Source organism: Cupressus sempervirens, chromosome 10 (assembly GCF_028749045.1).
Source record: "Cupressus sempervirens isolate cs-2001-9-10 chromosome 10, ASM2874904v1, whole genome shotgun sequence".
NCBI lineage: Eukaryota > Viridiplantae > Streptophyta > Pinopsida > Cupressales > Cupressaceae > Cupressus > Cupressus sempervirens.
The window spans coordinates 57,795,125-58,083,482 of record NC_143127.1 but is presented as its reverse complement, the minus strand read 5'-3'; the positions used below and the strand labels follow the sequence as shown (position 1 = coordinate 58,083,482).

The window sequence follows — 288,358 nt, the reverse complement described above, 5'->3', positions numbered from 1 at the left end:
AAAGTTGTTGTCACTTTTGCCAAAAGTTTGCCACTCCTAAAATCTTCCAAATCCATCAATCTCACCAAGGTTATCCCTTTGACAGAGCTTTGTCTAGGGTAATCTAGCTTTGTCACTTGTTATCCCTCATCACCTTGAGCTAAAGGTTGGGATCCACAAGTGGTCAATCTCATGTTCTTCCTAAAGGATCATCAGTCTATCCTTAAGTTGACACAATCACCACCAAGCTTGCACATAGGAAAGCAGACCTTTCGTGCTTTGGCAACATATCTTTGAAGTTAGAATCTCTAACCCAATCCTCCTTAGGTTTTGTCATATAGCTTTGCCTTAACCTATAAAATCATTTGCATAGAGAAGCCTTCCCCCTTTTGCATCCATCAGCATTATTGCATCTCATCCCTAGGAGGATTTTTCATGCCACCCGTCACTCGCTTAGCTAAGAAGAAAGAAACAATGGAGCCCTATCATTTGGATCGAACAGCCTCACCCCCCTTGAGCACTCAGCCATCCTTCAGCCCAGAGAAAGCTATGCCATCATGTACTGACATTGAAGCTTTCATGAACCAACCAGGAAATGCAGTATTGGTAAATGCCATTATAGACAAGAACAAAGAGACAATCATGGCTAATTTTCGAAGGGAAAATGTAGGAACCTTTGACTTTGGAAGACCCCCTCCATTATCAGATCCATCTCACCCATTTTTTGGGCAGCTACCACCACCCATAGGCTCTTATGATCCAAATTATCCTCAATATATGCCAAAAGAAGAGCCTCCAGCCAATCCATATGATCCAATAGACCCAAACATATCATCATCCACCCAAGTTGAAATCTCCATGCCGCAAGCCAACCAAGCCACCACCACTCCATCCTTGGTTCATACCTCTCCGCTCCAAACCCCCTTTACCCAAAACAGCTCACCGTTCACCCCCTTCACTATTGTTGCTGCTGCTCCCCAACCCAGCCTTCCAAATCCACCCATCTCCCAAATTAGTGCTAGCATCTTTGGCCAACCTCAGCAATATACAACAGGGATGCCACCCATGGGGCCAAGTAATCAACCTTTCATCACCCCCAGCTTGTTCACTGCAGCCCAAAGCACAATCCCATCATTTCCATTAGGTCTTGGGAGCTCAATACCATTAGCCACAAATCTACAAGCTACTACCCTCACTCCACAAAGCTATCAAATCCCACAAGCTACTACCAATTTTCTACCAAGCTCCCAAGTGACCCCAGCCCCTGCCACCACTCTACCAAGCTTCCAAATCCAACCACAAAGCTATCAAACCCCATTAGTTCCATTCCCAAGATTTCAATTCCCACCACCTCCACCACCAACTAATCCATTACCTCCAATTACCAACTACTTTTCAATGCCACTTCTAGGAGGTAATCCACCACCCCAGCTAACCACCAATTATTTGCAGATACCATCCCAAATGGGGGCACAACCCACATATATTGGTCAAACCCCACAAGCCCCCCGATCCTTTCCCCAAGCCTCTCAACCATCTTATACCTTACCTCCACAAAGCAATCCATTTATCCCATAGCCAGCTTATGTTCCTCAATCCCAACCTCAAATCCCATATCAACAGCAAGCCTCGCAGCACATGCAGCAATATGCACCACCTCCCCCTCAGCAACCTGTCATCCACCATGCAGCTGCCCAAACAATGTACAATCCCTATCAGAAAATCCCTCATAGCCATCCATATTCAGTGGCCCCTTCCAGCACATACCTACCTCAAGGCACTCCTACATTGGGGGCACCCCAGCCATCACCTATCAATTCAGAATGGGAGCAAATGAAGATAGCTCTGAAAGCCATCCAAGAAGGGAATGATCCAAAGACATTCAAGTTTGAGAATGTGTGTCCTTACCCATTTGACAGAGCCATTACCATGACACCATTTCCCAAACACTTTGAGGTACCCAAATTTGACAAATTCAGAGGAAAAGGAGACCCTGCCACACATATCAAAGAATTTTACATGCACTGCCAGGACGTAGCATACAATGATGTCTTCCTCTTGCACCTTTTTCCCAAAAGCTTGGCTGGACCAGCTCTTGAATGGTTTTATAGAATCCCATATGGCACAATTAAAAACTTTGCTGAATTATCTGAGGCATTTGTAGCCCAATATGCCCATCTTGTTGAAACAGAGCTATCAATAGTTGATCTTGTCCACACCAAGCAAAAAGGTGGAGAAAGCCTTGCCGAATACCTGCAAAGATGGCAAACCCTTACCACCCGCATATCCTGCACCTTGCCAGAACGCCATGTGGTGAAAATGTTTATTTATAATGCCCATCCTAGCTTGGCTCACCACATGACCATGAACTGTTTGCAGACCTGCAAAGATATCAAAGAGAAAGGAATGATCCTTGAGCAAGGACTCATTAAAGATGGTGTGGTCAAGATTTACAAGGAAGCCAACCAAAATCAATCACATTCTAATGACAAGTCTAGGTATTGGAACAAAAACAAGCACATTGCAACAGATGGCGTCACTGACACCAGACATGTGAATATTGTTGGTCCTTCTCACAACCAGTCCAACCCACCATATCAACCAAACAATCAACAAGCTATCAACTACCAACAACAGAATAACCAAAGCTATCAAAACCACAATCCAAGACCCAACTTCCAAGGGTCTAGCAATCAAGCTAATGCCATCAATGTAGCTGTAGGACAAAAGCCTAGATTCCAACCTACACCTAGAAACTATACACCCCTTGGTGAGCCATTGGATGTCATTTTTGAGAAATTAGTCAAGGAAAACCTCATCAAATTTCCTCCTACCCAGCAAATTGACCCAAGCCAATCCAAAGCTGCATGGTACAAAGATAATGAGTACTGCAAATTTCATAGAGTAAAAGGTCACACTACCCTCAGATGCATGAAACTGAAAGACTATGTGCAGGACCTCATTGATCAGAAGTAAATCATTGTTGGTGCCCAAACCTCTCCCAATGCAGGCTTACAGATCTATCAAAATGCTTTTCCTCCACACCACAACCAAAATTATGGAAAAGCACCTATCCAAACCAACAGCATGGGAAGAACAATGACCACACTTCATCCTATATAGACTATGGTAGCCTTATAGGTTGTATATCCGAGAAAGAGCCTTCCGTCAATGTTATCAATATCCAAGGACCAAAAAATGAGTGTGCAGTCACCACTCGAAGAGCGCAATTTAACATCGCAGGCCCACCTGTTACACCAACACCATCAGCTCCATCAAAAAGCCAATACAATATCTTGGAACACCTTGGGAACATGCTAGCCCAAATCTCCATTTTAGACCTTCTTCGCACTAGTCCTGTGTACAAGAACATCCTTGACAGTGCTCTCATAGAATCCCGTGTCCCTTCTGATATTAATGCTACTGATTTTCTTAATCTTGTTGGACACCTCTCATCCTCATGTGCCCTATCGTTCAAACCCACTGACATTCCCGTAGTCGAACCAGATCACACCCTTCCGCTTCGCATAGCCATCATGGTATCCAACTTTGCTGTGAAAAGAATAATGATAGATAATGGATCAGCCTTGAATATTTGCACCCTAAAATTCATAACACAAGCTGGGTATACTGAGGCAGATATCATCAGTGAGGTTATCACCATCAAAGCTTATGACAACTTGGAAAGAACCACAGAAGGAACTATTTTGCTACCAATCAAGGTTGGGCCAGTCATCCAAGAGACACTCTGCCATGTTATTGATCTAAACCTAACATTTAACATCCTCCTCGGTCGCCCATGGATTCATGCCATGAAATCTGTTCCATCCACTTACCATCAGTGCATCAAATTTCCGCATCAAGGCACTGAGGTAACCATCCATGCCGATCCAGAACCCTTTGCTTACTGCAATGCGGTTGAAGCTTCATATACAAACCATTGCCCTGGAATTGATATCGGCACATCCATTGCCAGCTCATCCCACACTTATAATGACCCAGAAACCATCCTCGCCTCTACCCTGTCTACCGTGAAGATCAATAACAAAGGTTGTGGAGAGTATAGTCTGTCAGATGCATTTGCTATCGGGGCACTCCCACTTGATCCACATGCCCATGGAAGACCGACATATCACAAAGCTAAGGAGATTCCACCTCCTCGATACAAACAATTTGGCCCAAAAACCTTTGTATCCTCAAAAATCCATCTTCATGAGGAGCTCACTCCAGATATCAACAAATGGTTACATAAGGATGCACCTCAAAGAAATCAAGCATGCCTTGATCACTTCAGCCAAAAGTATCCCCAAGAACATAAGCTCATCACTTACAAATGGAACTATCAAGGTGGTGGTCTAGGACCAGAAGAAAGAGGCATGCAGTGCCCCATCGACGCACACAAGTGGGAATCGAAGTCAGGTCTTGGCTTTGGCATACCCACAACTGGGGGTACCAATGAGAACGGTCACGCTTTTTTGAACATTCACCGCAACCTTGTCAAAATCGAAGACATTCCTGAGGAAGTTGAAAAGAGAGCCTACGACGATATCCTAGACCAAATCTCCCTCGGAGACTCTGTTCTCCAAGAACTATCCATTCACCTCATTGAACTACCACTCGCCCATCCACAACTCATACATTGGGACCAACCAAGTGTCATACACATCGATGAGTTCACATCAGAGGAGGCACTTCTAAGATTCATGGGAGCTAAAACTCCTCACAAGAAAACAAAGCTAGATTCTGCCTATATCTACAAGCTAGATCCCAAGGGGTATTTTGGAGAAAATCCCCAACCTAGTTCCGATACACCCAAAACTGGAACTAAGGTGAATCTGAGACTAGCTAAGGCAACGAAGAGAACCCCTCAGCAAGAAAATCTAGAGCCACAAGAAGAACATGAGGATTTAACATTGCCTCCTCAAGATAATCGACCAGAGGTGTCTTCTATTCTAATTGAGGATACTCGAGAAGTCAACATTGGTTCTTCAGAGATCCCTAGACTTGTTCACATTGCTGCATCCCTATCACAAGACCAAGCTGACCTCCTCTTTGAGGTCTTAAGAGAGAACATTGGACAATTTACATGGTCATATCAGGACATGCCAGGACTTGATCCAAAGCTTGTAGTTCATCATCTTGCAGTTGATCCAAAGATCAAGCCCGTCAGACAAAAGCTTAGAAAAATGCACCCCAAGGTGGCATTATTGGTCAAAACTAAATTAGAAAGAATGTTAGCTGCTAAGGTTATTCGACCTATCGACTACTCAGAGTGGATCTCCAACATGGTCCCTGTCACTAAACCTTCCGGTGACATCAGAATCTGCACTAATTTTAGAGATCTTAACAAAGCTTGTCCAAAAGATGATTTTCCCTTGCCCAACATAGATATGATTGTAGATCTTACAGCTGGACATGAAATTTTGTCCCTCATGGATGGATTTTCTGGGTATAATCAAATCAAGATTGCAGAAGAGGATCAGCATAAGACAGCATTCACTACCCCTTGGGGAACCTTTTGCTACAACATGATGCCTTTTGGCCTAAAGAATGCTGGGGCTACCTATCAAAGAGCTATGACGGCCATTTTTCACGATCTCATCCATAGCATTTTAGAGGATTATGTGGATGATATCTTGGTCAAGTCTCATACCTTCATGGATCATCTTGCTGACCTGGAGAAAGTCTTTGATAGGTTAGCCAAATATCATCTCATGCTGAATCCCAAGAAATGTGTCTTTGGGGTCACATCTGGCAAGCTTCTAGGCTTCATAGTTTCTAAACGAGGTATAGAGATCGACCCCAAGAAGGTCAAGGCTATCTTAGACATGCCTCCTCCCCAGACACTGCAACAGCTTCGCTCTCTTCAAGGAAAGCTCCAATCTGTTTGGCGCTTCATCTCCCAGCTTGCAGATAAGTGTACACCATTTTCACATTTACTGAAGAAGGATGAGAACTTCAAGTGGGATCCTTTATGTCAGCGCAGCTTCGACCATCTCAAGCATTATCTCATCAATCCCCCTATCTTGGTTCCACCAGTTCCTGGTCGTCCCCTGATTTTGTACATATCAGCAACACCTACTACTCTAGGGGTACTTCTAGCACAGCTTGATGACTACAACAGAGAAAGAGCCGTCTACTACATCAGTAGAACCCTAGTTGGTTATGAACTCAATTACACTCCTATGGAAAAAGTTTGTTTGGCAGTTGTTTTCTCAACTCAAAAGCTTCGCCATTACATGCTAAGTCATACCATCCAACTAGTCTCCAAGATTGACCCTCTCAAGTATATGCTCTCTAGAACAGCACTTACAGGCCGTTTGGCCAAATGAGTTATGCTCCTTAGTGAATTTGACATCCAGTATGTGGATAGAAAGGCAATCAAAGGGCAAGCTATAGCAGATCACCTGGTTGATGCTTATCCATTGATCACAGAATTTCCAAATGAGCATATCTGTCTAATTGAAGAACAACCCCCATGGAAACTTTATTTTGATGGCTCATACACATCTCATGGATCAGGGGCAGGAATATTGTTGGTCACACCTCAAGGAGATTACATTCCAAAAGCCTTCAAGCTACAATTCCCTAGCACCAACAATATAGCTGAATATGAGGCCCTCATAGCAGGATTAAAGATAGTTGCAGAATGGAACATTGTTGAGCTACAAATCTTTGGCGATTCTCAACTCATCATCAAGCAAGCCCTAAATGAATATCAAACCAAAGATGAAAAGCTATTACCCTACAAAGAGCTAGTTGATCAGGTAATCCAACATTTTACAAAGCTTCAGTTTACACAAGTGCCTCGAATACAGAACAAAGCAGCAGATGCTATGGCTACTATAGGCTCACTCTTGGAAATTCCCCAAGCAGCTACACAGTATGAGTTTTTAGTGGAGCAACTCCTCACACCCACCTATGCGAATGAGGATTCAAATCGTGTTTGTATCTTGGTTGGTCCCCAATCCCCTTGGTACCATGAGATTTACGCTTACCTTAACGATGGTATCATATCCCCTCACCTCACACATACCCAATGCTAGAACCTCATACAAAAATCATCCCGCTATGTTATCATAGCCAATACCCTATATCGTCGGGGTTATCACGATACTCTCTCTCGATGTTTAGACCAAAATGAGGCCGCGATGGTGTTAAAGGAAGTACACTCTGGACTTTGCGGTGCCCACACAAGTGGTATTGTCCTAGCGCGACAAATCCTTAGATCAGGCTACTATTGGACTACCATTGAAGAAGATTCCTGTGACTTTGTCAGAAAGTGTCTCCCATGTCAGCAGCATGCAAATCTTGTGCATGCTCCAGCACAGAATTTACAACCTATTGCACCACCTTGGCCTTTCACTTGTTGGGGCCTTGATCTAGTTGGAACTATCACACCCCTTTCATCTGATGGACATAAATGGATAATAACAGCTACAGACTATTTTGCTAAATGGGTGGAAGCAGTCACCCTAGTCTCAGCTACAGGAGTTCAGGTCTCCAAGTTCATCTTGTACCACATTGTTTGCCGCTTCGGCATCCCATCCACCATCTTCACCGACCACGGAGGCAACTTTGAAAATCTCAACATGGAAGAATTATGCACTTCCCTCCGCATCCATCACCACTTTTCTAGCCCATATTTCCCACAAGGTAACGGCTAGGCAGAGGCAACTAACAAAACCCTCCTCAAAATCCTAAAGAAAGTTGTCAATGATTCCGGCCGTGATTGGCACCTACAAACAAATCCAGCCCTATGGGCCTATCGAACTTCCTTCCGTACATCCACAAGAACAACTCCATACTCCCTAGTCTATGGTGCCCAAGTGGTACTACCTATAGAGGTTGAACTTCCCTCCTTGCGCATATCTTTGCAAGGACAAATATCAGATGAAGAATATAGAGTAGCTTAGCTCACCCAGCTAGATCTCTTAGATGAGAAGCGACAACAAGCCTATGATCATCTCACAGTCTATCAAACTCATCTCAAAAGTAATTTCAACAAGAAGGTGCTTCCATGACACTTTCAGCCAGGTGACATGGTCCTCAAAGAGAACATGAAAGTCCAAGTAGATCGAGAAAAGAAAGGAAAGTTTGAACCTACATGGCTTGGTCCTTATGTTGTCACTGCTTCCTTTGGCTCTGGAGCTTATCAGTTATCTACACCAGAAGGAGAACTCTTGAATGATCCTACTAACATCATTCATCTCAAGAAGTTCTATGCTTGAAGATCCTTGGTATACCCAGCTTTTGAAAAATACAAAAGAAAAAAATAGTAAAGAGAAATAAGCGTCCAATGGTGAAAACTAGGCAATTCAAACACCTTGGATAGGTACCTTGGTGAAAACGTGGTAATTCAGGCACCTTGTGTACTAAAGACTAATCCATTATCTATCACTATCCTATCCCTCATCTATTCACCCACCATCCCATAAGACACACTTGCTTGTTCCCTTGGTGTTCCAACCAAATATCCAAAATCTGATGAAGCTTGTAAATACCTCTTGTACAGCTTGTAAATCTTGTACCAAAGCTTGTATTATACCTTGTAAATCTTGTACCATACCTTGTCTATCCGAATCTTGTCCAAGGTTTGTACCATATTTCAGCCTATAAATAATCATGTATCCTAGCTTGTATACTATCACGTGCACACACAAAACCCCATTTTCACTTAAGCTTTTCGCAAACCATCCACCTATACACCTATCACCTATTATAGACATCCCATCCTTCACAAACATTTCCATCTCAAAAAAACCAAAACATGAACAAACTTGTACATTTGTAACATATCTTGGTCCGTTAGCTTGTACCATAGCTTGATTAGCCCGCTTGTAAATATCTTGGTCTGTCAGCTTGTACATCCTCTTTAGCTTAGTACCGTTATATCTATCCAAATTTCATGTTCGTTCCTCCTTGATTAGCATCTTGCACACATCGCACAACCCTTGGTTAGCTATTCCAATGCATCCTTTAGCTAGATCTCCTGTCATCAAAGTGCTATCCTTCTTAGTTCAGCTTGCCAGACGCATCACCCATCCAGATCCATCAGCTTAGGTGCTCTCCGATAGATCCTTGTAGGATATAGCTTTCCTCATGTCTGATCTTGGTCCGTTAGTACCTCATCCTACCCATCTCGTTGGCAAATGGTTCTCTTTTGGATTTTCGCTTTCTTTTGATTTGGGATCTTCCCTTTTGGGTCTTGAAGTATCTTTTCCAAGCAATCTCCTTGTTCCCTCCTCAAGGTTGCCACGATCTTCCATATCATGGTATGCTGCGAATGGGGCAATTAGAGCGTAAGGTCTTGATCAGGTCTTTCGTTTGTTTTTCTTTTCTGCTTGTGGGTTCTCCAGTGTCGTTTCCACGCTGCTTCCTCTAGGATTCATGTGTGATGCTGGGGCAATCCTTGTGTGTTTGTTTTGAGTTAGTTTGTCAGTCCTTTGGACAGTTGGTGAAAAGGCCTTGATGTTCTTGGTAACCTTGGCAATTAACCAATAGTCCTATAGAAAATCTAGTGCTCAACTACATGGTGGTACTTCTCTTTGAAGTATCCCCCTGCTCAAAAAGCTTCAATGGTTTTCCTTCATCTTTATTATCCCCCATCCATATCCAGCATCCGTCTCTCCTACCCCAGCTGATGCATCAGTATCTCTTTGAATCACTCATCACTCTTAGCTTTAGGGATCCACAATCCTAGTCTTAGGGATCCACCAATCCAAATCAACCCACCAAGCCTCATCTTTCGAGATCCACAATCCTAGTCCTAGGGATCTCCGAAACCCATCTTCCGCCAATCTAACTCTTTGAAATCCTATTGCATCAACTTTATAATCCCCTCATCCATCTCCCTATCCTGGATTCTTTTTTATAGCGCTCCTCTCCTTCATCCTCTGCAATCCCTGAGATTTTAAGCTTGCTTCCTCTTGTGCCTCTGATTCTCCCTTTATCATTCTCCCATAGTAAGAGTTTGAGCTAACTAAACCTCTTCTCTTAAACCAATCTGAGTCTCCTTGCTCATCCCAGATTCTTGTATTTTTCAAGAAGCCACCGAGCCTCGCTTTCTCTCCCCGCTGCCTTCTTGAGGGGGCATCTCACAATCCATTCTCTCCTCTTCTGCTCTAGCCTTGGGCATCTTATTTTCTTATCTTTGATGCCATGCCACTTGCGGCATCACATCAAAGAGGGGCAAAATGTAGACACCTAAAAATCCTTTAAAAAATAAAGTATTTTTATTTTTTGAAAAAATACCTGATGACATCATCATTTATTAATTAATTATTTAATTAATTAATTAATTAATTATTTATTTATTTAATTAATTATTTAATTAATTAATTATTTAATTAATTAATTATTTATTTATTTATTTATTTAATTAATTATTTAATTAATTAATTATTTAATTAATTAATTAATTAATTATTTAATTTTTATGCCATTAAATCCCTTTATCTTAATTAAAAATATTTAATTAAGGAATCCCTCCCAAAAATGTTTAAATCTTATTTAAACATTATTTCCTTATTTATTAATTATTTAATTAATAAATTGACCAAAAATCCTAAAATAAATTAAAAATTTATTTTTTGCCCAAAACTTGGCCAATTTCCTTATGACCAATAACCTCTTCCAAAATCTTCTAATCCTTCTTTAATTTTGATTAAAGGCTAATCCCATCATTTCCTACCCCTAATCCCAACTCAAAATATTTAATTAAGATTAAATATTAATCCTCATGTTTATTAAAAAAGTTTTAATAAATATCTCCTCAACCCAAACCCTCGAAATAAATAAAATTTATTTCCTAAAAATCTAATTTATCCTCATCCTAAGAAGTTCTAGACTCTTCTAGAAAGTCTTCATCCTCATCCTAGGAAATTCTAGACTATTCTAGAAAGTTTTTATCCTCATCCAAAGTCTAGACTCTTCTAGAAGATGTCTTTAAACCTAATCCTAATCCCCTCCTAACCTTGTCACATTCCCTAAACATGGGTTAAAACTTACTAACCCAAGCCAAAGTTAACAAATATCTCCTCCTTCACCCACCCTCATTAAATGTCATCCACTTGCCTATCCCTAAGCTAATCCTAAACCATCCTAATCCATCCTCTAATCATTTGCACAAGCCTAAACAAGCTTAAAACCTTCCTAATCAAGTCCAAGTCGAAATTTCTCTCATCACCCTCAAAATATCTCAACCATAAAACTTTATAAAGTCCACTAGGTCATAAATGACTCTTACAAGCCCTTTTTTTGCTCTTACAAGTCATTATGAGGGTCTTTATGAAGATTTTATCCCTTGAGCCTCCTTTGTTGACTCATCCTTCCCCTTTCCTCCATCCTCTCACCATGTGACATGTGTCACTCCTTGATTGGCTATAAGGAAGCACAATCCATGTGCTCTCTTCTCATGCAATCTGAGCCCTCCATGAGCTTTTTCCCATCCTTGCATCTTAGCCCTCAATCCCTCAAGCCTCTTGCCTATAAATTGGATCCTTCCCCTTTGCAAAATAACACAATCCATGAAGTAAAGTCATAATGCCATTTTGAGAAGCCATTTTACATCAAAACCATACACTCACACCCAAATTCCAACTCCATTTGAAGCCCTTTTTGAAGCATAAGCTTGAGCATACATCCTATCTATTTAGACAAAGCTACTCAACAAGAGAGCTTCTCATTGAGAGAGCCCATTAATGGCTCATATTCTCAATTGAGAGCTCATCTCAGTCTATCTTGAAGTTTATGAATTTTGTTTAGTTTGTAGAAGCTTTATTTAAATTTGGTTTCTATTAGCATACTAACATTGCTCATATACAACTACGACTTTAAAAAGAGTAATAGAGAGGATGAGCATTGAACGATCAAGCAAAGAAAGAAAGAAATAAGAGGAAAGATCAATGAGCATTAGGGATTAGATGAGCTTTAGATGAAAGAAAAATCATATCAAATTATCTTGTGAGGAATCTTAATCAGTTTTCTACATGGTATATTAAATCCCAAGGTAGTCATTAATAGGACAGTTGAGTTCGTGCAAGAAATTTTGCAAATCCTTTAATAGGGTGAATATCACATTGGCAGGATTAAATCTCTTAGCAGAGTAGTCCTAATAGGTTATTGCTACAAATTATATCGTATTGGTCACTCCTTACTAGGCAATTCACTTAGAAGGTGACATATTTTAAGTCCTAACATGCAACCTTTTTCTACTACAATGAAGAAGTTGTGGGTATTATCCCCACTGCAGTTTTTTCCTTTGACCAAGGTTTATGCATGACCAAAAATAACTATGTTACATTTGTGTGAATATTTGTGTATTACTATTTATTTACTTTATGCTTTTAAGTTTCAATATATCAGTAATATTGAAATCACTATCAGTGAACAATGCAGTAAATATTATAAGATAAAAGTAAAATTTGGTAAAATAGATAAGTACTAATTAACCCCCACCCCCCACCCCCCTCTATCTCAATACCTAACCTTTCCAATTAACATAACCTAGACCCCTTGTGTTTCTATAAGTAGGTGGTAGTGTTAATACTTTAGTTCCTTATTGTTGTGCCCCTAGACCCATGATTCCATCATATCCAGATTTTTATAACATGGTGAAGCCATGACCATATCTTTCCAAGGGTAGTTGCATTGGTATTGTGTCTTTAGGATCTTGGTATAACCATGTGTTAATATCATACTCAACAGGATTCTCTTCACTTACGTCACCCCATCTAACAAATGTTATGGGTGGGAATCTAAAGATAAGAAGTTTTGATTCTTCAAATGCCTCTATAAATCTAGGTATGTCGTATGATCTAGGAGGAAAAGGTAATTATGTGATGGTGAATACTTATTCATAGTAATATTCATCACATCCTTTGTCTTTGACTAATATTTTAATTCATGTCCTAGGTGTGTTTGTGGGAATTGAACTAGATGTAGAAGGTAGACTCGCTTATGTTAGAAGTCTAATGAGAAAGTGAGATATTGAGAAGGGGGTGAATTAGGATCTATAAAACTTTTACCCTTTTTTTAACAATTATCAACTTTCACTACTAACCCTTATCTCATCAATATCACAAATCACATAAACATGTATTGCAATGATGTAATAGATATAATCTATTGATCACAACCACAAACATAAAAGTAAATGATCAACACATAACACAAAATTTGGTTACCCATAAACCCTCCAAGGTAAAGGTAAAACTAGGGTGGGGATGAGACCCACAAATCTTCACTACCGTAGTAATAAAGTTTGCCTATTAGGGCTACAGTTTTGATCACTTTTGATGATCTACCCTATGAGGGTTCTGCCCTGGTAAGAACTTTCAAGACTTATTTAGTCCACCTTGATTAAAGGATTTAAAACTTACAACAAAGTAAGCACTCTGTTAGGAGATTTACATAGGCTTTTTAGGACTAATCTATTAAGAGATTTACCCTTATTCACTTTTTTGAAAATGTATCAGTATCTGATCCTTTGGTTAGCACTGTAATGCTTAATTATTGATCTCCTCCTTCCACTATCTCATCCTTCTTTGATATGATATAACTTTATTTTGCACTTCACTACTCTACTTGGTCACTCTACCTTACTTCACCTTCAAACTCTTCTTAGGCATCCAAACTTTTCTTCTCGTGCATACATTCTTCTCATACTAAAATTAGGGTTCAAATCCTCCTTATATAATCAACTAGAGAAGGTTCTAGATCATAATCAACAATCCAGATTTCTCCCTTTTGTCACTTAATCCTTCCAGTTTTCTGATTGGTTAAACACCTTGCATAGGGATTAATGATCCAACTCATAACACATAATCAACTCCTTAATTTACTCCTTGATCATTAAATCATGCCATAAGTTGGCCAAAAATTATATACATCACTTTTTGTGCAATTCCAAACTAATATGTCAAAACTAGTTCACTCAATACTTGAAGACTCTAACACTTGGTCATGACTAGTTCTTTATGTTGTCCCTTGCTTCTGAATGCTCAAAATTGACTATACAACTCGACATGAACTAACTCTGTGTTGCTTGACACAAACTAATTTGTGTTTTACTCAACATGTATAGGAACACATAGTGACCATATAATTGCTCAACCTTTCAACTAAGAAATAAACAATTCTAAATAGATTTCTCGACCTTAGTAGGATGGCTCGGTTGTAATGATGACCAACCAATGCTACCTAATGAATGACTAAGTGTTTGACAATAATATGCAACAAACTATAGGGATCAACAATTCCCCTTTGACATTAGTGACAAAAACACTTTGTCATGAATCATTACATCTCAAAAAAAAAATAGCACTTCCCCTTCACTCAATTTTCATAAAGGCTAAAAAAAAAACAACATCATATATACATGACTTTACATGGTCTTTCTACAAAAAATGTTCAAAGAATAATACTTCTCATATCTCATCATGATAGATTTCCCCATACAAATGTATTCCTCCTAGTTTTTGTCACTTATGGCCGTTGGGGTGCAAGGGTCAAAACATACTTATCCAAAAATGGTTTGTTAATTTGGATGATCATGGAAAGGGCATGATCACAACCATTCCTGATTGATTTTAACAATTGAATTTTGATATCTAATGTAGCAGTGAGATCAATTGCATTGTTAGTTGTTGAGAGATTTAGATCTCTTTGTCCTACCTCCTTGGTTGTTATAAACTCTATCTATATAACCTCTAAATGTGGTAACAAAATTGTTTGAATAGAGACAAGTTTATCCCTTATTCTCCCATAATTAGCCACTATCTTAGCTAATCTCCCTTGGGCAACTATTAATTTATTGAAATAATTTAAACTAGAACTTGGGCCCATGTTTAATGAATGTGCTAATGTCCACAAATCTACTTGTTGCCTATTAATATAATCTTGATTCGACATCAAACAACTTTTTAAACAAACAAAGAATGTTCTTTACAACATCTTCTACAATATTGATAAGACAAGACAAATGTACTTGCCTTATTGCAATTTCATAGAGACCTTTTCCATGACTTTCTTCTCAAATTTTCTAGAACTCCACTCCATCAGCTTTTTATTTTCAACTACATCATCTGTATTGATCTTCTCCATAATATGATCTAATTGAGCTATTACAAGAGCATTCTCATCAATATTTCTAAATCAAATGCTTCAAGAAAAATGTCCTTAATCTCTGGAAGCACTTTTTTTTGCTATAGCTCCCTTCAAATTTCTTTTCATTTAGTTTTTGTTTCCAGCAGATCTTGCAAAAATTGCATTTGTTCAAATGTCAAATTATTAGTGTCATATTTTGAGATGACAATGACCTCATCTAAGGTTACTAGTTTTCCAAATAACCTTTCTTTCTTCTTCAACAATTTATTCTCCAAAGTCTTGTTGCTCAATAGTGCTAGCTAAAGTGACTGTGATGAAACATAAACACTCGGTCTTTGTGGCTCTCTTGCTCCACCAACATCCACAATTGTTGAGTCTAACTCCTTCTGAGTCACAATCACCTATTATTCAGGTGTAGCACCTTCTTTAGTCTCATATTGTGTAGAGAGTTCTACACTCGGCCTTGTCTTTGTTTCTTCTTGCTTCTGATCCTATACCTTAGTCACTATAGAATTTTCCTACTTTGTCTCCTTATTTCCCTCTATAAGAGGTCCTGAGACTAGTGCTTGAATCTCACCAATAGTAGAATTATCTTCTTGTTCATTATGCTCATTGTTCTGACCCTCTGTGATCTAATCAACCTTAATAGTCTCTTCACTTTTCTTCTCTTTAGTTGTCAATCCACTCTATTCCTCTGAATCTATAACCAAAGTATTTTGTTCCATTCACCTCAATTGATCATTAAAGTCAACAAATATAATGGGTAATTTAGTAATTGTTACATTTATCTATTACCCTAATCTCTATTCTCTGATATTAAGATATTATTTAATTTGTACTAACACTAAATTGGATGTATCAATCAACATATCTTTAATAGATTTTGGACCTTGATCTCCATGTTATGACTCGGCATATACTATCTCTTTTGGCTTGATAGATGTTGGATTCTCATCAGGTGTTTCATCTTCAATGGTGACTACCTATGCTTTTTTTTCCTTGTCACGAGCCATCTTTTATATAGTTTCTACAAATTGTTGAGCATCACTATACAAATATTTTGCATTGTCCAACTCAATTTCCTTATCTTATTTCTCCTCTTCCTCTATAGTTGGTGCTAGCAATCCAAATGCCTTCTTCCATACCAGCTTATTTTCAAATCTTCAATTTTTTTTCTCAAAATTTTGTAAGCCCTTAGCTTGGGTACAAACTTCTTGGCATAATCCCTTAGGGATATAGACATATTTGTCTACCCTAAATCTAACATTGTTTCAGCTAGGGTTGTTTCCCTTATCTATCTCTCAATAGACAATTCCCATTTCCATTCTTAATCCATCTTATATATAACTCCTCTAGCAATGTTTTGTGTAGCTCTATAGGAGTATACTAAAAATTAATCATCATTTCTAGTACTACTTGTTATAATTTTTCCTTATTACTTTTACCTAAAGAATCATATTTCACATGTTTAAATCCAAAAAGACCTAATAAACCTCGAACGTTTTCACATACCTTTTCAATATCTCGAGGAGCTTACCTTGGTAGAATCTAAAACTTGCTTAGATTGTCAAATTTATTTCTTTCTCATTCATCATCCCACTCTTCATTGTCAAGCTTTACGATCAACTTCCTCTTTGATCTCTTATTCTAACCTTGCTCATCTCTTTGGCCTCTTATTCGAATCTTGCCCTTTTTTGGCTTGGGAATCTAAATAGTTCCTTTCTTGGGCTTGATAGCTATAGGAGATGTTGCCTTTGATCCTTTCCTAGTGACTCTTCTTTGAGAAGTAGGTGGAGTAACCACTTTCTTCAAGCTTCTCTTGACCTTTGCATCAACAATTACTATCTTCTTTCCTTTAGATGCCTGAGGCTTGTCAACCACCAATTCTTTGCCCTTGATTCATTATCTTCATCTTCTTCATCACTCTCTTTATCTTCCCCTTTAGCTTTTGTGATCTATAGGGGTGCCTCACCAAGTTCACCCTCTAACTCTTCAATCATTTTCTTTCTCTTTTGGTCTGTCTTAGGAACCTTGGTCCGCATCATCATTTTTATCTTCGCAATTTCATATATGTCAAATGGCTCAATATTCTTATCTATTTCTTCTGATAGTAAAGTTGTCACTACTACAAACACATCATCAACATTGACTTCATATTGCATAGGCCTTAGCCATGCAACTCTCAATATTACTTCCTAAGCATAGGTGAAGTCAGTGTCCACCATAAAACAAATGCGATCATAATACCGATCCACAAATGACTTTAGTATTCTCATCATGTTCTTCATCTTTCTCTTAAACTCATCAAAATAACCATCCAAGATTGTTTCAAAATTCTCACCCTATTGCTCAATGTAACCATTAATCTACTTGGTTACAAGCCTAGTTTTGTCCCATGTAACTTCACCAATGGTGGGAAATGAATTTTATACATAAAATAATATGCACAAAAAAAGTGAGCTTAGATGATGTGTTCTTCACTTTCCTTATGGCTCCAAAATTCTCTTCTAGTTGAATCAATTACAGCTTAGCTTGATCATAGCTATGGTCCTTCTTAAAAAATTTGTAACCTGAATCAACAGCTACATAAGGTACACTATTCGGTCATCTTGACTGGTAGAACTTATGAGTGATCAACCTGATTGCAAACTCTATAAAAAGATCATCAATACTATCAATGTATATCCCTCAACCATTCCATTTAGCCTTTGTATGTTCCTCTATCATATTCCTAGTTGAACATCACATGGTCTTTACTCGATCCAAGGTAGGATTACTAGTGACATGATGGATGATCAATTTGCTTATCTTCACTAGCCCATTTTCCAGCCATAACTTCATATCATGAATTTGGCTCAACACTATTTTGATCCATTCAACCTTGAAATTTTTTGAGAATGTTAGGGCATGGGTAAGTCCTTTCTAGGCAACTACCTTGTTCTCTTCCTTTCAAACTCCATTTTTGCACAATTTTTCATAGGTATTCCTCAATTTAAAATCTCTAATTTCTCATATTTTACACATGTAATCGGATCACACATCCCATACCATGATAACATGTGAAGGAGTGGATGACAACACTCCAGATGCGTCTCCAATCATCACAATCTCTAGGTAAGCCTTGAACTTAGGTGGGGGACATGCATCATTCCTCACAATTTATGCATTATTGTCCATCAATGCCTCCTTTCCACTCACAGATGCAATATATGCCATTTTGAACTAGGGTTTCAAAAAAATTAAATTAATTTCACAAAATGACCAAATTTGGTTTAAATATGCTTTGCACACTTTAGTTACTTTTTCTCACTGTTGCAGATGACACAAACAAGATCCTTGTAGTCTTCTCACAAATTGCTTTGAATTTTATTGGAATCACTTTACAAACTTGAAAGCACTAGGTGCATGAAGAAATGAACATAAAATTCACTATATACCTTCAAATGGTCAAAGTACCCTTGCATTAATTGTTTTATACTTATGGAAGGTATATATGTAGTGTATGAAAACTGTCTTGGCACTTAAAGACAACATAAGAGTTCATCCTTCATTTACTAGCTCAGTTGATATACCAACTTGGTCTCAACTTCATTTAAGTTCACAATCACAGCTCAGTCAACATTGTGACTCAGTTAGTACAAATATCAATACTGATGCTCAGCATCAACTACGCTTCAGCTCGGTATATGTGCACTTGCTCAATTCATACTTTATAACTGTCCTAATGCATCTTATCTCATATGGATATGGACTTCTCTTCATCACATATTAGGAACTGATGTATGATAAATCATTCAAAATACAATCCCTCACATACCTTCTTTGCTTAGTTGGAGGTAGTGTGATCACTTGATCCATTGAATTGGGTGATATCAACATCACAATTTTCATTATTGTTTCCTTCATTCTTCTTTCTCCATGTTTGATGCATTTCATTCCTTGTATGTTCTACATCAACTTTGCCTTTTCCTTTATTCTATTCATTGCTAAGTGTTGGTGCTCAAGTCCTGCAATTCTTGCTCATATGTCCAATCTTGTGACAACTAAAACAAACTAAACTTTCATTCATAAAGCTCTTGGATTTGCCTCTAAAATAAGCCCTAGTGCAATTTGCTTCAGCATGACCATACTGACCACATAGCTGACTACTTGGGTGCATTTTATTTTTTATTCAGTGTCAAGTTAGGTTTAGCCTTTGATCTACATTCTCGAGCTCTGTGTCCATATTTCTGACAATTGTAGCAATGACCTTCAAATCTAGGTGCAATTGGTGTAATACTAGCTTTAGATCTACACTCATGTGTTTGATGTCCTTGCTTCTTGCAATTAAAATAATTACCAATAAATTTAGGCTTAGGGTTTCTCTTACCAATCTTGTTTTTGTAAATATTTTTTGTATGGCGTAGCTTTCCACAATGATAGCATGTAGGTTTGTTCTTTGGATTTGCATTCCTCTATTCTCTACTCTTTGATGAATCTCCTTCCTCAAAAGATGGTAGGTGCTTGGTATAGCCTAGTCTGGATGTGTCATGGCATCTTCTTTGTGATCTCATCATCTCTTCATAACATCTCACATATTCTTTGGGTTTGTTCAACCTTTCAATGAATTCCTTTTCATGTTTCAGTTCATTCTTTAAATTATCATTCTTAGATTTTAGATTAGCAATCTCCACATCCTTTCCACTAAACTCTTGAGTTGTAATGAGCATACTATTAGCCATATTAAAATGATTTTGAGTAAGCCTTTGTACTTCATTATTCTTGTCATCAAGACTTATAGATATATGATCTTTATCCTCTTCAACTTTCTTTCTCTGTTCAGTCACTTCACACAATCTTACTGACTGGATTTCATGTTCTCTCTTTAATGCTCTTACCTCATTATTTAGTGTGTTGCTATTTTCCAATTGATTTTCTATTGTTGCATCACTTTCACTAAAATTTCCATCATCAAGTGAACCTTCAGTATCTTCTAATAGTGTGTATCATTCTGCATGATTGCCAAATCTTTTCTTTTCTTTAGGGATTCCCTTAGTTCTCCTCTTGTTGTTTCAAATTTCTAAAGTATAAGTTGTATCCAAATATTCTAGTTTTCAATGATCTTTCCTAGCTTATATGCCTACATCTCCAAGATCTTGTCTCTCAAGTGGTTAGACTTATGCTAAGAGAACAGAGCTTTGATACCAATTGTTGGAAGTGTAATGAGAAAGTAAGATATTGAGAGGAGGGGGTGGGGCGGGGGGCCGAGTGAATTAGGATCTATAAAACTTTTAAACTTCTTTAAAAATTATCAAACTGACAACTTTCACTCCCCCCTCTCAGCATCTCACTTTCCCAATAGACTTCTAATAACTTCTTGATTCAAGGAATCAATTCTCAAAGATAACTCTTAAATTAGAACAATACTAGAAAGGGTTTGCATCACCTTCAATAAGGACCTCGACACCTTGATGTGGAAACTTAATGAATTGGTGATAAGTGGAAGGAACATCTTATATTTCTTGTATCTATGACCTTCTTAATAACATCTTATATCCTAGCTCTAGATCTAGGATTTTGAATGGGGTATCTTTCACCATTGGTCCCACTCTAATTGGAAAAATAAGGTCACCCTTGGACAACCTATCCTCTTCACTGAAGGTATTGATATTTATTATGCAAATAATATCAACATTTTCCTTTGAGTATCCCAAGCCTTAGTGACTTTTAGAGGATATATGTTTAGTCCAACCCCGTTGAAACAGTACAAGGCAAGAGAATCCCCAAAGAAGATGTCCTAGCTCCCAACAAATAACCACACAATAGAAACACAACACAAGATACAAGATGTGATACCAAATTCAATTATTTATTCATAAAAAAAAAAAATTACATGCAATGTATCAGGTTGCAAGGCCTTCTTGGTTATGGCCAAATACAAAGCAAGTAATAGTTCTACAAGATCCCTCAAGATCCAACCCAAACCCTGGCTAGTCTAGATTTGTAAGACAACAATACTCTGGTAGAAATCTTTAGAAAGATCTAAACTTGTGCTCCCAAGCCACCAAGCAATCTTCTTTTTTCCCAAGCCACAACTACTATCTTTGCTCACAAACTTTTCTCCTCTCAGCTACTCCATACTGAATGACAATGACTCTAGAATCCACAAGAACCGCTTACTTATACCCAACTAAGCCACAAGTCAGTCTAGCAAATTACAAATTAAATAAACCCTTACATTAAATGCATATTTAAGCCATAAGTTGACTTGCATCAAATATTAAATATGAAATAGTAACCCTTGTGTTAACTTGCAATAACCACATGATTGAGTGTCAACAAACACGAGTAATCCAAGCATTGCTGAGAAAACATGCTTGCTTAGTTCCATAATCTTTATCGAGCTCCTTCAATTACCAAGCACCTCCAGTAACTAATTTCCTCAAGTGATTGAGTCCCTCCAGCGATCGAGCTCCTTGACCAATATAACAACTCAATGATGACAGAGAAAAGCTTCTCCTTCAACTGAGCATCGAGCCTCCCCACCAAGCCTATATAGTCAAGAATCTAATTGAGAAGTACCATAGAGATGATCGAGCATCTCTAGTCTTCCATATAAAATGCTGGAATCTTTAGGAACCTCAAATGCCCTTGCATCACCACCATTAGTGATGAATCATTTGATTGTATTATTATGTTCTTGACCTATTAGGTGCAAGGGATCATTGTGAAATGGGTTATGTGGAGCACATCCTTCTCAATGAATGTGGCATGTTTATTGGTTGTCATATAGTTGATCGTTAGTTGTGAATTATTAGGAGTTATGTCCCTTGGGATAGTGGAATTTTGAAGGGCTTGGTCCAATGCTTGTTTATGTTGGGGAGATATGTGAAGTGACTAAAAAATAAAGATTTGCATAGGTATTTTATTAAGTTGGTCCACTGTGTTGGTTAGTGGGTTGGGTGGCAACACAGAATTTATAGGTGCAATAAAAATTAAGGGTGCTCCTAGTAGGACAACCTTGAGATGATTGGTTGTGACTACACATTTTGAATTATTATTTCTAATAGTGATTGTATCAATTTGGGTTGTAGTGGAATTAACATAGTTAATTACATTATCATAAGTAGGGTAGGTATAACTAAATTTCTTGGATTGGTTACCAGATGCAAGGGCATTCTCAATGTTATGATTCTATAATGGATCTTTTAAAATGGTGTGATATGTGACATCTTGAGGTTTGGGTTTGTCCACATTTATTGATACTTGATCAATTAGATCTTGAATAGTATTCTTCAATCGATAACAATTTAATGTCTTATGACCTTTAACATAGTGATATTTAAAAAAATCATTATCATTCCACCACTTAGGTTTGAATGCATCATGTTCAAATTCTTGTATTCCTAGTAAAGCAATCATATTGATCAGGATCGACTTCTTCAATGTTAATTCAATCGGTTCCCCTAGTGGGGTATACTCATATTAGGTAAAGGTTATCTTACAGGATGTGACATATTTGGTTGGGATTGAGAAACATTGGAAGTTTGATTATTAGCATTGGAATTTTGATTATTTTCTAATAGTGTATGCATTAATTGGGTTGGATTTTGCACAAGTGTCCCTTTTAATGAGATCTTTGGTTGGGCATAATTGATTGTCCTAACATCAATGACATTATGTTTGGTGGTGTTGGGTTGATGAGGATCAACAAGGACTCCTCTCTTGATCATTTTTTGCTTGCATCTAATACCTCTCTCAATCAATTTTTTAAACTTGGGTGCGAGTTGAAGTTTAATAGTGTATGCCATATGTGGGATGAGGTTGTAAAAAAACATGACTATTAGATCTTGTCTTGGGACATCATTGGATATTGTATTAGCATTGCTTCTCCATCTTTGGAAGAAGTTGGCAAATGACCCATCTCGCCTTTGTTGGTATCACACAGGTCCTTGATGCTAATCTTGCATTCAACACTATGGTGAAAGTGTATTATGAATTTCTCCTCTCAAGACCAAATATCATGGGGTAGATGCGAGAACCATTCTATTGTTGGGTTGACCAAGTTTTCAGGGAATAATCACATAAGATATTGTTCATTGTTAGCCACCTTATGAAACTAATGAAGAAATCTCTGGTATGCTCTGTAGGATATGTCTTTCCTTTGTATTTGTCAAACTTTGGCACTAGATGGTATGGGTGGAATGGAGGCATCATAATTGAATGGTCAAGGGGGTAAGAGTATAATTCTTCTAAGGTATAAGACTTGATTTTCCCTTGATTTCAAATGTTCGACATCTCATTTGCCAGTTTTGTAACTCTTGAATCAAGAGGTTAGTTTGATATCGAGGAAGGTTTTGAGGTTAAGTGTTTGTCTAGCAACTGGTAGAGGAGCTTGTCTTAGATTCTAGATTTATGATGCAAGAATATAAGATCTACCAGGGACTTGGTGTAATGACTTCTAGGATTAAAGATGCTGTTGGAAATGAGGTAGATTCTAATTGGGTTATTGTTGTTGCCATTCAAATAAGGATCTAGCTCTTTATGGTAATTGACTATATGTAGGAGTGAGAAAGAATGATCCTAATTTTCTTGCTAGATGTTGTGAGCCATATCTAGTTGAACATTGAAAAAATGATTATAAGAACCTTGGCCTATGGAAGATATGACAAGGGTTTTTGCACTGATCATGACCAAAGGAATTGCTTGAGTGAACTAGTCATAGCAGAAGAGATAGTTATATTTTGAAAGGTGGGTATCCATTGAGATATCATTTGGTTTTGGCATGTTGAAGAATAACCAACCATTGTTGTTGTTTAGGATGTCATTGTTGATGAGGATTTAGGCATGGACATGATTTGAGATGCTACAATATTTGTTGGAAGTTGGAAAATAGTGTCATGTGTTGTCAAAGGGTTCTCAAGCCATATATTAGAGACATCAAACCTAGAAGGAAGAGTGAATCCTTTCGTTAGAAGCATTTCTAGGTACTTTTGGGGATTATGTTCAACTACATTCTCTAAAACTAGATATGAATACACATCTTGTTCAATATCTTCTAGCTCTTCTTCATTTATATTTTGGAATGCTTTTGATCCACGAGGTTGGGATGATTTGGAAATGTTTTCAACGTACAAAGAAGGATCAACTTGTTCATAAGGATTAATCTCTGGTTCTTCTTCCCATGGAGGAAAAGGGTTGATGAAATATTCCTTTGGTTTTTGTTTGGATCTAGACTTGGCGATAGATCCATGACCAAGAGTATACCTTGGAAGATCCCAAGGGTTACTCATTGAAAGTGTTTGAGTTTGACTTAAGTGTGTTTTGAAGAATATTTGAGTGTGTCTCTAGATGAAGTCTTTACAGAGGAAGATGTACCTCTATGATTTAAGACTATTTATTTGATTTAGTTGTTAGCTCTAAGGACCTATAGCCCTTTTTGTGAGCTTCCAAAGTTGTTTGAAAGGCTTGTTGATGACAATTATACAAAATATGGCTAAGATAACTAAACCCAGACACAACACACACCCCAATCAATAATCATTAAATCTAACAAGTGTATGTTCTTGATCATTTCCACTAGTTTGGCGCATGAATAGATACCAAGAAATCTACCCAAGGATAATTTGGTTCGACATAGTTGAAAAAGGAGGCTTGCTAATTAACTAGGATTTAGTCAAATAATCTATTCAAGGAGCCTTTCTTTTACCTCTCAATTAAGAGAGCTTCCCACCAATGGTAGGGAGGTTTTGTACAATCCATGAAAAGTATTAGAGCAAGGCAATTATAATGTTCCTTGTCTTGCAGCCCATAAAGGATGACAAGCATTTCATTTTTGTTGGAATACTTAGAATAACTGGGGGGGGTGAATTAGTTATCCAAGGTCCAAATGTATAAATAAAACTTCTAATAGCTTAGTGAACCCATAAACATTCATGCTCATGCATGCATCCATAAGATTATGCAATCACTAAAACTTGTAGGTTACTGTCAAATCAACTTGCAAAAATGTAAAGCGTGAAGCATAACAAATTCATCAACACACTTGACACAATGATTTACGTGGAAACCCAATTTGAGAAAAACCACCAATAACATGCTACTCCTTTTCACTCTTCTGAAGTGATGCCTTGTCAAAGGCCAACCCTGCTAAAGGTTACAATACACACTGTTAAATGTGACCCAACTAAGGGATTTCAATCACCCTATTAGAAGTGAGCCTTCTTAGAGGGCTTTAGGCTATTCACTTGGAATGCCACCCAGTTAAAGGATTTACAAATGACTATTAGGTCAACCTTACTCCAAAGGATTTACCCTAAACTGATACAATTGTTAGAGAGTAATAGTAGAGCTTTGATTTGATACAACTTACAACTTCTCTTATAGATTACATATCTCAATTCAGTCCCTAATTCTACTTGGCCTTCATACTTTGTAGCTCTGATAGCTTGTTCACCCTTCAAGCATTCATCTTCTTCAAGCCTTCTTGCTTAGCATGCCATTGTAGACTCTTCTCTTAGGTGACTTGATGAAGCAAAACCCTTGAGTCCTTATCTCCTTTAGGTTTTCAAACATGACAACATTGCTTCATGACCAGACATTCCTATAAGTAGGAAATTAAGACATTTTCTCGCTCATTTTCCATCTTCCAAATTTAGGGTTCGGATGGATTGGGTAGGGTACAATGTATCTACCCCACATCTTATATCTCTTCTAGAAACTTCTTCTAGAATCCATTTGAATTCACCTAAAAATAGTTTACATCAAATTTTGTGCCACCAGATCATCAACCTTATCTTTCACCAAGTTTGCAAAATTTAAGAAAACAAACTTGTTGGCTTAAATTCATTGAATCTTTGATCTTTTAAATAATGCAGTAGCTCGACATTATCAATCTTCTATCACTCAACACATACCGCGTTGCTGGACATCCACTGTGATATTACTTAGCACCTACTAAAGTTTACTGATGCTTGGCATCAACTAAACTTTACTCGACATCAACTATTTTGCTCAACATACACTAGAATGAACTTTTACTTGGCTCTAACTAATTTTTTGCTCAGCTTGCACTAACTTTGCTCGACACCTACTATCCACTCGGTCAAGCTTGGTAGAAAAACTTTGTGTAACCTATTCTTCTAAACTTTCTAAGAGTAACCAACCTTTGTAACCTTAAGTAGATTATCAATACATCATGTCATCACTATCTTAATTGATCCTTGTACTTCATTACATAGTCATAACTCATCCTTTTCTCTTAGTGATATTGTTACCTCTTATTGATAAAATCCTCTTCATCAATCAACTAAGTGATAATATTTGAATCTTATAAGCAATTGTCTTACCAACAAATAACATGTTTGACATTAGTGATAAAACAATGATTTAAACACATAATCTTCTTCAACAATCTCCCTCTTTCAATAATCTCTCCCTACAATGATCTTTTCAATGACATCTCAACAATCTCCCTCTTTGGCATTGATGGAAAACCAAACTAATCAACCAAATCAATTGGATTGACTAGGTTAAAATAGTGAGACAATACCAAAAAGAAAACTTGTATTGATATTTCTCCCTCTATCAGCAACTTCCATCTTCTGATTAGGTTATAAAATTCACTCTTTCTTACAGCTCTCTCTGACTAGGTAGATTAGAATTTCTCTCTCTTTTTGGAATTGTTCTTTATCTCTCTGATCAACAATCTCTTGATATCTTTGATATCTCTCTCTTTCTCATTCATCTTTTTGATACTGGCTTGATCTATCTCCCTCTTTTCTCAATAGAATATCTCCCTACATGTTCTGGCTCTTGATCAATAGGATATCTCCCTCTTTGACAACAATGCCAATGACATATACCAAAAAATTGTCATCTTAAAACATGTAGATATAAGCTTTTTTAGTTTCTTCAATTTCTCCCTCGATCACCTTGCTTGTGACTAATTTTGAGTTTTAGCTTTTTTATTACTTTAGGTAGCTCCTAAAGTAAGATCCTCTACATCAATGTGTAACATATGAATATCAGCTTGTTTTGATGTAGGGTACTTCTCTTGTTACTTAAATAGCCTTTGATATGGGTATCACCCCTAATTTACCTCTTACATACTCATGAGCATCCTTAGGTAATGATTTTGTGAAGATATTAGCAATTTTCTCCTTTGTGTTAACATATTTCATCTTCACCTCTTTATCTTGAACTAACTCTCAATTAATTATACTTGATTATGTTAGTGTAGTTTTTTATTTTTCCTATTTTTCTAGGTCTTTCCTACACTTTTAATAATCTCGCTTAGGTTAATAAAGCATGTCTTATTAGGTGAATGGTTGTGAGGTGTCACCTTCCTACATGTGAGCATCCATTAGCTATCTTGGGAAGATACTTTGCTATCTTTAGTCCGATAGATGGTTGCTCCTCATTGGTTGGTGTTGCCACCTCCTCCCTCTTCCTAGCCTATATAAGCATGCTACTTGGCTTGTATTTGCATCTCTTGTTTTTGCATCCTCTAAATGTTATTTTGCTTCCAGCATTTGCATTACTCTCTTGGAGACTAACTCTATGATGCTATTTTGATTTTGTATCATTTGCATTCATAGTTTAGATATTTATTCTTTGCACTAGTTTTTTGGGTTATTAATCTTATCAGATTCTAACATGGTATCAGAGCTTTTCTATGTGCAAGAGTAGATTTTAGTTTTCTTATTTGAGAGATTCGGGGGGGGGGAGGGCTAATAAACTTTATTGTTGTTTTTTGAAAAATGAAGTATGCTCTTCTCTTGCATCTTTGGATGATCTTGAGAATTAGAAAAGTTTTGACAAAATGATTTTTCTCTAGGGTTTCAATCTCAAATCTGACAACCAACTTGCATATTTGGAGTTTTCAATCAGTTTTGCAGGTTCCAGCATGCCATTGATGGACTTAGGAAGCTGATCCAACATTTGCATGTCATATTCTGGTTGCTGGGGTCATTTTTTAATTTTTGGAGCCATTTTTTACTGTTAAAGGCGTCTAATTTACACTACAGCAACATCTTCTATACATTAGAAAGAAAAATGCTTTCTAGGTTTTGTTCGTAGCCCCGAAAAACCATCTGGGTATCTTTTAGATTTTGCATGCAAGCTGTATATTTTGCAAAATCAAGCATGCAAAGCTACAGCCATACCCCTCTCCATTGGCAGTCGCAGATTTGAATGCAGTTTTCAAATGTCTCGTTCTTGCTCATACAGACTTCAATTTTGATGATTCTTGTTATGAACTTGGCTATTTTTTTGTGCTCTATCCACTAGTGGAGTTGTTTTTTGATTTTCATGCATGAATTCTTCAAAAATTGCAGATTCTCAGTCGTGACTATGCACAGTTCTCGTTTTGGAAACTTCAGAGGATCATAACTTTCTCATACGACCTCGTATCGAGGTGATTCTTTTTTTGAAAGTGCATGATTTTTTGAGTAGATCACAGTGGTGATATTTGTTTCTTTGATTATTGTGCCTAAGTTACACTTTCAGCATATGCTCTTCATGAGGGTTTGTAATGCATTGAAATCAAGACCACTAAGTATTTATTTCTAGTGGTAGTTGTAAATGCACTAAAATAAAGTGCCAAATCATATTTCTTTGGGGGGGTTCTTTGATTGAGTAAAGAGGGGGGGGCATTGTCGTGGTTGGGTTTTCTTCTTTCTAGCATTTCTTCTTTGCATTTCTTCATCATGGATCAAACAAATCTGCCCATCCTAACTCCATAAAATTACTTTGAGTGGAAATCACGCATGACAATTCACTTAAGGAAAGCTGGATTAAATAGGATAACTATGGGACTTGAAACTGAACCTGCTAAAGATGAAGATAAGCCTAAGTGGTTTAACAAATGTGATGAGGCATTTGGAACATTGTGTTTTTCTGTTTCTCCTGACTTGCTATTTCACATTGAGTCTTTGGATACACCAAATGAAGTATGGACAAAGCTAGAAACATTATTTGGAACACAAGATTCAATGAGGGATCATATGTTGGAAAATGAATTAATTAGTTTGAGTCCAGGCAATTTCAACACAATCCAAGATTTCTTCACCAAACTCAAATCACTAAGGCTGCAGTCAAAACAATGTGGAATTGAAAATAAAGATGAACAACTGATTCTTAGTATTCTCTCTAAGCTAAGTTCAGAATATTCTATGTTTGTCTCTACTTTCTATGCTACTAAGGGTGCACTTGGTACTCAATTCACCATGCCATCTTTAGATGATTTTGCTGTCAATCTCACTCGAGAACAGGACAAGCTAATCTAGATGGGCACTCTTACATCCTCTAAGTCACATGCCTTGGCTGCCAACCAAGGCACAAAAGAACAACAAGGACAAAGTAGTAACAACAATAGTAAGGACAAGAAACAAAAGAATAGCGAGGAGAAGAAGGATCAGATATCGATTTCTTCAAAATCAACTATTGATACACCATCTTCCAAGGGCAATAAGCCTAAGAAAGAAAATGTCAAATGTGCCTATTGTGAAAGACCTGGTCATGATGAACATAAATGTTTGGAGAAACAACTTGATCACTTGACATACATTCTTGAGAAGAATAATATCAGTGTTCCTGAGTCTATCAAACAAAGTTCTAATTAAGGGTCTAACAAAGAAAAAGAAAATAGCAAGGGGAAAGGAAAGGGCAAGGCTCTTTTTGCAGTTGCTTCATCACCATCCACTTGGGTTCTTAATTCGGATACTTCACACCACATGGCTTCATCTAAGGAAGAAATTGCATCCTTAGAGCCATGTACTATGCCTTCTATGTTGATAGGTGATAACAGTCCTGTTGAGGTGTGTGGGAGATGATCTGTTGATGTGGGGGATGGGACATTCCATGATGTTTCTTGTGTACCCTCAATGTCAACTAATCTCCTATCGGTATACCAGATCACTCACACAAGTTTAGGCAAGTAGGTTGAGTTCACTCCTAGTTCAGTGGAGATATGTGAGGTTCATAATGATTCTACAGTTGCAGTTGGGAGAGTAGATCATCAGTCACAAATCTATATGTTTTCTCACTTTTTTCCTGATCCTTCTTTGACTATTTCACTCACTCACTCTAATGATGTGAGCAGATTATGGCACAAGCAGTTTGGCCATCTTAACTTCCACTACTTGCATCAGCTTAACCAGCAAAGCATGGTCACAGGGTTGCCTTCTACTTTGACATTGGGGTCACTCGAAATACATGATAGATCTTCTAATGGGTCAGATTCACTTGAGCAGTCTTCTACCTCCACTTTTGATGCAGAGAGTGATTCAGAGGACTCACCTCCTTCCTCTCCTAGTCATCATTCACAGGTTGATGATTCTCCTCTACATTCTCCATCTTTTGGTCCACTTTGGGCTAGACAGGCCTTACAGTTTGAAGGTGATTGGGTTGGTGATCCATTAGACACCAAGCAGACTCGTTCACAATTCCAGGATGCTCTACATATCTTCATTGCTACTGCCTCAAATCCATAGTCCTTTCATGAGGCTTCTGGTATTTCTGAGTGGGATACAACTATGCAGGAAGAGTATAGTTCCTTGATGAGGAACCACACTTGGGATCTTGTCCCTTTTTCTAAGGGAAGAAAAATTGTTCGATGTAAGTGGATCTACCAGACAAAATTTGTAAGCTTTGCTGGGGGTATGGGATGCTTCATCTTTTGGGGGGGCCTCTTCCTCTCGCTGGGAGTCCTAATTTTCTTTGGGGAGTCTCTTTTCTCTCTCTTTTGGGGGAATTTTATGTACATGGGTACCTCATCAAGCTTGACTTGTCGGGACCCATTTCTACATCCACCTAAGCTTCACTTATGGGGGGGTGTTAGTGTAGTTTTTTATTTTTCCTATTTTGCTAGGTTTTTCCTACACTTTTAATAATCTTGCTTAGGTTAATAAAGCATGTCTTATTAGGTGAATGGTTGTGAGGTGTCACCTTCCTACATGTGAGCATCCATTAGCTATCTTGGGAAGATACTTTGCTATCTTTAGTCCGATAGATGGTTGCTCCTCATTGGTTGGTGTTGCCACCTCCTCCCTCTTCCTAGCCTATATAAGCATGCTACCTGGCTTGTATTTGCATCTCTTTTTTTTGCATCCTCTTAATGCTATTTTGCTTCTAGCATTTGCATTACTCTCTTGGAGACTAACTCTATGATGCTATTTTGATTTTGTATCATTTGCATTCATAGTTTAGATATTTATTCTTTGCACTAGTTTTCTGGGTTATTAATCTTATCAGATTCTAACAGATTACAACATGCTTTGTCTTTGTATGCATCACTAGATTCTTTGATCTATTGATAGCACTTGTATTATCACAATAAAGTATCACTGGTTCTATGATTTCTTCCCTCATTCCTTTGAGTAGCTATTTGATCCATACAATGTTTGTGCAATTTATAGAAGCAACAACATATTCAGCTTCATCAGTAGATTGTGAAGTACAACTTTGCTTCTTGCTAGTCCATGTAACTAATTTCTTGCCTAAGAAAAATGCTCCTCCATTGGTGTTTTTTTGTCATCAATGTTTCTTGTCCAATTAGCATTAGTGTAGGCTCTTAATTTAAATTTTTCATTCTTCTTGTAGTACAGACCAAACTCTTTTGTTCCTTTCAAATATCTCATTATTCTCTTCACAACCATTAAATGATTTTTCATGGGATTAGCAAAGAATCTTGCAACTATCCCTATAGATAATACAATATTAGGTTTGCTATGTACTACATATTGCAATTTACCAATCATAGACCTATACATTGTTTGGTTCACCTCGATAGAATCATCATTTTTTTATAATTTGTGTCTTATCACTATAGGTGTGTTTACTGGTTTGGAGTCCTCTAATCTAAAAGTTTTCAATATTTCCTTGACAACTTTGACTGAGTGATGTATATACTATATTTCATCTGATATACTTGCAAACCCAAAAAAAAAAATTATCTCTCCAAACATAGACATTTCAAATTCTTGCTTCATCTAATTTGCAAAGTCCTTACATAAAGCATCTTGACCTCCAAATATGGTATCATCAACAAATATTTCAGATAACAAAATACCTTTTCTTTTCTCTATCTTCATGTACAAATTATTGTTATCATTAGTCCTTTCAAATCTAATTTTCACAAGATAAGTATGAAGTCTCTCATACCATGCTCTTGGTGCTTGTTTCAAACCATATAAAGCTTTGTGCAGTCTACATACCATGTTCTTATTGTTAACATCAACAAAACCTTCTGACTATTCTATGTAAACTTCTTCCTCTAATATTCCATTCATAAATGTAGATTTAACATCCATATGATAAACTTTGAAACCTTTGTGTGCAGCATAAGCAAGTAAAGTTCTAACTCCTTCCAATCTAGCAATGGGGGAAAATGTCTCTTCATAGTCAATTCCTTCTTCTTGTGCATATCCCTTGCAAACTAATCTTGCTTTGTTTCTTGTGACTTCACCATTTTCATCTAGCTTGTTTCTGAATGCCCACTTGGTACCAATCACATTCTTGTCTTTTGGTCTAGGAACTAGACTCCATGTTTTGTTCTTCTCTATTTGTTCAATCTCTTCTTCCATGACTTTGTACCAGTTGATATCTTCTAGTGCATCTTTTACTATTTTGGGTTCCTTCATGCTCAAAAAACATATTTCATTTTTCAATCTATTTCTTGTCATTGTTCTAGCATCTTTATCTCCAATGATTTGAGCAGCAAGATGATGTCTCTTGACATACTTAGACAATCTTGGTTCAGATCTCGTTTCTTCATTTTGTCTTTCAAGTTCAAAATTATCGTGTGTATCTCTGTTAGGTATCTTAACATCTCTTTCATGTATATTAATCTCAGAATCAGAATGTGCATCCATTTCATTCTATGACTCAACATCTAAATGCAGCTCGATTCTTGAATGTAACTTGACATCCATAGGGTGTGACTTGATAGTCATTATAACTTGCTATTGATTTGTAACTTGATATGCAACATCTTCTTCAGCAAGCATTCCTTCATAAAAGTATACAAATGATTTGTATTCTTTTGGCCTTTTGATAGGTTCAGCCTCATGTACTTCTATATATTCCTCAAAGTTCACATTTGCACTTTCCACAATTTTTTTAGTGTTAGTATTCAAACACTTATAAGTTTTACTTTTAGTGGAATATCCTAGGAATATACCTTCCTCACTTTTTGCATCGAGCTTGTCATTCCTAACATCTTTGAGAATGTAACATTTGCTTCCAAATACCTTAAAGTATTTTACATTGGGCGAGTATCCATACCATATTCAAAAGGTGTTGAATGAGTACCTTTCTTGATTTGCACATGGTTCAAGGTATAGATAGCTATGCTTACAACTTCTCTCCAGTATTTCATAATGACATTCTTCTTCATCATGAGTGTTCTAGCACAGTCCATTATAGATCCGTTCCTCCTTTCAGTTATTCCATTTTGTGCGAGGGTTCTAGGGACAGATGTATGTCTTTTGATTCCTCTATCATTACAGAACATCTCAAGTTCATTTGATGTGAATTCTCCTCTTTTGTCAGATCTCAAACATTTTAGACTTTTACATATTTCCTTTTTAACTCTTGCTAAGTACCACTTAAACATTTGAAAAGCATTAGATTTTTGTTTCAAAAACATAACCGATCATCATCCTACAATAGTCATCAACAAATAGCATTATGTACTTATCTCTCTTGTAGCTTTGCACTTCAATTGGTCCACACAAGTCGGTATGAACAACCTCTAGTATTCCTCTAGAGGTATAAGTTTTACTCTTAAAACTTGACTTTGTCATTTTGTCTGTTGATATTGTTTGCACATTACATTATCAGGCTTCTTCAACTTAGGCAAACCTCTAGCTTTCTTCATGTTACTGATACTAACCAAGTTATCAAAATTGATATGACATAAACTCTTGTGCCATAACCATACATCATCGAATTTTACAACAAGGCAAGTAGCATCCTCTATATCAAGATAGAATAGATTACTTCCAGTTTAATCACCTTTTCCAATCAGTTTTCCATTTGTGTCATATATCTTAGCAATCTTATTTTCAAATTCAACCTTGCATCCTAGATTGTTCAGTTGTGATACACTCAACAAGTTATAGTTTTGTCCTTCAACATAGTATGCATTGTCACATGAAATATTATTTGTGAGTTTGATAAAATCTTTTGCTTTTATCAAACATGGTGCATCATTACCAAATTTTACACTATTTTCATCATAACAATTCAGGTTAATGAACTTACTTTTGTCTCTAGTCATGTGATGTGAACATCCACTGTCAATGATTTATCTATCATTCTTGTTCACACAAGTCACAAGTGTAATTGTCTCATCTTCATCAAATTCATCCTTCATTGCAATATACACCACCTCATCATCATGTTCATCAGAATCATTCTCTTCAAAAATGTAACAAGACTTCTTGCATTTGTCTTTGTAATCTTTGTTGTCTTCATCTCTTCTACTCTTGTATTTGTCACCACCTCTGTATCTCTTCTTCTCTGGACATCTAGCAGCAATATGACCAACCTCATTGCAATTGAAACAAATGAAGGGTAACTTACCTTTGAACTTTCCTTTACCTTTATGGAATGTTCTTGCCAGTAGTGCTTCAAGCTATTCAACATCCTTCTCATCTATATCACTATCACTGGACACATATTTCTGCAAGAATTTGCCTTGGGGAAAAATCACCCAAGATCAAGGAACTCAAGAACAAGCACAAAATAGACCAAATTATGATTAGAATAATAATATGATATTGAATTCATGTAATATCATATACATTCACACTAGGAGTGCCTGTATATAAAGGCCTCTAGAATGTATAGGAGTCAGCACACTGATAAGTCTTACAACCAAGCACATGTCCACCAGGAGTGGATTATCCTCCATTAAGCACAAGAGTAAGTGCGATAGTGAGAGGATAAGCCTACAAAGGTGTATCATGTAAAATTATGTTGTAGACACCACGTGCTAAATTAGGAGTGCAAATAACCATGTTGTCTACATGACAACTCATAAGAGTACGCAAACTCCTAGGTGTCAAACTAATAAATAATAAAATAATGCATTGACCTAAGTAAACTTAAGTAAAGTGTAAATAGTGAATACTCATTTACACCAACACCCCCCCTTAAGTGCAACTAAGGAGAATGCACTTAAGCTCACAAAAGCTAAAATTAAAATACAAGATGGGTCCCCGCTACTAGGCCATGTTAGGTACCCATGTACAAAACGCGATGCAATCTCTCATAAAGTAGAGAAAGAGGGAAAACCTCATGGGAAAAACCCTCCCCCAAAAAGAGAGATGAAAAACAAGACACATGGATGGATGGAGTAATCAAGACCCCCCCATTAAGGCATCCATCAAGTATATACAATAAAGAAGTATGGGAAGAACACAAGAGGAAAAGGTCCCCCACAAAAGAGAGAAGAAGAAAGGAGACAAGGTAGTCCCCCCCGTCGCCCCCCCCCCACACACACACAAAATGTAGAATGTCGATCAATGATAGCTACTCCAATGTAGAAGCTAATCCATGACTGCTGAATAATGTTCCTCCCCTTTGGAAGAAACAATGTCATAGGTACAAATGAGATGCTTCCCCAATGTGTAGAAAGAATCTCAATGATGAATGGTGTCTCTGAAACCTACTCAACTATCCCTGTATCGATACTGATTGTGAGAAGAACCTCCTTATAGCAATATCGTGAGAATGCTCGAAATAATAGAATACAAAGTGATAGCAGAACTCAGAATGAATCTACTGATCGCAGGCCACTTCGAGGGGGTAACCTCCTTTGAGCAAGCTCGATACAATAAATTCGTCTGTGCCCATCAAGGGCCTCAACCTATTCTTATATACTGAGTACGATCTAGAAAAGTAATACTACCTATGCATGTGGGATAATAAAATATACTCACGGGACGACTTACAAAGCATATGCGTCCAACAACACTACTCTAACAAAATAAACAGAAGGAACACATAGGTTCCTAACATCCCCTCTCCCTTAGAAAAAAAGCTTTGTCCTCAAAGCTTAAGGTGTGGAAATTGTTGTTGAATCTGAAGAAGGGGTTCCCAGGTAGCATCCTCTGGTTGCATGCCATGCCACTGAATCAAGACCTCAGAGATGGAGCGAGAGCGGAGCTGGCGAGTGCGCTGGTCAATGATTGCCACCGGCTCCAGGATAATGGATCCTTCCGTATCCATTTCAGGGAGAGTAGTTTGTGCTCTGACAGTGGTACCCAGAACTTTCTTTAGACAAGAAACATGAAAGACTGGATGAATGCGGGAAGAAGGAGGAAGTTCCAGTTTATAAGCAACTGAACCAATCTTCTGCAGAACCTTATAAGGCCCATAAAATTTTGGGGCCAGCTTATGACGCCCTTTCAGCTTTAGGGAGGATTGTTTGTATGGCTGTAGACGAAGAAAAACCATATCCCCAACTTGAAATGAGCGCTCAGAACGGTGTTGATCTGCTTGCTGTTTCATCCGATTACGGGCCATGTGAAGATTATCCTGTAAGGTACGAAGAATCTGATCCCTGCTGCGGAGAACTATGTCAACTGCCTGGACTGGTGAGCTGTTGGGAGTGTAGGGAAGGAGCACTGGAGGTGCCTGACCATAGACTACTTCATATGGAGTCATTTTAGAGGCAGTGTGGTAAGAGTTATTGTACCACCATTCAGCTAAAGGGAGCCACTTGGCCCACTGATGTTGCTGTTCGGAAGTGAAGCAACGAAGATAAGTTTCCAAGCATTTATTGACAATTTCAGTTTGACCATCAGTTTGTGGGTGATAGCCCGAACTCATCTTCAGTTTGGTGCCAGTTTTCTGAAACAGTTCAGTCCAAAAATGACTGGTAAAAGTTGCATCACGATCAGAGACAATGGAAGAAGGGAGTCCATGAAGACGAAATATCTGGTCCATGAAGATTTGTGCAACAGAGGAGGCAGTATAGGGGTGGCTGAGGGCACAAAAATGACTATATTTCGAGAGACGATCAACCACAACCAAGATCACTGTCTTGGCACCGGATTTAGGAAGCCCTTCAATGAAATCCATAGAAATATCAGTCCAAATCCGTGTAGGGATGGGCAATGGTTCGAGCAAGCCAGGAAGGAGGGTCGTTTCACCCTTGTGGCGTTGGCAAGTATCACATTCAGCCACCATCTGTTGAATCGTCTGTTTCATCCCTTTCCAAAAGAAGTTTCTCCTTGCTCGCTCATAAGTTTTGAGGAAGCCTGAGTGCCCTGCTGAAGGAGAAGCATGGAGTTCATAAAAAATAGCTTGATGTAGAGCTGGGTTCTGAGGAAGCACTAGCCGACCCTTGTATCGAAGAGAAGCACCATCCCAAGAGTAATGTGGTATAGCAGAAGGATTATTGGCTAGCTAGTGAATGATTTGAGATAAAGAAGAGTCACTATCATAGCCCTGCTGAACAGACGCTAACCAATTGGGAATGGGCATAGAAATAGCGGAAAGGGAAGCTTGATTATCAAATGTGCGAGAAAGAGCATCTGCCACAATATTCTCCTTACCCTTCTTGTAGGTGATCTCATAATCATACCCCATGAGTTTGCTGACCCATTTCTGTTGTGTAGGAGAGGATACCCGTTGTTCCAGGAAGTATTTCAGACTTTGGTGATCGGTTCTGATGCAAAAATGACTCCCTAAGAGGTATGGCCGCCACTTCTGTACAGCATGCAAAATAGCCATCATTTCTTTTTCATAAGTAGAGAGGGCTAGATTCTTACCAGAGAGGGCTTTGCTAGTGAACACAATAGGATGGTCATCTTGCAGGAGAACAGCACCCAATCCATTGCCGCAAGCATCACTCTCAATAGTGAAGGGTTTGGAAAAATCTGGCATCGCGAGAACAGGTGTACTGCACATAGCCTGTTTCAGTTGTTCAAATGCAGTCTCAGCAACAGGGGTCCAGGAGAAGGCATCCTTTTTTAACAGAGCTGTCAATGGTCCTGCAATTTTCCCGTAATCTTTGACAAACTTGCGGTAGTAGCCAGTTAACCCCAAAAAACCCCGAAGGCTCTTGAGAGTTTTAGGATGCGGCCAAGTTTTCATGGCATCTATTTTTGTAGGATCCACCCGCACTCCATGGTGTGCAACAATATGCCCGAGATACTCCACTTCCTCCTGGCCAAACACACATTTAGATAGTTTTGCACAGAGTTGATGATCAGAGAGAAGTTGCAAGACAAGCTCCAGATGATGGAGATGCTCAGCCCAAGTTTTGCTATATATGAGGATATCATCAAAGAAGACCAGAATGAATTTTCGGAGGTATGGTCGAAATATGTTATTCATCACTGCCTGAAATGTTGAAGGAGCATTCGTGAGGCCAAAGGGCATGACTAAAAATTCATAGTGACCATCATGTGTGCGGAAGGCAGTTTTAGGTATATCCTCCTCATTAACCCGAATTTGATGATACCCAGAACGAAGATCTAACTTGGAGAAAAAATGAGCCCCATGAAGTTCATCAAGAAGTTCATCAACAACTGGAATGGGAAACTTGTCCTTTATAGTGAGATGATTAAGTGCTCGAAAATCAATGCAGAGTCGCCATGACCCATCTTTTTTGCGAACAAGCAGAACTGGAGAAGAAAAGGAACTGGTACTAGGGCGAATAATACCTTGCTTCAGTAAGTCACGGACAAGTATCTCGATTTCGGTCTTCTGATGAAATGGGTAGCGGTAGGGCCGGATGTTGGGCGGAACACTGCCAGGAAGGAGCTGAATACGGTGGTCCTCTGGACGAGAAGGAGGTAATCCCACAGGTTCAGCAAATACACCAGAATACTTGTCCAAAATGTGTTGGAGATCGGCAGGAGTGCTAGAGACTGCTGATGGCTGCATCTGAATGGAATGGAGCTGAGCGATGACACCATGTGAATTCTTCTTAAGAAGTTTTTCCATACGGTGTGAACTGATGATGCTGAGAGACCCTGGTTGTAAGCCTTTCAAAGTGTGTTGGTGCCCCTCGGCTGAAAACTGCATCCAAAGTTCAGCAAAATCCCAGAGAATGGGGCCAAGAGTGCGTAACCATTGGGCACCCAAAACCACATCACAGCCACCTAAGGGTAAGGCAAACATGTCAGAGCGCATGTTATAATCTCCAATAGAGAGACGCACATTGCGACATTTCCCTTTACAAGGTAAAGTGCCCCCATTGGCAATCATGACTTCAAAGCTAGAGCAGGGATGGATAAAGCAATCAGCCTGTTTGGCTATTCGTGGATCAATGAAGTTATGAGTGCTACCAGAATCAATGAGTATAGTAAGAGGGATCTTCTTGAAGAAACCCTAGACCCGCATGGTTTGTGGAGTAGTGACTCCTGCCAAAGCATGGACAGATATCTCTGGTGGAGCTTCTGGTGAAGGAGGTTCAGGCTGGTGAGGCTCAACCTCATCACCCACTGTTTCCTGAGCATCTACATATTCTTCCAGTTCCGGTGGAGAATCCACATCCAAGAGATAGAGCTTTTGCTGAACACATCTATGGCCCCGAGACCATTTCTCATCACAATTATAACAAAGCCCTTTGTCTCGCCTGACTCGCATCTCTGTTTCAGACAAGTGCTTGATCGGAGTAGTTCTAGGAGCTGGTATGACTGGAGGGTTGTGAGAACCTGTATTTCTGAATGGAACAAAATTAGATCTGGAGCGTTGTAGAGCACTAATCTTGTCTTCCGCTAACTTAGCCAACCCAAGGGCTTCCATCATTGTAGTAGGTCGAAACATTTTGACTTCTGAGCGAAGTGCATCCTTCAGACCACTGACAAAACAACTACGGAAGAATTCATCAGACAAGCCCTCTGTGTGATTAGCTAATTTTTCAAACTCTGTCTGGTATTCTCTTACAGTGCCTGTTTGACGCAGTTTAGTGAGTGCTCCTGTGAAATCATCAAAGGAACTAGGGCCAAAGCGCTCCAAAATGAGGGTGCACAATTCTCTCCACGTTGGGTCTACATTAGCCTTGATGTACCAACGGAACCATTGAAGAGCTTCATGTTCCAAATGAAAAGATGCAAGGGGGACTTTGTGGTTATCCAAAGTATTATGCAAGCTGAAATACTGCTCTGCCCTATAGATCCATCCAGTCGGATCAGAACCATCGAAGCGTGGAAAATCAAGCTTTGGTCCACGGAAATTGCCAGAAGAGGACCCAGTATCTCCTGAATGGTTTCGGCTCATGGCTGACTGCTGAAAGTTAAGACCCAGAATTTTGTCATCCAGATCTTGAAGTTTGGTTTTGAGGGATGCAATTTCCTCTTCCATGATTTTTGCTCCTGTACGCGTAACAACCATAAAACAAGGTTTTTTTTTTTTTTTTTTTTGGAATGGGTAGAAGATGAGAAACAAAAACTTTTTTAGTTACGGCAAACTTGGATTTGGGTAAAACTCAGATAGGAAATGGGTGTTCGACGGGTGGTGGGAGACTATCTAGGGACAAGGGAAAAAGAAAAATGAGGGTTTCAAGGGTAGGGAGGCGAAATGAGGCAAACAGTCCAAGAGGGATAAGGGAGCAAAATGAGGAATTGAATCTTGTGGCTCAGTTTGGTGGCGATTGGATGAGAGGTGAAAAAGATAGGGCAAACCCTAAAATTAGAGAAATGAGGGATTTAGGGCTTTGATATGTAAAATTTGGGGTTGGGTCGCCAAGGAAGGAAGTATGCGAAATGATATTGCAGACGTTCTGCGGAAGTATGAGCAGAAACAGAAAGCAAACAAGGAAGCTACGACTAAAAAACAGAAATTTTTTTTTTTTTTTTTTTTTTTTTTTTGAACAGTCGACTTAGAAAAATTCACTCACAGACAGAACAACTGAAAAGAGTTATTGCAATAACAAGAGATATTAGAAGTGAGAGGAACCTGAAGGCCACGACAGAAAAAAAATTTGATGTAATTTCCACCCAGCGAGCCCAAGAGAGTGCTCTGATACCAGATGAGAAGAACCTCCTTATAGCAATATCGTGAGAATGCTCGAAATAACAGAATACAAAGTGATAGCAGAACTCAGAATGAATCTACTGATCGCAGGCCACTTCGAGTGGGTAACCTCCTTTGAGCAAGCTCAATACAATAAATTCGTCCGTGCCCATCAAGGGCCTCAACCTATTCTTATATACTGAGTACGATCTAGAAAAGTAATACTACCTATGCATGTGGGATAATAAAATATACTCACGGGACGACTTACAAAGCATATGCGTCCAACAACACTACTCTAACAAAATAAACAGAAGGAACACACAGGTTCCTAACAGATTGATGCCCCTTCCAACACTACTGAAAAGAACAAGTGCAGATCTAGCAAGGATGGATGTAGAACCTATCCCAAAGAACCATCTACTCAAATGATAAAGAGACCTCTTGCAACTATTGTACACAAGGATCCACAATCATATCAACCTGGAAAGACTGATCATGTAGAGAACGGATATGAGGGTCAGAGTGAGCCCTCATAATAACCGAATAGGATCTTCTTCATCAAAGAGAAGATGTATATCATTAATGATGTCTCCCAAATTTTCAATGTGTGACTCCACAAACAAACTTGATATATCTGACATGTAGTCATCCCCTGATGCTGGAAATGGAAGACAAGATGTACCCTGCTGTGCTAAAGTGCATAGACCTATCACTGTAGCAATGTATGCATGTAGAATGTGTTGATGTTGTGACGTCGTGTTGTATTTTTCAATAGGATCCCACATATCTGAATCTATTGAATCACTATTGTTTCTATCACTATCAGTTTCCACAATGTATGTAGTGCAGAGAGGATTAGACGATAAGCTAGGTGAACTTTCCTCAAACTGAACATTCCTCTCTATAAAAATCTCATGTGTCACAGGATCCATAAGTCTATATGTCTTAAAACTATATTCATATCTGATGAAAGTACAAGGCCTTGGTGATGGTGCCTTGCATTCCTTTAAAGATATGTTTGCCCATGTTGGACAACCAAAAACTCCAAAGTGTTTCACAACTGGTTTTCTACCGCACCATGCCTCAAAAGGAGTCTTACCATCTAAGGCATTATGAGGAGGCCTGTTAACTATGTGATTGACACTTTTGATAGCTTCGACTTCAAGTGATGAATCAAGAGACTTGGCTTGAATCATGCAACTTTCCATTGACTTAAGAGTTCTAATCCTCATTTCTGTAACACTTGTCTTTTGTGAATTGAATGTTATTGGATTTTGAAGATCAATACCCTCAAGTTTACAAAAGTCTCTAAGTCTTGAGTTCACATATCTACTTTTATTTTCCATGTGAAGAACCTTGATGGCTTTCCTTGATTGCTTTTCAATGTGACTCTTGAAGGCTAGAAACTTATCAAACACTTCATTCTTGTGATCAAGAAAGTAGACCTATGTGTAGTGTGAAAAGTCATCAATGAAAGTGAGGATGTAGTGACCCTTGCTAACTGATGTTACTGCAAAAGGACCTGCTAGAACTGTGTGAACCAATTGAAGAACAATTGATGCTCTTAAAGACTTCCCTTTATCAAACTTCTTCTCTAGATGCATATCCATTGAACAACTTGAACATTCACCTTTAGAAAAGTTGATTGTAGGTAGACCTTTGACCATGTTTTTGGAGCAAAGTTGATGAAGATAGTAGAAGGCAAGATGACCATACTGCTCATGCCATAATGTACTTTCTGATTGAGATTAAGTCAACAAGGCATGTGAAGGAGACCTAGGCACAAAGTGGGAGAAAGAATAAATCCTCTTGTCATGATTGACTTTACCCACTACAACCAATGAATCATCTTTTAGATTGTGCACCATTACTGAATCTGGAAGGAACTCAATTTTATTTCCATCTCCATAGTGAGTGATTTGGTAGGTTGAAAGGAGATTAGAGCTAAGCTTGGGAACATAGAACTTCTTTGAACTCCCCATTTTCCATCTCAACTTGTCCTTTCCCCTCAACTTCCATTTTTGTATCATCTCCTACAAAGATGTACAATACCTTTGACTGCTTCAATGAAGTAAAGTCTCCTTTTGAAGAACCCATATGATACGAGGCACCTAAGTCAAGAATCCATTCCACTGAAGAACTTGAACCTGCAATAAGTGCTTGCCCTTTTCCCTTTGAAGTGGGTGAAGTTGAATCCTTGGAAGCATTTGGCACATTGACTTTGTTCTTCCTAAGTAGGTTTTCCAACTCATTGATTCTCTTAGTCTTGCAATGATGCTCATCATGATTCAGTTTCTTGGAATATACACAAAACAATTTATCCTTCTTATCATTGTTTCCCTTCTTATTGGAAGAAGAATTGCCTTGTTGTGAGGAGGTAGATTGTTGTGTCTCAAATTGTGATTTTTTTGCTACCACTATTTTTTCTTACTATTGGTAGAACTTTTTCCTTGTTGATTTGATTGGTTCTCATAGCTATCCATCAATGCCTTTGTCTTTGGTGACTTGAGAATTCCCATATCTATTAACTTGGATTGTTCCAACATCAACATCTCTACAAATGCATCAAATGTAGGCTTAGTGAAAGAACTTCCCATGGTCAACCTGTGAGTGTTGTAACTCGAAACAAAAGATGCATACTCTGAAGGTAGCCTCTTCAAGATGTGATGAATCAATCGATCATCCTTCATGGGATAACTGTAATCTTTAAGTAGTGCTCTCAATTCATTAGCTTTGTTGATATAATCTTGAAATGCGTCAAAATTCTTTGGATCCAAGAGAAGTAAATCATCCTTAATCTAGTATCTCTTTTCCTCATCCACCCTACCATACAACCCTTCAAGTTTGTCCTAAGCAAGCTTAGCTTCCTTAAAGCTGGAAATGTGGAAGAAGAGATCTCTATGTACAAATCTTGATAATTCCAAAAGCCTGATTGTCTTTGATTTACTAATCAACTAGTGCTGCATCATCAGTGGGTTTTACAATTGTACCACCAACATATAGATTTAAACCTTTTTCCATTAATCTACTCCATACAATATCTTTCCATGTAGAATAATTGTATGAAGTTAGAAGTGGAGTTTTAGGTGAACCCATGATGCAGAAAATGAAAAGAGCACAAAAGAGAGACACAAAAACACAAGAGACACCCCCCCTATTCACTCAATCAAAAGACCCCCCAAAAAAGATGCTTTTGGCACTTTATATGTAGTACGTGTACAATAGGCCACTTGTAAAAATGTACAAAGTGGACTTCTAATTTTTCTATTTACAACTACCTTTTGAGGCTCAAATTTGTCACTAAGCACTGTAGCTCAGATGTACAACAATTTTGGAGAGTAACCAAAGCAATACAATGTAGAAAAAGACCTAATTTTGAAAGTGATATTTTTTTCCACACAACCCTATAATATGATTGTAGATCTGGAAAGTAGACAAAAAATTAAGCACTTTAGAAAAAAAATAGAACATGAAAATGTGTCCAGATGAGCCTGTATGGAGCGTTTGAAGTTGCAAAATGTAGGATTAGATAGGTACAATCACCAAAAATTGTAATTTTTGACAAATCTGTGCACCAAAACAAGAAAAAAATAACATCACTAAAAAGTTGAAGAAATTCTACCTAAAATTAAAAAAATTGCACCTGATTTGGAGTCTGGACGACTGAGTTATGGCCTCCTAAAGTCAGACTGTTAAATCAAAACTAAATTTGGAGAGGGGTTTGGGCAGCAAACTACGAGGTTAAATTTGACGATCAAACAACCGTCATAGTAGTTCAATTTTACCTAGGAACGATGGTTAGATGACCATCAAATTTAGCATGTTGATGTTAGTGAAAAATCCCCCTTGCTGACGTGGCAGGCTGAGTGTGCGTACAGAATGATATGGTCTTCCCACGTGTCACTGTACGGATTCTGTGTTACTATTTATGTGGATGCCAACATGGCAAGCTGACTTGTACTAGATGTTTGATGTGGTGGGTTTCCATGTGGAGGGTCTGTCGCATGGTAGTTACTTGCCGAGTTGTCTGTCATGAGCTAGTTGGCTACGGAGATGCTGCATGGTAGCTTAGTTGGCGATCTAGGCTGGCTAAGGAGGAGCTTCACTGGCTCCACATAGATTTGTCACTACTGCTTCATTGGCGAGTGTGCCACATGGGGAGTCCTTAGTCGAATATGTGGATGGTGAGGGTTTGCAAACTTGTCACGTGGTTGTGACTATGTGGCGACACCACGTATGAGCAAGCGTCGGGAAGTGGAAGCAATGGGCACTAGAATTCTTTTGTCAGTGATTGAATAATATGTTGCCGAAGCTAAAATTTCTCATGGTGATCAGAGAAGGTAGGTATGGTGCCGCCAAGGAGAAAAAGTTGGAGAAGATTTTCAGAGCGCCACGTGTGCTGCCATCGGGAACTATTGAAGACTGGCGATCGGTCAAAAAATCATGTTTGAAATGCCTAGTTTTTGGATCACTATAAACAAAGGTTGGGAAGTTTCCAGGGTCAGAATCTCTAATAACATCACCAAAAATGTGGGTGTGATATCCCACATTCACCAAAAATTTTGGTGCAATGTTGTTTAAAAGAACAAGGCTAAAGCAAAGTGCCCGCCATGGAATGTAGACTTGGCTGGAATGTGGCTCGATGCCAGCATGAACTATGTTTGCCAGTATACAATATCGGCCCAAAAAATGTGATGCATCCTCCAAATATTGAAGGAATATTTTGCAATGTATAGGGAATATTCCACCTACAGGAGTTGGGATTTCACGACCTAGTTCTTGCAAAAAAATTCTCTACAGGCTCGATGAGCCAAAAAAAAATCTAAAAAAATGCAGACGAAAATTGCAGAGAAATAAATCAGATCTGAAAATAAATTAAATTGCAAATCTAATAGATCATATTGTACTTGCGAATTGGGCCTTCAGTTGTCAGTTTGCAAAGTTTTTTGCCTCAAATTCGACTATGGTCTAGGGTAGGTAAATTTATAGTCAATTTTCATCGAATTAATGTTCTAGACACAATGACAATGTCTGTTTTGGTTCTAGATGCTCCCAATGGCTACAATACTCTAGATCTAGGTTGAGGTGTCCTCAGAGAGGTGAATCAAGATTGGTCTCGAATGGTTATGTGAAGAGAAATTCCCTCATCTCTGATACCATATAAGAATTTGTCTTAGGGAAAAATCACCCAAGATCAAGGAACTCAAGCACAAGCACATAATAGACAAAAGTATGATTAGAACAAAAATATGATATTAAATTTATGTAATATCATGTACATACACACTAGGAGTGCTTGTATATAAAGGCCTTCGGAATGCTTCTAGAATGTCTAGGAGTCAGCACACTGATAAGTCTTACAACCAAGCACATGTCCACCAGGAGTGGATTATCCTCCATTAAGAAAAGGAGTAAGTGCGATGATGAGAGGATAAGCCTACAAAGGTGTAGCACGTAAAATTATGTTGTAGGCACCATGTGCTAAATTAGGAGTGTGAATAACTATGTTGTCTACATGACAACTCATAAGAGTACACAAACTCCTAGGTGTCAAACTAATAAATAATAAAATAATGTATTGACCTAAGTAAACTTAAATAAAGTGTAAATAATGAATACTTATTTACACCAACAATTTCTTCTTTTTCTTATTCTTCTTCTCATCAAGTTCCTTCAATGACACTTTAGCTTTGAAAACATATTCAATATTTTTAGGCGTGTAATTATCAAAGTAAGATAGCTCAAAAGCAGTGAGTCTACCTACCAAACCTTCAAGTGGTAGCATATTCCTTGGAATAAATCTTAGTTCTTGAATTGCATAAAATCTAATAGCATATATAGGTAGCAGTGTTCTCAAATTTTTTCTTAAAACAGTTTCATCATCTATATTACCAGTAGCTCCTCCTATTGCATTGACAACTTCTTTTATCCTTTCGACATATTGAACAATATTCTCACCTTCTATGTAAATGGCCTGATGGTATTGTCACTAACCTTCTTAAGGCTAAGAACATTTATAAAATTCTTGCTTGTAACATTGATATTATTGATCATGTCAATACTGTTTGGTACTCTTCTTTTGATGCTGATGATTGGAAAAAGTATTCTGAAATTTTATGGAAGAATTCTGTTGAACCTAAAATTAGATTCTTCAAATGGTTAGTCTTGTTGGACAGGCTGCCTATTAAGAGAGATTTTTCTAATTTTGATACTTGTATTTTTTGTAGAGTTCCTGAAACTAGTAGACATATCCTTCTTAACTGTATTTTTGCTAAAGAATTATGGAATATGTTTGGCATTATCTATCCTATTGATGTTACTATTCTTGATATTATTTCTGGGCATATTGATGGTCTTCCTAAAGATACTAATTTATTTTGGAATATTTTGTCATCTAACATTCTTTGGCAGATCTAGAAATGTAGGAACGAGGAAAGGTACCAAGGTAAGCAAAGGGGTCTTACTGAGTTTTTTCAAAAACTCACTTATTTTATTGCAGGTGCAAGCTACCACGTTGATTGAGTGGGAGAAATTGAGAAGGTTCCTGCATGATGGGTACTAATGGCGTAGAACTTTGGATGACTTGCAAGTTTTCGCGCATGCTTGTAATAGGCTGATTAGGGAGATTAGAGAGAAAGGGCATGCCAACAAAGAGGAATTATTCATGCTGATGTAGATTCAAGAGCATAAAAGAATTGTTTGGATGGAGGGCCCCTTAGGATGGACAACGTAGGTGGATACGCCCTATGATATTCTTGGCTAGACTGTTCCTCTTCTCTTCTATTCTTTGTGGTGAGGCTTGGCCTCCTTGTTTTCTCTCGTGGTGACCTTTTTGGTTCTCCTCCTTTTTGTAACTCTTATATCTAATAGAAAAATATTCTCACCTTCTTCCATTCTTATATCATCAAACTTACCTTTGAGACTTTCAACTTTGGCTCTTAGAACATTTGCATATCCTCCATAGATAGTGGCTAGGGCATCCCACATTTCTTTGCATTGTTAAGTCCTTTGATATCATCAAACTTGACATAACTTAGGGCAGAGGCAATCTCCAACATTACTTGGTTGTTTTCTTTCTTCTTCCTCATATCTTTAGTAGTTGGGGGATTAGCAGGATCAACATGTTCCACATAAATGGTAGATTGTGCATGATCTCCAAGGCCTCCAAGGTGTAGCTTCATTAAACTTTTCTATGTAGGAAAGTTATCTCTATTGAGCTTGGGTACTTCTCTTTTAGACATCTCTATCTTTGTGCTTCTAGTACTTTCAAATTAGTTCTCTTCAAGCAGATGGCTCTGATACCAATTGTTGGAATACTTTAGAATAACTAAGAGGTGGGGGGGTGTGTGTGAATCAGTTATCCAAGGTCCAGATGTATGAATAAAACTTCTCACAACTTAGTGAACCCATAGAACATTCATACTCATGCATGCATCCATAAGATTATGCAATCACTAAAACTTGTAGGTTACTGTCAAATCAACTTGTAGAAATGTAAAGCATGAAACATAACAGATTCATCAACACACTTAACACAATGATTTTCGTGGAAACCCAATTTGGGAAAAACCACCAGTAACATGCTACTCCTTTCCACTCTTTTGAAGTGATGCCCTATGAAAGGTCAACCTTGTTAAAGGTTACAATACACATTGTTAAATGTGACCCAGTTAAGAGATTTCAATCACCCTGTTAGAAGTGAGCCTTGTTATAGGACTTTAGGCTATTCACTTGGAATGCCACTTGGTTAAAGGATTTACAAATAACTGTAGGTCAACCTTAATACAAAGGATTTACCTTAAACTAATACAATTGTTAGAGAGTAATAGTAGAGCTTTGATTTGATACAACTCACAACTTCTCTTATAGATTACAGATCTCAATTCAGTCCCCAACTCTACCCGGCCTTCATACTTTGCAACTCTGATAGCTTGTTCACCCTTCAAGAATTCATCTTCTTTAAGCCTTCTTGCTTAACATGGCATTGCAAACTCTTCTCTTAGGTCACTTGATGAAGCAAAACCCTTGACTCCTTATCTCCCTTAGGTTCTCGAACATGACAATATTGCTTCATGACCAGACATTCCTATAAGTAGGAAATTAAGATATTTTCTTGCTCATTTTTCATCTTCCAAATTTAGGGTTTAGATTGATTAGATAGGATACAATGTATCTACCCCAAATCTTATATCTCTTCTATAAAATTCTTCTAGAATTTATTCGAATTCACCTAAAAATAGTTTACATCAAATTTTGTGCCACCAACTCATCAACCTTATCTTCCACCTGGTTCACAAAATTCAAAAAAATAACTTGTCTGCTTAAATTCATTGAATCTTTCATCTTTTAAATAATGCAACAGCTCAACATTATCAATGTTCTGTGACTCAGCAAATACTACGTTGCTCGACATTCACTGTGAAATTACTCAGCACCTACTAAAGTTTACTAATTCTCGACATCAACTAAACTTTACTCAGCATCAACTATTTTGCTCGACATACACTAGACTTGCCTCCAACTAATTTTCTACTTGGACTGGGCTGACTTTTCTTGGCACCTATTATCCACTTGGTCAAGCTTGGTAGACAAACTTTGTGTAACCTATTCTTCTAAACTTTCTAAGTGTAACCAACCTTTATTATTAATACATCATGTCATCATTGTTTTAACTGATCCTTGTACTTCATTACATAATCATAACTCATCCTTTTCTCTAGGTGTTATTATTACCTCTTATTGATCAAATCTTCTTCATCAATCAACTAAGTGATAGTACTTGAATCTAATAAGCAATTATCTTACTGGCAAATAGTAGGTTTGACATCAGTGACAAAATAATGATTGAAACACATAGTCTTCTTCAACAATCTCCCTCTTTCAATAATCTCTCTCAATAATGATCTTTTCAATCAGATCTCAACAATTTTAGAGTGAGTTAGATCAAGTGCATTTGAGGCAATTTTGTATCTCGCTTAAGACCATCCCTCTCACTGGCTATGCTAAAGCACTCAGGAGGCATGCCCTTTTATGACTCTATTTCAACTACCATGTTCACTAAAGAAAAGAATTTAAAAGAAAAGTAGGTTGGGGAATTTGATCACCCTAAGAAGGGTGAGAGCATATCCCTATTACTTTCCACCTCTAAACACAATAAACAGAGTTTATTTCCAAGCCTTAAAAAAAATGACAAAAAGTAGGTTCTAAATGCTATTGTGATTATTCATTTCCCAAACCTCTTTCTATTGAAACCCTTGACATGTTTGGAATTCTAATCAACTCAAAGAGTTGAGAGCATAGGCCTTATATCAAGTGGGTCAAAGAAGTTAGTTTTTTCTACATATACTAGATTTTGAACTTTGAATGCCACAATTTAAGCAAAAAAACAAAGGAATTGAGCTTACCTTGTTTGAAGCTAGCAAATGCTAGGCTCATTTTTGAGTATTTTTTGCAATTTTTTAAAATTACTTAGCTAGTGGCGATCGTTCTAACTGCTAAGTGTCCATAGCAACTGCCACACACATTAGTCCGACACAAGTTAGGCAAAGTGGAAACAATACCCAAAATGCATACAAATTGAAAAGTTTATATAGTGATTTTTTTGGCTTGTTTGCATTAATAACTTTCTCTGTAAAAAAAAAATCTCCGAGAATCAATTAGAGCACCATGTCGGGTTCACCAAATGTTATAGGGGAAAATCTATAAGACTCAACAAACTAGTTAGTGTCACAAATTTAATCAAATGCTAAACTAACAAATCTATTTAACTCTACAAATAACAAAATAAGAAACATTTTTATCAGTAATAAAACACACAAATGAATGCATGCAAACTAACAAATACTAAAGAGCTTTTGTTGCCTCTCTTCACTTTGTTGAGATATAGCACTCAACTGTGACACCTTGACTCAAAGCTCCAAGAGATGATAAAATGATATGATTCTAAATGATAACAAACTAATAGAGGTTTGATTCGAGAATGAGTGATGAAAATGTGAGGAAAGAGGGTTGTTTAAGTAGATTTTCATGAAATTCATAAGTGGTTGAGATCAATTCTAGAAAAACAACGATCGACAAACAAGGATGAAAGAGACTACAAAAAATTGATAAGTTCCCAATTTTAAATTGAAAAAGAAGAAGATAAAATCTGTAGATATTTTCATTTTTTAGAGAGATGAAGTTTCCAAAAATTAAAAAGGAAAATTAAATTTTGAGATGTTTTCTGATTTTAGATTTTCATAAAATTGATATTTTAGTTTATGACCTAATCTATTGATTTTTAGAATTCATAATTCCTCATAAATTAATTTTTTTACAAGATTTAATTGAATTAAAAATTTGATTAAATTAGAAATACGAAATTAGTTAAAATAAAATGAAAATTAATTAAAATTGATAGAAATTGAAATTGGAGGAAATTAAGATGAAAATAACTAATAAAAATATTAAATAAAAATAAAAATTTAATTTAATAAAGAGAAATAAATTAGCTAACTTAAATAATTAATATAATCATTAATTTTTTTTTTTTAAAGAGGCGTAAACGCTTTGACCTGGAGCTATGAAGCAGTGAGGTCACAAACGGGGGACCTCATCCCCATTAGATTTGAACCTTGATGGCAAGGATAACAACTCAACAACTTAACCATCACAACATGCCACTATTGGCAATATAATCATTTAAATTACAAGAAATTTAAAATTTAATTTAATTAACTATAATGATTAATTTAGTAAATATTAATTAAATAATTATTATTAAAGAATGATAGAATGAGGAAAAAATTTAATTTATAGAAGAAATGAAATGATTAAGTGTAAGGATGCCTTTCTATTTTCAATTATCAATTATCAATTACTTATTACTTATTATTGATGCTCACATAGTATTCCTACATAAACTTGATCGTGTAAGTTTAGTTTTAATGCATAATCAACCTAAATTTATGGAAGACAATTTTACAAACGTGCCCATGAAACTATATCATTCAATGCACTTTACTTTTTAATTTGTTTGCCTAATTAGAACACTTTATTATTCAATTACTTTTGGAGCTATAAAGTTCTCATATTTATTGTATTTGAATTTGAGCGGTGGTTTTGTGCTATAGTGGGGAGTGCAACTTTTTCCTTTATTTGTTTGTCTAATCAGGATAATTTATTATTCAATTACTTTTTTGCAACTATACAGATCCTGTTTATATTATATTCAAAATAATTCATAAAAATATATTTCTTAGTCCCACCTATTTATAGGCAAGACTATTGTTTTCGCCTCAAATATGAGGATTTGTTTGTCTCGGAAATCTTGGTGCCTTGAAAAATATTTTACACAAATCCTAATGTTTGCTCATGTCTGGTGGAAAATAAAGATTCTTTTTTCTGAAAATGTTAAAATCTAAAATTGTCATTGGCCAAGTCAATTTCTCCCAGGCGAAAAAAGAATTTTCCATTCATAAAATTGAAGAAAAAAATCAACGAATCATAGTGCGACAAATAAAGTTCCCAATTTTGGTGCATATAAATTAAAAATTTGAATGACGTATGGCAATAAATTTCATTAATCAACTGCTTTGTTAGAGCTCACATTCATCAATTTCTATCTGTGCGTTGGGGATCATGTTGATGCAAATATTAACCAAAACTATAATAATTATAAAGTTTGTACAATGCAATTTTTTATTTTAGATTTTTGTAAATATTTTTTTTTGTAATCAATCTCAATAGAGCAAATAGTACAAAATTATTGTCATTTTCGGTACATAAACAATGATAAACACATTTGTTAAGATATGTAAAATATATATTTTATTTATATATTTTTTATAGTAATTTTATATTATATTTTAATTTTCAATTAAATAATATTTTAGAATTAATTTAGAAATGAATTTGTAATTTATATAAAAATTATTGAATTTAAATATAATAATAATAATTAAATGCAAATATTAAATAATTATATTTGTTTCAATTAGAAAATTAAATATATTTGTTTTATAATTTTTTATTTTAAATAATTGTCAAAAAATTTACTTTAATTATTTTCAAAAAGTAATATTTTTAAATTTTTTTAATAATTATTTATGCTAAAATCATCAAATTTGAATAAAGATAATAAAAATGATCAAAATAATTTAAATATTTTATTAAAATTGATTTCAATTTTCAAATACAAGAATACTTTCTTTGCTTTTGAATTCTTTTCTTTCAATTAAATTATAAATTTGATAATAATATAAATAGTCATAATTACATTAATAATTATATTTTTATATTACACTTTTAAAAATTTAATATAATCTTCAACATATATTATAATTTAATAATTTTGACATAATCTTCAACAATAAATACATTTTTTCAACATATAATATATTAATTTTTTAACTATTATTTTACGTAAAAGGTATAAATATACATAAAAAAAAATTTTGATCGGTAAATGGCCATGGCCTTATTAAATATACATAATTACATATTCATTGTAATTGGAATATCACAAGTTATAGAAACTTAGTTACCTATTTGTAAAATTAAATAAACTATTTTTAAATATTGGGATCTTATTTAAATTTTGGTGGTTTTTCCTAATCTCTTATATCATAATTATTTAGGCTTTTCTTTATTTTTGCATAATATTTTAAACAGGTGGTTTGTGAAGGTTTTGAAATGGAAACTTTGGAACTTTTATGACCTTGAACTTTATGAAGATGTTTTTATGATTCTTTCGAGCTAAGACATGTATTATATTTATGATAATAATAATAATAACTATCACAAGTTAGCCTTTTAATTATTAAAAAATCTAATAATAAATACAATTTAAATTTTATGTGCACTAAATATTTAATTTGAATTAATCTTAACATTATATTAAATAATATATAATAGATCTAAACTATAAATCATGTATAATTAAAATTTAATATTATCTATAATAAATAACAAAATTATTTAAATATATATATAGTTATAGTTTTTCTCTCAAGTTAAATATTAAACATTAGACTCTCAAGTTAAATATTAAACATTAGATTTCAATTTATTTTTTCTTGAGTACATTTTTTTTGTCAAGTACCTTTGCAAAATAGCAAGTCTCTTACTTTTCCATAACGCGGGACTATAGCTGTTACACAACTCTTGATGCAAAATTCATATTATTAGTTCTTGCCATGGCAGGATACCATTACATCCATTAGATGTCATAGGATTCAATAGTAACTTTTAAATAGTCAATCAGAGTCAAATGTTTTTAACACATATGTCTATCAACTATACTTTTAAATTTTTCATCTATTTAAATGATTTAAACAAAATAATTTATCTCTTCTTTGATTGGCTTAGAGGAATAATAGTAAGGAGTAAAATTAATTTTCTTCATAGAGAATTAAGATATTTTATACACTCTACTTTTAATACATTAATTATAGCTTATGTCATCTTTTCTAAAAATATTCTTTTATCATATTTAATGCATTAATTATAGCTTATGTCATCTTTTATACAAATTTTTTTATACCATAGAAAATCATTTTTATAACTATTTTAAACATAAATATCAAATAGTAATTATATCAATGAGATGACATGTTGACTATTTTCTTTATATAAGAAATAAAACTTAAATCTTAATATTTTTCAATATAGTTTTATTTTATTTTTAGTATTTTATATTATTATGTTCAATTTTCTATTTTACTTTTCAATTATTGATTGTGAACTAGATTATTTATATAAATATTTAATCACAATAATTTAATATAAATATATTAGATTTTATTTTATTCATAATTATTTATTTATTAAAGTTTATTTAAGAACATTATAAAAACTTTAGGAATTAAGCTTTTACATTTAAAAAATCAAAAAAATTACAATAAAAATTTATCAATTTTTTACATTTTTGTTGGTGTAAATAAGTATTTACTTATTACACTTAAGTTTTACTTAGGTTAATGCATTATTTAATTATTATTTTAGGTGAGACACTTAGGAGTTTGTGAACTCTCATTGAGTTACGCAACTCTAATTAGGCACATGGTGTCTACAACACAGGAGTATGCATCATTCACTTGTTGTCATGATGACAACACAGTTTTTCGCACTCCTCATTTAGCACATGTTGTCTACTCCACTGATTTTCGTGCTACACCATTGTAGTCTTATCCTCACATCATCACACTTAATCCCATGCTTAATGGAGGATAATCCATATCTGGTGGACATGTGCCTGGTTGTATGACATGTCATGGTGCTAACTTCTAGGCATTCTAGAAGCTCTCCTGAGGCCTTTATATTCAGGCACTCCTAGTGTACTCAGAACATGTTGGTTGTATCCATTATTGAATGAATATCATCATTCTGATCATACTCTGCCTATTTTGGTCTACTGTGTGCTATTGTTGAGTTCTTTTGTTCTTGGGTGAATTTTGGCCTAAGCCAAATTCTTACATGGTATCAAAGCTGAAGAGGATTCTCATCACGTAGCCGTTCGAGACCATACATGCTTTAGCACATCAATTCCGGAGGATCCGCAGAAATTGAGAGCGCTTAAAGCCAAATCTGACCTCTCCGTTGCGTCCGGAGCGCTGAATCGATGAAGATTGACTATAAATTCGCCTATCTTGGGTGAAAGTTGATCGTGAGGCAAATTTTTTTTGCAAACCGGCACCCGAAAGCACCGATTTGCAAATTGGGTATGATTTAATTTGATCTGGTTATTTTTTTTTATTTTCAGATCCGTCTCTGTATTTTCCAAATTTGGCATTTTTCGAAATTTTCGGCTTTATTATTAGAAGCAGAAAAAAATTTATACAGACCCAGGGATCAAATCCCGGATCTATATTGTTGGCATTTTTTAGTGGCATTTTAATATTCGCAGGTTTTATTCTAAATCTGCGTGCATATCTATCAAACGCGGTCTATACCGCATATTGACTGCGACCATCGCCAACACTACTTCCATCGACACCTTTCACAACCGGCCGAGCATTTGACTGATCATTCGAGCGCTATACCATTTATAAAGCGAATTAATCGCTTCCCCCATGAATGTGGGATTATAAATCTGCTCACCGGCAACGTTAAATCGAAACTCCGACGACGTTAATAGCATTCCAGCCGCGCTATTTTCAAACTTGGCGTCGCTAAAGAAATTCTGGCATGGATGTTTAAAATCCGCGCAGTCCGTAATCAACTGCCACGCGGCTCGATCCGCAGCCGCCTCGTGGTGCCCTCTGCCACGCGAACACCCACCACGTGGAGACGCAAATCAGCCCGGAACAGTCAGCAATCTGATTGTACCTACCAACTCACCATCCCAGTAAGCCAATCGTACTGACACAAACACGAGACGCGCAGGAAAATTCTGTACTATTCAGTACAGTACGGAACACCACGCCACCAGCCACGTCAGCCAATGGGCCAAGTTTTCTGCTGACATCATCATTTCATGACCTTAAAATTGACACCTGTCTAGACGTCATCATAGGCTGATGTATAACTGCTGCAACGACCGTATGACCGTCAAATTTAACCCCTTCTTTGCTGGTGCAACCCCTCACCAAATTGATTTTGGTTTTGGCAGTCCGACTTCAAGAGGCCATAACTCGCACATTCAGACTCCAAATCAGGTGCAATTTTTTTTGACATTGGGTAAAATTTTCTAAGTTTTTCAGTGGTGCAGCTATTTTTTGGTTTTGGTGCATGGATTTTTCAAAATTTGCATTTTTTGGCGACTATACCTGAATAATCCTGCATTTTGCAACTTCAACTGCTCCGTACGGGCACATCTGGAGTCGAAAACAGGTTTTGTTTTTTTTGAAAGTGCATATTTTTTTGTCTACTTTCCAGATTTGGCATCAGATTGTAGTGTTGTGTGGACAAAATTGCCACTTTCAGAATAGGGTCTTTCTTTGCTTTGTAATGCTTCAGTTTTGTAGCACATTGTAAAGTTTTAGATTTATACTCTATTGAGAAGTTGTAACAAGCACAATCAGAAGTCCACAAAGGCCTAAATTGGCAAGTGGCCCATTGTAATTGCACTACTGATAAAGTGCCCAAAGCATCTCTTTTGGGGGGGTTTCTTGATTTAGTGAAAAGGGGGGGTATTCTTGGTGTTGTGTTCTCTCTTTTCTGCAAATTTCTTTCATTTTTCTACATCATGGGCAACTTTAAGTTTCCTAAGTTAACTCCTCATAACTATGCTACGTGGTCTATCAAAATGTTGTATCACTTAATGCATAATAGAGTTTCACAATATGTAGATGGTACTCTTCCTAAACCAGCAGGTGATAATGTATCAACAAGTGAAATTTTTGAATGGGTAGCCATGGATAGGAAAGCCCTAGGTGATATATGTTTGGGGGTAGATGATAAGATCATGTATCAAATCATAAAATGTACTGCATCCAAGGAAGCTTGGGATACCCTCGAAAACCTTTATGGTAAAGTGTATGAAGAAGATGTGTTTAAAATAGAAGATGAGCTAGTTTCCTTAGATCCTAAGTCGTATGACTCCAAACAGGACTTCATCATCAAGGTGAATGAATTAAGGACAAAGCTTACTGATTGTGGGAATTCTATCAAAGATGACAGACTGATCTATCTTAGTCACAACAAGCTGCCATCCGAATATTCCACATTTGTATCTTCTTTTAACACCTCAAAGACTACCTTAGGGTCTGCCTACAAGAAAGTAACTTTTGATGAATATGCTAAACTGTTGGATGATGAAGAAAAGAAGTTGAAAACAATGGGAATTCTCAAATCACCTCAAACCAAAGCATTGGTGGCCAATGAGGGTTCTCAACATTCAGCTGGACAATCTTCAAACAAAGGAAAGGGTAAGAAGAAATGGAAGAGCAAATCTGAGGATGTAGAAAAGACCACACCACAATCCAATCAACAAGGCAAGTCCTCGAATTCCAACAAGAAAGGGGACAACAATAATGAGAAGAAGAAGTGTGCTTATTGCAAGAAAATGGGTCATGAAGAGCATGATTGCTATCTTAAAAAGATTGATGAATTCTTCAACATCATGAAGAAACATAATGTTCCATTGCCTAATGCTTACAAGGAGAAGGGATCTTCTTCAGATTCAAAGAACAAAGGGCAAGCACTCATGGCTAATGCAAACTCTTCGAAGGAATGGATATTTGACTCAGGTGCCTCATATCATATGGGTTCTTCAAAGGGGGATTTTTCTTCATTGAATCACTCAAGGGTACCACACATCTTCATGGGGAATGATAGCAAAATGGAAGTTGAAGGAAAAGGAAATGTGGAAATGGAAAATGGAGAGTTTCAAGAGGTTCTCTATGTTCCAAACGTAAGTTCGAATCTCCTTTCAATCTACCAAATTACACACCTCGGAGATGGACATAGAGTTGAGTTCCTTCCTGACTCAGTTCAAGTGCACAATCTTAAAGATAATTCCTTGGTTGCAGTGGGGAAAGTGAATGATCACAAGAGGTTGTACTCTTTCTCGCATTTTGTATCCAAGACTCCTTCCAAGGCCTTGTTATCACAATCACATTCAAACATGCAATTATGGCATGAGCGGTATGGTCATCTTGACTATCACTATCTTTAGCAACGTTGCACATACCACATGGTCAAAGGTCTACCTCAAATCAACTTTTCTAAGGGTGAGTGTTCATCAGATTCAGTGGATATGCATCCAGAGGGGAGGTTACAAAGAGGGAAGTCTTCTAGAGCAACAAGTGTTCTTCAAATGGTTCACATGGTATTAGCAGGTCCTTTTGCATTCAGCCAGGGTCGCTACATACTTACCTTAGTTGATGACTTTTCAAGGTTCACTTGGGTCTACTTTCTGCATAGTAAGGGTGAAGTTTTGGACGCATTTCTACACTTCAAGGCTCATGTAGAACGACAATCCAGAAAGGCCATCAAAGTACTCCGCATGGACAATGGAAACATGGATGTGAACAGAAGACTTAAGGATTTTTGCAAACATGAGGGCATTGATCTTCAGATTCCTTCGGCATTCAATTCGCATAAGACAGATGTTTCAGCTTTGAGGATCTGAACTCTTCAGTCTATGGCAAGTTGCATGATTCATGCCAAGTCTCTAGATCCATCATTAGAAGTCAAAGCAATCTCAAGTGCCACTCACATTCTTAATCGTTCTCCTCATCCAGCCTTAGATGGAAAAAATCCTTTTGAGGCATGGTGTGGTAGAAAACCTATTGTGACACACTTTAGAGTCTTCGGTTGTCCTGCATGGGCAAACAGATCTTCCAGGGGTCGCAAGGCACAGACATCTCGGCCTTGTACTTTCATTGGTTATGAAGACAGTGTGAAGGCATATAGACTTCTTGATCCTGAGACACATAAGATTTTTGTGGAGAAGGATGTACATTTTGAGGAAAGTTCTCCAAGCTTGTCCTCTCTTCCTCTTCGCACATCATACAGTGTGGATACTGATAGTGACACCAGCGATAGTGCTTCAACAACTTTAGAAATGTGGAGTTCTGTCGACAGATACAGTGAGAGGTCACTTCATCAGTTTAGTCCACATGCATACATTGCCACAGTGATAGGTCCAAAACAATAGGGTACATTCAGTCTTCCAGATACAGGTTCAGTGACAGATTTGGGGGACAGTATTCATGATCTGCCTCTTCTTCTTGATGCAGAATTACCTTCTTCAGTTGTCACGGGAGTTTCAGACTCTCTTGTTCATTCTCTACATGATCAATCCTTACAGTTTGAAGTGAATGTGGATACTTATGATCAGTAGTTGCAGCAGGGTTCTTCATCAGTTGCAGGGACAGACAGTTCTTTGGGACAGGTTCTTCAGCCAGTTGAGCAGGTTTCAGAGACATCACTTATCCATGGGATTCTTTCCATACACAGCGGAAGCGTCTCATTTGTACCCTTGGCATTGTTTCTTCCTAAGGGGAGGAACACCATTCTACAGTCTTGGATCAGCTTCTTCATTGAAGCATTCACTGTTCGGCATTCTTCTTTAGGGGGGGGAGCCCATTCTGTCTCTCTACCTCTTCTCATCATTCTCTTATGTATATATTGGATGTATGTCATAATGGGGGGGTTTTGATTACTCCATCCATCCATGCATCCTATCTATCTCTCTTTTTGGGGGAGGGTTTTTCCCATGAGGTTTTCCCTCTTTCCCCGCTTTATGGGAGATTGCATATCATTATGTACATGGGTACCTAACATGGCCTAGCAGCCGGGACCCATCTTGCATTTCATCCTAGATTGCGTAAGCTTAAGGGCATTCCCCTAACTTGCACTTAAGGGGGGGTGTCGGTGTAAATAAGTATTTACTTATTACACTTACTTAAGTTTTACTTAGGTTAATGCATTATTTAATTATTTTGCATTATTTTATTATTATTTTAGGTGAGACACTTAGGAGTTTGTGAACTCTCATTGAGTTACGCAACTCTAATTAGGCACATGGTGTCTACAACACAGGAGTATGCATCATTCACTTGTTGTCATGATGACAACACAGTTTTCCGCACTCCTCATTTAGCACATGTTGTCTACTCCACTGATTTCCATGCTACACCATTGTAGTCTTATCCTCACATCATCGCACTTAATCCCGTGCTTAATGGAGGATAATCCATATCTGGTGGACATGTGCCTGGTTGTATGACATGTCATGGTGCTAACTTCTAGGCATTCTAGAAGCTCTCCTGAGGCCTTTATATTCAGGCACTCCTAGTGTACTCAGAACATGTTGGTTGTATCCATTATTGAATGAATATCATCATTCTGATCATACTCTGCCTATTTTGGTCTACTGTGTGCTATTGTTGAGTTCTTTTGTTCTTGGGTGAATTCTGGCCTAAGCCAAATTCTTACAATTTTAAATTATATTTGTAAATTTTAAACAATATAAAGACCAACAATTTAAATATTTTGTTATGAATTTTTTCCTCTATTCTTGCACTATTTTCTTTTAACTTATTTATCTTTTATATTTTTTATATTTTAAGGTGAATTTGGTGCTAATACACTAGGCACCATCTTACCTGAAGAAGCTAGATGTCCTATCTAATGCAAATAAGCTACTTGTACACTCTTCAAACCATAGCAAGTCACTCACATCAAGATTCAGCATAGACTATCTCATGTAATTATCAATGTTTGATTGCTACCTCTATTTTGTTTAAACTAAAAATTCAAATGGCAGAAACTATGACGCTTGCATCGCTTGTTTTCTTTTATCTACGAAACTCCATACCATGCGTCCATGTTTGATTTATTAGTCCCGCCTATTTATAGGCGTAGACTATTGTTTTCGCATCGACTTTCCACTATTTCTTTGCATAGAAAATTGTGTCGTGGGAAAAATTGAAACTGATTTCCAATGTTAATGTAGACTGCAGCGAACTACTTTATTATTTTCGATTTTGTTTGAATATTTCTACTTTTTCTGATTGGCCATGGGTATTTTTCCTAGTGGTTTTTTTTATTTTTTCCACTTTACAAATTCTTAAAAAAATGAACAGCAAGTATGAGCATATTATATAATAGTTGTATTCCATCATCTGCGCGGCTTTAGTTATCAATGCACACATTGCCAGATTTTTTTTGTCCGCCATTTTTGAGCATTTTGTCTGTGGGGAATTTTGATGGGTCAAAAGTGGAGTTTTAGAGGATTTAAAGCTAGGGAGTACAATGTCTTGCAAAAATGGTAATTTACTTTTATCTTGTCTAGGAAGTTTGTTTTGGCGGTAGATGTGATTACGGGCTACTTCTTATATCACGTTTTTAACTTTTTTATAATTAATCAAATACATTGGATAGGGTTAGAGAAAGAGGATTAGGAATCTAGTTTTACACTTCTAACATTTAGTTAATAGTATAGAAGTTAAATAAAAAGTATATTAATTAATTTCTTATAATGGTGCTTACGAGATTAATGTCTTTAATTTTTTTGATTTGAATATAAAATAAAGTTATATTTTTAGTTAATTTTAAAAATATATATTTTATTTTGTATTAGGAATATAATATAAAGATCAATAGAAAATTTACTATTATTTATGGTACATTGTTTAAATGAATTATCATGATGTAGTGGAAGAGAAAACTAATAAGTCTATTTTTTTGTAATAATATTTTAAATTTATTGAATTTGAAATATGTATTCTTTGTTTTATTTTCTATAATATTATTAATGTAATGGAATTATTATATGTTTGTTTGCATTTTTTAAGAAGTTAAGATTGAAATTTAAATAGTTACCTAAGTGTTTTGAAATCAAGAATGAATTCATATCAACTTGATTAAAATGTATATTGATCAAATACAAAATTATTTTCTATACTACCTTTTTATGGCTAAGATTATGCATCATTTTGATTTGAAATTTGTCATTCTAACCTATAATTAATTGGAGTTTTAATGCATGCAAAATTTAAATGCATGCCCTTATTAGTATCTCAAAATCTAAAATATATAACTATACAAATACATTTGAATTATCTAATCAACAAACCTTATAGGATTAGGAAGACTTTAGCCTACTTCAACCGATAACTAAAAGATCTTAATTAAATTATTTAATATTTAATTATTAAAGTATTTAAAGTATTTTATACAAAGTTTTTAGATCTTAATATTTGTTAGAACTGCACTATATAAATTATTTTAGGAATTAAAATTATTTTTATTTAATATATTATTTTATTTTTTTAAAATAGGTTTTTAATTTTTTGATTGGTGATTGTTTGAAGTTTAAATCTCCTATTAGTTCGACCTATTTATAGGTGGGAACTTATATTTTAGTGAACACATTTGCATTAGTTTCTCCCTCATAATTTTTTTCCCTCATACAAATCCTAATGTTTTAGTCATCTTTTCTTTTTATTTTCAATTCTTTATGAATATTTCAATTTTTTGATTGATTCTCTTTAATTTTGTTGGGATTTTATTATTTTCTCTATTCAAAATTATAAAAACAAATCGTGAATAGATATTTTCATGGCTTATTTAAAGAAACTTCTAGACATTATTATCCCTATTCCATAAATAAAATGTTGTGAATAGATAATTTGAAAAAGAAACTTCTAGATGCACTCCGTCGAGATTTTACATGATGATCAAAAGCAATTAATCAACACCATTGCTCAATTTTTTTTTGCTTTTGCTAATTTTTGCTACCTAGCACTAACGATGCACTCCAACTTTTAATGTCAATAAATTTTATCTATTGTTTAGAAAAACCATTGTGTTGGAAAAATAAGTGCAATATGAAATGAATAAAATAAAATATTATGGTTAAGTTAGCGTGTAGTGTCAAACATTGCCTAAAGTGTAGAATATATTTGTGATTTATATTTATTTTTATATTTTTGTTAAAAGAGTATATATAATATTGTATGATATTTTGAAGAGACAAGTGGTTACTAAATAGTTGTTAGAAATTAAATTGAGAGATTTTTAATGATTGACTTTTTTAAAGTAATTTTAAAATTGTTTTCTATATAAAATAAATAATAAATAAAGAAATTGAAAAAATTATATAAATATACAATTCTATACATCTTATCTTATCATATTTCATTATTTTATAGTTAATATTTCAAAACTAAAGGTTTTTTTTTTCATTTTGAACATAATAAAATAATAATAAGTAAGTTATATTCATAGTGGTTTAAAAAATATCTAAATAAATCAAAGAAAAGCACACATGCACACACATATATACATATCATGCATAGGATTATTAGATTTCAAAATTTCACAAATTTTTAAAGTATTTTGTTTTGATTTAGATTACTATTCTTATAGATGTTGTATATGATATGCTTAGTTTCTCTTCATTCTTAATTTAGCTCTAAATTACTACAAAATTTTGACTATTTAATACTTATAATTATCACAAAACATAAAATCATTCTACCGTTTCTTTAGAAGCCGGGACTAAAGCTCTCCAGAGCTCTTGTTTTCTGAAACGGTTGTAATTTTGGCAGATACATATAGCATGTATTTGAAAAATGCCATCATACACCTTATTTTCCGAAACACCAAGGTAAGCTATTCGTGAGTTGCAGTGTGAGTTGTAAAATAATGGGGGATGATAACACGAGCGATTTACGCTCAGCCCTCGCAGAGAAAGGACTGACAATTTCCATCTCACAAGAGAAGGGCCGTTGTCTCGTTGCGACGCGATCTTTTGCTGCAGGTATTGTCTTCACTCTCGAATCCACCAGATATATAGTGAAGTATTTCTTCCGGTTTGGAATCCTCGATTGCTGAAGCTCATATTGCTGCAAGTATGGTTTCTTTTTCCAAATTGTAATGAAAGGGAAATAAAAAAATTACCTTTAATGTACAGTCCGTTTCTAATTCAGATATTTGTAATCCCGGTCAGCAGCTGATTTGTTAGTATCATTAATTAAGATATAGCGGTCTTCTCTTAGGTTGCTGGGCATTGGGTTCTCGTTTATTAAAGTCGTAGAAATTTAAATTGAAAGATTTTCACACTAAAAGACGTATTTTGAATAGGGTTCTTTTGATCATCCACTGAACGGTTTTTTGGAGATGTTAACAAAGTAATGCAGGACATATTGCAGTTCAGCTATCTCGGACATAGGGTTTTCTTTTCTTTTCTTTATGACATAGTAAATGTTGGATGAGGCAAGAGGTTGTCTTAGTAGGTTGTGCGTTAAAACTTTGGCCAATTCATGGCTTTTTAGAATTAGAGGAAAATCCACCAGCTTGACAATTGAAGAAGATAATTGTTACAGTCCAGAATATCTATAAGAGAAAACCTAGCATAGATGGCAGAGTTATTTCTTTGGTGTTTTAATTATCTCGATTGTGGTTTCGAATCGTAAAGGATTTCGGACTATTCGACCAAAGTGACAGCTATATTCAATCAAATCAGGTTAAAAAGCTTAACAATTATGAGAACCCAATCGGGTTATTTGGTACTAAGTGAAATCTTGCTAAAAAGATTAGCAATGGGTGTTGGCTAAATGCTTCCTCAAACAATCAAACCTAGACTATAATGAAATTTCATCATTGAATTCTATGCCAATTTTGTTATTACTTTGGGGTTTTAAATAAGCTCGATGAGTGTTGATTTTTCTTGTAATGTCAAAGACAACAAATATCATAAGTTTTTAGCCATTTTTAGCCACTTAGAAAGAGCATCGGAACTATGAAAAAAGTTATATGTTAGATTTGACCTTAGTAAAATCCCTATAAACAAAGGTTTTTTTGACTATATATTAGATTCAAGAGAGCACTATACACATATCTCGAAGATGTCATTTGAGGATTGCTAAGAAATGATCTTTCATCTGTTGACCGTGCACTATTTTTGGTCCATTCTAATAAAGTGAAGTGTAATGTTCCTCATCTTTTAGACCCTCAACGGAGTTCTTAGCTTTTCATTCTCTGAAGGCTCAGTGGAGAAATAAGGAGAAATAAATTAAATTAAAGTCAATAAATAAATAAATCTAAAGGTGACTTTATATTTAATTAATTTAATTTTCTAGAAGCACAACTAATTATTGTATTAGAAAGGGGGAAGCTTCTGGAGAGTGCAATTAAATAATATTTTATTTCCTTCTAGAAGGGTTAAGGAAAAGAATAAATAGAGGCGAGAGCTTCATTGTTAGGCATCCAATTATTGTTAATTGCATTTGATATAAACTTGAGAGAAGAAACTAAGGGTTTTTGATTTCAGTTAGCCATTGGAGAGCGTCGAGTCTTCAGTGTTGGAACCATTTGAAGTGTTGATAGATCTGCTGAATTTGGCATTCAAGAGAGCTTCATTCTGGTGTTCTATTTGTGCTTAAATTGGAGAATACATTTATCGTTGGCTGCTACAGTGCCTTGAACAGTACTCGCGCTACAGTACTTGGTTTGATTATTGATTGCAATTTCATCTCCTTCATTGGGTGATTTGTAGATTAGGTTCTACAATCAATTTGCATCATTTAAATTGGTCATTTGGCATTGTAAAGGTGGCTGTCATAAGTAGCTGTAGATGCACATTTTATATCAGATTTACAATGTCATTTTTACTCAGTTTTTTTTGGGGTTGCAAAGCCAAGAGCCTTGGAATATTATGTTAAGTATTGAATTAGAAAATATTTCACTAAAGGAGTGGTAAGTTGTAGGTCTATATATTTGATGTAATGTGCATATTTATATCTTCCATGATTGACATAATAGTATGCATGCCAAGTGTTTGACAAAATACCAATTGGCTGTAAGTGCACATTTTTCATTTAGAATTCATCTATATGCATTTGAAAAGCCAAAGAGAATTACATATGCATTTAGTTCTTTTTTTAGATATAGTAGTAATCAATTATAGGCTTTTAGATTTCCTTTGATATCATTTCAAGCAAGCATAATTAGTCTAAAACTTAGAAACAACAAACATAGAGATCGTATTGGAAGTGCTTGACAATTTTGCTTGACCTACAAATCAACAAGTTGAGGTTTGAATTGACAAGAGATATTACATTGGTATTAGAGCTTGCTTGCAAAGTGTTTGACAAAATGTCAAACAACTAAATTAGAGAAGAATTTGGCGTTTGACAAGTTATAACCGGTTAGGATTATTACAGTAGTATCGGAGCTTGCTTGCAAAGTGTTTGACGAAATGTCAAACAACTGAATTAGTAAATAATCTGGTATTTGTTGAAGTTATAACTGCTTGGGGTTATTACAGTGGTATCAAAGTGGCTTCCTGCCATCCTGTGGGGTAGGAAATTTATATTATTGTTAGATTTGCTGTTGCATTTGGAGTGACCAGCACTCTAGCATTTTCTAGCCATGGACAAACATAGGAGGATTAACAGTTTTAGAAGTCAGTGGAGTAATCATGAAGTTAGCGCGAAGATGAATGCTTTGTAGGAGAGTCTGGAGAAACTTAAGCTTCATCAATAGAGATTGACAGAGAGCTTGTTGGATCCAGAGACAATTGAAAGGGCAGCGAGGTATATAGTTTGCGCCTTTAGAAGGTCGACATCGAGGTTGTAGGGAAGGAAGCTTAAATTTTTCCGATAGGAGTCCCTGATGCAGATGTACCTATATTTAGTACGACACCTGCTAGTCTTATCTGCAGTGTTGACAATGGACTTAGCGGCACTGAGCTTCAGCAGGTTAAGGCTCCTAGAGTTGTTGCTATAGTTAGTGCAGAGACAGTTGATGTAGTTGGTGCCACTAATACTTTTGACTCTCTCAAGGACAGGACTATTATTGGAGATTTGTATGTGAGATCTCATGGTGTTGCTACAGTGCAGGAGGCAGTTGATTCCTTAGGTGGATAGAGGCATGTATAGAGACACTCAGCTGCGATGTTGGTGGTGTGGGTGTTCTAGCAGAGTCAGTAGATGTGGGTTTATGCTCCAGTTTATTGATTTGCAGCTTGACACTGAGTCATGTGTGCAAAGTCAAGAGTCCACAGTTGAGGCTTTGTCAGGAGATGTTGGTGCAGATAGTATGGACACATCTGATGATCCATTTGATGATGCTATAAGATGTATTGGGTATGACACCCTTGTCAGATATTGGGTGACGACTTTGAGGAGGTTTTGGATGAGTCCTAGGATCGATTCTTATGGGATCTTACTATTGAGGTGGAAGCTGAGACATGCGAGGAGATTGATATGGCAAGGGCTTCCATTTCTTTGAATGAGGAGTTGGTTGAGGTACATGGCAGTTGTATGTTGGATGCATAATTTGTGCGAGGAAGATAGCACCCATATGAGCGACCTTGTGGTGGAGAATTCTGATTCAGTTTCCTATCTCAGTGCAGTTAGTGAGACAAAGATCTTGCATAGGAGTCAGGCATTACAGAGGCATCATGTGACTTATCAGTTGAAGGTGAGTCAGTGTAACATTTTTTTTAGCTTTTGAGCATTATGATGCTATTCGTCAGATCTTAGCTACATCTGGTTGGGGTGCTCCTTAGTCCATGGTGATAGTACTCTTTCTCTAGTAGAGGTTCATGCGCTTCGAGAGGTTGTTAGGATCTTGAAGCATAGTTACTCTTAGTTAGTTGTTGACAAGGATTACCTTTTGAAATAGGGTCGCACTTGCTATGAGATGTTGTTAGGGAAAGAGGAGGTGGCTGAGCTCACCCAGGAGCTTGAGGTGATTGTGGACTCTTTTCACTATACTCAGTATTCAAGAGTCACAGTCATAGTTGGATAAGGTTACCATGGACTTAGAACAAGTACAGTCGACACCAACCCCAAACTCTATTCAGTTACATACTGTGGTTGGTGGTGAGTTTGCTTCTACGGTTGAGGATGAGGGATGTGATGATGTAACGAACACATTCATCCAGGATATGAGTGAAGTATGTATAGAGGAGGTGACAACATTAGTGGAGACAGGCTCTCATGGTGATTTGCTTCCTTCTACTGGAAGTCAATCTATTTCTTCTTTCCATACGGCTAGTAGCATTGGACAGTTGGCGTTCTCACATTTTCAGAGGGATCATCTGTGGATTGTGGAGGAGCAGATTGATGCTTCTACATATAATTTTTACTGTACTGAGTCATTCTGGAGTATTTGCTTGAGAGCTTGGATTTGCGGGAGGTTTCATATAGTAGTATATAGGTTTCATATAGTATATTTGGGGGTACTCTCATTCGGGGCTCTCGTGCTATACGATGGTTGGTGAGGAAGATTGTAGAGACCTTGGCTACAATGCTTCCCAATAGGGATTTTGTGGTTGGATCTTGCCCAACCAATAGTTGGAGTTAGAGATTGGAGCCATCTTCTAATTTCTAGTTTGATGATGATGAGCTCTTGACAGAGATTGGGAGTTTTTTATTGGCATTTCATTGTGAGGAGTGCTCATCACTTTTCTTTCAATCCATAGGTAGAGGGCTTGGTTTTCAGTGTTATGGATGGTTATAGAAGGCTTGGAATTCATTATACCCGCAAAGGGCATACTTCTCCGCCAAGGGATGGAGATTTTGAGAAACAGGGTATTGGGAAACAGTTGGATGTACTAGTGAATGAGATGAATCAAAATCACAAATGAATGACCCAATTGATTTCGAATTCGAGATTTGCGCAGAGCATGATATCGCTTTTTCAAAGAGCGAAATGTGATGATACAGTTGCGACTTCAGAATTGTGTGACATTTCTTATGAAACACTGCATGAGTTGGGCACAATTGGGGTGGAATGTGGTGAGAATTCATGTCAGGTTAAGTTAGATGATGCAGTTGTTGGCATGAGTTCCCCGAATCATGTATTTGATGGCGATGTAGCAATAGTGGGAATAGGAGCATGCAAGGATACTATCATATCAGCAACCACTTTTGTGTCATTTGAACCATCCAAAGAGGAGTTTAGCAGTATGCGTGCTGTTGTAGATGTGTGCTTTAATGATAGTACACTTGTTATTGCTGATGAGGTGAGTGATATAGTGACAGAGTAATGTTATACTATTGATCAAAGAAGTGTTGATGTTCACTTCATGGATAGTACTATGTTCGACATAGATGCAACATTGTCTTATGACAATTTGATGTTTGAGGTTGATGTTGATCACTCACCTGAGTGGACTTGGGCTCAGTTTTCACCATCTGTAAAGATTCAGTTTTGTGTTGCGACAGTTGGTAATGTTCCTATGTCCACAGATTTTGGTGTGGCTACACCTATTGTTGATACAGTTGGCATGAGTGCATATGGTTCTCCTGTAGCTACGTCTCTTCAAGGGATTGTTGATCAAGATTCCAGTCCAATATATATTATATGGGTGGGGACCAGGATGAAGATGTTTCTTGTGGGGTTTTCTTCCCGTGATATTCTAACTCCTACATCATTAGCACAGGTTTTGAGTTCTGTACTGTAGGTTATGTTGTTGGTCTTGATGATATTAGTGGTAAGCAGTTGGTTCAATGTTGACAGGGGTGCCACATACTACTTCATTTGGGATCTAGGTGGACGTTGGAGTTCATTGTGTTGCTGGATTGCTTGAGGACAAGCAATTCTAGGGAGGGCGGACTGTAATGTTCCCCATCTTTTAGACCCTCAATGGAGTTCTTAGCTTTTCATTCTTTGAAGACTAAGTGGAGAAATAAAGAAATAAATTAAATTAAAGTGAATAAATAAATAAATCTAAAGGTGACTTTATGTTTAATTAATTTAATTTTCTAGAAGCACAACTAATTATTGTATTGGAAAGGGGGAAGCTTCTAGAGAGTGCAATTAAATAATATTTTATTTCCTTCTAGAAGGGTGAAGGAAAAGAATAAATAGAGGCGAGAGCTTCATGGTTAGGCATCCGATTATTGTCAATTGCATTTGATATAAACTTGAGAGAAGAAACTAAGGGTTTTTAATTTCAGTTAGCTATTGGAGAGCGTCAATTCTTCAATGTTACAACCATTTGAGGTGGTGAAATATCCACTGAATTTGGCATTCGAGAGAGCTTCATTCTGGAGTTTTATTTGTGCTTAAATTGGAGAATACTTTTATTGTTGGCTGCTACAGTGCCTTGAACAGTGCCGTAAACAGTACCCGCACTACAGTACTTGGCTTGATTATGATTGCAATTTCATTTCCTTCATTGGGCGATTTGTATATCAGGGTCTACAATCAATTTGCATCATTTAAATTGGTCATTTGGCATTGTAAAGGTGGCTGTCATAAGTAGCTATAGATGCACATTTTATATCAGATTTATAATGTAATTTCTACTTGGTTTATTTTGGGGTTGCAAAGCCAAGGGCCTTGGAATTTTATGGTAAGCATTGAATTAGAAAATATCTCACTTAAGGAGTGGTAAGTTGCAGGTCCATATATTTGATGTAATGTGCATATTTATATCTTCCATGATTGATATAATAGTATGCATGCCAAGTGTTTGACAAAAAATCAATTGACTGTAAGTGCACATTTTTCATTTAGAATTCATCCATACGCATTTGAAAAGCCAAAAGAGAATTGCATATGCATTTAGTTCTTTTCTTAGATATAGTAGTAATCAATTACAGGCTTTTAGATTCCCTTTGATATCATTTCAAGCGAGCATAATCAGTTTGAAACTCAGAAACAGCAAGCATAGAGATCGTATTGGAAGTGTTTGACAATTTTACTTGGCCTACAAATCAACAAGTTAAGGTTCGAATTGACAAGAGATATTACGTTGTTATCAGAGCTTGCTTGCAAAGTGTTTGACAAAATGTCAAACAACTAAATTAGAGAAGAATTTGGCGTTCGACAAGTTATAACTGGTTAGGATTATTATATGAAGAGGGACATTTTTGACCTAAGCTAGTTTGCCTTTGTTGTTCTTCACAACATCCGCTGCACCGACAAAGTTTGTTTGGGTGAAGAAGGGAAACTACATGCATTTATGAACATTTAAACCCCAAAACGGAGGAGCTTTATGTTTAGAGCAATCTCATGGTCATGTTTGCGTTTCAGCTCTTTGTGAAACATACACTTGGTATGTAAAGTCTTTATTAAGAGACCTTGATTGCATTGCTTTAGTGTACTAAATCTGCCTGCATGGAAGCATATTGGAGAAATAAACTCATTTGCATAATAGTCATCTTCTCTCTAGTGATCTAAGTTACTTTGTAATCATTATGAGGAATTTCATTGCTTCTTATTTATAGCATGATGATTTATATTTTGTTTTTAGCTGCATTTTGTCTTAGATTTAGGGCTTGGTAATAGATCAAAATGTTATCTAATTTTTAACTGTTTTACAATCCTTTTAGTTTTGCATTTTTAGGGATAGAAGATGTTAGGATTAGTTAGAGACATCAATAAAAATACCCTTCAAAGATAACCAATATCACAAAGAAATAAAACACACATAAACAAATATAAGACACAAATCTAACGTGGTTCACCTAATCCTCGGGCTAGGTCCACCAAACAACGAGTCCAATATTATTATCTAGTGGTTTTAACCTGATTACAATTTGCAATCCCTTGCAACTCAATATTGCCGCATGAAGCTGCTAAATCATCATACATCATAAAAAACACCTAATTCTAAGCCTTTTTTTATACAAGACTTATGGCGTTTACAAAATTAGGGCTAGAATATGTCGTGTAATAGAAAAATAACTCCCATTTCCTTTTTTAATATAAAGTTATTTTTAGCCTCAGGGGCACTACCCCTTGACCCCGCCCTATATCGTGATAAGAAGCGTGCCTGGGGTTGCCCTAGAACCCCACCTTGGGCACTGCCCCTTAACCCCTATCATGGGGGTGCTGCCCCCAAACCCCTATAGAAGAAATCTGGGGGAAATCGCACCGAAGCAAGTGGGAAAATTCAACCTCCGAGTTTGATTAGGCTCCACATAGCAGCAAAAGATAAAATATTGACATTTTCATAGAATTGATGTTCTTATAGATCTAGAGTTGATATTCTTCTAGATTTTGACATTTTTGATTAAAGGGTGAACTTGTTTTCTATGCTACTCACTCATTCCTTGTAGCCTAGATCTAGGTTTTATAAGTACTTGGTCTAGGTCCCATATAAATTCAATTGCTGGCCTGCAGAACAGGCCCTCGATTAATTTGGATTTTCTTTTGAGTAGACATAAATGATCCTTGGAAGAATATGTAAATTGCTATTGCATCGCAATACTACAAGTGCCATACTTATTCTCACTACAAACACCATTTCTTTTTTAATATTGAGGCATTACAAACAACACAATTTGAATTAGGAAATTGAGAAGGATATGATAGGAATGTTGCCTCTGTGTTAACAATGCCATTACTTTTTTTTGTCCAATGATGGATGACGAGTATGTACAAAAAATGATTGTTTTTTGTGTCATTTTTCTTTTTGCTTGGTAAGAAATAATTTTTCAACCTAACTCATATTGGTGGAAGCCACAAAGGGGACCTCCTCTCCGAACACAACATCCACCTTGCCTATCATATTCAATTTAGTAGCTACATATTTTACTTAAATCAACTTAAAAGTTACAATGGAAGTCCAAGAATCATCAAATTGATTTTTACCTTTAGATGTTACAATGAGGTTTTGAACTTGGAGCTCCATCTTTAGAGAGCTGTGGCCTTTCCATTTGAGCACTGCCCCTTTGGTAATATTATCTAATTTTTTATAGGCATTATTATTTTTTTGATTGCTAATATTGTTTGTATTGATATTGAAAAAGAGAATACATTATATCAGTATGGCATGAAGCCTTGCATTTATTGCTACCTGTCCCCCTACATATACCATTAGGGAAAAATAACCCAAAAAGGAGTATTAAGACTCCATAAAAGCACAAACACCCACCCGTACATTAACTAGACATTAACCAAACAAGTAGTGCCACCACCTTCATCGTCAGCTACACCTTAAACTAGTTGGCCGCTTCCTCCTGAGTAAATGTTGGGGTAGCATGATCATCTTCCACTGAGAGTCCCTGCCCCAACTTACGACACTTTCCCTTGCTTTTTGCCTTCTCTGATAGCAAGGAAGCATCAACCCTCATCCCCTCTGTAGTTGACACCCCATCTTTCAGCTGAGATTTCTTCACAATTTGGTGGCAGAGTTTTTGTCCAGGGATCAGGGTGCTTTTTTCTCGCCATCACCTTCATAAAACCACGCCTCTCCTTCGGCTCCTAGATGTTCTCGGCCATATATTCTAGTATCAATTTCCATCCCTCGACAACTTTTGGGATATGCACTCTTTGCGGGTTTAAAGACGGCCAAACCACCAATGGTTGGATAGAAGAATCCCCTCCGCTAATCAAGTGCCAGGGTTCAGTGCCCATTTCAATTCCCACCTCTAGAACTGCTCATTCAATGATTTCATCCAGACCCAAAAGCCATTGCCTGTCAACGTTGGCAGCAACCACCCTTTGAACTTCATATTTTGATCTCCCCACTAGTAGAGCAAGTGCCACAAATGGAGAGGCCACGTCCAGATTGGACCGCCTCTTCCAAAGATCGTTCAAATACTCTGGCCCAAATAGCAGCTGAACACCCTTCATAAAGCTTGGATCCTCAATGACGAAAATGTGTTTTAGTCGCTAGAGAGAAATCCATCCTTCATAAGTTTGAATTTGTGAATCCAAGCCAAGAGCAAAATTCGCCTCCATTTTTGTCTCTGTGAAAAACAATGGTCTTACCTTGTCTTCTGCCTGGATTTAATACCCTCGAAACTCTGAAAAACGTACCAAAGCCAACCACACACATCTTTGCCATGCGCGAGGGATGCTTTGATATCATGATCGATTTTGCTTTCCCTGGGGTAGTTAATGTCCTCGTGAGTCTAAAACATAATGTTTCAAACATCCAAAATGCAGTGCCATGAGTGGGATATTTACTCTAATGGTCATCTACTATTCTTTCTTAATTTACTCTTCAAGGTGGCAGAAGTCCTCACAAATTACATTGAGGACCCAATGTTGAATTGGCACCTAAGTTGGCTAGCTGATCTGCCACTTTATTCGCTTCGCTGTAACAGTGAGAAACTTTAAAGTCCTCAAAGTCCAGCAACAACTTCTTGATTTGCCGAATGCTTTGGTCCAAATGCCATGCTTCCATCTTTCCTTTCTTGATGCCATTAATGATGATTTCTGAATCACCTTCCAAATGTATTCGTTGAAAGGTGATTCAGGTATACTCACCCCTGTTGTCTGATCTCATTTGAGGTATACTCTCTCTTGATTCCTGCATCCTTGTAGAAATCTTTGTACTCATTTGAGGTATACTCACCCCCGTTGTCTGATCTCAACACCTTGATCTTCTTCCCCGCCGGAGTCTCCGCTTGAGCTTTGAACTCCTTGAATAGACTGAAGGGCACATCTTTGGTCTTCATGAAGTAGATCTAGGTCTTCCTAGAGAAATCATCAATGGAGGTGATATAATAGGATGCATAATTCGTTGATGCCACTAACAGAGGCCCAAAAACATCAGAATGTATTAGAACCAAAATCTCTTTTGATTGAGTCTCACTTTTGGAAAATGAAGCTTTAACATTTTTGCCAAGAGCACAACCTCTACATAGCTTGCTGCTCCAGACTAAACTCTGGTAGTTCAGTGACCATCTCTCTCAATATATTAGATCCTCTTGTGCCACTACTTACACAAGCTCTCACAATTATGTACTAGTGCTTGAATGGAGTTACCTCGTAGCCTATATAAATTGCCTTCCTTGACTCCAATCCTCATAGCTGTGTTGGGACTAGCTCCCTCTGGGCATATAAACACTTGCACTTTGTGGAAGGCAACTTCGTAACCTTTGTCCTCCAGAACTGAGATGGACAAAATGTTCTTCTTTAGACTAGGTACATACAACACTTCCTAAGCATTAATTGATCCTTCTCACTCAAGTTGGAATTGAATGATTCCTTGTCCCTTAACTACATACAAGGCATCATTGCCAATCTCCACAATGATCCTTGAGTCGTTCTTAAAAAGTTGGTTGATCAATTCTCATGCTTCAATCATGTGACATGAGGCACCACTATTTAGGTACCATGCACTTCTAACCATAGTGCTTCTTGAAAGGAAGGCGACAAGGGGAAAATCATTCTCAAACTTTGTTGCAAATGCACTCAACCAAGTCTTTGCTGGTGCTACTTGTGTCTTCCCTATGCCTTTCTTCGTCTCTGGACACTGAGAAGCACAGTGACCTTGCTTACGACAAACAAAGCACTTGATCTTGCTTAAGTCTTTCTTTTTTTCAGGCTGATGTCCATAATTGTACCTTTCTTGGTGAAAGTTTTCCCTTTGCTTTTCTTAGTCTTGGTGATGAGGGCCTTCATCACGACCTCCTTACTTGTTGGATATGAACTCCTCTCGAGTCTTCTCTTGAATGCAATCATCCCATAGCCTTTGCCAATATGGAATGTTTTCTCAAGTACAAATTCCCTTCACAAATGGTTCCCATGGCTTGGTGAAACTATTTAGAGCTACATTCACTAGCTCTACATCCAAGATCTTTTTTCCAACTGTTGCAAGCTGATCACGGATCTGTGTGATCCTCATAAGGTAATTGGTAACATTGTCAGATTTGGTCATCCGACACTCTCAGAGCTTGTTCGTCAGAACCATCTTCTGGTTCATATTGTCACTCTGAAAGATACCAAGGCATCAAACATGTCCTTGGCTTTTGTCTTTTCTATTATATGCAGAATCAGGTGATCCTTTGCAGCATCTAGAATCACCCCTTGTCCTTTAGTGTCCTTATACTGTGGTGCCTGAAGTGAAAGATCTGTTTGTATTTGAAGAACCTTTTCTACATTCTCCCACAAGTTTCGTCCTTTTAAAAGTAGTGTGACTCTTCCCTTCCATGGCAAGAAGTTTGAAACCCCATCTAGCATGTCTTCGAACCTGAGCCTGTTGGCTGCTATATGTCTTGTGCTTTTCTTTTAGACCTTAAAGCTCTGATACTATGTTAATTTCTTAAATCCAATATCTAGGTCAATAGATCAGATCTAGATTTACACTACTAGATTTATTTAACAAAATAAAGCAGCGGAAAACTAGAAAAGAAAAACACAATCGTACATAGTTCATATGCTTTTCAATGAGTTCTTCATTCAAAATTGCTTTGAAACAAGTTACAAACAAAACAACAAACCTGGGATATACTTTGTATAGCTACCTTCTCCTTTGCTGTTGATTGTTGTAAACTTTATCCTTTTTGCCCTGCTGGAAATCAGAAATCCCTTCTCTGAACTCTATTTCAACCCTTAGCTTTCTTTTATAGCAGCAGCTGGGAAAAGTAGTCCTACTTGAAGTCTACTTCCATAAAGTAGAGTCCTACTTGAAGTCTACTTCCATAGGGTAGAGTTCTACTTGAAGTCTACTTCCGTAAAGTAGAGTCCTACTTGGACCCTACTTGAACTCTACTTCCTATAAGTACATTCCAACTTGAACTCTACTTCTAACTTACCTTTCTAAGCTACAATTATCAACGTCCACCTCTTGTACTTCTCAAAAAAGAAAGGAAGATGTGCCTTAGACAAAGGAGGAAGATAGGATGTTTATGCTATGTCTGCGAATACTAGGAAAATATTTAGCATGATTTGAAGGAATTGCTACGCAGTTTCACATCTTGGATTGAAGTCTTGCATAGAAGTCACTATTCATAACATCACTGTTTTGTCAATTTCCCAAACTGTCTTGTTTTTTGGGTTGTAGCAATGAGTGGGGTGTATAAGTCTCCAAACATCAATATTGGTTACTCCAAGATTGTGTTTCATTGCAATCAAAACCCTATATGTGTTGACAAGCATACAAGTGCTTGTGGTGTGATGAGCACAGGGATCTCAGTTTCTTAGGCGATAAAGTGGTGACTCCGTGCTCCCTTATTGCCTCTGGTTGACTAGTCTCTTTGTTTTAAAAATAATAGCATTGACATCTTCCTACGAGACCAAAGCCTTAACATCTTAAAAATATTGAAGAGAGTTTTTGCTGGAGCAAAAGTGACTGTGTCTCCTCTTGAACTTGCAAGAGTCAATTGTGGCAATGAGTTTGGACTAGGTCCATACCATCTAGGACTTTTGGACCTTGTCTAGGATGTAGGCTCACTTTATCTATGTTGTTGAATCATGGAATAAGTGGCAATGGATGACAAGGCAAAGGAAACTAGGTGGGTTGACAACCTTAGTCACAAATCATGGTCCCAATAGACATCACAAAACCCAAGAGTCCAAGAACTAAGAACTAATAAAATGCCAAGCTTCTAGAATTAATTTGGGTGATTTGTAACCTACATTTCATCTTACTCTCCCCTATTTTGTCAATTGGTTTCCTATATTTTCTCTAAGAATTTACTTGTAGACATGTATGTAAAACTTAGAAGCCTGCATATATTATTAAATTTTTGGGGAGCTATTTTTAGGTCTTTCTTAAATCTCAAAATGAATTATTGTAAAATTTTGTTTTGAAAACAACTTGTATGTCTCTCAACTCCTTTTATCAAAAATGTTAATTTTTTGTTTCTATATTCTCTTGTACTCTACAATGTATTGTTGATTTGAGTGGTGCGAAATAAAATGATCAAGCATCTAACGTTTTGCTAAAACAATGGTAGGGAGTTCAGCATATGTGATGAGGTTCGGTTGTTCATTTGAGACTTCATTAACAATCAAAGATGCTTGGGACAAGTTAGAAACAATATATAAGGCAAAGAATTGGAAGCAAACCCTGAATTCCCAGATTCGTCTACAGAGCTTGAAGATGAAGATGAAGATTGGAGAATAGTTGAGAACTTCCTTACAAGCCTTGGGTAAAACAGTTGATGATGCTATCTTGGTGCCTATTGTTTTACGGGCACTACCATTCAGATACAAGGTGTTTGTAACAACATTGAATGTCATGAAACGTATTCCCAGTTTTGAGGAACTGGTAAATCTCCTTCAAAAGGAAGAGTCTATAAGCCAAGATTGTGGTGAGGATGAAGAAGCCTATGAAGCAATTCGGTGGACCTCCCAACATCATTTGCAGAATCAGCTACATAGCTTGATGAACATTGGAGAATAATTAGAATCCTCTTTCAAAAAGGGTGCTGAGATGAGAGCTTCACAAGCTTTGTGTAAAACAATTAATGATGCTATCTTAAGACCTACTGTTTCATGGGCATTGCCATCCAGATACAAGGTGTTTGTCATGTCCCCTTTTTGGTATATATGAGACACTACTGAAAATATACAATTCCTATTAAATAATTGTTTTATTTATCCAATTTTAGTTAACAAGTAGTAAATAATGCAAATGATTCAAATATACAAAGACGTATACAATTATGATCAGAATGAAATGTCTTACTGGTAATTCCAAATGCAAATGCTGAATTTCTGTCTAGTACAGAATGCAGTATACAAATAAGCGAAGTCTGTGCAGAATATAACAATGTAAAATATGCTCAAAAACCTGAAGGGCTGTCTCTGATCTCTCTATTCAATCCATGCTGCAAATACACATTGGTATGGTGTTCATGGACAGAGATAGGCTGTCTCCGGTATATCTTTGAATGGCTTATGCACTGATTCTCTGGATTGTGAAGCTGTCTCTGATATGGAAAATATGGTTTATGCTTCTCTAATGGATGTTGTCTCTGATATACAGTTAAATAACCTGTACCAGTGGTTGTGGTGGTAACCTTGTATGCTCCAAGTCTAGCACATTCCGCAAGGGAATATAATAGTTATCAAATATCAATTCTTCACTGCCTCTTGGAGAGCTGATTGACCTGTATATATATGTATTAAAAGATGCCACCCTTCATAACAACTGCTAATTATATTGTTCACCCAATAATCATTCATGATTATTCGGTGAACTAATCATGAGTGATTATCGCTAACAATTGCCAGCTGATTATGCTATTAATCATGAATCACTAATTGCCAGGTGGATAATACTATCAGCTTATGTTATTGTACTATGGTAAACAAAGCTAAGTGTTTTCAACATATAAATTTACTTAGTGTTTTTAACATATATTGATATCAGCACTCAGAATTCTAAGTAACCAACTGAGATTTCTTTACAAACACTCAGGTATCTTTACAGACATAGACCCAAAATGGAGTTGTGTTTGCTAATAAAAGTAATTACAGCAACCATATGCATATACTATTCTCAGCCATGCACAAAGAACTATTTTCACAAAACGAAACAGAGTTATCTGTCCTATCACTGCATACCATCCGACAGTCATTACAGACTTACATAACAGCAACGAAAAACAATATCCGATGACTGCATTGAAAGGAATAGAATTAAATTTCCGAGAAACCAGATTGGTTGGGCAGGGTTTTGCTAGAAAGAAGAACACAAACCCTATGGCTCCCATAGCAGCAGTATAAAAGGTCTGAACAGATTGTTCTATTTAAAAGTCTCCAGTTCAACTTATCAGTAATTTCCTCAATTCACATGACCACGGCAGGTTCTATGCATTTGACCAGGATGTAAATATACAAAGGCTGTATCCGACCTACAAGTTATGAGCCTGGAATCTTTTCAAGGGTTTTTGTTTCCTTTATTCTGTGTTGATAGATAATAGCATACGGATACGGCTGCATATGCCCTGCGGCATTAATGAACCACATGAACTTCAACAAAGTTGAATAGCTATGAAAGGCAAGAAGGCAACATTCTGTAGCAGCAACGAATATACAGGCAGTAAATAAGGAATTTCAACCTTATCACACTCATTTTCACAGAACGGTGTGATATTGCAAATAACAAAAAGAAATTGCACCCGATTGAAGCTTTTAAACACTAATAATTAGGAATGGAACTTCCGCACAGTCTTTGAAAAACAGAGGCATAAATAATCACACCATTAAACTTAGTTACATGTCTACCAAACAGAGAAAACACAATTTCCAAATACATCTTCCAAACATCAAGATTCGTATTCAGGGGTATATACAGAGAGAAACAAAAAAGAAGAAAGGAACCTGCTATTTTCCCACACTGGATCCAACCTTTCTTCCTCCAATTGCTGCCACAGCTGCTGATCCAGTCCACTGCCGTTTCCCCAATCCGCTATGGCCGATCATATTTTTCTTTAGTTTAATGATGTACGGTGATTGTTTAGTCTAATGATGTATGGTGATTGTTGTATCAGATCTGATAATTTTCCTTTTTTCAGAGATATGTGCATTCTTATATGATGCTTAATGAAATGTGGATTGGAATGCAATAATGTGACAATGATAGCATGATGTGGATGGTGCATGATAATGATGCATTTACATCTAGATGGATGTATCTATATATGGTGTGGGTGTCATGAATATATGTATGCATGTGATGGAACATCATAAATGGATGCATTAATGTGGATGACAATATATATATCATGAGTGGATGCATATCTATGGATGGCAATGCATATGAAGTATGATGTATATCATGATGATTATCACATAATGGTTGCTAACGATCATCAAGCCATCGGTCCATCATGTAGCTCACTAGCATCGATGATATAGACAAGTGATTATCCGAAGTTCACTTGTACATATCATCAAGGTTAAGTGTCTCCATGGTGGATGGATGCTTTGGTGAGTGCCAAGCTCCATCTATCATTAGATCAGTTCTAATTATTATGCGAAGATGCAGATAATGTAGAAGACAAGGTATGCTTCTTTGTTATCTTGTTTTCACATTTTTTATTTTTCTGAAATAGTGGGGTACCACAATCTCCCCTCCTCAAAAAATGCTTGCCCACAAGCATTTGATTGTTTAGATCTTTTGGCGGTCTTCTTGTGTTGATGCATATCTTGAATGTTCCATTATTTCTTTTGATCATCTCTATCTTCAGATGTGATTTATTTCTGGGGTCCTGTATTGAGAGGAATTCCTTTAGGGCGCTTGGTGGTATCTAGGGAGAGGGTGTATTCTGAGTAGGTGAGATTTCCCTTGTTTGTAATCTATTTAGGATGTATTTCTTATCTCCATCTTGTTTCAAAGGGCCTATATACTTCATCCATGGAAGTCCTAGTATGAGCTCAATACTTCCTAATTTAAGAATGTGAAATTGAGTCGAATAGGTGTAGTCTCCCATCTGCAAGGTAAGAGGAGTTTTGGTGTTGCTATAAATGGATGTTCCGTTTGGTAGCCTAATTTTTTAGTCCCTGGTGCTTGAGTTCTGGTATGTGATGTCATCTTGGATCCATTTCTGATTGATGAAATTGTGTGTAGAACCGCTGTCTAGAGACACTCTTATGACCTGACATTCAATTTGATCTTGTATTTGGAAGTGTTTTGTGAGTGGGCCCCTCTTGAAATATCCCAAATGGATATTTGCTCTACTACTGCTATAATGTCTAATTATATAAATTATATTTTCCTGTAGATTTTTCTTTGATCTTATAGAGCTAGACAGAAGTTGCAGAAGAATGTTGTTTCTTTTTGTAGTTTTCATAATATAGGTATTACAATGAATAAATAATAGTAATTGATAAAATAGAAGTGATAGAAATTATATGTAGCAATACATACTAATCTAGAAATGATTCTAAAACCGTACCAACAGAGTCTGATTTATTTCAAAATAGTACTAATACAGATGTACTTCAAACAAGGTTAACGCCAGCTGAAGATGGGAACCAGCTACAGTCAAACAAGTTCAAATGATAAAGCCCAAGCTGCTACAATAAAACAATTCCTGTTTGCTTCAAATAAACACTCCAGAATTCCTCACGCGAGCTGCTATAAAGAAATGCCAGGCTGAACCAAAGTGGTTGCCTTCCCTAAAATTCCACTGCCTGCAAAGTGATTGCAATACTAGAAATCGATCCTCTGCCCTGATCAAATTGTATGCATAAGAACTTCGAGTCTGATCTTGTTGAGGGCTATGTCCCAACAAATCTTCTCTCAGTGCTAGGGTTTGCGTCCTAGGTGAGGAATGCTCTTCCGGAGCAATGACGTCCAAAATGGGTTGACAAAATGATATATGATACTCACCTTTAGGTTGCCTTCTCCTTATATCCCGTCTCCAAGGCAATTCAAATCCTAAACGAACCCTAAAGTGAAATTCATTTTAACTTTATAATATAACATTATTTTCCCCAATAAAGCCGTCCAAATAGAAAGAAATCATTACTTTATTAATGAAAAATAGCTCCAAGCATTAAATACGTCCTAGTAAGTGATAATCAAATAGTAGAGATTGAGCTCTTTCCAATGAGCTATCACACATAGGCAAATTGATCCAGATGGAGCCAGAAAACTCCTTATTACTCCAAAATGGCTAAACACTTAGCCTTATTTAAATTATTAAAATGCTAACTTAGGAGAATATTTAAATTTATTGAAATATTTTGCAAGTAGCCAAAGAACAATCCAAACACCTCCAAAACATGAAACTGAGTTTGTCACCTGCCTGTGACTAATGTTGGACAACCTGGGCCAACTGGCAGTCTCACCTTCAAATCTAGGGATACTCCTAAAAAATAGGGAACACACCCAAATCTCCTGAAATTGAGACTAAGGGGTGATCTCATAGAACTTCAACTCTGGAAAATGTCACAACCTCCTAAAAGATAGGAATCTCCTCCTACAATCAAGGAACTGCCTCCTAAAAAGCAAGAGATTGAGTCTGTCACTTTGAAACTGAGTTCTAATGAATCTCCTTTGTTGTGTGCATCTTCAGAGTGTGTCAGTGAAGTGGAAGTTCTTCCTAAAAATTAGAAGATGCGCCCAATGTCTCCAAAATGTCCCTAGTGGTCTCTGGAAGCCTCCTAGACAACTCCCAATTAGTCCCCTTAAAAAAGGGATCCCTCCTAAATTCTAGAAACTTGTTGTTGACTGCCCAAACTAGCCTAAAAAGCTCATGTCTGGGTCTATATGCCCTATATGAGTCCCCTACACACTCTATTGGTCTATGGGAACTCTAGTAGTAGGCCAATCCATGAACAAATGTTTGTCATCCTAGAAAGGGGACATTACACCTCTAGACTTGCTAGGAATCCTTCTTGATCTGAATCCTCATCATAGATTCCTTGGGGGGTTGGTTGCTTCTCAAACTCTACATCAATACGGAAGAAAGGTTCTTGTAAACCATGTGTTCCTTGAATTGATAGAGAGGGTTCTGAGTGGTTTTGCCTGAGTTCTTGACCTTGGCACTCTCTTTCATCTTGTAGTTCATTGGGATGTATTTTTTCCTTGGAATGGTTGTGTTCACTTGCTTGGTTTACTATCCATAGTGGTGGAAGTCCTAGTATGAGCTCAATACTTCCTAATTTAAGAATATAAATTGAGTCGAATAGGTGTAGTCTGCCATTTGCAAGGTAAGAGGAGGAGTTGTGATGTTGCTATAAATGGATGTTCCATTTGGTAGCCTAATTTTTGAGTCCCTTGTTCCTAAGTTGTGGTATGTGATGTCATCTTGGATCCATTTTTGACTGATGAAATTGTGTGTAGAACTGCTGTCTAGAGACATTCTTATGTCTTGACCTTCTATTTGACCTTGTATTTGGAATAATGTTTTGTGAGTGGGATCCTCTAGACTTGCTAGGAATCCTTCTTGATCGGAATCCTCATCATAGATTCCTTGGGGGGTTGGTTGCTGCTCAAACTCTTCATCAATATGGAAGAAAGATTCTTGTAAACCATGTGTTCCTTGAATTCGTAGAAAGGGTTCTGAGTGGTTTTGCCATAGTTCTTGACCTTGGCACTCTCTTTCATCTTGTAGTGCATTGGGATGTATTTTTTCCTTGGAATGGTTGTGTTCACTTGCTTTGCTTACTATCCATGGTGGTCTTTGTCTTAGTTTCTTCAGAAGTGGTAGTACTGTCATATGGAAGGAAGGTTTAGGAGTGTGAAGCTCTCGTGTGTGGTAGTTTGTTTCCTTATTCATTTTGGATTCCATCTTTTTTGTACATGATCCTTGAGAGGAGATCGATGTTTCATTGTACCTTCTCTTAAGGTTTTTGTTGATCCTCTTAAAGCTGTTTGCCATGGAAGGGGCTGAATTTCAGCTTGAGGTTTTGTTTAGGTTGGTGGATATTTCATTCTGAGTTCTAGATACTTTTTTAGGGATAATTTGTAATATCCCCTAATCTGGAGATCAGATTAAATAAATAATAATTAATAATTGATTATATATATATATATAATCTTATAGTATCATTACTCATGCTATATCATCTTTACATTGATAGTATACATATTAGAATAATAACTAAAAAATATATATTCAATGATTATCTATTATCAATATTATATAATTTATAAAGACAATAATCATAAAAAGTAATTATTAAAATATAAAAGCTACAAGAATATACATACTAAGAATCATAGTATAATATATGGTACATCTAATAACTGAACAATTATAATAATATAAGTCTAATATGTAAGATATTATAATTTATATAATTAAATATTGTCATGATTATGATATAGTAAATGATATACATATCATTTGTTATAATCTAAAATATATAAATCTGCAATAGCCGTGTCTAAACAGATAACAACCAAATGACATGTCTCGAAAGGCATGCACGATATAAGATATAATGGGGAGGATACGACAGAAGGGAAAGAAGGAAAGGGAGAAAAGGTGGAGAATCACGTTGAAGAGTACCAGACGATACATAGAAACTTCTTTTGCTCATATGGAACACATAACCGACAAAAACAATTTGGAACCACACCGTAGCCCTCATGTTCTCTGGAGATCACCAGTCACCATGCATTGAAGACTAATTGTGAATGTCAATAACGAGAGGACTATCTTTTAGACATTACTTTGATTAGAGGCAACATTCAGAATATCCTACTCAATTCAATTATAGAGGAGGGAATGGAACGAAGGTTTTTTGTTTTCAACTATCATCCTCCCGAGTATTCAGAGGGTCAGGTGGGAGTGAATCACAGAAGATGCAGAATACACAAACAATCAAATTTCTATATTTCTATTTCTTTAAACCTGGGCATAGGAGACGACAAAAAATCAGAGGATATCATGATATTGCCATTTGCGAATTCAAAGGAGAGGAGCATATAAGGATCTAAATCGCAAGGAGGAAAAACATGAGATTGATGGGGATATCGGGTAAGGCTCAAAATAAATTATTAGGCAAGTGCCAGATCACCCACTACGTGCATCCATTAGAGTCGAGTGCAAGTGATTTATAGACAATGGACATCAAAGCAATCGATAGCTGAGTGATGCACCATCCTAATAATAGACAAAAGAGACATTGTAGAGGAGTAAGCCAAACGGATAAATGATATTGGTTAATTGTATCCTCCAAACTGGACATACAATGTAAGGAACAACCTTATCAAACATCATTAAGTCAGATCAAGGACTATGGGTCTCAGAATCAATGTAATTATCCAATGATAAATAGGATTGAGGAAATATACACAATCAACAAATTTATAGACTGGTCACATCAAACATAAGCAATAAAATTCTAGGGTTGGGAACATTATGTATGACAATCACCTAATTGGAGAAAAGGCGGTCAAATCATCAACTAGAATACACAATCAGTACTTTTAGCCATATTCAAACAACAACGAATGATTGAGTACAGGCCTTATTGTCCAGGCCAGTTGCATATATCTATCTACAGATGACACCACAAAATATCTACCTTCAGACAAGAGAATAGAACAGTAATAAATTGGGGCATTCGAACGTACAAATTTTTATTGCCAATATTCTATATCTGAGGACATACTTTATCCATATCCAGAATTACATATCGATACAGGAATAAGATAATAAAGGAGATATATATAGGATGGAAAGCACATTCATTAGAGAGCAAACACTTGAAATATCCATACCAGTCTTTTAAAACCATTATAATTCGGGTTCTTATAAGTAGAGGACACTTACTAAAAAGATCAGTCAATTGTACATGTCTAAGGATTTGAAGATCTATAATCAAGTTCTTATGAATTAATACATCCTCTATATTGGATCAATACAACTAAGCAATACCTTTTATATACAAGTCAACATTAGACCTCAGATCAGAAGTTGTCTGTAGTTGTTGAATAAATTGGTATAATATAAAAAACCTTGTATACCTTCAGACTTACCATAGTCATGTCAAAATCTATATCATAAGCATTTGGGTGTGAAGATTATTTCTTTATCAAGCACCATTTCCAACAGATAGCATCAACTTAAGAGCCAAATGGGAAGCATCCATCAACATTGATTGCATAAATCAAATTGTACAAATCACGACCAAAGCCATCCTTGGATAAAATCTAAAGCTTCTGACATGGGGACATTACCGTGGTATTAGAGCATGATCTTGCCATCCTGTAGGGTGAGACTTAAAATCAGCATATAAGAAAAAAGAATCATCAATGAAGGTGAAGTATGTGAAAAGATTGTGGATACTTTGTGATAGACATATGATTGAATTATACAAAACATTATAGCAGAATTGGGGTTAATCTTGTAAAAAACTTGAGGAAGAAGAAACAGACTACTCGAAGTAGCCACTATCAAGAGGCAAATAATGCATAAGGGATTAAGGCAGAGAGATAACCTCTCTGAAGGACTTCGAAAGATATTCTATAATTGAATACTCTTAAGGAAGTAAGGCAGGGAATCGAGTATTCTCTGAAGGACAGTACATACTGTTAAGGAAAATCATATGCATATGTAAGGATGGATACACCCAGAGTGGGTATCCATAGGGCCTAGGATGAGGAATAACTCCCTCCTAGGAAGGATGGATATATCAAGATTGATTATCCATAAGGTCTTAAAGAGAAGTATTGTGAGAAGATGGTGCTTAGTGGAGAGTTTTTCTATTAATTAGAGTCCCAGGAAGCACTCTCCTAGGAGCTAAGCCTTTGATCACAACTTATCCTTAAGAAGGGTTTTTAATTGGGAATTAGGATCTTATGAGTTAATTGAATAATATTCTTATCATGGTTTTGGAGTATTAACATATGATGCAGGTTTATTTGTCAAGGAGTTAGTCACCGCTAACTCCGGTAGTACGAAAATGATAATTAGAGGAAGGAATCTACCAAAGATCTTTAACATGTGTATGCATCGTGTCTTCATGCATCAATGTGTATACTTCATGTCTGCATTATGTCTTCATACACTGATTATATATATTTTGTGCATGTTGTATGTTTCTGTATATCATAGTATATAGTTTCTTAGTGAGTGCTAGGATTAGAGACATCATCTTTTAGTATCCAAAGCATAAATTTTAGTAGTGAGGGTCAATGCACCATGGACATTATTAGCAATTGTTGAGATTGAGAACATTCTGTTTAAAAAAAGATTGAATCAAGAGGATCTTTAATGAATGTTGTAATGCTTAGCAATGAATTAAGACAAGACTCTACATCTTTGAAGGTTTACTCACCTAGAAAGAAAGTAACACTTTGCAAGAGGAGAATCACAAGTGTTCTACTACATTTAGATAAGTTCCTTCTTTAAATTTATACTTAATAATTTAAATCGAATCTTGTAATATTTAAATTATATTTATAACTATCTAATCCCAAAATTGAAATCATTGTTGCGGGACCATTGAGAAAATATCGAATTGCTTGAGGAAAAGCAATGTTGGGAAGGGTAGACTGTAATATCCCCTAATCTGGAGATCAGATTAAATAAATAATAATAAATAATTGATAAAAAATTTATATATCGAATTGCTTGAGGACAAGCAATCTTGGGAAGGGTGGACTGTAATATCCCCTAATCTGGAGATCAGATTAAATAAATAATAATTAATAATTGATATATATATATAGTATCATTACTCATGCTATATCATCTTTATATTAATAGTATACATATTAGAATAATAACTAAAATATATATATACAATGATTATCTATTATCAATATTATATAATTTATAAAGACAATAATCATAAAAAATAACTATTAAAATATAAAAGCTACAAAAATATACATACTAAGAATCATAGTATAATGTATGGTACATTTAATAACTGAACAATTATAATAATATAAGTCTAATATGTAAAATATTATAATTTATATAATTAAATATTGTCATGATTATGATACAATAAATGATATACATATCATTCGTTATAATCTAAAATATATAAATCTGCAATAGTCGTGTCTAAATAGGTAACAGCCAAATGACGTGTCTCAAAAGGCAGATGCACGCACGATATAAGATACAAGAAGGAAAGGGAGAATAGGCGGAGAATCACGTTGAAGAGTACCAGACGATACACATAAACTTCTTTTGCTCATATGGAACACATAACCGACGGTAACAATTTGGAACCACACCGTAGCCCTCATGTTCTCTGGAGAAGATCACCAGTCACCATGCATTGAAGACTAATTGTGAACGTCAGTAACGAGAGGACTATCTTTTAGACATTACTTTGATTAGAGGTGACATTCAGAATATCCTACTCAACTCAATTACTCAATTATAGAGGAGGGAATGGAATGGAGGTTTTTTTTTTCAACTATCATCCTCTCGAGTATTCAGAGGGTCAGGGGGGGAGTGAATCACAGAAGATGCAGAATACACGAACAATCAAATTTCTATATTTCTATTTCTTTAAACCTGGGCGTAGGAGACGACAAGAAATCAGAGGGTATCATGATATTACCATCTGCGAATTCGAAGGAGAAGAGCATATAAGGATTTAAATCGCAAGGAGGAAAAACATGAGATTGATGGGGATATCGGGTAAGGGTCAAAATCAATTATCAGGCAAGTGCCAGATCACCCACTACGTGCATCCATTTGAGTCGAGTGCAAGTGATTTATAGACAACGGACATCAAAGGAATCGATAGCTGAGTCATGCATCATCCTAGTAATAGACAAAAGAAGCATTGTAGAGAAGGAGTAAGCCAAACGGATAAATGATACTGGTCAACTGTATCCTCCAATCTGGACATACAATGTAAGGAACAACCTTATCATACATCATTAAGTCAGAATCAAGGGACTACGGGTCTCAGAATCAATGTAATTATCCAGTGATAAATGGGATTGAGGAAATATACACAATCAACAAATTTATAGACTGGTCACATCAAACATAAGCAATAAGATTCCAGGGTTGGGAACATTATGTATGACAATCACCTAACTGGAGAAAAGGCAGTCAAATCATCAACTAGAATACACAGCCAGTACTTTTAGCCATATTCAAACAACAGCGGATGATTGAGTACAGGCCTTATTGTCCAGGCCAGTTGCAGATATCTACCTAGAGACGACACCACAAAATATCTACCTTCAGACAAGAGAATAGAACAGTAATAAATTGGAGCATTCGAACGTACAGATTTTTATTGCCAACATTCTATATCTGAGGACATACTCTATCGATATCCAGAATTACAGATCGATACAGGAATAAGATAATAAAGGAGATACATATATATATATAGGGTGGAAAGCACATTCATTAGAGAGCAAACACTTGAAATATCCATACCAGTCTTTTAAAACCATTATAATTCGGGTTCTTATAAGTAGAGGACACTTACTAAAAAGATCAGTTCATCGTGCATATCTAAGGATTTGAAGATTTATAATCAAGGTCTTATGACTTAATACATCCTCTATATTGTATCAATACAACTAAGCAATACCTTTTATATAAAGTCAACATTAGACCTCAGATCAGAAGTTGTCTGTAGTTGTTGAATAAATTTGTATAATATAAAAAACCTTGTATACCTTCAGACTTACCATAGTCATATCAAAAGCTGTATCATAAAGCATTTGGGTGGTGAAGATTATTTGTTTATCAATCACCATTTCCAACGGATAGCATCAAATTAAGAGCCAAATGGGAAACATCCATCAACATTGATTGCATAAATCAAATTGTACAAATCACAACCAAAGCCATCCTTGATGAACTCTGAAGCTTCCGACATGGGGACATTACATAATTCATCCTTGAGATTACTGCTCTCCCAATCCCTTTTCAATTGCTCTTGTAGTTGTATGAAGTTTTCTGGAATGTGTTGGTTGAGCTGGTGAAAGCTGGAATCCCGAGCCTTGAACCTTTGCTTGATGAGTGACGAGTGTCCTTCGATGATGGTTTTAGGGAGGTTTGTGTTAAGGCTTTAATAAGATGGTTCGTGTTGAATCTTCTTTTGTCTATCCAGGAACTGATCCAGTTTGTTGTTGATCCTTTTTTATTGTCCATTATAGGAAAGAAGCTCTGATACCAATTGTAATACCCCTTTCTTGGTATATATGAGACTAATGAATATGTACAATTCCTACTTGAATAATTGCTTTATTGATCCAATTTTAATCAGCAAGTTGTAAATAATGCAAATGATTAAAATATACAAATGCATATACTATTTTGATCACAATAAATGTCTACTACTGGTACCTCCAAATGCAAATGCTAAATCTGAAAGATCCCTGATGGATCTCTGTTGCAAATCTGCTGTAGATTTTTTTTTTTTTTTTTTTGTTTTTTCCTGTTTATTAATGTTTTCTTGTAGAACTAGACGGAAATGCAGAAGAGTTTGTTTGTTTTTGTGTTTTTGATGATTATTCCACATAGAAATGAGAAGTAGCAAATGGCAAGAAAAGAGTCTGAAAATAAATAACAATACGCAGTAAAGTCAGAGTTGATACAAATCGTACCAGGCAGATCTCTGAATTATAGAGCCAAATAAAAGATCCAGTACATTTCCTCTAACAATGACGCCACAACTGGCTGATGAAAACGGGCTGATAAGATGCAAGAATCTGCTGCTGAGTAACCGATTTTTCTATGTATCCAAGTGCTGCAAATGACAGAGTACGGCTGCAAGTACGGCTGCAAGAAATGGCAGTGTACGGCTGCTAGAATTCACCTCCCATACGCCAAAGAACATGCCCAAAAAAACAAACTGTAGGCCCAAGCTGAAGTGGCGTCTACCTTCCTCCTGAATACTGATGAAACTACTGACAAACCAATACCCAATGCTGCTGAGGGTTACGTCCCAGCCAGCAATTACCCTGGGGTTTGCGTCCCAGAATGCAAATCGCTCAAGCAGAGCAAATCTGAAAAGAAGTGTTTGAAAAATATGCATAATCATGAGAAATGGTGCCCATCTCCTTATAACCCCTTGCAAAGCAATTCGAACCCTAAAGTGACCCCCAATTGGCGTTGGCTATAAAAAAATGAATTAAATCTTATTTTAAAGTGACCATGTCACTAGAAAATGACCTTTTCCACCGTAGTAATAAATCCGTTCACCGAATTGCCCTGAGACCAAAGAGGAAGATTTAGAGAATTTCAAGACCTTTCCAACGAGCTATCATAACATGGGATACGCATCCGGATGAGGCCAAAATTCCCTTATTACTCCAAAATGGCTATTAACTTAGCCTTATTTAAATATTAAACGCTAACTTAGGAAATATTAAAAATATAACCCAAATAGCCACAAACTGCCCAACTGACATCACAAACCATAAAATCATCCTGTCACCTGTCTGTGACTGAAGTCGGAAATCAAGGATCCACTGGCAGTCTCATCCCTAAAATCTAGGGATGCTCCTAAAATTTAGGAAACAAGCCCTATCCCTCTGAAACTGAACCCAAAGGGTCATCTCATGGAAACCCAACCCTGGGCATGATCATACTTCCTAAAAAGTAGGAAAGAACCCCATAAATGTAGGAACTACCTCCTAAAAACAAGGAACGTCACCCAACTGATCAATACCCACCAGAAAACCAAGTCCTCAACACTGAATAACCATACTGGGTCTCTATTCAACCTTGTCAGCCTACAAGACCCCATAATAAGCTGACTCACACGTCTTTGTTAGACTGAGCTAGAGTGGGGACATGACAAAATCTCTGTATAGTATACTCTCAAGAATACACTATACAAATATGCAAAGGTTGTGCCTGATATAAAAATGTAAATATCCTCAATAACCTGAAGGGTTGTCTCTGATCTTTCTATAATATCCACGCTGCAAATACAGGCTGGTATGATGTTCAGGGGCAGAGATATAGGCTGTCTGTTATATATCTTTGAATGACTTATGCACTGATTCTCTGGATTGTGAAGCCGTCTCTAATATGGTAAATATGGTTTATGCTTCGCTAATGGAAGTTGTCTTTGATATACAATTAAATAACTTGCAGCAGTGGCTGCTGTAACAACCTTCTATGCTCTTAAGTCGAGCGCTTTCCACAAGGGAATATATAAGTTATCAAATAGCATTTCTTCACTGCTTCTAGGAGAGCCGACCGGCTTGTATATCTATATATATGTGCATCAAACTGTGAAATAGTGTGGGTGGAATGATGTCACTCTTCATAACAGCTGATAATTATATTGTTCACCTAATAATTATTCATGGTTATTTGGTGAGCTAATCATGAGTGATTATTGTTAACAACTGCTAGCCGATTATGCTATCAATCATGAATGATTAATTGCCAGCCCAATAATACTATCGACTTATGTTGTTGTACAATGGTAAACATATAAGCTCGATGTATGAATTGGAAGTGATGCATGATCATATATTGCTTTAATGTCATGATATATGGTGATTACTGTATCAGATCTGATGATATACATACTGGTTGTCATCTTTGCAGAGATATGTGCATACATATATGATGCTTAATGCAATGTGGATCGGAATACAATAATATGACAATGATAGCATGATGTGGATGATATGTGATAATAACGCGTTTACATCTTACATGGATATATCTATTTGTGGTGTGGCTGTCATGTATATATGTATGTGATGGCACATCATGGATGGATGCATTTATGTGGATGGAAATGTATATATCGTGATTGGATGCAGATATGTGGATGGCAATGCATATGAATTGTGATGCATATCATGATAGTGATTACATGATGATTTTTGCAAAGTCGATCATCAAGCCTTTAGTTCATCACGAAGTTCACTGGTGTTGATGGTATAGACAAGTGATTATTTGGAGTTCACTTGGAAATATCACCAGGGCTAAGTGCCTCCATGGTGGATGGATGCCTTGGTGAGTGCTAAGCTCCATCTATCATCAGATCAACTCTGACTATCATGTGGAAACGTAAGAAATGAAGATAATGTATAAGATGAGTAATGCTTCTTTCCTTGCCTATTTTTACATGTTCTTTTATTGTTTTTGAAATAATGGGATATCACAATGTTTGTGACAACATTCAATGTCACGAGACATACTTCCAATTTTGAGAAACCAATAGTTCTCCTTCAAGTCTATAAGCCAAGATTCTCGTGCAAATCATAAAGGTGTTCTCAAGATTGTCGTGCCTATGAAGCAATTTAGTGGACCTCCCAAGCTAGCTAAGTCATCCAAACCTCAACGAAATGTCCTATATGCCAAAGAGTTGGACATGATGTGGAGAATTGTTAGTACAACTGCTTAACCAAAGAATCATCCAACAAATCACATAAAATGAAGGCATATCAAAGTGGAAATCCATGATGGGAGTAGAAGATCAAGCAAAAACAACAAAGCAATGTTGTTGAAATAGAGGGCTCTTTGAATGAGGAATATGAGTGTAGCTAATGCTTTTGAAGATGGTTCATCAACCTCAATATGGTATGTGGACCCAGGTGTTACACAACAACACATGGATGGACAAAAGGAGTGGTTTGTCACATTGAAACATCATCATGGTATTGCCTATGACATCCAAGGTATTGGTGACTAGTTTGACATACATTGCTATAGGCTTACTGATGTGAATCTCCTTCAAAAAGAAGAGTCTATAAGCCAGGATTGTTGTGTAGATGATCATGCAAGGACCACAAATCATAAAGGTAAGAAGCCTATGAAGCAATTTGGTGGACCTCCTAAGCTAGGTAAGTCTTCCAAATCTTAGAGAAATGTCCTATATGCGAAAGAGTTGGACATGATGTGGAGAATTGTTAGTACAACCACTTAACCAAAGAATCATCCAACAAATCACATAAAATGAAGCCATAGCAAAGTGCAAATCCATGATGGGAGAAGAAGATCAAGCAAAAACAACGAAGCAATGTTGTTGAAGCAGAGGACTCTCTGAATGAGGAATACGAGTGCATTAATGCTTTCAAAGATGGTTCACAATCAACCTCAATATGATAAGTGGGCTCAGGTGTTACAACAACACATGGATGGACAAAAGGGGTGGTTTGTCACATTGAAACATCATCATGGTATTGCCTATGACATCCAAGGTATTGGTGACTAGTTTGACATACATCATTATAGGCTTACTAATGTATTGAACTTGATTGGCATTGAATTTAATGCAAATCCAGATAAAAAGATGTCTTGTCGAAGATAAGTCTAGAAACCCAAAGAGTGTTGCAAGTGCTTTTGAAATTGGTAAAATGTTTAGGCTTGATACAATCACTAATAATCAAGTCGTAATGACCAATGATAGTGATCCGACTATGTTATGGCATCACCAATTTGGTCATTTGAACATTGGTTATTTGCTTACCCAGTGTAAGAAAATAATGGTCAAAGGACTTCTCTCACTTGAGAAGTCAAGCGCTATTTGTTGTAGTTCTATTATTGGAAAGCAATATCAAACATCCTTCTATCCTAGTAAGCATCATGTAAGCCAACCTTTGCAACTAGTGCACATCGATCTGTGTGTGGTCATGACACCTAGTCACAAGGGATGTAGGTATTTTGAGTTGTTGGTTGATGATCACACTTGGAAAATGTGGGTATATTGCTTGTAGCATAAAGATGAGGCCTTTTCCTACTTCAAAGAGTTTCACACTCTTGTGGCAGATGATACAAGTCATTGTAATTGTGTTCTTCTCTCAGGTCAAGGGGGGAATACATTAGCACAAAATTCTCCACCAATCATTACCAGGTAATTCTTGATTAATTTGATGGAAAATGGTATTCGACATTAGTCAATCATTACCAAGAAATTCGTCATCAGTTTGATGGAAAATGCCATTCTACATTAGCTCACTATAGCTTACACACTACAACAAAATGGAGTTGTTGAATGTTGTAATCATATTACCATGGAGATGGCACATAACATGTTGAAGGATTCTCACTTAGGACATGCATTGGGTTGAAGTTATGCATACAACTTATTTTCTAAATCTTGCACCAACTGAAGCACTTGGTGGCATCGCACTAGAAGAAGCATTGACTAGTCATGAAGCTTTCTATCTTTCATCTTCATGTTTTTGGATGCACCGCCTATATGTACATTCCTAAGCAACAAAGAAAGAAGTTTGATGGAAAATTCATGAAATGTATTCTTCTTGATTATAGTAACGAGTATGAACCATATTGCATTATGGATCCTACGCAAAGAAGATTTACATTAGTGGAGATGTAATTTTTAATGAGAACAATGATTTAAGTTCACCTTCTACATCATCACTTGATTCACACAGTGCTCCAATATTCAACATGGATGGGACAAATGATGAGGATGTTGAAAATCAATCTAATTCAACACACACAAATGTCACAAAACTTAACGAGTTCGATTGTGGATAATTTTGAACCATCTAGTGTTTAGGAAGCATTGGAATCAAAGCCTTGGAAAGAGGCTATGAATGTAGAGTATCAATCTCTGATGAAAAACAACACTTGGGAGCTTGTTGATCTACCACGTAGTAAGAAAGTAATTGGATGTTAAGACTAAGCTTAAGGCAGATGGTAATGTAAATAAGGTCAGACTTGTAGCTAAAGGTTATGCTCAAAAGAAGGGATTTATTATGAGGAAACATTTGCTCCCACAGAAAAAATTAAAACCATTAGAATGATTTTTGCTTTAGCTGCCCAATTTGGATGAAACCATACTAAATGGATGTAAAAGGTGCTTTTCTCAATGGAGACCTCAAGGAAAAGATCTATATGACTCATGCAGAGGGATATAGCACGATAATGAAGAAAAGGTATGCAAACGAGTCAAATCTCTCTATGGTTTCAAATAGGTTCCTAGAACTTGGTATATTAAAATAGATGAACATCTGCTACAACGTGGTTTCACTAGGCATCTATATTATCCAAATCTTTACCTCAAGGATCAAAGGGGGGATACAAATTGGGGATATTTTGATCATTATTGTATATGACATATGTTGATGACCTAGATACCACTGGCAGATTAGAAGCAATGATTGAGACACAGAAATGATATCAAGAAGGCTTTTGATATGACAGATTTTGGGCTACTGCACTATTCTCTAGGCTCATAGGAAATCCAGTATCTAGGGCATCTAGAGATATCGTAGTGAAGCATGAAGAAAATATATAGCAAATAATATAGTAGAGAAGCCATTTTGTAAATATTGGAGCAGTCCTCGGTGCCATGCTGTAAACTAGGGAATTCCTAGTATGATTTAAAAAATAGAAATTAAGCATTATATACAATTCCTTATAACACACGTACTGTGTAATTTCTAATATCAGTCTGATGACTCTTTATACACGAATGCTATGTTTTGCGGATATGGTTTGCAGTGTGTCAATTCAATGATCGCGGACATAAAGAAATATTTTCATGATAGTTTAATATATAGAGCATATCATTCTAGGTTAAATGTGTGTGATAGGTGATCTTCACTTTGTAGATGAGTATAATTACTAGTAGGATCACCATCCACGGTTCACTGTTAGAACAGTTTATTGATAAATAGTAAATTACTCTTCAAGGTTTTTGTAGAGTCTCAAATATGCAAAATCTACTGACCATTGTGTCATTTATGACATAGTAACATGAAAATCGTATTAATCTTTGTAGTCAAAAGCAGACATTTATATAGTCGGTTACAGCCTAGACAGCGTTGCTTCTGGGCATTGAGGTATGCATTTGGATCCTGAAGGGAAAAGTACCTTTTAGATATTTTAGCCCTACGATTCAGTGCCTTTTCAGTGACATCTGCCGTGCTTTGGATGTTGGCTCAGCGCAAAACCATGCTTTTTATATTTGGGTTTTTTGTTATGCCGTTTTTATCAACATACATATTTACTTAGCTGATTTTAAAGAGTTTTCATGGTTTGAAAAGGAAAAGATCCAAATCATTTATTGATATACAGAACCATATTTTCTCCTACTTTTGTATGATAATTCCTTCTATTGTTGACCTTATCTCAATTTTTTAAGATGTTATTTCATGAAACAAATTGGAGAGTGATATTTCTGTTGAACAGCATTGCATGAGTTGTGAATACTGTAACCATGTGACATATTGAATGCTAAATTTTTTAAAGGTTTTTTCTACTTCTAATTGCATGCCATAGCTTGCAGGAGAGATTATACTAGTTCAGGAGCCATATGTATCTGTACTTGATGCTGCCTCCATAAATAAGAGATGTGATACATGTTTTCAACTGTTGAAGAACTTGAAAAGATGTTCTGCTTGCAAATTGACTTGGTACTGCAGTAGTACGTGTCAGGTTAGGGCTTGATTTTCCTGTTCTTTGCAAGTTATTGAAAGTAGTTAGCATTACACTCGCCAAATACTGACTGGTAGTCGTGCTCATCAGTCAGCTTCTTAAAGTAGGTGTTATAAATTTTTTCCTGGCATGGAATAAATGACCGTCCAATGTCTGCATTTGTTAGAATTATCGTTCTTATCTCTAGTTTTACAGGTACAAGAAGTTGCGTCTCTTGAATTTATTATTACAGGGATGATGAAAAAATGATTGCATGCATTACATTGTTGGCTTGAAAGCATCATTTTGCCACATATTTTGGAGATGGTCTAGGTTCTGTAGCAACAAAGGTCCTAGGCAATGATGCTGCTATCATGGCTGCATAAAAAACAAACAAATAATAATTTAAAAGAAAAGTGATTGTTAAACAGTTCTATCAGCTGACATTTGTATGTTGTGTGAAACAAATGATCAACAAGCACTTGTTGATATCATGTATGTAAAGACTTTGATAGTTCATAAAATTATGAGTGATAGAACTAGTCTAGGATTTTCTCTCCTAAAATATTATGTGGGCTTATATTTATGGCCGTCTCCCTACACTCAAAACTTTTGAATTTCTGATTATCGTCTATGTTATTTTCTCAAATAGAATGCTTGTATCATTTGTTACTGTGGAAATTGACCTATGTATCATGTTACTATGCTTCTTTTTAACAGCAGTGTGTAGATAGATGAATGGAAACTATACATCAATCTTGTTTCTTATTGATCTTTGTACTGTATTATTTTACTCTTCCTTTTAGCAACACTTAATTTTGGTTGGTGATAGAGGAATGGATGGAAGCTACATCAATACGAGTGCAAAGCAATTATGTTTCTTAAGGAGCAGAAACAACAAATGCTCACACCTTCCTTGCGACTAATGTTGAGGCTTCTCATCAAGAGAAAATTGCAAAATGACGAGGTAAATATCTTCACCTCACTGTAAATGAGATTTCTTATTTTGGTAGTCATATATATTTTAGAAACAATACTTATGTAATTTTACTTGACACTGAGTCATTTTGCATAGCAAATTAATTTTGAAAAGAATCAAACCGTACATGTCAGTGTTGCAAAATACTTGAAAACTGTTACCAGATGCTTTACTTTTTTTGGCTAAGTAGATATGTTTCAATGTTTCTCCTGAATTTTAGGGATGTGGGGATGTATTCCAAGAATGCCAAATGTTTTTGGGATTCTGTGGATGGGAGGGTGATCGCTAACTGTAATAACCCTCTTTGATATTTTCAATAGTTTTCTGATTTTTCTGTAAACTTTTGTAACATTGGAATAATACCAGAATACTAATAATAGTATACAGTGATGATGCCATGGAACTTTTTAGAGTTTATTATGGAAAGCCAGATTTCCAAGCAATTAAGTAATGCACAGAAATTAAATATTTTGAAATAAAAAATTATCTTTGGACCTATCCTGATTTATCCATAACCCCTTTTTGCTTACTACCATCCTTTTACATGGGTCTTTCTTTTGCATTTAATATCTCCGTTGAATTATCATCATCTGAGTTCCTCTACATCTCTTTTCGAGCAAGGTAAATAAGGGCATCCGATTTCAAATTTGTAGTAAAACCACCAAGGGAAGCAATTATATTGTTTTGTAATTCAAGTAGTGAATTGAACAGTAAAATACATTCATCCTCATCCTCAAAACTTTTTTTTTGATGGGTAATAGGCCGAAGCCAAGATTAAAAATTATTTATTAAGCTCTTGTAGACTCGAACCCAAGACCTCCCAAATAAGAGGCTCACAATTAGCATTGTGTTGTAGGCGTTTGCCTCTCTTCCTCAATCTTATTAATATCAATAGACTGTAATTGATAAAATCTAAGTCACGAGGTTCAAAATTTTGATGAAGTTCGACAAGATAAAAAATTCAAAAAAAAAATTGACATTAAATTTGCCTTGTATAAAATTTGATGTTTTGAAAAAATATAACTAATATATCCACAAAATTATCAAAGTTGTTTAACATTAATAAATAGATTTAAATGTTGAATTAAAATAAAATAGTTTAAATCTTATTTAAAAAGTAAAATTTAAGTTGTTATATTAAACTATAAAAATAATATAAAAATATTTATTTTGTTTTGAAAACACACAAAATAAATAAAAGAACTAAACCTAAAAATTATACAATTTTATTCTATTTTAGAAATATGATTAATAAGTAGGCAAGAGCCTACAACACAACAGTAAATTGTGAGCCTTTTATTGAAGAGGTATTGGGTTTGACTCTACTCAAGTTTAGCACATTATAATAATGAATCTCAACAATAATAATAAATAAATAATCTAGGCTTCGGCCCATTACCTATCAAAAAAAATAAAAATGATTAAGTATATTATAACATTCAGATTTTTGAACGCTTGTATTATAAAAATAATTTTTTTTATGTGATTTTATAGACTTTTGTTTTTCCCTAGATTATCGATTTGGACGGGGATGCGGATGTGTCTGTATATATATTATATATATTATGTATATGCAAAGAAGTGAAAGAAATATACAAAATTAAAATATTTGATAGTATGATACTTGTAACTTCACCAATGCATATTCGAATTGACACTCAAATATTCAAAGATTATAGACCGTATTATATACATCTATGTTCATGATTCCAATGCAAATCAGTAAATCATCGCAATTACAAAATCAAAATATAGTTCATGATTCAATGTTCATCAATCCGAATCCGAATCATTTGGATTTGCAAAAAAATCCTCATCATCTCCAACTCCTCCAATTGCTGCAAGTCCAAGATCATTTGAACTGAGAACAGTTCCACTTGTGCTAGATGCACCATGCGTCACGATTTTATCAGCATCATCATTTGTGATTGTAGTAAGATCTTGAATTGTTGTATCCGAGTTTGGACACTCAGGTTCTACATCCCAAAGCTTGGCTGTCCATTCCCTCTAGTGATCCTCCTCATGTGACAAAGACACAAGTTGGTATGAATGTAAACCCAGTCTTCATCTTTTTGAGAGCCCAACCGGTTATGTTTCATTGAGTGGATAAAAGAGTATGTACTCCAATTCTGATCAGCAGCAGAATAACTTGCAACCTAGACAATGCTCACAATTACAAAATTAATCATTAAAGTAAAACATAAAAATGGAAAGCAAGTTAAGGAATTGTACAATTCAAGTGGTAAACAAAAAACTAATAAAACTTACCTGTGAGAGGGATTTGATTGCAAGAGGTTGTAGATGCTTAAATGGTTGACCATAGAGGTACCACCATGTGATAGCTCCCATGTCGCATTGGTCCTTTATTGCAAGTGGACTAACTTTTGCTTTCAAAACAAATAAGCCAAATTCTGTCCTAACTTTTTTGTGAATGTCAGTCTTGGAAGAGTCTTGCAAAAGCTTTGTAGCACCCATTGTCAACTTCTTCATTTGCATATGGTGCTACTCTATTTGGCATACCAAGTAATTACTTGTTATAGTACCTTGGAGATAAGGCATATGCGGGCAAGTGCAATGGGGTAGTCATCTTTTTCCAATGATGATGAATGATTGTATCTAGTTGATTACATAAGGCTTCACATTTGTAGGGTTGTTCTCATTTGTTTGTATAGAAAGTGTTACCTTCTCTACCATTGCATCTATGCCATCATAAACGTCCCCCAAACAAGGCTGAGTTGTATCGACAAAGTGGAGGATAGTCATGATAGGTGTAATACCCCAAAATTGGCATATTGCCATGCTAAATCAATTCTGGTCTATTTAATCAATCCTAAGTCCTATTTTACTAGGCAATTCTGATTCTGATAATCGCTACTTGACCTAAGTGTCAAATGCAGAAAATCCCTAATTTGTATTAATTACACTCTTTATTTAATTCCTAAGTATTGACCCAAATTAGCTACATTAAACCTATTAATTAAGTTTAATTTAATTATAAGTCATCATACTTTAATTAAATTAAAATTACCTTTTTAAGCTAATGTACAAGGGAATTAAATGTATTTGATTTAATAGGATAATATCCTCATTTTAATTATTGAGTTCAATTATTCAATTAATTAAGATTATGCATTTATGAGGTCATATTCAATTTGGTAAATTAAATATACTCTCCAAATTCTCTCTTCAGTTCAAGAATGGAAACTCTGAGCGAACTGGAATTGGAAATGGAATTAACTCAGTTGACTCTTTCTCACGCTCAGAAGTGAATCAGTTAACTTCATCTGCACAAGGAAGTTTCCACTCTAACTGAATCTCATTTCCAATCTTGATCGTCTGTTCTATTTGATCTTGACCGTTGATCGATTTCTACGATTCTATTTAAGAAGCCTTCAATTCCTCATTATAGAGGTTGATAATTGATAGTATCGAATTTATGCTGAATTAATCACTCAAGCATTTACTTTCATAGCATTGTTTTTTTAGCATAATAAGCTCATTGTAGCTTTAAAAAGCATACATTTAGTATAATTTGCTCTCTTTTATTTCTAGATTAATTGCACACATTTATCCTTTATTGCATCTCATCTAGCTTAAATAAATTCTTCATTCTAGATGTCTGGTTGCTAATTGCTTGGTCTGAGAGCAATAGCATAATCAATCTAGTTAGAAGGCAACAAATCTAACTGTTGGACATCTCGAATGAACAACTCCATGTTTATTCTGGGATGATATCTTAGATAATGATCATGTTAAAGTGTGTGTGAAGATCGAGGCCTACATTTCCCGCATACATTTCTGGCGTCCACCGTGGGGTTGAGAAATCAAGTTTTTGGCCTCATATGTTCCTTTTTTCTGCATATTTTAATGCTCTATTTCTGTTGTCTGCACAACACTCTAGTTTGTAGCGCAAAAAATCTCATTCTCCCGCGAAGAAACTGAGATTTCGCTCCCTTTACTGCACCTCCTTGTGCGAAAAAGTGTATAATTGCGCAGTTTCTCTTGCGGTACACACCATTTTCTCGCGTGGGCGTGTGCAGGATTTCGCGCGAAATTCAGCATCAGTAATTGCAAAATGCAGCTTTCAGATTCTGTTTTATCACGATGGTATAAATAACAATTGTTTTTGAAGCAATTTCATTTTTGATTCCTGATTTTCAACAGCTTAACAATGGTTTGCAGGATGCTTGTTGAAGAAACCTTATTACAAACCCTTGAAATAGTACGGACCTTTTGATGGTAGGACGTTTGTCGAAGATACGCATGCCAAAGAATATGTTCAAATCCACTAAAACATCATGTTTTCTTTACTTCTTTCTTACACATAGTTTAATAGGGCTTCTGAACTTCATAGGGTTCTAGACAAAGGAATAGGGGAGTATGCTCTTTACTACTTGGAAGTGATGCCCAAGAGTAAATTAGAAATCTAGACGCCTTTGAAAGACGGTACTTGAGGGAGGCGAGAAAGTGGTTCTCTTATATGAGTCTTTTCTATGAAGGGATGATGACTTCATTTTAGGAAATCAAAATCTTGAGAAAAGACAAGTTGGGATCGATAAGCTAACTTGGTGATGAACATGTTCTGCATGTTTGGGTAAGGTGATGAGGTAGAGGAGTATGCTCTTTCCCCTTGCGGGAAATTAGAAACTTGGACCCTTAGATCCGAACCACTAGTCCGAGTCAACCTTTTACAGGGCTTGCTGGAGCGATCCAACCTCCGGGAACGACCAAAGTGAGCACACTCCTTTCGCCAGAGATTCCAACTCACTATAATAAAGAAGCTTTGTTGAGCGGAAGACTTCAAAGCCATGTTAATTCCCTCTTCTTCATGCTGATATCTCATATCAAGAAGAGGCTCTGTATACTGCAGTGGCAGGCGCCGACCCTAGTCTTGCTAGTCAAGTGTGTGCACTTATAGATGTTGGTGTGGGCTGCTAGCCTCAGCTTCGTTCGTGAAGCCACCGGGGGTTAATATGAATGGAAGCCAAGTAAAAACCTCTTAGTTAGTTGCTACCTGGTTCACCTCTGAAAGGGCGCACCGGCCCTAGTCTTACTAGTCAAGTGTGTGCACTTGCAGATGCTGGTGTGGGCTGTTGGCCTCAACTTCGTTCGCGAAGCCACCGGGGGTTAATATGAATGGAAGCTAAGTAAAAACCTCTTAGTTAGTTGCTACCCGGTTCACCTCCGAAAGGGCGCATAATCTTTGTGCAAGGAGGGGGAAGAATCTCTCCTGTAGATACTCACCATAGGCATGTACCTCGACGTTGGAAGGTGGTATACATGCTTGACCCCTGCCACAAGGGTGTTCATTAAATGTATATGTTATTGAATCCTCCATACGTTATTGAGTCCTTGGAATACACCAAAAACATGGGCGCCCTCTAGTGGGGTGACACGGTTGTGTGAGGTGAACGAATGCACATAAGTTGTGAGACAAAGGTTTTGCTTCCTCTACCATTTTTGGTTATAGGGATTAAGCATGTCTTTTTTTCGAGTCTTTAAACTTGTCCAAATCTGTCAAACAAACAAAAGGTCAAGACTCCCCTGTCCCTCCGAGTTGCTTTGCCCTTGGTTGGATTGTTTGCGACTACTACTTGCTTCCCGTGTCTGAAAACAATTGTCTATTTGAAAACCACAATGATGTCCAAAACTTGAAAACTATGCTGATATTTGCTTGAAACTTGTAAACACAATCAACCTTCTGTTTAGAACTGTTGAAACCATCAAAAATCTCTTCAAGTCTAGTTAAAAACTGTCAATATGTCTCTTTTCTCGCGCCCAACTCTGCGAATTTTCACGCAAGAAAACTCCCTATCAGCACTTCTTTCGCGAGGTTCTTTGGAGTTCCTCGCGCGACTATCTGCGAATCTCCACGCGAGATTTTGCTAAACATTGTATACTGATGCCAAAATTCTTTTTGTCAAATTGTCAACTCCTCGCGCAGCTCTGTGCAAGTCCTTGCGCGAGAAAACTAGTCAAAATTTTCTGTTCTGAATCTTCGCTTGGTTTATTGTGCTTTCTCGCGTGGTTCTTTATGAATCCTCGCGCGGGAACTTGTCTTGAAACTGTCAAACTGTTATGTCAGAATTATCTGCATTCCAAATCTGATTTGTGTTTGCAATATTTGAACACTTCTGTCTGCAAACAGTGTCAAACAATGACCTCTTGCTTAGTTGAAAACCTATGATCTACATATGAACTAGTCTCCTCACTCAGTTATCTTAATCTGTGCTCTGCGGGCACCTGTCCGCCGGAGGTGTTTCGCAGGGTTGTTAAGCCATGAATTCTACATCTTCCGTGGGTTTCGATTCCTCTTCGTTGCATTTGGTGGAGGACCTATTCCCGCAGCGTTATCTGGAGGCCGCGGATTTCAATCTAATTGCCGCAGGTGAAAAACAATATATCGCTGTTATTATTCCATGCCATCTTCAGCGAAAGATTGTTGGAGTTCTGTTTCTCATTTGCGGAGGAGAGATTATTCGAGTTTGTGTAGAAGATGGGTGTGAGGGGTTTTCTTATTTAATAAAATTTAAAAAAAAAAAAATGACGACAAATTCAAGTTGTTCGGAATGAGTAGCAGATGATGCCAAAGGGAAGGGGAAGCATCAGTGGTTGCCAGAAAGAGTGTAGAATCGGCATAAAATGGCAGAAACAGTGTGTTCCATGCAGTTTTGTGTGGGTTCCGGAGTGCTAATTTGGTCTTGGCGGCTGCCCCCTGGACCCCCAGTCGTTGCGGATATCAGTCGTGGGAGTCTAACCAGTTGAGAAGAGTTGAAGTTGTTGCAGGCATGGACTTTCTGTGTACCAGAGGCACTGGGAGTAGGTGTTGGCCGGGAGGCTGTCTTGGTGGATGCGTAGAGAGCTCGAGAGGAGCTAATCATCCAGTTGGAGGCAGTGCAGCGACACTTGGCTCAGGGTACCGAGGAATTGAAAACAGAGAAAGTAACACAGGTGGCTATCAAGGTCAGCTTCATTGAGGAGGCAGCGTTGTGTTAGTAGAGGCTACAGGCACGGGACGAAGGTGACAGTGATGTGTCAGAAGCAGATTTATCTTGTTGTAATTAGTCCGTTAATGTATTTTGTTTATTAATTTGTCTCAGATATTTTGTTAGTCGTCAGGAGACGACTTTTCTTTTTGGGGGGGGATGGCGTCAGCCGACTAGATTGTCGTCGGTGTTTCTGTAGCCGACGGGTAAATAGTTTGTAGCGGATATAATGTTTGTGGCCAACGGACTCCTTCGGGAAGGTTCGGCGGATAGTATTTATATCTCGTCTAGGATCATTGTAAATCTTCTTCTATCATTAATCATCTTCTATCCTATCTTATGAGGCATAATGTAATGTTGGCATATGCGAATATAATTCTGCTGTTCGTGTTCCATTTTCTGTATGCGTTGATTTCTTTACTAGTATGTTAAACAATCTGTCCTTTCGTGTTTGTCATACTTTGTTTCATGATAGTCATAACTCTTGGCTGTTCTAGCCATTATTCAGAGAACTTGTACCTAAGCATATAACACTCTTATCTCACTTTTTGAGCCTAGGTTCTAGTGTGGTCCTTGTTTAGGATTTTTCTTTTTGTGATTGTCTATGATTGTGGCAACAAGAAGCGGAAACGTGTTTTATCCCCATAGACTTAGACGAGGTAGAGCTAGGGGTCGTAGTCGCGGTAGAGGCCACTTCTCAGCCTATACATAGTTTGTATCCAGTACATCTAGTGAGGAATCTTCACGATCTCCTTCATCGGTTAGATCCCCTCGTGTTCAAAGAACATTTTCCATAAACTTACAAAAAACTAGAAATTCCTTGTATCAAGAGGATCTTGAAACTAGCGAAGGTCATACATCTCCAAACAACATAGCCAAATTCTTATTCAGGAGACCTTTTCAACCAATGTACACTGAAATTTGCCACATTCCTAAAATGGCTAATCAAGACCAAGAAAATGGAGAACATAGTAGAGAACAAGATCACTAAAGGAATGAAAGATGTAAAGAACCTTTTACTGATGAGAATGAGGAAAACGAAGAAATACTTCCTGAAGATGTCAAAAGATGTAAGGATAAACACTTCTAGAAAGTCATGAAAATCTTGCTTAACGAAGAGAAAGAGAAATACTTTCTCAAAATTGCTCAAGAGGGAGCCAAGCTACCTCATCACTTTAATGTCGAAACAATCATTACACTTGAAGAAGAGGAAATTGAAACATCTAAGTTGCAAAAACAACTGAAGATTATGCAAGAACAATTAGCCCAAATGATGCGTGATAAGGACAAACCTACAAAAGCATACACCTTAGACACTCTTTGTCCATTTCCTTTTGATAAGAGTATAGACATGCCTCCTTTTCGAAGAGGAGTTGAATTACCCAAGTACGATAAATACTTCGGAACTTCCGATCCCCAAGATCATTTGCGGGAATTCGATGCCTTGTCTATGGAATTTATGCATAATCAGACATATCTCATGCATCTATTCCCACGAAGTCTAGGTGTTCAAGCCATAGAATGGTTTTCACAGTTGCCTACTGGTATACTATTTGTTCAATAGTACTCCCACAACATACAACACCCAGTTAACATATGAGACTTGTGTAACCTTAAACAGAAAGTTGGGGAACCTTTCCAAAGATTGAGACAACTTTACACCAAATATTCATGAAAGATCCCTGAAACAGAAAAGCTTGACATCTTCATTGATACTCTTTTACCTAACTTTGGGTATAAAGTTCAACTTCAAGGTCCACGCACCTTTGAAGACATGGTCACACAAACTATCCAAATAGAGGAATTCATGGTAAAAAAGGGTGAAATAACCCTTCAAAAGGACACTAAACAAGGATCAAACTCTAATAAGGATAAATCTAAGTATGTGAACAAGAATCGAGAGGTTGTGCATAATGGAGTTGTGGATAACATTACTCCTAAGCTGGCTAAAGCAGTGTTCAATCTTACAGACAATCTCAAAGCATCTAAACACGTTGATAAACCTCCTTCTGACAACAAGATGTTTAAACAAATCGAAGAACTCATCTTGGGTTACACGCCAAAAACGAGAATATATGCCTCTTTGTGAACCTTTGGATGTGGTCTATAAGACCTTGCTACAAAACAAGCTCATTTCTCCATTGGATGACTCTCGTCCTTATGATCCACAACCATGACCCCCATGGTGGAACGAATCTGCATTTTGCCAATACCATCAAAATAAAGGTCACAAAACCAGCAATTGCATCAACCTGTGTCACAAAGTTCAAGACTTAATTGACGATGGTGACATTGTTGTGGATGGACATAACAAGAACTCGGATCACAAGGCTTTCAAGGAACCATTCCCATCTTATGAAAAAGGAGAAAACTCGAAACAAAAACCTTAGAACAAGGTCAACTATACGTACTCTAATGATGATGATGTAATCAACATGGTGGAACTTGTGGATTTTGAGTATTGCGTCGTTATCACCATTAAGGGCAAACAAGATAACACTAAACCTAAGACACCATTTGTCTTAAGGGGCCCTACATCCAATACATTTGACAACGAACCATCACAATCTTGTGCCAATGCTGTTACGTGTTCTCGTGCCAAGATAGTACTCAAAGGCCCTGCACCTTCTGCTTCTGAGTTAGAACAACACAAAGACAAACCTCCTGCTGGTCCATCTAGCAAAGGCACAAAAATGACACCATCTTCTACGGCTACCAGCTACAGTATTGTAGACCAATTGCAATGAACAAATGCTCAAATCACAATCTTTGAATTGCTCAAAATCTTGCCTGCTCATAGGCAGATTCTCGACAAAGCCCTCATCGAGGCAAATGTACCTCAAGATCTTTATCTTGATAGGTTCCAATCTATGGTAGGTCATCTGACCTCACATTACTATATGTCCTTCTCTAAGGAGGACGACAATTCATGGAGTCATCCGCATAACCAACCGCTACATATTGAAGTCATGATACACTAGAAATGTGTTTGCCGTATGCTCATTGATAATGGAGCTGGTTTAAACATTGTCTCTGTTGCTCTGCTTAGACAATTGGACTATTTTGAAGAGTCCATTGATCCTCGTTGCAAGATAACCATCAAGGCATATGACGAAGTTAAGCGTAAATCTTTGGGTCCTATTGTGTTGCCTCTCTAAGTTGGTCCTGTAGAAAGGGATGTCACATGTTAGGTCCTTGACATTCCATTAGCGTACAACATCTTGCTAGGGAGACCATGGATACATGAGATGCGAGTTGTGCCCTCAACTTATCACTAATGCGTAAAGTTCCCATTTCATGGCTCTGAACTCACAATACCTGCAAATACTAGCTACACTCGTAACATGCCGAAATCTGTTGAAAGCTTTGTACCTGCTAATAGGGAATCTATAGACCATCATGACGATAGGCTGAAACAAATTGAGTAGTCACTCAAGCTAAAAGAATCTGGAATTTGTGAATACCACATAGAACCAGTTCTATCTTTGACATCTCTTCTTGAATCTCCCCGTCGTTATGGGAGGCCATTTGAAGCGAAGAGACCTTTTGTGTTGACACCTCAAACTAAATACAATGGTACCTTTGTCAAAGCTACTTTACCTCTCGAGGAGGAAGATGAAAACAAAGCCATTGTTGCATGGATATACAAAGAGGAAATTGCAGTTGACCTCATAGAACAGTCTTGTGAAATTACTCTTGAAAAGTATGGTCCAGGTCTTAAACTCATGAAACGCTTTGGCTACCAGGGGAATGGTCTTATTGGATGCAACAAAAATGGCTTGATTGATTTGTCAAAATAATAGCTAGAAGGTCTCGAGATACATCCGGTCTAGGCTTCAAGAAGATTCCCTTCCATCTAGGGATTAACAAATTTATACCAGAACCTGAGAGTTCATTTGAACGAGTTACAGGCTGAATCAGATGATCATGAGGATGACGTTGACGATGGGGATCCTTATCCTTATCCAATTCTTGTTAATCTTGCTAAATTCTTCGCAGAACCAGATGACTTTGTACCACATGTTAGTACCATGGATGGTGATAGTGATTCTTTTGATGACTCTACTGATTCTCCCCATATCCATCAAGAACAAGGAGAGCCTAGTCATGCTTTAGTCATTGAGTATCTTTGTAAAAATCTAGATGATGAAGGAGAAGTTGTCCCTATCGCTATTGGGGAATTCTACAGTCTGTCCCCATGTAGCACAGATTCTCGAGAGTATGAATTCGACTCTCTCAGATGCAACTACAGAGAAAGATATAGATCAAGTTCATGTCTGAAAATCAGCTCGAAGTAGGTGAATCATCTAGGGTTAGGTCGGATGAGTCTCATCCAACTAGCGTCATCAAGTTTTTGATTAATGATGTTAGCACTCAAAGGCATTCAAACGCACTTGTGGATGAAGCCGCTCTAAGTCTTGAATTGCTTGTCCAAGCATTTAATAATTACACTGTGAACGCTATCAAACCCCCCACATCTCTTTCATTCACCTATCTTGAGCTCATAGACTGGAATTCTAATGCATCTGGTGAAGTCCCTACATTCCAGAACAACTATGCTCTTGCCTGCTACTTAAATGCTGTCGAACTTGTAACGTCTTCCACCAGTGAACAAAGTGTCAACATTACTGAAGCTCACATCAAATATCTCAGTCACAATCAAAAAGAAAAGAAATAGAAGGTCCGATGGTGAAAACCACATTGTGGCAGTATCAGAACCTAAAATAGTAAAAATAAAAGATGTATCCAAAGGTAAAAACCTCTCTGAGGAGCCTACGGATGAGATATTTGATGTACTTCCTTGTCATTTTCAGGAAAGATCATCGGTGTTGATAGAACCGACATAGTCAATCAACTTGGGAACAGAGGAACAACCTCACATGATACATCTTGCACAGTCACTATCTCCAAAAAAAAGAGAGGAATTCATTGCCTTCTTCCAAGAGAAAAAGGTAAATTTTGCGTGGACATACTCAAACATGCTAGGCTTGGATCCTGATCTCATAATGCATCATTTATCTATTGTGCCAAGAATTAAACCAGTGAAACAAAAACTTAGGAAAATGCATGCTCATGTTGCATTACTTGTCAAAGTTGAATTGAAAAAGCTTCTGAAAGCTGGTTTCATCCATGCTATTGATTATGCCGAGTGGATTTCCAACATTGTTCCAGTCTTCAAACATGACAAATCTATTAGAGTCTGTATAGATTTCTGAGATCTGAACTTAGCATGTCCAAAGGATGATTTTCCACTCCCTAAGATTGATATGATAGTGGATATGGCAAAAGGATATGAAACGTACTCACTTATGGATGGATTTTCTGGTTATAATCAGATCAAAATTGCACCAGAAGATCAGGAATAGATTGCTTTCACTTGTGCATGGGGAACCTTCTGTTGGAATGTGATGCCATTTGGTCTGAAAAATGCTGGTGCCACATATCAAAGGGCAGTTACTACAATTTTCCACGATATGATGCATAAGGCAATGGAGGACTATGTTGATGATACCTTGGTTAAGTTTGATGATACCTTGGTTAAGACAACAAAACGCAATACTCACCTTCAAGATTTGGGACCCATCCTAGATCGTATGGAGAAATTCAGTCTGAGACTTAACCCCAAGAAACGTGCATTTGGTGTAACATCTGGGAAATTACTTGGTTACATTGTGTCTGCAAAAGGAATTGAGGTCAAGCAATCATGGACATGCCTCCACCTCGTAATATTAGTCAGATGAGAGGCTTACAAGGAAGACTTCAATCCATTTGCAGATTCATCTCACAGCTGGTAGATAGGTCACAACCCTTTTCCAAGACTCTACGTAAAGGCGTGAAATACAACTGGAGCCACGATTGTGATCAGAGTCTAACATAGATAATGCAATACCTTGCTAATCCACCGATCTTGATGCCTCCTATCTACGGGAAGCCTCTTATTTTGTACATCTCAGCAACAGAGTCATCTCTTGGTATCTTGCTAGCTCAAGAAGACAATGATAACAAGGAAAGAGCTATTTACTATCTGAGTCACATGCTGATTTCTTATGAAATGAATTATAGTATCATTGAGAAAGCTTGCTTGGTAGTTGTCTTTGGTTCCCAAAAGTTGAGACACTACATGCTCACTCATACTACGCGACTGGTTGCTAAAATTGATCCACTGAAATACTTACTCAACAAGGCAGCTCTAACAGGAAGGTTAGCTAAATGGGTCATGATACTAAGCGAGTTTGACATTTAGTATGTTGAACGAAAGGCTATCAAAGGACAAGCGATTGCTGATTAATTAGCAGAAGCACCAATGCAGAGTCTTCTTCTGCTAAACATTGACTTTCTCAATGAATCAATCCTCATGTTAACGCACTAGACTTGAGTAATGTTCTTTGACGGTTCCTTTACACAACAGGGATCCGGTGCCGGGCTATTGTTCATAACACCACAGATGTACTCACTGCCTAAAGTGTACAAGATTTTGTTTCCTTGTACAAACAACATTGCAGAATATGAAGCCCTAATTAATGGCATGAAGATTGCAGTTTAATGGAGAGTGGATGAATTAAACATCTTTGGTGATTCATAGCTCATAATCAACTAGGTCAATGATGTATATCAGGCGAAGGATGAGAAATTGATCCCTTATAAATGCATGTTGGATGACATGAAGAAATACTTTGTTCATATCACTTTCCAACAAGTTCCTTGGGCAAACAACAAAGCGGTTGATGCAATGACTACTCTTGCTTCCTTGTTACAGATGCCAGAGAATGATCTTCGACACAAGTTCTTGGTGGAAACGTTAGTTTACCTTGCTTATAATTCACTTGAATCTCGGATGATCTGTTCTATTGTGGGACACAATTCATCCCGCTACCATCATATATACTCTTATCTGCATGACCAAACAACTCCGGACAATCTAACCCGGAATGAAAAACGTCACCTTATTCGCAATGCTTCATGGTATGTTATTATTGCCGATGACTTGATTAGGAGAGGTTTTGATGGAACAATCCTTAGGTGTCTAGAACTCGATGAGTCCAAACGCACATTAATTGATGTACACGAGGGCATTTGCCGATCTCACTCTAACAGCTTGACACTAGCTCATAAACTTATTAGAGCTGATTACTATTAGCCGACTATGGAGCAAGAGGCAATCAAATATGCCAAGTCCTGCAAAGATTCACGCTCTAGCCAGGGAGCTAATTCCATCTATCACGCTATGGTCATTCCAACAATGGGCCTTTGATCTTGTGGGTCAGATTCACTCGTCCTCTTCAAATGGACACAAGTTCATCATTACAACTATAGACTACTTCACCAAACGGGTAGAGGCAATCCCTCTCTCTATAGCAAATGGCAAAACTGTAGCTCTTTTCATTATGCATTACATCATTTGCAGGTATGGTGTCCCTTCCTCCATCATTACTGATAATGGAGGACAGTTTAAAAACAAGGATCTCAAGGAGTTGTACAATTTTTTTTGAATTAAACAACATTGGTCTTCTATTTACTACCCCCAGGGGCGAAGCAAAGGCATCCAACAAGGCGATCCTTAAGATCTTGCATCACACAGTTAACAAATTTGGAAGGGACTGACACCTTTAGATTAATCCGGCTTTATGGGCTTACAAAACTAGTATCAGAACTCCAACGGGTACAACGCCCTTTGCTTTGGTATATGGAGCGGATGCTGTGCTTCCAATTTAGGTTGAGATTCCTACTTTGAGAATCTCCATGAAGGGCCTCATTACTGATGATGACTACAAAATATCTCGGTTTCAAGAGCTGGAATTGTTAGATGAATGTTGACAAGTGGCGTGCGATCATCTTCAAGCCTATCAGCAACGTATGTCTAGAAGCTACAATAAGAAAGTTAAGCCACGTGACTTCCAACTGGGTGATCTTGTTTTGAGAGAAAACCCTAAGAATTAGCAACAACTGGTACAGACAGGGAATTTCGAACCTAGTTGGCTTGGTCCATACATAGTTACTACAGTGTTTGGATCTGGTGCTTACCAACTTTCTACAGCCGACACTCTCCATTTGAAACGGTTCTACAGTTGATACGATCTCAGAAAGCTCTCTGTATATACTTAAAAGTCCTAAAAAAAAATCATTACCTTGGTAAAAACCTAGCAATAGGCGCCTTGGTAATACCAAGAAAATGGAAAAATTCAAAAAATACAAAAAAATCAAAAAAAGAGAAAAATACCAAAAAAAATTTGAAAAACATAAAAAAGTGCCATTGATGAAAACTTGGCAAATAGGCATCATGGTAGCAAAAAAAGAATTTTTGCCAAAAAGGTGAAAAATTGGTAAACAGGCGCCTCTTGTTTCAAATGCTACATCTTGCAGCGCATCTTCTGGCTCTTCTATAGTTGCTTTCCTGCTTCCGCTTATGCATCCATGGATTGAATTTTGTCCTAACTTAGGGGCAACACCCTACAGTGTCACAGGAATCTCTCTTGCGTAAGTCACCAGTTCTTCTAATTGCGTTTGCCTATTGTCGCTAGTGTCACTTTTGAGATTCCTCTCACGGAAGATCTCTTTCTCGACAGTCACTAGTTGTTCTGACTACGTCTGCCTACTGTTGCTAGTGTCACTTTTGAGATTTCTCTCATAGAGGATCTATTTCACAACAGTCTCTAGTTGTTCTAACTGCGTCTGCCTATTGTCGCTTCTAACTGCGTCTGCCTATTGTCGCTTGTGTCACTTTTTGAGATTCCTCTCACGGAAGATCTATTTCACAATAGTCACCAATTGTGCTAACTGCGTTTGCCTACTGTCGCTCGTGTCACTTTTGAGATTCCTCTCATGGAAGACCTCTCTCGCATCAGTCCCCAGTTGTTCTAACTGTGTCTGTCTACTGTCGCTCAATTTCCTACTAAGGTTCTTCTTACTAGAGATTCCTCTTTGACTTCAGTCACTAGTTGTTCTAATTGCATTTGTCTATTGTTGTCACCCTACTGAAGAGATTTCTTTCATATATGTTTTGAACATTGACACTTGACGTTAATCCTATAACACAGGAACTACATTGAAAACGATGAATTTGTTTGGGATATGCTGAGCTTTTCTTTGTTTGTTTTGCTTTCGCTTTATCGTGTCTCTTTGAGCCACTCGATGATGTCTTTTTTGACTAGAGCAGCGAGGACTGGAGGCATGATCTTTTCTTTGATTTTTGTTTGATGGTTTAGTTCCAATGATCTGAAGCATCCATATAAAAGGGGTGTCCACTATAAGGGCCTTCATCTCGTATTGGATGGTTGTGTGTACCTCGACTCATTTTATATGGACTCTTCATTGAGGTTGGTTCTTCTCCTTGCTTGTTGGAGTGAACTCTTTATGCTACAGTAAATACTGATACTCATCCTGCTAAGTGAACGTACGGGTCACTGTGAGTATACTTAGCACACTTCTGGCTTAGGTTACGAATGCAAGGGTTGTCATGGACATAATACTTACTAATTACTTAGCATAAGAAAGATCTCTTGTGTGTCTGGTGTGTCTTCACGCAAGAAACATTTTGGTCATCCTAGTGTTTATGCTTTGATGGTTATGTTTGCTTGCTATATTAAAAGGGACAAATGTTCTGGTCATTCTAGCTTCTTGTGCTCGAATGCTTATAGTTAATCCCAACAAAACTAGCATAGTTGTCATATTCATATTCCCATGATTGCAATGTCAGTGGGAATTGTACAACATTTGTGGATTTAGCTAAACGCTCAGTGATGATAATTTTCAAAGCTTGGTAACCAGACTTAAGGTTGCATCTAGCATAGGGCTGCAGTGCATTCATTCACTTGCACAGATTCATTCATTCTAGCATGGTTCGATCATTGATTCACTTGCCTCCTTTGTCATGAGGGATTGTTGGTTTCTCCAAAGTATCACGATTCTTCATGACTGCACAAGCGTTCGGTTCTTTGGTTCGTCCTCTCGATCTTCATGGGATACCTGTCACTATCAACAAAATGGAACACTGCATGAGATGTTAGTTCATTTATATTTTGCATTTCACATATATCTTTTCATGATTCATCTCATTTACACTACCTTCATACATCATATCAAATTTGCATTCATACTCATAGCATAAACTTCTCATGTAAAACAAACTATAAAAAAGAAAGCTGACACATGCAAAGGTACTCGAATAAAAAATCTCATATATATATATGTGTGTGTGTGTGTGTGTGTGTGTGTGTGTGAAGTCAACTATGTACATCACTGCAAAATTGTATGCTACTTGAGCGTTGTTGATCTCAATATGATACAAAATGTTGTTGGCACACCAATCGATACATAGCTAGAGTATAATTGGAAAAAGATAAGCTAACTCAGTCCTTCTCCCTCTCCAGCTAGCGGAGGAGGCATATCTGGTCTCACTAGAGGCCATGCACCTCCTGACTCTCTAGCATACTGAGAAAATCGGGACACCTGCTCTGCCTCCTCGGGCACTACCGCAACATATGTTGCATAATAGTATGTTGCCCTTGCTAACTGCAGCTGAATCTCGTCTCACTACTGCTTTGACCTGCGAGCCTCTCGCTCCATTTGCTCTTGTAAGTCGTGGATCTCTCAATCCCGCTTTGACATCCTGGTGTCTCGCACTGCAAGCTATATATGCATCTCTCCCAGCTATCATTGCGTAGTCCTCACCCGATCTCTAGATCTCCTAAGGGCATCTTGGGTCTGTGCTAGGATATCTCCGCCCTGTGGCTCAACAACAGGCTGATCTTGCATCTCCTCATCTCCCGCTACTTGCTTTGCCTATTGGCCTGGTTGCTCCTCTGTCCGAGGCCTCTCTGTGTCTCCTCCAATGGCTCCTAGGGATCCCATCTCATCATGAGGGCATTTGTGTCCTGTCCCCACTACCACTAGCATCTGGATCTAATCCCACCTGTCGAGGAGGAATCAGGATCTATCGGGTCCTCTGCTTGGCTCTCTCCTGCTGTGGCTGTGGTGCCTGCACTGGCTGTATGGGTACGACCATCCCTACTGTGTTTGTGAATCGAGGGAAAGGATGACTCGCAAAATATGCCTAGTAAGCTGGAGTCATCCCCCCATTTGCTACTCCTGCCATATACTCCCACTGTATCACAACTTGGTCCGCACATCAATCATTGAACGACCCTGGTCTAACCTCATTGACCACCCACGATCCAGATCTGTAGCGAGTAGTGCATACGAACATTACTCCTGTGCGATGTCTTGTGGCCGACCATATTGTTGCCAAACTTGTGTCAATGGGAATCTCTCAATAACCTGCGCGGAGCAACCAATCAGTGGTCGAGATGCAAATATGTATCCCAACTCTGTGGGTGCATCATCCCAGGCCTCTGTCTCCCTCCACGGTCTCCACACCACTGCTACTAGGTCATCTAGTTGACCCCTCCACTACTCAAACTTCCCCAGAGCTGCCTGGGTCAACTGGCTTTGATATCTACATATATGTGGCTCTAGAGGCTGTCTCTCATCTGCAAAAATGGGTTTCGTAACGGGCAAATGCTCCCATGTCCATACTTGAAGAACATAGACCCCGACGGCCATGCTTTTCCTTTCGTGATAAACTATCTCATGCATCTCATGGAACATATGAACGAGCATGCACTGACCCCATCCATATTGCTCAGGTGCCTCTAGCATCAACTGCATCATCCGCCTCCATCCGCACTGTAAACCATGCTGACCTCTGTCAGGCATCAGAAAGCAACTGATGAATATACCAAGTACTGCTGCCAACCTGTGGGTGGAACCATAGGTATGCACTAGCTCATCCGAGGTGATGGCTCTACCTATGATAAGATCTTCCTGGAAAATGGCCCTCAGTGCCTTTGTACTTGTCTGTGGCACTGTGTCATATACTACATGTGGCCCATGGAACGGGATTTGTAGTATCCTGTAAATGTCCTTTGGGGTGATCGTCATCTCTCCCTGGGGCAGATGGAAGGTTTTCATCTCCGAATGAAAACGCTCAACCAATGCAGTCAATAGGCTGTGATTCACCAGCAGTGGGAGAATCCGACAAAGATATGACAATCCAAGAGCATCAATATGTGCCATGTTGGCATCATCTAGCTGTCATAGCAAGGCTCCGTAAGGTGGGTAATGCAATCTAAATCCGACATCGGCAAAGCTAACCTGCATGCACAACAACAACAGGCAAATGATCAGCCTCAGATAGGTGAAAACGATGACTGAAAGTACAAAATATCAATGAGAAAATCAATTTTCAAACATTCAATTTGCAATTTACACCAGATCTTCGCGCAAGATTTCACATTTTCGTGCGAGGAAACACAGTCTCGCACGAGAAAGTACAAAAGATTTAGTGAAATAACAACCAAGTTTAGGGTTTCTCGCATGAGAGATGGGTATCTTTTGCGCGAGGAAACCTAGAAAACCCGGTGAAGAAGTACTAGCTTGGTACTTCTTTGTGCGAAGGACAATTGGCGTCACACAAGGAACGATATCCTCGCGCGAAAAACCAACATGATATTCAAAACACCCTAAAAACATGCTAAACTAACTCGAAATGCATGAAAAATTCAATGCGAAGCGAGATTCTCGACGAGTCACCAGAGGTCCGTAGTTCGTCGGCCGGTTGTGTCGTCTGGAGCGCTTGAATTGATGCTTATGCAAGGGGAACACCATCTTTCTCCTCAGAAGTCTCTTATTCACAAAGGACAAAAGCACAAATGAATTGAAAATGACCCTTTGGGCCCTTGTATAGGTTTTGACCTAATTTGTCAAAGTGCTCCGATTGGCGTGAAAATCACCGCTGGCTAATTTGGCTGCTTTGAACTGATTTTCAGGATTAAATTTGAAATCTGACACACCTAAACAACTCAAGATTGCATTTTAAAATTTTGGACTGACGCGATCGAACGCTTGTGCAATCCACATTTTTTTGATACTTTGTGAATCTTGGAATATTTTCAAATCACAATTTCTTCAAATTTACCAAAATTTCTGGAAAAAGTCAACTTTGGTCAAATCTGGTCAAACTTGGTCTTTTGGACCTCAAAATCACTTCGAATCAACTCCAAATTTTCTTCATGCTCATCTGATTTGATTTGCATTCTTCTGCATCTTTATTTTCAAATATAATGCTCTGCATTACTATTTTGGTGTGTCATCTTTCGATTTCGCTCCCGAGGGAGCAGGATGATTACATCATTGAATCTTTCAAAAACTGGCTTCAACTCAATCTGAATCTTATGTCCTAATTGCTAGGGGCATCTCATCACTCGGGGCATCTTGTTCCCTTCTATCTAGCATCTATGTCATCTATCTTATCTTTCGATCAGCTGATCAATCTTATAACAGTTGTTGTTAGAGTTCAATGGATAGGTATAGGGACAGTCTATCCCTGACTCCTGGGAATCAAGCCTCGTTCTGGGGATGATTCTACGACTCATGATAGGTCTTTTTATCTCTTTCATGAATTAGTATTCAGGTGTTCTATCTGGACTCTGGGGGACTAAGCTCGGTTCTGGAGATAATTCCAAATTCTTGCTAAGGATTAAGCTTCGTTCTGAAGATAATTCTAACTCTTACTGAGAATTAAGCCTTGTTCTGGGGACAATTCTAAGCTCTTGCTTTCGATCACTATTCAATGCACAGGTATCGAGATAGTCTAACCCTGACTCCTGAGGATTAAGCCTCGTTCTGGGGATGATTTTATGAATTGTGATTAATATTGTCATTTTCTAATCGACAAGTATCGGGACAATCTAACCTCGATTCTTGGGAATTGAGTCTCGTTCTGGGAACAATTCTATGAAGTTTGACAATCTTTATTCTATCAATTTTGATATCTAGGTGTTCTATCTGGATTCCCTAAGGTTAAGCTTCGTTTTGGAGATAACCTTGAAAAGCTTATCAATCTTAGTATCTCGGTGTTCTATATAGATCCCCTAAGGTTAAGCTTCGTTCTGGAGATAACATCAAAAGGCTTATCAATTGGTCTTCGTACCATCAATTTCGGAACCGATCTCATTTCTTGATCTGCGCTTCATACTTCTGATTTCTTTGAATCAAACATGTTGCTCGCACATTCATTCAAAGGGGCAAATGTAATACCCCAAAATTGGCACATTGCCATGTTAAATCAATTCTGGTCTATTTAATCAATCCTAATTCCTATTTTACTAGGAAATTCTGATTCGGATAATTGCTACTTGACCTAAGTGTCAAATGTAGAAAATCGCTAATCTGTATTAATTACACTCTTTAGTTAATTCCTAAGTATTGACTCAAAATAGCTACATTAAACCTATTGATTAAGTTTAATTTAATTATAAGTCTTCATACTTTAATTAAATTAAAATTACCTTTACAAGCTAATGTACAAGGGAATTAAATGTATTTGATTTAATAAGATAATATCCTCATTTTAATTATTGAGTTTAATTATTCAATTAGTTAAGATTATGCATTTATGAGGTCATATTCAATTTTGTTAAATTAAATATACTCTTCAAATTCTCTCTTTAGTTCAAGAATGGAAACTTTGAGTAAATTGGAATTGGAAATGGAATTAACTTGGTTAACTCTTTCTCACACTCAGAAGTGAATTAGTTAACTTCATCTGCACAAGGAAGTTTCCACTCTAAACTGAATCTCATTTCTAATCTTGACCATTTGTCTATTTGATCTTGACCGTTGATCAATTTCTGGGATTCTATTTAAGAAGTCTTCAATTCCTCATTACAGAGGTTGATAATTGATAGTATTGAATTTATGCTGAATTAATCACTCAAGCATTTACTTTCATAACATTGTTTTTCTAGCATAATAAGCTCATTCTAGCTTTAAAATGCATACATTTAGTATAATTTGCTCTCTTTTATTTCTAGATTAATTGCATACATTTAGCCTTAATTGCATCTCATCTAGCTTAAATAAATCCTTCATTCTAGATGTTTGGTTGCTAGCTTCTCGGTTTGAGAGCAATAGCATAATCAATCTAGTTAGAAGGAAACAGATCGAACTCTTGGACATCTCGGATGAACAACCCCATGTTTATTCCAGGATGATCTCTCAGATAATGATCATGTTGAAGTGTGTGTGAAGATCGAGGGCCACATTTCCCGCATACAATAGGGTCTGTGAAATCGAATACAGATTGGTACGAGCCCACCAACTATCATCCAAGATCAACGCCTTGACCTTTTGCGCCTTCTTTGAATTCGAAGCCTTCCACATACTGCACTAGCTAGAAATAACAATTTGGTTTAGTGCCTCTTGCACCTTGACAAGTTGTCTCATAACAACAGTATGAGATGCAAATTGGGTTTCGTTTACCTAAGTTAATCATAACAATATGTCAATAAATATTAAGCAAAGGTATACCCAATTCGATAATTGAACATTAAATAAAATGTATTCAAAATAAATAAATAAATAAAATTTAGTAATTACAATTTACCTTCAACAACGAGAATGATCTAAATATCGATTGACATGTCACAAACAAATGTATGTCCTCCCCTCTTGGTAAATTGCTTTCACCCAATCTATTTGAGTGCCAATCTGTTGCATGACAAAGTTTAGGGAGTGTACGGTGCATGGTCTCCAAAAAATATGGTCATACCAGCCCTCAACCAAAGTACTTGCACCCCTACAAGATTTTGCGTTATCTGTAATCATTTGGACTGCAATCTCACTACACACCATCTTTATCACCTCAATGAGAATTTCGGAAATGAATTGTGAATCTTTCACATCCCCTTCACAATCGACTACCTTTTAAAAAATTGCCCCTTTAGGTGATATGACAATCACATTAATCAATGGCCAGTTTCATCTTTCCATCCATTTGAAAAATAGAAATACCCAAAGTTTTCCACGAATTTCTAATTGGTTGACTAGCTTTCTGTACACAAGCCCTCTCTTTTTGCAATAAAGTGGTACACACCTTTTCATACCCGAGACTTGTGTAATCAGCTAGTTCTTTATTTATGGCTTCCATCATTTCCTTCCAAAATGGTGATCTCACCAAGTTGAAAGGAAGACCATTGGCATAGAGGCAACGTGCAATGGCTTGATCAGCAAGCTCTCTTGCCTCCATTTTAAATATGATGTCCAATGGACCTCATTTGCGGGCAATAGTTTCTACTTTTTCCTCTTTCACTCTTGGTATAGGCACTTCTAATAATTTGACATAGACATCATTGTAAACTAAGTCAGAGTATTCAACAAACTTCAAACATGAAGTTCAAAATTCAACAAATATTAAAAAGTGGCAAAAAGTTCAATAAAATTCACAAACAGATTTGCCTGACAAAACAAGTTAATAATTTCTACTTAAATATTATTGCTAGCTCACTGTTAATTCTTGACAATTGCGGCTAGGGCATGAGCCTCGACATCAGTAGATGCCAGATGATTTTATTTGAATGCACAAATAAAGGGTGGATTGAATGTATTCTATAACAGTTGTGACCTTACATTTCAACTCACCAAGATTGAGCTTTACAACTCCAACGACACAAGCTTCCATCTTGGCACTGCAACTCCAACTAAGAAGCCCTGCAACTGCGCGTTGCTATGAAATTCTTTGTTTTTTGTATTCTATTAAAAAATTAAATTGTTGTTTTTAATGGTTTTTGTTTCGTTCTGTTTTTATTTTCAATAAAAAATGAAAAGATGTTTCAAAGTTTTTATTTAGAATTCAAATTTTTTAAATGAACTTTAGTTGAATATTTTTTAATTTTACTTTTCTCTAAGTAATCTTTTAATGCAAAAAAAAAATTATAAGTCTTCAATAAAATATGTATTTTTTATTCTGTTTTTAATAATGTTGAATTATTTTGACAAAATTGTGTATATATTACTTATCCAAATTTTATTGATGCTGAACTTGAATTTGAACCTTGTGTCTTAGATTGTAACATTGCAAGATATGGGTATGCAGGATACAATTCTCAGAAGGTGGCAATTCTTCAAGAGTTATCACAGATGTTTCCCTTCTTAAATGCTAAGCAATGAAATGCTCACAAATTTTATTAGAATTTAGAACTACTAGTGAGAGATGTTTTTTAGTTAAGGGTCAAGCATTTTGAAGATTTGAGCCTTAGATTGGGTTACATGTCATAAGAGAACACACATAATTAGCATAAGAGATAAAAATTATTTATACAGATAATCCTATTTCAAACTTGCAAAATTCCATGTGCAATATTGGGAAGACTATTACAAGTGATATCTACAATGCATTAAAGCATTGAACACTTATTCGATCAAATTACATTTACATCAAAAAATGATGTGAGAAAAAACCAAAAGCTAGGAAGAATCTATCACAATTCTTTGTTTGAAAGTTCTTTTTTGAAAATATATGCCTAGCCAAGGCAACATCAAATTATAGACATTTGCTACACAATAGCCATCTCTTCATGATTTGCAAAAGAAAGTGCTCTTTGGTGATTGAACATGCAAGACTTTGAACCCTAGAAGCTCTTTGACATTGTAGTTATGAGAGTGATTGGCCTTTGATATGTCAATCAACTCATAACACTTTGTTTGGTCCTCTAATTCTATATAGAAAATTAACTAAATTAATGTTGTGTGAGAAACAAGCTAGGATCTCACAAAATTCATTGACATGATGGCTTGGAGCTCATGTGATTCATTCACATTGGAATTGTGACTGCCACTTCAGTGGCAACATGGAGCTTCTCATCCAAATTTGGATGTCGAACATAGTCTCAAGCTCACTGACCTAAATCTGGCTAAAGATGCTAGGACTATGGTGCCTAGCAACCTAGTCCAACCTTTTCAGGCCCAAACTTGAAGCTCTAATGGTGGTGAAAATGGAGAGCAGGGAAATGCTCCCTAATGTCGGCCTTCTTTGAAATTTCAACATGAAACATGTGAAGTTGTGTATAAATATCACTTCATCCCTCCTCCCTCCCTGATTTGTACATCTTTCAATTTCAATTCATCAAGCAAGTTTCAAGTGACCACTTTCAATCAGAGGAGAGATTTGAGGTTAAGCATTCAAGCATTCAAGTTTATGCTCCTTCAAGAATGAAGACTTGCATAAACTCCTGTCATTAACATTAATCTTTCATAATGCTTTAAGGCAAGAAGTTCATATCAAAGGTATTATTTGTCAATTCTGCATTTCCTTTGAGGTCTTCAGTCTCTTCCCTTCTAGGGGTAAGCTCTGTCGCATCATATGGTAGCTATAGGGGAGGTTAATTCCTACCCGGGGTTTGTATTAGACCAGCCCTTATAACCCAACATTTTTTACTCTTTTCGTTATAGATTCGACTGCAGAAAGTTGCAAAGTGCAAATTGAGACCTAGAGTTCCAGATTTTGGACAATGTCAATTCGCTAAGGCAGTAGAGGAGAGATTTGAGGTTAAGCATTCAAGCATTCAAGTTTATGCTCCTTCAAGAATGAAGACTTGCATAAACTCCTGTCATTAACATTAATCTTTCATAATGCTTTAAGGCAAGAAGTTCATATCAAAGGTATTATTTGTCAATTCTGCATTTCCTTTGAGGTCTTCAGTCTCTTCCCTTCTAGGGGTAAGCTCTGTCGCATCATATGGTAGCTATAGGGGAGGTTAATTCCTACCCGGGGTTTGTATTAGACCAGCCCTTATAACCCAACATTTTTTACTCTTTTCATTATAGATTCGACTGCAGAAAGTTGCAAAGTGCAAATTGAGACCTAGAGTTCCAGATTTTGGACAATGTCAATTCGCTAAGGCAGTAGAGGAGAGATTTGAGGTTAAGCATTCAAGCATTCAAGTTTATGCTCCTTCAAGAATGAAGACTTGCATAAACTCCTGTCATTAACATTAATCTTTCATAATGCTTTAAGGCAAGAAGTTCATATCAAAGGTATTATTTGTCAATTCTGCATTTCCTTTGAGGTCTTCAGTCTCTTCCCTTCTAGGGGTAAGCTCTGTCGCATCATATGGTAGCTATAGGGGAGGTTAATTCCTACCCGGGGTTTGTATTAGACCAGCCCTTATAACCCAACATTTTTTACTCTTTTCGTTATAGATTCGACTGCAGAAAGTTGCAAAGTGCAAATTGAGACCTAGAGTTCCAGATTTTGGACAATGTCAATTCGCTCACCTGTCCGACACTTTATGGCTGAATTTTGGAGAGCTTAAACTAAGGAGCATTCTTATCTAGTTTATGGACAGCTGTCAAGACTCAGGTGCCTAGCACATTGGTCAAACAGTTTAAGGCTTACATTTTAGGGATAGGTTCCTTTCTGTGTCTTTTTTCCAGATCCACCTTTTTATGCAGACTTTCAATTTTGTTTTTGTTTGTTTATGTTATATATTGTCCATTTAGTATTTTGCCAAATTCTTGCTTCACTTCCTATATTTATCATATCAAATCATAATCAGTCAAAAAGAGATCAATTAATCAAAGTGCCCAACTCTCCTAAGATTGAAGTTGGGCCTAATTGTTTGTTATCCAATGAATATGAGGATTGGAAATGATAATTTTTTGCATTTCTAAGCTAGTGAACACCTATTTCCTCACCATTTCTTGACATTGGTAAGCTTGGACAAAATCCATACCAATTATTTGCCACTTCTAGTTTGGAGTGGCATGTAGTTGCAACAGCTCTGCTGAATGTTGTTGTTCAACCTTCACCCTCTGGAATTTGAGACAAGTTGCCACAAACCTAGTAGCATCCCTCTTCATTCCTTTCTAGAAGTACAGAGGTTTTATATTGGCTAACAGTTTGGTAACACCTGAGTGCCCTGAGTATGGTGCTGAATGTACTTTGTTCAAAACTAATTTCCTTAACTGTGAGGAATTGGGTACATACATGCACCCTCGATACCGTGAGAGATGATCTGATTCAATTTTGAACCCTTTGCACCTTGGCTATTGGGAATCGGCTTGAAAATCTTTTGGAACATGTCTGTAATATTTAGATATTGAAGAACTCGTGACATAGAATCTGTGCTGATGGCTATCACCGACTTGATGCATCTGCCACTCTATTCTCCTCGCTCTTAAATGTAATTAGTTTCAAAATCATAGTCAGAGATTAATTCCAACCATCTTCTTTGTGGAGCATTGAAATTGTGTTGGGTAAATATGTATTTCAATCCCTGATTGTCTGAATTAAGTTCAAATGGTTTTCCCATCAGATAATACCACCTCATCTGGACCGCATGCATAAGTTCAAGGTTGCGAGGAGCATAGTTCTGTTTGTATTTTTTCAGTATCCTGGCCTCATAAGCATTTACCTGCGCATCTTGCATCAGAACTCCTCCTAACCCTTCCCCATATGCAAGCCTACTAGTTTTAGGTATTTTAAGGAAAGTATCTTGGTGGAAGAGAGAGTACCATTTGATTGAGATGGACAACTTGTTTGTTTCAAATTTAAAATTCTTAAGAGGAAGGTTAGTACTATAAAACTAGCAAACATCTTTAATTAATATTTAGCATAATTAGTATCAACATCATCATTCCAAAACCTTACAATGTTGCAATTCAATGAGTAGCTTGAGTAAAGACACAGAAAGTTTTAGTTTCATGAAGGACTTTGCAAGGACTCTGAACTCAAGGTTTGGTTTCACAAACTGCTTAGTTTTTTATCCATGGCTTGATTGAAATTTATATTACATCAATAAAGATCACTATTTAACATAAAACTAGCATACTAGCTGGTTTCACAAACTGCTTAGTTTTTTATCCATGGCTTGATTGAAATTTATATTACATCAATAAAGATCACTATTTAGCATAAAACTAGCAAACTAGCAAACTATATTACATCAATAAAGATCACTATAAAACTAGCAAACATCTTTTATTAATATTTAGCATAATTAGTAGCAACATCATCATTCCAAAACCTTACAATGTTGCAATTCAATGAGTAGCTTGAGTAAAGACAGAGAGAGTTTTAGTTTCATGAAGGACTTTGCAAGGACTCTGAACTCAAGGTTTGGTTTCACAAACTGCTTAGTTTTTTATCCATGGCTTGATTGAAATTTATATCACATCAAAGCTATTTGACATAAGTGAATTTGTTATGTTAGCATGATATGCTACTCATTAATCTGTTGCATTACTAAATTGACCATTGAAAAGTAATGCATAGGAAATGATGATAGGCATATAATTTGTTTTAGAATCATTAGATAATTGAGAGAGCAGTTTGGTCCTAATTCATCGTAGAATGCACCCTTGTTTTGTGTTTGTTTATGTTTGATAGGAGGAGATAGAAGAAGATAGAAGTGCAAAAATGAATTGCAGATATACAGATTTGTAGTAGAAATAAACAAAGAAAGGACTTGCAAATACAATATTTCAAATGCCCACAATCAGAAGTGAATTACAGATATACAGATTTATAGTACAGAATAAACAAAGGAAAGGACTTGCAAATACAATATTTCAAATGCCCACAATCAGCTATAATTGGGAAGTTCAATACAGAATTAAAACTACAGATACCCAGATGCTTAAAGCTCATACTCAAATGTTTTCCATACTCATTTGGTGGTTAAAAAATAAATATGAAGCTACGACAGTAATATTAAGCACATAAATTCCCAAAAACCCTAGGCATTACAACCAAATCAGCACCAATAGGGATGGCTAGAAGAAGGAAAGGAATAGAAAGAGGAAAAACATACACAATGCATATAAAACCTTCTATACCCCAATCTACCTCTCCTTAAATACCATTGCCACATCTAGTAGATGTACAAACTAGTCTAGAGATGGTATGGCCAGCCAGAAGAGTTCCACAAGTATGACATAATCTCAGAAACCCTCCTAAATCAATCTCTATGAATAATCTATCATCCTGAAGCTTTGAAAACTGAAGAAGAAGATTAAATCATAGCACCGCTGTGTTAAGTTTTGAGCCCAGAAATAAAAGATAACAGCAATAATGAAGAACAAATCAGATACAAGAGGCACATGAAAATTACCCTGGGAAAACCCTTCAAGAATGAAGGGAAAAACTTAGCCACACAACAAATGATCACTACATATGAAATAACTCTCTCACAGCTACTTACAGAAAGCCTGGAGAACATATGAGATTTGCAACTAAAACATGAGCTAGAGAAAAATAAATAAAACTTCCCTAGATGCTGTCATCTAACCTGGCTCTGATACCTTGTTAAGTTTTACAATGGATTCAACCCTACTCAGCCAACTAAGCTTCAATCCATTGTAAAACTTAACACATTGAATATCTAATTTGATTTCTGAATGAAACCACCAAAACTCCTTTAGCTTATGTTTCTCACCAATGTGGAAGATGTTCTTTGCAAGGGATTTTGTCCTGAAAAGTCTATGTAATGAACAAGTTCAATCAGGAAAGAAGATTTTCAAAATATTCAGCCTAGCATATGAAATGAGGTCAAACTTGCTTTTATGTTCCTCCAGAATCTAAGCTCTTTGTTGCCTTTTGCTTTTTATATTATTTTTAAGTTGCTCATGGCTGCTATAGTGGCATTTCATTCTTAAAGGCCCCATTTTAAATGTTTTTCACTTTACTTCATTAAGCTGGGTGCTCCCATTGTTCTATCATTATTTTAATATATTTAGAAAAGAGTTACGGGGGCACCCAAGTTAATAAAGTGCAAAATATTTAGAATGGGGCCTTCTAGAATGGGATGCCACACCGGGAGACAAAATGATTTAAAAATACCGAAGGGATTAAATGTTTAATTAAGTTATTTAACTTCATAATTTAATACCTTAGTGTCATTTGATTTGAAAGCAATGTGCTATCCCAAATATGAAGATGTCACCTTTAACTGCATCCTTGGACATAGTAAAAATAACAATATTGACAATTGGCTTTGTTGCTGCTCGGGATTGACTTACGAGCAATAGCATGGAAACCATCCAAATCCACTTCAGACATGGGCTTTATGCACATCTCAATCACTTGAGCTCACAGAATCACCCGTCCCTGCTAAATTAAACTATCATCATGAGTTCCCCAACATGACTTATTAGCTTATGGGAACCTGCTGAGTAGGCTAATAGCTTGCCAAACTAAAGCGCTTAGGGAGGGGACATTACAATCATTCTGGAGAGATCAACTCATTAACTACCATTTTGGTTCTAAGTTTTGTAGATATTTTGTGGTTCTCGCTTGGTCTATACAATTGTTGATGCTCTTGATCACTTGATTTAATGGTTGCATTTCAGTAACATATTCAACTAACAACTTTTAAAAATCACTACCTTTTGCCCAAAGCATGTTATATGATCCTAGAAACACTTTATTACATGGCCATTGTGTACTTTTGCTGTTTATTTTTGTATATTTTTTGTGTTTTGCTCTGCAATGTGTGAAGAGTACAATTTCTCTAGCCTATTGGTCATCAAAGACAACTTATTCTCAAAAAACAATATATGGGCAATATTCCCCTAACATTTTAAAAAATTTTAATATTAGAAATTATTCCCATGTACATTAACAGAGGGGATGTTGAGTCTAGGATATCATTTATCATAATAAATAAATTTAATATGAGGGTAAATTTCAGAGCATATTTACATTGTTAGTAGATGATAAATATTGTCTAACCATCCTTAATAATTTGTTTGTGCAAAGCATTATATATATATATATATATATATATATATATATATATATATATCACAATGATTTAACCTTTTATTTGCCATTGTAGGTTATCGCAAAGACAACAATGGATAACTACATGCTGGTTGAAGCTCTACCAACCCGTATCCTTTAACATTTTATAAATGGATGGCTATGTTTCATTGAGGTTTCTATAATATCTTCATAGTCTTCATGGCACTTTTTACATTTTTCTTTTCTTCACTGTTGCCATTAATAGTCCTCAAATTATTATAGATATGGTTGATATGGAAGAGAAACAATTGGTTTTATATGCACAAATGGCAAACCTGGTTAATATGATTAAACCGTCCGAGGAGGTAACAATAAAGGAAATTACTGAAAACTTTTGTAGGGTAAGTATCTATGACATGATTTGATGATTGTTAAACATTTTTTTTCGTCACAAGTGGAAGATGAAAGAGAGTCTTAATATTCTTGTATCGTTTTTAAAGTTAATAAAAACTGTTTGATATTTATTTTTTATTGGTGTAGGAAGGTTACAAGCTATCAAAATCATTGTAAAGAATCACAGCAGTGAAACTCCATTTAAAAAATTTATCCTTTCAAAAGTAATGTCCCTTTTCAATACTTCTATAAACCCTGCAATTTTGTTGAGATTCCTATCTATGCAGTGTTTTATGAATTTGTATGGAAATTCAAACAACAACTAAACAACAATATTTATTATTGAAACATCTGCCCATCAACGTCATTATTAATTTCAACAAGCCGGACACTTATAAAATACCGATATAAACACAACCATTTGACAAGTCAAAACCCAGGCTGTTAGAGGGAGTTAATCTTCATTGTTATATGATTAGTATATCAAATTAAATACAAAAGATGCCTCTTAAGGATCCAAGGATCATGCAATCTATTGCTTATAAACTCAATGAAATCAATTTATATTGTGTAGGGAGTCTCCGTGCATATTTTGCTGGATTTTCTCAAATGCTTATAAGTTATAACATATGTTTTGATCCTTTAAGATATTTCTTCTGCAGTGTTATCTTTGAAGCATGAAATATTATAACAAGCAATCAAGCATTTATAAAGCTACGATTGCAACAAATAACTATCTTCTCTGGAAAGATAACAGTCAGTGTTGCTTTTTTTGGACAATCTGCAGTTTGCTTGCAATGCTCATACTATCTGTGATAGTGAATTAAGGCCTACAGGGACAGGCCTTTATCCCATTATCTCCATCATAAACCACAGGTATTCTACTTTTCATGTTTGGATTTAATATCTGAAACATGGCTGTTTGGACATATAGATAGGCTAATTTGATCTTCAATGTGACTTTTACAATAAAAAATAAAACATGCTTACGGACATTAATTTTCAAGTCTTTTTGGGTGAGGAGTGTGATAATTCTTCTTCTAATTTAATCACTATTTGCTTAGTTTTGTTTGATCTGGTTGGATAGATTCTGTTTGTGATTTCATCCAAACTTTTAAAATGCTCTATGGAAAACTGTAGTTGCGCTCCAAATGCTGTTCTTTTGTTTGAAGGAACGATTGGCTTTGTTCGTGCTGTGGAAATAATAAAAGAAGGCTCTGAGGTAAAATATCAGGCTTATAATGCTTCAGAAAATCTTTTCAATGCTTTTGAATGAATACTATGTCTCGTTTACTCATAGGTTTTGAATCACAAGTGAATGTTTTTTTATGTCATAGCTGATGAGTATTGATATTGTTCTATTTTAAATTATTTCTATAATAACGGGTATTGATTAGCAATGTCTTTGACTTATTTCTTTGATTGATTTTTGCAGCTGACACTAAGCTATGTTGAAACTGCTGCAAATACATATTCACGCCAAAAGTCCCTCAGAGAACAATACTTTTTTGATTGCAAATGTTCACGATGTTTAAAAATGGTATGATTTATATCAATGTGCACCTCTGTTTTGTGATGTGCATGCACTACTTATTCTGCAACAAAAGCTGGAGTTTTATATGTCCCAATTAAAACAAGGAACCTTGTGGTCATGGATGTTTATAACATTGTCTCTGTTGTATTTGTTGGAATTGTCTCTTTTCATTATATGAATATTCACAACATTTTCTGATAGGCCACCCTCATATATATATCTATTGCTTTATGTTATATAATCTGTGAGTGACTTGCTAGCTGGCTTCTTGGTCCTAAGTTGTTAATTTGAGGCCTTTGTATTCGTTCTCTAGTTGGCTTCCTTTCCTAGTACCTGGTTCAGGCCTTTGTGCATGCATTCAAAATCACTTATATTGTGGTTCACAGTTCTTTGTCCCCATTGGCATCCGTTTGTTATATTCCTATTGCATCATCCCGACTCTTTGCATGGCTTTCCCTGGCCACTTAAAATTCTGATCAGACTTTGTTGTTGCATGTCTTTGGGAATGTTAAGTTTTCTATCAACTGTGGGCCACCTTAATCCAAGTGGCAAGCTCTCATTGGAATTACATGACTCTGGTTGATCACTTGTTACAAGTCACATTTTAGAAGTGCGATGACTTGCTTTTGTGACAAGTTGCAATGACATGGTGTGGGCCCAAACAATTTATTTGTGAAACTTATCATGGATTGTTGTGATCCTCATGTTGTAATATCATCCACCCTCTTCACATCACAAATTCTAACGAGAGCTGCCCTACACTATAGTTGTGCATAATGATGACACAATGTTGTCTTTGCCACAAAGTGCAAACTCTGCATCCACATTTGTAGACTCGACGATTAATGTTGGACCATCAATGAAATGAAAATGACAAAGAAATGGAAATGCTTGGTTCATCCATTTCCTCTAATGCATCACAACTGTAAAGCAAAGTTTCAAATAAATGAAAGGTTGCAACTCCCATCGATTTCTCCCATGTCAACTAAAGATCATTGACCTATATTCAAAGCTGTGAAACAGATACCTACATAGTACAAATGCTCTGTTTTTCCATATCAGCTGTAATGTCATAGATAAAGCAACATGTATGAGTTTTTCTTATATTTTGGCATCAATTGCATCTATTCAAGTTCTCAAGAGCCTTCAAGAGTGAACTATATGAAGAAATTGCACAATTTGAAGTATTTCAATGCTTAGAGAAGTGAACCATGGTTTTTGAGCAAAAAGTAGGAAGTTTTCAATTATTGCCCTGATTGCATAGTTGTTAAATTTGTGTCTTCAAGTTTGGATGACTCCATTGTAGCGAAAGGGCCTAATGTTGTTTTTATTTAAAAATCCCTAGCCATTAGAATATTCCTACAATGTTTGACCAGCTCACAACTTGCAAGGACGAAGAGAGGATTAGATGAGAACATCTTAGCCCAACTCTTGTAATTAATAAAGAGAGCCATGCATGCTTAGGGGCAGGAATTTTGTTGGATCGACTAAGACACAAAGCAAGAGATGCAACAATCCTTGTAAGTGCTTGGTATTTGTTTGAATGTCACTTTAAGAGGCACCTTGGTCAACTAATGTTTCCAAATTCTTTGTGGATGTGGACTTGGTTAGGGCTGTGACAAAGAGATATGACTTGGAAACATGACAATTTTGGACGACAAGTTATATTGGTAAGCTTGGATAAATGTAATGGGCACCCCTGAATGTCCCAAAAAACTAAACCAAATTGCTGAAAGGAATTATGTCAAACAGTTTGCATTCAACCTCTTATTTCTCCGTTTAATGTTTTAAACCCCTTATAACTCCGGAAATCAAACATTTATTTGTTTGTTGTGTTTTGTGCATGGAATTGGTATCATACAACATAAACAAGAAAGAAACTACAATAATATGCAAAGTGGAAATGAACTGCTGCCAATAAAATGTTATTTTCAGAATTCATAAAACGAAATACATGGCAGATTTATCAACTCACTAATTACTTTAGCATTATTGACATAATACTCTAGCCCATGCTTTCGAACTTGCTGCTACAGTGCCGCGTGAATAGTGTCGCGTGAATAGTGCCGGGTGAATAGTGTTGCGTGAATAGTGCTGCATGAACAGTGCTGCTACATACTTTGTCCTTCAATCAGTCCACTACCTTCATAATATCATTCCCTCAAAGCGGCATAAGCATTAGACAAGTAGTGAAGAAGATATGAGCAAAATACCAAATCTGCCTGTGGTTGGAAATGCAACTAAACTGCGTGATAATGAAGCCGATAACAAAGAATTTCAAAGGCCAAACCCCAAGGGAATGACGTCTAGAATGTTACAAGAGAGGATAAACGTCCTCAAATGCCAAGAACAAAGCTGCAACTCACACACCAATTTCTTCTCATATTCAACCTGTCTAATGAAGCCACAAATGCTTCCTTTTATTCTATTTCCAAGGGTCCGCTCAACTCATATGGGCAATGTGGGATAAAAGATGTGTAATATATAAAACATATATTAAAATGCCCCTTATGTCTCCCTTGGGTACACATCCCCATAAAATAAATATTAAAGTAACACTTTAATATTTTACAATTAAATTAGACGTTACTTTAATAAAACTTCAGGCATTAAAATGTATTAGCAATCGGACTCCGAATAATGCGAGTAATAGCTCAGTGGAAAGCTCTCACCGGTGAGTATCAAATCCAATCACCAAAATTGACCTGCACTGTGTCCTGTCGACTTACTAAAAATAGTAAGTATGCTTGAAACTGAGTAAATCAACTTCGTTTTGGCCCAAACTGGAAATGACTAGGCCAAAACACAACAGGATCCCATTAAACCCTTCGTTAGCCCTCGGGACCATGTAGAACAAGGCTAACGCGCACACACTTGGTCAATTGCTAAAATGGGGACATTACAATAAAGAATGCATAACTGAAGTTTTTAACTTGAGTAAAGTGGCTATAAGCTCATTGACGTCAATACCTTGTGCAAAGAATGCCACAAGGACAAGTACAATTATAAAGATTGTTTGGCTTATTTTTCATAGAGTGAAAGGCTTAGACATGAGCTTAATAAGATTCTTTTAGAGTGAAATCGGGCTTTTTGATGCAGATTTGTTTGAGGACTTTAAAACATATTTTGCATTGTGCTAGGTTTAAATTTTGATGTGAAATAACAAATCCTTGTGTACTTTGTATAATGTCCCCATTTTAGCTCACTGTGATTTATGATTGGTTTAGCCTATCATTGGCCCTCGTAGGCTGTCAGATGGTCAGAGGGTCTCTTCCCTTCCATAGGTCAGACATGTTCAGGATTTCTCTTCATTTGGGTTAGTTTGGTATGCTTACAATTTATAGCAAGTCACTTATCCAACATTTTTATATTTGGCAGGGCACTTGGACTGGCCTCAATTATAGTGATGGCCCCTGCCACCTTTGTTTTGATCAGGTTTCAGGGATTTACTTAGTAAATTAGGGGTTGATAGAGATGGACCCTTACTATTTTTAATAAGGTATATGGTTGCAAATGGTAGCAGTAGTTGACTTATAGGGTTATATGGGATAGGGAGATGATGAGTAAAAATTATAGTTATAATGCCACCGTAAAGCTATTTATAATGGTTATATCATAAAGCTATTGTTTAACTTTATAGAGTATAAATATGTGAGGTGCTTTTATATTTAATGGAAAAGTACACATTAATTAATGATATAACCTAAAGCCCAACACTAAAGCAAGTATGATGAGGATATTATAAAAGCCAAAGAGAAGAAATGGATTTCATTATGTATATGACTATTTCCTTTTAATAATGAAAGTTCTTGGGTATCAAGAGATGATACCTAAAGTTTTTATTATTTCTAGTATTTGGGGACGATAATTACACATACAGTGTATGTGCAATTTTAAGACTTTGAGAGACTGGTTCAATAATTGCTTGCCTGTGGGCTTCAAACAGGTGAGAAAACAAAGAGTGTGGTGATTGAATGAAGTAGGATTTACAAAGGCCGACCAAGAACTGCACTTCATTGCATTTTGTTATCAGAAAATGTCGATTTCATGAGAAGCCGTTTGGTATTGCAGGGCATGTGAGACCAAGGCTTTGGCATTTGATTTCTAGGCTGAATCGTTTGGTATTATGTGCTTTATCCCCATCCAAATTTGGGTGCCCTGATGTTATGAATCATGATGTGCAGATTGAAGGGGTTTCTAGATGATTCCCAAGGGATGCGATTTAATCTAGGTTTCTCTATTCTAGCTGCAAACTGATTTTAGTATTTAATAATTGCAAACACTTGCACTGTAATAGTCTATCAATAAATTGAAAGCAATTCCTACCAGCAATTTGCAAGTAGTTTTAGACTTTATTTCATGCATGTTTCATTGTTATTGTTTATTATTTAGGAAAACTAAAAAATTACTTATTCTTAAAATACAAAAAAAAGTTTGGAATAACAAGCCAAAAACATAGATCATCATAGGTTGAGCCAACAAGACTCATCACAATGGTATCCGAGCAGTTTCTTGCCATCCTACAAGGTTGGGGTTTTCTATGCAGCCACAATGGTTTAAACCCTATGATTGGTGCTAAGAGCCCTATTGTGCAGAGTACGAAGTTTGTAGCTCCAATGAGACAATTTCAGCCTAAATCTACCACATTGCCTGCTTAGGAGGATCATTCACCAGTTGCATATCAAAATAAAACTTCAATAGCAAAATGTGATAGCTCGTGTAAATTCCCTCATTAAAATTCATATTTTGTAATTATGAAGAAATAAAATAATCTCATTGTATATATAAATTAAAATTAATAATAAATAAAATAATGATAATAATAAATGAATGATCATGATAATAATAAATTAAATAATTAAAGAAATGGTCATTATAATTATCATATAAAATTAAAATCATAAGTTAAATGATCATTGTAATTATAATATAAATGGTAAACAAATGATCATCTAAACATATATTAATATTATTAAGTTTAATAACCTAAGTATCAATTACCAATCAATACTTTGAAACGGTGTTGATCAAGCCCGATTGAACAGTCGGGTCACTTCACGACATATATCTGTGAGTATTGTCGAGATTTGAAGGGCGGAGAAGGAGTGGAAGAACTTACATAGGGATCGAATTGCCAGTTTTCCCTAGAGCATCGTGTGAAGGAATTAAACAATGAACACTACAACAGGTGCGACATTGGAGATATCGGACGTTCAAGTTTGTACAGAGAAAGTAGGAAACAGTGAGGATCATTAGACGGTGTATGAAGACATAAAACAACAAACACCCCCTTAGACAAGTGCATCAATATGGAGGACGGAGATTGGAGATACCCAACGTTTGACGTTGTACAGGAAACGAGGAAGGTTTAGTTTGGGTTCGTTTATCTTGATGTCGGGCACTACAAATCGCATGTAACAAACACTGCAAGGAAGTTGATATCCACATATACCCTATCTATCGAAGCATATTCAAACAAAGCATATTATATATATATTAAGTTGTAACAAGCATTTCCGCCAGGGAGCAATTATTTCACAGAGCATGGCAGTCCTTGAATGTTGATTTCTTTAGAGAGAAACCATGGTTCTACATTCTAATTGAGATACGAAGAAATTGGGCAAAACTCATGAACTATCTGGTTTCTTTGGAGAGAAACTCAGAATACAATAAACAGTAAAATGATTAAATTATTAAGAGTTCAGTTTCTTTAGAGAGAAACTGCAAGAGACAATATATATATTGTAAGGATCAACATATGCATATGACAGAGGGCCTTGGTAAAGGAGGGATCGTTACCATGTGATTAATCAGAGATTCCAAGAGGCCTTAGTTAGATGCTCCTTTATGACAATTACTTAATCAGGAAAACAACTCCCATGGAGGGTTGAGTGATTCGAAAGGAGTCTCTTTCAAAGGATTAGTGATGGGTTTAATTGGGTAGTCTTTATATTGTAATTTTATGATTTAATTTGAGTTTCATACATTAATTTTACTATTGCTAACAATGTGATGCAAGGCTAAGCAAGGGTTTATTACAATGGTATCAGAGAATAATCCTGCCATCCTGTGGGTAAATGCTTACGCAAACTTACGAAAGAAGAACAAAGTCAACAATGAATGATTTAGCAAACGAAGTGAGGTCGTATATGGAGCAAACCAACAAAACCAATCAAACTCTATTAAACCAAATGGAGAAATCAAACCAGGCTCTCCTACAAGCTTTACAGAACATGGGAAACTCAATTAATAATTTAAGGAATCAACCCAACTTGGGGAGAGAAACTATTTCAATCCATTTAGAAAATAATAATGCAAGTTCAAGTTCAAGTCTGCCCCAACCATCCTTTCTACCTAGAAGAATCAATCCGAGAGAAGAGGAAGGGATAGAGCAGCCCTTAACCAGTACAGAAGATATTGGTAGAATATATGCAGCCTTGGAACCTCAGATTCGAGAAGCAGTCTCATTTAGGGAATTTTGTGCAGATAAAAGAAGAGAAATGCCTAGAGGGTATGTAAATGGAGAACTTAAATGCAAAGTAAGGTCAGTCGCAATTCCAACCTTTAATGGAACAGGAGAAATGTTAGCTCATCAGTGGTTAGAAAAACTTAAATACATTCTTCATTCTAAATCCCATGATAGAGGAAGAAGCACTCCAATTTGCTATAATCTTTTTGGGGGGAGCAGCACATGATTGGTGGACACAAGGTCGTATCTCATTAGGTCATAAAGATGTAAAAACTTATGAGGAGTTCTCACAAAAACTCATAAACAGATTTGATGAGAAAGATACTGAATGGTACTTCCAAGAGCTGACTCACCTTAAGCAAACAGGAGCCTTGCAAGAGTATATAAAGAAATTTCAAGAAATTTCAGTCATGGTCCCCGATCTATCTCAAAAGAGACTCACCCGAATGTTTCTAGAAGGTCTAAAAGAATCAACAAAGACGTTGGTAAAACCCCATGAACCACAAAATCTAGAAGAAGCCATAAGAAAAACCAAAATGGTTGAATCAAATAATAAGGAAAGATTCCGAATTTTCCTTCCAAGACTTTTTCCCGAAGCGAAGGAATTAGTAAGGAAAACCAAGATAAACCATGTCGCCTCTGCCACAAGCCGTGGAGCTTTGGACACAAATGCCCTCCGCGAGAAGAACTAATCTAGAAGAATTTTTGCTTTAAATGTAGGGAACCTTGGGGACCAGGACACCGATGCAAAAGAGGACAAGCAAATCAAATTGAAGAAACAAATAAAAGAATCAAAATTGAGGAATTAGAACAAGGAACATTGGCAATCATATCTCAAGATGAGAATAGGCCTTTCCGAATCAAAGGTGTGCTTAAGGGACAAAAGGTGATTGCGCTAGTGGATACAAGAGCTTCTCATGATTTTATCAGCAAACACTTGGTCAAAAAACGAAGACTAAAAACTCAAGACTTTGAAGGGTTTAAAGTCAAGTTGGTAAATGGTACTTGAGATCATTGCAATAAGATGGTTACACAAGTAGAAATCGCTACTAATGGATATATAATTAAAAGGAATCTTTATGTAGCAAACATACAAAATGATGCCATTTTAGGAATACCCTAGATCAACTCCCTAGGACGTTTCATCATGGATGGGCCAAATTTAGAAATATGCTTCAAACATGAAGGAAAGGACATAATATTAAGAGGCATGACGGATGGATCAGCCAAGGTAGTATCTTGTAATAACATGGAAAAAATCTTAAAACATGATCAAGGAGAAATGATAGCTCAATGTCTGATTATGGATAATAACCCCACTAAAGAAAAAACATTCCATCTAGAGATTCAACCTATCCTTGAAAAATATAAAAAGGTGTTTGAAGATATACCCCCTGGACTTCCTCCTAAGAGAGGATTTGTACACACTATTGAATTAGAAGAAGGAGCAAAACTAGTAATTACCACACCCTACAAGCATCCCCATAAATATAAAAAAGAAATAGAAAAAACTATTAAGGAACTTTTGGAAATGGGGCATATACAACCAAGTAGCAGTCCTTTTGCGTCATCTGTTGTATTAGTGAAAAAGAAAGACAGAACTATGAGAATGTGCATAGATTATCGAGCATTGAATAAAAAAACCATAAAAAATAGATACCCCATTCCTAGAATTGATGAGCTAATGGATGAATTACATGGGGCACGTTATTTCTCCAAGATCGATTTAAGATCCGGATACTATCAAATCAGAATGGAAGAAGAGGATGTGCCTAAAACAGCATTTAGATACCACTACGGACATTTTGAGTTCCTTGTACTTCCCTTTGGACTCACAAATGCACTAGCAACCTTCCAATCTTGCATGAACCATACCTTTAGACAGCAGCTACGCAAATTCCTTCTTATATTTTTTGATGACATTCTCATTTATAGTAAGACTTGGGAAGAACATTTAGATCACATCAAGGAATTCCTTAGTATTTTAGAAAGAGAATCCCTTTATGCCAAAATTTCAAAATGTGAAATTGGATTTAAGGAAATACTTTACCTTGGACATAAAATCAGTGAGGAAGGAGTGAGTGTAGACGAGGAAAAGATTAAAGCTATCAAGGAATGGCCCAAGCCAAAGACTCTTACTCAACTCAGAGGATTTGTGAGCTTATGCAGTCACTGTCATAGGTTTGTTAAAGGATTCTCAAAAATTGCAGCCCCTCTTACAGACTTAACCAAAAAGGGAGCCTTCACTTGGAATGACAAAGCACAATAGGCTTTTGAACAACTCAAGGTCATTATGAGTACATGCCCAGTGTTGGCCATACCCGATTTCTCCATACCATTTGAACTGCAATGTGATGCATCAGGAGACGGAATTGGAGCAGTGCTAATGCAAAGGAAGCGCCCTATAGCTTTTGAAAGCCACAAACTCAACGAAATTGAAAAACATTATTCAATTTATGGCATAGAGATGTTGGCAATAATGCATGCACTGGCAAAATTCTGACAATATTTGGTGTGGAAAATTCATAGTCAAAATAGATCACAGTAGTCTATGCTGCTTCTTAAACTAGAGAGATCTAAATGATAGATAGCAGAAATGGGGTGAGCAAAATTCAAGCCTACAATTTTGACATAGAATATGTTAAAGGAGTAAATAACGGAGCAGTAGACGCCTTGTCCAGAAGATCCCACATCAACCATATTTCTTGTATTTTAGGTTGGAAAGAAGACATAATAGCAGATTATGCAAAGGATCAGATTGCAACAGAAGTTATGGAAGGGAAAATATCCAATGGAGACTTCAAGATCTCTAATGACCTCATCTTCTACAAAGGAAGGATCTATTTGACTCCAAAATCTAAGGTAAAAAAGATAATTATGAAGGAATATCATGACAATCCATTAGCAGGACATCCTGGATTCTACAAAACATATAAATAGATAAGGGGAAAATACTCTTGGAAGGGATTGAAAGGAGACATACAAAAATATGTATAGGAATTTGAAATATGTCAGCAAAACAAAACAAAACAATCACACCCGGCAAGACTGTTACAACCACTACCTATTCCAAATCAAAAATGGGAAAGCATATCTATGGTTTTCATAACAAGATTACCTAAGGTTCATGGAAAAGATAGTATCTATGTAGTGGTAGACAGACTCAAAAAATTTGCACACTTCTTTCCGGTCTCTACGGAATATAAGGCTCCCCAAATAGCAGAAGTATTCTTTAAGGAAATTTTTCGCCTCCACGGATTACCCAAGATTATTGTAAGTGATGGAGACAACAAGTTCCTCCGTAAATTTTGGCAAGAATTGTTTAGACTAGCTGGGACTTCGCTCACTCCTAGCGCCAGCTATCACCCCCAAACAAATGGTCAAACAGAGATCGTAAACAAGTGGATAGAAGGGTACCTAAGAAATTATGTCACAGGACAACAAACAGCCTGGATCAAGTGGCTACATTTGGGCGAGTACTGCTATAATACAACATATCATATGTCCATAAGGATGAGTCCCTTTAAAGCGTTGTATGGATATGAAGCAGTGACATTTGGAAGCCTAACCATTATGGAAAGTAAAGTACCAAGTGTACAAGAACTCATTCAAAGAAATATTGATATCATCAAAGAGCTGAAGGATAATTTACATATTGCCCAAAATCAACAAAAACTATATGCAGATAAGAACAGAGTTGAACGATCATTCCAAGAAGGGGATCTAGTCTACTTGCGACTACAGCCCCATAAACAATCATCTATTAAGAAGAACGAAACTAAGAAACTCAAATTGCTTTTCTATGGACCATACAAAGTAATCAAAAGAATTGAGGAAGTAGCATATGAACTGGAGTTACCTAGCTACAGTCAAATCCACAACGTGTTCCATGTATCTAGACTCAAGAAGGTTTTGGGCCAGCAGATTGTACCCTCTGTAGAGCTTCCCCCTCTGGATGATGAAGGACAACTTTGGTTGGAACCAGAAATAATTCTGGAAATCCAAGAGAAAGCATTAAGAAATAGAACGGTGAAAGAGTTCTTAATTAAATGGAAAGGTTTGCCTGTCGAAGATGCTACTTGGGAAAATGAAGAAATACTCAAGTTGCTTGAGGACAAGCAAAATTGAGACGGAGGGATTGTGATAGCCCATGTAAATTCCCTTATTAAAATTCATATTTTGTAATTATGAAGAAGAAATAAAATAATCTCATTGTATATATAAATTAAAATTAATAATAAATTAAATAATTAAAATAATGATAATAATAAATGAATGATCATGATAATAATAAATTAAATAATTAAAATAATGATAATAATTAAAGAAATGATCATTATAATTATCATATAAAATTAAAATCATAAGTTAAATGATCAAGCCCGATTGAATAGTCGGGTTTCTTCACGGCATATATCTGTGAGTATTGTCGGGATTTGAAGGGCACAGAAGGAGCGGAAGAACTTACATAGGGATCGAATTGCCAGTTTTCCCCAAATCATTGTGTGAAGGAATTAAACAACGAACACTATGACAGGTGTGACATTGGAGATATCGGTCATTCAAGTTTGTACAGAGAAAGTAGGAAATAGTGAGGATCGTCAGACGATGTATGAAGGCATAAAACGACAAACACCCCCTTAGACAAGTGCGTCAATACGAAGGACGGAGATTGGAGATACCTAGCATTTGATGTTGTACAGGAAACAAGGAAGGTTTAGTTTGGGTTCGTTTATCTTGACGTCGGGCACTACAAATCGCATGTAACAAACGCTGCAAGGAAGTTGATATCCACATATACCCTATCTATCGAAGCATATTCAAACAAAGCATATTATATATCTTAAGTTGTAACAAGCATTTCCACTAGGGAGCAATTATTTCATAGAGGCACGTGACTGGCAAGTTACCAAAGCATGGGAGTCCTTGAATGTCGGTTTCTTTAGAGAGAAACCATGATTCTACATTCTAATTGAGATATGAAGAAATTGGGCAAAACTCATGAACTATCTGGTTTCTTTGGAGAGAAACTTAGAATACAATAAATAGTAAAATGATTAAATTATTAAGAGTTTAGTTTCTTTAGAGAGAAACTGCAAGAGACAATATATATATATATATATATATATATATATATATATATATATATATATATATATATATATATATATATATATATATATATATATATATATATATATATATTGATATTGTAAGAATCAGCATATGCATATGACAGAGGGCCTTGGTAAAGGAGGGATCGTTACCAAGTGATTAATTAGAGATCCCAAGAGGCCATAGTTAGATGCTCCTTTATGACAATTACTTAATCAGGAAAACAACTCCCATGGAGGGTTGAGTGATTCAAAAGGAGTCTCTTTCAAAGGATTAGTGATGGTTTTAATGGGGTAGTCTTTATACTGTAATTTTATGTTTTAATTTGAGTTTCATACATTAATTTTACTATTGCTAACAATGTGATGCAGGGTTCAGCAAGGGTTTATTACACAAAATATGACGATGCAACTCGTGTGGACCTAAGGGAGAAATATTTACGTTATTGGTGCAAAGCTAAGTGTTCCATGTAGGTTTATTATGATATTGATGAGTCTAGAATAGACCAGCCGACTATTTTTGATGATTATGAGGCTTGGAAAGTCTCCCTTGAGTTTTGGACCTGATGCCAAACTATCCCCATTGGTATTATCTACCACTGTACCTTGTGCAACTATTTTTAGGAACAAGAGATTAGTAGATGGACATTGATGTGTTTCCATGTTTGACACTAGGCTACACATAATTTCATTGATGAGGGATTTGTCAGAAGGTGTAGACTTCAACCAGAAGATTTGCTGGATTCCTTGTTAGAGTGGTAGATGGATGTACCCTTGCTTGCACTACACGTATATTTAATCTCACTCTTTCATTTGATGACTATGAGTCTCATGCTAACTTCAACGTATTCAACTTGGATGAGTTAGACATAGTGTTGGGTATGCAACGACTTAAGACATTGAAGAGTTCAACTCAACTTACCTATGACTGAGGTGGGATTTGAATTCCAGGGTGGGAGGTCCATGTTGAGGGGAATTACAAAGTGGACTGTGTGCTTTATTTCTCTTTTTAAAGAGAAGGGCAAGGTGATAGAGGAAGAGCATGATATGTTGTAAGAGGACTGTGACACATTTCATGACTAAGATAGTTCAAAGATATATAGTTTAAATCAGCATAGTGGCGAGGTTCACTTTGTGAACAATCCTTTGTTTGAGACAGATGCAATATTTTCACACGACAATCCACTTTATGAGATTTACTTTGATTACTCACCTGAGATGAGCATTCATGATGTTTGAGAACATACTCGTGCATCAACATTCCAAACATGTCTCGCAAAGGAGTTTTCTGGGGTGTACATGGTAAGGAGTGCATATAATTTTTCATTTGATCTTCATATACATGATACTTTTTCAGATGTACAATTAGTGAATGACACATGAGCTAGATGAGATGTATGATACTTTATCCTACACAGTGTTTGGGGGTAAGTCTTGCTAGTCTACAAAGTTTTTCACATGATGTTTGACTTCCCGCAACATTGGTTATTGAGGTGGTTTTGGTTTGGTAGATTCTGCTGGTTGTATTGATGATGTTGTTGCAGGAATTGGTTAGTGAGGATAGGGACATTACACACTTATTCCCATGGGATCCTAGTGGATTTGAGATTTCTCTTCAGGCTGAATTCAGTGAGCTTCCAGATGACAGATTACTTGGGGACAAATGATTTCAGGGATGGCAAATTGTAATTTTTCCCAATTTGGCTCACCATGATTTATGATTTCAGTCTATCATTGGCCCTTGCAGGCTAAGTAGAAGGTTAGAGGGTCCCTAGTAGCCAAAATCAAGAAGCTCTTTCCCTTTTGGAGGTTAGAAGCATTTATGATTGCTTTGTTTGGCTCAGTTTGGTACACATACTATCTATAGTAAGTCACTTATCCAACATTTCTATATTTAGTAGTGCATTTGGGTCGGCCTTAGTTGCAGTGATGACCCTTGGCACCTTTGTTTTCATTAGGTATTCAAGGATTTTCTAAGTATAGTAAGTTAGGGGTTGATAGAGACGGGTCCTTTCTACTTTTAGTAAGGCAGTTGGTTGCACAGTGGAAGTAGTGGTTAATTCAAAGGTTCAGATGGGACAAAGAGATGATGAGTAATTGATGAGAAATTAAAATCATAATGGCATTGAAGAAGTTATTTTTAAAGGTTATATTGTATAGTTATTATTTAACTTTATGAAATATTAATATGTGAGGGGCTATTATACTTAAATGGAAAAGTACACTTTAATTAATGATACAACCTAAAGTCAACTACAAAAGAAAATATGCAAGTCATTAAAAAGACTTATTGCTGCAGCTATTTGAGTCAACTTGTTGGGGATATTCTAGAAGCCAAGAGAAGAAATCGATTTCATTATGCATTTGACAATTTTCTTTGATAATGAAAGTTCTTGGAAATTGAGCCATGAAACCGAGGGTTTCTGTTTTTTTCAGCATTGAAGGACGATAATTCTTCAGTGCATGTGCGATTTTGAGACCGTGAAAGACCAGTTGAATTATTGCTTGCTTGTGGGTTTCAAACAGAGGTCCAGTTTGTGTTTATTGGTGAGAAAACAAAGAGTTTACTGATAGATGAAGTGGGATTTACAGATAATTACTAAGGCCAACTAGGAACTGCATTTCATTGCATTTTGTTATCCAAAAATGTTGAGTTCACGAGCAGTCGTTTACTATTGCAGGCCATGTGAGGCTAAGGCTTTGGTGTTTCATTTCTAGGCTTAATTTTAGTATCACATGCTTAATTCCCAATTAAATTTGGGGACCCCACTGTTATAAATCATGGCATGCAGACTGAAGGGGTTTCTAGATATTTCCAAGGGGTGCGATTCAATCCAGGTTTCTCCATTCTAGCTGTAAACTGATTTTAGCATTTAATAATTGCAATTACTTTCTTTTGTAATAGTTCATCAATAAATTGAAATCAATTCCTTCCTGCAATTTGCAAGTAATTTCAGACTTTATTTCATGCAAGCTTCATTATTATTGTTTATTATTCCAAAAAATCCAAAAAAACATATATTCTCAATATACAAAAAGAAAAACTTGCAAAAACAAGCAAAAAACACAGATAGTCACAGGTTGGATAGAGGTTGAGCCAACAGGTCTCATCACATAATGAGGATGGTTGTCAATATGCAAAATGTGAATTAAAACAAAGAGTTTAAAAGTGCTACGTTCATTATTCAAAAGGAATCATAGGGAATTGATGGTTATTAGGAGTGATAATAAGATTGTGTAGTTTAGTTGTTATTTTTACCTTGCCATTTCTTCCTTTATGGTGGGAGGCAGCCCGTACAATTAAATCTTTGATGATCAAAAGAGCCTCCTGCCATTTAATGCAGACACATATTTGGGACATGCACTGGGATAAGTCCAATTGTGTGGTGTTTGAGGATTGTGCAACCAATTTTAAAGCATTTAAGTTTTAGGACAAAGAAGTTACAAGAATCCGTACCAAAATTTCTAAGGCCAAGGACAAACAATCCAAGCTATGGATTTAGCACAATGGGGAGATTGCTATCTCCATTTAAATACAATGATAATCAGGGTATATGGATCTTATGTGAAGTATTACATTTTCACAAGGGACGGCCAAGTAGGATTGTCTTCCTAGATGTCATATGGAAATTAAATGAGATGATCAAGCTTCACTTAAGAAATCTTTGGAAGGAGTTTTTCTTCCTTGCCTCCATTGTCTTTATTAATTCTCGAGTCACTACAAAGAAAGGAATGAATTCGAGCATTTATTTATTGTCTTTATGTTCACAAAGACTATGAGCATTCATCAATTCGACCATTGTTAATGCCAGTAGATCTATTTTTAGCAAAAAATGTTATGATGGAAGATGTGAGAAATTGCACCATGATGAAGAGGCAAAGATTAAAAAGACAAAGTGATGTGCAATTATAATAGGTGAAGATCAAATTAAAGAGAATGCTAATTACCTGGAAGGGTATATTGCGAAATTGACGCCCCCATTGTTAGAATCGGAGTTATGTTTGACAATGTTTAGAAGCCTTCTGCCTTAAAGAGGAAACTAGAGGAAATGCAATTAGTAGGGGAAGTGGAGTGAGTTGAAGACAATATTGATCAACCTAAGAAACAACTTGAGGAGCCAATTATGTGTCTACCAACTAGCCAGTTGAGGAGCTCATAATGTTAATTGCCCTTCCTCAACCTCCAAATGAAAAACAAAAGTTCTATTGAGATATAGAGATAGAGGAGGTGGGTGAATGTATTGTAAACAAGGATGATGTCAATTGGAACATGCCTTCTCCTCAAAAAGCATGAGTTCATAATGTGCCACAAGATAAATTAGCCCATAGACCTTAGAATAATAGGAGACGAAAGAAATGATGTAAAGATCCTTGGCATGTACATAATTCATGTTGGATGAGCAATTTGTGAAATCCAAAGAGTTCAAGGATTTCTTACTCATAATGAGGAGGAATGAATCCTCAAGGAAACTAAACAAGGAAAGAAAGGCTACCCTTGAAAAAATAGAGTTGGCAAAAAAAAGGAAATAGAGGTTAAGTATTCCATTCATTTTCATGAGAGATGGATTTTTTTGAACCACTACTCATGGAACATTGGTCAATGAGTTTGACTCAAAAACAATATACTTGAATCCTAATAGACAATTTGACTTGCTATGAAAATATCTCCTACTAATCAATTGATGAGCTAAAGGGGCTTTCTAATGAATGGTTCATAAGGCACAACACTTGTTGAAGGTTTTGCAAATGAGGTTGTGAGCAAAGTGGGCTTAACCTTAGAAGTCCATGGTTAAGCGCACTTGAGATGTAGTATTGGGATGAGTGACATCCTGAGAAGTCCGGGTGCTTCACCTTTGTGAGCATCATCTAGATGCAATGAATGCAAAGTATTCCATTCATTCTCATGAGAGATGGGTTCTTGTGAACCACTATTAATGAAACATGAGTCAATGAGTTTGACTCAAAAATTGCGGAGTTGAATCTTGATAGCAATCACAATTTTTGCTGCTTGTGGAAAAATATCTCCTACTTATTAATTGATGAGCTTAAGGCTTTGAATGGTTCATGCACAACACTTGCAAAGTGGGCTTAACCTTCGAGAAAACTATGTGGTTAACCATGCTTGAGATGGAGTAGTATTAGGATGGGTGACCTCCTGTAAAATCTCAATGCATCGACTCTGTGAGCATCACCTAGATGTAATGAGTGCTAAGTGTTCCATTCATTCTCATGGGAGACGGGTTCTTGTGAATCATTACTCATCAAACATGGGTCAATGAGTTTGACTCAAAAATGACATAGTTGTATCTTTATAGCAATATCACAATAATGGAGGAAGCTAACTTTTAGAACAATATTGTCACTCTCGAGGAAGATAGAAGAATTAGGAAGAAAGTGGATTATATTTATTACTAAACTATAATATCTCCTCAACCAACACACTATTAGATTACAAGATAGTGACAATGAAGTTGCCACAAAAGAACAAGTAAATGAAGCTTATTTTGGCTTAGGCTTTTGAGAAAGCATGATAATAAGGCACAAGTGGCAAGCAAAACTAAAGATCTATTTGGAAATATTATAGTTAGGAGGCTTGTTGATACTACAACCCCCCATTGCAATATTGTTCAATGAGGTTGCGACTAAGAAACTACAAGTAGATTTGGACAAGTAGCAAAAGCATCATATCAAGGTGGGACAAGTGGCGAAAGTATCATATCAAGGTCTGGTCATTGATTCTGCCTCCACAAAATTTTGCCATACAACCACTAACCACTCCCAAACAAGCTTATTCGACACATTTGTCTTAGGGAAAGTTGTCCTTAAGGATGAAGAACCTCAAGGAACAATTGAGAGAAGCAAACAAGTTATTAGATTGGACGTCTCTTGGGATGGATACAACAGTTTAAGGGATGTTTACATCTAGTAGTGTTAGGAAAATGGTGTTTCATCCTTGTATTTACGTAAGGTAAGTATCTATAGTAACTTTATATTTGAGGACGTATGGGTCCAAACTTTTCTGAAGGCTTTGGATTGGCTAAATAATTAACTCAATCATTCTCTTTAAGAGAATGTAACAGTGGCTAATATGCTTAGATCATACAATACAACAAATGTTATGTCTACTAATGTGGCCTATTGTTTATCGTACCTGATTCATTAGAATACCCTTGGTTCAGGATAGCACTAAAATATTCCTCAAGGAAGGTATCTCTCCAAATATTTGTGTTATGAGAGCCCAAATAAAATTCAATATCTTTTTATTATCTTTCACAGAGATGCCATTAGTTATTTCCTCTTTTCTAATAACCCCAAATTTAACCGGTATACTTTAGATTGACATACTAAATGCAAGTTTATTATGAAAGTTACCTATGGGTTCATCTTATCAAAATGCAAGTAATGTGTCACAAACTGGCTACTCTATATTCCATCTACATCACAATAACGTATGCGTATAGATGTTACATCCAAGAATGATATACAATTTCTTTGTGGCCAAGGCATAACAATCTGAATGTGTAACATATTTGTCTATATTTAATTTTATATTCTGATCTTAAATTTCTATGGCCTTTTCATCATATGACTTTGTCTCCATATTCTTTGAATACATCCATGAATGCCTACTATTGAAGCTTCCTTGGTATGAACCAAAGCATTTTTAACCTCATTTCTACTTTTCTTGATTAATTGTTAGGTATTAATTTCTTTGTTTTTTGAATTTTGGTTCTTTACTTTTTCTTCTTTTGTGCTCTTACTTTTGCATGGGAAAAGTCTCCTCTTATGTTTTCTTTATCATTTGGCCAAATATGCTAACTTGGCTTCTTTTCATGCGAATTTGTTACACCTTAAAAGTATAATTGACACCATCCCTGTGTTTACCATACAAGGTAAAAGGATACTTATCGCATGTAGTATAGTAAGATATAACAAAGAACAAATACTTTTTTCATATACGCAATATGCACTACAATGATTACAATATGATTACGCTCATTACAATGATTCTGATGATTCCAAAGTCCCTTCCGGACGGTGTACATATACTTTCCCGAAGGGGTGACTCAACCGTCACGCGCCCATTCGGATACTATTCTACCCGTCAACTACAATATAGAATTTACCAACAACATCATCCCCCCCAAAAAGAAAAGTTGTCTCTAGACGACAATTACAAAATATTCGAGATAGATTAAAAAATGGAATACATTAACTATGACTCACTATAACATGATAGATCTTTTCCCTTCACATCACATTCACATTCCTCCCGTGCCTGCACCAACTGGTCTCCAAAAACACGTTGCATCTGTAGCCTCTGCTAACACAATACTGTCTCCCTAGCCAATCTGACCTTGATAGCCACCCGTGTCGCCTTCTCTGCTTCCAACTCTTGGGTACACTGAGCCAAGTGTCGCTCTATTGCCTTAAACTGGATGATCAGCTCCTCTCGAGTTCTCTATGCATCCACTAAGACAACTTCAAGTCCAATCAACACCTACTTCGAGTGCCTCAAAGCATAGCATCCTTCTCGAAAGGCTTGCTTCAGTGCTCTCTCCACCTTTGGCACACAAACACTCCATGCTTGCAGTAGCTCTAGGTCTCATTAGCTCGTCACACTTTTCACGACTGATAACCAAACTGACTAGGGGTCTAGGGGGCAACGCCCCCAGTGGGGTTGAGGGGCAAGGGGCAGTGCCCTCGCGGGATCTTGAGGCGCGCTCCCTGTCGCGATACAGGGCGGGGTCGAGGGGCAGTGCCCCCGCTACCAAGACCAAACTAGCACTCTCAAACCCACACAGAAGTCCATGGAACACACTATTTTTGTGATTTTCTTCCGATCCCATACTCTTTTTGCCAACCACTTCTGTTTTACTACCTGTTTGTCTTTCCCTTCCCTTCGGTATCATACGTTATTCATTGTGAACTGTTTTGATTTGTCATTTTTTTTTAGAACCTTCCTGCCATACTTTGGTATGTTATAATTATAGCCCTGTTTTCTTGATTGCGTTGGTTGTACGTTACTATTTTATGCTTTGACTCGCTTTGTTTCTGCTTGTTGTATAGTACCCAATGTGAGATGTGCATGTCGTACAATGTTTGCTTTAATGTGCCTTTATTCGTATCTACATCCGTACGGTTTTTGCTTGTATAAGTTCTGCTACCAATAACGTACGGTGTATGACTACATCATTCAACCTCCACAAGTATTCCGTGTGGTCACCACACAGTATGACTAACAATGGCCTTACCGCAAAGTTTGTCTTTTATAGCTGGCCGTACGATGCTCTTCCTAGGCCATACGAACTACCGTACGATAATTATGTTACTTCCTTGTGTCGTACGGTCGTACGGTTTGCTTCTTGTCACCACCTCTCTCTGTCTCCCTGTCATATGGTATATCAGTGTACCGCTTATGCGATTTCTACTCCTTTGCTAGGCTATATGGTGGATCACTTGTGATCTCCTACTACCCGGCACAAGACCGTATGGTCCACTATATTCCCCTTCTGTACTCCTTAAGTCTGTATGTCCTCATGACCCATATTTTTGTGTGCCCTTTGTCTGTACGACTGTACGGTTATATTTACCCCTCACGCTTCTTGTGTGGCCGTTGGTGTTTTTGCAAGCCGTTTGACTTTCTTGGCTTTCTTATGGATTGTACAGTATGATCCTAATGGTCGATTCAGTCCTCCTTTTAGTTGTTTGCTCGATATTCAATGCTCTTTGATCTGTACGGCCGTATGGGAAACCTTACTCTTCTTTTGGTTGTTCCTTCATACGTCGTCGTACGATAGTTTCTCCTTCTGGTTGCTGTTCTTTTATGTCCGTACGACCCTATACTTAACGTTCTTGTAGTATAGAAGGCCATACGGTATTATTGCAATGTTCTTCCTTCCCTATCAATGCTGTATGATGCTATTCTTGAGTCAATCCTTTCTGTGGTATGCTAATAAAAGGCCATACAGTACTTTTCTATTGTTTTCATCTACTATTACTTTGCCTTCGCTCGTGTGTTTTTCTTCTATATTTATTTCGGACCTGAAAAAAATATGCTTTAACTTTTTTTATTTACGTTTACCTATCTTACATATATACATTCTTTATTATTGTTTTTATCCTTCTCGTTCTGAAATCTGCAGAGGCACATTTCTTTCGTGGTAGATTTTCAACTTCGACCCGTTCACTGCATCAACTACTTCCTTCCTGTTGAGTGTCCATAATCTGAGTGCCCAATTATTGCCAACTTCGCGGATCTTGTATGGTCCGACCCATTTAACTTTAAATTTGCTTGGTTTGGTCTTGTTATGCCCATTATACTTTAAAACTAACTGGCTTGGTTGAAATTCATCCAATTTCAAATGCTTGTCATGCGATACTTTTCGCCTATTCTGTGTAACCTCCGTGGCCCATTGTGCCTACAGTCACCGCTCATCAAGTTTATTTAAATTGTACAATCTTTCCTTGAGGCATTCCATATCTTCCATCTTGTTTTCGATCGCAATCCTCAAACTTGGTACCATGAATTCCGTCAGCTGCCAATCCTTGCCGTCAATAACTGTATTCTTGATTCTAGAATCTTCACTCTGTACTGTTGCAGGTTTTATTAAGCCTTTCCTCTTTGTTTCCTTTGCAGACTATATGATGTGTTTTCCTTGTTGTCAGCACCTTTCTACTGAATCCGTGGTGCGGTGTAACCTTTTCTTTCCGTGCGGTCCATTCATCGTGTATCGTACGGTGGAATCTTTCCTTTTTTTGGGTTCATACAGTATGTTCTTCCTCTTGTACTGGCCATATGGTATGTTCTTTCCTTCAGCTTCAATCGTAACCGCCTTGCCTTCTTTCGCTTCTCTATATTTCTTTTGACATTCATTTTCCTCTCCTTTCTTACCTTCATCGACCCTTAATATATTACAACTCGGAAATAGCTCATAGTCCTCCATCTGCCAATGGAGTAGGCCATTCACCGAGTCCAGGTCGTCATCTTTAGACCCTCCTTCCAATCTCAATACTCCCTCTTCATTAGGTTCCATTCTCTTCTTCCTTTCGTCGTTCCCTTCACCTTCACCCTCAGAATTCGATGACGCTGCTTCCTCACCTATCATCTGCGTGTGTAAGTCAATTACGAATCTTTGGCCTCTGCGTTCTAGGGATAGGGTATTTTGTTTCCAATCATGTTTCACTTTTGCTTGTACCAACCATTCCCGTCCAAGGATAGCATCATACCCTTTTCTTTTTAGTGGAATGACCACAAAATCTAATAGAAATGGTTGTGTTCCAATAGTTACCGGCTGCGCCATCAAGGTTCCCAATGGCTTGATTCCGTGCTGATCCACCATGAGTAACTGAAATGTAGGTGGCCACAACGTAGGTTGTCCCAACTTTTTCCATATATCCTCTGGTAACACGTTCACGCTTGACCCTCTGTTCACAATTGTGTCTGTAAGTATGGTTCCTAGGATACCTATCTCAACTACTGCCGGATGCCTTCTTGTCGTGAGTACCAGTAGCACGTTCCACTACTGTCCTTTCCTGTTTCCTTTGTTGCTTTTGAAAGTGGTGTCATATTCAGAATCACCGTCCGTAACTAAGGCATTGTAAAAAGGTCATTTAATTTTATAGGAACTTCTATTTGCATTACTTGCCTTATCATGTTTTTCTCAACCAGGTTCCTTTTGAGGTATCGGCAGTGTCTTTTGCTTGCAACTTTCTTGTTTCCATCTATTTCTCCAACTCTGTTCGTGCTTGTTGCAACCTCTTTTTTTCTTCCTCTGCATCAGGGTACTTTACCTTCTTAGTTTGCTCATGCGTAATGGCCAGTGTTTCCTCATCACATGTTTCGATGCTTAATAGATTTACCCCTTGCTTCGGGCATTTCGAATCTTTGTGGTCTCCCGGACCGCACCATTTGCATAATAGCTGCGGCATCTTCTTCGTGGTACAATCTCTAGCAAAGTGCCCCCAAAGGTTACACACTACTGTATCATCGACCGTCCACTCGAGTCGTATTGTATCCTACTTCGGCCTCCATTGTTATTATTGTTATTATTATTACCACCCCTTCCGTGCCAGTTATCGTTGCGATATCCTTCTGAGGTTGCATTGTTGTTCATGTTTGTTCTGGTGGACATTTCCTGCGTCGATAACACTTGTTGGTGTCCCTTTGACTTCATGTTGAACAAGCATTCCTTTATGGAATGTCCCACAATCTGGTAGATATCACAAAATTGTTTTTTTGGGTAGGAGCCCTTTGTGTGGCCCTCCTCCTTACAGTTCGTACACCACAATTCCCCCTTCACTAAGTCAACATTCTTTTTCAGATTTTTAAATTCTTTCATCATTCATAGCATATCTTTCTGCAACGCTCAAACTTTCTTGCTTGATTCTTTGTCACTGCTGCTACTATTGGACGATGAATTGTTTGAGTCCGACGATTTGTGCTTCTTTTTCTTGCTTATTTTTTGCTCACTCTCCAGATCCATTGCTCGATTATATGCATCTGCGTATGATGCTGGGGGTACAATCTTCATTTTCTTCTTCAGAGCCACCCGTAGCCCTTCAACAAACCATTGTTTCTTTAATTCGTCAACTGGTGGGCTCTCCATCTTGCCCACCAACTATACACAGATCGTTTCATTCTTTCCTTGTTTTGTACTGTATATTTCTGCTACAATTTTGTTATCATCCCTTAGTAGTCGGAACTTTGCTATGAACTCCTTTCCAACGTCTGCCCATGTAGTCAATTTCTGAGGATCCGCGTCTGCAAACCAATCAATTGCTACACCCCGCAGGGTTGTTGGAAACTACTGAACCCAATCATCCTCATCCATTACACCATTTGCCTTCCATATTGTTTCACATGTCTTGTAATGTCTGATCGGATCTGTCATCCTGTCACCATTAAACTTCGGCAATTTCTCCTTTGGTCCTTGTTGATGTGAGTTTTGTATCACTACATAACATATTAGTAATTGGATATGCGATACGGATCATCAAACACACAATTCCTCTCTTGAAAAGTTAATGCTCATGGGACATGAGAATAACTCCAATGTTGCTTATACTTGTGGATACTTGCTTAGTTTTATCGATGTGATTTGCTGGTAATCACGTAGGTGGCCTTACACTGTTCATTCGAAGATAACTTGGACCTTTGGTGGGATGATGGTGGTGATGGTATGAGCTCCAAATGGTGTTGATGGTGATGGTGATGGTGATGGTGGAGGATGTAGCACCAGATATTGTTGATTTCGTGAGGAGGAGGCAGTAATGCTTCTAACGACTTCTACCTTCCTAACTTTCTTAGAGTGAAATTTGACTACTCAATTACTCACTATTCTACTCCTACTCCTTCAACTACTCACTATTTTACTCCTACTCCTATGAATGGAAATGTTAGCAAATGGATGGGGATCGAATCTAATGAAAGCTTACCAGCGGCTCCACCTCCATAGATGCAATGATTCAAAGGAAAAGAGAACTAGTTTACCACACAAGGCTCCCTAACCAGCGGCCAAGATGCTAGTGTCCTAGTTGTGGATCCCTATCAAACATTCACTAACATCACCACACAATTAGCCATCTACTTCTACTCTAACAACATGAAATGAAATCCTACTTTAATTTGAGAGATGAGAAGAACCATGCAATACACCAAAATGATCATGTATATCCACCATGCAAGCCACAACACTGAATAGAGAACAATTTGATAGTATCTTTGCAACAATTCTCCTACATAACTCCTTCACAAATGAGAGCAAAATGGCCTTATATAGAGGCCAACATTACAACTGACGGTAGAGATCAAAAGAAAAATCAACTATCCAGATTGGATCCTAAAAACCCTAATTAGGGTTGAAACCCCATCGGCCAATGAGAAGATGCCACCTTGTCAATGGACTAATGAAAAAAGTGGAAAAATAGCAACCAATGAGAAGGCACCAAAATGGTGGCCAATCAGAATTAAACATTTGTCCTATTCTAGAATAAAGAGAAATTGCTACTTGGGCTTACATCAAATGATCTTCTAATATAAATCTCTTTTTTTCTTTCATTCTTTTAGCAAAGGCAATGAACCTAGCTAGCCTCTATTGACTTCCTCCATGGGAGGACAAGGTGTATACTTCATCTTGAGTTCAACTGATTTCACTATACTGCTTGCTGCTTGTAGCATCTTCTCATATTCCTTCTCATATTCTTTTGCGTATCCAATAAAGGTGTTGAGAGAGGAAAGGGTGTTCAAATGTTTCTTCTTGATAGCAACCTTTCCTAACTCATCCAATTTTGATCCAAGTCTTGTTTCATTGATGTCCCTTCTTTGATATCTTCAAAATCAAGTGCTGCTCTGATGTCGCTCATCATGGTTGTAATGGAAGTGTCAACGCCTGGGCTGTGATGTGCAACCACCTTCTGTATATCTTCTTTGCCAAGGGGTATTGTCCTTCCTTTAGTCTGTCTTTTAATTGTATCATGTTTACTGTACTGAAATTGGTATTGGTTATTCGCCTCATTTTTGAGAAGCAAGTTGTTTTGGGCATCATATCCTCTTTGTCTTTCTTTATGTTTGTTCTCTTAGGATTCTTGCTTGCACTACCATCTACCATCTTGTCAGCCTATGATAGGATGGTGAAGTGGCGGATGATGAATGCGAGAAGAACCAAGGGAGACAATGTCTAGACAAGAATGAAAGAGAGATATCCGCTTAAGGACCCCTTTCAACTCTAAATGATTTGAAGTTACCTTTACTAATAACCGGGTCTTGTTTTGGATTTTACGATCAGACTTCGTATCAAGTTTACTGTACTGACATTGGTATCGGTTATTCACCTCATTTTTGAGAAGAAAGTTGTTTTGGGCATCATATCCTCTTTGTCTTTCTTAGTGTTTGTTCCCTTAGGGTTCTTGCTTGCACTACCATCTTCCATCTCTTCGACCTATTATGGGATGGTAAAGTGGAGGACAATGAATACAAGAAGAACCAATGGAGACAATATCTAGACAAGAACGAAAGAAGGAAATCAGCTTAAGGACCCCTTTCAACTCTAAATGATTTAAAGTAACCTCTACCAATAGCCGGATCTTTCTTTTGGAATTTAGGATCAGACTTCGAGAATTTCAAACCCCTTGTAAATCTTGAGGCTCTAGTTTATCACTTGTTTTCTTCACCAACAAAATTGCCCAATCTCTAGGAGAAAAATCGCAGCTCCTCTTGAAAATCAGAATTTTGTCTTCCGCAAATTTCGGCTCCCACAAAATTCGGCTCCCTCAAAATTCGCCAAGCAAGAAGAGTGCAGATCTGCCCTCAATCATGGAAAATCGCCAAACATAGAGATCCCTACCATGAAGAAATTTGCCAATCAATAATGCCAATCTGCCCTAGCTGGAAAAATCACCCAAAGAGGATGCCAATCTGCCTTAGGAAAATTGCTCAAGGAAGAGAAAATCTGCTCCAAGTCAAAAAATCGTCTAAGCACCAAAGAGGAGTGAGGAATGAGGAAATGAGAGGAAAGAGTTTCCTCTTATACCCAACTTGCTCATCCTCCCTAGCTGGCTGACTGGGACCCTGGGAGCAAAAATAAATTAATTAGAACACAAGACATGGCCCCCAATTAAATGCCTAGCTCGAAATTAACTTTGCCAAGATGAAATTTACTTTTAAAAATTGCCAATTAGACCAAAATTGCAAAAAGAAAGTAAATAATACCTTGGAGATGCCAAATGTTTTCATTTAAAGACGATTTAGCAATTAATATATCATTAAAATTGGATTTTGGCTAGCCAAAAGCCATTTTTTCAATATTAAGTTACTAATTTCATTAAAGACTAAAAAAATTTCAAGGCAATTTTAATCCTTTAAAAGCCAATTTTTTGCAATTTAATTCAAATCGATTTTGCCAAGTAATTTAAATTTTTTTGACAAAAAATAAAATCATTTCTAGAGTCTAAAATCGATTTTGCAATTTGATTTCATCTTCATAAAAGAAATTTTTTTAACCAAAAAAATTCAAGATTTTCCAAAAACTTTCAAATCTAACAAAATTTCACTTTTTGAAAATTATCCAAATTTATACAATTATATCCAAATTTTCAAAAGAAATTGTCTAAGTACAAATTTTACAATTTTATCCTGCCAAGTGTTGTTCTTTGAAATTTGTCCGGCCTAAGGATTAAATTGGTTGTTCTGGAAAATCAAGTTGAAATTGGGTGAAAATAAGTCTAACTCTCTCCCCTTTGGCCTGAAGGTGTTCAAGACTTAGAGTTTTTGAAAAAAAAAAAAATCAAAATGTTTTGGACAACTTAAAAAATTTGCCAAGGCGATTGAAAAAAAAAGGGGTCCCCAAATTTTTTTTTGGGCGATGGTGTGAAAACCTCATAACAGTCCTACCATTGTTACTTTCTTTTGATTCCGTGGTACCTGCTGTGTACCGGTGTTGTTCTGAGCACTCGCATTGTTTTGCACAATCGCGCTGCTTTGGACAACCGTCCTACTTCCAACAACTGCGTAACTTGGTGAGAAAAGATTTTCCTCAAGTGAAGTTGTTCGATTCTCTGCCTGTCTCTGTTCGTCGGGTGTATTGGGAACAAAGAGTTCACTCCACACTCGTGCTCCTTCGGCACTTCGAGCCATGCGAGTTACTTCCCTTCCGTTCAGATTCTCTACCCTCGACGTATACAAGTTAAGGAACTCCTCCCTTGTTTCTTCCACCAAATTCAATCACTGTCGAGTCTCTTCTAGCAATTCCTCGACACTCCTCGATCTGCTAGGTGAATGCACTCCCTTCGTCTGTGCTCCTTCACCCCCTTGATGTTCGTCGACAATCTACTGAAGCTTTTGTCTGCGCTCCGCCTATTGTGCTAAAATTAAAACTTCCTGTGTTGTGCGTATTTCATCCTTATCTTTTATTTTAGTCCTATCCTTATTGAGCAAATTAGGCATTAATCTTCATAACACTTCCTTTGTTCCAGGCTCGACTGGGAACAACGCCAAATGTTTACCGTACAGGGTGAAAGGATACTTATCGCATGTAGTATAGTAAGATATAAAATAGAACAAATACTTTTTTCATATACGCAATATGCTCTACAATGATTACAATATTATTATGCTCATTACAATGATTGATGATTCCAAAGTCCCTTCCAGACAGTATACATATACTTTCCCGAATGGGTGACTCAACCGTCATGCACTCGTTCGGATACTATTCTACCCGTCGGCTACAATATAGAATTTACCGACTACACCCTAGTTCTCCTCAAGGTTCATTTTAAATCTTGACAGTGAACACTTTTGAGAGCGCTTATTGTTTTTTTCCACTTCTAGCATCTTTCTTTCTAGAAAAAATAGGTAACCCTATGGACTGGCCAAAAGAAAGTTGCAATGTAGCCAGGGCTTAGGAAACATTGCATTTAATAGATCATCTTTCCTGCTTGAAAAATATAGATAGAAATCTGTAGGCAAATATGTGTTGAAATTTCTGCTGTTCCAAACTTCCATGGAATCTCTGGGATGCATTTATGAGTTTTGTGGATGACAAGTATTTTTCCCATAATTTGGAAGAGAGGCTACATGGACATAAATAATTTGACACTTCACTGATATTTGCAATACAAAGTAATGGGTCAACGACTATTTAAATTGTTTGTCTACTGCAAATGTGATGGCATTACCCTCATTGCTAGAATTTGCAGACTTGTATAGCTTGTACAATTCAACATTGACCAAACTTATATGTGCAGACTGATCCTTATCAATTTGTATTGCTCCACTGGATCTACATTTCACTATGCAGTTTTACTCTTTTCAAACTCAATCCTATCAATCCTTCAAGCCAAAGGCACCATGTACAACCAAATGTTTCTCTGTTCTGCTAGAGATACATTTGTCTCTCTTTGATAGAGGTGATAAATTTTAAGGCCTTCCGATTTCTCTCAGTAGCAAAGGAACTGCAAGGTTGCGATAAGAAGCATATGCTTAGTGGCTTATCAGTGATGGAGGTACATACAACTGCCAATGGTGCATTAGGTGGTTCTGCAGGATTATCCAAGGGACAGTTTACTTTGGGGTGCTGCTGGGGAGAGGGGCAGCCGTTTTATCCCTGTCCTGTTGCTCCTGGGATATCCCTATTCCTAGAAAAGTGAGGATTTTCCTGGGGATGTGTTTGGGGAACACTGGAAATTTATTTTCTATAAAAAAAGTTGAAATTTGATCTACTTATCTGAATATTCTCATTTCTCTTTTATATAGTTTTTTTGAGATGTGCTCTTTTCTGATTTTTTTTTGGATTGTGGAGTCTTAAAAGTCAAATGGTCTAGACTTTGGTATTTTATAGTTTGCAATTTCACTAAAATATTTCAGCACTACATTCAACTTGTAGCTCCCCAACATCCTCAGATTTATATGTTTCGACATCCTCCCATTGCAGTTACTTTGATATTGAAGAAATTTGAAAAATGCAGCTTGATGATGGTTTAAAGAAGCACATCATGGTTTCAGTAGTATAAATAATGGAATGGTTAGAGTGAAGACTTGTTTAGTTGTTAATTCCGTGAATTTTAGTTGACCTGGTTTTCCTACAAGCAAAGTTAATTTGCCTTAAATTGGTGCTTACTGGGTTTACTATTAATGTTATGTATAGTTGCCATTTCTTATTGCTCAGATGGTTGGTTAATCTTAGTTCTACACGTTTCTTTATTTTCATATAAATTCTTTTCTTGGATGATAAGGGTACTCCTGAAGGTCTTTATGAAGATTCTATTCTAGAAGGCTTCCAATGTTCAAATGAGCTTTGCAAGGGATATTTGCTTCATGATTCTGGTATGTTCCCTCATAATGATTGATGAAGATACAGATGATGATGACATTTTGTTAAGAGTTATTTTAAACTACTTGAACTTTTTCTTTAAAATGATCATGAAAATTGAAATTATTTCCTCATCATATTTTGTTTCCTTTGGTTTTGTTTAAGTTTATAATTGCTGCAATGTTCTCACAGTTTTCAAAAAATATTTCAGGAAATGCTAAGAATTTAATATGCCAGTCATGTGGTTCTAAGTGGAATAAGGACGAAATGCAGAGGCAAGCTAAAAAGGCTGACAAAGTTGTCAAGGCGGCTTCAGAATTGTTTTCATCTGGAAGTATCCTTGAGAAATCTAATATGCAGTTTATTTTGAGTGCTTATTTTACGTCTTTCAAGATATGTAAAAGGGAAAAAGCTAAAATTAAAAGATATTATTTGTTTCTGGGTTAACTATAAGAATAGAGTACTTTTGTAATGTCCGGACTGGGACATTACAACTTTTGATACATGAGACTGAAAATAGTGCTCATGACCATTTATTTTACTATGAATGATTATCAGGGCTACTGAAGTAAATGCAAGTAACTTTGGTGCTGATCCTATCTAGTTTTCCAACATTTTCCTACTATTTGTTCCTGTGAAAATAACCAAGTTGTCAGTTGTTATTAGTCCTGTAAGGTAGGCTTCAAAATTGATTTTTGTTTTAATTATCCTTTTGAAGTCCATATATAGTTTCTTTTGAGTGGTTATGTTATGTATTCTTACATATTTTATATAATAAACATCATTCATTTCTGTGATAATGGTGTAATCATAACACTTGAGTACTTCATTTTGGCATTGGGATGCATATAAGATGGGTGATTGTTTATCTTACTATGATTTGAATAGATGAACGTGCTGGTTATGCAGGAGAAAACATGTGCATCGTGATGATCTGATTTTTCACATGTTTTCTTACTATAAGCTTGTGAGTTCTTGGAATTCTCATCATCAAGCACACCTTACCAACATTCATTAGGTAATTTAAGTCATACCATAAATTTATAGAGTTTGTATTGTTTAGTCTATCATTTTGTATGGTTCATTTCAATATTACACATGGTATTTAATGTAAACAGAACACTCATTATGGGCCATGCTCAAATATATTCCAAATCAAGTGTCATATATCCTTAAACAATATTAGATGTGTATGAGGCACGCCGTTTGTATGAGCAAGTTGAACAACTTCAAAATCAGCTTTGGCATCCATATTCAGTACACCTGATGAGAATGTGGGATGCCCTATTGAAGGTCTGCTGGATACGAAAGTCATTGTTGCCACTTCTTTAATGTGAGCTAGAAATGATTTCAAAGAATGTATACATCTTATCTCTTTCCTTTTTATGGTACAGATATGCATGGATTTGCAAGATTGGAGAGAAGCTCTCAAGTATTGTCGGTTGACTCTTCCTGCCTATGAAAGTAAAACCTCCTCTGCCTTCAGAGTGTTTGAGCTCCCTGACATTTTAGTTTTGTTATTCTGAGAATAAAATTGTTTTTATTTGGTATTATCATTCATGAATTATAAGAATTTAGAACAGATTCTGCAGGAGCATGTTCCAGCTCTCCAAACAGTTTCATGCCCTGAAATTTATTTATTTTATTCAACCCTTATTGGATCTGCTTGATGAGAGCAAGTGATTTGGCATAGAGGTTGCAAGGTACAATTGCAGATAAGAGATGACACCTTGATCACGTTTACAGAAGGCTAAGAAGAAATGGCATCAGAATTTGAAGTTGCAAGCATCTAAGTATAATAATAAATCTGAAATAGCAACATATCACTTGTAATGATATTACATTTTGCATATTTAAATTGCCGTGTCAGATCAGTAATACATTGATCAGACATAGCGTCATTACCACTATAGGTGATAGAGAACATCTTATTTATAGGTATATTCATATGATTACATCAGACATTGCTATTAAATCCCTATCGTTTTGCATATATTTATATATTGACATCAGAAATAGCAGTTATATAACTTCCATTATTTGATACTAATGCAAGCATTTGATAGAGTAAGAAGGACAAGTTGACTGTCCCAACTTTCCAAGGTAGCCAATCCCATCGACCAAGGAGCTCAACTTTGTAATGTCTCTGAAGAGACAAAATTGTAAAGTATATCAAAGTTCATGGGCTACAAACAGTGATATGGAAGTTGAGAAAGCATTCAAATATACTTGGTCATGATCAGACATAAGACTACACATGTAAAAGGTGAGATACCAGCTTTGGACAATCCACTTAAACATAGTCGATGATAATGCTGGATGGCAACTAAAGTATTGTTCTATACAAAGAAGACCCGATGGGGAGACTGTATAGTTTATTGTATGTATCATATATTACTGTCATAAGTGCAACTAACCCATGGAAGATAAGAACTGATAAATGACATTGAATAGTAACAATAATCGTAGAGTCAACCAAGGGGGAATAACATTTTTAGCAAAGGCAGCAATATATTATGGTGGATATAAGAACAATGTGCTAATATGGGCCAGAGTCAACAACAATCTTATTATCACATGCAAAAATGAATGATGCAGTGATTTGTATATTATTTGATGATGGTTGAATCAATAGTCAACAATGTAATGTCCCCTTTTTATAAGAACAATATTTTTAAAAATAAGTGATAATAGTTAAATTATAATATGAAGCAACAAATAAAATCAAAATATTAAATAATGCCAATTAAGCTAAGCTAGAAATAAAAAATAACAATCATTACAAAAGATAAATGACAAGTTGAATAGATAAATAAATATTATTATAAATAATTAAATAATAATATTATCGCTAGTACTGTCACATATCACAAGCATAGAAATAACCTCAAGTCATACGATTATATAAACCAAAGGATTACACACGACTATTCGGGAAGACATCTATAGCATATAAAATAGATTCTCGTGATAATATTATAAAAATATCAACATGATAAGCAACTACATCTTCGTAATAAATGAACATTAATAAATATGTAATATTGTTGATGTGGCTGGACAATAGTCAATGGCAGTTCTGTGAAACCCACCTCGCAATAGGGCCAACGCCTGAGCTTGATACCTTCACTAGAAAATGATTTCTATATTATAATAGCCTGATATTACCATCGAGCGGGTGCACAAGGAAAATACCTTCTCAGCCGAAGTCACCTAAATAGTGGACATCATTCGCTATTGCTTCTCCTATATGGTGGACATGGATATGAATACCATCTTCAAGTAGAAATATGAGACCCATGGCAAGATAATAATTATCAACGGTTTGATATGATAAGTTGGAGTGGTCACATAAGCCATTAAGACTTGAGGCACTATATTATTATTATTGTATTATGATTATATCCAATAATGATCAAATAGAACACTGGAATTAGTTAAGAATGCAAATAATAATAAAGAGACGCGATGTCGTCAGTAGAAATTGTGTATTAGCCGACGGGTCCCTTCAGAAAGGTTCTTGTTATGTAGCCGATGGGTCCCTTCGGAAAGGTTTTTGTTATGTAGCAACATGTTGTATGTGGCCGACGAACTCCTTCGGGAAAGTTCTTCGAAAAGTATTTATAACCCCTTCGGGAAGCATTGTATTCATCTTATCAGGAGATCTTATCATGGAAGCATAATGTAATGTTCTGTTCTGGCATATGCGAATAATAAGAAGAGTTTTGTTGTTTGTGTTCGTGTTCATTATCTGTGTGCAATTCTTAATTAACCTATGCGGTAAACATTTGGCGCCGTTGCCCGATGGACCTGGTACGCAGGCAGGCGAATATGAATTAAATGCCGAATCAGTTGAACAAGAATAAGAATAAGTTTAAGGAAAAGGATGACATACGCATTGCGCAGGAAAATTTAATTTTGGCTCAGCAGACAAAGCGTCGAAGGAGATTTCAGAAGATTGCCGATGGAAACAAGAGCGCGGAAGGATTGTTGAAGGAGACTCGACAACGGCTCGTTTTGGTGGAAGAAGCGAGGGAGGAGTTTCTGAACCTGCATACGCCACGGGAAGAGAATCCTGACGGAATGAGATCGACTTGCACAGCTCGAAGTGCCGAAGGAGCACGAGCGTGGAGTGACCTCTTCGTCCGAGATATACTTCCAGAACGGACAGCTTCGGTTGACGAAACCTCTTCTTCACCAAACAGCGCGGAAGTCGAAAACAGCGCGGAAGTCAAAAACAGCGCGGGTGTCTAGAACAGCGCAAGTGTGCAGAATAGCGCGGGTGTGCAGAACAGCGCGGGTGTGCAGAACAGTGCGGGAGATCAGAACAGTGCGGGTGCTCAAAACAGTGCGGGTGTGCAGAACAGCGCGGGAGCTCAGAACAACGCGGGTGCTCAAAACAGCGCGGGAGTGCAAAACAACGCAGGTACACAACAAAACCCTCAACATATAGTGATAATGGCAGGTCCGAAAGAAAAGTTGCCTAAATTTGATGGTGATGAAGCAACTGATCCCATTCGACATTGTAAAACATGTGAAACAATCTGGAGGGCAAATGGCATAACAGATACAAACGAATGGATCCGACAATTTCCCACTACCCTACAGGGTGTTGCGATTGATTGGTTTATTGATACTGATCCACAAAAGTTAAACAGTTGGGATAACATTAAGGAGTTCATCGCAAAATTTCAACTCCTGCGCGACGATAATGAAATTGTAGTGGAGATATTCAATACCAAACAAAAGAAGAATGAAACAGTACGGGTCTTCGCCAGGAATTTGAAGGACCTAATTAGTAAAATGGAGAATAAGCCGACAGATGGGCTCCAGAAAAGATGGTTCATTGAAGGCCTTCACCCGAAGCTGCGGAAAAAGATGAAGATCGTGCCATCATTGACATATACTGAAGCATACAATCGGGCATTGAACCTCGAAAGTAAACAGAAGACAAAGAAGAAGAAGAAGACCAGCTCATCCGATTCAGATGACGACGAGCCTTCGGGAGAAGATAGCAGCGACGATGAAGGCAGCAGCAAGAAAGTCCGTGCTCTTCAGAAGGACAGGCTTCGGATGATGAGGGAGTTCAAAAACATGAACAAGGAGACTAAGGGCAACGACCTATGGTGCACAGAGTGCAAGAAAGAAGGCCATACGAAGGGATCATGCCCGAAAGATCAATTTTGTGAGATTTGCCAGATTATGGGACACCTGGTAAAGGAATGGCCTTTCAACTTGAAAACAAGAACACCGCAACAAGTGTTCCTAACACAGGAGGCATCCCCGTCAGGAGGGAACGGGAACACCAGTACGGAAGGTGCCACATCGGGCGGATACAGAAACAACCGACACGATCAAAATAACAATACAAGTGGAAGGAGTCGAATTTAGTATTATGCGAATGGTCGACCGATTGTTCAATGCCGCGCATGCAATTTGTGGGGTCACTTCGCCCGAGAGTGTACAACGGTGAACACACCGAAGTTGTTATGTAGATGGTGTGGACCTGGTGATCATGAAGATGCTAGGTGTCCGAAGTCGGGAGTAGACTTGATCACCGTCGGGACAGACGAAGAAGAGGTTTTGGCCATCACACGGCAGCAAGTGAAAGTGTACCTCGACTTGGCGGAAGAAAAGAAGAGACTGGAGGAAGCACGGGTAGAGATCCAGAAAGCAACACAGGCAGAAACAGAACACCTGAAGGACACGCCAAGTACTTCCTTACGGAACTGCGCAAAACAGAACATTGTACGGCAAATTTTGCAAGCCGAGATACCTGTCAAGATAAGTGATCTGTTGCTCACTATGCCTCAACTCCGATCGGCACTCACAAACATCGTTCTCGCTGCTCAACTACCAGGAGAACATGGAAGGAAGCAGGAAAGTGGAGCAAGTACAGTGGACAAAAAGGAGAAGGAAAGTGGCACAAGTGCAGAAGATCCGATGTTGTTAGCCCTCTCAACTAGATGCCATCCGGTAGTCATCGAAATGAGAATTCTCGGGATTGTATTGACGGAAACAATTGTGGACGGAGGGTCCAGTGTCAATGTGTTGCCTGAAGACACTTGGAAAAAGTTGGGATGGCCGACATTATGGCCGCCTACATTCCAGCTGCTAACGATCGATCAACATGGAATCAAGCCATTGGGAGTCCTGATAGCACAACCAGTGATGATTGGAACACAGCCATTCCTGTTGGACTTTGTCGTGATCCCATTGAAACGGAGAGGATATGATGCCATTCTGGGCCGGGGGTGGTTGATACAAGCCAAGGCAAAGCACGATTGGAAGAAAAATACTTTATCACTCGAAAGCACAGGCCGGAAGTATGTCATCAATCTACACACTCAGATGGTTGGAGAAGAAGCTCTATCGTTGGATTCCGAAGGAGAAGATGATGAGAGGAGGCAGAGTATGGAACCCGATTAAGAGGGAGTCCTACGATTGGAAGGAGATGACGATTTGGATTCAGTAAATGGTCTTTACCACTGGCAGATAGAGGATTACGAGCTCTTTCCAAGTTGTAATATGCTAAGGATCGACGAAGGTAAGAAGGAAGAAGGAAATGAATGTCCGAAGGAACATAGAGAAGCTGAAGGAGGAAATGAATGTCCGAAAGAACACAGAGAAGCCGAAGGAGGAAATGAATGTTCGAAGGAACACAGAGAAATCGACGGAGGAAATGAATGTCTGAAGGAACACAGAGAAGCCGAAGGAGGAAATGAATGTTCAAAGCAACACAGAAAAGCCGAAGAAGGAAACGTGGGTATGACTGAAGCTGAAGGACAGAACATACAGTACGAACCCAAAAGAAGGAAAGATTCTACTGTACGATTGCGCTGGAAGAAAGTATTACGTCGAACCACAAATATAGCAGAAAGGTACCAGCAGCAAGGAAGACACACGATACGGTCTTCACAGGCAACAAAGAGGAAGGGTTCAATAAAAGTTGTAGCAGTACAGAGTGAATGTGTTATTGACAGACAGAAGGGGTAGCTGACGGAGTCCATGGTAGCGAGCTTTGGGAACAAACTGGGCGATATGGAGATGACACAGAACAGGCGTAGTAGGTTTCAGCTCGGACAATGGGTGTTGAAGTATGATGACCGGAATGAGATCAAACCAGGCAAGTTCAAAGTTAAGTGGGTTGGGCTGTATCAGATCCGGGAAGTAGGGGACAATGGAGCAATAAAATTATGGACTTTGGATGGACAAGAAGTGCTTCAGGCGGTGAATGGCTCGAAGCTGAAGCTATACCACGGTCGGAAGACTTCTGCATCAGGGAATGGCCTTTGGGCGACCCCTTCGTCGTTGTAGACTAATGATGCCGATAGTCTAAGGGAAAACTGACTTTGCTATTGAAAAAAAAAAAAAAAAAAAAAAAAAATTACAAAAAAAAAAAAGGAAAAAAAAAAAAAGAAAAAGTGATGAAAAAGCTATTGTACGGATTTTTGGAAACAAAGCACCGTACGGATTCTTAAATGTTCACCGTACAGTTTTGGAGGAAGTGTACGGATTTTGAAGTTTAGTGTACGAATTTTTGTGCTGTACGGATTTCGCCAAGTTTTGCATCTTGTTACGGATTTTTTGGAGGTTTTGAGCAGTGTACGGAAAAGCATCAAGTTTGATATGTACCGTACGGATTTTAAAATGATGATGCAGTGTACGGTTTTTAAGTAAAGGTTGCCGTACGGATTTTCCAGTTTGGCAAGAGCATACGGATTGGCATAAAATTGTACGGTTTCCTTCACACATGAATGTACGGTTTTTAAAGCTATTTTAACCATGCACTGTACGGACTTTATTGAAATCACCGTACGGTATCCCTGTACGGATTTTCAACAAAAGTTATGGTATGGATTTCTAGTATAGTGGTCGTACGGATTTTTGGAGGGGTTTGATCGGTACGGATTTCTACATGTGCTGTACAGATTTTTGAGGAAAGCCATTGACACTGCTATTTTGGCCATACGGTGTACGAAATTTGGAAGTAAAGACAGCGTACAGAAATTACAATTTGGAATGCGAGGTAATTGTATAGATTTTTCAAGCATATCATGTGTACGGATTTGGATTGCAAGATTACAAATTCTGAAGAGTGGGGTTTTGGCATATGGCTTCTATTTGGTAGCACAGAAGGGTGACAGGAGGTTTTCTAATTTAAAAAAAAAAAAAAAACGTCGACAAATCAAGAATGCTCAGAATGAGTATCAGATGATACCACAAGGTAGAGGAAGAACCAACGATTGCCAGAAAGAGTGTAGAATCGGCAGAAAATAACAGAAATGGTGTGTTCCGTGCAGTTTTGTGTGGGTTCCAGAGTGCTAATTTGGTCTTGGTGGCGAGGGGCGCTGCCCCTTGACCCTGCCCTGCACTGCGACAAGGAGCGCACTTGGGGCGCTGCCCCTCAACCCCGCCGGGGGCGTTGCCTCCTGGACCCCCAGTCGTTGCGGATATCAGTCGTGGGAGTCTGACCAGTTGAGAAGAGTTGAAGTTGCTGTAGGCATGGACTTTTTGTGTACCAGAGGCACTGGGAGTAGGTGTTGGCCGGGAGGCTGTCTTGGTGGATGTGTAGAGAGCTCGGGAGGAGCTCTTCATCCAGTTGGAGGCAGTGCAGCGACACTTGGTTCGTTGTACTCGGAATTGGAAGGCAGAAAGCGGCACAGGTGGCTATCAAGTTCAGATGTCAGATTGGCTAAGGTGACAGTGTTGAAGACTAGTTAGTCAGTCAATGTATTTTGGTTGTTGATTTGTCTCAGAGATTTTGTAATAGTCGTCAGGAGACAACTTTTCTTTTTGGGGGGGATGATGTTGTCGGTGGAAATTGTGTATCAACCGACGGGTCCCTTCGGAAAGGAAATTGTGTATCAGCCGACGGGTCCCTTCGGAAAGGTTCTTGTTATGTAGCCGACGGGTCCCTTCAGAAGGGTTTTTGTTATGTAGCGACATGTTGTATGTGGCTGACGGACTCCTTCGGGAAAGTTCTTTGGAAAGTATTTATAACCCCTCCGGGAAGCATTGTATTCATCTTATCAGGAGATCTTATCATGGAAGCATAATGTAATGTTTTGTTCTGGTATATGCGAATAATAAGAAGAGTTCTACTGTTTGTGTTCGTGTTCATTATCTGTGTGCAATTCTTAATTAACCTATGCGGTAAACACGCGATTGAAATCAATCAGCCTTGAAAAGACATGACCTCTAGTAATGAAACAAACGTCCTCTGGACACCAAATGCTATGACCGTTTGATAATAAAAGTATAAATAAGGAAACAATAATCAATGGGAGGGATACAGAGAGATAAATCATAAGAATATTTCATACCAGGGATACAAGAAGACAACCTCAGATTGGAAACTCAGAGAAAAATACAAGACAGCTAAGAAACTTCATAAGACATCACAGAAGATCAAAATCACAGATTTCTTATTGGGCTTGACCCTGTAAGGCATCTAGTAACGAAGTATATCAATATGCATCAACATTGTGCATTCTTTCTAGGACAGAATATGTACAAACTATAAGGAACAATTAGATTGCAATCTATTCTTACTTGATATTGGAATCTTTACCTTGTTTATAATCAGTTGGGATCTTCTTAATAATTTTTTTATGTATTCTGGCATAATTAATTGCATAAGGAAGAAGAGACAGCACCAGTGTTTACCATTTGATAAAGTGTAATTCAGAAAATAACGCCAAGCCGTCCATCACATTCTTACTATATCAAGTCATTCATAGTCACTCCATTGGTAGTATAAATATCATTGGAGGCAACATCATCTATTACTCTAAACATTAGATTTATTGCATATTCATATTGTTATGTTTGACCATCACAAGTAATGCAAATCCTATAATCACAATTACATAGTTCAGTTATAAATTTTTAGTATGATGAACTAAAGCTATTGTCACAATATTCAAAGATATTCTATTGGGGACATTACAAACAATCATAAGGAGTGATGGAGATTCTTGACTTATACTGAAGCATCCTTAAGCCATATCATCAAACTAATCTAATTGATATTATTGGCAGTGATTGCAATATGATAACAGCGGCTAAATCATTGGGACTATCAATTACAAAAATGAATTGACTAATCAAAAGCCTAGTCATGGACAGCACTTATGGTTAATAATTAGTAACGACTGATGATTAGAAGGACCAATAATAAACAATATTTTTGTCAGAGTTTGTGGTTCTGTTATGAGGCATGATGATAATTATTAGTGGTTATGATAATTAAGAATGCTGAAACGGTCAAGGATATCAATTAAAGTAAGAACCAACTAATTTATGATTAGTCAGACCATCATAACAAGCAGAATGTAGCGATGATTAATAAGCAAAGAATTGACTAGTCTGAATTATTGATAAACAAAGGATATGTGTAGGATGGACAGCTATTAGAATTTAGTTATGAGAAGGCACGTAAATAATATAAGTGTGATGATGTAAAGAAGGATCTGACTTTCCATTAAGACAAGATGGCAAGAAAGGGGTGTACTTCTTGCAAGGAGTCATGATCTTCCAAATAAAATTGGGTCTGCTCAATAGGGCATCTGCTTTGGCATATTGGTTGCAAGTTTATCATTGCAGATTAGAGATGGCACCATGATTGCATGTATCGAAAGGATAATCAGAAATAGCAGTAATATTTGAAGTTGTAAGCAAATAATGAAGAATCTGAAACAGCAACATATCACTCACAGTGATATTACACATTCACATAATTACATTCTCATATCAGACAAAGAAAACATATTGCTGAAGTGATGCTTATCTATTGCATATTCATATTGTCTTTATCAGAAATAACATCATTATACTGCCATTATAAGTGATAGGATTACGATATTCACAGTATATATCATATCATTATATCAGACATTGCTATTAAAAATATTATTATTCATACCATCCTGCATAAATATATTGTGATTGAATCTGAAATAGCAGTTGATATCTTACATATTGTCCATAGCTTGGTCTAATTGCACGTATCTGATAGATTAAGTGTGAGAAGTTGGAGTAAGGATTACCATTGATGAGGTACAATATTATGCTTCTCATTAGGCTGTGACAAGTATCTGTGCAATAAACGAATACAAGTCTGTTTGAGATAAACATATATTGGTATTCTTTGCTCAGTCTTTAGATGTTTTAAAATTTTGATTAGTTTCTCATTCTTTTGTTGTTTTGTATTACAGGGGCTTATCCATCATGCCATCCTTTGGTGGGATTGCAATACTATACTTGTGGGAAACTTGAATGGTGAGAACCAAACTTCAGAATGTGCATTTTTATGATTTTTTTCCTTGGCATGTTTTCTATTTATTTCTACACCTCTTCTTAAATGTGCTTGAAGTATTATTCTAGAAGTAAAATCAAAATTAATTAGGTAAGCAAATTTTCTTTTCTTATGCGTACACTATCTATTTAATATTTTTGATTATTTATAAGTTATGTGTAGTATGTGAATCTTTTGAATTTCCAGGTCAGTTGTCGCCATCTAGAAGTTATAGATGAGCAGGCATTCATCTCTCTTTCACCCATCTAGGGTGTACTAGTAAAGCAATATTTTATGCTCGATACTAAAGAAAATGCTTGCTAGTATAGGATTGTCATAGCTTTCACACTAGTAAACCATCCACAATAACTTGGATTGAGAATTAATGTAGTTGAGAATTGGAAAATGATTTCTCTTTTTGAGTTAGCATCCTATGGTAGTCACTAGGGCACCTATTTGCATCCAAAATTGTGTACTTTTTGCCATCCACAATCTGAAACTCACTTGTCAAGTTGTCATTTGTGTGTTGATTTGCTACTTGAAATCCAATATGGTCAGTTTGGCCATGTTTTCTAAAATTCAAATGTTTAATTGCCAAATGTTTGTAAGTGATCCTTTAATTTAAACTTTAAATATCAATTAATTACTGATGATTTATTGTGTGTTAATTGATAGTTTTAATTAATCTTGTTTAAATATTTTTATTGGTATTTTGTCTTACATTTTATTTTTTTATAAGATAGTTGTGTGTTGAGGGCCCACATAATGTCACAATCAAACAAATATAAAGCTTTAAACCCTCAGAATGGGAAGTGAAAAGGATGAGAGAACTTTAATAATTGATACCAAAGCTCCCCAAGAAAAATGAAGAATGGAATAATGATAAACTACACTTCCACTTTTCACAAGAAGGAAAAAATGAAATCTTCATCGTAAGGTATACTGACATATGAGCATCATTTTGTTGCTTTTGTTTTCTCCTAAAAATGATGGAGCCTCCATACTCCATTGAGTTCCATCAACCATAAAATCCTAAGCCTCTAAGCTCAATTTTTTCAATCTTTGATGTTTTGCCATGTCTCTTGCTAGACTACTTGTACTTTACTTTCACTATCTTGCTTGTTTGAGAAATGGTGGTGAATAAGGTGGAAGCTAATTTTCCATCATACTCTAGGAGATCATGAAGGCTTAAAAGTTATCCTTCGAAAATTGATTATCATGTTGTTGAACCAAACCTTTTGAATCCTACGAAGTTGCGAAGAACCACCATCTAACCGTAGGGTTTATTAGTGCGCTTTTAACTATGGGCAACCATCACTTTACAAAAAGGAGGTTAAGAGCATTCCAAGTAAATATTGTGGTTCCTCAAAATAAAATCATCATTTCGATTGCTTTTTGTTTTCTGCTATATTTGATAAATTACATCATAGTTACATCGCTTCATAGTTACATCGTTCTAGGGGACAAGGGGACGGTGGAACGGGGGGACAAGTTTCCAAGAAGGTGGACAAAGGGGCATTAATTTGGGGATGGTAGGGGACCCAGGGGGGGGGGGGGGGGGTTGTATATACTATACATATGGTACTTAAAATGCTAGTTATGAAAAGATGTATTGCAATACAAGATATAAAGATGTAAAAGAGTAAATACTTGAACAATGCATTAAATTGGAACATCAAACATTGAACATAAATAGTCAAATCAGCAAATAGTCAACATTGGAGCGTTCCCACATCCTCGGCAAAGGTGGTGCCATCGGGACAAGGGGATGAAATCCCCAAGTCCTTGGTGTGTCCCCGTCTTTGAGACGTGGGGCAAAAAGGTGGGGTGGTGCGTCTCTATGTTACTATGAATTACATACATGAAATAATAATAAAGATGATATTGCATACTGGATATAGTCGTAAAATATATCTTTATTTTATCATGAATTTATTATAGAGAAGAAGATTAGAGATGGTTTGCCATGGATTACAATCCACCTAATTATACCATGCGTATGTGTATGTGTTTGTTGGTGTAATTAACAATTCATTAATTACACTTTAATTAAGCTTACTTAGGATAATGCGCCAGTGTTGTGGACTTAACACGATCAATGAAATTTAGGATGATGTTAACTCGGCCTCGTTGAACGCTGACAAGTTGACCATCCATTTAGATTGTGGTTTAGGCTGCCTCGTAGTAGTACACTATATTTAAGGACCTCATAGTTGCCAAGAAGAACACAATGCTCAACCAACCACCGCTTACAGCTACCCAAGAATGACAACAAACTTAATACAAACATTAATACATTGGTAGATAACCAATATTATCATGCATAATGATAGAAATTGCTTACTGACTACACCATTGCCTCATAAGAAAGAAAATATTTTCTAGACAAAAATATACATCAAGTAATATTTTAAAAGACTAATGACAAGAGTGTAGATAAGGACTTGCATTGTGAAAACTCAAAGTCATAGTGTCTTTTGAAGATCGAATGTGAGTTTCGTAAACATCCTCAATGGGGTGAAGGGGTAGTGCCCCTTGCAAGAGTTTGGGGGTAGTGGACAACACATCATTTTATTTGATATTTGAATTTGCCAAAAACAATATTGATAATGTTGGAAAATGAAGTTATCAACCATAATAAATCTCTTATTTTTTGAATGAAGTACTGAAACCCAAGGAATTGTTGCTGCCATATGGAAGATTAGTATTGAGGTTTGACAATTATATAGAGAATGATGTATGATTGGAAAGGTATTCCTTATGGCGTACGAGGTTGACATTGACATAGTTGGAAGGATAGCCCATACAATGTATTGTTGGAGAGGTAGGTTCATATGATGGTGGCGATAACGTATAGCTAGAGGAAAGTTTGTACAACATACTACATGAGTATGGAAGATATACAAAGAAACTGTACGGTGCATTGTAGATGTCATATAGCTCATTGGAGATGCCATACAAAATGTAGAGTTAGTTGCCAAGAGGAAGAATCATGATGTCGTACAAGATTGTGTAGGGTGTTGTACATGGTGTAGAAATCGTCCAACATGCTGATCAAGTTGTTGTATGTAAGGGTCTCCAAGTTTCCGTACAAGTTGGTCAAGGTGTCGTCTGGGAGAATTCAATATGGAGGTGTTATAAGGGGACACCATATGTTGCTTCAAAATGCAAACTCCAAAATGTCAATAGGTGGTGTTGTACAGTGCATAGAAAAACAAAATTGTACACCACATGGAGTTGGTAGAGACCTGTCGGGAAACTTTGATACAATATGGTTTCTCTCGTGTTTCATATGGACTAGTGCTATGTTCTCTCTACTTAGTAGGTTCCTACTAGGTTACGATCTTGCCATGATTGCCTTGCAATGCTCTTGCCAACAACAAACATACCACCACTGAGAGTGAAATTTATAAACTCACAAAGGTGGATTAAATAGTCTTTGCATTAGTGAAATAAATAAATGGTTGCTGCATAGTTCTCATTATTTTTTGCTTTCCAATTTTAGTCCGTCTCAACTCTCTCTTTCTTATCCCTTGAATTTTTGTTGAAGTGGATTTCTGTTGAGAAATCCTCAAAATAATTGCTATAAGGGGTCGATTCAATTTAGAGGTGTTGTAAGGAGACAAGATATGGCACTTTAAAATGTCATATAGGTGTTGTACAATGCTTAAAAGCACAAAATTGTACACTGTATGGAGTTGGTAGGGACCATATGAGAAACTTTGGTACATGATGGTTGCTCCTATGTGTCTTGCGGACTAGTACAATGTTCTCTATGATTATTAAGTTCCTACCAGAGATTTCCTTCCATTGGTACTGGCTACAATAAACATACCCTCACTGAGAGTAAAATTTATAAACTCGTAAAGGTGGATTAAATAGTCTCTGCATTAGTGAATTAATTAGTGGTGAATTGAGTTTCCTTTGAGAATCCCTTAACAAAGGTGTTGTAAGGGGACAATTAGATATGGAGGTGTTGTAAGGGGATAACATATGCCGCTCCGAAATATAAACTCCAAAATGTCATACAAGAAGTGTTGTATAGTGCATAGAACAACAAAATTGTACAATACATGGAGTTGGTAGAGATCGTACGAGAAACTTCAGTATGGGATGGTTGATCACCTATCTCATACAGGCTAGTGTAATGTTCTCTCTACTTAGTAATTTCCTACCAAGGTACCATCTTGCCAAGATTGCCTTTTGTTTCTCCTACCAACAACAAAAATACCTTCATAGAGAGTAAAATTTATAAACTCGCGAAGGTGGATTAAATAGTCTCTGCATTAGCGGATTAAAATCATAGTCTTCATTATTTTTAGCTTTCCAATTTTTGTCCTTCTTGACTTTCTTTTCATTTCCCCTAATTTTTTTCTGAAGTGGATTTCCGTTGAGAACCCCTTAAGAAAGAGTGGTGGCTTCAAGGAAGTTACACGTCAATGGGAATACCTCATAATCTTCTATTTTCTAGGGAAATAGTTCACTCAAGGAACTCGTGTCATCTTTAGGAAAATCTTCTAGTTCAACCTCCCCTTCGTTATTTGGTTTGATGCCTTTCCTTCATCCGTACCCTATTCTCCATCTTGAGACTTTGGCTGAAAGGATTGCAGTTTCTTGATCACCATTTGATTCCTTAGGTTGATGATGTACTTCCTCTTTTTGCTCTCGATCGAGAGTGTCTATCGCTTCCAATTGTGGGTTGTCTTGGTAGTGATCAACCAATCTCTCCCAAGAAGGACATCATACATTTACTCCAAATGGATAACTACGAAATATAAGAAAAAGTATTGTGTGCTAATTGTTACCTTTTATTGCATCAATGTCCCCAACGACTTAACTCCATCTTAGTTTGCAATTGCTAAGTAGAAGGTTGGCAATGGGAATGTTGGTGTCGTAGGCATTTCCAAGTTTCCTCCAACATCTCATTGACTCCTGAGCCTTTGTTTACAATTGTATTTGTCATCTTTCAGTCCATTATTTCCACCTCAATGATGGTTGGTTTCCTTCTGATGCTTACTATGAGCAACATAGGGTTACTAGCTTAGTTGTCTCTGTCTGGTTACTTTGCCTTTGGTTAGCCTTGTGGCTTATATTGGTTTTGGCTTACCTTTTGTTGCATCGATGTCTCAATAACTTAATTCCATCTTTGTTGGCAACTGCTAAGTGGAAGGTTGGCAATATGAGTGTTGGTTTCCCAAGCGTTTCCAGGTTTACCGTGGCATCACATTGACTCTCGAGCCTCTATCTACATTTTTATTTGCATCTTTCTATCCATTATTTTCACCTCAATGATGGATTGCTTCCTTTAGATGATTGCTGTAAGAAACATTGGGTTAGTGGCTTGGTTGTCTCTGTGTGGTCACTTTGCCACTAGATATCCTTGTGGCTTACATTGGCTTTGGCCAAGTGTATTTTCATCAATGGTGTTGGTAACTGCCACTTAGTTGTGGCATGTTTTCGAGGTCTACCACCTTGATGGATATGGTTGTCTGCAATGCTTGTCAAACTATGCTCTTATCTAGCCGTGGTTGTACTAATGTACTTGCAATTTTGTCGAAGGTTATTTGTTTCTTCACTATGACTTGTTCTACTTCTATTGTGGCTTCTCAGAGTCAATCCTTCCACATACGTTTCCTTCTTTATTTGTGCTCTTGTGATTGCTATAATTGCCTTGTCTTGTTTCTGCACATCCAATATATTATTGCCCTTTTGCATTAGACAATTGGTAAATCTCAAGGGTAACTAGCTCTTGTGTGCCCCTCAATTTTGTACTCAATACACCAATATTTTGTTGATCCTAAAGGCAATCTTGGTATTGTCTATTAGTGCAAAACACTTAGTCATCTACAAGGTAGAGTTGGTCGGTCAACACTTCAACCGAGTCACAACAAAGGCCGAGCTACAAAGAGTTAAAGTGCACAAGTTCAATATGTGCCATGCACATAATAGTCACTGAGCATTTAGTTGTTGCCGAGCTATCCAGAAGGTAACAAATGATATAAGTTGAGTAATTCGAAGACAAAACAGTTTAAGCTGAGGATAGTATATGTCGAGGATCAATAGGGAGAATCAAGCATGACTGAGCATCAAAAGTTATATGTGCTGAGCTATGTAGTTTGTGTATATAAGTTTGGAATGGCACAAAATCTTATGTAAACCTTTTTGTTGAGCATGAAACGTGTTTCTATAATCGAGGTGAAGATAAAGGAGGTGTTTACGTCTGTAATTCCGTATCACTAATCCCTATGGAGTGTACAAAACCAATCAGAAAATAGGAAATCTTAAGTGGCAAAAAGGACGAATGACAATTGTTGATTTTGTTTTAGTAGATTCATAAGATGGCTATATAAGCAGGGTTTCTAGGTTGAATAAGTAGTTGTGAGTTGGAGGAACGCATGTATGCGAAGCTAAAGGAGAGTCAGTGACTATTAAGTGTTGAAGGACTTGTTGGTTCCCAAAATCGTAGATTGGAATCCTACGAGCCTTGCCTACTTGATGTTGGGATATCCAACCGGTTAAGGCCAACTTGAGGGGATTGATCAATGCGATCTAAATCCCCTACGCTTCTGGCTCTACAAAACCAAGGCAGGTGTACCTGATCCTGGACAAAACACCTAGATCGAAGACGCTTATAGTAGATTGATTAGAACACGAATGTATTGAAAGTTTTCCTAACGACAAGAATTATAGAAAAACTTTAAATTTGACAATTATGAATTAATAAATAAATGTGACTATTGGTAATGTTTTCACTTCATGCTTTTCCGAATATGTCTTACAGTGAATGTTCTTGGTTCTTTATGTACAAATTAGGGTTTGGTCCCTTTTAATTTGTTAACCCTAAGAAAACCCTAATTAGTGTTTTTAAAAATGTTGCCCTAAGCAAGTTTTTTAGGTTGTATGCCTTTTCCTTATAATCGAGCAAGAAAATCATTTTAAATCACCCCTTTTTGAGAACTTTTTAAAAGAGTATTCATTTTGTCCCTAAAGTTCCCGAAATAATCTTTACTGTCAGATCTTTTTAAAATCAACGGTGGTTGCATTATCGCTATGAGACATCGCAAGGTTTTTACCCTTAGCGACATAGCAACTGCCGCAAAAAGGAAATACCACTGGACCAAACCTAAAGATGGGTGCCGTGATTTTGCTTGCCATTAATAAGCCTTGTTAGCACGTCGGAATGTCAAAAGTGTCGGATGCAATTAAAGATGCACACTAATGAGAAGGTACTATTGATCCTTGTTGTCAGTTTTTTTCAAAATCGATGGTGGTTGCCTTGTCGCTATGAGAATTTGCTCAAACTTTACTGTTCGCGACATGACAACTGCTTTGAAAAAGAAACACGACAGGACTAGATTCTAAAAGCGACGTCGTAGAGATGACTTGTCATTAATGGCCATGACAACACGCCAGAATGGTATAATGTCATATGCCACTATGGATCCGCACTCAGGGAAATGTACTTGCTGATTTGTGCTGTCAGATCTCTCCGAGATCAACGGTGGTCACTATGTCATTATGGAAATTTGCTCGATCTTTAATGTTCACGACATGGCGACCAAAGGAAAGTTAGGCGGACTCACCACATTTGCAATGAAATGATTATGGAATGTTCATTGTCCAATCAAGGCAACATCAACAATGGTTGCTATGAGAAGTTGCTCGATGTTTATGCTTAGCGACATAGCGAGAGTGTGACATGTGTCCAAAAGTGCCAGTGGGTCCAGTGTAACTTGCCAACAGTGAAAGGAAAGGCCTATGTGGAAAGTTTTAATTGGGTTGACTGCTAACTTGGAGGATTGAAACTGAGCCATTAATGATTTTATTCCTCAATCGTCGAATTTTTGAAATCGACGGCTTGTTTGTAAAATTAGAAGGTGGTGCCATCGTGTTTTCCTTATGATCCATTTATGAAGAATTAAGGCTCCTCGTGCGAAGTAAAACCAGAGATATATTGCAAGATTTCACAAATTCTTCTCTACATATACAAATTTCAAATTTTCAGAGAGCCAAGAACTTGTTGAAAAATTGTTCTCATCTGGTTGGATTGCGAAAGAGTTTTCTGTATCTGCTGTTTGCTGTAGAACTTCAAAAAGGATAACAAAGAGCCAAGTAAGTTTCTTAATCCATCATATAATTGAAAGCATTCTGGTATTTTACATTTTTATCAAGTATGCCTCCAAGGAAGGGTTTTTTGAGGAAGGTAGAATATGCTAGTAGGAACATGCATGATGACTTTCTGGAGCAATTAACTGAGTCCACGAATGAGTCAGCCTAGATAAGAAAGCTAATTCCTGCAAACCCTAGGCTCAAGATTGTAGATGGTTTATATGATAAAGGGAGTTGGGTTAGGGATGCTGTTATTTCCAAAACATGGCTCCATCTTTTTAAGAAATGGTTTTTAGAAAGAAAGTTGTTTGCCCCCCATGGAAATATTTGGAATTTTGATTTGGGTAAACTAGTGGTCCCTGGGGTTTTCATGGATCCAGACCTTCTCATAGCCATTGCCCAAAATTACGAGCTAGTAGCCAGGATAGTGAGAAGAGTAGATGGGGAATGCTTGATAAGGATTAATGCTGAAGAAATTTGAGAGGTTTTTTGTTTGGAGCCACTCACAGATTACCATGAGATCTTTGACCCGCGAGGATTGGAGAAGGAATACTTGTCTAAGAAGGCTTAGGTTAGGCAAGGTGCATTGAGAGCACACTTGGCCACAATTGGAAATTTGACTTTTGTTACAACATCAACTAAAGAGCCTTTTAAGACAAAATTTTTCACTACTAGGGCCATTGTAGGGTTTTCGATGAGGATGAACAAAATTTTATGCCAATAAAGTTCATGTATATGATGACACAGATGTCTTCTTTTGTTGTGGATATTATCTTTGATTTTGCATCTTATATAGCAGAGGAAATTCATTTAGGATTAAATGGGATTGCAAAGAGCAAGGTGGAGAAGACATTTGGTCATTATTCATTGTTGATGCACATGTTCTTATTTAAAGGGGTTACCTACTTTGAAAAGGATATGGTTTTGAACAGAGAATATGAAGGAGAAGCTTTGCTAGTCCAGTTACGGAGTGCAGATATGACTTGGGATGCAAAGGAGGACAACTTTGTTAGATTTGATAGGTATTTTGCATCTAGGTTGAGAAGCCTCATATTAAGGGACAATCCTAGAATTCCCAAGGCACTGCTGGATTTTATCAGACCTATGGATAATCCTTTTGGTTTGAAAGTATCCCACAACTGGGCAAATATTATACCTTACCTTGTTTCTACAGTTTTTAGGGTATATGGTTTCCAAGGGACTCCCCATGTATTGCCCTACCAAGTGCCTTTGAAGGTAGGGATATTTGAAATGCTATGGCAGATAGGTGGATTGGAGGAGGCACAATTGGTTGGTAGATCTAGGGGCTCAATTTTCCCCATTTGTATTGTGGCTCACTAGTTTATAATCACTAAGGGCTCGTTTGTTTGTCGGCATAGGAATAGAAAATTAGAATAAGAATGGAAATGTGGAATGGGAATGGAAAAGAGCATTCCCATTCTTGTTTGTTTCGCTTGGTATTTGATTGGAATATGTTACTCTCTTGTTTGGTTGTACAAAATTAGAATTGGAATACAGTTAAGTTTATATTTTAATATATATTATTTATTTTAATATAGTATTATATTTGGTTAATTATTTCAACTTATTATAAAGAAACTAATTTATTTTTTTCATTCTATTTGAAATTAATTTATGTCAACATTTTTAATGAGTAGATATAAACATAAAAATATTATACACAATAATATAATTGTGAAATTCGTAAAATTTGATTTGAATTTGATGAATTGATTTGTACGTCAATTTGATTTTTAAATTCATTTAATATATTTTATTTGTTTCACTATATTATTATATTTGGTTAATTATTTCAATTTATTATAAAGAATTTTTTTTTCATTCTATTTGAAATTAATTTATGTCAACATTTTTTAATGAATAGATACAAACATAAAAATATATACACAATAATATAATCGTGAAATTAGTTAAATTTGCTCATCCTGATCCGAATTTGATGAATTGAGTTGTATGTCAATTTGATTTTTAAATTCATTTAATATATTTTATTTGTTTCACTATATTATTATATTTGGTTAATTATTTCAATTATTGTAAAGAAAATAATTTTTTTCATTCTATTTTATTAAATGAAATTAATAAGAAATTAATTTATTTCAACATTTTTTAAATGAATAGATATAAACATAAAAATGTTATACAAATAATATACATTTGAAATTACTAAAATTTGCTCATCGTTTAATACAAAATCATATAAAAAGTTTAGTCTCCATGATTCTTTACAACAAAATGGTCATTTCATTACTAAAATTAGAATCACCATCAGCAATAGTGTGTTTATAAAAAATAGAACAGAATTAAGTCTACATTGAAATGCAATTTCGGCCTTCGCCATAGAACCAATCTCCCTAGCAGCTGTCTCCCGCACAATGCACAACTTGCAACCCTTCCTATCTTCTTCTGTAGATTTTGACGTGCTTGATGTAGATGAGCCTTCTTTGACCCACTCAAAGAATTTGCAGCCATTGTGCCTTTGCATTCGAAAAGTACATTAGGGCTTGCCACAATAATAAAAAAGATTAGTAACAACCTTTCTTTTATCCAGACAACAGAAAAACTTACGCCTAGGATTATCCTCTGTATGTGACGTCTTTATTATGAGAGGTCCAGCACCACATCGACACAGCAGCAAAGTTGACAAATCCATTGACCCTATATAGAATAATGAACATGGAACAGCCATTAGGCATATGAACATGGAACAGCCATCAGCCATCAACCTTGTGCAGAATTCTAAGTTGTGATTTTAAATTTATATAATTAGTTTTTCGTATGAAAGTGGTTCTTTCTAAGTTATGGCTCTTATTTTTAATATAATTGATCCGAAAGAACTAATATTAGTTTTATTATTGCACTAACAAGAGCTTTGATTAATACAATTATACAATTATCAATGAAAAAAAGTTAACTATTGTCTTCAGTTGATTTATACAATTATCAATGAAAAAAAGTTAACTATTGTCTTCACTGCAGATTACCCATATAAAGGTTGTTTCATTTTAAGCTTAGATCTTATTCTTGTCATTCAGCAAATGATACAGAATTGTGCAGATCATACTAAATTACTCTACTCAGATATTTAGACATATGATTGTATTTGCTAATTACTGAGCATATTTGTTTAAATTTGTTAATATATGAAATATAAAATTCAATTGGATATCTAGATTTCAATCCCATCAAAGCTGCGAAAGATTGTTCATTATTGGATAAAGTTATTTTGTTTTTTCTGATTTCATTATAAATATTGGCTATCTTCAAAGTTATTTGGCTGCCCAGTCTTATCGTTGGGCCATTTCCCATTATAAATATTAGATATCAAAGATTGTAGGTGTAATGTCCAAATCAAGGTCTTCATTTGCTATGTTAGGATCTGTTCTATCTTGTAGTATCTTTGTACTAGAGATATAAATCTCTCTGGGTCATTATGTACTATAACACTGCAAAGTTAACACACACGACAACTACTATCCTCATCTTTTCTTCTTGTAAATAGTTGATTCAAACTACAAAACTAACATCAATTTATTAGATCAGTACGAAAAATACACTACGTTGATGAATGCTTTGTTTATATCAGATTCATTCATAAGAAAGTGGACAGTAAGTGCAGCACCTCTGTTTTGTCTGAATGAGACATGCCTATTAAATTGACTAGTGACTATGAATTTATTGCACAGTATTATAAAACATAATAAATGGAATCTACAGGCACTAAAATTCATATAGCACTTTTATCGTGTGTAAGCCACCACTTTCATCAATATGGTACAGAAGCCTGTATACTGTTTCCCCAATCTATCATGTGACTTTCCAGTATTAAATGCCATAGTAACATAAGTTCTGTTTTTCCCCTTCTACATAAAATGCTGGATAACACGTCCACTATTTGGTCTGGACCTGATTGTATGGAATCTACATTAAGTAGCCACAGCAAACAGCTTTTTGAATCCCAGATATAAAATCCAATTGATACAAGTATCTGACTCATATTATATCTAGCGAATCCTAATTACAAAACATTGCACAAAATTTGATTTTGAAAAGCAAGGCAAATATAAGATTCAATATTAAGTTTTAACAAACTTCAACTATAGAATATCATAAATTAAATTAAATTAACTAAAGAATGATACTCTAGGGTCATCTTCCTTCCTACTATTGGTGACTCACCTCAGCACAAGCTTTTGGGAGCACTAAATGTCCTATGCGACCTGCATCACTTAAACTCAGCATTTTCTCAAACAAAGGGGTAATAACATTTTCCTTTCTAATAAATTCATGAAATTCTAAACAAGCATATAAATACTGCACCTTAAAAATATTATTAAAATTTCAATCATAGAAATAAAAATCTCCAAAACAATCCCAATGATACATGGCACAAATAGTAGCAGCATTCAAAAATCTGATCATGCAAACAAGTTATAATTTCGAAAAATCTGATCATGCAAAAGTGTGATAAAGTCAAAATGGAAATGCAAACTAAACATGGAATTTCATGTCGGAAAATCACTACAATCCTCCAAATTTATATCGAACATACTCTTCTTTCTCCTCTGGACTCATCTCTAAGAACCCCCAAGCTTTGGTAGGTTCTGAAGTAAAAGTGTCATAAGCCACAATCATCGTTTGATGACTAAGTCCAGGTATGGCCTTGAGGGCTGCAAATGCAGCTGATATATCTTGCTTTGTTTCTCCTTAATTAACTTTTACTATTTGAGACCCCCTCATGCCTTCCCGTATATCTTGTATGCTTTCACATATCACATCTAAAAAAGAAGCCATGCTTGCCTTCCTCTTCTTCGTCCTCCTCGATGATGATGGTGTGGAAGCATTCTGTCTAACAAATGTACTAGAATCATTCGTCCCAACGAACCCTTCATCAAATTCGGGAGTGCCATAGGTGTAGTGAAGCCCCCATCATTGTCAAGATCAACCGCTTCATCAAAAAGGTGCCCATCTTCATTCTCTTGGGCTGTTGCAGCTGTACTTCCATCCGCAATGTCATTCCCAACAATGATTGCTAAGTCATTGTAATAGAGGAATGGTTGCCTCTTGTACACCCTAGCATTCTTGAAGTCCTTTCGCTACATGAAGGCAAATAAGGTATTAGATATTTATCTTTCATTAGTAACTTAACTTATAAACATTGTGTAGAATACATTACCTTTAACAACTACACTGAGTAGTTTCATTCCATGCGAAGCCGCTCATATTTCTCAAGTTTTTCATCATTCAATAAGCTTGCTTCCATGTTTTCAATTTATTCTTGAAGTTGTCTCTTACAAGATTCATCTTCATATCCAAATTGAACCTCCTTCAAATGTTGCTCGAAGCTTCTTTCCGAAACCCCCCTTCTCCTTTTCTTCCTAATGTGACTTGCTCAAGGAGTATATCAAGCAATTTTTGTTCCATATCTTGAGTCCAAACAACTCTCACATTTTTAGGTGTGGAAGCAACAGCAGTGACATGAAGCCCCTCATCAATGCTCGTCAGGAGATTGGTGAATGACATTTTCAGCAATAATCAGCTGGAAAACAATAGTTTAGATGCACAAAACAAGATGAAAATTTATGACAGACTATTGGACTATTAGACTGTAAATAATTCAATGACACAAAATACAAACGCAAAATACTCTCATGCTTTTTAACTTACTTATTACAAACTGCCTCACCACTACTTGCACATACATACATGCATCTTAGAAAATAAACCTTCAAACTATTTGCCAATCCTGTTGACCAGCTTGTCACCTTCAATTATCCTCAATTAACAGATAAACAATAATGCAGAAAATGTAATTCTTTAATGTGAATGGAGCTATCTCAATTATCTTATTCTAATGTTCATTTTTGAAAATATTATATTGCCACTATGTACGATGATCAGGTTGGAGGAGATTCAAACAAATCCAAGGGAGATAACTTTCTCCAATGCATGTTTTTATGCTAAGACTAATGCCAGATATGTATGTGCATATGGAAGATATGAAAGCATGACATGAAGGGTGAGGAGTAGTTGAGATTATTTCTGGATAGTATTCTTAATCTCTTTCACTTCGACATCTAAAATCTTCAGATTGTTGTGAGATTGAATCTAGCAAATCTATTTATTCTGTTAGGATTTTCTATCCTAGGAAATATGTCCCATTTTCTAACACTGTTGATGGTCGACCATGTAAGCTTTGATGCTCTACAAGCCTCATTTATTTCTTATACAAATACAAAATGGTACGACATTCAATAATATTATTTCTTTACCCATTTATAATTTCACAACCTTAGATCACTGACATCTCCCCATGATACTCTATCTCATTTATCGGTTTCCTTTTCTTAGTTTTTGTGCTCATGTTTGATGAACATGCACCTTTCTCAGCTGAACCAACGACAAGGTGGACAATGAGGTAAACATATGCATAAGTACCCAGCATATACATACAAGTACCCAGAATTTTGTAGGAGAAAAAGTTTAAATTAAGCAGCATAGATACCTGCACATTACTAACGTTAAAACAAAGGACACAAATGGTTGCATCAACAACCCAAATTACAGAATAACATCATAACACTCAAAGTGAACTTTAGTTGGGGACTCTATGCTGCTTGACTTAGCATGTTATCTTAGATGCTTAGGGTGATCTTTCATTCAGATGAAACATTTATTATTTGTGACCCTTGATTGGAAGATTTTGGAGAGATCAAATCCTAAGCTAGAGAGATGAAAAGATATCAAGCTGAAAAAAAAAGTTTTACAGCAGTTTGATAAAAATGATCATGTTTATGACCATGGGAGTTGATTAAGGTACAGCCTGATATTGTGGAAGCTCTGTCTGAAAACCATGAAACTCTTGTATAGCCAATTATAAGATTGTGTGAACAGAAAATTATATTAACATGTATCGATCTCAATAAATGAGAAACTAGTCTCCTTCTTACAATGCAACCATCTTGGGAAGACTTTGGACATGTGGAGACTCCATGATCCAGAGGCAAGATAAATTATCTCATGATCCTAATTATTGAACTGTAACTGTACAGAGAAGTCCTTAAAAACATTACCAATAGTTTTAGGCTTTGGGAGGCAGCATTCTGGTGCTATTTATTTGTCTGATTGTATGGAGAGAAGTAGTTAAATCTGCCCTGTTTGGAAAGGCAATTACTTCTCCTACAACCGACCAAGGTGTTCCCTCTGAAATCCATTTCTACTTCAATATTCCTCTTGCTGTGGTGGTCTAGTGTGATGAATAAACTAAGATTACCCATTTTACTCTTATTGCTTTGTAATGCTACAGAAAGGCGTGAATTATCCCCTGTATCTCAGTCGCTTATGCACGAGCATAAATTTGTCTTTAGATTACAAGCATTGATAGACAACACATGGGTAGCTCTAAATTAGAGTTAGTTTAACAGCACATGGGTAGTTCTAAATTAGAATTAGTTTAACAACAAATCGGTAGCTCTAAATCTGTAGTTCATTCTAGTCTAAATTAGAGTTAGTTTAACAACACATGGGTAGCTCTAAATCTGTAGCTTTAAATTAGAATTAGTTTAACAACAAATGGGTAGCTTGAAATCTGTAGTTCATTCTAGTCTAAATTAGAGTTAGTTTAACAACACGTGTAGCTCTAAATTAGAATTAGTTTAACAAGAAATGGGTAGCTCTAAATCTGTAGTTCATTCTAGTCTAAATTAGAGTTAGTTTAACAACACATGGGTAGCTCTAAATCTGTCTTTTATGTTCAGAGACTAACTCAAGATGGAAATTTGATAGCAGTAAAGAAACTTTATGCCAAATCTACATAAGGCAAAACAGAGTTTATGAATGAAGTTAAATGGATGGCAAATGTTGAGCACATAAACCTTGCAAGGTTGCTAGGATGTTGCATGGAGAAAAATGAAAGGTTGCTTGTGTACGAGTATTATCCCAACAAAAGTTTGGACAACTTTCTCTTTGGTAAGTTATCATAATATCTTAATTTGCCCTGGATAGATAAAGAGGTGACTAATGTGTTAAGAATAAGAATAACAGATCCAGAGAAATGCAGAATCAGTCATAGAGATATAAAGGCAAACAACATTATGCTTGATCACAAACTCAATCCAAAAATAGCTGACTTTGGCTTGGCAAGATTTTTCTCTCAAATCTTCATATAAATATATCTTAAACACAACAAATGTCAAGGCAATTTAAGCAGATCCATAATGTATGTCATGGTAAATTTGCATTCCTTTATTTAAGTGCAAATAAATGTTCATGTTTTGTGGTACAATTAAGTGCGAGAGTTGTAGTCTTCCCACATTCTTCGAGCTATTTCATTTCAAAATTTTGTCCAATCATCTCTATCTCATTGACTCATCCCATAAGTCTCAAGAATTGACACATTTATCGGAGCACGACCATCATCGTCTTCTAATTCCACTTCGGTTGGAACACCATCTTCCACCGTAATGAAATTGTGTAGTATGGTGCATGCTAATACAATCCTTGTTTGGGTCGTGATATTATAGGATGTCACATGCTTCAGGATAGGAAATTGTTGCTTCAAAATACCAAATGTACGCTCTATTACATACCTAAGAGAGGAGTGTCAGTGGTTATATAACTCTTCAGGATTGCTGATCAGGTTCACTCTACAAAACTCTTTTAGGTGGTAATGAGTACAACGATATGGAGCAAGAAACCCAGGTACATTTGGGTATCCGACATCAACTAAATAAAAATTCCCTACACAAATAGAAAAACGCTATAGTCAAAATATATCATAGAAGTTTAGATATCATAGAATCATATAAAATATGAATTAATATACCAGGAGGAACCACAAGTGGATCCGCTCTAGAGAGAGCTGAAGCAAGCACTCGACTATCTGCAGCAGACCCTTCCCAACCAGCAAGAACGTATTGAAACTTATAGTCAAATGAACAAACACTTAAAACATTTTGTGACAAGTTGCCTTTTCTATCGCGATATTTTGGTTTTCCACTTCAACGGTAACTGGCACATGGGTTCCATCAAGTGCACCAATACAATCCTGTAAAAATAAATAGTACTATCAAATACATATTAAAATTATTGATTCTATAGCAAAGAAATACATGTCATTATGATGTTTACCTTGAAGAAAGGATCAAAACGGTCCTTCCCTGCGATTGCCAGAGGAGTGGTTGGAGCAGGGGGTAATAGATAGTCTTTATGTAATGCTAAGATAGCCTTCAAGACCTTGTAGAAGTATCGACTCACTGTCTCTTCCGAGTGACCAAAGTTATGGCCAATTTTACGATTCCTTAAATTGTGGCCAAGTGTATGCAAGAACATCACAAGTTGTTCTTCTAATGTTATGTTTACTGTATCTTGAATGCTCCCTTTTTCTCTTAGGATTTTAGCCAAGCAAAAGAAGGCTACTCTAGACATGCGTATTTGGTCATGGCAATTTGTGTGATTAGAATGAATAATATGCTTATAAAAAGGACATGCAACTCTTCTTTGCTTACGCCCTTGTCTTCTACCTTCTTCGTGAGATGCCACTATTACACAGCAAGGGTTGCAAGCAAAACAACAAGCAAGCGCATTACCTTCAACCTCCTAACAATGGCTCCTTGAACTTGAACATCATCTTCAACATCATCATTAGGATCCATAAAATACCTACAACCACAATATGGACTGCATATTTCAGAAATATACAACACAAATAGAGAAAGATTATGACAGTAAGGAAGCATGACTTCTTCTCCCAACATCCAACATCCACTTTAACTTATTCTAAGATGGAAGGTAAAACTATGCATTTATGAAGCTACATGATCAAATGGAATGATAAACAAGATAAAATGATGCAATTCAACTAGAATGATGATCTTTCAATGCAAGTCTCATAGTAGCCTAATCTCCTTAATAAAAAATGTTGTATACAAATGACTTGATTTTGATGTGGATTTATAGATTCTCAAGGCTTTAAACAGTTGTGTTTGTAGATCAATGGTCAAGATCATTCATTTAAAAGGAATGGGTGAGATAGAAAAGGCTACAATTAAACTTAGAGTAGATTTTCTTTAGAGCATTACTTAGAGCTGCAAAAGAAAATCTTGTTAAAAAGAAGTGCTTAAAGAAAGATATGGCCTCTTTAACAAAGTCAAAACATATGAGGAACAAGGTAAGTTTCATGATTAGCAATATAAACTATACAGCAAAAAATCTTCCCTCAAATTTAGACTCTTTTCAATTAACATTTTGAAAAAAGATCAATGCTATTCCTAAAAATTAACAATGGTTCCCCCCAAAATAAATTAATTTCATCACATAGATCAAATTTGCACAATCCATTATAATTATAGTGAAAGCTTCTAGATTAGATTGCGTTCAGATTTTTTCATTAAAGTTTCCAATCGCACTTTGTGATCCATCATCAAATTCTATGCTCAATATATATATATACAGTCCTTTGGCACACAAGGACATGCACAACTCTATTGATGTCTGCTATCCTTCATAAGCGTCTTAAATAAAAATGAGCATTTCAAAAGAACCATAGGCCACCATTAAACATCGTCTTTTTTACTTAATCGTTATTGGAAAGTTACTTAGAAGAAGCCTTTGCTAAAAATTGACTATCCAGATGACCACACAAGTACTATTTATTCAACAACTCATATTTAAATTTATAGGTTATCTATTCCAAGATGAGAATCTGAATTTGTAGATAGGGGCTTTTTTATTACCACCCCTGTTACTATATCAAGGGTTTAATCTGTCATTGTAATGATTCTAATGAATACTTTGATTGAGATGTCATTTGAGACTATATCAGTCTTATCTCCTCATTTTGATGCAGCGGTCTTCAATTTTTTTGCCCTTCTGATGATTTATAGTTTTACCATCTCTTAAATCTGTATTGTGAATATTAAAATATTTATTTTAATATGTTTTGCAAATACTTATACTTTCTTTTTGTGACACTGTCTTTGACGTCTGCTTCCATCGTATGCTTTAAATTGTTTAGGGACATAATTTAGATCAAGAAATTTAAATTCTATCTTCTAAAAAACAGACATCTCACTCCAGTTATACAATGTTCCTACACTAGTTAGTATAAATGCATTTGAGGACAACGCGTACAAAGTAATGAAAGCTCACAATACTGGTAAAATGAAGCTAAGGCTAAAGGATAAAGCATACTCTGCTCTTGAGTTTCTATGGGTGTATAATTTATAAAAAAGTCACAAGCCAGATAATTCGACAAATTTGACATGATAAATGCCTTGTTTCTATCCTGTGACACCTCATCAATTGGTGTGCCTTCTGCTGTTCCTGTGATGTTCACAACATTCGTTATGGAAGAGTTTTTGTATGGTGCTCTATTCATCGTTCTTCCTTATTCAAGTTCGTGCTTATTAGACGTATTTCATATTCTTTATCGCAGAGACTTATTCATATTTTTTTGTTACTTTATATTGTCTCACGAGTCCTATTCTGGTGTCTATGTGGCATTGGCTGTGCTTCATATGCTAGCAGCTATTCATTGAGATATATATGTTGTGTTGGGAGTTTATGTGTGTGCTCGTTCAGACGTGTTGCATTGCCATCATCGCAGGGTAGTTTTTCCTTGCCCTTTTGTGATTAGTCATTACAATTGCCGTTGGAGTTGCCCAACAAAAGAGAGAAGGTTGTAACAGCAGAAAGATTGTTGAGTGTGATTACTCATTCGGTCTTGTTACGATTTCTAAAAAGCCATTTTTCCGTATTTTTTTCTGGGTTATTTGTGTTCTTTGTTCTGGCATTAAGTTGGGTTTCGTCTTTGGGTTATTTGCCAAAAAGCCCTCTTTGGTATGAAGAGGTTATAGAGACAAACCATACAAACAAACGTTGCAGGAAATCAAAAAATACACTTAAAATCAGAGGCAATCATAGAAGGCTCATTGGTTTATTTCTAACAAAAAGTCCATTCATGGCTAATAAATCTAGGAAAGCAAGGATATGTAGTAGGCAAGATAAGAGCTACAAGAAAGAAATACAAGTTGGTCCAGTAGCTTTACAATCAAGTAATGAGAAACAGATATCCCCAATAGCAAAAATTAAACTGAGTTCTGATAATGCCTCCAAAAGTAAATTGAGTGATGCAGCAGCTATATTCATTCATCGTGTCAAGAAAGAGGGGTTAACAAGATCATACCAGCGTAAACCGTCCTCCACAACGCGACCAAAGAAAAAACCCTCCTCCACAAACTGGCTTCAACTGTGGAAACAATGGTGTCGACCATCCTCCACAACGCGAGCACAGCAAAAACCCTCCACAAACTCAGCCAGAATGAAAATGAAAATGATGGAATCGAGTGCTAAAATGAGAACAGATTCCAAATAATTGTTAAATTTTGGAAAGGATAACGTGGAATAGGAATGGGCCATTCCAATAACAACTTTTTTTTGGAATGGACATATCCTTGTTTTTGGGGTAAAATTGGAATAGAATTCTGTATTCCCTATTCTAATTTGGGTGAGCAAACAGCGAATACAGAATCAATTCTAATTTTTCCCATTCCTATTCCTGCAAACAAATGGGGCTGAAGGGTGGTTGGGTGTTCTTGTATAAATTCTTGGACAGGTATAAAATGGTTGTATCCCATGTCCATTTTTGTGATAGCGAGGGGTTTTTTGATGTATTCAGACGAAGGGCTAAAACTAGTTCAAAAGAGCATCAACCCTACTTCCCTGAAGACATAATAAGGAATGAGTTCTCTTTGCAAGAGAAAGAGATAAAAAAGAAGTGGAGAGTTTACTCTAGGGTTTTGGAATTCATTAATTGTTTTGATAATAATTATAAGCCTCTAGATGATGCAAAAACAAAGACAGATAAATTGAATAAACCAATGACTACTTTTCCTGAGATTATGGAAGTCATGAATGAGAAGAAGTTATTCTTTATTAATTCTTTTCCTGATAAGGCCTGAGAGGTCATGAGAAGGTTGTCCTTCACCCCTGCTGTAGGATCAGGGCAATTAGTTGTTCAAAAAAGACTTGGTTATAATATAATTTAGAGTAAAAGGGCCATAGTAGATAAAGGAAAACAAATAATAGGATCAACTTGTGCTATTCTGGAGGAGAGACCTGATGAGCCTATGCCCAAGAGGCAGAAGGTAGAAATGGAACAAGTGCCTCAAACAGAGGAGTATTCACCCACTCAATCCCCATTACACATAGGAGATGAACAACTCACTAAGGAGTAGGTGGAACAGTTCGGATCCCAAAGGGGAATTTTCATTACTACATCATAATTGGAGTAGGGAAATCCTCAGGAACCTCCTATGCCAAGCCTTGATTTAACCATTGTTGATTATATAGGAAGAGAGTTGGACCCTCTGGTGGAACAGGCCAGCCAAGAATTCATTTTTGATGACAATTTCATTAAGTCCAGAGCCTTCTATTAGTTTTCTTGGAGGACAAACATTGGACTATTTGAAGAAAGGTGTAATTAATTGAAAACAGAGCATACTGAGATGGAGGAGGCAGATTTGCAGAACCAAATAAAGGAGGAAATGATGCAGGAATTTAAGAGCTTGACTCCAGAAGAAGGAAGGAAAATGATAAAATCATCTGGGGTTTTTCTACTACCCAATTGGGATATTGTAGATGCAATGGTTTTTAATTCTGTTACCAAGAAATTAAGTACATATGAGAAAGGGAAGAAAGAAATGAAAGGTGCCAAGTTCAGTGAGGATCATGCTACACTGGTAATTTGGTCAATGAGAAAAGGATCCCAGCATGATAGGTAACTTAATTGTAAAGAGAGTTAAAGAAACTACAAGTGAAGAGGCCACAGAGCTAGGAGTTGGATCAGCCAACGTCACCTTAGCCACAACTCAGAGAGATAAAAGGGAAAGGTTAGAGTTGCATGATAAGTATGAGAAAGTTTTGGCTACCTACAATAAAGAAATTCAAAAGAGGATTGAATTGGAAAATAAATTGATGGGACACCAAGGGCAATCTAATAGGTCTAGAATCACTTATCCTCGTCCACCAATGGAGCCTTTTAAATCCACTCCTCTTATTGAAATTCCAGACACACCACAGAGGCCTCACTATTACACTGCAGAGGATTTTGAAGAAGGAAAGAGTAAACTATGGGCGTTACATGTAGAGCTAGATATTCAATATGAGGATAGGCTAAGGAAAACTATCATGTATTTAATTAATAAAATTGATTGACCAACTTTTTACTAGAAACTAGCAAAGGTAATAAATATATGGGATGAGCTGAAAGCAAATGATGATGTCCTAAATCCAGTTGTCAACAAATGGAGTAGAAGGAATAAAAATGTTACTCTTCTGTGTTTTTCTATTATTAGTTTATCCCGTGAGCATATAGAAAAAACTTATGATTTGACCAGTGATCTATCAGAGTTTGATGATAGGAGAATTGTATTGCAAAAGAGAATCATAAGTTATCTTGACAAGTATAAGAGTATTAATTTTGAACTCTTCCCACATGCTATAGATAAAAAGGATAAGTTAAAAAATAAAGATGAATGGGCCTAGGAATTGAATGACTTATTGTGCCTTAGACTGAATAAGGTCATAAATGAGAAAGGAAATGCATGGTGGGCAAATACAACTGAAGAAGTTGTAAAAGTACAATTGTTTTATGATTCTTTGAGAACAGATTTTATTGAGATTGATAAAATAGGGGAATATGTGATAAGGAAGCAGTATGAGATTCTAAACTTTAATTGGCCAGATGACACACTTTTTGACAAGTGGATGGCAGATTTCGTTCATGCAAAGTAGTTAGAATGTGGTGAAACTGATGATGTTGAAATGGAATAGGATGAAGTACAAATAATTGACACATCAGTAAAAGTAGAAGAGGACAAAAGTGAGCAACCAATTGCAGTTACAAGCACAGAAGCCCAAACTAGTGACTTGACAGTGGAGGAATCAGATATAACTGTTGTCTTGTTAGTTCATGATGATGTAGATGGAGAGCCTCAAGTTAAAGTAAGTCTACGAAAATCAAAGCCAAGTCCATCACAAACAGATTTATTGGTTACATCTTCCGAGGAACAACAACAACAATGAAGCCAATCATTAACTTCCTATCAATAAAGAAATGCAACAAAAAGGTGGAGTAGAAAGTGGTCCCACCAAAGAATTTTCATGATGAAAGACATTCTATTGTATTAATTTTTGTTTTTTGTGACAGCAACTATGTAAATATCTTCTTGTCTTGAAAACAACTGTCAGTATTCTCTATGCTTGAAGCTTGTTGCATCTCACACTATATAAGTGAGATTCCAAGGCTAGAAAAAAGGCCCGAGTCATTGTACAATTTTAGTTTTACTAAGCTTTGTTCAGTCCGGTTTTTCTTCATATGAACTCTTTGATGTATTTTCTCTGCAAATTCTAAGAATACATTTTTGTCCATGATCATGATGTCTTATTTTGAGTTGTTCTGAGTATTACCCAAAGTTGTATAATTTTCAAAAAAGATTAATGCAAAGATGAACTGGCCCCATTACCTTTTATCTCTAAATCTTGTCTCCATTTTTAGTGACTGGTTATTTTGAGATTGTATGAGTAAAGCTTGTTTAGTTTAATGCAACTAGGATAAGTTGTATGTCAATTCATTATTGCTGTTGATTCAATGAATTGAGCAAATGCTTCAATGAATATGACAGGATATCCAGGCATTAGGAAGTATTTATGTAAAGAATGAGTTGTAGAGAGAATTGCTGATTATATTGATTGTAATGTAGTCAATTAGGTCAAGAAAATTGGATAAACTCTGAAGCCCAATGGATAAGGCACTGATCAACTATTTCAGTTAGCATATGAAGAGATCATAGATAGATGTCAAGAAAACATCTAAAAATCAATATCAATTTTACTTTAAATTTTTGAAGAATGTCAAAGCTGGTCAGCACTTATTCACATTTAACCTCTGGGTCTTAGTTAGCTGCTATTGCCCATAATTATTTGTAGATCTAAGAAGAATTGTGACCAATTTGCTATAAGGGACAAAATATTGTTGTAAAATGTCATGGAATGAGTGAAATGTGAATGTGGTATCAGGTTATGAATTATTTATCCCTCAGGTGCACTCGCCTTGGTTTTGTAGAGCCAAAAGAGTAGAGAATCTTTCATGATTTTGTTGAAGTTGGGTCCAGATGTGAAGAACATATAGCTGTTTATAAGAAGTAGCTAATCCTTAGGTTATTGCAATCTTTATCATCTTGGTATTAAGTATTTTGTTGCTTAGTAGTGTAAAAACACCAACAGTAATAATGTTTCAAATAAAGAATGAACACAACAAATGAATATATTAATTCCTCAATGGAAAGAAATGAAATAGTTGCCAACATATCGATTGTGAATCAAGAGTAATATAAAGACTAGTGCTTAATTAAATGGGCAATCAAAGTCAATATTATAAGTTGAAACATGCAACCTTATAAAGTTCAATGTATTTAAACTATAAACAATTTTAGCAATTTAGATGTGATGGATCAAGTATATAAACGCAATTTTAAACTAGTCTAGGATGCACTTGAACTCCTGCGATATGGAGACGAACTAGACACAAATATGGAAATAATTAAATATTTCACAATATCTATGTTTATCAAGTTTAAAATGCAATAATGACCTAGTCCACTTGTCCAAACATTAAAATATTTATAGAATTTAATAAAAATATTTATAAAGGACACAACTTAATAATACTTTAAACCCTAATGCAAATAAATAAAATAGATACGCTTATAGATTGTGCCGGAAATAAAAATGGCACATAGAGACACTCCTTATAGATGATCCATCTACTGCAAATTTATCCGGACTGCATAAAATTTACCTAATAATTCAAATCCACGAACTTTCTTCAGTTGCTTATTTCCTTACCAATAAAAGAATATAATATCTCAAAGTGTGCATAGAATTTGTAAAATTTTGAATATGAATATGAATTGTCTCTCTCCTTGTTTGATTTTACATATCATATTTATAACCGATGAGGAGATACTTTCAACCATCGCGCCCTTTGATAACAAGAAACTAATTGCTCGCTACTTAGGCTTCAAAAATAAACCTAAGGCATCAATTATTCAATAGTCATTGTTTTTGGGTAACTGCATATTACTTGGTACTACCAATTTTGGCGGTGGAAGATTATGGACAGAAATATATTCGATCCTTTATATTGACGGATATATAGCCCAGGCATCATTCTTGAAATGCCTTTCTGGATCTTTTCCGAAGTTACGCGATCTTCCTTACGTATTTCATCGAGGCCCTTCATCATGTTGGGTTCTCTCTCCTCTACTCGGTTTGTGAATTCAATATGCTCTCTTCTCGATCTCTTCTTCTTCCGCTTGAGAGCCTGCAACAAACACAAATGAATAATTAGTATTGCTCGATTGATTCAAAATGATGCTAATAAAATCATTGGGGAGGGAAATAACGTACATGGTTATATCAAACCCATCTTGAGCCTTATCACTGGAATTGTCAACAACATAAAAACCAAATCACGTGTTCTTGAATAGGAGTTTTACAATGTAATATTAGGTCCATCTTCCATGTACATGCTCCAAACATAATCGTGGATATTGTATCGGGCTTTTCCAATAATTGTTGACATCTTCCGGTTGTAAAACTTTCCATGGATGAAAATGGTGATTCAAATTCTCAATCTTGTTGATCCTTTTACTCAATATGGAGACCTCTATTTCAATGTATTATTGGTGCATGTCTTTTTGGACTCCTTGATTAGACGTTTTAGATATACCTATTTGCTTTTAGTTGTGCCCGAACATCATGCCAATCAATATTTCTACTGACTATGTGATCATCACTAGAGAATTCTCCCACTTTGTATATTGTGATGACACATAATAGTTGACTCAGTGAGAAATCTTTGTACCATTCTACCATACTGCTTTGCATTCTCCTCCATCGCTACTTCAGTATATATTGATGTCACAATTACATGAGTAACTTGGTCTGTAATACATATCCAAATTGAAACTTGCTTCCAATAGTACCATATATAGAAACAATCATGGAGCATCTCAAAAGTTTATCCCATTCACTCTCCTTGAATGTACAATCATAAAAACAAATGAAATCACAAATTCATGTTTCAAAACAACATATTTCTGAGCAATAACTGAGATTCATATATGGCTGAGTGTGTGAGCTTTTGGAAAAGGAGCAACAAAATCTAGCATGAAACAAGACTTCTGTTTAAATCAATATTTTCCTCTAAAACTTGTCTGGAGACAATGCTGCTTCTAATCTTTTGCGTAGTCCTAATGATTTGGAACCTGCTATATATGTCCTCTGATGACTTCTCTTCACTATAGGAACTTACAGTTGCATCTGTATAATCCCATTTATAATTAGTATCATATTCTCTTTTGCCTCATCAAATCTTGCATATGAATGTAAGTCCCCAAAAGCATTGTATTCTAGGCTTCCATATTTAGTTAATACAAATCTGGTTCTGATTGATCAAACCGTAGAATTCAATCATTATCTTGTGCAAATGTGTTGTCCTACATTTTGTCACCACAAAATGTAGGTAACAATACGAAACTTTTTCAAGCTTAGTTTGGCATTTCTCTGAGTTTAGTTCGTTATTTAATTGGTAGTATTGATCAACCAATCAGTATCAATTGATAGAATGAATCATTTTACTGAAGGCCTTTGTCAAGTCGTTTTTGTTTTGCTTTTTGTCGACCCTTTGCTTGATTTTTGAAGCCTTCACAGTCCGTTCTTTGCTTTTGAGTTTGCGTTTGCTTGTTTTTAGTCCTTTGGATTTGCTCATGTCATGCCTTTCGTTTTTCCCTTCGATCTGGTCTAACCTAGAGGTCAATCGAAGTTTTCAGTCAAGAGATATGGTCATTTTAGTGCCTCAAAAGTGGACATTTTAGATGCAATAGCACAAATTAAAAAAATGATGTTATATTTTCATTTTGACATTCACTTTTTGAAAATACAACATTTTACTCACTTTTTGTTATGTTTTTAAGTTATTTTATCATTTAAATTATAACTTAAAGTGACTATAGTGCACTTTATGTTATAATTTTAAGTTGAGTTACTTTTTAATCTTTCACTTAAAGTGACTATAGAACTATATAGTTACATTTTTAATTTTTGATTTTAAAATCAATTACTTATTTAAATGTCACTTTAAACTAATATTTATGTGTTATATTGAATAATATGATACATAAATATTATTTTTGACCCATATTGATAACATTTTTATAAATTTAAGTGAAATACATAACTTAAAAGCCTCAAAGTGGACTTTTTATGTGCAAATGCATGTAAAAATCTATGAAAAATGAAAACTTTTCATGTTATTGCATATAAAAACTCACTTTGAGGATACTTTTCATGCCATTACATCAAAAGCTTGTGAAAGTGGACCTTTTTAATGCAATGACACAAAAAGTTGAGTTTTTGTGCTTGTGCATCAAAAAGGTGAGACATGTTTGTAAAATATCTAAGTGACTCCAAAAGGTCCGATTTTGGAGTCTTACACATTTTAAAATATGCAATGAGTTTCAAAAAGTGCAATTTTGCATAAAGACACATTTTAAAACATGTAATTGACTTGAAAAGGTCCGATTTTACATTAAAACATGTTTTAAAATATGCAATGGTCATGAAAATGTCTTATTTTGAAAAGAAAATGTGTTCTTGCTCCCCAAGAATCCGATTTTGGCCATAACTCAAGATTTTCTTCATGGATTTGAACGAAATCTTTTGCATTTGAAACTTTTTTGTTTGGTGATCATTTTGCTTCCATCAAAAATGAGTTCCATGAGCTGAAAAACGTTTTGGGAGTCCAAATCTAGGGCACGTTTTTGAAAAAAAACTTCAAAATTTCTTCATTTTTGCTCATAACTTGAGTTTTACTCAATGGATTTGCATGGGATTTTTTCCATTTGAAACTTTTTTACATGTTAATGAGTTTCCTTGCTTCTAAAATGGATTCATTTGCCTCAAAAACATTTTTGAAGCTTTCATGATGAATCACGTTTTTGCTTAAAATGTCCAAAAAAATGAGGTTTTAATCCACTTTTATGCATTTTGATCCATGTATATGCATTTGGGGAAGTCATTTTTGCATTCACAAGTGAAAAATGACTCAAAAACATGCATTTTTTGGCCACGTTTTTGCAAAAACGGCCCAGATTTTTGCATAAAAGAGTCATATTTTTGTTCAAAAAACTCAAAAAAATGCATTTCCAGCCCATACCTTTGATCAAGAGGGATGTTTTTTTGAGTTTTAAATGCATAATATTGTCATTAGAGACCACATTTTTGGCCTTCTCATGTCAAATTCAACCATTGAATGTCCATTACATGCAAGTGCGGAAAAAGTCAAAAGGTTGTTTGAAAATTCGAATTTAAGGGAGAATTGGTCTTAAGTGTATAAAACTTGCTATTTTGGCTCTTTCTCCTTCATTTTTGGCACTTAATCTTCATACAAGTGGACTCTTTCTTTCTTGCTATTTAATTTGTGCTTATCTTGCTATTTCCATGCATATTTTAGCTTGAAATTGCCCATTTGTACATATATATGCCATGAAAAGTGCATTTTGCCTTTAAAAAGGATGAAAACTCTCATTTTCACACTTTTGGAATTTCCTCGAACTCCAAATTTGAATTTGCATGTTGAAGTGGCTTCTTTGTTGACATGTCTGAGTCTTTTGCCAAAGGCATGTGTTTATTTTTGTGCTTGTTTTTGTGTTTTGCTTGTTTGCATTTCGGTTTTTTCTCCATTTGGAAGAAATTGCAAGTTCTTTCCCAAGAACTTGAGCACGTTTCACTTCACTCCACTTTCCATTTCCATGTCACAACACTTCATCTCTCACTCAATAAAATGCGATTACATGTTTTTCATCCCATTCATCATCTGCATATGCATGTAATCCCATTTTCCACTTTCGTTTTCACCCATCTCACCTTTCGCTTCCATTCGCACGACACGATTACATGAAATGTCTTACGTGTAATTGCATCTCAAAGGTTCGATTTTGACTAAAAGTCACTTTTTGAAAAGTAAAAAAGATGTCCTTTTTGACCGTCCATATGCATTCGCACCTCCATGAGGAAATACATGTTTCCGCATCTTTCCATGCTTTCCATCTTAGCCTTCATCCACATATACACGTAACGTGTATCTTTCACTCGCACTTGCATCTCATTTCACCCTCCACCTTCTGTTACATGTTGCATTTACATGTAATCCATTTTCTGTGCAAGGAAATCTTGAAAGCCTAAGTCCACATTTTGAAAATCAGCAATCTCCATTTGCATGCATTTCCATGCGCCAAGCGCATGGAAAAAGCCAAAAAGAAACAAGAAAAAAAAAGGTTAGAGATGCTGATGGAAAGTTATTTCGAGTTTACATCTGGACATCGTCAAAGGTTTTCAAAGTGTCAGAGAATCCAAAATGTGCCAATCTACAAAGGAGAATTCTCAACAACTTGAAAGAGAAACGCTGGATCACATCAAGTTTCCACATGACAATGGACAATTCATCACAGTCAGAGGTTATCAAAAGATGCAAGACCATGGTTATCAACGTGAATGCAACAGTACAAGTTATAGGGACTCCCAATCATGTTATCATCTGGGATTGCATCGTCAAGTACAAGGCCCTTTAGGATTGTTTCCTTCTCTTCCGTCTTTTTTCTTCTTCTTTCATGTTTGTAGTTGGAGAGAATGCATTGCATGAAGATGTGTAATTACATGTAATGCGAGTTACATGTGTATGTAAAAGATGTAATGCAAGTTGCATGTAACCCTATTTTTTCTCCTGTAGTTAGACTAGGTCAAAGTTGGTTGAGTTGCTCCCACTTTTTCCTCCACCTTTTTCTCAACTCCTATGCCTATATAAAGGAGTGCCCCCTCATTGTAAAAATTATCTTTTGTTGTATACAAGAAAGCTCTGCCACATTTGTGCAAGCATAACTTTGATTGTGTAGTACGAATTTGGGAGAAAGTGAATAAAATAAGCAATTGGATTCGAAGCTTTGACTAGAAGCAATTGTGATAGTGCAAATTAGAAGCTTTGACTACAATTTGTACCTATTTTCTTGATTCATGTTATTATTGTGTGTTCAATAAAAGAGCATAGGAAAGAGTTAAGAAACAATTAAAGCCCGAGCTTTGACTAGGAACAATTGTGAAAATCCATAGCTAGAAGCTTTGTCTATAGGTTGTATTTTCGTCTTAATTTGCAAAATAGTTAAATTTTTCTTACTTTTAGGAGGCTTTGTGCCCTAATTGTAAAGCTTTTACCATATATAAGTACGACAGGACTTAAAGCCAAACTGGTACATTTTGGCTAACCTTTGAGTTAGTTAAAGTTTATCGATATCACTATTTTCAGCTCTTGATAGGAGTGTAGTTAGAGATTCACCTCGCCCATTATTCGCTCTACGAGAAAGTGGATCTTTTCTTTAAAGTTAAGAAGAAAGGATATTAGTAACACCTTGTTTATAAAATCTCTCGACTTCTTGCTTACTTTGAGTTGATCCAAGGAATGATGAGAAGGGGGAGCCTTCCCTTTAAGGTAGGAGAGACTGCCTCACACACTATGGCTGGTCATCCTATTTTGCGACTTGATTTTTACCCAAAACTATCGGTTGCAAAATATCCACCCAACAAAATAAAAAAATCCTATCCAACAAAAATTGATCAACAAATATCAACAACAAAATGACAAAAAAAGTGATACTCAAAATGGAAGTCTTGATTTTATAAATCAGGGTTCCATCAGGACTAAGGCGACCGAGCAGTGTAGTGAGTAGATATTGCAAAATAGTCACATTGAGGTGATCAAATATTGGAGAGAGAAGATCCGTTATCAGGAAATTAGTGTAGACTAAAGGATCATGGTACTATTACATTCTATCCAGTGTATCAGGTGAATCTCTTCACAGAGTGGTCCTAACAAATCTATTGTAAATCTCCTAATAGAATACTCACTTAGTTGTGAAGTTTAAATCCTTTTGTAAAGCTAGACTTAACAGTCTTATATGCTTTTAGTAGAGAAGACCCCTCACAAGGTGGATCATCATAAGTGATCAAATTGTAGCCCTAACATGTACTTTGTTACTGCAGTAGTGAAGATTTTGTGGGTGCCATCACTATCGTAGTTTTACCTTCACATTGGATGGTTTCTGCGTTACCAAATCTTGTGTCAAGTGTTGTTTACTTGCTTATGTGTTTTGATCATGTTAGTAGATGTTAGATCTGTTGTTACATGATATTGCATGATTGATTACATACAAGGTTAAGGTTAATAAGGTGTATGGTGAATTATGTTTAGCATGGTTTTGAATTAGTAAAAGTTTTTGGATATCTTGTTTCACATATTTCATAGCCCCCTTGGCATCTCACTTTCCCATTAGAATTCCAACAATTGGTATCATAGCTTAGATTTCTATATAAGAAGTCTAACCACTTGAGAGTCAAAGGTCTTGGAGATGGAAGCCTGCAAACTGGCAGAGGTGATTGAAAATCAAAAGCTTGATTTGCAGATTGCATTAGAACAAGTTAATGCTGCAAAGGAGGAACTGGGGAAATCCTTGAAAAGAAGGAAGGTGTTGACAATCTAGCAAAATGACACACAAAACTAGGAAGAAAGCATTGAAGACTTATGTAATGAAGACAGATCTAGTGAATCTGCTGTAGTAATAGAAGATCTATTGGAAAAGAACAACAATTTGAATGAAGAAGTAAGAGCGCTAAAGAGAGAACATGAAATGCACTCAGTAAGACTATGTAAAGCCTTGGGACAAAAGAGAAAAACTGAAGATGATAAGGCAATGACTGATGAAGATAAGAGGCAAATGGCTATAAGACTTGATGAAAGAATCATTAAAATACAAAGACTGACACAAAATCAATTTGACATGGTCAATTAGTTATTAAGTGCCAATCATGAAATTGCTAGGAAGGTGGAAGAGATTGCAAACTTGAGATCAGAAAATAATCAATTGAAAAATGAATTGAGATCTTAAAAAGAGATCAATGGAAGAATGAAGAGATCTAAAGAAAGCATGAGAATACTTGATGCACAGTTAAAAGCATAGTTGGAAAACTCGCCAAATCCAAAAACTCGCCGAGCCCCCCAAAAGTTTAATCGGGAAAAACTCGGCCATTTTAAAAAAAAACTCGGGAAAACTCGGGAACCTAAAAAAACCGCTAAAATTTAATTCAAAATACATTTTTTTGCAAATTTCAATGAGAAGATGCATGTAATGAGTTCATTATAGAGAACACAAAAGAAAGAAGCAGGAGTTTAGATATATATAAATGCATAGTGGGTACAAAATCACATTCTCATGCTGAATGCTGATGGTGGGAAGCATAATAGTAAATAATTTGTGTCAAACTAGAAGTAAAAACATCATTACAATCACATTTTCCTCTTCCTAGCTCTACTAGCATATTGTAACTCTCTATCTTACATAACATATATAGGCTTTTTGCCTTTTTTTTTTTAACCAAAAAAAAAAAAAAAAAATTAAAAAAAAAAAAAAAAAAGAAAAAAAAAAAAAAATTTAAAAAAGAGTTTTTCTGAAAAACTCGCCGATTTTTTGCAAAAACTCGGCGATTAGTCGGCGATTAAATCTGAGAAAAACTCGCTAGTCCCAAAAACTCGGCGATTAGTAAAAACTCGCCGATTATTCGGCGATTATGCCAACTATGGTTAAAAGCACAAAGAAGACCTCATGATATTATTGGATTAGGTTACACCAAGTCATATCATCTGCCGAGCAAGGTGAGTCATCAAAGCATGGAGAACAAACGAATGTGAAACCAAAGAACAATAAGTCTACATGCTATCACTGTGGAAAGCCAGTTCATACGACAAATGTTTGCAAGAGCAAAATTGGTAAGTCCAATCCTAAACCTAAATTTGATGGTTATTGCTTTAATTGCAACAAGTATGGACACCAATTATATGAGTGTAGATCAAAGATCAGTAAGACACTAGTAATATCTAGATTTGAAGGTTATTGCCATACATGTCAAAAGTACGGTCACAAGGCACGAGGTTGTAGATCTAATGCAAGACACATTTGGACACCTAAAGGACAAGGCACTACACCTAGGCAAGGTAATGCAATAAATTGGGATTACAATACTTGGGTCACTTGTCAGTTATGTGGCAGGAATGGACATATTGCAACAAATTGTGCAAGAACACATTTTAGAGGAAGATATGGAAATTGAAAGATCTTTGGTATGGTACGCTTTCACTGTCAGAAGGTTGGTCACCTAAGAAGAGATTGTAGGAACTGAGCACCAACACCCAATGATGAAGAGAACAAAGGAAAAGTAAAAGTTAGCACTGAAGAAGTATGAAGCTAGATGAATCAAACATGGAAGAAGAAATCTGAAGGAAGCAACAATTCAAATGAAGTAGTTGTACCCAATCCAATGGATTAGGTGATTTTAGCACCACATTTTAAAATAAAGAAGTATGGCACTGCATTTCAAATTGTCAAATTATAGATCAGTTACTAACATTGAAAGCATGTAAGTCCAAATGAGCATACAATTAGATGCATAAGGATAGATTTGTAGTATGAAGAACTAGCGATATCAACTGAGTGAATGTGTTTGGTTACCGAGCTGCAAAGTCAGAAATGGCCGAGTGTTAGTATTGAAGATTGAAAATTGATAAGTGACTGAGCAAATTGAGAAGTGTTACTGTTGAGTTTCGCAATAGTTGCCAAGATAGCCTATGATGCATCCACTCTAGGTACAAAACATTAATGAGGCCCTAAATTCACATTTTCAACCTATATAGTGAATTTTATAATTCATTTTGATCACATTGCATTCAAACCTTGAAGAGCAAATTGAGCCTGAGAAATTTTTGTGCGTGGTTAAATGATTCTGAGAAGATTTTAGCATGTGCTGTTAGCATTGGAAGTAGATTTGTGTGCTGTTATATTGAAGTGGAGCAAAGCAAAGTTTTGCGTGATCAAACCTTAATCGAGATTATGGTATTGAGTTCATTAGCTGCAGAGAAGACTATGGCAAAAAAGGTTAGTAATGTTGAGTTAGAAATGAAGTGTGTAAACCACCTAAATTTAAGGCATACCCTGAGATTGCAGCAAAGGGAGGTTCTTTTGGTGCCCAATCTTTGGTCCAGCCGAAAGTTATTTTGATTCATGATGTGAGATCATGCTACATGTGCAAGATTGACAAGGTCGGCATTTTGAACTAAGAAATGCATATGAGAAGTTGTGTGTAGATGGAAGACTGAAGGATGAACACAAGCATATTGTCAAGAAATGGCTTACACATACCCTGAACTTCTTTAGAGTTTTCAAGATTGATTGGATAAAGATTGTGTCGAGTGGAGTCCGTGATGTGAAGTTATGGTTGGAAGGAGAACCAATTGAGGTTACTAGGCCGATCATGCACCATATCATTGGCTATCCTGTTACAGACAAGGTCAAAACCATTTGATGGCAGAGCGAAGAGGTTATTGAGGCTAATACGTTGGCAAAATTGAACAAACCCGGAATGTCAATTTCAGCCATTAAAGATGTAGAGATTGATTTTTCTATTAGGGTTATTGCACATAAGTTCTACCACTCTAGCTGACTGGATAGTGTTCCTTGTATAGCTATGGATGTTGCATGGAAGATAGTGAAAACGGATCATAGTTATGACCTTGCCGATCTACAACTGAAGCAATTAGTTGAGAACCTGGAGAGCATTAGAAAGGTAAAGAACAATATGTGTAAGTTTGGCTCCCTATTTGTTTGCATTTTCTTTTATGTTCAAAATTTCTTCCCTAACATAGGAGATGTAACCTGGAACAAGAAGTCTGTCTCACAACAGATAAATGAGTTTATTGATCAATTGGGTAACAATTTTGAAGTAATCATGGATGGTTATTTTGAGGAGTTTAAGTAGAAAATGAAGGACAAGACAAGGGTCCCCAAATCCTTAGTTGACAAGTATTATGATGGTATTTGTTTTCTAGTGGACATAGACAAAACTTATATGTATGCAGTTATGCCAAGAATAGCTTGGCTAAGGCCATTAGGCTATGAAATCAACATTGATGAGGCTATTGTAGCCATTACAACACTATTGGATGAACCTATTGGTAAAGATATCGAGCCATTTGACATGAGACTGCCAAGGTAAAAATCACAATGCAGATAAACGTTCCCAAGATGAATAAGAAGAGGAAAGGCATAATAGAAACTTTGGAAAAAGTATTTAGATGTGTCAAACAAGAACAACTACTGCAGAACATTGAGGGCAAAGGTAAAGACATGTCAAGTGATGAAGAGGAAGGTAATGAAGAAGAGTTTGAAGGTAAAAGAAAAGAGTTAGCTTTTGTCGAGCCACAAGGAAGCAAATGCAAGAAGGTCACAAAGCTTGCCGCTACAACCCAAAGAGTTACAAGGCTAATGACAAGGGCATCTACTGTAGAAGTGGCCGAGCCTCAGAAAGGAGTTGCTAAAATCACTAAGCCAGTTCAATGCAAGAGATTGATAAAGAGTAAAAATATCATAGAGGAGGCCAAGCCGAGTAAACCCAAAAAGAAGTAGAAAAGAAAGGTTATAATGCCAAAAGATGATGTTGATCGTGAAGAAGAAGAAAAGACTGAGTCAGAGGACACCAATCACTTCAGAACTGCAGTACATAAGCCACCTCAGACAATTGATGAGTTTTGTGACAATATTAGGGGGAGTGCAGGTATGGTTGGATTTAAGTTTGTGAAGTATGATAAATTGGATGAAGTAGATACGGCTAAAGTTGAAGAAACAATTCTTGATATGATGGCAAAATTCAAGTATACACCATTAGAATTAGGTAACTTGATACTTGATGAACTATATGGAAAGATAGATGAAAGATGGTAGTATGCACTGCAGACTGAGAGACAAATTAGAGAAGGCACACTTGCCCATATTATGCCAAAACTAAGCAAGAAAAAAATTTCTAACGCTTGAGAGACTACAATAACAAATTTGTTCCTAAAAGAAGAGCTTTTTTTATTTTGAAAAGTAAAGTAGAAAATGTAGTGGAAGAAAAAAAAGTTATATGGAAGAAAATCTATGGACTGATGCCAAATGATGAGAAGAAAGATGAGGATGAGAAAGATGAACCTGAAAATGTAGAGTTCGATAATAAAGAGGACATCTATGTGACACAGAACATCTTGCAGACACAATACACATGGTTCAACAAAGTGAAGGTCAAACTGACATAGTTGTGATTGAAGATGAACCAAAGTTAACCCTAGCAAAGGATGTGTCACATGAAGAAAATGTCATGGCTGAACCTAAAAGCAAGGGTAAAAGTCATATGGTGACTATGCCAAAGAAGATGGATGAAGCTCTACCATCCAAGTCAACTCATGAGATCTTATTGAATCCAAATCCTGTGATAGAACAAGTGAAAGATTATCCAAAGATTGGTACACAGGAGACCACGCATCTATAGATTCAGCACCTGTTATTTCTACAGTTTCTAATATTCCACTTAATCAAGGTGATGTAAATGTTAGTCAAGCCGAGCAACAGAGTCAGCAGACTAATGAAGGTGATAACACCCAAGGGCAAGAGTAGAAGGATGATGCCAAAGAGGGCAGTAATAATGTTAATAAAGATGGTGAGAAGAATGAAAAGAGCCAAGATGACAAAGCATATCAGTTTGCTACTCATGATAGACCAATTGCCTCAGGACCTCTAAATGATGGAGATAAAGGTGCTGGACAACAGAGTTCCACTAGTGAACTCAAAACTGCAGATGACAAGGAAAAGAAGAATTAATTTGAGGAGAACAAACCAGAGAAGACAAACAAAGATGCAGAACCTTTGAAGGCCGAGGAAACCAAAGAGGAGACACTTATGCAGAATTTGGAAGTCCACACAGAAGGACTACAACAAACTATGCTGAGTTGTAGCACCCCAGATTCCAAGGGAAAGAATTTGAAGAGAAAGATGAAGTAGTCTCCACTGACTATGAAGGGTAAACCAATTACTCTTAATTTGAGGAGAACAAGCCAGAGAAGACAAACAAAGATGTAGAACCTTTGAAGGCCGAGGAAACCAAAGAGGAGACACTTATGCAGAATTTGGAAGTCCACATAGAAGGACTACAACAAACTATGCTGAGTTGCAACACCCTAGATTCCAAGGGAAACAATTTGAAGAGAAAGATGAAGTAGTCTCCACTGACTATGAAGGGTAAACCAATTACTCTTGATGAAGAGATCGTGATTCTAATTGGGACACATCTAATTTAACTGTTGAACGAATGAGGACACTTAGTGATTTGTTAGATAGAAAGGCCAAGCAAGAGGAGTTGAGGAGAGAGCATCAACAAAGATAGGTACTTAGATATTAAAGATATATTTTTTGAGACTGTTGATGTAGACTACTTAGATGAAAGGCCCCCATTATAGAACAATTGGTTAAGATTGTTGAGAAACTTAATGACCCCGACATAGACATGAGAAAAATTGATGCAAAGGTCAGAGAGAAAGTTTGAGAACAGAGTGATGGAGAAACTAGCAACTGAGATTGCACTAAAAAAAGTTGAACTCTCCACTCTTGTTACTGATTTAGAAAAGTTGGTACATAATGTGTACACATTGTTTACTAAATTATGTGCTGTCCCCACATTCACCAAAGACATCGAGGAAAAGATGGACAAAATTGATGCCGATCTACAGAAGAGCGGTAAGGATCTGGACATGGACCCAAATTCCAGTTTAGTATATTTTTCTAAGATTAGATTTTTGCAAGGCAAGCAATCAAGATAGTTGCATGAGGAATGCAGGATAAGATCAAAGGTCACATCTATTCAAGCATTGTTATCACCTCATTTGGAGGTGATGCAAAGGCATCTATAGATTTCCAAGGACCTCATTCAAAGTCAAAATTTGTGTATAGCTGACAATATGGTGGACTTAGCAGCAAAATTAGAGATTGAGAGATGAGTTCTTGAGACACTCAAAGCCAATCGAGACAACATATTGGCTATTATCTTAAGATTACATCAACCATTTTTGGATGCATTTGGTATAGTCCTCAGTCATAAGTTAAAAGGTCACTATTCGGCATAAGTGACAAAAACAAGGGGGAAATGCTTTTGATCAAGTACAAGGGGGGAATGGAATTGGAGTAATAAGGAGAGTTCATTGCTTTGATGTTTAACAAAAAGATTTTGGAAAAGATTATGAAAATATAAGTTACAACGTACTGCATGATCGAGCTACAGGTATGGAGCACATCCTAAGGGGGAGCTAAATGTTTTGAAGATTTTGGTATGTTCGATGTTTTATCATGATAAGTGTTTTTGCTACTAATGCCAAAGGGGGAGATTTTTGACCCTAAAGGCAATCTTGGTATTGTCTATTAGTGCAAAACACTTAATCATTTAGAAGGCAGAGTTGATCGGTCAACACTACGACCAAGGCACAATAAAGGCTGAGCTACAAAGAGTAAAAGTGCACAAGTTCAATATGTGTCGAGCACATAATAGTCATCGAGCATTTAGTTGTTGCCGAGCTATCCAAAAGGTAACACATGATATAAGTTGAGTGTCACATGAGCCGAGTAATTCAGAGAGGAGACAGTTTAAGCCGAGGGTAGTATATGCCGAGGATCAACAAGGAGAATCAAGCATGACCGAGCATCAGAGGTTATATGTGCCGAGTTATGTAGTGTGTATATAAGTTTGGAATGGCACAAAACCTTATGTAAGCCATTTTACCGAGCATGAAATGTGTTTCTACGATTGAGGTGAATATAAAGGAGGTGATTACACGTGTAATTCCGTATCACTAATCCCTATGGAATGTAAAGAACCAATCAAAAAATAAGAAAGCTGAAGCGGCAAAAAGGATGAATGACAATCGTTGTTTTGGTTCTAGAAGAGTCGTAAGATGGTTATATAAGCAAGGTTTCTAGGTTGAATAAGTAGTTGTGAGTTGGAGGTATGCATGTGTACAAAGATGATGGAGAATTAGTAAGTATTAAGCGTTGAAGGACTAAGGCGATTGAGCAGTATAGTGAGAATATATTGCAGAACAGTCACATTGAGGTGATGGTGATCGAATATTGGACAGAGAAGATCCGTTATCAGGAAATCAATGTAGACTAAGTGATCATGGTACTATTACATTCTAGCCAGTGTATCAGGTGAATCTCTTAACAGAGTGGTCCTAACAGATCTATTGTAAATCTCCTAACAAAATACTCACTTAGTTGTGAAGTTTAAATCCTTTTGTAAAGCTAGACTTAATAGTCTTATATGCTTTTAGTAGAAAAGACCCCTCATAGGGTAGACCATCATAAGTGATAAAATTGTACCCCTAACAAGTACTTTATTACTGTAGTAGTGAAGCTTTTGTGGGTGCCATCCCCACCGTAGGTTTACCTTCATATTGGAGGGTTTCTGTGTTACCAAATCTTGTGTCAAGTGTTGTTTACTTGCTTATGTGTTTTGTGTTAGAAATTTGTTCAGCACTGCCCTTGGGATTTGTGAGAAGGGCTTAACTGCCTCCTGTGTACTATAAATTGAGTGGTTGTATCGGCATTGACAAATCGATCTTTTGGTGCAACATAACCCCACTCTAACAAGTGGTATCAGAGTTTGGTCATAGGTTCGAATCCTTAGACCCTTAGGTAACGCTAAGTGGGAGATTGTTAGAAATTTGTTTAGTGCTCCCCTTGGGATTCGGGACAAGGGCTTAACTGCCTCCTGTGTACTATAAGTTGAGTGGTTCTATTAGGCATTGACATATCCATCTTTTGTTTCAACGACAACCCTACTCTAACAGTTTTGATTATGTTAGTGGATGTTAGATCTATTATTACATGATATTGCATGATTGATTACCTACAAGGTTAAGGTTAATGAGATGTATGGGGAATTATGTTTAGCATGGTTAATGTTTTGAAGTAGTAAAAGTTTTTGGAGATCCTGATTCAGCCCCCTCTCAGCATCTCACTTTCCCATTAGAATTCAAAAATATTCATTGTTCCTTTTTTTGATTCAATTCTTCCATCATTCTCATCGTATTGCGCTATAGCACTTGTACTATTGTAAATCCATCATCGTTACTATCCTCAGTGCCTTCCTCATCCCCTGTTTGCCCCTTCCCTCAAGAGGATGTCTTGTTTTCACTCTTGATGTCCATCACCCAATCGTATGCATCGACATACAAAGATGGTGACATCACTTTCATCTTTTTGCATAACGAGGGAATTGGTCCCTCAATGAACCACCTCTTCTTCAACTCATTGGTGGGTTGATTCTCTAATTTTACCAACAATTCCTTGAGCCTATGGTTGTAAGCTCGTAGGTTCTCATATTTCACTTGTTTGGTGTTGTAAATGTTAATGAAAATTTCATTCTTGTTGAGTAGCAGTTTAAACTTAATTTCAAACACCTTTAACGAGTCTCAACAGTCCATGGAAGAAGCATCTAATTCTGTGAACCATTTAGTGGCTATATCTTATAGCGTTACGGACACAAATAGTCCTTATCCTCTTGACCTTGCTACCTAGATAGTCTTGCACGTCTTGCAATGGCTAGTAAGATCTTATGACCCGTTCCTAGTGAAGTTTGATAGTTTTTTCCTATTTGCATTTGGACTTGTCAGAGGAGTCACCGTCTTTCTCACTTTCTTGCTCTGTTGTACTTTAGACTTGGGTGAACTGTTCTGACCAGCATGTTCCAAATCGTTTCGTGCACTTTCAGCCAAGTGTGCATACTCTACATGTCCACCTCTAGTGTCCCCGATACCTTGGGTACTTTCAGAATTTGACTCATTCCTATGCTCCTTCCATTTGGGGATCTTCAGTTTGGATCCTTTAAATGTTGTTTCTCTTGAGATGGATAGATTCTCAATGTAGTGGAATAAGTCTTTTAGTTCAAGATTTCCCTTTTTGTACTTGTCTAATGTTGACTATATGAGTGAGTTGTCTACTTGGTTAAACAAGGTCAGAATATGTTTCATCTAGGAGTTGACTGATAATATCCTCCCATTCATTGTGTGCGATTTGTACCTGCCTTGCCAAGGTTTCCTTTTATTTTGACTACAACTTAGGGTAACACTTCAACTTGTACTTCCTTATCAAGAATGGCCTCTTGTTGGGAAGCGTCTAACTTCTAACTAGATTTTGCTCAAATGTTTCTTGTAATCTTCTCCTCTATCTTTGTTTTCTAATCCTTAAAGACCACCTCATCACTTGCTCTTAACCATCCTGTGGCCTCTTCTTTCCTTTGTTGGGATCCAAGGGTATGAATCACTCAATGCTATCATGATTTCTTTTAAAGCAATGCTGCTAAATGTTTTCTTGTGTATTTGATAAATTGCATACATGAAATAATAATAACGATGGTAGTGCATACCATATACATTCTTAAAATATATCTTAATTTGCTCATTTATTCATTGCATAGAGGAGGACTAGAGATGGTTGACAAAGGATTACAATCCTCCTGACTATATGATACTACCTTCCTTGGTAGTACACAAAATATTTAAAGGACTTAATGGTTCCTAAGAGCAGCACAACTGTAAATTGTTGACACCATCCTTGCTTCATCGTCTTCATCATTTTTGCCTTCATTTCATCAGGCTCAGGCTTTGTGGTTTCAAAGGGATGTCTCTCATACCAACTGGTTTCATGTTTTGAAAGCATATCATAGTTCGTCTTAATCTTTCCAAGTGCCATTGCCATATTTATAGATGCCATGATGGCTACATTGTCCCAACAACGCGAAGCATGGGTCAATAGTTGGTTGATGAAGCTCCAAGCAACATCTTCTCAAATTTTGGTTTGAAGACCCTTGTATGGATCAAAGCACGTAATAAGGGTGTTTGATAGCCCACTAGGTGGTTTGTGATAGTTTGTTGTCTTCAAGTTATGGTTGGGTTCACATTGGCAAGATATTGCTAAGTGTGCCAAAAATTGACAAAGTTGTCATTTAAGGTCAAACATGTAATTTGATGTAGCAAGGGGTATAACATCATGGTAAGAGTTTGGAGGTGTTTATGAAACAAATGTCACCGTTCTGCATCAAAAAGTTGATAGATTTGAAGATCTGTGCAAAAGTTGCATGCAACTTTGCAATTGTTGCTTATGCAACATTTTGCAACTTTCTGCATTTTGATAAAACATAGTTACCAATACTTGTAATTGGTCGAGTTAGGACTAGGAGGCATATATAAGGCTTTATGAATGATGGATAAGAGGTTGGAAGACAAAAAGCACATTTTGGCAATATAAATCAGTAACAGTTTTTTGCATTTTCTTGCACAGTTGCATTGTAATTCGTGCAACCACTGTAAATTGGATTAGTTCTCAGTTCTTTTTGTTGCATTTAGGTTGAATTATGTTTGTGCTTTCATTCTGTATAGTGATTTGTGTTTGTGTAAAGTTTGGAGTGTTGTACAAAATTTTCTTTGGAGTACCCTGTCACTGTTTGGATGGGGGGGTTGATTGCAAAATGAGCCCCTAACTCTAGTTTCCACCATGGGAAATTTATGGCCTTTGGGGAACTATTAGTAGGGGCAATGCTCTTTCTTTTCTAGTTGGTAGACTATGGAAAACTAACAATGGTGAATTTTGCCACCAAGCCCTAGGCGAGCTGCCAATCAGCCTGACTAGTTGGAAAGTATTACAATATTGATAAAAATGCAGGTTAGAATTGCAATGCTCAAGGAAATGGTAGATCAAGGTTCTAAGAAGTCAGTGGAAGCCATGTATGAAGTCAAACCCTTCCAGTGAATCCGTTCTGTCACTTGTTTGCAAGAAACTTTGAATCTTGGTCATAAACAAGCCAAATTAGGTAAGTTTTGGTCCAAGCTGTTGATGTTTAGCGTCAGGAGAAGCAAAATTTGAATCTTCTATGATGTTATTATTTGCAAATACATTTCAGAGATATAAGCATTTGTATTTTGTCACTGATATCTGTCATACGTTAATGAGGTATAATGCCATCACTGTTTGATATGCATCACAGAGACATATGTATACGTACATATATCCATACTGATTTATGCTTACATATACATATGCATCTATCTCTGTTATGCATATATAATATTGACAGAAAATGTGCATGATGATTGACCAACTTAATTGGTCGTGTTTCATGTTACTTGTAACAGATATTGTTGCCTTATTGGGTTTCATATTACCTGTGATTGATGCCATTGTCGGGTTTCATATTTCCACCGACTGATGCTATTGTCGGGTTTTATACTGTTCACGACTAGTGCTATTCATATCCGCCCGAGTCAAGGTTACTTTACCTGTATCGGGTATTTAACACCCGTGCCTTGGTTTTGTTTTAATATTGTGTTGTTATTGGGCAGTATACAAACTATTGTTGAAATCGTTACTTGCTAACTAAACATGCCTCCAAAGAGGCATGTCCCTATGTGGCCTTTAGGCCACGTAGAGACATGACTCTTCGGAGTCATGTCTCTTTCTTTTATATATATATGTGCTCATCCGACTGCAGTGAAAGCATCAATAACAAGCATCCAAGTACCTACAGAATCATATCAACATTAATGAATATCATTGCTATTATTATTTACATCATTTGTCTTACAGTGATCCAGTAAAGTAATCATTGCTGAAGAAGGAAGAATTTAAGAACCTTGCTGAAAACACAGTGAAAGAGAAGTACATTCATTCTGCTTATTTGATTCAAAATTTATATACAAATATTTGTAATTGTTTATCTATCAGAGATCCTTTATTCTCAACATAGGCCAGTGTGCAAAGGGTGAGATCTTGAAACTTGTAAAATCCTTTAGAGTTTCTTAAAGGATACTTGGAATGGGCATTTGTTTGGAGGGTCTTTTGATAAAGTTGTGAGCATAGTTCCAAAAATCGCCATGAAATCGCCGAAATCGCCGAAATCGCGATAAGATTCATGGCTCCCGATTTTTTTGGAATCGGAAATCGCTGGTGGCGATTTTTTCTCATGAATCGCCTGAATCGCCAAAATCGGCGATTCATGGAAGAAATCGCCTGAATCGCCATCGGGTATCGCCAGAAATCGGCCGCGGCAGCAAGGATAGAAAGTTCAATTTTTTTAAAAAAACACATGTTTTATTTGCTTTCTAAGTTGACTTTCCTCTTTGTTATAACCCTAAAGAGCCTTATATTTGCTTAGTATGAGTAGAAGAGAGGAAGAGTGAGAGAGAAGAAGAGAAAAGAGAATCCATAGGTTTCCAACTGGCAAGAAGGAAGAGCACCAAAGAGATCAAAAGTCCATTTGGGGAGGCCATAAATTGCATTGGGAGCATTAAGGAGTCAATATCAACACTCCTCAACTCATTTGCAAGAGGTAAGTGTTGGTTTTTTTTTTGTATGTTAGTGTAGTATGCATTTTTTGTTAAATTTTTTTAGTGTTCATTTGCAAATCTTGAATGTTTTTTATTTTTAGTTTTACTAAATTGCAAACTAGGGTTTGTTGTTTTGTAGTTTTTGTTTATTAGTTGCAAACTTTGATTTTTTACATGAATTTTTTTATTGCAGCAGCCCTTTGCTTTCATTTTCCAATTTCCACAATGGGTAAAAAAGATGAATGCTGGAAATATAATGAAGAGTTTCCTGGGAGAACCAAATATCAAACAAAATGTATATTTTGCAAAGAAAAAATAAATTCGGGAGGTATCTATAGATTGAAATACCACATTGCTGGCATACCTGGCCATGATGTCACAGTTTGCACTCAACAAACCGCTGAGGCAAAACGCTCTTGTTTAGTGGCATTAGAAAAAATTGAACAAGACAAGTTGACTAAGAAAATGCAACTTGAAGGGTTAAGAGGTATTGGCTCCCGTGCTCCCACATCCGCAACCGCATCTACATCTGCAAGTGCATCTGCATCAGCTTCCGCATCCGTAGGTTGTGTTGGGGAGGGTTCTTCTAGGCCTCCTTTTCATCCTAGTGCTAGTGCTCATGTGAGTGTTAGTGGTAGTCGGTCTCATACTGAGACAGAGTCCAACACCAACCTATTGCGGCCTAGAGTGCGGAAAAGCAGAATGGATAGTTACTTTGTGCCCCGCACTACTCCTGGCTCCCAACCCACGCTTGAGGGCATGGGTTTGAACAAGGAGATTCATGATGCTGCCAGAAAAGAGATTTGCAAATTCTGGTACTTTTGCAACATTCCATTTATTGCAGCCAGGTAATTGATTCTTTTTTCTTTGTTATCTTCAAAGTTAAAGTTAAAAGTAAAAGTAAAACTTTAATTATATCTACTTGTTTTATATTTTAGTTTTTGACATCTAAATTTCTAATCAATATCATTATCTATTTGTGACAGGACTCCTTATTGGCAGAACATGATAGATGCAGTTGCCATTTGTGGTCCGGGGTTTAAAGCCCCAACTGAGGCTGAGTTGAGTGGATACCTCCTGGAGGAAATGGTTGAGGATATGAGGCATGAGCTTGAGGACAACCGAAAGGAGTGGATCGAAAAGGGTTGCACCATCATGACTGATGGTTGGACAGATAGGAGGGGAAGAACACTCCTCAATTTTCTTGTATCTTGTGGAGGTGATTGATCATTCTACTTTCCTACATACATAATTTTGAATCGTGATTGACTATTTCAAATTTTGATTTGTTGATTGCTAATAGTAATTATAATTCGTTGTTTTGTTACTTGTAGGATATACCATGTTCCTCAAATCCATTGATGCTTCTGCTCATGTAAAAAACGCCACATACTTATGTGAGGTTATTGAGGAAGTTATAGCAGAGGTGGGGGAACAACATGTGGTGCAAGTGGTGACGGATAATGCAGCAAGTTATGTTGCTGCAGGTAAACTTTTAACTTTTTAAGTTTTGAAAATAAATTTATTTGAATTTTGAACTTTTTCTAATTCTAACTTAGAATTTCTAAGTTTCCTAAGTTCTAAGTTCTAACATGTTTGAAATTTGAATTTCTAATTATCTTAAAATTGTTGTAGGCAAACTTTTGATGGAGAGGCACCCCACCATATTTTGGTCCCCTTGTGCAGCACACTGCCTTGACCTCATGTTGGAGGAAATTGGCAAACTTGAGTGGGTCAAGTCATGTGTGGAAAGGGCAAAAAACATATGTAAGTTTATTTATAATCATTCATTTGTCCTTAGCACAATGAGGAAGTACACAGGAGACAAAGAGTTAGCTCGTCCAGGGATCACGAGGTTTGCCTCGAATTTCATCACCTTGCAGTCCTTGTTGACATCAAGGGATGATTTGAGGAGCATGTTTGTTGGGCGGGAGTGGATTTCATCTTCCTATGCTACGACCACTGCAGGGATAGATGTGGTGGATTGCATATTTGATGATGATGGTTTTTGGAAACCTGCTAGAGAAATACTTAAGGTAATTTTATTGCAATTTAACATTTAATATTTTACAGTTTACTATGCTAATTGTTTAATGATTTAGTTTTACCTTATATTATTGAATTATTCTATGTTTAAGTTTTGACTCAAATTTTTGTTTTACTTTATATGTAGGCCACTGAGCCTCTTGTATCTCTCCTACGAACTGCTGATGGGGAGAAGCCCTCTATGGGCTACATATATGAGGGCATGGATAGGGCCAAGGAGGCCATTAAAGCTCAGTATGCAGGAGTGCAGGAGAAGTATGCCCCTATTTGGGACATCATTGATAGGAGATGGCAGAATCAGCTCCACAGACCCATCCATGCAGCAGCTTACTTTTTGAATTCGGCATTTCGTTTCCGTCCTGACTTCAAGGCGGATGAGGAGGTTCTCACCGGATTATATACAGTGATCCAGAGGTTGAGTACTGATGAGGATAGCAGTGCTGCAATTATTGAGCTTGATAAGTTCAATAATAAAGAAGGGCCACTTTTCTCTAGCAGGGTAGCCATAGATGCTCGGGAAACAATACAGCCAGGTAAAAATTAAATAATATATTCAATGTTCATGAATCTAGATTCTAAACTTAAAGTTGATTATGTAATTTTAGAGTTAACTTGTAATTTGTAATTTGTAAATGAGACTAATTATTTTTATTTTCCCTTATTTCAGATAGATGGTGGCAAATGTTTGGGGCCACAACCCCAAAACTTCAAAAAATTGCCATTCGTATTCTGAGTCAGCCAAGCAGCGCTTCTGGATGTGAGCGCAGTTGGTCCATGTTCGAGCACATCCACTCGAAGAGGAGAAACAGGTTGACAGTGCAGAGGTTGAATGATCTTGTCTTCGTTCATTACAACCTCCGTCTTAGGATCAGACAGATTTTGGGCACTGACTCCTCTCCGATCATTCTGGAGGAGATTGATCCAGAATCAGAGTGGCTCACAGAGGTTGTAGATCCAGTCTTCACTGAGGAAGACCGTGCGTGGATTGACCAGGTGGATATAGAGGCTGAGGCAGCTAGAGCACGTTCTTCAGGCATTGGTAGACGCACACGTGCACGCACAGACACAGGCCCTAGCGACATTCGTGAGCCCATCTTATATGCGGGAGATATGGCTCGACAGTCCTCTAGGACCTACATTAGACGCCTTGCTACTAGGCAGACTGGATACTCAGAGGCTGAGGCTGAGGCTGTAGCCGAGCTTGAGGATGATGTTGAGGATGATGATGACTATGAGCCTGAGGCTTGAGCTGGAGCCTTGTTTTTATATTTTGTTTACAGATATTGATACTGAATCATTGATAGACATATGTTTCAAAGTTTCAAACTTTCATGGATCTTCATCTTAGATTCTTACATAAATTTATGATTTGATGTCTTATGGATCATCTTACATACATTCTATGATTTAAATCATTATGATCATTTGATTTCTATTTACTTCAGCTAGCCTACAATTTACATTTTAGAATCTTAGATAACATAGTTACGTATGTGATGGATTTTATGTTTCATGTTTATGTATGTTAAGTTTTAACTTCTATTTGATGATGTTATAGTGTGCTTAAGTTATATTCAATAAAGGGTGCATGAAATAAGTTTTAAATTGTTAAAATCTTTAAATTTAAAGGGTTTTTTCAAATTTGCCGATTCATCGCCGATTCATTGCCGATTCATTGCCGATTCACGATTCGATTCGGCCTTGCCGATTCTGATCCGATTCCGATTCACGTTTCTTTGGTTGTGAGTAAATTCCAAAAAACTAAAAACATAGGGCTAATTGGGGCCCTGCCCAATTAGGCTTGTTTAGCCTTCCTTTACAATTTGTGAATTTTAACCCCAAAAACCTTGCAAGTTGAGTTGAAACTAGCGTGTTTAGATATATCTAGAGTCATTCCACTCCTGATTGTGCGATTGAAGTTATTTGAGTAAGGTTTGGGAATGTATGGGCAAATAGACCAAGAAAACAAAATGATCCTTTCTAAATTGATTGGGAACTTCTAGGATGGAGTCTTGGAGGCATGTTTCCTTCTAAATCCTGTGGTTACAAGACCATTGCCGTAGAAGTTAAATTTCTCAATGAGAAAGCCTAGTTAAAAAGGGTTAATTTTCTCAAAGACCTAGAAGCTCCTTATCAATTGGGCAACTTGGTGAACAAGAGGTTGTGGTAGTCACATAGTCAGCTATGACTAAGGCCAAGGTAAATCTTTAGTGCTAGGAGGAGCAACAGAGACTCTGGGTACTTGTATTAGGGCTAGATCTGAATGATTCCTTGAATTTATTATAACATTATTTGGTTGAATTAGTAGATATTTTCATGTGTAATTGAGAGATAGTAGTACTCTTTGGGTAGGTAGATATTGGCTTGGTGCCATTGGTAGTCATTGAGGTGGAGAGGGTCTTGAAATTTATGCAAGAAGGTTGTCTTGAGGAGTTTACACAAGCACGAAGGAGTTGGAGTTAAGCTTCAATGATAGGAGGAGCAAAAGGTACCCAAGGTACTCATACCAAATGGGATCCCAATGATTCCTTTGGTTTATCACAATAATATCTAGCTGAATTAGTAGATATTATCATGGTTGATTAGAGATAGTGAAACTCTTTGGGCAAATACATATTGGGTTTGTGCCATTAGTAGTCAATGAGGTGGGGATAGTCTTGAAATTTATGTAAGGAAGGCTATTGTGAGGAGTTTGCACAATGCTTTGGATCTTGGCTATTGAGACTTTTGAGATGCAGGATGCCTAGCATTCAATACACCCCCATCATGGTAGGTGAACATGGTAGGGTGATTTTTGTGCTCCATGGTATGGGGTAATGCTTTAGGGATGCATGTTATGAGAAGGTGGCAATGATTTCCTTGGAGAATGCTCAGATAGAGGAGACCTCTGCAATACTCCAGCACGAAGAGGCTCAACAAGAGCTATATACCATAATATGATCAAAGAAGGATTGGTGCTTAGCTCTCAAGGCCACCTTGGCAACAAAGAAGCAACAATTGGGTCAACAAAAGGTTGTGCTGGATAAAATTTACACAGACTTGATGAACGTTGTGAAGATTGTATAAAGGTCTCGAGAACATGAATTGCAAGCATAGAGAGCCCTGAGGATCCACACAGAGTAGGTTCAATGCCTTGGACAAAAGCTCTCCACTTTTGGGGCATCTCTTTGCGCGCCCTTTACTGATCTAGGGGCATCTTCTCACCCTTTTTCCTAGATATTTGTAATGCCATATGTCCCCATTTTGTTTTTTCATCGTCTGGAAGACTTCCTTTTTTGTGGGAGTGGGGAGCTATGTAGTTGGTAATCTTGCAAAAGTTTTGGAACAAACATGTCAAGAAATAATTAATTGGTAATGCAATGTTATTTATTTCTGATTAGGTTTGGGTACTTTTAACTAACTAGCTTGCACTATATATGTATTTAGGGAGGTAACATTGTCTCGATTGTATACATTAGATTTGGAATATATATCATATGTCTGCCTAGTTGTTGTGACTACTACTCGAAGTTAGCTTAGTGCCTGCCAACCTAGAAAGCTCCATCCGAAAAACATTGAGGAACTTACAATCTTTATCACTGACTATATTCCTCAAAAGCCCATGTGACTTGAAAATCTCTCAAAAGAACAACTCTGCAACATGAGTTGTTTAAAAATCTGCTCGAATGGTAAAAAGTGATGAAACTTGTAGGTTTAGTTGCTACTACAGATTGGGCATTAATATTCTTCTTGCAAGCCCTGGGGACAAAGATATGTTATTTGTAATATCAACCAAGCTGACACCTTATTGCCAACAATTTTATCATGGCTTTCAACTTAGGCGATGCATTCCTAATGATATATCAAGGCCCGCAATCCTTTTGTCAAGCAATACTTTAAAATAAATGAAGTTTTTAAAACATTCTGAATATAGAAATGTTGTACTTAAGCGAGGACTTCTTTGCAAGGCCAAATAATATTTCTTGCTACCAAATAATCGCAACCCCAAATTTAATCCGATGCTTTCAAAACTCGAGCTTTTCACAGTAGCAAAAATGAAACTGATATTTGAATGTAGTCTCTAGTCAAGAATATTCTCAATAAAATAGTCTTTATTTAACAACATCAAATATAATGCTCTTTAGATCTATAGATGCCTTGTGAATTTGTCTTTCAAGAATTCTCACAGGCTGGCAGGGTACACTGCTATGATAAAACCTAACAAGCTGGCATAATTCTTTTTGGAAATTTTTCTCTGATAAAACCTCACAGGCTGAATATACTAGCTCTGAGAAAACCTTAATGTAAATATGTTTCTGATGAAACCTTTGACTATACCATTTAGGATGGCAGGTTTGGTGCTTTGATACCACTATAATATCCCTAATAGGATATTTGCCCAAATTCTCGAATAAAATCCCAAATTTTTTAAACAAATAAATTCATGTAATATATTTCAGATTCCACCAACAAAACCCCATTAAACAAGATAAAAATAAGTCTCAAAAGGTTATTGCAATAAATCTCCAACAGAAATACATTTTCAGATAATAGTTCATTGAAGTTCTTTAGCAAAATGACCAATCATAGTTACAAAAAATACAAGAAGATTGGATATGAAAAATATGAACTTGAAACACAACATGAGACACCTGCTTGATGTCTCCAACTGACAATGGGTTTCCGTCCACTGTCCAAGATTGAGGGTTTCTGTCCTCTCACCTGCTGAAAGTTGTAGCTTTCAAAAACTCTCCAAGAGAGAAAGATGAAACCCAACATAATAAAACAAAGTTACCAAATGAGATCAGCTATCTTGCTTTTAATGTCCAATGCCATGATTCTTTGACTTCCTCTACCCTGTCTTCTTGCCAGTTTGTTTCTTATTAACCCATTTTATAATATTTAATTAACCCTTTTATAAATCTGCATTAAGCTCCCATAAGCCAATATTAATATTTTGTGATTTTGACTTAACATTTCCTAATGTCCCAAAAAGGGACATTATAGGGAGAAGGAGAAAATGACAACCAAAGTGAGTGAATTTAAAAATCTAAACACACTCAAACTTCACACGGTTTTCTGTGCTTTGAAGGAATCTCAAGAAGTCATAGAACACTCAAAACCTGTTAACCTGGTGAAAGCGAAGGCAATATCTTACATCTTCAATGCACATGTGTTAGTTTTGAGCAGCCTGAGGAAGGGTTGGGACGCAGATTTGCAATTGTTGAACACCATGTACGTGGATATTTTTGCAATGATGTAAGTGATGAGTTATTTGTGCTTGTATGTACATATATTATATATGTGTATGTGGGAGATGGGCAGTTTTGTTCATGTTTTAGTTTGTTTCTTGGCACAATGGCTACACCGTTTCCCATTGACATCAAAGGGAGAGTGAGGCAGTGAATTTTTTTTTTGAATATGTGGATATATCTGAGGGGGAGCTAGTAAAGAGCAACCACATTTTGGGACGGATAGTTTTTGATGTTGGAAGTGAGACACTTGGCAATTTTTCATGAAGTATCAATGCCAAGGGGGAGATTGTTGGCAAGATGGCAAGAGAGACAGTCATATACTTAAATGTTTTCATTGATGACAACCACATTATGTTTATATGTCACTACCACATGTGCATTCAATGAGAAAATCAGAGCAACTGACAGAATATGTTTTGGCAGAAACAGGGCATATAAAGCGGACCAGTATTTGGATCTGCACAGGCTACTAGTAAAATATTATTGGGTGCACAGCCAGGGGAAGCATAATCAAGGCATATTCATGCCAATCCCAAAGTTTCATTGGCATATCCTGGCGCATGTAGAAGTTACAGACTTTTGAGTATCACTTTGCATGAATAACAGTCAGACAGGGCTGACATGATTGGAAATCTTATTGTGCAAGTCAATGAAGTGTTTGTAATGGTGAAAGGTTAGTCAAACCAGTTGAGCCGACCTGTGAGGAGGTAAATCAATTATTACTTCCACTTATTTGGAGATTTGATTTGTATTTTAGGCAGTAGATTAGAAAACGGTTTACCTTTCCCAAGAACATTTTTATGCGGACCTATCAAAGTGAATTAGGGTTTACGCAACCATATAATTGATGAAGGGAGAAAGGGAAATGCTGCTAGTGAGTGTAGAAGGCTGCTGGATGTGTAAATGAAGCAGTACAACTGATTTTTGTATAAGAGATATCGGATCTGAGATAGTGTTGCTGCAGAGACAAAGTTTTGTTGATGTAAAAGATCTCAGGGTATCAGATCTACAAGTGTAATTACATAGAACTGCAGTCAAACATAGATGCTATATGTGGTAGTTCGTTGTGTTGTGTAATCAGTTTTGTGTGCGTAAGTCAGTGGACTTCCTTAGGGTGGGTACCCAAGGCTGATTATATTGAGTAGTGAACTCTAGGCAGTGCACCTGAATGGAAGTGCACTCCATATACTATAAAAAGCTATACTTCTAAGAAGTTATTAGTCTTATTGTGGATTTCAGCCCCACTGTGATTTTAGCCCAATTTGGGTTTCCATGATAAAAATCAGAGTGTTATGGTTGTCTTGTTGTTCTCTCTGTTTTCATTCTTACTGCTATTTGGTTTGAGCTTTAAGTTATGTTTGAATTGGCTAAGCAAGATAAAACTTATTAGAATGTTGATTAAATTTATTTCTCAGGGTTGACTATCATGCTAGAAAATATAAGCAGCTATGCGGTTTCCAATCAAGGTCTTGTTTTCAATGTTAATTTTCATAGTTGGTGATGAGGTTAATACTGCCAATAATATTAATTGTTGAAACTTACACTATTGTTCTCAGACCTATCTTTCGTCATTTTGGTATCTCCATTTTGGATATAATTTTGTACAATTCCAAGCAAAAATGAACTAAAAGAAATTTTAATAGTTAATATTATATGTGACTATTTATATCCATTTGTAGGTATCTTGAGAACTCATTGGATGCTCTTAAGTTTTACTCAAAGGCTGCAGAAATCTTAGCTGTTACACATGGACGTAACTCAAAATTTGTGAGGGAGCTATATGCTAGAATACAGGAAGCACGTGCAGAAACTTCTCACTTGAGTGCACATGATCAGTAAGATAGGTGATTTCTTGCTTGAAATTGTAACTTCATTCTTCTGGATAAAGTCTCATTTGAAATGGTTCTGTAACTCTCATTGCCACAGTTACTTTGTGGCAAGAATACTGTATTATATTATCAACTGTTCCCAGAAAAGAGATATTTGATAATGTTCCAGTGGTCCCTTTCTAGTTATCAATGTCTGCTTCAAAGAATTAGGGATAATGATTAAGAAGAAATACAACACATGGAAAAACATTGTACTAATGAAGAGAAGTATCATATAGAGTATTGGATGATGATTATAAAATCTTTGCTTTATTTCAATTCTTTAGATATTACTTATGTTCCAAATAGAAGCTTGGTTACTGCATCTTACATGAGAAATACTTGAGGTATTTCAAAAGCTATTTGATATCTTCCAGCTTTGATTGAGCAAAACGAAGACACCTTCTGCAGAGATTCTTACCTGGATGAGGTGTGCATTCTGTGGAGATGATTCTAATTGAAAATATGCTGTTTTTAGCTTGTTCTCTTTTCTTTGATGAAATATAAATTTATGAACTTTTGAGAAATGGTAAGATTTATGCTTAATAATTAAAAGCATCCTGCCCCGAACATGAAGGGCTGATTTTTTGTGTTTGACAAAGCTAAGGTGGCTTTGTCTGGATACAACCCTAGAGTTGTCGTGTGTGAGAATGGGTAGTTCAAACGGTGTTTCTGTAAGAAACCTTACTACTACTGAACTAAATTTTCAACACAAAATCACAAGTTCATAAAATTGGCATTGGGTCAAACACTTGGATGAATGTAATATTCTGAACTCATCATTTATTCCTCAAAGCAATTCTGTTGAACACTTGGCATGCACGTTTCAGCTTGCAAGAAGTCACTGTTCTTTTCTTGGAGTCTTATGAGACACTCCACTTATTTCCAAGAGACATTTCAATTTTCAACAAACACTTTGCCGACTGTATTTAAACATCAAGTATGACATTGCTTGGATCTAGAATCAAATAGTTTTCTGTTTACATAACTGAAGTAGAAACATGCATGACATTGCTTGGATCTAGAATTAAGTAGTTTGCTCGAGTCTCATGAAACATTCCACTTATTTCCAAGAGACATTTCAATTTTCAACAAACACTTTGGCAACTGTCTTTAGGCATCAAGTATGACATTTCTTGGATCTAGAATTAAATAGTTTTCTGTTACCATACTGAAGTAGAAACATATATATATGCTACGAGTTTTTATAATCGATGACTTCCAGACTTGCATATAAAGAGTTTGCATACAAATGACAAAAATGCAGAACTGAAATAATGTATCAGATCGACACAACTAAACAAAATATTCTTAACATTAATTTCAACAAAGAAAGATACAACCAGCATACCTAGCTTGACATTATCCTTAGATGTGGACGGCTTTATCTTCAAGATAAGCCTGTCATACATGAGAGCTGTTCCTCTCTCATGATCTCAGCAGGGTCTGAAACCTTGTTTACGATGCTCAGCAATGCTGTTAAGTTTTGAACCAGAATATATAATAATGCAATGAGCTGAAATTCGAAACACAAAAAAACAGTGAAACAAAAGATTGTCCTGGGAAAAGACTCCACTTGAGGGTGAAAAACCCAGCCCCACAAAAATAGATCCTTTATTGTAAGCTCAAATGAAATACAGCATAGTTGGCATAATCGCCGAATAATCGGCGAGTTTTTACTAATCGCCGAGTTTTTGTGAAAAATCGCCGACTAATCGCCGAGTTTTTGCAAAAAATCGGCGAGTTTTTCAGAAAAACTCTTTTTTAAATTATTATTATTATTATTTTTTTTGGTTAAAAAAAAAAGGCAAAAAGCCTATATATAATATGTAAGATAGAGAGTTACAATATGCTAGTAGAGCTAGGAAGAGGAAAATGTGATTGTAATGATGTTTTTACTTCTAGTTTGACACAAATTATTTACTATTATGCTTCCCACCATCAGGATTCAGCATGAGAATGTGATTTTGTACCCACTATGCATTTATATATATCTAAACTCCTGCTTCTTTCTTTTGTGTTCTCTATAATGAACTCATTAGATGCATCTTCTCATTGAAATTTGCAAAAAAATGTATTTTGAATTAAATTTTAGCGATTTTTTTAGGTTCCCGAGTTTTTCCAAGTTTTTTTTTAAAATGGCCGAGTTTTTCCCGATTAAACTTTTGGGGGGCTCGGCGAGTTTTTGGATTTGGCGAGTTTTCCAACTATGAAATACAGTGCTCTCATGCTTATGATTGATGACACTTAACAATCAATCGATATACTTTATGCAAATAATAAATTTGTATCTCCCATATACTTATCACAAAGAGTAGCCTACAAATAATTGATCATATATTAGTCAAAAAACACAATTCTAACACAGCTCCGTGTAATGCCCCCCCCTCATTTCTAAATATCCAATGCTAATTTATTAATTCTTGTCCCTTGACATTTAATAAATCTACTGGTCTGTATGCAGATATGTTTTAGGCTGCTAAAGGAAAAAATATAAAGAAATATATTTGCACATGGATCCAGTTAAGGGACTAGGTGTCAACGGGGATGTGCGCATGGCAGAGGAATAATCAAGAAGGTCGGTAATGTTACTGAGGAGGATATTCAAGCTGAAGGGGAGTTTTCGTTCAAAGCAGGAATATGGTGACAGTCAAATTGAATGCATTGGTCCGACTCCTGTGTGTGGCATGGTCTCACCAGAGGATCTTAAGCTAACTTCGGTATTGTAAGAGATGCCCAGGATAGTTGGCAGCAGTGTTAAAGAAAATTGCCTAGGCAATGGACGTGAATAAAGAGAACACGTTTTAACTACAGGATTTTTAAAGAGAAGATGATTCCGTCCAGAAGCAAGTTGAATGACAGAAGAAGCGACAACTGGAAATTAGCGAGAGCAAATTGGGCATTATTGCTGTGAAGGGGTCAGGAGATGTTACACATTTTTTAAGGCTCTTCCAAGCATGAAAGTTAATCAGTAGTTGGAGAAGGAAATAAGGGACAAAGGAAATAACGGGATATGTAGGGAATAAGAATATGAAATGGGATGGCCATGCGATTGGCTAGGAATGATAAGGAAAGGGTGAGCAGGGGGTGTTGTATTTGACAGGTAAGGTAACCAAAACCAGAACGAATGTGACTGAGCATACCAGCTAAACCCTTCTATCATTAGTCGAAGAGTTGCACGGTGGGAAAGAAGGTGGAGTAGTAGTCGACAGTGAAGCGAGAGCCAACAAGTGGTAAAGCACAAAGGCATTAAGGAAAAAATTCACGTACAAATAGAAGGGCACTTCAGCAGCAGGGCACAGGAATGAGGAATTAGTGAGCTGGAACTGTGCATACAGTGACAAATGATGTGAACGGTCCTTGTAGAGGAGAATCCAACTTTGGCTTTCAATACTCATTTCTGTCTTTGCTCTCTGTAAGTTATTCTTCCAGCCCGAACATGCATTAAATGAATGTCAAGGATTGCATATGGCTTTAATACCCGAGTGAATGCAACTGTTACTGTTTGTATGCACTAAGAGCCATCATCTGAAAATACTGGCTATTCTATATGAACAATATTGCTTCTTGAAAATTAAGTTCTATATCTTGGCAAGCACCCAACGGGAAATGATGAACTTAATGGCGCAATCTCAACTACTGCAATGTGCAAATAATGGGAATCAAGGACTTGGGAATAATGTAAACCATGACAACACCACAAACCAAGGAAATAATGGAAATAGGGGACAAAGTTCCAACTTCGAATGTGCAGGGACAACAAGGGAATAATGGTTCCACAATTCACTCTGTGCCATTAATGCCTACTTTCAACCAAGCTAATAACATACCAATAGGGAATGAGCAAACAAATCAAGACTTTCATAGACAAGTATGGGCTAATTGGCAAGCATTAGGAGCAGATTTCCAAGATGAAATGCCTTTTCCAGATTACATTGCCTTTAGGGAAATGAACAAACCACGAAGGGGAAATGGTGAAAGGTATTAGAATTAGGATTTGCAGTGAAGAGTGGGCAAGTGTCCATAGCTTATTTTGACGTTTCATGGGCTTAGAAGTTGGATACTTTTTCCAGCTCAAATCAATGGCAGAAGATGAAGCAATAAAATATGCAACTTTGCATATGGAAGGGAGTGCTCACGACTGGCAGTATCATGGATGGATTACCTTGGGCCATGATTAGATTTTATCCTACGTTGAATTTATATTGAGACTTATTGACTGATTTGACAAGAAAGATCATGAGCTTGACTTCAAAGAGTTGGCACAATTAAAGCAATGGGGAACCATGGAGAACTTCATTTTAGATTTCCATAGAACTTCAGTTTTAGTGACGGATATTTCAGAGGGAAGGAGAAGTGCTTTTCATAGACGAATTAATGGAGCCATTAAGGGGTTGGGTTAAGGCCTTAAACCCAATTAATTTGCAAGATGCCGTAAAAAAGGCAAGGGCAATGGAGCGTCAACTTCAGAAGTAAATATTTCCCAAGGAACCTCCATCACAAGAGGGAAAAGGGCAAAAAACACTCTCATAAGGATGCTGATCAGTCCAAGAAATCGTAGATCCGATTGGATGATGAGCAGCTGAATGAGGTGAAAAAGAAGAAACTTTGTTTCCATTGTAGGGAACCTTGGGACCCAACTCATAAGTGTCCATTGAAGGCAAAGGTGAAGTAGTTAGAGTATTTTACAACCCGTGAACCAAGTTTTGAAAATTCAGGACAACAGACTAAATCAAGCTCTAGTGAAGAAGATTCTACATCAGATGAATTAGAAGGTCATAAGAGGAGGAGTTGCATAGCACAATTAACAAACTTGCAGAAAAATGGGTCATTTAGAGTTAGAGGGGTGTTGTGTGAGCAGCGAATAATCGCATTAATAGATATCGGTACAACCCACAATTTCATAGATGTAGTAGTAGCATGAAGAGGGTTGACGATTGAAGAATGTGAAGGATTTAGAGAAATGGTTGCTAATGGATTCACAATCACATGCACACGTAAGATTGCAAATTTATGCATTTAGTTGGGTGATTATGAGTTGAAGAATGATTTCTATGTGGCTAGATTTGGAGACATTGATGCAATGCTTGACATTCAATGGTTATGTTCACTTGGTGAGTTTAGAATGAATTTGCAAACAATGGAAACGAAACTCAAAGTTGAAGGGAAGAAGTATGACAAGCGGTAGTCCTAAGATAATTTCCTTCAAGGGAATGGAAAGACTAATGATGCATGATCAATTGGAGTGGGCACCAGAGTGTGTTATCACACCAACTGATTCGGGACAACAAAGTAGGAGTTTTCAGCTTGGAATTAAGGTACTGTTGGATAAGTACAACAAGGTCCTTCATGACATTCCTTATTGTATTCCATTGGATAGGGGTATTGAACACAGTAGAATTGGAAGAAAAGGTGCTAAATCATCACAATGACTCCTTATAGGCACTCAAAGAGGCATACAGATGAAATAGAAAATCCCATTAAAGAGTTGTTGGTGATGGTTCGCATAAGGCTAAGCAAAAGTTGTTTCGCAACTTACATGGTCTTAGTAAAAACAAAAGATGGAACCATGCACACATGTATTGATTATAGAGGCCTAAACAAGAGGACAATTAAGAATTTGTACCCCATTCCTTGCATTGATGAGTTGCATGGAACTTGCTTCTTTACAAAGATAGACTTGAGATTTGGGTACCATCACATTAAAGTAAGAGAAATGGATGTGGAGAACACAACATTTAGGTGTCATCATGGGCACTGCGAGTTTCTAGTCTTGCCCTTTGGGCTGATTAATGCACTAGTCACTTTCCAATCATGTATGAATCAAATTTTCATCAAGCAGCTCCGTAAGTTTGTTTTTATTTTTTTATTTTATGACATTTTGGTATATGGTACCAAACATGGGAAGGGCACTTGAAACATCTAGAGGAAGTGCTTAGTATTTTGGAGAAAGAATCTTTATTTGTTAAGGAGTCTAAGTGTGAATTTGGGTTAAGTGAACTCTTATATGTTGGTCACATCATTAGTTCCAAGGGAGTTAGTGTTGATTTTGAAAAATCAAGTCAATCATGGATCAACCTCCTACAAACTTATCATGGCTTAAAAGTTTCTTTGGTTTGTTTGAATTTATAGAAGATCTATACACCATATACACTGAAAATTGAATTATCTTCGACTTTAACATAGTTTTCTCTTTCATACTTTTCCTTCTAGGTATGCACAATCCTCCTCCATCTTATTTCAATTTGTGTTTGTAACACATTAGTTACTCCCAACTATTCTCAAATTTAGCTAATTCTTTCTCTATGTTGATTATGCATGTCTTTATGCTACCTCCCACCTCAAGTAACAAAACAAAATTTGTTCATCACACCCCCACTTCTTGTGTAAACACAGAAAAAATATTCATTTTGTCTATCTTCCCTTGCACTAGGTTGGGACTATAACTCTATTAAAGCTTTTGCTAGTTCTTGTTGCCTAAGTGACTCTACAACTTGAAATGGTTCAGTTTAGTTAACCTAAATTATTTTTGGTTTTCATGTTGCTTATGATGGATGTTAGGATTTCTCATTACATACAAGGAATAACAAAATAAATTGATGGAAAATGGAGGGAAAAAATATATAAAGAAGCACGTAAAAGAATTGGGGTGGCTTTCATCAAGACAGAAAAGGTTGTAAGGATCAATGTGTATGCTATATGGGCTATTTTGTAGACCTTAAAATCATCATATTGATATTGAACCATCCATTTTTTTTCGCACTTATAGGTATAAAGAAAGAACATTAAGAATAGTCAAAATTTGGATAAGACAATTTTAAATAAAATAAAATTGTATGTCTTTGTGTAAATTGTTTCTCTTTCAAAATTTTCATGCTATTAGTATGAAGGATTGGACGTTGTAAATGACTATCATTTTTTATAATGTTTGAGAACAACAAACATTGATGTGTGTTTTAGAAAGTTCTTAAAGCTTTTGTATATGGGAAAAGTTATATGGCATGATATAGCACTTAATTAAGTCCCAAGGAAAGTGAAGTAAGTGAAATTTTAAGAATCTATTGATGAATGCTCCAATTGATTAAAAGGAAAATAAGATACACAATACTTGTAGATAAGAAAGAGGAGATAATGTGTTTTAGAAATTTCTTAAAGCTTTTGTATATGGGAAAAGTTATATGGCATGATATAGCACTTAATGAAGTCCCAAGGAAAGTGAAGTAAGTGAAATTTTAAGAATCTATTGACGAATGCTCCAATTGATTAAAAGGAAAATAAGATACACAATACTTGTAGATAAGAAAGAGGAGATAGAGTAATTTTCCTCATAATCTAATGAAGTAAGTGTTAAAAAATAGCACAAAGAATTAGAGAAGGTGCCATTGATAGATAAATGTGAAAGTCAGAGGCATCCACATCATTGTAATATGCATGAGTCATTGAAGAATGATAATGTAGGAAATCAATAGCCAAATCATAATGGATCTAGATTGAACAAAGTCCAACAATTGCAATAATCAATAGCACCACATACATAATGACTATTCATGGTAGAAAATGATTTACTATGAAAAGGAATGAGATCAAACAAGTGCAATCTAGCAAGGATAGGATATAACTTCCACTAAGCTAAAACCATTTTAATATTTTAATAATGGATGATTGGATGTATTTTCATGGTGTCATATTTATATAATGGTGAGATGATTTGGATGATCAAAGAGTGATGACATGTTATGTATCTAGTAATATGACATTATAATGCATTTAAATGAATGACAATTGTAATTTATATAACATATCTATTTAAATATTCATTCTATGTCATTTGAAAAGCTAGTACCATAATTGTATTAGGTGATTATTATACCTTCACATGATTATTGCTTGGTTGCAATATTAGGAGTAAGTATATATAAAGGAGGTGATATTAGTGCAAACACAAGTGAATAGTACATACATATGTATTGGACTGTTACAAAGCATGTAGTGGATTCTTTCAAAAGGGGAACTATATTGTGTACCATCTCAAAATTTTATCCTATTTCGATATTAATTGTATATTAGGGTATCTTGTCCCATCAACATTTGTACTATTATATGAGATATATATCTTAAAAATTATCTCTTAATTTTTTTAGTATATGCCAGAGTATTGTCAATGTCAATATTCCTTGGATACAATGACTTTTCTAGTCATTGACAATGGAAAATATGCTTCATCCATCACAATGCAAAACAACATTCGCCCATTGGGTAACTAGTAGCAAAGGTTGATCATGATAGCTACTATTTCTTATGGTCCGTCTATAGTGGGAAGATAGAATGCAAAAGGGTTTATTCCACTTTGATGTTCATAAACATCTCCCAACTTCATGAAACTCGCTGGACTAAGTGTATGCTTCTAGTGCATAAATTTATATAAATAAGTTTTAGTTCCTTTATGAGATTGATAGAATATTTATTGATTACATTTATTATTCCTTATAGATAATTGACAATGGGAAATGCGCTCCACACATCAAAACATATAACAATGTTCTCCCGTTGGGTAACTAGTAACAAAGGTTGATCATGACAATTTCTTGTGGCGTTTCTATAGTGGGAAGATAGAATGGGGAAGGGTCTATTCCACTTTGATGTTCATAGGCATCTCCTAACTTAATGAAATTAGATGGACTAAATATATGTTTCTAGTGCATACATTTATAACAATACATTTTAATTCCTTCGTGAGATTGATAGAATATCTCTTGATTACATTTCATATTCCTTAGAAACAATGAATTTCTAGTCGTTGACAATGAGAAATGTGCTCGAGCCATCAAAGTGCAAAATCACATTCTCCCATTGGGTAACTAGTAACAAAGGCTAATCATGATGACTACTATTGCTTGTGGTGTTTCTATAGTTGGAAGATATAATAGGGAAGGGTCTATTCCCCTTTGATGTTAATATGCATCTCATAACTTCACGAAATTAGATGGACTAGGTATATATTTCAAGTGCATAAATTTATATAAATAAGTGTAAGTTCCTTCGTGATATTGATAGAATATTTCTTGTTTACATTTCATATTCCTTAGATACTATGATTTTTCTAGTTGTTGGCAATGGGAAATATGCTTCAAACATCAAAATGCAAAACAACATTTTCCCACTAGATAACTAGTAATAAAGGCTGACCATGATGACTACTATTGCTTGTGCTATTTCTATAGTGGTCCAATAGAATGGGGAAGTGTCTATTCCACTTTGATGTTCATAAGCATCTCCTAATTTCATGAAATTAGATGGACTAAGTAAATGTTTCTAGTGCATAAATTTATAAAGAATGTGTTTTAGTTCCTTTGTGAGATTAATAGAATATTTCTTGATTACATTTCATATTCCTTAGATACAATGATTTTTCTGGTTGTTGACAATGGGAAATGTGCTTCAAACATCAAAATGCAAAACAACATTCTCCCACTGGGTAACTAGTAACAAGGGTTGATCATGATGACAACTATTGTTTGTGATGTTTTTGTAGTAGGAAGATAGAATGGGGAAGCGTTTATTCCACTTTGATTTTCATAAGCATCTCCCAACTTCATGAAATTAGATGGATTATGTTTGTAGTACATAATCTTGCATAAATTTATATAAATAAGTTTTAGTTCCTTCTTGAGATTGATATAATATTTCTTGATTACATTTCATATTCCTTAGATACAATGACTTTTCAGGTCGTTGATAATGGGAAATGTGCTTTAGCCATCAAAATGCAAAATAACATTTTCCCATTGGGTAAATAGTAATAGAGGTTGATCATGATGACTACTATTGCTTGTGGTGTTCTACAATGGGAAGATAGAACGAGAAAGGTTCTATTCGACTTTGATGTTCATTAGCATCTCCTAACTTCATGAAATTAGATGGACTGAGTATATGTTTATAGTGCATAAATTTATATAAATAAGTTTCAGTTCCTTCTTGATAGAATATTTCTCGATTACATTTCATATTCCTTGGATACAATGATTTTTCTAGTCTTTGACAATGGCAAATGTGCTTCAACCATCAAAATACAAAACAACATTCTCCCATTGGGTAACTAGTAAGAAAGGTTGATCATGATGACTACTATTGCTTGTGGTGTTCTATAGTGGGAAGATAGAATGGGGAAGGGTCTATTCCACTTTGATGTTCATAAGCATCTCCTAACTTCATGAGATTAGAAAGACTAAGTATATATTTCTAGTGCATAAATTTATATAAATAAGTTTTAGTTCTTTTATGAGATTGATAGAATATTTCTTGATTACATTTCATATTCCTTAGATCCAATGATTATTCTGGTAATTGACAATGGGAAACGTGTCAAAATGCAAAACAACATTCTCACATTGGGTAACTAGTAACAACTGCTGATCATGATGACTACTATTGCTTGTGGTGTTTCTATAGTGAGAAGATAGAATGGGGAAGGGTCTATTACACTTTGATGTTCATAAGCACCCTTAACTTCATGAAATTAGATGGACTAAGTATATGTTTCTAGTGCATAAATTTATATAAATAAATCTCAATTCTTTCATGAGATAGAACATCTCTTGATTACATTTCGTATTCCTTAACAATATTATATAAAATGAAATTAAGATTATGAGATAGAACATCTCTTGATTACATTTCGTATTCCTTAACAATATTATATAAAAAGAAATTAAGATTATGCCTTGACATTTTTGATAGACTGAAGATCTCTCAATCTTTTGATTCTTAGCTAAAACGATATTGACATAAATTTGTACTTCTATATAGAATAAGAAAAAATACTCATAAATGTACCCGTAATCCTCTACCAGAAAAAAGAGTACAAATCTTACTTATTTTCCATTGTTATCCTTTAACCACACTAGGATGTGAAAAGCGAGGTTGATGGTCGTGAAATTTAAGTTCAAGTAGAAGTCTCTCAGATATCATGACTCTAAACATCGTGACAAGATGAGTTGAAATGTGTAAGGAAATTGTACTTCATTGTTGGGAAGTTAAGTTTACAACTTATGATGACTGATTAGACATTTCCCTTCTTATTCTGTACAACTGAGAAACACCGTTGGTATAATATTCTACCGTGTTTCCAAAGTCTAAACTGGATTAAAATAAAATCTTGGGCTTTCTTGCTTCGAAACAAAAATTTGTCTTGATCTGCCATGAACCGTGTTAATAGAGCTTTTCATGGAATTCGAGAACATCCTGTAATGATTATTACATCCTGCTTTAGATTTGTTTGCTTTTCTTTTATCAGTGCCTGCATGTGTTTGCCTACTTTATTACAAGAGAAACACAATTATATACATCATAGATTGAAGAGTTGAAATAATTAATTTAGAAACTTCGCTCTTTCTACGAGCTCGCTTTCTATAATTTGTATAACATTAAGGAGATTTCTCAGAATTTGTGTAGCTTACCAAGTTATTCAATATTCATTCTTTACCCATAAATCAATAAATCCATTCTCTTACATCTATAAACGTTTGAGAGTTCTAATTTACCTTCATTGGGCGTGAGGACTTTTCACATCCGAAATGTCTACCAAGACAAGAGGATGAAAAATGGAGGAGAAGATGATATAGGGTCACTCATGTCAAGGTATAAGTCATCTTCTTACCAGTTTTAGTTACCTAGCTGGCCCTACAAATTGACATGGTTCAATCTTATCAGCCTAAGCTGTTATAGATTCATGTATTGCTTTTGATAGATGTTAAGATTTTTCATAACAACATATAAGATGAGAAATAGAGGGAAAGCATACATAAAAAAGGGTGTATGCGCATTAGGATGGCTATCATCATGACATTAAATGTTTTAATGATAATGTGCATGTTACATGAGTCATATTGTAGATCAAAAAATCATCATTAGTGATATTTGATCCATCCAAATTTGTGTATTTATAGTTGTAAGAAAATGTCATAAAGAATAGTCAAATTTGGATAAGGAAACTTTAAAAAAACCAATTTGTATGTATTTGCATATAAATTTCTTTTTCGTTCAAAATTTTCATGTTATCAATATAAATGGTTGATGTTTGGTTATTTCTTTTTAGAATACTTCAAAACAACAAACATCAATTTGTGCAATTAAAGAAATTCTTGAAACTTTTGTATAAGGAAAAAAGTTATAAAACACGATATTACACTTAAAAAAGTCCCAAGTAAAGTCAGGGAAGATAAACTTTAAGAATCTATTGAAGCATGCTACAATGGATTGGATGGAAAAAATATAATACTTGTAGAGAAAAGGAGACATAATTCTCCTCAGAGTCCAATTAAATAAATGACAATAAAAGGTAAAGAGTAGGAGAAGATTTTAGTGATATGTAAGTGTGAAATGGATTGATAATTGCATCATTGTAATAGGCAAGAAGCATTGAGAAATGGTAATATAGGAAATCAATAGGCTAATCACAATGTCTCTAGATGGAATCAAAGGAGAAATTACAATAATCAGTATCATCACATAAACAACGACTATTCATTATAGAAAATGATTTAATATGATAACCAATAGGATTGAATGAATGTAGTCCAACAAAGATGGGATATAGGTTCTGTTAGTATTATTATAATAATTGAGAGGGGGAGGAGAGTGAGGGTGAATCAGTTATCCTTAGGTCTAGCTATACCAATTCAACTTTTAACAACTTCAAACAACTTAATCAAACTCATAAATCCACTCAGCTAATATAACAATTCATTAGTGATCCAACTTATTCATCTCATCACTAGCTCTCTGTTTAGTATATGCCAAATAATAGAAACATATAACAATAAAGAGCATGAAACATGAAAACAACATTTACACAAGTATGACACTAGTATTGAACATGGAAATCCAATCTAGGGAAAACCACCAAGTAACATGCTACCACTTTTCACTCTTTTGAGGTGAGCTCGATTAAGAGCCAATCCTGTTAAAGGTTACAAAAAAAACTGTTAGAAGTGACCTTGTTAAAGGATTTAATCACCTTGTTGGGAGTGACATTGTTAGAGGTCTTTACAACATCCCATTAGAATGTCACTTTAATTGAAGGATTTACAATATGACTGTTAGGTCAACCTTGATTAAAAGATTTTAATGCCACAATGGTTAGAAAGTACCAACTAGGTTGATTTGATAAAATACAATTCATTTTGCAAATTCAGATCTCCATTCAGCTAATTCCTGGTTTATTGACTGGATTTCATCACATTCTCCACCTCTAATCAACTTAGCAACACTTCAAGAAATCTCTCTTCACCAACTTTTCACTTTTCTTCTGCAACTCTATTCTTCACAAGTTCTCCACAAATTTTCCAGTCCAACAAACATAAATCTTCTCTTATGTCTCCTTAAATAGATAGGTTTAATATTTTGCCGCTTAAACATAACCGTAGATCTTTAGGGTTTCATTAAATTCATTGAATTTGTTCATCATTTTGTTCTTCTGCTTCTTTCTTGAAACTTTTGGAGACTTCTCATTGGATCCTCTCCTTGGATCGCTTAACAAACTCAATTCATGCATTAAATACGCTAGCTCATCAATCCTTATCATTTACATATTTTTAACTAAATCGTAAATTCAACTGTGTCAGCCTCAAATCTCGATTCTTTCACAAACTGTTAATTTGTTGACACTTAGTCATCACCATGTTCTCAAGCATGGTCATCTTGGGTAGCTCGGTCACTACCGACTTGTCTCACTTGACTTACACTAGCTTTGTTGGCCTTCTTTGCGCTCGGTTACTACTTCATTTTTCTTCTTCATTTTGCTTGGTCATTATAGTTACTCAAAAAATACTGTTTGCTTAGCAATAACTTAAGTTCCTTAATCTTTTGCTTTAACTCCTTCATCGACCAAGTAACTTGTCACTCAGTTAAGCTTAGTGTTTTACTCAACTTATTTTCTTCCATCAACCATCTCTTCTACACTTTAACTCATCTTTCTTCTTCACTTAATATAATGATCAAACATCAAATTATCTTGTCAAATACTAACTAATCAAGTGCCTGTTGTAATTCCATCATACTTATTGCTCTTCACTTAACAACTTTACTAGTTCATCTTATTATCTTCTCCTTTCAAATTCTCTTCATCAATCAACTGATATGACACTCTACACTATTAGCAAATTTCTTACCAGTAAGGTTTGACATCAAAGACAACATAACAATTATTCCAATTGTAGTTTCCAACAATCTTCGTCTTTGGCATTGATGACAACACCTTTAGTTACCATGCAATGGAAAAAGCATTCTTTGGATTTTCTTTGTCAACTCCCTTTGACGTTTGTATTATATCTTCATTAGTATTTTTAGTTTCATTTTGATTCTCATCCATACAATCTCTAATATGCTCCCTCTTTGCTTCTTTTACACTTCTCCCTCTATGATACCAATTATGATTCTTCATTGGAATACCAATTTTATTGACTCCCTCTTTGACATATCTCTCATGATGGTAACTTTGCACATATCTCTCTCACACATATTCAGATATTGGATGGTAACTTGACATTCATCTCCCTCTTTAACAACAATGCCAAAGACATTATCCATTGCACACATCATGTACACATTTCCTTCTTTATCTTATGTGCTGGCTAATCTTTAAAATATCACTCCCTCTTTCATCTTTTTCCTTGACTATATCAAATCATGTGCCAACTTGCAACTCTATCACCTCATACTTCTGCCCTTCTTTTCACAATTACCAAAGTGTGACCTCCTGCATCAATTTGTAAGATATTCTGATCATAACAATTGATGCAATGTTGCATCTCTTCTCAATTTTCTTCAAATAGGAAAATGAATCCTAACTTACCTCTTAGATACACAAATAAATCCTTAGGTAGTGCCTTAGTGAATATATCATCTATCTATTCCTTTTTGTTCACATATTCTAGTCTTACTTCTTTGTATTGCACTAATTCCCTTAAGAAATGATACTTAATTGAAATATTCTTGCTCTTCATGTGCATGCCAAGATTTTTGGATATGTTTTATAACACTTGTGTTATCACAATATATCACCACAGGTTCAATAATCTCTTCCTTCATTCCTTCCAACAATTTCTTAATCCACACAAAGCTTGAGCAATTAACGGCCATTGCAACATATTCATCTTTTGCTATGGATTGAGAAATACAATTTTGCTTATTACTTGTCCATGAAATCAATCTCTTGCCTAGAAAGAAAGCGCCTCCACTTGTACTCTTTCTATCATCGATGTTTCCAACCCAATCATCATCTGTATAAACTTTCAAGTCAAACTTGTCATTCTTTTTATACCATAAACCATAGTCTTCTGTTCTTTCAGATATCTCAATATTTCACAACCATCATGTGATTCTCCTTAGGATTAGCAGAGAATCTTGCAACAATACCAACACATAATGTAATATTAGGTCTTCCATGCACAACATATTGCAATTTGCCAATCATTGACCTATACAATGTCTGATTTGCTTCAACAGAATCATCATTCTTTGAAATCTTATGTTAAGTAGCCATAGGTGTTCCAATTGGTCTTGAATCTTCCATTCCAAAGGTTTTCAATATCTCCTTGATATACTTTTATTATGTAATGTATATACCTCATTTCATTTGATAGACCTGCAAAACAGCAAAGAATTTTATCTCTCTAAACATTGACATCTCAAATTCTTTCTTCATCTTATTAGCAAATATTTTGCACAATATACCATGTCCTCCAAATATGATATCATCAACAAATGTTTCAGCTAGCAATATCTTATTCTCATATTCATTCTTCAAATACATATTGCTATTGTCATTAGGTCTTGAAAAACCAATTTTCATGAAATATGTATGTAACCTTTCATACCATGCTTTAGGATCTTGTTTGAAACCATACAATGCTTTGTGTAACTTACATACCATGTTCTTCTTGCTAGGTTCAACAAATCCTTTAGGTTATTCAATGTAGACTTCTTCTGGTTGGATACAATTGTTCAATTGTGTATTGTCTTTGATGTCACACAAATGTCATATCAGTCATTAGACAGAGTCTACCAAGCTCAGATGGTCAGCAAGGAAAAGAACAGAGTCTACCGAGCTCAGATGGTCAGCAAGGCAAAGGACAAAGTCTACCGAGCTTAGAAGGTTAGCAAAGAAGATTTATAGTGTCCACCGAGCAGACAGTTGTTACTGAGCTTTCAAGGTTAAACAAACAAATTCAGTTGTTATCGAGCTCTCATGGACAACGAATGAATTTAGTTCTTATCGAGTAAACTTGGTAGCCAAAGGATTTTGCAGATGTTGCAATGTTAACCGAGTCAAGACGCTTAACTCACGAAATTATTTCTGGAAGTAGTATTTACCGAGCAGGGTCAGCCAATGAAGGATTTTATTGATTTATGAAATGACGTTTATTTGTTCAAAGTAATATTTTTAGCTGACTGATGTATGGTTTATTGGTAAATGTAAATGAGCCGACTTGATAATCTAAATGGTATAAATAAGAGGTCAAGTTGCGAATTCTAAGTGTGTGATGGATTTGATGTGATATGAAGACTGATTATTGTGAAAGCGAATTTGAAGAATGATTAGAGATCATTGAGGAGCATCAAAGCTATATTTGATCAGGGAGGATCTAATGATGCAGAACATAAACCTGTAATCAACAAATTCAGTTGCATCTTGTTCAGGTTAATTCATTGTTGCTTTTTAACCATTGCAGTAGTGATTTCAAATCTCTTAACAGAGTTGGTTTAATAGCCATTTTGTAAATCCTCTAACAAGGTGTCAGTTCAGTTGAATTGTTCTAAAGACCTCTAGCAAGGCCACTCCTAACAGGGTGATTAAATCCTCTAACAGGGTCACACCTAACAATGTGTATTGTAACCTTTAACAGGGTTGGCTCCTAACAGGGCTCACTTCAAAAGAGTGAAAAATTGGTAGCTAGTTACTTGGTGGTTTTTTCCATATTGGGTTTCCATGTTAAATCTGGTGTCTCTTGTGTTCATTTTATTTTCAATTGCATGCATGAATGCTTGAAGTTCAGTAATAGTTTAATTTACCAAGTTACAACATTTTTGTTATGTTTACTGAGTATCAGTAGTAACTAGATTTTAAGACATCTACGGGATCTGTGGATTAGTTTTTGTGGTAACTGATTCACCCCCCCTCTCAGTTACTCCATCTATAATTCCAACACTTCCAAGATTCTATTAAAAAATGTAGTTTTCACATCTGTTTGATATACCTTGAATCCTTTGTAAGCAACATATGAAACTTTTAAACTTCTTTGAAAATTATAAAACTGATAACTTTCACCACTAACCCTTATCTCATCAATATCACAAATCACATAAACATGTATTGCAATGATGTAACAGATCTAATCTAATTATCATAACCATACATATAAAAGTAAATGATCAACACATAACACAAAATTTGGTTACCCATAAACCCTCTAAGGTGAAGGTAAAATTGGGGTGGGGATGAGACTCACAAATCTTCACTATTGCAATAGCAAAGTTCACTTGTTAGGGCTACAATTTTGATCACTTATGATGATCTACTCTATGAGGGGTCTGCCTTGCTAAGAGATTACAAGATTTATTCAGTCTACCTTGATCAAAGGATTCAAAACATACAACAAAGTAAACACTCTGGTAGGATATTTACATAGGCCTATTAGGACCACTATGTTTAGGAGATTTACCCTAATTCACTCTGCTAAAATGTATTAGTACTTGATCCTTCAGTTAGTACTGCAATGCTTGATTATATATCTCCTCTTTCCACTATCTGATCCTTCTCTGATCTAATATAAATTTGTTTTGCACTTCACTACTATGCTTGGTCACTCTACCTTGCTTCACCTTCAAACTCTGCTTAGGCATCCAAACTTTGCTTCTCCTACATACATTCTACATACTGAAATTAGGGTTTAGATCCTCCTTATATAACCAACTAGAGAAGGTTCTAGATCAAGATTAACAATCCAAATTTCTCCCTTTCTCTGCTTAATCGTTCCATTTTTTTGATTGGTTAAACACGTTGCATAGGGATTATTTATCCAACTCATAATGCATAATCAACTCCTTAAGTTACTTCTCTATCATTAAATCATGCAATAAGCTAGCCAAAAGTTGTTTCCCTAATTGTTTTTGCAATTTCAAACTAACATATCAAAATTGGTTCACTCGAAACTTGAAGACTCTAACGCTCGGTCATGACTAGTTCTTCATGTTGTCCCTTGGCTTCTAAATGCTTAATATTTACTATATAACTCAACATGTACTAACTTTGTATTGCTCAACACAAACTTACTTTTGTCTTTCTCAACATACATAGGAACACTCAGTGACCATAGAATTGCTTGGCAATAACAATTGCTCGACCTTAACTAAAATATGAACAATTCTAATACATTGCTTGGCCTTAATAGGATGACTAGGTCATTGTGATGCCTGACCAATGCTGCCAAATAGATGATTAAGTGTTTGACACTAATAGACAAAAAACTATAGGGATCAACAATCTCCCCCTTTGACATTAGTGGCAAAACCACTTTTTCACAATTCAACATTATATGCCAAAGCTCAAAAAATAGTGCTCACCCGTTGACTATAACTGAATCTTCATAAAGACTTCAAAATGTACAACATATATACATGGCATTTACATACTCTATCTACAAAAATGTTAAAAGAATAATACTTGTACTCATCCTCATCATGACAATTTTCCTCCCTCACACAAATATATTCTCCCTTATTTTTGTCACTTATGGTTGTTTGGGTACAAGGGTCAAACCATACTTATCCACAAATGGTTTGTGTAGCTAGATTACCATGGCTAGTGCATGGTCCCTACCTTTCTTGATTGATTCTAACAACTAAATCTTCATCTCAAGTGTAGCAACTAGATCAATTAAATTGTTGGCCATTAAGAGATTTGGATCTCTTTATGCTACCTCCTTGGCTGTTATAAGCTCTCTTTGCATAACCTTTAAATTAGGTAACAAAATTGTCTAAATAGAGACAAGTTTAGCTCTTATTCTTCCATCATTAGCCACTAGCCTGACTAATCTACCTTGGGAAATTATTAATTTATTGAAATAATTTAAATTGGAACTTGGTCCATGTTTAATGAATGTGTTGATGCCCTCAAATCTACTTGTTGACTATTAATATAATCTTGATTCTCCTTTGTAAAGAATTCAATATCACACATCTTTTATTACAAAGAAAGTATGTTCTTTACAACATCTACATTATTGATAAGACTTGACAAATGTACTTGCCTTATTGCAATTTCAGTGGAGACATTTTCAATGACTTTCTTTACAAATTTTATGGAACTCCACTCCATCAATTTTTCATTTGCATCCATGTCATCTTTATTGATCTTCTCAATAATATGAACCAACTGAGCTATTATAGGAGCATTCTCATCAAGATTTTCTACATCAAATGCTTCAGCAAAAATGTCCTTGATCTCCTGTAGCACTTATCTTTGTTGTAGCTCTCTCATCATTTTTGCTTTCTTAGTTTTTCTCACCAAAAAATCTTTTAAAAATTTCATCTATTCAAACGTCAGATTGTTAGTGTCATATTTTGGGATGAAAATGACCTTGTCTAAGGTTACTAGCTTTCTAGCTGAGCTTTTTTTCTTCTTCAAAAATTTCTTCTTCAAAGTGTTGTTTCTCAGTAGTGCTAACTAAAGCGAGTGTGATGAAACATCAACACTTGGTCTTTGTGGCTCTCTTGCTTCACTAACATCCATGCTTGCTAAGACTAATTTCTTCCGAGTCACAATCACTTGTTGTTCAGGTGTACCACCTGCTTTAGTCTCAAGTTGTGTAGAGAATTCTATACTCGGCCATGCCTTTGTTTCTTCCTATTTCTAACCCCATACCTTGGTTATTATAACACTTTCTTGCCCTATCTCCTTATTTCTCTCTGTAAGTGGTCTTGAGATTGGTGCTTGAATCTCACCAATAGTAGAGTTATCCACTTGTTCTTTTTGCACATCATTCTGACCCTCTATGGTTTGATCAACCTTAATAGGCTGTTCTCTTTTCTTCTCTTCAATTTTTAATCCACTTTGTTCCTTGGCATCTATGACCAAAGTCTTTTGTTCCATTCGTCTCAATTGGTCATTGAAGTGAATAGTAATAATGTGTGTTTCAGTAATTGTTATAGTTACCTATTGCTCCATTCCTTTCTCTCTAATCTTAGGATATTCTTTAACTTGCACTAACACTAGATTGGATGTATCAATCAACATATCTTTAATAGATTTTGGAGTTTGATCTCCATGTTCAGACTCGACGGATACTATCTATTTTGGCTTGGTAGATACTTGAGTCACATCAAGTGTTTCATCCTTAATGGTGACTACCTCTATTTGTTTTTCCTTCTCCCGAGCCATCTTTTCTAAAGTCTAAAGTTTGTTTTGCATCAGTATACAAATCTTATATATTTTCCAACTCAGTTTCCTTGTCTTCTTTCTCTTCTTCTTCTATAGTTTGTGTAGCAATCCAAATATTTTAGTCCATATGAGCTTGCTTTCTTGGACTACATCCTCAATCTTATTTCTCAAAATTTTGTAAGCCCTTCTCTTAGGTACAAACTTCTTGGCATAATCCCTTAGGGATATAGACATATGTGTCTTCCCTAAATTTGGCATGGTTTGGGCTAGGGTTGTTTCTCTTATCTGTCTCTTAGTAGACAATGCCCATTTCCATTTTGAGTCCATATTATTATATAACTCCTCTTTCAATTCTTGCCTAGCTTTATAGGAGTATACATAAAAATTTATCATCATTTCCAAATATTGCTTTAAATTCTACTTTTTCCTTATCACCTTTATCTAAGGAATCATATTTTACATGTTAAAATTAGAGAGGCCTGTTGAACCTCAAATGCCATTACATGCATTTTCAATATCTTGAGGAGCTTTCCTTGGTACAATTTGAAACTTTCTCATATCATTAGATTAAGTTCTTTCTCCTTCATCATCCTCCTCTTCATCATTAGGCTCTACAATCAGCTTCCTCCTCAGTCTCTTCTTCTGACCTTGCTCGGTCTCTTTAGCCCCTAATTTTGTTTTCTTAGGAGACTTGCCCTTTGTCCGCTTGGTAATCTTTACAATTCCTTTCTTGGGCTCGATAGCTATAGGAGATGCTGCCTTTGATCCTTGTTTGGTGACTGTTCTATGAGAAGTAGGTGGAATAACCACTTTCTTCCAGATTTTTTGGACCTTTGGATCAATAATTATTATTTTCTTTCCTTTTGGTGCCCAAGGCTCGACAACCACCAATTCTTTGCCCTTGGATTCTGATGGAAGCTCAAAATGTAAGTGTTCACATTGAATTTTGCAATTTTAGGGCAATGACATTAGGCAATATTCCAATTTTACGACTACCCAACATTGAGTAACATCAACTTCTAATTTCACAAAATTAGGACTACGTTTAGGGTCATGTTCAAATTTTGTGACTTCAGGAAGGGAGACATTCTTGATGATCAATTTTGTGATTTCAATGTTGCTGGTTCTCTAACAGTCTGTAGTTCCCAAAATCTTGAGGAGGCATTAATTTCATTAATTGATCAACACAAAAGATTATGTCAAGGATTTTTTATATTTGCCCAAATTATTTCAATATGACATCGGATTTACAAATTGCTCATGCTAAAGATTTGAGGAAAATATGGTCATTAATGTGCCCTATTTTGGTCATGATTATAAAGACATTTGGTGGGTTTATTATTCTTCAAAATAAATTCTCATGCAATTTTTCTATGTTTTTTTTGTAGAACAAAACCCATGAGGCTGCTAGTGCAAGCACATGAAGAAAATGAAGTACCACTTCTAGTCATACAACCTAGAATAAGACTAGCTCAAGAGGATTAGTTCGACATCATTAACAACATGTATGCAACCACATGAGATTTACATACAACATATTCCTAGTATCAAAGCACCTATCATGAAATTTTGATGGAGGAAGAAATAGAGGAAGCCTTGAACATGATGTTGGGAGTTCTAGATGAAGAAGTTGCATTGTGGATGGAAGAAATTCTTGACATGATGCGATATTATAGTTTTCTCTCTTTTTTCTTTGATTGTAATTGATTCGTAACAGGTTGTAGTTAGTTTTTAGTTAGTTAGGATGAAAAGGTTTGAATCTTTTTTGCATTCTTTCATGTTAAATAAGAAAGGGTACCAAGGACTTATAGATAGAAAAAGAGACATACAAGAATATATATCGGAAAAAACAATTTTTGCAGATATAGGCATATATAGAAGTGTAGATACCACAATTTGTCACAACCTAGTTGTACTCTTTTTTCTAAATTAATAAAATACATTATGTTATTCTCCAAAAGATAGGGAATTGGTCATTTATTTTGCTAAATTTGAGTCTTCATTGGATTCACACTATTTGCAGGCAGAATTGAGGTGATCCTTCAAAAGAAAAACTCATATTCTTATGTATGTTTTGAATAATTGGTCTTCATTGTGAAGTTAAATTCAATTATCTAGGGTTTATGAATTATTCTTAGTTTGTCTGCTTATTAGTTGATGGTGATATGCCAGTCTCCAAAATATAAGATTTACTCAATAATTATCAAAGGTGACTCTCTTCTCCAATTTGGAAGGCATTGATCATATTTGTAATTTAAAAATAGAGGATGACTTTGTGGAAGGTAAACAATCAGTGTGCTCCCACTTTTATGTCTCACACTACAAATTTATACAATTCATTTAAGATTACCCATTTATACTTTACAATTATTTACTACTATAATCAATTTCTCCTTGAGAACCATTTCCAACTCAAGAGTATTCTTAATTATTCACCATTCCCTTTATTAAATCAAAGGTACAAACACCTAGGTCTTCCATAGAGTAAAATGTGGAGGTTGAACAAGCAAAGATTCAATCTTCTTCATTGACCAAAATTGTGTTGAGTTTCCCAACATTAAGTAGGAAAGCTCATAGGAAGTCAACCAAAAATTTTGTGCACCAACAGATTGGTGACTCTATGGAAGGGACTTTTTACAATTTGATTTGTGGATATCATCCTAATATTCCATAGATCAAGGATATAGTAAAATATCTCTAGACTTTGTTGGAGTGTGAAACCCATAATTTTGCTTGAAGAAAAGTTGGAAACACTACTACTTGTGCCTATTTATGAATGATCACTTGTTCATATCTAAGAATTAGAAAAGTGATAGACATCTATCCTTGAAGTTTATGTGGGGAAGGAGGTCTATGCATTTTGGAGAACACTTGCAATACACTCTGTAAAAGAAAAGTAGAAAGAATAAGCAATCAATGAATATGCCATTACCAGGGTATAAAAAATTCATGGACAGAGAAAAGGATTTATGTGATAATGACCAGATGGATGCCCATCATGGAAAGAACCCATCTTTTGATTTAAATGCACATGGATAGTTGAAGCTTATCAAGTAGTTAATGAGTCCAATGAAGAAGAAGAAGATGAAGAAACAAATGAAGACTCTCAGAAACTTATAGAAGCATTATAAAATTTATAGTCCTTGAGAAGGGAAACAAAGGTGTTAAGAGGAGTTTTAGATGAATTATTGGAAAAATTTGGCTTAAGAAAGGATGGTATCACTACACCAAAACATGCTAAGATAATACAAATAAGGACAAAGGTCAGTCATCCAAATAAATTCCTCATAAAAATTCTTCTTTCAATACCATGCATAGAAATTCATTATATAGAAATGAAGAAAAGAATACTTTTGCTAACTGAAATAATGATTAGAGGAATATTATTGTTAATAATCAGAATAATAAACAAAGGAATAATAAGAGATTCAAATTTAATTAGAAGAACCAATGGGCAAGAGACACTATGAATGTAGAATGATATAAGCAATTAGATTTCATAGGGATAACAAGATACCCTAATCCTATATCTAACGATTTGAGAATCAATATACCAAAATTGACGCAGGGAGGGCAAGAGATAACTAGGGCCAAAGACACACCCAAATATCCAAGCCACATACAAGAGTACACACAATAAAAAACAACACAAATAACATCAACTAGAGGAGATATAAGAGCCAAAATGTGTTATAGATTCATCAAATTATCAATATACATGCCCATCTATAAGGGTAACCTAGAAGGCCTTACAACTAGGCATGTATATTATTGATTTGATGAATCTATAATGCATTTTGGCTCTTCTATCTCCTTTGGTTGCTATTATTTGTGTTGTTTCCCATTGTGTGTACTCTTATAGATGGCTTGGATATCTGGGTGTGCCTTTGGCCCTGGATATCTCTTTCCCTCCCTATGTTAGGTGGTATCAGAGATAGGTTCATCCTTGTGGAGATTGGATCATGTAGGACCCTAAGTGAATTTGGTTGTGGGGTAGTAGATCTTCAGATTTGAACTATAACTTGCAGAGGGTTACTATCTTGTAGGAACTTGATTGTAAAGACGGTTCAAGGTAGAGAAAATGTTGACAATGCCATATTGGATACATTGAGATAAATTGTAGCTAGATTAGATGTTGTAGAGACAACCCAGAGAAGAGAAGAACATCTTGATGATGTGAGTGATAATGAAGCAAAAACTCCAAACCCTAATCTAGAACCTAAAGAAGATCAAGATGAGGCAAGGTTGTTGAGAGTATTGTCTAGGGAAAATTCAAAACCTGCTATAGAAGTTGTTCCTTATGATAGAAAATTGGATACCAATGTTGTGTTGGATTGGATCTCTAAAATGGAGAAGTTCTTTGACTATAAAAACACTCCTGGTAATAGAAATGTGAAGATTGCAATTACTAGGTTGAAAGGTCATGCCTCACTATGGTGGTAGCATTTGCAAACTGATAGACAAAGGATAGGAAAGGAGAAGATCAAGACTTGGCCAAAAATGGTGAACAAGGTAAAGAACAAGTTCCTTCCTGCTTATTACCAAGTTAGCTTGTTAGGAAAGATGCAAAATTTGATGCATAGAGACATGACTGTGAAGGAGTATACTGAGGAATTCTATAGATTGGACATTAGATCTAGACATGTGGATGATGATGTTGGAAAAATTGCAAGATACATAAATGGATTGAGATCTAGGATTCAAGATGAGATAAGTTTTGTGAAATTGGAAAGTGTGGAGGAAGCATATCAATATGCCTTGAAATCTAAGGAGATCTTGACAAAGAAGCATGAACAAAGATAGAGGCGGAGGTGGTAGATTCTAGAGAGGCAGAGGTAGATCTTGTGGAGAAGGTGGTAGATCTGTGCAAGATAAGGGTAAATATAAATGGAAGAATGATGATAAAGGAAAGACTGAGTGGAAAGGTGGTGATTCTTATCGAGGAGGTACTGGTTCTTACCAAGGAAGAGGTAATTCTTATTCTAGAGGTGATTTTCATGGTAATTATTTTACATGTGGTAAAGAAGGGCATAGATCCTTTGAGTGTAGATCCTTTGAAAGTGGGTAAGGTAAAAAAAATACTATGGTTCAAGGAGATATTGAGGGTTCATCAAGTGGACCTAAGGCTGGATAAAATCCGATGATGAGAAGAACCTTATGTAATAAGGGAAGTGATGGGGAACTTATCCTAAGGAAAAGTCTTTTCAAGACCACATGTAAGATGGATGGAAAATTTTACAAGATGATCATTGATAGTAGAAGTTCTACAAACTTGGCATCAAAAGAATTGGTTACAAAGTTGTAGTTGTAGAGGTTGGAGCATCCTAAACCTTATCATGTTTCATGGATCAAAGATGCACATAACATATTGGTAAGTGAACAATGCATTGTGAAGTTCAAGATTGGACATTATTTAATGAAGTTCTTTGTGATATTATGCCTATGGATTGTTGTCATATTATTTTGGGTAGACCTCGGTAATATGATAGATATGCTATACATGATGGAAGATTGAAATAATAAACTCTTTGGGTGAATGGGAAAAAACAAATTTTGTTGCCTTTGATTAAAAGTCCAGATGAGGTTAATTCTACTATGGTGTGAATTTACATGGTTAATGGAAAGCAATTTGAAAAGGAAGTGAAGAAGAATTAAATATGTTTCACTATAATTCCTAGGAGATCAAATTGTGCTAGTAGCAGTCGAGTATTAGAAAATAGGGTTAATTGAGTGCTAGTCAGTAGCGATTGAGTGATAGAAGCTAGTGGAAACTGAGTGACAACAGAAACTGGTAGTATTGACCGAGTGCTAGAGGAAATCACAAAATTGATGAATAAGTATAAATATATTGTTGCAGAAGATATACCTGATGGTTTACCTCTTATGAGAAGTATAAGTCATTGCATGGATCTGATTCTTGGAGCTAGTTTTCCAAATAAAGAACCATATAGATTGACACCTACTAAAAATGAAGAACTTAACAGACAAGTGCACCAGTTTTCATAGATAGGTTTGATTAGAGAAATTTTAAGTCCATGTGCTGTACCTACTATTTTAGCGCCTAAGAATAATGGAGAATGGAGAATGTGTATTGATTCTAGAGCTATTAACAAAATCATAGTGAAATATAGGATTCCTATGCGGAGAATGGATGACATAATAGATTGTTTGAGGGAGCGAAGTATTTCACCAAGATTAATTTGAAGAGTGGCTATCATTAGGTCAAAATCAGAGAAGGTGATGAATGGAAAACTATTTTCAAGATAAGAGATGGTTTGTACGAATGGTTGGTAATGCCTTTTGTTTTGACTAATGCACCTAGTACTTTCATGAGTTTAATGAATGAAGTTCTAAAGAGATTTTTGGGTAATTTTGTGATTGTTTATTTGGATGATATTTTGATATTTAGGAAGACTAAGGAAGAACATCTTGAGCATGTTAGAAAAGTATTAAAGAGATTGAAAGAAGAGAAGTTGATGATTAATCTAAAAAAATGTTCTTTTATGCAAGAGGAGATTGTGTATTTGAGATTTGTGATTTCAGCTGATGGTTTGAAGATGGACCCTGAGAAGGTTAAAGAAATTTTGGAATGGCCTACACTTGAGAATGTGGGTGAGGTAAGATCATTTCATGGTTTGTATAGTTTTTATAGGAAGTTTATAAGGAATTTTTGTTCTATTTGTAATGCAATGACTAAGACAATGAGAGGAGTTAAAAATGAATTCAAGTGGACACAAGGAGCTAATAATAGTTTTGAGACTTTGAAACAAAAGTTTTCTAAGTTACCTATGTTGGGTTTGCCTGATTTCAATAAGGTATTTCAAGTTGAATGTGATGCAAGTGGTAATGCAATTGGAGCTTTATTAAGTCAAGAAGGTAAACCTATTGCTTTCTTTAGTGAGAAGTGGAATGATGCTAAAAAGAAATATTCTGTGTATGATCAAGAGTTTTATGCTATTGTTCAATCTTTGAAGATGTGGAGACATTATTTGATTCCGAAGGAGTTTGTGTTGTATACTAATCATAAATCCTTAAAATACTTGGGAAGTCAACATAAGTTGAATTAGAGACATATGAAGTGGGTTGGGTACTTGCAAAGTTTCACATTTGTGATTAAGCATAAGAGTGGAGTCACTAACCGAGTTGCTGATGCATTGAGTAGAAGACATTCTTTGTTGACCGAGATGAAGGTTAAAGTTCTTGGTTTTGATGAGATGAAGGAGTTGTATGACATTGATTCTATTTTTTCTAAGATATGGAGAGAGTGTAGAGCACCTAGTTTGAAAAAACAACCAAGAAAGTTTGATGACTATTTTGTTCAAGAAGGTATGTTGTTTAAGGGTATTTAGTTGTGTCTTCCTAAGAGTTCTATGAGAGTTAATTTTATTAAGGAAAAGCATAGTGGTGGATTGGTTACACATTTTGGAATTGATAAGACACCGAGTTTGTTGAAGGATAAGTATTATTGGCCTTAGATGTATAAAGAGTTCAAGAGTTTGTAAAGAGTTGTGGAGTTTGTCAAGTTGCAAAAGGAGTAAGTTAAAATACTAGATTGTATACACCTATTTCTATTCTTGAGAAACCTTGGAGTAACATCAATATGGATTTTGTTCTTGGATTGCCTAAGATAGTGAAGGCATATGATTCTATATTTGTTGTTGTGGATAGATTTTCTAAGATGGCTCATTTCATACCTTGTAAGAAGACATTAGATGCCAAGCATGTTGCTAAGATTTTATTCAAAGAGATTGTTAGATTGCATGGATTACCAAGAAATATTATTTCTAACAGAGATAGTAAGTTTGTTGGCCATTTTTGGAAGACTTTGTGGAAGAAGAAGGGCATTGAATTGAAGTTTAGTTCTAATTTCCATCCACAGAGAGATGGATAGAAAAAGGTTGTGAATAGAAGCTTGGGTAATTTGCTGAGATGTTTAGTTGGAGATAAGCCAAGTAATTGGGACCTGGTATTAGCACAAGATGAGTCTACATATAACAATTCTATGAATAGGATTACAGGAAAAACACCTTTTGTGATTGTTACTGGAATACAACCTAAAGGCATATTAGATTTAAGGGATATTAGTAGTGAAGAGAAGAGAAGTGTTGCAGGAGAAGAGTTTGCTGATTTTATGAAGTCTTTGCATGAGGAAGTAAAGTTAAGATTGGAACAAAGTAATCTAAAGTATAAGGAGAATGTTGATAAGCCTAGAAGGAATCACATTTTTGAAGTTGGTAATAAGGTGATGGTTCATTTAAAGAAAGGAAGATTTCCCATTGGAACATGCAGTAAGTTGAAGATGAAGAAGTTTGGACTTTGTAAGATCTTAAGAAAGTTTGGTAGTGATAATGCTTATGAAGTTGAGTTACCTAATGACATGGATATATCTCCTATATTAAATGTTGCTGATTTGTATAAATATTTTGAGTTAGATGATGAAGTTGTTGTATTAGATAATTATCTTAAGAAGCAGATTGAAGAGCTTGAATAGATATTGGATCAGAGAGTTGGTAAGAGCATAATAGGAAAAGATTACTATGAGTATTTGGTAAAGTGGAAGAACAAACCAGTTGAAGATGCTACATGGATTTTCCAATCTGAGTTAGATTCAACTTAGTTTGTGACATCTCAATAATACAAGAGAATCATTTCATTCAACCTTGGTTGTCTGATAGAGGAACATCTTGGGTTGCATTGCAATCCTGCATGTTTGCCATGTTTCTTTGTTGCTGCCGAGTTGTAATGCCTTGCATTGCCAAGTTATCCTTGTTTTTCGAGTTCGCAGTGGTTGTCAAGTTATCTTTGGTTTCTGAGCTCTCTTTAGTTTCCAAGTTTAGAGTGGTTGTCAATTTTCTTTGGTTTTTGAGCTCCTTTGGTTGTGGAATTCCTTTAGTTGTCACGTTTTCTGAGTTACAACATTTTGTTTGGTCTTTCGTTTCCCAAATTGTCTGTATGCAGTTTCTAGTTGGAGTTGACCTTTGCATTTAATTTTGTAACAGGTATTTGTTGAGAGTCAACCTATGGTTTGTTTTGGAATTTAATGTAAGAGATTAATTAGTTGGTATTTGCAATAGGCTAACTTGTGGCCATGAATGTATTTGATGGGGCCTTGGGTAGAGTCTTAGGACATGGAAGTAGTGTAGGAAGAGTAGAAGCAAGTAGGAATGAAAAATTTATCATTGTGGATCAAGTTTGAATTGTAATGTTGGTCGTAACCCAAAAGGCCTTACAAATGGGCATATATATTGATGATTTGATAATTCTATAATGCATTTTGGCTCTTCTATCTCCTTTGGTTGCTGTTATTTGTGTTGTTTTCTACTGTGTGTACACTTGTAGGTAGCTTGGATATCTGGGTGTGCCTTTGGCCCTGATTATCTCTTGCCCTCCCTGCATCAAAAATTCTCAAGGGGATAAGATCAATCTATGGAAATGCATGTCATCAACCTTAAAAGTACCATTGAGTAATTGGAAGAGCATAATGATGATGTATTCATGAAACTATTTGTTCATTCTCTAACTAGTGATGCTACAAAATGGTATAGAGGTCTGCTACAGAATAATATAACAAGTTGGCAAGATTTTGTAGACATGTTTTTTGATCAATTTGGGAGTCATATTGACATATGTTTTTCTTCTCATGAATTAACTAGTGTAAAAATGAACTCCAATGAGGCTATCTTTGAATTTATTAAAAGATTCTATAAAGTCCTAAACAAGATTCACCAAGATATTAGGCCTATTGATTCTTTTCTTATAAACTTTTATTTAAGTGCCTTTAAAAGTAAGACACACTATGAGATAAGGTCACACAAACCTAACATACTGCAAGAAGCCTTTAACATAGCCATGCCAATTGAAAATTATAGAAGAGATGTAGGTAGGATTGGAAAAAGAGAGGATCATAGGTTGTTTGATCCCAAACCCCCTAAGAAAAATAAGGAGAGATAATATAGAGAAGATCTTAGGGATGATCAAGGATTTTCTAGTGAAGGGTAAGAATGAAGGAATGAAGAATTAAAAACCTTATAAAAATCTAGAAAGATATAGAATGTAGGATATGCCTTACACTACATCAAGGAAAGATGGTAGACCTATCAATCATTATGTTGAGAATGGCCCATGATATGAAGCATGTAGAATGCCACATTTTTCAAAACAATTCTTTGTTGCTAAGAATATTTTTGATAATGACATTCATTCTAGATATGAACCACAAATAAATGCATTATCCATGGAACCATTTTGTGGTGAAGACTCCTTAGAAGATGAATATGTGTTTGATGTTAATACAAGAATAATAAGACACCTGGATCGACAAGTTCTCTTAGATGAAGATGAACCAATTAGAAGAATTATGAAAACTAAAGAAAGGCCCTCAAAATCACTATAGTTGAACGAGCTAAGAGTAATTATAAATCAAGGAATAAAATGATTAATCCAAACCCTAAAAAGAGATGACAAACCTTCTCTATGCAAAGGGATTGTGAAAGATAAGCCTCCTCAAAAAATCTCACAAGAAGGATCAAATACAGAATATGTATCAAGTAAGCAACAGGTGAGTAATTCTTTTATTTCAAAAGCTTTATTTTAATTAAAAGATTTTGTGCCATTTTTAGAAATTGTGAAAATTTTTGAATATGGAAAAGAATTTTTGAATATTATATCAAACACTAATAAAGGCAATGAGAAGAATCATATTGAGGGGATCACATATCATTTATCTAGGGACCAATGTCGATGTAACGGTCCCCCAAGTTGACCCCTTTTATTTGACTCTCATAAATAATAAGTTGGTTAGGAATTGTATGATAGATTTAGGAGCTACTATGAATATTATTCTTGCTAAAGTTATGAATGAATTAGGATTAAGAATAGACATACCTTATGGGAAGTGCTACACAATGGATAATAAGTCTGTCCTTGTCACTGGGGTTGTTAAAAATATTGACTTTAGGTTACCTTCTTGTCTTGATGTTTCATATAAGACACATATAACTGTGGTTGATGTCCCAACCTCCTATGGTATGTTACTCTAGAGACAATGGTCAAATCTGGTTGGGGGGCATATATAATGGGTTTATCTTATGCAAAAATCCCTATACATGGTAAAAATATAAAAAATGATAAAGAGCCTAGGTTTGAATATATCGTCAAAAATTTTCACCCTAACATAAAAATTAATTTTTGCCAAATGGATATAGACAATTTTCAAATAAATGTTAGCAAACCTATTTAGAGTGTATGGAATTCTAGTATTCTTATTAGGAAGAAATAAAAGGAATATGGCATCTGCGTTTAGATGGGGCTTGTAGTAAGGAGGGAAATGGTGCTGGAATAATTTTGAAATCCTCTTCAGGAAATTTTTTTAGGTATGTGTTCCTTCTTAATTTTAAACGTACCAATAATGTTTCTGAATATGAAGCTTTAATTCTAGGGATTGACATTGCAATATATCATAAAATAAAGTTGCTATTAGTATTTGGTAATTCTGAACTAATTGTATACCAAATAAGGAAAAAAATTGTAACTAAATATTCTAGACCAAAAAAATATAGGAATTATGTATGAGATTTGATTGAAAATTTTGATGCCTTTTCAATCACTTAGATAGATATGAATGATAATTCTCTCACTGATATGATGGCTATTTATAATTGGAAAATGTTTGAAGATGTCAAGGACTTGTTCAAAATTTTAACATGCAAAGAGAATTATCAAGATGTTGAGATTGAATGGAATGGGTCGGTGGAAAGTCAAGATGGAAAATAAACCCATTTGGGTGAGGAGATGGCTCATCTTAATACCAAAAAAAATACCTAAAGATTTGGTCACATTAGAAAGAGTATTCAATGAACATGAAATGCTCATGACACATACCCTGCCATAACAAAAGAACAAGTTGAGAAGATTAACTTGGGGAATGAATGTTAGCCAAGAGAAGTATTTATTGGTAAGAGGTTGCCTAAGAAAATTAGGCTAGATTTGATTTCTTTAATAAGGAAATACATACATGTTTTTGCATGGTCATATGATGATATTAAAGTATACATAAAGGATCTCTTTCAACATGAAATCCTTCTAAAGACAGATGCAAAACCATTCAGGAAAAAGCAACATCCAATAAATCCAATGTTAGCACCTAAAATGAAAGAGGAACTAATTAAAATGAGGGATGCTAGCATAATAAAAGCAACTGGGTACTCCATATTGGTCTCTAACTTGGTTCCAATCAGAAAAAAGAATGGTGATATAAGATTATGTGTTGACTTTAGGAACTTAAACATATATTTATTAAAAGATAATTATGCATTCCCAAATATGGAAACCTTATTACAAAAAGTTATAGGAAATGAATTGTTATCTATGATGTATGGTTTTTCTAGATATAATCAAGTAAAAGTTAAAGAGACTGAACAATATAAAACAATGTTTAGTACTCCATGGGAAACATACGTGTATGCCAAGATTCCCTTTGGCCTAACTAATGTAGGAGAAACCTTCCAGAGGGCCATGTATGTTGCATTTGACATACTGATTGATCACATTTTGGCTATTTATTAGGATGATTTGACAACTTATTCAAAGGAAGTAGAAGACCAATCTAATCACTTGGAAATATTTAAAAGAGCTCTTGAATATAGGATATCTCTTAATCTAAAGAAGTGTCAATTTGGGGTAACATAAGGAAAATCATTGGGTCACATAGTTTCTAAGGAAGGAGTTAAAATAGGCCTTGATAGAGTGAAGACTATTGACAATATAAAAATTCCCAAGATAGTCAAAGCAATTCAATCATTTTTTGGATAGATTAACTTTATCAAAAGATTTGTATCTAACTTTGTTGAGATTGTCAAGCCTATGTCAAAAATGCTTAAATAAGAAGCTGACCTAATCTGGGAAGATGAGGTTTTGCAAGCCTTTGCAAACATAAAAAGATCTATAAAACAAGCACCTATTCTTAAAGCCCCAAATTTTAGTAAACTTTTTTCATGTTTTTTCCTTTGTATCTTATCATATGATTGCTATTGTTATGCTCCAAAAGAATGAGGAGGGGCATGAAAAACCCATTTCTTTCTTTAGCAAGAGCCTACAAAATTCTAAGTTGAATTATGATATAAATGAGAAACAAGCTTATGCTTTGGTTAAGGCGATGAAGTCCTTCTACTCATATTTGGTAGGTGCTAGTGTTGTAGCTTATGTTCCCAATGTAGTAGTCAAAGATATATTTAGACAGACTAAAACCATAGTGAGAAGATGTAGATTGATTAGCCAAATCCAAGAATTCAACATTGACATTTAGATAGCCAAATTGGTCCAAGGTCAAAGTTGACAAAACTCATGATAGATGCTAATTTGGAGGCATCAAAAGTTAATCAGGTGGAAACACATCATACCATAGTGTGTATAAAGAATCTCCCTTGGTATATAGATGTTGTCTACTATTTGAGAACCATGAAAATCTGTGACAATTGGAATGAAAATAAAAAAAGGATAGTTAAATTGCATGCAGAAAAACATGTACTTATTGAAGGGGACTTATATTGGAAAAATAGAGATGGCATACTACATTTTTGCCTCGATACTCACCAAGTAGCCACCATTCTAAAATAATTACATGAAGGAGTTTGTGGACAATATTTTTGTGCCTAGACTACTGAAAACAAAATTCTAAGGGCATGATATTACTAGCCTCATCTCTTTAGAGACTATTGTAATTATGTAAGAAAATGTGAATCATGCGAGAGGTTCTCGGGTAAATTGAAGTATTGTGGAGCTTTTCCCCTTAGAAAATTATAAGCACAAGAACCATTTCATATGTGGGGAACAAATTTCATAGGTGAAATCACCAATAAGTCAAGCAATGGATTTAGTTGGATTCTAGTTGCTACAGATTATTTCACCAAATAGGTTGAAGCCATCCCAACTAGGCAATCCATTAGTACTGTTGTTACAAATTTTTTGATGAATAACATATTGACAAGTTTTGGTGTTCCTAAAAAGCTTATTTTTGATAATGGGATGTGTTTTAGATAAGATAAATTCACAAACTTTTGCACAAAGTATTGGATAACAATATCATATTTGTCCCCTTACCATCCATAGGAAAATGGTCAAACCAATTCAAGTAATAAAAGTATTCTTAAAATCATAAAAAGATGTTGGATAATAACAAGAGAGTTTTGGATTCTAAATTACACTTGGTTGTATGTGTAGATAGGATAACAAGAAAAAATTCAATTGGATTCTCACCTTTTGAACTTGTATATGGTCAAGAAGCAAGAATCCATGAAAATAATTTACTATCAATATATAGATTTATTAGAACTGAGAAACTTGAGGATATTGATTTTATGGATTAAAGAATCACTGCTCTTGCATAGATGAGAAGAGGAGATCAACATTGGAGCACAACATCGAAAGGCAAAAAGGTGTGAAATATTTGCATGACAATAAAGCCACATAAAAAGTCTTTAATGTGGGAGATTGGATGTTAAAATGGAATGTTAATGACCAAGACAAAGGGAATCATGGTAAAATTGATCCTTTATGGTTAGGGCCATATATTATATCAGATAAAGTTGGAGAGAATTCCTTTTTCAAGAGATGAATGGACACATATTAAAATTTCTTGTTCATGGGCAATACCTTATACACTTTTTGTCTTAAATGATTATGAATTTATTGTTAATTATTAAATAGGACAAATGTATTATGTTTTATGTTTTTTCTCTCTCCTAGAGTTAGTCAAATTCTCACCATATCCCAGAGGAATATGCATCCCCAGAAAGAGCTACTGATTGAGCCTCAAAATTAATTGTTCACATTGAATTTCATAATTTCAGATCATGGCTTTAGATGGTATTTTGATTTCATGATTACAGAGCATTGAGTAATACCATCTTTCGATTTCATGAAATTAGGATTAAGTTCAGGGTCATGTTCTAATTTCGTGACTTTGCAAAGGGAGACATTCTTGATGATCAAGTTCACGATTTTGTTGTCATTGGTTCTCTGGTAGTCTATAGTTCTAATGAATGTGAAGAGGCATTAATTTCATTAATTGATCAATAGAAAAGGTTATGTCAAGGATTTTTCTTTTTGTCCAACTTATTTCAATATGGCATTGGATTTACAAATGGCTTGTGCTAAAGATTTTAGGAAAATATGGCCATTTAATGCACTCTACTTTGCTAATGATTATAAGTACATTTGGTGGGTTTATTCTTCTTCTAAAAACATTCTTGTGCAATTTTTCTATGTTTTTTTTTTGTAGAACAAAAGCCATGGGATTGTTAGTGTAATCATGCAATGAAAATGAAGTGCCACTTCTAGTCATGCAACATGGAGTAACACCAGCTTAAGATGATCAATTTGACATCATTAACAATATGTATACAATTGCATGGGACTTACATATAAGATATACCTGGTATCAAGGCAGTTTCCATGAAACTCTGATGGAGGAAGAAACAGAGGAAGCCTTGAACATGTTGGTGGGAGTTCTAGAAAAAGATGTTGCCTTGCACCTGGAAGAAATTATTGACATGATGAGAGAATTATAGTTCTCTTTTATTTTCTTTTTTGATTATAATTGATTCATAAAAAGTTTTAGTTCGTTTTTAGTTAGTTAGAATGAAAAGGCCTGAAGCTTCTTTGCACCCTTTCACATTCTATAAGAAAGGGTACCAATGCCTTATAGATAGAAAGAGAGACATACAAGAATATATACTCGAAAAAGAAATTTTTGCATATATAGGCATGTATAGTGATGTAGATACTGCAACTTGTTATAGAAGAGTTGTACTATTTTTTCTAAATTAATAAAATATATTGTGTTATTCTCCAAAAGATAGGGAATTGATTGTTGATTTTTTTGAATTTGAGTCTTCATCGGATTCACACTACTTAAAGGTAGAATTGAGGTGAGCCTTCGAAAGAAAAAACTCATATGCTTATTTATGTTTTTGAATAATTGGTCTTAATTGTGAATTTAAATTCAATTATCTAATGTTTGTGGATTATTCTCATTTCTTCTTCTTATTAGTTGATGATGGCATGCTTGTCTCCATAAAATAAGATTTATTTAGTAATTATCAAAGTTGACTCTCTTCTCCAATTCAGAAGGCACTGGTCATATTTGTAATTTGAAACTAGAGTATCACTTTGTGGAAGGTAAATAATCAATGTTCTCCCACTTTCATGTCCCACATTAGAGATTTACACAATTCGTTTAAGATTGCCCCTTTACACTTTACAAATATTCACTACTATAATCAATTTCTCCTTGAGAACCATTGCCAACACAAGAGTCTTGTTAAGTCTGCACTTTATTGACCATTCCCTTTATTAAATCAAAAGTATAACCACCCAGATCTTATACCTGGCTTAAAGTGTAGAGGTTGAACAAGTAAAGATTCAACCTTCTTCACTAACCAAAATTGTGTTGAGTTTCCTAGCATCAAATAGGAAAACTCGTAGGAAGTCAACCAACAATTTTGTTCACCAGCAGATTTATTGTCTCCATTTTCTTCTTCACTCTCTTCATCTTCCCATTTACCTTTTGTGATCTATAGGGGTGCCTCACCGAGTTCTCCCTCTATGTCTTTAGCCATTTTCTTTCTTTTTCAATCCATCTTAGGAACCTTGGTCTACATCAATATTTATTTTAGCAGTTTCATATGTGCCAAATGGCTCGACATTCTTGTCTATTCCTTTGGAAAATAAGGCTATCACTACTATAGACACCTCATCAACACTGAATTAGTATTGCATAGGCCTCAACTATGCAACCCTTGGTATTACTACTTGAGCATAGGTATAGCCAGTGTTCACCATAAAGAAAATTTAATCATTGTAATGATCCACAATTGACTTTGGGATTCTCATCTAATCCTTCATCTTTCTCTTAAACTCATCAAAATAACCATCTAAGATTGTTGCAAAATTCTCTCCTAATTTCTCAATGTAGCCATTAATCTACTCAGTTACTAGCCTAGTTTTATCCCATACTACTTCACCAATGACAGGAAATGAATTTTGCACATAAAAGGTTATGCACAAAAAAAGTGAGCCAAACTTACATCAAGTGTTCTTCACTTTCCTTATGGCTCCCAAATTCTCTACTAATTGAGTCAAATTGCAACTCGGCCAGATCATAATTCTGGTCCTTCTTGACAATATTATAACCTAACTCAACAACTATGCAACGTATACTATTTAGTTAGTTTGACCAAGAACTTATGAGAGATCATCTTGACTACAAACTCTATGTCACAGTCATCAATGTCATCAATTGACATCCCTTGACCATTTCATTTAGCCTTTCTCTGCTCCTCTATTATATTCCTTGTTGAACATCGCATGGTCTTCACTTGGTCCAAGGTAGGATAACCTGACTTGATAGATGATCAATTTTCTTATTTACGCTAGCTCATTTTCCATCCATAACCTTATATCATGGATTCATCTCAACACTATTTTGAGCCATTCCACCTTGAAAACTTTTGGGAATGCTAGGGCACGAGTAACCCCTCTCTTGACAACTATCTTGTTCTCTTCCTTCAAAACTCCATTTTTGCACAATTTTTTCGTAAGAATTTCTCAATTTAAAATATCAAATTTCTCCTATCTTGCACATGTAGCAGGATCATACACCATGCACCATGATAACATGTGAAGGAATGGATTAAAATGCACAAGATGCATCTCCAGTAATTGTAATCTCAGGATAAGCCTTGAAATTAGATACCATTTCTAACTAGGGTTTCAAAACTTTAAAATAATTTCATAGAACAAGCAAACTCATTTTAAATACGCTTCACAAACTTTACATACTTCTTCTCACTATTACCGATGACACACTTAAGATCCTTGCAAACTTCTCATAAATTTCTTTGAATCACCCTGGAATCACTTTGCAACCTCGACATTGATGGGTGAGTAAAGAAATGAACATAAAATTCACTATATATCATCATATGATTGAAATACCCTTGCATTTATTATTCTATATTTATGGTAGGTATACATATGGTGTATGATAGCTTTCTCATCTCTCATAGACAACTAAGCATCTATCCTTCATTCACTAGATTGGTCAATATACCAAATCAATCTCACAATCATAGCTCAGTCAACATTGTGACTTGGTCACTATAAATATCAATACCGATGCTTGACATCAACTACACTTCAACTTGGTATATGTGCATTTTCTCAGTTCACAATTTATAACTGTCCTTATGCATCTTATCTAATGTCGATATGGACTTGAATAATGAAACTCAACAACTATCCCTTCAACAAGAAGACTTTATTGATCAACTCACTAATGCAAATAAAGAGCTTATGAATCTAAGATTAGAGAATAAGAGACTGCAAAATTATCTCAACATTGAAAATAAAACTAATGAGAGAATGATGAAATCTTAGGAAATCATGAATCAATTGAATGAAAAAAGTCAGTATAGAAACAAAGGGAAAGCTAGAATAGGACATACAAAAGAAGCTGAATCATCTCAGTAAGGAGCTCAAACAAATAAAAGGCCTACTTGCAATTATTATGGTAAGATAGGTCATACATAAAACAAATGCTAGAGTAATGGAAAAGAAAAATTCAATGGAAAGTATTACAGTTGCAACAAGCATGGTCATAGAGCAAGTGAATGCATAGAGAAACCTAAGTTTGAAGGTAAATGTCACAATTGCAAGAGACAAGGACACAAGTCTTTAGAATGAAAAACCAAGAATTGGAACCTAATAGAAAAAATTGTGAAAGCAATATTTGGATGGGATTACAATACATGGTGTAGATGTCACTACTATGGTGAATTTTGGCACATAGGAGAAAACTATGTGAAACATCATATGAGGAAAAGAGATAGTACAAAAAGATGTTTTATTTGTAGAGAACTTGGACATCTTACCAATACATGTATGAACATAGGTATAATTGAAGATGAAAATAAAGCCAAAGCTAACAATATTAGAAAACAAATGAGGTGGCAATGGGTACCAAAATCTCTAGAGAATGCAAGCCAAAATCATCAAAGTGAATGACACCCAAGTCAATGAGTTGGGTGGCTCAATCATTTCAACTTAGTTCCTTATGGAGATCACTAGAACTGTGATTCAAAAAAAAGTCATCTTACATAAGTTCCAGCAAGAAAGTAGAATGATCTAATCAATATTCAAGATGCACAGGGATCACCGAGCATGATGGGAAGAAGATGACCTTATTGAGCTAGGTCAAGTTGTAAGAGCTTACCGAGAAAGGTTGAGATACTCCATAAGCATTAGATGTAGATACTGAGTGATGATGACTCTACAAAGCTATAGATGTCTCCCAAGCATTAAAGACTAAATTGAGTGGAGGACAACCTATCACCAAGCGAGTATGAAGTAAAAAGAATTAATGACAATTGGAAAGAGGAAGTTCATTAAAAGGAAGAAATCAAATGCATTATTTCAAGACAAATTTCTAGAGCTATTTGTGAAGAGTGAATTCAAAGCCCCCGAATGATTTAAGTATTTGTTGTTGAATATTTCTCACATTTTCTAAAACCCTACCAAGGATGGAATCTTCTAGCAAAAAAGTCAAGAAAGGTTTAGAAATGTTAGTTCGTGGAGTTGACTACAAGGCACCTCATTTCAAGTTGAGTCCAATGATTGCAGAGGCACTTGAATTAGCTGGTGCATTGTCTCAAATTCTACCCAAGGTATTACTCATGCATGCCATCCATTTATTTTACCACTATTCTATTCAAGAACTCAGAACCTTAGAAATAAATGAAGTGTTCAAGGAATTGTGTGTGGATGGTGTATTGAAACCTGAGCATCAACATTTGGAAACCAAGGGATTGATGCATATTCTACATATGCCAAGGGATTTTCAAGTTAAATGGATAAGAATTATTTTGGACTATATTCACAATGGGAAATTATGGTTGGATCAACCCATTCATATTACAAAGAAAATGATTCATAGAATCACTAGGCTTCCAATGATAAACAAAGCCAAGACATCCAAAACCCTAGGTGAAGCAAAACTAACCAAAAAGACTCTTGCCAAGTGGGACAAAAGAGAAATGAAGCTTAATGGAGTAAGAAACATGGACTTGAAGTTTGATATACATGTAATTTCACACAAACCATACAATTCTAGCTGGTTAAACAATGTGTCATGTGAAGCTGTCTATCTTGCATACAAGGTGGTGAAGAATAATCTATCCTTCGACCTTACTGAGTTGTTGTTGAATCATTTCAAAAAGAACATGGAGATCATTAGAGGATCAAAGAATAACCCATGTAAGTTCGGATCTCTTTTGATATGTGTATTCTTCTTTGTTGAAAAGTTTTTTCCTTCCAAAGGCACAATAGCATGGAGGAAGGATGTTCCTATTTTATATCAGATCAATGGGTATATAGTAGAAATGGGTGAAAATTTTGATAGCATCATGGATAATTATTTTGAATCATTCAAAGAGAAGATACAAAATAGATTTAAGATCCCTAAGAATCTTGTAGAAGATTACAAGGATGATATCTATTTCATGGTGGACTATGACAAAGTATATATTCAAGCAGTCAAACCTAGAGTGGCAAGGGTTAAGCCTCTAGAGTATGAGGTTAACATTGATGACACTAAGGATATTATAGAGGCTCTACTAAATGAGCCTATGGATCCCAAAGCCACCTATTTCAAAATATATGATGAGAAAAATATGAGAATTGAGCTTGAGATCAAGCTACCTCAAGTAGTGAATAAAGGAAGAAAAATAGTAGAGAAGCTACTAAAAAGCACAAAGCAAGAAAGCTCTCCTCTAATGCTTATATAAGGTAAAGGAGATGCTGTAGATGATGATGATGAAGAAGATGAAGTAGAGGAATCCAAATCTAAGGAAGAAGAGCCTCCCAGGAAGAAAGGTAAGGTTATTATAACCAGACCTACCAAGTCCTCCCTTGTTATATTCACAAGAAATGCAACCAAGTCTAGGAAGAAGTTGAAGTTAGGTGAAGATGAAGCTAAGGAGATTGTCTTCAAAATATCTACACCTACACTCCAAGAGAAATTGAAAATGATGGAAGAAGGATCTGGCATGGAAAATTTCAAATCTCTTAAGTATGAGACTAAGAATGTAGAAGAGATTAATTAGATTGAGGATATGCTTATGTCATAATTGGGCAAATGGAAGTACTCACCAGATGAGCTTGCACAAAAAATTCCTAATGAACTTTTACAAGTGTTTAAACCTAGATGGAAAAGTGCAACCAAGACGGTCAAGGACATCTTTGAACAAAATTTGAAGCAACTCATGTTGACTCTTAATGAGAAGGAAGTGAATGAATCCTTGAAGCAAAATGAGAAGAATTTCACTCTCAAATTAAACACATCTATGATATTACTTAAAGATATTGAATTTTTGGCCAAGATAACTACTACTATAGGGAAAAAATCTACAAGCTACACCAACCTAGTGACTTTGTGGTACACATTGATGACAAGGATGATGAAGATGAGGAAGAAGAAGTAGAAATAAAGAATGATGAAATAGATGATGTCAATCTGGATGATGAGGAGGAAGAACATGAAGCTACTAGAGGAAGTCTTCTAGAGATACAAGGAATTGAGGAAATTGATGCAGAGAAAATTACAGCAACAATCATGGCTTTATTTTCTCACTCTCCAAGCATAGCCTTAGTGCAATCTGGTTCAGAGAAATTTTCTATCGAGTTGGTTGTGGATACCACTACTATACCAAGTGGTCTGCCTCACAATAGGTGTATCATAGTCATGGTCTAGGCCATGTAGTAAGTCTTCATAGCTCCTCCATACTCACTGCCGTGTCCTTTGGAACAATTATGACTTCCCTCCACCATGGCTACACCTCAATGTTCTTTTCTCCTTGAATGCTATTGGCTATCTTCATGCTCATCTTTGAATTCTTCTAATCATCTTTTAGCTTCATTGCTAACAGGTTAGTTATAATGTAGAGGTAATTGCAAAAAAGCATTTTCAAATTAAATTGAATTATAAGAACATGCATTTTGATAATTAATTGAAATACTGCATCATATATATGATATTGGCAAAAGATAACATACTATCTACCCATAGGTTAATCATTGGTTTAGGTAAACATAGATCCAAAAATGTCTTGATGAAAATGAAATAGAGTATTAACAAAGTGTTTAAAAACTATCATGAAATAGAGGCAATAATTAGCCTCATCATCTATCCCCTGGTAAACTGATGCTTGTCCTCAAGCATGGCATTTCCTAGTCAGTGACTTGAATTCCCCCACTTTTGCCCTTCCTTTCTTGTTTCTCTTGAAGGTGTAGTAGAATCCTCGTGTTCTTTCCCAAACCTCCCTTTTATTGTCCTCCTATAGCTTGTCAATTCTATCAGCATTAATATCATATAAAGGCCACATGAGCATTGGAGGTTGCATAGTGAGTGGGTACCATGATTCGGGTCTAGCTTGTTTTCCTAGCTCTAGATACTTTGGAGCTCAGTGAAGGGCAGCTTCCAAGTTGATGGGACTATGTGGCTCTAACCTTTTAAGTGACTCAGGTAATCTGGCCCATCTACTTCTAGCACCAGCCATAGCTTTTTGGAAAGAAAAGTAGGGCAAGTTCTCATAATCAGCATAGGCCTTGGCTCTGGCAGTGAAGATTCTATCCCTTACTCCCTTGTTCTTATCCCCATAAGTTAAATTGAACTAGTCCTTAAGAACTTCTTCTGGTTTGCTGCTTTCGACTCTTAATGGCAGGGGTTCTGTCCTTTCTTTGTCTCTGTAATTATTCAACTACCTATCATAGTTTGCTTCATTAGACATCTAGGACATCAAAGCTCTTAAATGTATATCCCCTATATAAAGTAAAGGGTTCCATTGGGTTTATGAAGGGATAACAAAATTATGCACATATAATTCACAAAGCAAATTTTGCTGCCAGGATGGCAGAGTTTGATATAAACCATAAAATTCTTGGGCTGATTTAAACTATACATTTATATTCTTAAGTGTTAGCATGAGTTGGAATAAGAGAAATTGTTCTTTTAAATAGAGAGCATAAATTTGTGGTGATGGTCTATAGGCAAGTGCTTGATCAACCAATTTGAGGGCATGATCTATCCTTTTTTTTTATTTTCCAATTGCTCTTGTAAATCTATAATTTTTGCATTCAGAGACACTATGTATTTCTTCATTCTTTTCCTCTCCTCTTCCCATAAGGCCTTAGCAAACATATGTTGTCCAAACAACTAAAAAAGGAGTTTTTGCAGGGTAATGGAACCACTGTCTTCCTCATGGTTTCTTTTACTCTTTCTTTGTTCCCTCCATAATTGTTCTACACTATCAATAAACCATGTTTATTTATAGGGAACTAGGGTAGTGTTTGGATAAACTTGCTCAAGAACTGTTTCATCCCTACAGATCGCAGTTGCTGGTTGGTCTGCTGAGGTATCATTTGGATTTTCATTAACCTCAACCTTACATTCCTCATTAGGGTTTTCATGAATGTTTCTAGTTTCAGGGTGAGGAGGAGAGTGATTAGGAACAATCTATACAAGGGATTCTTTAGTCGATGGCTTAGATGATGGGGATTCTTTGGAAAATTTTCCTTTCATTCTAGGACTTCTTCTTACAGGGGTTTCTTCTAATATCACAGCTTTCTGCCCACCTCTTCCTTTTGGTGTCTCTGTTGTAGGAGTAACTACTACATGACCCTTCTTAGTTCTCTTTTGCCTCACAATTGAAGGGTTTGGCTCTTCTTTTATTGGAACAAAGATTTCTTTTCATTTTCTCTTTGTTCGGCTAGAGGTAGGTTTATGGGTTTCTTGAATAGGTGAAGGCACAGTCTCTTTCACATTTTCTTGTACATTGCTTTGCATAGTTTTGGTTTCAACCTCTTGAGTGCTTTGTTTAGCAGGTTCATTAGTGGAAACTACATTCTCCTCACTAGGCTATTCATGAAGGGTAGGTTGGGGTTGTAAGGTTTTGGCTTGGACAAATTCTGCCCATGATAGGGGAGAAACATCCCTAAGTGACCTTTCTATGAGTAATTTAATTAGGGCATGATGGGTGATGGAATTATCTTTTCCTTTTTGAGTTTCTTCCGCACTAATACACAACATATTGTATAAGAAATTGGGAACATTAGTTGGATGATTATGCCTTATACAACTGAGTAATTTAAAATGATGTGCATGTAAATATGAAAATCTGCCTTCGCATGTGAGGTACCTGATAATGTGCATGGCTAGTTTGTTGTATGGTGGCAGAAGAGACATTCTTTTACATCCTTGCTTGGTAATGTCCATCTGAGGGTAGGTTGGTATGACAAATTGAGTTTTAGTTGACCTTGCATCATGAGTGTTGGGATAATGTTCTCCTATCACTGGTAACCTTGTAACTTCTACTATACATTCCTCTGTAGCAACCACTGTTAAGCCCCATACAAAAGCTTCTCCTTCATCAAACATCCTTGTGAGTTCTGTGGCTTCATCATATGCAGTCAAACTTTAAAAGTACCCTAACTAGTCACATGCATTAAACCTCCTCACAACTTCTACATTTGAGAGCAAAATGGTATGCTCCACTTGTTCTTGCCTTTGCAATTGTCCACCCATTCTTCTTTAACACTTTCACTGTCTGCACTGCTTCACTGTTTCCCCCTTACAAATTCAGGCTTCTTTTGTTTTTTTACAAACCATTTCACATTTCATTTGACAAATTATTAATGCCATAACGATTCATTATGAGTAATAATATGGCTTAAATGAGACTAAATCAAGGAAGTGTGTGAAAATCATCTGAAAATGGGGTTCAGATCACTTAAAATTTAAACACAAGTCACATCATAGCTTGACAATAAAATCATTCAAAAATAAGGGGTAGGACACCTAGCCACTTGTGTACTTAAGGAAATATGAAGATTTGGAAAAATCTTTATGAATAAATGTAGTCATTGGGTTTTAGTAACCTTCCCTACCCCCTACGAAATAAGGACAAGTGTCCACTCTTGTCAGACTTAGTACAACAGAGAAAATTGACATAATGCCACCATAATATAAAGAATCTAGTTTTAAATATAATTGACAAAATTTGCAGACTATAAATGAATTATAATTTAAAAACCTTATACCTGTTAATTGATTGTCGCACATACCAAAAGGTGGCGGAAGTGATATCAATAGTGACAACATCTGTCAGCATCTCGTGGGGTTTATTGAAAGCATGAGAAATTGATGACATGGAAAGTGGGTGGATGGAAGGTAAAGAAATGAGATGAGGTGGATGGGTGGAAGGTAAAGAGATGAGATGGAATGAGAAAGTGAATGAAGAAATTTGGAATTTTATGTGGGCATAAAGTTTTTATTATGAGCATGCACAAAGAAATTAATGTTGAAGAGTGACAGGTAGAAGGTTGACACCTTCAACTATAGGAAGAGTTACCTTGTTTATATTTGAATTTGGCCACTGGAATTGTTGCAGGAAGTCCTCTTTTGTTTGGTGTCGTTTATATAACTTGAGTCTGTGACCATTGACTAATAATTTGAAAGGTACTGGGTCAATGGTAGTTAATTGAACAACTCTATTATCAAAGACATGACTAATTTCATATAGACCTAGCCACCTTATCTATAGCTTGCCTGGCATATCTTTAAATCTGGAATCATATAGTAGTGCCTAGTCACCAACTTGAAATTGTTTACTGATAATATGAGAATCATGCCATTGTTTCCTTTGTTTCTGTATAATTTTAGTACATTGCAAAGCAACTTTGCACATTTCATCCAAAGAGTTAAGATGTAGAAGACGTTCTCTTTGTGCTACAGGAAGTTCAATTTCTAGCTCCAGTGCAGTTCTCAAAGTTTTATGTTCAAATTCAATGGGGAGCATTGCTGAGTTTCCATACAGGATCTCAAATGGTGTGAATCTTGTAGTAGTCTTCCATGTTGTTCTATAAGCCCAAATAGATTCTTATAATCTACTGATCCAATCCCTACGATGTAGATGAACCATTTTTGTTAGGATGTTCTCTAACTCATAGTTTGTGACCTCTACTTGTCCATTAGCTTGAGGGTGATAAGGACTGGATTTCCAATGCCTGATGTTATACTATTTTATCAACTCTGAGATGAGATTAGAGGTAAATTGAGCACTTTGGTCAGTGACTAGCTCTTTGGGTACACCATAGTAGGTAAAAATTTCTTCATACAAAAATTTTGCAAATTTTTCATCCTGAGCATGCTTCATGGTTTTGACTTCAACCCACTTTGTTAGGTAATCAGTGCACACAAGAATATAGGATTTACCATTAGATGGAGGATCAATTGGACCAATGAAGTCCATGCCCCATTTGTCAAATAGTGTTAATGCCATCTAAGGGTTAAGAGGCATTTCATCTATTTTTTTTGGTCGGCCCATTCTTTGACACTTATCACACTTTCGTGTATAGTTTGCTACATCTTTGTGAAGTGTAGGCCAATAATAACCAATTGTCAAGATTTTCAAGGCTGTTATTTTTGCTACAAAGTGTCCTCCACATGGTTCATTATGACATGCATGTAGAATGTCATATGTCTCATCCTCTCTCACACATCTTCTCATAACTTGATCAGGTCTAGTGTAAAACAAGAGATTATCTATCTAGGAGAAACAAAAACTTTTCTTTACAAGCAAATTCTTTTCCTTGTAAGAAAAATGTTCTCGTATTTTATTAAATGCAATCTAGTTAGCAATGTCTGCATACCATGGAGTTTGAACAACAATATGAAATAAATGCTCATTTGGAAATGCATCATCTACCAAAGTAGTGTCAATATCATCATGATGAATTCTTGATAAATAATTAGCTACAACATTGGCTTTTTTAGGCTTATCAACAATAGTTATATCAAATTCTTGCAACAACAGTAACCATCTTGCTAAGCTGCTAGTTATAGCAGGTTTATTCATGAGATATTTAATTGTTGCATGATCAATATTAACAAATATGGAATAGCCAGTTATGTAATGCTGAAATTTGTTCAAGGCATAAACTACTACTAGCAATTTTTTTCTATCACTATGTAGTTTAATTCTAGTCCATGAAGGCTCTTGCTAATATAATAGATTGTATTTTCAAGATTTTGGGATTGCTGTGCTAGAACTACACCTATGGCATAATCAGAGGCATTTGTATATATATGAAAAGGTAAATTCCTATCAGGGCCTTGTAAAATTGGGGCTATAGTCAGAAGTTTCTTAAGCTGCAGGAAGGCTTCATCCAACTATATTTAGCTTCTTTTGTGAGTAACTTATACAAGGGACTAGCTATTTTGCTGAAATCTCTTATAAAATGTTTGTAATATCTAGCATGACCTAGAAAAGATCTTACATCTTTTGATTTTGTAGGTATGGGTAATGTTTGAATTACCTCTATCTTAGCTGGATCCACTTGTATTCCTACAACTGATATGAAATGACCAAGTACCACACCTTCCTGCATGATCATGAAACATTTTTCACTATTAAGTACCCCATGGACATGTAAATGTGGTCTTGTCTTGATCTTCAGGAGCTATACTGATTTGGTTATAACCACTATACCCATCTAGAAAAGAGAAATACTTCTTTCCAGCTAGAGTGTCCAGAACTTGGTCTATAAATGGTAAAGGAAAGTGATCCTTTTTTGTGGCCTTGTTCAATTCTCTGTAATCTACAAAAATTCTCCATTTTCCTCCCTTTTTAGGCACTATGACTAGGGGTGACACCCATCTGCTATCAGATATAGGATAAATAAAACCAGCATCAAGCAATTTTTGCAATTTAGTTTTAATTATCTCTCTAAGGCTTGGATTTATCTTTCTCTAGGGTTGACAGGGTGGTAGACAACCTTCATTGATGTATATCCTATGGGTGCACAATGTAGGGCTCAACCCTTTTATATCACTATAGTCCCATGCAAAGGCCTTTTCATGCCTTTAAAGAAACTCTTTTAACTGTTCCATCTGTGTGGGTGTTAATTTGGGATTAACATGGAGATTATGACCTTTAGACAGTTCAGCAGTAGTGGTGGACTCTACCATAGTAGCTTCAAAGATTGGACTTGCTTCTAATTCACACAGTAAGAGTGGATGAAAAATGTTAGGTTCTTTGAGCAAAGTGCAATTTTTATCACATTCTTCATATGTGATTAATTCCAACACAGAATTTTCAGATACATCTTTTTCTACCACAAAACTATTAGTAAGGATACTTTGAAGTATTGAATCTTCCTCTTGCAACTTTAGAAAGGATTTTCTATGCAACATCATGATTTGTACTATAGAATTTAACTCTTCTTCTTCATCCCCTAAATCTGGCCAAACAAATGTCCTCAAATTTGGTAATGGTTGTGTTGGAGGATATAAATCAAATTTCTTTGTTTCTTGGCCATTTGATATGGTCATATTCCCTGATCTACAACTTATATTTGCATCAGCTGTGGCTAACCATGGTTGACCTAGGATGACAGGGTAACCAGATAGATTAACTTTGGGGGATAAAATCATGAAGTCTATAGGATACTCTGGAGAATCTAGGGTTACAACTATGTTTTCTATCATCCCATCAAGGGTGATGGTAGAACTATCTACAAGTTGCATAATTGTTGGAGTAGCCCTTAGTCCTTCTATTTTCAACTTCTTCATAGTGTCCTTAGTCATGACATTTATAGCAGTGCCAAGATCTATTAAAGCATTTTTAACAAACTAACAATTTATACTGACATTCACTACTAGACTTTCTAGATTAGAATATTTTGGTGTGATCAATTTTCCTAACATAATGTCAGCTAATTTTCCCACAACATGGACTGTAGTGGGGTCCTTTTTCTTCCTTCCAAGCTTCTTCAGGTAAGCATCTCTAATGGATTTTCCATAGATTGGAACATCTTTAATGGTTTGGAACAAGGGTATTTGGACATGTATGTTCTTCAACTGATGAACAATATCAAAAGGTTGTTCCTCTACTTGTATAGGTATTCTTTGTATAAAATTTTCTGGAAAAGGAGGTTCTATTGTTGGTTGAGTTTGGGTTGACATGGTAACATTGGTTGGGTCAACTATTTTAGTAACTAAGGGTTCTGATGTTATAGGAGGATCTAGTATTTCAGTTATAAGAGGTAGTTTAGGCTCTGGTAAAGTTGTACTAGATCTTAGATGTATATTTGCAACACTTATAGCATAAGTAGGATACTACTGAGCATCAACACTATACATGGGTTGCTATGGCTATTGGCTATTTGGGTTTGGCTGAGGTTGTGTAAGTAAATGTGTCTATTTTTGAGGTCTAGAATTTGCAGGTGGTGGCATTAGAGCAGGTTGTTGAACTGGAGGTGGTAATTGTGAAGTACTAGTATTTTGGTTAGGCCACTGTTGAGATCCCCTCGATTGGTTTGTAGACTTCTAATTCCCTTGGGCTAGTTGCCATTGGTTTTTCTAGTTTTGCTAGTAGTTCTGTTGGTTCTGCCATTGGTTACTCTCTTGGTTAGGCCAGGGTTTTTGGGAATTCTGAGGCCATTGAGATTGTTGTGGGTTGTTTTGCTTAGAATTATTCCAATTAGGTTGATATTGTGGAGGACCTTGGAGATTACGATTTTGCCATTGATTACCATATGAATTTGAATTTTGCAAAGAGTCTTGAGGCATACCTTGACATTGGGCCCATGGTCGACGTTGAGCAACAAAAAATAATTGCTTATCATCTCCATCTATCTTGAGGTACTCAGTTGGAAGATGTTGGTTCTCCATGCTTGCAACCAGTTTAAATTGGCAATCCTTCTTTTCTTTTCCACAATGAGGGCAGTGTTCAGCTAGTTGTAGCTCAGCTTTTGCATACTTCTTCTTTGTAGTCATTGTGTCAAGATGTGTAGCGACATAGTTGATGATGTCTTGTTTGAAATCTGACAATAGGTTAGGTATCTTGAGCTTTGAAATACCTTGATTGATTCCTTTAGTGACTGTGGAATGTGGTGCTCAACCTTTCTTCATGGTTGACCTTGAATAGTTCTGATAGATCTTCTTGAGGTCTTCCTAGGAAGCTTGGTATACATCAACACTAGCCATCAGGTCTAGTGCTTCTAGACAATTATCATTCACACCTCTTAGAAATACTAGCTTTTGTGAATCCTTAGACAACACATGCTGAGGGTTCTTCTTCAGTGTATATAAGAAATGTGAAACATAGTCTTCCAATGTTTCTTCCTCCTTCTATGATATCCTGAAGACATCATCTCCTCTTGAACCAAATGCTTTGTAATAATCTTTGTACTTATCTAGAAATAGAGTTTTCATTTCATCCAAAGTTCTTACTGCATTGGCTCCTAAGCCCATGAACCATCGTAGAACTAATTCTTTCAATGTTGCTAGAAACAATTTGAGCTTATGGGCATCAATGTTGTAGTCAAAAATATGAAAAAGTATGTCAAACTCAAACAAGAAAGTATCAGGGTCTTTGGTTGCAAGGCCATAGAAATTTGGAAGGGCAACTGTAGGTATATTCTTGAGATTATGAGTATTTATAAGGCTTGGAAGATGAAATGGAAAAGTAGGTTGTGCCATTACTAGAGGTATTAGATTATGAGGTTGCTGCTGAAAAGGGACATTGGGTACTAGATGATTAACAACTGGTGGATTCAAAGCAATATTATCAAGAAAACTGGCCAAAACTTTAGTATAAGGTTGAAAACCACTTGTATCTATTGGTTTGGCTCTTGATGATGATGTTGTGGGAAAAAAAAGGCTTGTGTCTTCAAAAGCCAACTCAACTTCTTCTTCTTCAATTTCTTCGTTCAAATTAATAGACTCCCATCGAAGAAATCTGCTATATTCATCTCGTCGTCTTCCTCTTTGATGCATGCAATTAAAATATTCACACTGGTGAAGGAAGATTCAAAACTAGAAATTAAAAAAAAAACTTTATCTAAGAACTATGACTCAAAAATGCTCCTAGTTTGATACCATCCCCAACAACGGTGCCAAAAATGGTTCGTCTCACAATAGGTGTATCATAGTCATGCTCTGGGCCATGCTTAGGAATAATGTATTCAATCTAAGGACTATTTTTCCCAATATGAGTTGCATTTAGTCTTGTCAACCCAGGGATGTATAATTGAAATGGTTGGCACAGTATGTGCACTAGGTCTCTTAATGAGTCACTAAGCTTATGCTACAAAAAAGTAAAATGCAAGGAAAAGAACTTACACTATTGCTATACGAAATCAATACACTTATCTCTATGAATACTAGAAATATAATGAAAGGCTAACAAATATTCCAACTTAGTTCATCCATTATAGCTATACTCACATATGTTGTAGAAACATTCACAAAGTGTGATGCTACAGGAACTTACAACTTCTACTTACAATACTAAAAATGCTTGGAAATAAATCTATACTATCCTAATCTAATCCACCTTCCAAGTGGGCCCCCTTGGTTAGCTTCAACTAAACTGCTAACACAAGATAGAAGCCAAAAACTATTTCATTACATTTTAGAAATTCATTACATGGAAACAATACATAGAACTATAAAAACACAACTCATTGTAAAAGTTAAAAGTCTGTTCTCATAAACTCTTTTTCTTCTAACTAATACACTTGGTCCAAGATTTATCTATCACAATTAGGTGATCATTGTAATTAAAGGAATCTCATTTAGTAAATTAGAGTTGCAGATCAGAGATCAACCATTGGTTCATCTTAACAAGTGCATTAGTCAAATCCTTTAATAGGATAGACTTAATAGTCTTTTGCTAAATCACTTAACTGAGTGCATAATTCATTGTATGTTTGTAAATCCTTTAAACAAGGTGGATCTCATAGTCCTTATTGCTCCTAATAAGGCAGATTGCTAGAAGTGGTCAATTGTGAGCCTTACCAGGTTAACTTTATACTTGTAGAACTAAAGCTTGTGGGTATCATCCCCACCCCAATTTTACTTTCTAATTGGAAGGTTTTTGGGTCACCATATCTTCTGTCAAAGTGTTATGAATGTTTTATTGCTTTCATTATTTCATGCATGAAATTAGATCAGAATACTCTATGAAGGATTAATTGGTGAAATAAGATAAAGTTTTATTGGTTCCTAATTCACCCCTCCCCTTTTAGTAACCTTGCCTACCTTATATTTCCAACAATTGGGTGGGGTCCTTCGGAGCCTAGGGTGGTAAGAAGCCCTAGTTGGTCAAGTGTATGACCTAAGAGTCCTTGAGAGAGCTTGGGGAAGAAATAAGATTAGTTAACACATCACAATGATTGTAGGATATGCACACAATGGGTTTGTTGAGAAGGCATGTTGTGACCTTTGATTCTATTCACTAATGGTATTTATTGATTAAATCAATAAAAACCATATTCTTCCTAACAATTTTTTTTTTTTTCTTATGATAAGATTTGTTGTGAACATCTATAATGTTATAAGTGTTCAACTAATTTAATGACCATTACAAAACAAGTAAATTGGAAAAATATTTAAGCCTTTTTAAAAGTGAAAAAATGATTAACATTGTCCAAATATTTGACTTTGTAAGAATTTGGCTTAGGCCAGAATTCACCCAAGAACTAAAGAACTCAACACAAGCACACAATAGACCAAAATAGGTAGAGTATGATCAGAATGATGATATTCATTCAATAATTGGATACAAGAGTACACTAGGAGTGCTTGAATATAAAGGCCTCAAGAGAGCTTCTAGAATGCATAGAAGTCAGCATCAAGATATGTCATACAACTAGGCACATGTCCATCAGATATGGATTATCCTTCATTAAGCACGAGATTAAGTGCGATGATGTGAGGATAAGCCTACAATGGTGTAACACGCAAATCAGTGGAGTAGACATGTGCTAAATGAGGAGTGCAAAAAATTGTGTTGTCATCATGACAACTCAGTGAATGATGCACACTCCTGTGTTGTAGACACCATGTGCATAATTAGAGTTGCATAACTCAATGAGAGTTCACAAACTCCTAAGTGTCTCACATAAAATAGTAATAAAATAATGCAAAATAATTAAATAATGCATTAACCTAAGTAAAACTTAAGTAAGTGTAATAAGTAAATACTTATTTACACCAACACCCCCCCTTAAGTGCAAGTTAGTGGAATGTCCTTAAGCTTACGAAAGCTAGGATGAAATGCAATATGGGTCCTGGATACTAGGCCATATTAGGTACCCATGTACATAATGATATGCAATCTCCCATAAAGCGGGGAAAGAGGGAAAACCTCATGGGAAAAACCCTCCCCCAAAAAGAGAGATAAAGAGGATGCATGGATGGATGGAGTAATCAAGACCCCCCCATTATGACATACATCCAATATATACATAAGAGAATAATGAGAAGAGGTAGAGAGAGGTAGAGAGATAGGATGGGCTCCCCCCCCCCCCCCCCCCCCCAAAGAAGAATGCCAAATAGTGAGTGCTCTAATGAAGAAGCTGATCCAAGACTGCAGAATGGTGTTCTTCCCCTTAGGAAGAAACAATGCCAAAGGTACAAATGAGACACTTTCGCTGTGCGTGGAAAGAATCCCATGGATAAGTGATGTTTGTGAAACTTGCTCAATTGGCTGAAGAACTTGTCCCAAAGAACTATCTGTCTCTGCAACTGATGAAGAACCCTGCTGCAACTGTTGATCATGAGTATCCACAATCACTTCAACTTGTGATGATTGATCATGTAGAGGATGAACAAGAGAGTCAGATGGAGCTCTCGTGACAACTGAAGAAGGTAATTTTGCATCAAGAAGAAGAGGCAGATCATCAATACTGTCCCCCAAATCTAACACTGAACCTGTATCTAGAAGACTGAATGTACCTTGCTGTTCTGGATCTATCACTGTGGCAATATATGCATGTGGACTGAACCGATGAAGTGACCTCTCACTGTATCTGTTGACATAACTCCACATATCTAAAGCTATTGAAGTAGTATCACTTAAATCACTTTCAATATCCACACTATATGATGTGCGAAGAGGAATAGAGGACAAGCTTGGAGAACTTTCCTCAAAATGTACATCCTTCTCCACAAATATCTAATGTGTCTTAGGATTTAGAAGTCTATATGCCTTCACACTGTCTTCATAACCAATGAAGGTACAAGGCCGAGATGTATGTGCCTTGCGACCCTTGGAAGATCTATTTGCCCATGCAGGACAATCGAAGACTTTGAAGTGTGTCACAATATGTTTTCTGCCGCACCATGCCTCAAAAGGAGTTTTTCCATCTAAGGTTGGATGAGGAGAATGATTAAGAATGTGAGTGGCACTAGAGATTTTTTTGAATTCTAATGATGGATCTAGAGACTTGGCATGAATCATGCAACTTGCCATAGACTTAAGAGTTCGGATCCTCAATGCTACAACATCTGTCTTCTGTGGACTGAATGTTGAAGGAGTCTGAAGATCAATTCCCTCATGTCTGCAAAAATCCTTAAGTCTTCTATTCACATCCATGTTACCATTGTCCATGCAGAGTACTTTGATGGCCTTTCTGGATTTTCGTTCTACATGAGTCTTGAAGTCTAGAAATGTGTCCAACACTTCATTCTTACTATGCAGAAAGTAGACCCAAGTGAACCTTGAAAATTCATCAACTAAGGTAAGTATGTAGTGACCCTAGGTGAATGCAAAAGGACCTGCTAATACCATGTGAACCATTTGAAGAACACTTGTTGCTCTAGAAGACTTCCCTCTTTGTAACTTCCCCTCTGGATGCACATCCACTGAATTTGTTGAACATTCACCTTTAGAAAAGTTGATTTGAGGTAGATCTTTGACCATTTGGTTTTTGCAAAGTTGCTAAAGATAGCGGTAGTCAAGATGACCATACCGTTCATGCCATAATTGCATGTTTGAATGAGATTGTGATAACAAGGCCTTTGAAGGAGACTTGGGTAAAAATTGTGAGAAAGAGTACAACCTCTTGTGATCATTCATTTTCCCCACTGCAACCAAGGAATTATCTTTAAGACTGTGCACTTGAACTGAGTCAGGAAGGAACTCAACTCTATGTCCATCTCCAAAGTGAGTGACTTGGTAGATTGAGAGGAGATTCGAACTTAGGTTTGGAACATAGAGAACCTCTTGAAACTCTCCATTGTCCATTTCCACATTTCCTTTTCCTTCAACTTCCATTTTTCTATCATTCCCCATGAAGATGTGCGATACCTTTGAGTGATTCAATGAAGAAAAATCCTCTCTTTAAGAACCCATGTGATATGAGGCACCGGAGTCAAATATCCATTCTTTTGAAGAGTTTGCATTTTCCATGAATGCTTTCCCTTTGCCCTTTGAATCTGAAGAAGATCCCTTCTCCTTGTAAGAATTAGGCAATGGAACATTATGTTTCCTCATGATGTTGGTCAATTCATCAATCTTTTTGAGATAACACTCACGCTCTTCATGACCTGTTTTCTTGCAATAAGCACACTTCTTGTTCTCCTTATTATTGTCCCCTTTCTTGTTGGAATTTGAGGACTTGCCTTGTTGATTTGATTGAGGTGTTGTCTTTTCTGCATCCTCAGATTTACTCTTCCATTTCTTTTTACCCTTTCCTTTATTTGAAGACTGTCCAGATGAATGTTGAGAACCCTCATTGGGCACCAATTCTTTGGACTGAGGTGATTTGAGAATCCCCATTGATTTCAACTTCTTTTCTTCATCATCCAACAGTTTAGCATATTCATCAAAAGTGACTTTCTTGTAGGCAGACCCTAAGGTAGTCTTTGAGGTGTTAAAAGAAGATACAAATGTGGAATATTCGGATGGTAGCTTGTTATGGATGAGATAGACCAGTCTGTCATCTTTGATAGAATTTCCACAATCAGTAAGCTTTGTCCTTAATTCATTCGCCTTGATGATGAAGTCTTGTATTGAGTCATATGACTTAGGATCTAAGGAAATAAGCTCATCTTCTATTTTGAACACATCCTCTTCAAACACTTTACCATAAAGGCTTTTGAGGGTATCCCAAGCTTCCTTGGATGTAGTACATTTCTTGATTTGATACATGATTTTATCATCTACCCCCAAACATATATCACCTAGGGCTTTCCTATCCATGGCTATCCAATCTAAAATTTCACTTGTTGATACATCACTACCTGCTAGTTTAGGAAGAGTACCATCTACATATTGTAAAACTCCATTATGCATTAATTGATACAACATTTTGATTGACCACGAAGCATAGTTATGAGGAGTTAATTTAGGAAACTTAAAGTTGCCCATAATGCAGAAAATGAAAGAAAATTGCAGAAAAGAGAGAACACAACACCAAGAACACCCCCCCAAAATAGATGCTTTGGGCACTTTATCAATAGTGCGATTACAATGGGCCACTTGCCAATTCTAGACTTCGTGGACTTCTGATTTTGCTTGTTACAACCTCTTGATAGAGTACAAATCTGGAACTTTACAATGTGCTACAATACTGAAGCATTACAAAGAAAAGAAAGGCCCTATTGCTCAAAGTGACAATTTTTTCCACACAAAACTATAATCTGATGCTAGAACTAGAAAGTAGACAAAAAAAAATGCACTTTCAAAAAAAACAAAACCTATTTTCGACTCCAAATGTGCCCATACGGAGTGTTTGAAGTTGCAAAATGTAGGATTATCCAGGTACAATCACCAAAAAATGCAATTTTTGAATAATCCGTACACCAAAACCAAAAAATAGTTGCACCATTGAAAAATTTAGGAAATTTTACCCAATTTCAAAAAAAATTACACCTGATTTGGAGTTCAAATGTGTGAGTTATGGCCTCTTGAAGTCGGACTGCAAAAACTAAAATCAATTTGGTGAGGGGTTGCATCAGGAAAAGAAGGGGTTAAATTTGACGGTCATATGGTTGTCGCGGTAGTTGTAAATCAATTGCTGACTATGTAGCTAAGTTGGCAGATGAATCAACGCTGACTATGCATGACGTGGCTGCCACGTATCACAGACTGTATTGCCACATGGGTTGACTGCGCAGTCCTTGTGGGTGTGTTAAATCATGCCACGTGTACTCCTTGACAAGTTCACTATGCGATGCCAGAATGTTGCTGCAAAGATCACTTTCCGTCGTCGGGGTCCAAATTATAAATCCCACATGTGTGGGGAAAGCGGGCTCTAGACTATTTTTAACACAGAGTTTGCAACAATTAAAATGAAAAGAAACTGCCGGTTGTTTAAAGGTGGTTGTCGGATGTGTGTCAAAATTCGCTGGTGTTATTATTGCTGGTAAAATCGTGCCACCGATGGTAGATTTTGCCGTCGATGGTTTGCTGTACAGGCTTGCAGTGGTGTTATATCGCATGTACGGCCCGCAGGGTATGCAAAGGTGCCCGCACAATAAATAAAATACCCTACGAAATAATAAATATTCCACCACCAAAAATATAGAGAATATTCCACCACCAAAAATATAGAGCCGAGCCGGGGTGTCACTGCCCAATTCGGCAAAATTTTTTTTTCTTTGCTGGGCTGTAAAAAAATTCCAAAAATACAAATTCGAAAAATACCCACAAATTTAGAGAATAAATTCAGATCCGAAAATGATCATACAAAATCTGCAAATCGGTGCCTTCGAGTGCCAGTTTGCAAAATTTTTTTGCCTCACAATCAGCTTTCACCCAATATATGCGATTTTATAGTCAATCTTCATCGAATTGATGCTCTAGACGCAATGAAGAGGTCAAATCTAGCTCTAGACGCTCCCAATTTTTGTAGATCCTCCAGAATCAAGGTGTTGAAGCATGAACGGTCTCGAACGGCTACGTGATGAGAATCTTCCTTGGCTCTGATACCATGTAAGAATTTGTCTTAGGCCAGAATTCACCCAAGAACTAAAGAACTCAACACAAGCACATAGTAGACCAAAATAGGTAGAGTATGATCAGAATGACGATATTCATTCAATAATTGGATACAAGAGTACACTAGGAGTGCTTGAATATAAAGGCCTTAGGAGAGCTTCTAGAATGCATAGAAGTCAGTATCAGGATATGTCATACAACTAGGCACATGTCCACCAGCTTTGGATTATCCTCCATTAAGAACAAGATTAAGTGTGATGATGTGAGGATAAGCCTACAATGGTGTAGCACACAAATTAGTGGAGTCGACAACATGTGCTAAATGAGGAGTGCAGAAAATTGTGTTGTCATCATGACAACTCAATGAATGATGCACACTCCTGTATTGTAGACACCATGTGCATAATTAGAGTTGCATAACTCAATGAGAGTTCACAAACTCCTAAGTGTCTCACATAAAATAATAATAAAATAATGCAAAATAATTAAATAATGCATTAATCTAAGTAAAACTTAAGTAAGTGTAATAAGTAAATACTTATTTACACCAATAGACCCATTACACTGATTGATACATTTTACAAGGAAAAAAGAGATAGTAATTACTTGAAAAGAAAGATTTCTATAGAGTCTCTTTGTTTTAGCTTAAATAATTCCAAAAAGCCATTTAGTAGTTTGGAAGAGAAAGTTCCTATAGGAATATATAACCAATTTCATCGTGAAATGGTTGATATTCTTTGTAGGATTTACAAGATTTTTCACCTATTTCACCAATTATTTCAAGAGGAACATAATCTAAAAGAAAATGATTAAATTGGAAGATTATAAACTTGTGATCAAGATATTATTTAGATATTTCTAGCTTACACTATTTTTTCAGTGCAAAAATATAACTTCTATTTCTAAATGATTATTGTAACACAATTTGTCTACTTTACATTATTGACATTTTTATTTCACCATATCTTACCTCTAAAAACATTACACAATAGGCGGGAACTTTGATGCTTGTGTCTCTCATTATGTGAGATATATCTCTTATATATTATTATGTTTATTAGTATATGTATAGATGTTATAGTGTTAATTTTACTTAGATGCAATGCTCTTTTTTTACCATCAAAAAATGGAAACATGCTTGGGTTGTTCAAACTCAAAACAAGATTATCTTGTCAATTTTTGGTAGTAGAGACTAATCACGGTGGCTAATATTGCTTATGGTGTGTTTCTAGTGGAAGGTTGGGATTGGTAAGGATCTATTCCAACTTAATACTAATAAACATATCCTACCTTCATGAAATTGGATAAACATATGCTTCTAGTGCATAGATTCATATATTGGTATTTTTTCTTGTTTTTGTTATTTTTTTTAACTCAACCCTTACCCTAACATTATGTCTCTTCATTCCACTTAGGAGTATAATAGACACACAAAATACTTCTCCAATGAATCCTATTTTATATTTTATTACATTTATGTTAATAATTAAATGAAATATTTTTAGACACAGTATTTGAAACTTCTATTTAGAAATTTCATTAGGAGACCTTTTTCACAATTTGATGTTGCAATGTCCATTATAGGTACCAAAAGGAATCATGCCAATGTTTGCAAAGAAGGATAGACGAGTATAGTAACTTTAGTGTATATCAATGATGTTAACATAATAAGTTGATTCTCATGCAAATATTTTTGTGCTCCCCAAAATAGTTATTGGGCACTTATAGAAGAGTAGAAGTTTATGGAAATGCAATAAAAATCACGTCACAAAACTATATTCTAAGTTTCTTCTCGTAAAATTTTAAACTTTGGCCTTAGCTTTTAGATTGTAGGACTATAAATTATTATTCATACTTTATTCAAAGTTGAACATATAGCCTAAGTTATTAGGAAGAAGTAAATATTATAGAAAGAAAAACATAATCATATTGCAAACGTCATGATAATTTAAGCTCTAAGGTTAATACAATCTAGCATAGAGCTTCATGTACTTATGGTTCATGTTGTAGAGACAAGGCCAATTGCAATGATAAAGACTTAAAATATGAGGTATATGACCATTACAAACCATGTAACATGTCATGTCTCTACATTACTCTTAAGATCATTTATTTATGTTATAATACTGTTGGAAAATTGCTTAGACATTTGGAATGTTTGGAAACAAATTAAATAATTTTCCTGCAATCTCTATATTATATGTGGTTTGAACATTTTAATTTAGAAATTAGAATTGTTATTGTCAATATTTTCCTAGTGGATCAATAATAATAACATTCAAGGATTAATGGATACTTATGGACTTGAATTCTACATGTCTAGAAGTTATAAACAATTTCTATATGATGCAAAATTAAAAAACTATAAATGAGTTTTTATATCAATAGTGTTTTTTGAAATAATTTAATATGAATACCTAGTTCATTATAACATCTCCAAATCATATTGTGGAATTCCTTTTAGTAATATAACAAAAGATCGCTAAGTTCTTCATTTTAGTTTACTTAATCTGTTTTGTTGTGTTTTTATTTAATGAGTTGAGTAAATGTCTTTGTAAGAATAATGAGGATAATATTTTTACAATGTATTATTAATTAGGATCATATTGCACATCATTAGTATGTTTTTCTATTACTAATGAATGGTTTCTAATAAAATGGATCAAAATATGTACATATTACCATTAAATACTTATATTTTTTGTTAATTCTTAAGTCTAATTTAAAAAAAGATTGATATATAATATTTTGATAATATAGGTTAGAAATTATAATGATCACATATTAATTAAAATTAATGTAGGAGCATCCTAGTTGTAAGAGCAATCTTGCATCATCCAAAAATATTTCCATTTTGTCTTTTTAATAAGGGCTATTCTAGGGTAGAGTTACTATTTTTGGAAGCTTTCTATTTTTAGTAAGTCAGTTGTTCAAGATTAGAATATTTTGATTTGTTATCTGGAGGTTCATTTATATATATACCAACCAGCCAATAGAGTCTCATTGCAATATCAAAACTATTTGTGAAGTTATTGATTTTAAAAAAAAAATATTAGGAGTACTATATAAAATCTTTGAACTCGATTTTGAAGGATTTAGAGGCTCCAAAAAGGGGTCAAACCTTGGCTAACAATATCTTGAAGCAATTTGGCGTTGTAGATCAATTTGTGGCATTTCCAAAATGAGGTTATAATAGTCAATTAGAGTAGATGGCAATGAGTTATGGTCTAGTGCTACTTGAAATCAAAGAAGATGAAATTCTTTCAAAATTTCTTATGAATTCCAAAATTTATTGGGGCCCATTCTAATGTAATAAAATTTGTATAATAATATATTAGATTTGGTTGGCCTTAAAGTTTAGGGCTAAAATTTCTAGAACCTTCTTGGGTAGTGGAAAATTGTCTATATAAAGAAGGCCCATAGGGTTGTTTAGGACAATTCTATGGAATGTTTGTGGTGGTGCTGGCTTACAAAATACTGTAAGAAAATTTTCCATGTGCATTTGCATGTTTTATTTCTAAAATTTGTAATTCCATACTTTTGCAGATAGTAAGATGACAATTTTCTATTCTTTCAATTTGTTATTTCTCTATTTTTGTCTTGTGTTTGTGTTATTAAGGGGAGTACCCTTCATCAAAAATACACAAATTCAATTTTTTTTTCAAGGGTATTTAAGGGTTGAATTTTATTTTTACATAAAAATGTACATAGATAAATTTAAAGTTGAAGGCAATGTAGATGAAATAAAATTAAGAAATAATCCCAAAAAATAAAATAATCAACATGTGAAAGAGAAGAGAAAGTGTAAGCACCCTATTAAAGGATTGAAAACAACCTATTAGGACTACTTTGTTAAGAGATTTGATTGATTCACTTGTTAGAATGTCTCAACAATGATCTTGCAATTAGAATTCTGCTGCTAGATAACATATCACCTCTTTCTTGATGTGTACTTGATCATCTCTGATCAGATGTATCACTTATGTCCTCTAACTCCTTTCCTCTATTCTCCTCTAACTAATTCTACAATGTATCTCAATTCACAAGTCCTTAGCCATCATGAATGCTCTATTTTCACATGAAAACTTCTCTCTTTGCTCCTTCCTTTCTTTTTCATACATACAATGTTCAGGGTTTTTCTTTCTTAAGAAGACCTAGGTGATTTAGGGTTAGGTATGAATAAATGATTGTGATTCACCCATTTTTCTACTTAAAACATCCCTTCAACTGATTGGTTGCATGTATTACATAGGGATCCTCAATATAGATTCATCCTTATCATCTAGAATCACAAAAAAATCCTTAAGTTAGCTCATAAACTATTTTCGTAGAAGTTTTTTCCATTACAAATAACTATGTC

General features: G+C 36.1%; 2 protein-coding genes across 3 annotated transcripts; both read left to right on the top strand.

The window, feature by feature from the left end:
• Positions 1 to 63,986: 63,986 nt before the first annotated feature.
• Positions 63,987 to 225,999, top strand: SDG37 (SET domain group 37). Of its 2 annotated transcripts, none has more exons than XM_089807856.1 (14): positions 63,987 to 64,240; positions 97,753 to 97,901; positions 98,713 to 98,847; positions 129,518 to 129,572; positions 129,706 to 129,824; positions 130,604 to 130,692; positions 130,957 to 131,038; positions 131,252 to 131,356; positions 160,667 to 160,757; positions 160,955 to 161,077; positions 161,930 to 162,036; positions 162,138 to 162,207; positions 171,963 to 172,026; positions 225,532 to 225,999. In XM_089807856.1, exons 1-14 carry the CDS (start codon positions 64,126 to 64,128, stop codon positions 225,689 to 225,691), a joined length of 1,464 nt encoding a protein of 487 aa, XP_089663982.1. In that variant the 5' UTR covers positions 63,987 to 64,125; the 3' UTR covers positions 225,692 to 225,999. The 2 variants fall into 2 exon arrangements, with proteins under 2 accessions (XP_089663982.1, XP_089663983.1); XM_089807857.1 differs by having other exon boundaries at positions 63,998 to 64,240; positions 97,746 to 97,901.
• LOC149532545 (uncharacterized) lies at positions 216,636 to 220,057 on the top strand. The gene is made up of 6 exons (XM_089807855.1): positions 216,636 to 217,420; positions 217,559 to 217,791; positions 217,907 to 218,059; positions 218,208 to 218,608; positions 218,746 to 219,151; positions 219,286 to 220,057. Exons 1-6 carry the CDS (start codon positions 216,747 to 216,749, stop codon positions 219,864 to 219,866), a joined length of 2,448 nt encoding a protein of 815 aa, XP_089663981.1. The 5' UTR covers positions 216,636 to 216,746; the 3' UTR covers positions 219,867 to 220,057.
• Positions 226,000 to 288,358: the final 62,359 nt, after the last annotated feature.

Bases quoted from the DNA above. Each gene is read 5' to 3' on its own strand.
- SDG37 (XM_089807856.1), top strand. From the start codon at position 64,126: ATGGGGGATGATAACACGAGCGATTTACGCTCAGCCCTCGCAGAGAAA. The intron at 129,825-130,603 runs GTAAGTATCTAT...GACAATCTGCAG, and splicing joins TTACTGAAAACTTTTGTAGG to TTTGCTTGCAATGCTCATAC. The intron at 162,037-162,137 runs GTCTGCTGGATA...TTTATGGTACAG, and splicing joins TGTGGGATGCCCTATTGAAG to ATATGCATGGATTTGCAAGA.
- LOC149532545 (XM_089807855.1), top strand. From the start codon at position 216,747: ATGAATTTTTTTATTGCAGCAGCCCTTTGCTTTCATTTTCCAATTTCC. The intron at 217,792-217,906 runs GTGATTGATCAT...TGTTACTTGTAG, and splicing joins TTTTCTTGTATCTTGTGGAG to GATATACCATGTTCCTCAAA. The intron at 219,152-219,285 runs GTAAAAATTAAA...CCCTTATTTCAG, and splicing joins TCGGGAAACAATACAGCCAG to ATAGATGGTGGCAAATGTTT.